General features: G+C 46.8%; 87 protein-coding genes across 87 annotated transcripts; 40 read left to right on the forward strand and 47 right to left on the reverse strand.

Annotated features, from left to right (window-relative positions):
- Positions 1-115: 115 nt before the first annotated feature.
- Positions 116-2,045, reverse strand: F5147DRAFT_776934 (uncharacterized protein; the record flags this gene model as incomplete). Its single annotated transcript, XM_041441916.1, has 3 exons — positions 116-1,404; positions 1,464-1,546; positions 1,597-2,045. The coding sequence occupies 3 exons, from the start codon at positions 2,043-2,045 to the stop codon at positions 116-118; spliced, it is 1,821 nt and encodes a 606-aa protein (XP_041289481.1).
- Positions 2,046-2,581: 536 nt separating this feature from the next.
- Positions 2,582-5,912, reverse strand: F5147DRAFT_747111 (uncharacterized protein; the record flags this gene model as incomplete). The annotated part of the gene is made up of 7 exons (XM_041439908.1): positions 2,582-2,929; positions 2,997-4,268; positions 4,422-4,772; positions 4,824-5,111; positions 5,160-5,301; positions 5,395-5,517; positions 5,869-5,912. 7 exons carry the CDS (start codon positions 5,910-5,912, stop codon positions 2,582-2,584), a joined length of 2,568 nt encoding a protein of 855 aa, XP_041289482.1.
- Positions 5,913-5,956: 44 nt separating this feature from the next.
- Positions 5,957-9,092, forward strand: F5147DRAFT_655512 (uncharacterized protein; the record flags this gene model as incomplete). The annotated part of the gene is made up of 10 exons (XM_041433987.1): positions 5,957-6,155; positions 6,337-6,823; positions 6,849-6,869; positions 7,218-7,331; positions 7,382-7,767; positions 7,817-7,995; positions 8,050-8,079; positions 8,148-8,391; positions 8,436-8,605; positions 8,706-9,092. 10 exons carry the CDS (start codon positions 5,957-5,959, stop codon positions 9,090-9,092), a joined length of 2,217 nt encoding a protein of 738 aa, XP_041289483.1.
- Positions 9,093-13,387: 4,295 nt separating this feature from the next.
- Positions 13,388-14,959, reverse strand: F5147DRAFT_747112 (Alpha/Beta hydrolase protein; the record flags this gene model as incomplete). Its single annotated transcript, XM_041439909.1, has 8 exons — positions 13,388-13,553; positions 13,605-13,773; positions 13,828-14,081; positions 14,137-14,204; positions 14,253-14,281; positions 14,335-14,377; positions 14,434-14,591; positions 14,638-14,959. 8 exons carry the CDS (start codon positions 14,957-14,959, stop codon positions 13,388-13,390), a joined length of 1,209 nt encoding a protein of 402 aa, XP_041289484.1.
- Positions 14,960-18,093: 3,134 nt separating this feature from the next.
- F5147DRAFT_839179 (Alpha/Beta hydrolase protein) lies at positions 18,094-19,661 on the forward strand (the record flags this gene model as incomplete). The annotated part of the gene is made up of 8 exons (XM_041444197.1): positions 18,094-18,415; positions 18,462-18,619; positions 18,676-18,718; positions 18,771-18,799; positions 18,850-18,917; positions 18,973-19,226; positions 19,276-19,444; positions 19,496-19,661. The coding sequence occupies 8 exons, from the start codon at positions 18,094-18,096 to the stop codon at positions 19,659-19,661; spliced, it is 1,209 nt and encodes a 402-aa protein (XP_041289485.1).
- Positions 19,540-21,040, reverse strand: F5147DRAFT_839180 (ATPase V0 complex subunit D). The gene is made up of 5 exons (XM_041444198.1): positions 20,991-21,040; positions 20,837-20,936; positions 20,612-20,783; positions 20,389-20,567; positions 19,540-20,338 (listed from the first exon to the last, which is right to left on the reverse strand). Exons 1-5 carry the CDS (start codon positions 21,009-21,011, stop codon positions 19,737-19,739), a joined length of 1,074 nt encoding a protein of 357 aa, XP_041289486.1. The 5' UTR covers positions 21,012-21,040; the 3' UTR covers positions 19,540-19,736.
- A 1,427-nt stretch (positions 21,041-22,467) lies between these two features.
- On the forward strand, positions 22,468-24,778 carry F5147DRAFT_582199 (major facilitator superfamily domain-containing protein; the record flags this gene model as incomplete). The annotated part of the gene is made up of 16 exons (XM_041431640.1): positions 22,468-22,607; positions 22,660-22,680; positions 22,740-22,758; positions 22,828-22,915; positions 23,002-23,148; positions 23,211-23,277; positions 23,340-23,404; positions 23,454-23,514; positions 23,563-23,650; positions 23,700-23,879; positions 23,932-23,978; positions 24,034-24,152; positions 24,200-24,229; positions 24,279-24,314; positions 24,372-24,405; positions 24,457-24,778. 16 exons carry the CDS (start codon positions 22,468-22,470, stop codon positions 24,776-24,778), a joined length of 1,464 nt encoding a protein of 487 aa, XP_041289487.1.
- F5147DRAFT_323471 (uncharacterized protein) lies at positions 24,710-28,487 on the reverse strand. Its single transcript, XM_041429220.1, has 16 exons — positions 28,322-28,487; positions 28,080-28,270; positions 27,713-28,003; positions 27,641-27,661; positions 27,492-27,584; positions 27,332-27,441; positions 27,134-27,250; positions 27,044-27,068; positions 26,637-26,993; positions 26,252-26,578; positions 26,068-26,200; positions 25,916-26,016; positions 25,749-25,865; positions 25,288-25,689; positions 25,169-25,234; positions 24,710-25,113 (listed from the first exon to the last, which is right to left on the reverse strand). The coding sequence occupies exons 1-16, from the start codon at positions 28,335-28,337 to the stop codon at positions 24,931-24,933; spliced, it is 2,550 nt and encodes an 849-aa protein (XP_041289488.1). The 5' UTR covers positions 28,338-28,487; the 3' UTR covers positions 24,710-24,930.
- Positions 28,488-28,566: 79 nt separating this feature from the next.
- On the reverse strand, positions 28,567-29,893 carry F5147DRAFT_616917 (isoprenoid synthase domain-containing protein). Its single transcript, XM_041432551.1, has 5 exons — positions 29,654-29,893; positions 29,508-29,603; positions 29,354-29,452; positions 28,888-29,298; positions 28,567-28,838 (listed from the first exon to the last, which is right to left on the reverse strand). Exons 1-5 carry the CDS (start codon positions 29,873-29,875, stop codon positions 28,710-28,712), a joined length of 957 nt encoding a protein of 318 aa, XP_041289489.1. The 5' UTR covers positions 29,876-29,893; the 3' UTR covers positions 28,567-28,709.
- Positions 29,894-29,951: 58 nt separating this feature from the next.
- F5147DRAFT_640134 (mitochondrial 39-S ribosomal protein L47 (MRP-L47)-domain-containing protein) lies at positions 29,952-31,230 on the reverse strand. Its single transcript, XM_041433020.1, has 4 exons — positions 30,940-31,230; positions 30,712-30,881; positions 30,088-30,662; positions 29,952-30,038 (listed from the first exon to the last, which is right to left on the reverse strand). The coding sequence occupies exons 1-3, from the start codon at positions 31,223-31,225 to the stop codon at positions 30,435-30,437; spliced, it is 684 nt and encodes a 227-aa protein (XP_041289490.1). The 5' UTR covers positions 31,226-31,230; the 3' UTR covers positions 29,952-30,038; positions 30,088-30,434.
- F5147DRAFT_582080 (uncharacterized protein) lies at positions 29,986-30,337 on the forward strand (the record flags this gene model as incomplete). Its single annotated transcript, XM_041431633.1, has 2 exons — positions 29,986-30,038; positions 30,088-30,337. 2 exons carry the CDS (start codon positions 29,986-29,988, stop codon positions 30,335-30,337), a joined length of 303 nt encoding a protein of 100 aa, XP_041289491.1.
- Positions 31,231-32,863: 1,633 nt separating the features above from the next.
- F5147DRAFT_776946 (uncharacterized protein) lies at positions 32,864-33,422 on the reverse strand (the record flags this gene model as incomplete). Its single annotated transcript, XM_041441917.1, has 4 exons — positions 32,864-32,906; positions 32,947-32,965; positions 33,014-33,087; positions 33,145-33,422. The coding sequence occupies 4 exons, from the start codon at positions 33,420-33,422 to the stop codon at positions 32,864-32,866; spliced, it is 414 nt and encodes a 137-aa protein (XP_041289492.1).
- Positions 33,423-33,623: 201 nt separating this feature from the next.
- F5147DRAFT_323590 (uncharacterized protein) lies at positions 33,624-35,062 on the forward strand. Its single transcript, XM_041429221.1, has 6 exons — positions 33,624-34,104; positions 34,164-34,280; positions 34,329-34,451; positions 34,509-34,563; positions 34,614-34,719; positions 34,768-35,062. Exons 1-6 carry the CDS (start codon positions 33,688-33,690, stop codon positions 34,988-34,990), a joined length of 1,041 nt encoding a protein of 346 aa, XP_041289493.1. The 5' UTR covers positions 33,624-33,687; the 3' UTR covers positions 34,991-35,062.
- Positions 34,768-38,684, reverse strand: F5147DRAFT_813027 (uncharacterized protein; the record flags this gene model as incomplete). The annotated part of the gene is made up of 7 exons (XM_041443482.1): positions 34,768-35,590; positions 35,646-35,962; positions 36,011-36,592; positions 36,644-36,998; positions 37,049-37,302; positions 37,351-37,508; positions 37,571-38,684. The coding sequence occupies 7 exons, from the start codon at positions 38,682-38,684 to the stop codon at positions 35,134-35,136; spliced, it is 3,237 nt and encodes a 1,078-aa protein (XP_041289494.1). The 3' UTR covers positions 34,768-35,133.
- Positions 38,685-38,893: 209 nt separating this feature from the next.
- On the reverse strand, positions 38,894-40,846 carry F5147DRAFT_640146 (AOX, alternative oxidase mitochondrial precursor). The gene is made up of 10 exons (XM_041433021.1): positions 40,580-40,846; positions 40,389-40,519; positions 40,270-40,334; positions 40,099-40,216; positions 39,961-40,044; positions 39,848-39,912; positions 39,709-39,791; positions 39,577-39,652; positions 39,276-39,527; positions 38,894-39,225 (listed from the first exon to the last, which is right to left on the reverse strand). The coding sequence occupies exons 1-10, from the start codon at positions 40,785-40,787 to the stop codon at positions 39,147-39,149; spliced, it is 1,161 nt and encodes a 386-aa protein (XP_041289495.1). The 5' UTR covers positions 40,788-40,846; the 3' UTR covers positions 38,894-39,146.
- A 5,646-nt stretch (positions 40,847-46,492) lies between these two features.
- Positions 46,493-47,244, reverse strand: F5147DRAFT_323767 (uncharacterized protein). The gene is made up of 3 exons (XM_041429222.1): positions 47,050-47,244; positions 46,775-46,990; positions 46,493-46,718 (listed from the first exon to the last, which is right to left on the reverse strand). The coding sequence occupies exons 1-2, from the start codon at positions 47,191-47,193 to the stop codon at positions 46,886-46,888; spliced, it is 249 nt and encodes an 82-aa protein (XP_041289496.1). The 5' UTR covers positions 47,194-47,244; the 3' UTR covers positions 46,493-46,718; positions 46,775-46,885.
- Positions 47,245-47,297: 53 nt separating this feature from the next.
- Positions 47,298-49,052, forward strand: F5147DRAFT_710202 (39kDa subunit of Ndufa9, NADH ubiquinone oxidoreductase). Its single transcript, XM_041438262.1, has 8 exons — positions 47,298-47,423; positions 47,481-47,625; positions 47,684-47,778; positions 47,834-47,925; positions 47,988-48,232; positions 48,288-48,343; positions 48,404-48,747; positions 48,803-49,052. The coding sequence occupies exons 1-8, from the start codon at positions 47,367-47,369 to the stop codon at positions 48,846-48,848; spliced, it is 1,080 nt and encodes a 359-aa protein (XP_041289497.1). The 5' UTR covers positions 47,298-47,366; the 3' UTR covers positions 48,849-49,052.
- On the reverse strand, positions 49,034-49,874 carry F5147DRAFT_616937 (mitochondrial import translocase subunit Tom22). The gene is made up of 2 exons (XM_041432552.1): positions 49,457-49,874; positions 49,034-49,381 (listed from the first exon to the last, which is right to left on the reverse strand). The coding sequence occupies exons 1-2, from the start codon at positions 49,838-49,840 to the stop codon at positions 49,298-49,300; spliced, it is 468 nt and encodes a 155-aa protein (XP_041289498.1). The 5' UTR covers positions 49,841-49,874; the 3' UTR covers positions 49,034-49,297.
- Positions 49,875-50,121: 247 nt separating this feature from the next.
- F5147DRAFT_323882 (uncharacterized protein) lies at positions 50,122-53,845 on the forward strand. Its single transcript, XM_041429223.1, has 20 exons — positions 50,122-50,229; positions 50,290-50,389; positions 50,448-50,490; positions 50,550-50,555; positions 50,610-50,638; positions 50,692-50,772; positions 50,894-50,914; positions 50,969-51,118; positions 51,172-51,264; positions 51,463-51,818; positions 51,869-51,889; positions 51,937-51,989; positions 52,042-52,169; positions 52,223-52,319; positions 52,374-52,379; positions 52,430-52,643; positions 52,693-52,862; positions 52,911-52,940; positions 52,988-53,287; positions 53,341-53,845. Exons 1-20 carry the CDS (start codon positions 50,175-50,177, stop codon positions 53,353-53,355), a joined length of 1,968 nt encoding a protein of 655 aa, XP_041289499.1. The 5' UTR covers positions 50,122-50,174; the 3' UTR covers positions 53,356-53,845.
- F5147DRAFT_323904 (Sas10 C-terminal domain-containing protein) lies at positions 53,446-55,843 on the reverse strand. Its single transcript, XM_041429224.1, has 5 exons — positions 55,696-55,843; positions 55,206-55,641; positions 54,994-55,158; positions 53,896-54,942; positions 53,446-53,844 (listed from the first exon to the last, which is right to left on the reverse strand). Exons 1-5 carry the CDS (start codon positions 55,823-55,825, stop codon positions 53,586-53,588), a joined length of 2,037 nt encoding a protein of 678 aa, XP_041289500.1. The 5' UTR covers positions 55,826-55,843; the 3' UTR covers positions 53,446-53,585.
- Positions 55,844-55,928: 85 nt separating this feature from the next.
- Positions 55,929-57,780, reverse strand: F5147DRAFT_754591 (FAD binding domain-containing protein; the record flags this gene model as incomplete). Its single annotated transcript, XM_041440292.1, has 3 exons — positions 55,929-57,016; positions 57,074-57,499; positions 57,529-57,780. 3 exons carry the CDS (start codon positions 57,778-57,780, stop codon positions 56,171-56,173), a joined length of 1,524 nt encoding a protein of 507 aa, XP_041289501.1. The 3' UTR covers positions 55,929-56,170.
- A 210-nt stretch (positions 57,781-57,990) lies between these two features.
- F5147DRAFT_582083 (uncharacterized protein) lies at positions 57,991-59,120 on the reverse strand (the record flags this gene model as incomplete). Its single annotated transcript, XM_041431634.1, has 5 exons — positions 57,991-58,108; positions 58,163-58,371; positions 58,425-58,701; positions 58,754-58,846; positions 58,900-59,120. The coding sequence occupies 5 exons, from the start codon at positions 59,118-59,120 to the stop codon at positions 57,991-57,993; spliced, it is 918 nt and encodes a 305-aa protein (XP_041289502.1).
- A 3,844-nt stretch (positions 59,121-62,964) lies between these two features.
- F5147DRAFT_616947 (major facilitator superfamily domain-containing protein) lies at positions 62,965-65,138 on the reverse strand. The gene is made up of 6 exons (XM_041432553.1): positions 64,799-65,138; positions 64,666-64,731; positions 64,438-64,598; positions 64,240-64,386; positions 64,042-64,198; positions 62,965-63,992 (listed from the first exon to the last, which is right to left on the reverse strand). The coding sequence occupies exons 1-6, from the start codon at positions 64,961-64,963 to the stop codon at positions 63,198-63,200; spliced, it is 1,491 nt and encodes a 496-aa protein (XP_041289503.1). The 5' UTR covers positions 64,964-65,138; the 3' UTR covers positions 62,965-63,197.
- A 611-nt stretch (positions 65,139-65,749) lies between these two features.
- On the forward strand, positions 65,750-68,123 carry F5147DRAFT_710228 (arginase deacetylase). Its single transcript, XM_041438263.1, has 8 exons — positions 65,750-65,779; positions 65,832-66,434; positions 66,489-66,704; positions 66,755-66,811; positions 66,862-67,022; positions 67,078-67,289; positions 67,342-67,603; positions 67,653-68,123. Exons 2-8 carry the CDS (start codon positions 65,843-65,845, stop codon positions 68,019-68,021), a joined length of 1,869 nt encoding a protein of 622 aa, XP_041289504.1. The 5' UTR covers positions 65,750-65,779; positions 65,832-65,842; the 3' UTR covers positions 68,022-68,123.
- A 194-nt stretch (positions 68,124-68,317) lies between these two features.
- On the forward strand, positions 68,318-70,213 carry F5147DRAFT_324043 (integral peroxisomal membrane peroxin-domain-containing protein). Its single transcript, XM_041429225.1, has 5 exons — positions 68,318-68,802; positions 68,851-69,046; positions 69,098-69,703; positions 69,775-69,926; positions 69,986-70,213. Exons 1-5 carry the CDS (start codon positions 68,385-68,387, stop codon positions 70,123-70,125), a joined length of 1,512 nt encoding a protein of 503 aa, XP_041289505.1. The 5' UTR covers positions 68,318-68,384; the 3' UTR covers positions 70,126-70,213.
- A 2,518-nt stretch (positions 70,214-72,731) lies between these two features.
- F5147DRAFT_839196 (MFS transporter) lies at positions 72,732-74,716 on the reverse strand (the record flags this gene model as incomplete). The annotated part of the gene is made up of 9 exons (XM_041444199.1): positions 74,335-74,716; positions 74,204-74,269; positions 73,991-74,143; positions 73,795-73,929; positions 73,682-73,729; positions 73,250-73,538; positions 73,128-73,196; positions 73,040-73,069; positions 72,732-72,985 (listed from the first exon to the last, which is right to left on the reverse strand). The coding sequence occupies exons 1-9, from the start codon at positions 74,512-74,514 to the stop codon at positions 72,732-72,734; spliced, it is 1,224 nt and encodes a 407-aa protein (XP_041289506.1). The 5' UTR covers positions 74,515-74,716.
- Positions 74,717-75,502: 786 nt separating this feature from the next.
- On the reverse strand, positions 75,503-77,460 carry F5147DRAFT_813045 (major facilitator superfamily domain-containing protein; the record flags this gene model as incomplete). Its single annotated transcript, XM_041443483.1, has 7 exons — positions 75,503-75,945; positions 75,999-76,488; positions 76,538-76,694; positions 76,747-76,881; positions 76,935-77,095; positions 77,156-77,221; positions 77,287-77,460. 7 exons carry the CDS (start codon positions 77,458-77,460, stop codon positions 75,692-75,694), a joined length of 1,437 nt encoding a protein of 478 aa, XP_041289507.1. The 3' UTR covers positions 75,503-75,691.
- A 989-nt stretch (positions 77,461-78,449) lies between these two features.
- Positions 78,450-79,909, reverse strand: F5147DRAFT_776963 (uncharacterized protein; the record flags this gene model as incomplete). The annotated part of the gene is made up of 5 exons (XM_041441919.1): positions 78,450-78,703; positions 78,758-79,296; positions 79,376-79,536; positions 79,605-79,670; positions 79,736-79,909. 5 exons carry the CDS (start codon positions 79,907-79,909, stop codon positions 78,450-78,452), a joined length of 1,194 nt encoding a protein of 397 aa, XP_041289508.1.
- Positions 79,910-82,193: 2,284 nt separating this feature from the next.
- F5147DRAFT_776965 (uncharacterized protein) lies at positions 82,194-82,521 on the forward strand (the record flags this gene model as incomplete). Its single annotated transcript, XM_041441920.1, has 2 exons — positions 82,194-82,335; positions 82,394-82,521. The coding sequence occupies 2 exons, from the start codon at positions 82,194-82,196 to the stop codon at positions 82,519-82,521; spliced, it is 270 nt and encodes an 89-aa protein (XP_041289509.1).
- Positions 82,522-83,656: 1,135 nt separating this feature from the next.
- Positions 83,657-84,730, forward strand: F5147DRAFT_747133 (uncharacterized protein; the record flags this gene model as incomplete). The annotated part of the gene is made up of 5 exons (XM_041439910.1): positions 83,657-83,998; positions 84,034-84,059; positions 84,121-84,267; positions 84,316-84,395; positions 84,417-84,730. 5 exons carry the CDS (start codon positions 83,657-83,659, stop codon positions 84,728-84,730), a joined length of 909 nt encoding a protein of 302 aa, XP_041289510.1.
- A 420-nt stretch (positions 84,731-85,150) lies between these two features.
- F5147DRAFT_747134 (uncharacterized protein) lies at positions 85,151-85,829 on the forward strand (the record flags this gene model as incomplete). Its single annotated transcript, XM_041439911.1, has 3 exons — positions 85,151-85,232; positions 85,271-85,342; positions 85,390-85,829. The coding sequence occupies 3 exons, from the start codon at positions 85,151-85,153 to the stop codon at positions 85,827-85,829; spliced, it is 594 nt and encodes a 197-aa protein (XP_041289511.1).
- A 927-nt stretch (positions 85,830-86,756) lies between these two features.
- Positions 86,757-87,231, forward strand: F5147DRAFT_533484 (uncharacterized protein; the record flags this gene model as incomplete). The annotated part of the gene is made up of 2 exons (XM_041430116.1): positions 86,757-87,014; positions 87,064-87,231. Coding segments are annotated over 2 exons (426 nt in total), but the record flags the coding sequence as incomplete, so codon positions are not given.
- Positions 87,232-88,278: 1,047 nt separating this feature from the next.
- F5147DRAFT_747135 (uncharacterized protein) lies at positions 88,279-90,018 on the forward strand (the record flags this gene model as incomplete). The annotated part of the gene is made up of 6 exons (XM_041439912.1): positions 88,279-88,600; positions 88,647-88,849; positions 88,898-89,087; positions 89,142-89,216; positions 89,269-89,848; positions 89,970-90,018. 6 exons carry the CDS (start codon positions 88,279-88,281, stop codon positions 90,016-90,018), a joined length of 1,419 nt encoding a protein of 472 aa, XP_041289513.1.
- A 2,554-nt stretch (positions 90,019-92,572) lies between these two features.
- Positions 92,573-94,672, reverse strand: F5147DRAFT_747136 (cytochrome P450; the record flags this gene model as incomplete). Its single annotated transcript, XM_041439913.1, has 11 exons — positions 92,573-92,757; positions 92,805-92,941; positions 92,988-93,012; positions 93,067-93,123; positions 93,174-93,245; positions 93,483-93,612; positions 93,666-93,781; positions 93,844-93,995; positions 94,044-94,232; positions 94,282-94,411; positions 94,462-94,672. 11 exons carry the CDS (start codon positions 94,670-94,672, stop codon positions 92,573-92,575), a joined length of 1,404 nt encoding a protein of 467 aa, XP_041289514.1.
- Positions 94,673-95,419: 747 nt separating this feature from the next.
- Positions 95,420-97,724, reverse strand: F5147DRAFT_616958 (major facilitator superfamily domain-containing protein). Its single transcript, XM_041432554.1, has 8 exons — positions 97,518-97,724; positions 97,182-97,467; positions 97,051-97,116; positions 96,822-96,982; positions 96,638-96,772; positions 96,428-96,584; positions 95,880-96,378; positions 95,420-95,825 (listed from the first exon to the last, which is right to left on the reverse strand). The coding sequence occupies exons 2-8, from the start codon at positions 97,353-97,355 to the stop codon at positions 95,572-95,574; spliced, it is 1,446 nt and encodes a 481-aa protein (XP_041289515.1). The 5' UTR covers positions 97,356-97,467; positions 97,518-97,724; the 3' UTR covers positions 95,420-95,571.
- Positions 97,725-98,337: 613 nt separating this feature from the next.
- On the reverse strand, positions 98,338-99,371 carry F5147DRAFT_582169 (glutathione S-transferase; the record flags this gene model as incomplete). The annotated part of the gene is made up of 7 exons (XM_041431638.1): positions 98,338-98,397; positions 98,457-98,514; positions 98,592-98,712; positions 98,768-98,818; positions 98,868-98,898; positions 98,954-99,191; positions 99,244-99,371. 7 exons carry the CDS (start codon positions 99,369-99,371, stop codon positions 98,338-98,340), a joined length of 687 nt encoding a protein of 228 aa, XP_041289516.1.
- A 972-nt stretch (positions 99,372-100,343) lies between these two features.
- On the reverse strand, positions 100,344-102,418 carry F5147DRAFT_582151 (uncharacterized protein; the record flags this gene model as incomplete). Its single annotated transcript, XM_041431637.1, has 3 exons — positions 100,344-101,612; positions 101,682-102,144; positions 102,192-102,418. The coding sequence occupies 3 exons, from the start codon at positions 102,416-102,418 to the stop codon at positions 100,344-100,346; spliced, it is 1,959 nt and encodes a 652-aa protein (XP_041289517.1).
- Positions 102,419-103,186: 768 nt separating this feature from the next.
- On the reverse strand, positions 103,187-105,218 carry F5147DRAFT_324573 (histone acetylation protein-domain-containing protein). The gene has a single exon (XM_041429226.1). The coding sequence runs from the start codon at positions 104,993-104,995 to the stop codon at positions 103,442-103,444; it is 1,554 nt and encodes a 517-aa protein (XP_041289518.1). The 5' UTR covers positions 104,996-105,218; the 3' UTR covers positions 103,187-103,441.
- Positions 105,219-105,319: 101 nt separating this feature from the next.
- Positions 105,320-108,141, reverse strand: F5147DRAFT_710282 (Cullin-domain-containing protein). Its single transcript, XM_041438264.1, is given in 9 exon segments — positions 105,320-105,496; positions 105,547-105,779; positions 105,832-106,111; positions 106,131-106,291; positions 106,343-106,523; positions 106,573-107,448; positions 107,511-107,678; positions 107,742-107,821; positions 107,886-108,141. The coding sequence occupies 9 exon segments, from the start codon at positions 108,115-108,117 to the stop codon at positions 105,419-105,421; spliced, it is 2,289 nt and encodes a 762-aa protein (XP_041289519.1). The 5' UTR covers positions 108,118-108,141; the 3' UTR covers positions 105,320-105,418.
- A 106-nt stretch (positions 108,142-108,247) lies between these two features.
- F5147DRAFT_710286 (UbiE/COQ5 methyltransferase) lies at positions 108,248-109,340 on the reverse strand. Its single transcript, XM_041438265.1, has 3 exons — positions 108,847-109,340; positions 108,588-108,798; positions 108,248-108,539 (listed from the first exon to the last, which is right to left on the reverse strand). Exons 1-3 carry the CDS (start codon positions 109,289-109,291, stop codon positions 108,308-108,310), a joined length of 888 nt encoding a protein of 295 aa, XP_041289520.1. The 5' UTR covers positions 109,292-109,340; the 3' UTR covers positions 108,248-108,307.
- A 26-nt stretch (positions 109,341-109,366) lies between these two features.
- Positions 109,367-110,248, forward strand: F5147DRAFT_324672 (mitochondrial ribosomal protein subunit L20-domain-containing protein). The gene is made up of 2 exons (XM_041429227.1): positions 109,367-109,986; positions 110,031-110,248. Exon 1 carries the CDS (start codon positions 109,411-109,413, stop codon positions 109,954-109,956), a length of 546 nt encoding a protein of 181 aa, XP_041289521.1. The 5' UTR covers positions 109,367-109,410; the 3' UTR covers positions 109,957-109,986; positions 110,031-110,248.
- A 340-nt stretch (positions 110,249-110,588) lies between these two features.
- Positions 110,589-112,817, forward strand: F5147DRAFT_776975 (uncharacterized protein; the record flags this gene model as incomplete). The annotated part of the gene is made up of 13 exons (XM_041441921.1): positions 110,589-110,756; positions 110,814-110,843; positions 110,896-111,040; positions 111,092-111,155; positions 111,207-111,249; positions 111,299-111,394; positions 111,447-111,590; positions 111,645-111,845; positions 111,903-111,963; positions 112,014-112,114; positions 112,165-112,283; positions 112,340-112,640; positions 112,701-112,817. The coding sequence occupies 13 exons, from the start codon at positions 110,589-110,591 to the stop codon at positions 112,815-112,817; spliced, it is 1,590 nt and encodes a 529-aa protein (XP_041289522.1).
- Positions 112,818-113,025: 208 nt separating this feature from the next.
- On the reverse strand, positions 113,026-114,976 carry F5147DRAFT_710294 (uncharacterized protein). The gene is made up of 6 exons (XM_041438266.1): positions 114,818-114,976; positions 114,608-114,760; positions 114,181-114,546; positions 114,066-114,120; positions 113,681-114,017; positions 113,026-113,630 (listed from the first exon to the last, which is right to left on the reverse strand). Exons 1-6 carry the CDS (start codon positions 114,969-114,971, stop codon positions 113,136-113,138), a joined length of 1,560 nt encoding a protein of 519 aa, XP_041289523.1. The 5' UTR covers positions 114,972-114,976; the 3' UTR covers positions 113,026-113,135.
- Positions 114,977-115,004: 28 nt separating this feature from the next.
- Positions 115,005-117,117, forward strand: F5147DRAFT_710297 (glycosyl transferase family 4-domain-containing protein). Its single transcript, XM_041438267.1, has 7 exons — positions 115,005-115,351; positions 115,402-115,552; positions 115,604-115,817; positions 115,869-116,196; positions 116,247-116,435; positions 116,495-116,735; positions 116,815-117,117. The coding sequence occupies exons 1-7, from the start codon at positions 115,104-115,106 to the stop codon at positions 116,887-116,889; spliced, it is 1,446 nt and encodes a 481-aa protein (XP_041289524.1). The 5' UTR covers positions 115,005-115,103; the 3' UTR covers positions 116,890-117,117.
- Positions 117,118-117,253: 136 nt separating this feature from the next.
- On the forward strand, positions 117,254-119,572 carry F5147DRAFT_710299 (isocitrate lyase). The gene is made up of 6 exons (XM_041438268.1): positions 117,254-117,514; positions 117,572-117,735; positions 117,789-117,904; positions 117,954-118,978; positions 119,036-119,173; positions 119,224-119,572. Exons 1-6 carry the CDS (start codon positions 117,452-117,454, stop codon positions 119,335-119,337), a joined length of 1,620 nt encoding a protein of 539 aa, XP_041289525.1. The 5' UTR covers positions 117,254-117,451; the 3' UTR covers positions 119,338-119,572.
- Positions 119,573-121,083, forward strand: F5147DRAFT_710302 (F-actin-capping protein subunit alpha). The gene is made up of 8 exons (XM_041438269.1): positions 119,573-119,701; positions 119,766-119,881; positions 119,943-120,041; positions 120,092-120,141; positions 120,195-120,329; positions 120,380-120,476; positions 120,524-120,745; positions 120,793-121,083. The coding sequence occupies exons 1-8, from the start codon at positions 119,620-119,622 to the stop codon at positions 120,859-120,861; spliced, it is 870 nt and encodes a 289-aa protein (XP_041289526.1). The 5' UTR covers positions 119,573-119,619; the 3' UTR covers positions 120,862-121,083.
- A 2,024-nt stretch (positions 121,084-123,107) lies between these two features.
- On the forward strand, positions 123,108-124,330 carry F5147DRAFT_324869 (uncharacterized protein). Its single transcript, XM_041429228.1, has 4 exons — positions 123,108-123,303; positions 123,359-124,005; positions 124,058-124,167; positions 124,221-124,330. Exons 1-4 carry the CDS (start codon positions 123,291-123,293, stop codon positions 124,243-124,245), a joined length of 795 nt encoding a protein of 264 aa, XP_041289527.1. The 5' UTR covers positions 123,108-123,290; the 3' UTR covers positions 124,246-124,330.
- Positions 124,230-126,342, reverse strand: F5147DRAFT_324873 (uncharacterized protein). Its single transcript, XM_041429229.1, has 2 exons — positions 125,865-126,342; positions 124,230-125,812 (listed from the first exon to the last, which is right to left on the reverse strand). Exons 1-2 carry the CDS (start codon positions 126,060-126,062, stop codon positions 124,415-124,417), a joined length of 1,596 nt encoding a protein of 531 aa, XP_041289528.1. The 5' UTR covers positions 126,063-126,342; the 3' UTR covers positions 124,230-124,414.
- A 1,845-nt stretch (positions 126,343-128,187) lies between these two features.
- Positions 128,188-129,671, forward strand: F5147DRAFT_710311 (uncharacterized protein). The gene is made up of 6 exons (XM_041438270.1): positions 128,188-128,456; positions 128,510-128,550; positions 128,604-128,626; positions 128,675-128,823; positions 128,945-129,473; positions 129,525-129,671. Exons 1-5 carry the CDS (start codon positions 128,334-128,336, stop codon positions 129,464-129,466), a joined length of 858 nt encoding a protein of 285 aa, XP_041289529.1. The 5' UTR covers positions 128,188-128,333; the 3' UTR covers positions 129,467-129,473; positions 129,525-129,671.
- A 4,245-nt stretch (positions 129,672-133,916) lies between these two features.
- Positions 133,917-134,639, reverse strand: F5147DRAFT_560080 (uncharacterized protein; the record flags this gene model as incomplete). Its single annotated transcript, XM_041430575.1, has 3 exons — positions 133,917-133,982; positions 134,220-134,377; positions 134,441-134,639. Coding segments are annotated over 3 exons (423 nt in total), but the record flags the coding sequence as incomplete, so codon positions are not given.
- A 566-nt stretch (positions 134,640-135,205) lies between these two features.
- Positions 135,206-136,416, reverse strand: F5147DRAFT_655547 (uncharacterized protein; the record flags this gene model as incomplete). The annotated part of the gene is made up of 6 exons (XM_041433988.1): positions 135,206-135,259; positions 135,308-135,543; positions 135,604-135,650; positions 135,704-135,987; positions 136,147-136,232; positions 136,284-136,416. The coding sequence occupies 6 exons, from the start codon at positions 136,414-136,416 to the stop codon at positions 135,206-135,208; spliced, it is 840 nt and encodes a 279-aa protein (XP_041289531.1).
- Positions 136,417-137,919: 1,503 nt separating this feature from the next.
- On the reverse strand, positions 137,920-138,571 carry F5147DRAFT_655548 (uncharacterized protein; the record flags this gene model as incomplete). The annotated part of the gene is made up of 2 exons (XM_041433989.1): positions 137,920-138,039; positions 138,128-138,571. The coding sequence occupies 2 exons, from the start codon at positions 138,569-138,571 to the stop codon at positions 137,920-137,922; spliced, it is 564 nt and encodes a 187-aa protein (XP_041289532.1).
- Positions 138,572-138,710: 139 nt separating this feature from the next.
- Positions 138,711-139,763, reverse strand: F5147DRAFT_582150 (uncharacterized protein; the record flags this gene model as incomplete). The annotated part of the gene is made up of 4 exons (XM_041431636.1): positions 138,711-138,943; positions 139,063-139,335; positions 139,391-139,648; positions 139,700-139,763. Coding segments are annotated over 4 exons (828 nt in total), but the record flags the coding sequence as incomplete, so codon positions are not given.
- A 3-nt stretch (positions 139,764-139,766) lies between these two features.
- Positions 139,767-140,975, reverse strand: F5147DRAFT_582048 (uncharacterized protein; the record flags this gene model as incomplete). The annotated part of the gene is made up of 4 exons (XM_041431630.1): positions 139,767-140,180; positions 140,230-140,382; positions 140,425-140,639; positions 140,690-140,975. 4 exons carry the CDS (start codon positions 140,973-140,975, stop codon positions 139,767-139,769), a joined length of 1,068 nt encoding a protein of 355 aa, XP_041289534.1.
- A 2,063-nt stretch (positions 140,976-143,038) lies between these two features.
- F5147DRAFT_582221 (uncharacterized protein) lies at positions 143,039-143,485 on the reverse strand (the record flags this gene model as incomplete). Its single annotated transcript, XM_041431641.1, has 2 exons — positions 143,039-143,284; positions 143,315-143,485. Coding segments are annotated over 2 exons (417 nt in total), but the record flags the coding sequence as incomplete, so codon positions are not given.
- A 3,078-nt stretch (positions 143,486-146,563) lies between these two features.
- Positions 146,564-146,989, forward strand: F5147DRAFT_582046 (uncharacterized protein; the record flags this gene model as incomplete). The annotated part of the gene is made up of 2 exons (XM_041431629.1): positions 146,564-146,880; positions 146,908-146,989. Coding segments are annotated over 2 exons (399 nt in total), but the record flags the coding sequence as incomplete, so codon positions are not given.
- A 7,929-nt stretch (positions 146,990-154,918) lies between these two features.
- On the forward strand, positions 154,919-156,671 carry F5147DRAFT_655550 (uncharacterized protein; the record flags this gene model as incomplete). Its single annotated transcript, XM_041433990.1, has 13 exons — positions 154,919-154,962; positions 154,998-155,034; positions 155,083-155,208; positions 155,259-155,341; positions 155,376-155,435; positions 155,567-155,617; positions 155,659-155,684; positions 155,729-155,798; positions 155,838-155,957; positions 156,153-156,234; positions 156,298-156,444; positions 156,503-156,567; positions 156,614-156,671. 13 exons carry the CDS (start codon positions 154,919-154,921, stop codon positions 156,669-156,671), a joined length of 969 nt encoding a protein of 322 aa, XP_041289537.1.
- Positions 156,672-157,750: 1,079 nt separating this feature from the next.
- On the reverse strand, positions 157,751-158,326 carry F5147DRAFT_813081 (uncharacterized protein; the record flags this gene model as incomplete). The annotated part of the gene is made up of 1 exon (XM_041443484.1): positions 157,751-158,326. The coding sequence occupies one exon, from the start codon at positions 158,324-158,326 to the stop codon at positions 157,751-157,753; it is 576 nt and encodes a 191-aa protein (XP_041289538.1).
- A 3,111-nt stretch (positions 158,327-161,437) lies between these two features.
- On the reverse strand, positions 161,438-162,167 carry F5147DRAFT_655552 (uncharacterized protein; the record flags this gene model as incomplete). The annotated part of the gene is made up of 3 exons (XM_041433991.1): positions 161,438-161,626; positions 162,005-162,066; positions 162,092-162,167. 3 exons carry the CDS (start codon positions 162,165-162,167, stop codon positions 161,438-161,440), a joined length of 327 nt encoding a protein of 108 aa, XP_041289539.1.
- A 7,175-nt stretch (positions 162,168-169,342) lies between these two features.
- Positions 169,343-171,247, forward strand: F5147DRAFT_776987 (uncharacterized protein; the record flags this gene model as incomplete). The annotated part of the gene is made up of 3 exons (XM_041441922.1): positions 169,343-169,746; positions 169,793-169,887; positions 169,938-171,247. 3 exons carry the CDS (start codon positions 169,343-169,345, stop codon positions 171,245-171,247), a joined length of 1,809 nt encoding a protein of 602 aa, XP_041289540.1.
- Positions 171,248-173,238: 1,991 nt separating this feature from the next.
- Positions 173,239-173,952, forward strand: F5147DRAFT_776989 (uncharacterized protein; the record flags this gene model as incomplete). The annotated part of the gene is made up of 2 exons (XM_041441923.1): positions 173,239-173,546; positions 173,595-173,952. 2 exons carry the CDS (start codon positions 173,239-173,241, stop codon positions 173,950-173,952), a joined length of 666 nt encoding a protein of 221 aa, XP_041289541.1.
- A 5,050-nt stretch (positions 173,953-179,002) lies between these two features.
- On the forward strand, positions 179,003-179,633 carry F5147DRAFT_762893 (uncharacterized protein; the record flags this gene model as incomplete). Its single annotated transcript, XM_041440603.1, has 4 exons — positions 179,003-179,024; positions 179,085-179,118; positions 179,144-179,293; positions 179,398-179,633. The coding sequence occupies 4 exons, from the start codon at positions 179,003-179,005 to the stop codon at positions 179,504-179,506; spliced, it is 315 nt and encodes a 104-aa protein (XP_041289542.1). The 3' UTR covers positions 179,507-179,633.
- Positions 179,634-181,412: 1,779 nt separating this feature from the next.
- Positions 181,413-183,102, forward strand: F5147DRAFT_762894 (uncharacterized protein; the record flags this gene model as incomplete). The annotated part of the gene is made up of 2 exons (XM_041440604.1): positions 181,413-181,631; positions 181,693-183,102. The coding sequence occupies 2 exons, from the start codon at positions 181,413-181,415 to the stop codon at positions 183,100-183,102; spliced, it is 1,629 nt and encodes a 542-aa protein (XP_041289543.1).
- A 2,666-nt stretch (positions 183,103-185,768) lies between these two features.
- F5147DRAFT_813094 (Piwi domain-containing protein) lies at positions 185,769-189,258 on the forward strand (the record flags this gene model as incomplete). The annotated part of the gene is made up of 6 exons (XM_041443485.1): positions 185,769-186,755; positions 186,809-187,275; positions 187,325-188,382; positions 188,432-188,539; positions 188,595-188,806; positions 188,862-189,258. Exons 1-6 carry the CDS (start codon positions 186,142-186,144, stop codon positions 189,256-189,258), a joined length of 2,856 nt encoding a protein of 951 aa, XP_041289544.1. The 5' UTR covers positions 185,769-186,141.
- Positions 189,259-189,602: 344 nt separating this feature from the next.
- On the forward strand, positions 189,603-190,759 carry F5147DRAFT_710363 (S-adenosyl-L-methionine-dependent methyltransferase; the record flags this gene model as incomplete). The annotated part of the gene is given in 6 exon segments (XM_041438271.1): positions 189,603-189,765; positions 189,827-189,930; positions 189,950-190,016; positions 190,111-190,157; positions 190,238-190,433; positions 190,482-190,759. 6 exon segments carry the CDS (start codon positions 189,606-189,608, stop codon positions 190,757-190,759), a joined length of 852 nt encoding a protein of 283 aa, XP_041289545.1.
- A 5,336-nt stretch (positions 190,760-196,095) lies between these two features.
- On the reverse strand, positions 196,096-197,225 carry F5147DRAFT_776996 (uncharacterized protein; the record flags this gene model as incomplete). Its single annotated transcript, XM_041441924.1, has 7 exons — positions 196,096-196,239; positions 196,291-196,487; positions 196,539-196,753; positions 196,802-196,831; positions 196,885-196,924; positions 196,974-197,138; positions 197,192-197,225. The coding sequence occupies 7 exons, from the start codon at positions 197,223-197,225 to the stop codon at positions 196,096-196,098; spliced, it is 825 nt and encodes a 274-aa protein (XP_041289546.1).
- An 849-nt stretch (positions 197,226-198,074) lies between these two features.
- On the reverse strand, positions 198,075-198,541 carry F5147DRAFT_325198 (uncharacterized protein). The gene is made up of 2 exons (XM_041429231.1): positions 198,179-198,541; positions 198,075-198,128 (listed from the first exon to the last, which is right to left on the reverse strand). The coding sequence occupies exon 1, from the start codon at positions 198,466-198,468 to the stop codon at positions 198,244-198,246; it is 225 nt and encodes a 74-aa protein (XP_041289547.1). The 5' UTR covers positions 198,469-198,541; the 3' UTR covers positions 198,075-198,128; positions 198,179-198,243.
- Positions 198,542-198,681: 140 nt separating this feature from the next.
- Positions 198,682-200,074, forward strand: F5147DRAFT_710384 (uncharacterized protein). The gene is made up of 6 exons (XM_041438272.1): positions 198,682-198,849; positions 198,923-198,935; positions 198,989-199,151; positions 199,204-199,642; positions 199,689-199,719; positions 199,768-200,074. Exons 1-6 carry the CDS (start codon positions 198,719-198,721, stop codon positions 199,909-199,911), a joined length of 921 nt encoding a protein of 306 aa, XP_041289548.1. The 5' UTR covers positions 198,682-198,718; the 3' UTR covers positions 199,912-200,074.
- Positions 200,075-201,299, reverse strand: F5147DRAFT_710387 (uncharacterized protein). Its single transcript, XM_041438273.1, has 5 exons — positions 201,126-201,299; positions 200,680-201,045; positions 200,590-200,629; positions 200,410-200,536; positions 200,075-200,354 (listed from the first exon to the last, which is right to left on the reverse strand). Exons 1-5 carry the CDS (start codon positions 201,223-201,225, stop codon positions 200,283-200,285), a joined length of 705 nt encoding a protein of 234 aa, XP_041289549.1. The 5' UTR covers positions 201,226-201,299; the 3' UTR covers positions 200,075-200,282.
- Positions 201,300-203,615, forward strand: F5147DRAFT_710396 (ZIP-like iron-zinc transporter). The gene is made up of 13 exons (XM_041438274.1): positions 201,300-201,457; positions 201,523-201,662; positions 201,805-201,880; positions 201,949-202,067; positions 202,117-202,428; positions 202,563-202,731; positions 202,785-202,789; positions 202,848-202,977; positions 203,035-203,093; positions 203,146-203,188; positions 203,237-203,280; positions 203,331-203,388; positions 203,441-203,615. Exons 1-12 carry the CDS (start codon positions 201,359-201,361, stop codon positions 203,341-203,343), a joined length of 1,209 nt encoding a protein of 402 aa, XP_041289550.1. The 5' UTR covers positions 201,300-201,358; the 3' UTR covers positions 203,344-203,388; positions 203,441-203,615.
- A 649-nt stretch (positions 203,616-204,264) lies between these two features.
- F5147DRAFT_582059 (NUDIX hydrolase domain-like protein) lies at positions 204,265-204,914 on the forward strand (the record flags this gene model as incomplete). Its single annotated transcript, XM_041431632.1, has 3 exons — positions 204,265-204,379; positions 204,527-204,598; positions 204,691-204,914. 3 exons carry the CDS (start codon positions 204,265-204,267, stop codon positions 204,912-204,914), a joined length of 411 nt encoding a protein of 136 aa, XP_041289551.1.
- A 3,087-nt stretch (positions 204,915-208,001) lies between these two features.
- Positions 208,002-210,047, reverse strand: F5147DRAFT_710413 (uncharacterized protein). The gene is made up of 5 exons (XM_041438275.1): positions 209,892-210,047; positions 209,678-209,812; positions 209,465-209,629; positions 209,075-209,409; positions 208,002-209,021 (listed from the first exon to the last, which is right to left on the reverse strand). Exons 3-5 carry the CDS (start codon positions 209,564-209,566, stop codon positions 208,010-208,012), a joined length of 1,449 nt encoding a protein of 482 aa, XP_041289552.1. The 5' UTR covers positions 209,567-209,629; positions 209,678-209,812; positions 209,892-210,047; the 3' UTR covers positions 208,002-208,009.
- Positions 210,048-211,068: 1,021 nt separating this feature from the next.
- Positions 211,069-212,529, forward strand: F5147DRAFT_640229 (uncharacterized protein). The gene is made up of 2 exons (XM_041433022.1): positions 211,069-212,076; positions 212,137-212,529. The coding sequence occupies exons 1-2, from the start codon at positions 211,161-211,163 to the stop codon at positions 212,328-212,330; spliced, it is 1,110 nt and encodes a 369-aa protein (XP_041289553.1). The 5' UTR covers positions 211,069-211,160; the 3' UTR covers positions 212,331-212,529.
- F5147DRAFT_710424 (uncharacterized protein) lies at positions 212,530-214,228 on the forward strand. The gene is made up of 8 exons (XM_041438276.1): positions 212,530-212,680; positions 212,747-212,863; positions 212,924-213,074; positions 213,137-213,163; positions 213,218-213,311; positions 213,366-213,504; positions 213,556-213,696; positions 213,748-214,228. The coding sequence occupies exons 1-8, from the start codon at positions 212,627-212,629 to the stop codon at positions 213,904-213,906; spliced, it is 882 nt and encodes a 293-aa protein (XP_041289554.1). The 5' UTR covers positions 212,530-212,626; the 3' UTR covers positions 213,907-214,228.
- A 3,670-nt stretch (positions 214,229-217,898) lies between these two features.
- Positions 217,899-219,900, reverse strand: F5147DRAFT_325528 (uncharacterized protein; the record flags this gene model as incomplete). The annotated part of the gene is made up of 4 exons (XM_041429232.1): positions 217,899-218,182; positions 218,232-219,002; positions 219,048-219,749; positions 219,814-219,900. Coding segments are annotated over 4 exons (1,635 nt in total), but the record flags the coding sequence as incomplete, so codon positions are not given.
- Positions 219,901-220,081: 181 nt separating this feature from the next.
- F5147DRAFT_747159 (F-actin-capping protein subunit beta) lies at positions 220,082-221,341 on the forward strand (the record flags this gene model as incomplete). The annotated part of the gene is made up of 6 exons (XM_041439914.1): positions 220,082-220,302; positions 220,438-220,551; positions 220,623-220,705; positions 220,773-221,017; positions 221,073-221,174; positions 221,225-221,341. 6 exons carry the CDS (start codon positions 220,082-220,084, stop codon positions 221,339-221,341), a joined length of 882 nt encoding a protein of 293 aa, XP_041289556.1.
- F5147DRAFT_325574 (cyclophilin-like protein) lies at positions 221,202-222,257 on the reverse strand. Its single transcript, XM_041429233.1, has 7 exons — positions 222,217-222,257; positions 222,126-222,161; positions 222,025-222,063; positions 221,816-221,977; positions 221,551-221,763; positions 221,347-221,486; positions 221,202-221,278 (listed from the first exon to the last, which is right to left on the reverse strand). Exons 1-6 carry the CDS (start codon positions 222,217-222,219, stop codon positions 221,436-221,438), a joined length of 504 nt encoding a protein of 167 aa, XP_041289557.1. The 5' UTR covers positions 222,220-222,257; the 3' UTR covers positions 221,202-221,278; positions 221,347-221,435.
- A 25-nt stretch (positions 222,258-222,282) lies between these two features.
- On the forward strand, positions 222,283-224,775 carry F5147DRAFT_710437 (guanine nucleotide binding protein, alpha subunit). Its single transcript, XM_041438277.1, has 10 exons — positions 222,283-222,545; positions 222,609-223,119; positions 223,195-223,345; positions 223,401-223,453; positions 223,501-223,694; positions 223,748-223,856; positions 223,915-223,969; positions 224,021-224,153; positions 224,214-224,247; positions 224,302-224,775. Exons 1-10 carry the CDS (start codon positions 222,351-222,353, stop codon positions 224,349-224,351), a joined length of 1,485 nt encoding a protein of 494 aa, XP_041289558.1. The 5' UTR covers positions 222,283-222,350; the 3' UTR covers positions 224,352-224,775.
- Positions 224,776-227,182: 2,407 nt separating this feature from the next.
- Positions 227,183-227,900, reverse strand: F5147DRAFT_710453 (ATPase, V0 complex, subunit E1/e2). The gene is made up of 3 exons (XM_041438278.1): positions 227,777-227,900; positions 227,638-227,726; positions 227,183-227,578 (listed from the first exon to the last, which is right to left on the reverse strand). Exons 1-3 carry the CDS (start codon positions 227,869-227,871, stop codon positions 227,541-227,543), a joined length of 222 nt encoding a protein of 73 aa, XP_041289559.1. The 5' UTR covers positions 227,872-227,900; the 3' UTR covers positions 227,183-227,540.
- A 32-nt stretch (positions 227,901-227,932) lies between these two features.
- F5147DRAFT_640244 (uncharacterized protein) lies at positions 227,933-228,418 on the forward strand (the record flags this gene model as incomplete). Its single annotated transcript, XM_041433023.1, has 2 exons — positions 227,933-228,144; positions 228,193-228,418. Coding segments are annotated over 2 exons (238 nt in total), but the record flags the coding sequence as incomplete, so codon positions are not given.
- Positions 228,419-231,773: 3,355 nt separating this feature from the next.
- Positions 231,774-232,342, reverse strand: F5147DRAFT_710461 (uncharacterized protein; the record flags this gene model as incomplete). The annotated part of the gene is made up of 2 exons (XM_041438279.1): positions 231,946-232,342; positions 231,774-231,893 (listed from the first exon to the last, which is right to left on the reverse strand). A coding segment is annotated over exon 1 (271 nt), but the record flags the coding sequence as incomplete, so codon positions are not given.
- Positions 232,343-233,255: 913 nt separating this feature from the next.
- F5147DRAFT_710465 (uncharacterized protein) lies at positions 233,256-234,731 on the reverse strand. The gene is made up of 5 exons (XM_041438280.1): positions 234,401-234,731; positions 234,193-234,354; positions 233,992-234,144; positions 233,759-233,934; positions 233,256-233,708 (listed from the first exon to the last, which is right to left on the reverse strand). Exons 1-5 carry the CDS (start codon positions 234,659-234,661, stop codon positions 233,621-233,623), a joined length of 840 nt encoding a protein of 279 aa, XP_041289562.1. The 5' UTR covers positions 234,662-234,731; the 3' UTR covers positions 233,256-233,620.
- Positions 234,732-235,607: 876 nt separating this feature from the next.
- Positions 235,608-236,952, forward strand: F5147DRAFT_655572 (uncharacterized protein; the record flags this gene model as incomplete). Its single annotated transcript, XM_041433992.1, has 8 exons — positions 235,608-235,669; positions 235,716-236,001; positions 236,124-236,170; positions 236,260-236,346; positions 236,412-236,418; positions 236,472-236,484; positions 236,528-236,672; positions 236,754-236,952. 8 exons carry the CDS (start codon positions 235,608-235,610, stop codon positions 236,950-236,952), a joined length of 846 nt encoding a protein of 281 aa, XP_041289563.1.
- A 1,152-nt stretch (positions 236,953-238,104) lies between these two features.
- F5147DRAFT_813133 (uncharacterized protein) lies at positions 238,105-240,816 on the forward strand (the record flags this gene model as incomplete). Its single annotated transcript, XM_041443486.1, has 8 exons — positions 238,105-238,266; positions 238,315-238,632; positions 238,691-238,786; positions 238,880-239,041; positions 239,063-239,517; positions 239,582-240,047; positions 240,108-240,426; positions 240,482-240,816. The coding sequence occupies 8 exons, from the start codon at positions 238,105-238,107 to the stop codon at positions 240,814-240,816; spliced, it is 2,313 nt and encodes a 770-aa protein (XP_041289564.1).
- A 550-nt stretch (positions 240,817-241,366) lies between these two features.
- Positions 241,367-241,958, forward strand: F5147DRAFT_710477 (uncharacterized protein; the record flags this gene model as incomplete). Its single annotated transcript, XM_041438281.1, has 3 exons — positions 241,367-241,399; positions 241,482-241,668; positions 241,855-241,958. Coding segments are annotated over 2 exons (220 nt in total), but the record flags the coding sequence as incomplete, so codon positions are not given.
- A 4,385-nt stretch (positions 241,959-246,343) lies between these two features.
- F5147DRAFT_640248 (uncharacterized protein) lies at positions 246,344-247,222 on the reverse strand (the record flags this gene model as incomplete). The annotated part of the gene is made up of 1 exon (XM_041433024.1): positions 246,344-247,222. A coding segment is annotated over one exon (249 nt), but the record flags the coding sequence as incomplete, so codon positions are not given.
- Positions 246,834-247,001, reverse strand: F5147DRAFT_534094 (uncharacterized protein; the record flags this gene model as incomplete). The annotated part of the gene is made up of 1 exon (XM_041430128.1): positions 246,834-247,001. A coding segment is annotated over one exon (168 nt), but the record flags the coding sequence as incomplete, so codon positions are not given.
- Positions 247,223-262,262: the final 15,040 nt, after the last annotated feature.

A 262,262-nucleotide genomic window follows, 5' to 3' on the forward strand; every position in this document is an offset into this window, starting at 1 on the left:
ATGACGACGACGACGATGACGCGAGAACATGATGATGACGACGACGACGACGACGTGAGAACATGATGATGACGACGACGACGCGAGAACATGATGATGACAACGACACGAGAAGTCAGGTACCAGCAGGTTTGCCACCCTGGGCATTGAGCTGGGCCCACTGAATCCGGAGGTGTAGAACATCTGCTTCCACGGCAAAAGCGGCGGCATCCGCTTCATGTAGGCGAATATCTGCCTCTTTAGCCTCCTTCATGTGCTGATGGACTATGGCAGCATCTGCGCGCTCATCCATACGCTCCTCACGCATCATACGATGCTCCTTGTCCTGGCGACTAGCGTTGAGCTTCACCATAAGGCGCTCGTTCTTCAGCTGATATAAGGTTAGCTTGTCAGAATAAATACTTTCCAGGTCGTTGTTGAGCACATCCATCTGCTCACGAATCTCCGTCTGGAGGCGTTTGGAGACTGAACTTGCTGGCGTCGTCGAGACAGATGTTTGCACTGTCGGGGAGGACTGTTCAGATGACGGCTCGTGAGATGATGATGGCTTTCGAGAGTGTGACGACGAGCGCGACCCTGACGATGCCATAGAGCCCGATTTACTCTTTTCACGCATCATCACCTGGCTAACATGAGACTTGAATGTAGCGCGATCATGCTGGATGGAAGTGTGGGGGGGCATCTGTTGCATATGAGAGGTAGTAGTAGGGGAGGGGGGGGAAGGGGGCTCCTGGCGCTTCTTCCCAGCCCTGCGTCTTGGCGGGCTGTTCAGGCTGATAGTGTTGCTGTCGTCGTGTGTAATTTCATCCGGGGAATCCATATTAAGATCCCCCATCTCACCCGCAAGAGGGTTGTCATCATAAATACCATCGAAATTATAATCATCAGTGGGGGAATGAGCGATGGGAGAGTAAGAACCGTCGTGAGATGTAGCACCGGAGGGAAGCAGTGGGAAACGAGAAACAGGGGACCTGGCAGAACTATTGGTGTGAGCGCTTGGGGGCGGTGGCACATAGTTCCATTGCGAAGGGCTACCACCACTGCCTCCAGGAGCAGGGGGAGTGTGACAAAATTGGGGGGAGGTAGGTGGTGCCATGGCCACAGCACCACCTGCATGGGTGTTTGGAGGAAGGCAGCCATAAGTGGGTCCAGTTGAGGACCCAGCAACGCCGCCAGCTAGAGCATTGGGGAGAGGCGTGTTGCCAAGTTCCATGGGAGAGCCGGGATCAGTGCTGGGGGAAGCGGGGGGACGAAGAGAGCCACCCGAAGGACGGGTGAGAGAAAAGAGATCACTCGTGTGATCAACGCCCGGCTTTGATGATGACGTTTTGGCGGAGAATGATGGATGGGAGCCCCAGATGGAGTAGAGCTGATCGTACCAGGGAAAGTCCTTCTCGTATTTACCTACAAATTTAATTAGAAGAATTCGTGTAGGGAGGAGAAGACTCACGATGCAAATTCACGCTTGTCTCTGAATCGATGGGCACTGATGCCTGCACCCGTTGACTCAAATTCAGCACGAATGTCACGAAATTTAGTGCGGAGGCTTTGATCAGATCAGCATTGATGATTATAAAAATAGGGGGGATCACTTACGCCACGATGCGATTATATACAGAGTCCCGAAATTTGTTGGGATTCGACGTGTAGAGCACTGCGTATTGAGGATCGTCAGAGAAAATAACCCTTGCAATGACAGCATGGATTTCATTTTTGTCTTTGCCTGAGGGGCGGCCCTCAGCTTCACAGTTGGCTGGATTCTTCTTTTCACTGGCGAACAGAATGCGGCAATCTGGTGGGTGTCCAATGAGGTAGTCAACCAGCCTATTGGTCCGCTGGGGAACCGCTTGCCAGCTGATAGAAATAGTAGGAGAAGTAGTAGCTCTATCTTTACCTCCTCTGCCGTGTTTTCCCTTTCCCTGTGCAGGAGGAGCTGGTGGTGGCTCCATAAATTTCAGCCCAGTCTTGCAACATCGTGGGGAGATGATTTGAGACTGTATCTGTAGTCGCGCAGAACGACGAAGTCGTGGTCGTAGGGCAGGCATGTCTTTTGGGACTCCGATCGATGCTGGCCCAAGCCATAGTGTAACAAATCTTATTTTTGACCGAGTTTACTGAGCTTTACCGAGCTTAGCGAGCTCTGTGAAATTTACTTTGAACACCATTAATATCAGGTCTCTGACCCTGCATAGATGTGAACAATTGAGGTGACGAGAACAATTATCACCTGGCCAATCTGCATCAGCAAAAGACCTTGAAATTTCGCTTGTCAGAAAGAAGTTTGATGCTTACGGTGAGCTTACGGTGTTGGTGATCGAGCAAAGCGATTGGTGGAACAAACTTATCCATAGTAAAATGTAAATCAAATAATGCAGGTAGCGTTAAGTGGGTAAAATGGGTTGGAAATAACGATATTATATTGAGATTACTATTTGGAACCCTAGACTAGGGCCATTTATAACCAGCAGTGATGACCGTTGTAAAACTTTGTAACAATTGTGCATGGATTTGAGATCATTGTCTGTGTTGTGACTACTACTACTACTACTACTACTACTAGTATGAGGTACTGATACTGCGTCTATGTGAACTCCGTGCTGAATGTATGATAGCTCTCCTTATCCGCGAAACTGTTAAGAAAAAACCGGTCATAGCTCTCCAAACAAGTGGCCGAAGAAATCTTTGCATCTACCTTGTTACCATATTCTGGTATCAATTTGACAGCATGTGTTACATCCGTCAATGATATCACGCCACCACACCTACAACGTTTGCCATGTTGGTCTATCGTGTATGTGCGCTCTACTGTCCACATTGCAAGTTCCGGACGGTCACTGGGATTAGTGACAAAGTGAAAGAATTGGACGTAGAGGAGTGGACTGGAGAGGAACGTTGGCAACACCAAGTCAGAAGTCCGTGGAATCTTCGGCTGAAAAATAAGTCAGACTTGTGCAACACGACTGGCTGAAAAACATCTTGAATTAGATCTGAAACACAACTGCAAGAATAAACTTACTACTTTGGCCACCATCATCCGTGACATTGATTAGGACAGTGTCACAGTTTCCAAGGGGGAATGCATCACTTGGTGGGTATGCTTGTATCACTCTGCTTGGCATGATGACTTGTGGCTGGAAAGCAGAGTGAAGCTGTAGTCGAAATTTGTTCCATGCGCAAAAGTGTCCGTATTTGTGGTCCCAGTGGGTATGCTCGCCGGTGAGGAGGGATAGCTGATTGATAAACTGAGAGAGTGTGTGACCGAAATTAACAAGTGAATATTTGGTTTCAATAGCGATGGGTGTCAGAGCCTTGTAATCTGGCGTCGAAGTCAGATGGAAAGCAGTGTGAGCATCTCCAGAAAGAATGCCCTTGAGAAAATGATTCCAAACTGGCCGAGGTCCATGAACAGAATGTGCTTCATCAGGGAGAACATGAGAAACCCAGGAAAGTGCTGGATTAACAGTTGTCACTTCCTCATCTTCCATACATATGGCATTGACGAGTGACGCGCCACGAGAATAGAATAACGCATACAAGTTGAATAACTCCATTGACTCCTGGCGGTTGAGGATCCGTATGCACTGCTCTGTAAAATCGGTGGATCGCCAGTTTGTGCGCCCAAAGAGATGCTTGCAGTGTGTGATGAGTAAGCGCTCTGTCATGTCAGCTGAAAACTGCATCAAAGTGCCCAGTCTCTCAACTGTGCCTCCAAAGCTTTGCAATAGCTCGAGTTTCAGGATAAAAAAATCTTCTTTAACGCCTTTCTTTCCCCTCCTTGCCTCAGCATTGACAATAGCATCCTTGAACACATGAAAATCTGAAAGTGCTTGCGCCATTGACTGTAGGGAATCAGGAGAATGAACTGGATTCTGCGAAAGATAGATGAACTCCACAAGGGCGCGAATGGCACGAATGAATTTGGGTGGAGCAACACCTGCGATTGAAGCGACAATGGTGCATTGGATATCTCGGTGCTCCCGTCCTGTCATTTGGTTGACATGGGTGACACCTTTGGTGAAGTGATGTGTTCCCACCCGCTTATGCTGAACCATGAAGCGAGCATCGAGCTCAGGTTTCCCTACTGTCTCCTTGATCCAATTGAGCGGATGATCTGCAAAAAACTTGATGCAGGTATGTAAAACTTCACCAGTGAGAAAGACAGACGGGCATGCGAACATCCAATCGCGCCAATACGGCATGTGAACTCCCGACAGATGGACTGCTTTTGCTGCCTTCTGGAATTTATTGAGATCCCAAGGATCAGCCTCCTGGGAGATCTCATAGATGAGTTGCAGCGTGTGTTGCCCAGTATGAGGAGGATGGAGGACTCCATCACCAAAATTTGCCTGTGTCGCCATAGTTATGAGAGATGCGTTTTTACTGATGGTAGCGATCATGGTAGCCTCTGGGAGGTCACATACATGAGTGATGAGAGGTGTAAAGACATAACAAATGTATTGGGAAGGATCAGGCATAAAACAACCATTTTTTGCTGCAATCTTGAGATTGGCGCAGACAAGATCAACACATTTATGCCACAGACGTGCTTGCAGAATGCTCTGATAATCAGGATGCACATGAAACTTGGCGATGGGCATGTAAGCAATACACCGCCAAGCTCGTAGTGTAGCCTTGGAGCGAACTTCTGAATCGAGGTTGCCAATCGTAATGAAGAGTGGGTGCATCTCAAGCCCTCCGGTAGTGCGCGTCACAGGTGTTTTATCTGATCCCAGGATGATCGGTACTTGTGTAGCACCTACTGGGAGATGGTCCTAGGAACATGGCATCAATTTTTGAATAGTAGACTGATGGATAAAACTGACCTGAATTTTCCATGCCATATTGGCGCTCATATAATCCCCATATTCACGCTGACCCCCAACGTCAACAACATGTGGCTGAAAAGTAATGTGATTGGCAAAAATGGGATCGCCAAAGAGCTGTTTGACAACTTCGAGAGCATCATGCCAGATGAGTTGCAAAGGATAGGTTGTCTTGTAGCCTGTAAACTCCATGGTCGAGACTTTCCACGGCACAAAAGAGGGGAGTGCGTCAATCCAGTCGAGAAGTTGATCTTTTGATGTGAAAGATGGTCTTGGGCGGGTGTGAAACTGTAAACATAGAGTTAGACCTGTCAAATAGGGCTCCAAGTCTCCTACCCATTTCAGCTTCAAAAACTTGTCAATCTGAGTTTGAGTGAGGTTTTCAACTAGAAACCTCGCCAATTCCCACTCCCCTTCATCATGAAAAGGGTAATATGTATTTATTTTCCTGCAATAATCATATTGATCCTCTTGCAACCTGTCGAATAAGTTTTTGCCAACACCAAAGACATACCCAGATCGAGGATGATGATAACCAGTAGCGGAGGATGTCGATGAATGAGAACCTCACAATCCAGGTGGAATTGGAAATTGATGTGGATGTGATTCGTGTGGCCAACAGGTAGATGGAGAATCAAGATGGAGAATGATTGCCTTGATGGAAAAGAACTCCTCACTGCAGTTGGGACACAGCCTGGTATATGTTAGTCTATGTAATAATAAAGTGATAAAGATACTTGCATCAAATAGTTAACCGGATTGCTAAGTCTTGACTAGGCCTTTCCTTGTGAGCTTTGCTGACGCTTGCTGGCAGTAACGTTTTTGAGACTCCGCAGACTGTGCATTCGCAGGGTATTGTACTGATAACAGCTTATACTATTAGCAGGTTTCCTCTATATATCAGTAGGTTTCTTCCATCGTCAAGTTCAAAGTGCTTACAGATGTCTTCTCCATCTCGTTCTCAGCCCAGTAGTCCCCCCCAAGTCTCATCTCCTCCTCCCCCTAGCAGTTCACCTGGCCCTCCAAGTCCATTAAATAGCCCCACATCTTCTCCTCTATCCAGCGGACATGCCACCACTCCTGAACCATCTCTTTTTTATTCTAGCTCCAAGTCAGGGAGCTCTCCCAACACTATGAATTCTGACTTGTGCACTTCACCACTAAGCACAAGGCTGGAAAAGACACTTGGGACTTCGGCTAAGGAGACGGATAGCATATTTTTTGATCCGTCTAAATCTCCAAACCCTCTGATGTGCTGCACGACGGCAGTTCATACACAACAGAATGATGAGGAAGCAGTGTCCATATCCCGTATATCCAGCTCCAATAGAGGTTCGTTATGCAGCTCGTGTCATGGGGCAAGAGCGCAACCCATGTGCATCATTTGAAACATTTCTTCAGGTACAATCTATTTTTTCTACTGGATTACAGGGACTGATTTTTATATTGAAAAAGCATATTGGATACTTGGAAAATGGCCTTGCGCAACTGCGTTCTTCAACCCTGTACAAAGGCTATAAAGCCAAGCTTGCTGCCCGTGAGACTGCACGCCAACGCCTTGTGGTGACTGCATGGGAAATTGAAGAAACAGAGCGCTTCACTGCATTCCTTGATGCCCTGCATACCGAGAATGAAGAACGACTTGGATTTGCAGACAAGGAGTTGCAGAGCTTTAGGAAGATTTTTTCTGAGCGTGACTGCATGGAAGTTGATGATGATAGAGATTACCTTCAAGCCATCTATGAAGATGAATGCGAAATCCTTCGTGTTACCTCAGCCCAAGCTGAACAGATCTCAAAGATCTTAGGTTCACGAACCAAAGACGCATTCTTACAATCCGGACCTGTGGACTCGCGATCCCGGTTCCCCAGTCTTGAGATTCACGATGATGATGATATTGTTCTAGACTCTTCTTTGGACCTGGATTCCGAAGAAGAGTGTCTTGGGGCACCGGTGGGGGCTGGTGAAGCGCCTGATGATGTGACTACTAGTACCACCATGTGAACTTGATCGGTGGCTATTCAGCTGCATGCCCTTCCAATCGCGGTATGTGAAACAGATTTTTGTATTCAATGTACGACACTGATCAATCAATAAGAGGACATGTAATATTACATGCTGCTCGTGTTACTGTTTCATTACGATGGCGACCCCCCAGATTGTATTGGTTTGTCACTTGCATGCTTTACTTTTACATTGTACCCCTTCATCTTACCCTTCTCCAGTGTCTTCTGATTGACACATATCTTGTTTAAGTATGGTTTGTAGTAGAATGCTATGCGGATATTTATCTGTACCCTGCGCCCTTATTGCGCCCTTACTACTCGAGTCCTCCCTGCATATGCCTGTAAAACGTGCTAAAGGTAAAACAACGATACCAAAACCCACTCGCAGGTCTGGTCTGAATCCCTCACACGTCCCAGCGGACACTCAGATGCGTCTCAGCGACGAACAACCCCATGAACCAATGGCAAACACTTTCAATCCACATGAGGGGTTCAGCTCAAGGTGTGTGCTTTTCTGTCTTGACAGCTACCACTGATTTGTGCACCTACTAGCACTCGTTACAACAACTACAATTCCTTCAGTGCACATGCTGCCAGCGGTTATGCGCTGTCGTTCCACCCTGCTCACACGTTTGACACTCACGCGGGTCCATCAAGCGCTCACGTTGCATCATCAAGTACTCGCCCTCAGGCTGATGCATCTTTAAGCGCTCCCGCTGAGTCATCGAGCGCTCATACTAATCCATTATCAAGCGCTCACACTCATCCATCATCGAGCGCTGATATGGATCACACATTCCCCAACCCCGATTATAACATTTACAACAATACAGTGCCTAGTACCGACCCTGCCTATCAATCCCTACCAAACCCCAACCACGACATTCCACCGTATGGACCGTCGGCATTCAATTATGAGAGTTATGGATCATTTGAGGGTAAGTCACTTGATCATCAATGAGACATTGTCACTGATCATTTTCACAGGCTCATACAGTCCCAGGCGTCTCGAGCATCTTTCCAATTTCGACAACATGCAAGCACCTAACCCGCACCACGTACAAATTCCTCAACTGTTTGACCACGATGAAGAGGAACCATCAGAGCCTCGAGATGCTCTTCTCCCCGTCACAACGGGTGAGATACCACATTCACAAGTTATACATGTAAGTTTCAAGTATATTTTGTTTATTTCTCTCAAACTCTATTATAGACAACAGGACCCACATGATCGTCCAACAGACGACAACGTACTCAACAATTACCTGGAACACCACATTTTACTCACGAGAGCCCCATTGTTCCTGCAACAACACAGGCTGACGTCACTGCAACAATGCAGGCAACTCCGAGTGCAACTCCGAGCCATGCAGGAGCCTCGGGTGACAACCATCATTTCCAGGTTACAGGACCCATCCGCAATCAGATCTTCAAGTGCTCCAAAGAACTTGTCATGGGCATCGCCCTCACAAAGGACGCGATGGCCTCATCTACGGCCGACAAGAAATGTATCATCAAGTCTATCATTCGAAAGGCGACACCCAAGATTCCAGGGCTTCAGGGTATGATCATTTTTTTAATACTTTTATAACTAATGGACCAACAGGAATACCACGCTGGGAGAATCAAACCAAGGACCTTGCAACAATCTGGCGAGCGGTAATTGTCATGCACACGGCAGTTACGACCCTCACTCGAGAAGGCGTCATAATGGCCTACGGACTTTTCCCTCCACAGGGTAGTCCAATCTCCCCCAAGACCTTCCACATGGATCGCGTGAGACACCTCATTTGAAACAACGTGTTCATGCACGAATATTTGTTTAATGCGGTATGGTCTTCATTTCACTTTCAATCACATGTTGAGTTGTCGACAGGATGGGACACTGACAATTCACTCCAAGTTCAAAAATCACTTCATCCTTCACCTTGTCATGAGAATGGTATGGAATATGTGCTTCCAACTCAACATTTTGCTTGTCTCGCCACACAGACAGCTGCACTTTGCGATGGGACTGGCCGGCGCAATAATGAAACGTGTGCTGGCAGAACAAGCACACCTGATACTCACTGCACCTAAGTCGTCCCCAGACACAGATGCTTTTACCTTCGAAATGATCTGTTCGGGTATGGATGATCTCACTGATGAGGAGAAAGTCGACTTGGATGGGTGGAAGGATCATATGGTCATTTGTGGGACGTCTCAACAGCGCAAGAATGAGCTCTCCGATTTCGACTTGGACTCAAACTCGGATATCGCGTGACATGTATTATAAATCACGATACTCGTATCATTAATCACGATACTTGTATTATTAGTAGATCTGTTGTATATACATTGAAAATACGGCTCTTTACCTCACGAAATGCATTATATTTATTACTCAAGCACATCGGGCTTGAGACAAATGTTCAATTAAACCAAGACGAGTGTTTACAAACACCGCCCTGAGCTACACCAAATAGGCTTGTTCAGAACAAGTTCAGAACTTGTGTCGACCGACTTGTGTTTTTTTAGATGTGATCTATGTAGTACCCCAACGATAGCGGTTTTCAAAGTTGACTTCGTAGAATTTTGGAAGGTCAGAAATTTGCACATTGCCGGTAGTATTGAAGCTCCGATGCTGACAAACAAACCCTAAGCTTTCAAGCTGTACCATCTGCTATAGCATTCTGCAGCTCCATCAATATGCCCTGTGAATCAGATTGAAAGAAGCTGCTTCGCAGCCTCAAACAAACCAGAAATGACCTTACCATCACGCAATATATGGAACTAATCGAGTTTATGATAGATCAACTACTAGATGAAGACAACGATGAAGACGATGATAAGGAATCTGACAATGCTGTCAATGGCCATAGTGGCTCGGATATTAGTATATGGTCCACATCACCAACATGGCCAACGTCCCCAGTGTCCCCCACATCGTCGATCGCGTCTGCCTTGTCAAACAACTCTCTGACGTCACTCTCCACAGCGTACTCCGAATTCCTATCGCACGATATCCCAGATATGTGCGAATGAGTCTTTACTCAGTTTGCCGATGCAATCACTGCACTGCACGACGAGGTAGAGAAATGTCGAGTCCTTGATGTCCATCCATCTCTAAGTCGCGCACCTCAGCTACACTTGCTGGAGGAGTGGGCTCTATTCTCACCTGAAAAATTCCGTCGCAAGCTCCGTGTTGATGCAGACGTGTTTGATGAACTTACGAAGTTGATTCAAGGACATGCCATCTTCTACAACAATTCAAATAACCCCCAGCTCCCTGTCCCAATACAGCTCGCCATTTTTCTCAATGGCGCTGGCCATTATGGCAATGCCGCAACCACTGAAGACATCTCTGACTGGGCTGGAGTGTCCGTGGGGACCGTCTACAACTGCTACAAACAGGTGATGATCACAATCCTTCAACTTCATGACCGGGCCATTCATTTTGATCCGCTTGATCACGAGGATCAAATTGAGCGAGAGCAGGCGAAAACTTATGTTGAAAGTAAGACATGTCATGAATGGCGTGGAGGCTTTCTTTCTGTAGATGGGACTCCATCCCCCTTACATGAGAAGCCAGGTTGGCACGGGGAGGGTTTCTTCGACAAGAACTCAGACTATTCTCTAACAGCGCAGGTAAGTGTTGGTTCGATGTGCGGCATGGTGACTTACCATCAAAAAGGTCGTTATATTCCCTCATAATCTTCGTATCGTGGACTACGTCATTGGCGTACCTGGAAGTCTCCACGACTCAAACATATTTGCACGGACAAGAGTTTCCTGGGATCCCGAGTTGTTTTTCGGTGCAGGAGAGTGGCTGTGGGCGGATTCAGTGTACGCTGCGTGAACCTGGTGTGTGCCGCCGTATAAACGGCCAGTGGGAGGGAGTTTGACGCTAGACCAAAAGATGTTCAACTATAACCTATCAACAGTGAGTATGAATGGCAATATACATTCATAGTACTTACCCAACGTCTAGGTCTGTGTTCGTTCAGAGCATTTTTTTCGGCTCTATCAAGGGCCGGTTCCAATCACTGCGGGAGCTTCGCATCCCAATCCAAAGTCAGAAGGACCTCAACTATGCAAACATGTGGATCCGTTCGTGCTTTGTTCTGCACAATCTAATCGTCGAAATGGAAGAAAAAACACACCATGAAGACACGAACGTCTGTTTCTATCAGCAAACTCGGAGGTTGAGGCGGGCTGATGGTGATGCAGGAGAGGATGATCAGCAAGGGGGTGGTGCAGTAGGTGATCAGACTTACATTGGAACTGCAGGGCAGGATTTTCGCAACGTGTTAAAGGCGCGGTTGCTTTCCTCATTGGAGCGAATAGCAACACATTAAAGATGTGTTTGTCAAGTAGAAGTTCTTCGTCCTCCTTAGCACCTAACCTTTGTCAAGTAGAAGTTCTTCGTCCTCTTTAGTACCCAACGAGGGAAATTTGCACTTGAGCTCAAAGTGCTTATCCCAAACCTGTAGTGTTTGCTGTGTGTAGTCATGCTTGAGATCGAGTACAAAATGGCATGCATTTCCGAGTCCTAAAAACGAGTCACATGATGACACAGTACAGACCTACTTCAGTTTTGATCAGAACCACGCTCCATAGCAATACGACAAATCCGAGCCTCCTCCTCTTCTCGACGTGCATGAGATAGCTCAAGCTCGAGTCTTGCAAACTCGATTTGTTGAGTCATCCTCTCCTGCTGGTGGAGATGGTCTTGTTCCGCAAGACGCATCACATGTTCCCGCTCATCATGAGCACTGCGGGCCTTGAGATCATGAGCCCAAATGTCGCCCTGAAGTTTCATACCTTTGTAGCTTTCGTGCTCAACACGACCCTCACGTTTGCTCTCAAGGTGCTTCATTAGAGAGTCTGCCGTTTGGGACATTTTTTCTGCAGCGGCAGAGGTCTGGTCAAGAGCACTGCTGCCAGGGCGTTTGCATGATGAAGAGGGGGGACGACTAAACTGAGGTGATGCACTTCGAGTAGGTGGACAAGACCGTTTTGTAGCAAGAGAAGGTGAACTTTCACGACTTCCCTTAAGCGAGCTGACATGGAGAGACCGCAGTGCTCGGCTGGCACCAATATCCGAGTCTTCTGAGTCGATAGGCATAGACTGATAGCTAGGTGAAGATTCCCTAAAATCAGAAAAAACAGACAATGGATTATCGGGGGCACTGCGATTGGGTACTGGCGAGCGCTCAGGAGAGTTCAACAATACCACTCCAAGTGCGTCAGAAGTTGAGATGGGAGGGAGCTGAGATCATTGGAACCAGTGTGGCAATGGAGGCAGTGAGAATGAGTCAGGTGTGTTGCTAGGACCACGGTCCAAAGGTACAAGCGATGATGATGCTGATGATTGTGATTCTATGCGGGGGGGCTGGTCGACTATCATTTCATCTGCCACATCGACAACGGCACCATCGTCCACACTGCGAGTATCGACCTCGACTATGTCTCCATCATCATCCATGCGAGCATTGTTGTCAACTGTAGCCGGTGGTTGTGGGTGCTTGGAAATATTGAAATGTTCCAATGCAGCAGATGCAGAATCTTGCCCTGCGTCCGCAGTAGAGAAGGCATGATTGAAGGCTGGATTTGTCCGCCACCAGCCATGAAGCTCAGGCCACCAGGGAAATTTTTCGAGCTTTGTATCTGATGGAGACATGGTTCAGACAGGCGCAGATCAACAGCAGCTGAAACTTACCGATCAAAGACTTGATCTTTGGATCTTCTTGCAGCTCCGCATATGTCTTTCCTGCTCCCGACTGTTTGAGGTCCTTGTTAAATTCATTGTATTTTTTCCTCAGTCTGAGACATCTGATCAGTGATTCCAGTGGGAAGATGGATGACACAGGAACTAGATACTTACGTGCTGAAACTGGTTGAAACTGGTTTTATGAATGCCTTGGGGTCCTCCTTGAAGAGTCGTTGAACCTCCAGATCCTCGTCGTTCGAAAATACAGCTTGTGCGACCTGTGAATACACAACATCTCTTGAAGTACCACTCTGCTTCTTCTTCCAACCTTGCTCCTTGGCATCCTTTACAGAATCAGAGAAAAGCTTGATGTGTGCAGTCTTCATTTTCCTTGCACCAGGCAAGTAGGCGTTCAGTACGAGCACTACGGACCCCCTCCCAATGGATAGTACACTTCTTTGAGGTGTCCGTACCAGCAGATGTATTGGTTCGACCTCTTTGATTGGATCGTGACATGATCCAGGATATTCCTACTGACAGCGATTAAGAATCAGATTAAAGCTTTAGCAGCGTCGACACCAGCAGCAACGATGTTGAGCACGCTGGCAGGGCAGGTCGGAGTTCAAAACCTGCCGTATCGGCAGCATCCGAATTCACCATGATTTTTTTCAAGGTTCGACTTTGAGAACCGCTGATGATGTGAATTATGTGAAGCTAAAGGAACAGGAAATTCGAATTATCACATGGGTATTACGCAAGACGGGATACACGATTTCATAACGATATTCTGAATGACACTACCTATTCGTACACTTCCACCCAATATTCAGTCCGAGTCATTCAAGTAGCACACGAATATTGATTGTTTAAGCATATCCACTTTTTCCAGGGACAACTCCGAATGCGGGACCCCCCTTCGCGAACATCTTTCGCACATCTTCAGTAAGCTCTTCCGGCCGTTCATAGGCAGCAAAATGGCCTCCTGACTTATGATGGGACTCGATCACAACGTTATTCAACCTGCGTAGCCATCTATGATCTCATGTCAGTTTCGTGGCAGCAGAGCTGATTGATAGAACGCACGCCGAGGGTAAGAGTAGGAGCTCCTGTGGGAAATATGATGCTCCCATAGGAACAGTGGGGTAACTAGTACGACCCAAGTTGTAAAAATCGCCAGCCACCTCGGAGTAAATGCGATGGGCAGCACCGGGACCAGCACGGGAGAACCAGTATATGGAGATCCATGTCAGCGCTGTTTTAAAAGTAGGTGAGTATGGTATTGGGAAGTGTGACTGACTGCTGCTACCTTCGTCATCAGTCCATTTGTAGTCGTCAGTCCAGATGACCAATTTCTCGTAAAACCAACCAAGCAGTGCAACAGGGCTATCCGTAAAACCGTAAGCGAGTGTCTGTGGGAAGGTGCTCTGCTCAACAAAGTAGCCGGAAGATTTGTTGCGATACCACGCAGTGCGCTCAAGTCCCGCCTTCTCTTCTGCGGAATAAGGGGTTAGCAAGTACGACAAGAAAGACAGGGGCGATTTCCAAGTCGGTGGGTCGGCCCTAGTTAAAGATGAGTTGAGTTGATGGGCGAGCAGTGACCGAGAAAAGGACATACATCGGAAAATTGGTGTGCCATGCCTTGACATGCTTTCCACCATACTTAGCAGCCATCCTCCGAGTGATCTGAGTATATTAACGATAAATTATGTCTATTTGTGAAATGCCGCTCACGAGGAAACCCCAGTCGCCTCCCTCGGTCACTGCCAGAAAATGAGCAAATCCACTGTAGAAGATAATGGCAACGGTGACGTGCCATACTCGTTGTACCCGAGAGCAATCATGAGTTTGTGGGTTACCTATATACCTTGGTCAATATTTTAAGAGCTTAGGATGTGCGATGAACAATGACTACCTCAGCATATTGATCAAGACCAAAGCCAGGTTTGTGAGCACCCTCCGAAAAGCCAAAACCAGGCAAACTAAGCGCCACAACATGGAAACTAGGATGTTTAGGGGACGACGCAGTCAAGAGGGATAACATTCCCCTGATTTCTATAAAACTTCCGGGCCCTGGCTAGTGTAAGAAATATGTCGGTGGGCGTGGATAAGACCTTACATCCATGACAAAACAACAGCGGAATGGCGTCAACAGTTTCGCTCTTCTTGTGAACATAGTGAATGTTCAGCGCGCCGAAACCATCCACGTCGATGTCGCGGGTGAACATCGGCAGCTCTTGGTTCAATTCCTTTTCATATTTGCGCCAGTCGTACCCGTTTTTCCACCTCTCCACGAGCCGTTTCATATCCGCCAAAGGTGGGCCGTGCCTCCAGCCGATATCCTGAAGTTCATCCGGGAAAGTGGCGAGCTCAAGTTTAGCTCGAAGGATACTGAGTTTCTTGTCAGGGATGTTGATTTGAAAGGGGGTTTCGGATGGCATGATGGTCGAAGTGCGAGTAAGGGAGTTACTAGTACATCCTGGTGCATCCTGTGGTTTAATAGCTGCACGAAGAAGAGCCAACCTTTTGTTTCGTCTGGTGGGAAACGTCTATCCGAGAGTTATCTCTTGTGTCGTCATTTTGGCCCATATTAAAATAACAATGCGGTAATCCTATCTTTGACAGTACTTCTATAAGACACCGTGCACCTTGCGCTTTCCTTTTTATTGATATAAGGGCCTTCAGCCAGGATATATGAGATTAGGACATGACCGGGTGTCGTGACGGGATTTTTTTGTATACAATGTTGGGGAAGTCGGCGCACAAGCGAGAGACTCGGAGCGGTATAGAGTTGTTCGTGCGCAAACAGGTCCGAGTATGAGTCGAGAGCTGTGCGAAAGAGAACGCAGCTGACCCCAGATGGCGTGCACCTGTTGTGTGTCGACGATCTCGGAGGCTGATGTGCGGGGAGGAAGCCTGTGGGAACGTCAGTGTTCAATACAAACCAGGGGTGAGGACCCCATCCCTACAATTGATAGTATGCGCTTCTCTGTATCGATACCGCACCGTGACAGGCTTCCCTGTATCAATACTCATGCCAGAACTGCAAAGCACTTCTCAGGTATCACCAACTATCCTTTCCAGGATGTACCTTAATTCCTGTTATACTTCTGCGCTTCTCGAGAAACAATCACGGCCAAGCGTTCCTTAGCCATCCTATTTGTGAACCTTCTCCTGTCTAAACATATCGCATACCTGTGGTTCCATATATCGACCCATTCCCGAACGAGTCAGTATTAGGCATACTTCCCCTGCTTCTCGCCGTGTATCAATACAGTGGCATGTGCTGTTGGTGATCCAAACTTCACGAGCCTCGATTGGATGGCAAGGCTGCGGTAGCCTGCTCCAGATGCAAGATGAGTGAATGTGTCTCAGGTTGAAGATGGTATACTTACAACGAAACAACAGGACAGAAACTGTGAGACTTAGCTACAGAATATATTTGGGACGTACGGCTCAAACGTGGGTCAAGCTGAAACTCTCTACTAGCTCACAAATTCTAGTAATGTATAGCGCCCTAGCGCTGGTCAGTTAATGACGAGTGGCTGCTAAGTACAGTATTACATACAGTACATGTACAGCCCGATGTTGGCGTTGATATGTATCGTGTTAAGAGCATGACCACAACAATGCACAGTGCATTGAAAAGATCAAGATATCGAACCTAGCAGGTAAGAAATGAAACGCGTTCAGACACCACATGACGGAATATCTCAGTCATTGCACCTAGTTATTATACTCATCTCATCTGCGTTGAGATTGCCTCTCAGGCTGTGGTATTTATCTTCGTCCAGTGCACTAGAAACGGTAGTACTGGGTTAGCGATCAACGAATAAATTTTATGCCCCACCCCAGAGCAGCTATTACATCTTACTGGCTAGATCCGCTATTGCTCGCGAGATATATTGTGATGAACGTTCAAGGATAGTAGCCTAGAGAAGATGTGAAGGTTCATCGAGTTTCATCAGCGCCGCGCCGCTGCCAGAGAACTTGTTCTAAACCTTTTATTAGCACCACGTGCAGTAAAAGCTTCGGACGGGACAAGACTTGCTGTGAGACAGGAAGGTTGGTCGTAATCAGCAACGAAGATTTAGCACACACAATATCGCTGATAACAACGCGGTCCGAAGCAAAAAAAAACCGAGGTCCAAACTCCAGAAGCCACGAACTTGACAAAGATGTGAAAATCACGTACTCACTGGGCCCCGAGTCGCTTATAGCGAGGAAATGATAAGTCTTTTATTTACCCCGCATGCGGAGTTGGGAACAATTGAGGTGACGAGAACAAGGATCATCTGGCCAACTTGATCTGCCTCACGAGGATGATTGTCGATGTCGAAGAGTTGCGTTGACTCAGAAGCTCAGACGAGTCGTGATCATTCACGCATATCCGTAAAAGGCAACAGGACTTCGTACACCGCCAAAAATGTTTAGACTCAAGTTCAACAGGACTTACAAACGCCCGCTCACCCAGGCTAGACCGTCACATCAAATGTTACCTTCCAGATGCCCAGGTCATGAGAAAATACAGTCATTGCTTCACCTATGGCCGCCCATACTATGATTCCTTCGATCCTGCGGACCCAGATGCGGACCGGTCGAGCCTATCATAGTCACAATGGTAAAACTTGACTGCTGTACGTGAAGTAGTTCCCTGGTTGTCCTTGGACGAGACAGCAATATTTACTCACCATATGTGTCACAGATCTTTCCCGCTATAGAAGGATTTTCTTTTGCAATACCGGGACCTGGTGGTCGCTCGATTGTAGACAGGCCTGCGCGCCTTCACTCATTCACTCATTGATGGCATCAACGAGGACTCGGGAGTCGGACACTTACTGTCAACGCCCCTCCCTGGCTCAAACATCGAAGACACAATCCACTTTCTATTTCAGCCTAAAATCCAGTACGATGCAAATGCATGTCTCGATTATGCCATTCACTCACGGGTCACTGCTCAATGTCTCCGTGGACGATTTCAATGCCGACATTCTTGAAAAAGTTGACGGTGATTATAGTGCATATTTGCATTTATCGGATCTGTGGATATACCATGAAATTCATGGCATTCTCCGACTTATGTTCACCTTTCGCCCTAGATACTCCATGTACAATATATCGAAAGCAACCTTGAGCTTATGCGACTACCTTCATGCGAGAGTCAGAACTCGCTGTCTTTCGGGTTCTCGATCGATGTTCGGACGTATTGGCGCATGGACAACTCTGCACCGTCATATCGCTTGTGCGCCAACTTCCCTGACATCATATACAAAAATTTCCCGTCACAACGCGCAGACATGTCCTAATCTTATAAGTCCTGGCTGAAGGCCCTCGCTTGTGTCAATAAAAAGGAAAGCACAAGGTGCACGGTGTCTTATGGAAGTACTGGCAAAGATACAACATGTTCTATTGATTGGCGCATTTTATTTAAAGATGGTCTAGAATGAAGACACAAGAGATAGGTCTCGGATAGACGTTTCCCACCAGACGAAACAAAAGGTTTGCTCTTCTTTCTGCAGCTATTAAACCACAGGATGTACCCTGAACTAACACTCTCATTCGCACTTCAACCACCATGCCATCTGAAACCCCCTTTCAAATCAACATCCCAGACGAGAAACTCAGGATTCTTCGTGCTAAACTTGAGCTCGCCACTTTCCCTAATGAACTCCAGGGCATCGGATGGAACCATGGCCCACCTTTGGCGGATATGAAGCGCCTCGTGGAGAGGTGGAAAAACGGGTACGACTGGCGCAAATATGAAAAGGAATTGAACCAAGAGCTACCAATGTTCATCCGCGACATCGACGTGGATGGTTTCGGCGCGCTGAACATTCACTATGTTCACAAGAAGAGCGAAACTGTTGACGCCATTCCGCTGTTGTTTTGTCATGGATGTAAGGTCTTATCCACGCCCACCGATATATTTCTTACACTAGCCAGGGCCTGGAAGTTTCATAGAAATTAGGGAGATTTTGTCCCTCTTGACTGCGTCGTCCCCTAAACATCCTAGCTTCCACGTTGTGGCGCTTAGTTTGCCTGGTTTTGGCTTTTCGGAGGGTGCTCACAAACCAGGCTTTGGTCTTGATCAATATGCTGAGGTAGTCATTGTTCATCGCACATCCTAAGCTCTCGAAATGTTGACTGGTGTATCTAGGTAACTCACAAACTTATGGTTTCTCTCGGGTACAACGAGTATGGTATATCGCTATTCCAATTATCTTCTACAAGGGATTGCTCATTTTCTGGCAGTGACCCAGGGAGGTGACTGGGGTTTCGTCGTAAGTGACTCTTCACAAGTAGACAAGATTTATCGTTGATATACTTTCAGGTCACTCGGAGAATGGCTGCTAAGTATGGTGGAAAGCATGTCAAGGCATGGCACACTAACTTTCCGATGTATGTCATTTTCCCGCTCACTGCTCGCCCATCAACTTATCTTATGTTCAACCAGGGCCGACCCACCGACCTGGAAATCGCCCCTGTCTTTCTTGTCGTACTTGCTAAACCCCTATTCCGCCGAGGAAAAGGCAGGATTTGAACGCACCGCGTGGTATCGCAACAAAGGATCCGGCTACTTTGTTGAGCAGAGATCCTTCCCGCAGACACTCGCTTACAGTCTTACCGATAGCCCTGTTGCTCTGCTTGCTTGGATTTATGAAAAACTGGTTACCTGGACTGACGACTATAAATGGACCGATGACCAAGGTAGCAGCAGTCCCACTTCCTAGTATAATACTCACCTACTTTTGAACAGTTCTTACGTGGATCTCCATATACTGGTTCTCCCGTGCTGGTCCCGGCGCTGCACATCGCATTTACTCCGAGGTGTATAGCGATTTCTACGATATAGGTCGTACCAGTTACCCCACCATTCCTTTGGGAGTATCGTATTACCCCAAAGAGCTCCTGGTCTTCCCCTCAGCGTGTGTTCTATCGATTAGTTTTGCTGCCACGAAGCTAACATGAAATCGCAGGTGGTTCCGCAGGGTGAACAACGTTGTAATCGAGTCCTATCACAAGACAGGAGGCCATTTTGCTGCCTCTGAACGGCCAGAAGAACTCGTTGAAGATGTGCGGAAGATGTTTGCGAAGGGGGGTCCCGCGTTCGCAATTGTCCCCGGAAAAAGTGGATATGCTTGAACAACCAACATTCGTATGCTACTCAAATGACTCGGACTGAATATTAGGTGAAAGTGTACGAATAGGTAGTGTCATTCAGAATATCGGTATGAAATCGTGCATCCTGTCCCTCGCATCTTGCGCAATACACTCTGCTATCCACGTGATGTTTCGAATTTCCTGTTCCTTCAGCTTCACATAACTGTAGAACACGCCATACTGGAACTGCTGCAGGAAAGCCAGCTTGTTGAGGTGTACCTCCATGCGGAAGAAACGATCCTCCAGCTGTGCAGCTACTCCAAAGTCCCCAAGATCTCCGTTGCTCTGGCCTGATGCCGAGTTGTCGAAAAATGAACGATATTCGCTGACGTTCTCGCACACTTGACGAACTTGATCTATGTCATCCGCTTTGGCGAGAGCATTGTTGCCTGTGGGGAACAATCGCCCAATGGCAGGGAAAAGTTTAGCACGCTGCTCCTTGGTGAGCTCTGTGTCAAAGGAATTGATGGTGATGTTTATCGTTCGTCTGTCAGCTTCGAAGGCGAGAATGTTGTGCATGACATCTACAGTTGTTGAACCAATAGTGGAGACATAGTTGTAGAAATCCTCGAGATACGCTTTGTAGACGGTATTCCTGATGATCTCGATGTTCATGTCATCAAGATCAGCAGCAGAGAGGCAGTCGCGGAAGTAGGGCGCTGATCGTGGTATTTAGTATCTGGGGTTGGGGTCATGCCAGGACAAATACCTAGAGGCGTTTCCACCAATACGCTCTGATAGAGCTCTTCTACGTTGGTTGCCACACATAATGCGGGCATGGTATCGAATATGCCTAGTGGATGACATCGTTCGAGAAGTTCATGCGTATCCCTCTCGTGGAGCGTGCCCGTAATGAGTAGGATGACATTGTCGATCATGTACCCATACCTGTAAACTATGAGCGCATGAACATATAATTGATCGTTACACACGTGATGTAATCCAAAAACTTGCTCAGAGGCTCAACAGAATTGCTGCGAAGAAAATTGAAGTGATCCACGAGAGTCTGTGTTGCCTTGTCTGCTATAGTTGAGGTGGACAGCGGGGATGGCTCGTTCGCGAGGAAGTTTCCATAGTCGGTCGCGGACAGCTGCGTTTTGAAATCTATGTCAAGCGCGCGTGAGCAAAGATTAACTTATTTCTCCTCCCTTCCTGACCTTCCAATGTCTCGCACTGAGTCAAGCTGGCATAGTGAGAATGAGTGAGTATGCCAGATTTGTAGCCTCGGACTATTCCTTCCAGAAATCCGTTGTTCACCTAGAAGGTGCGCTTCCATTAGCTTTAGAGAACGTGTCGGTAGTGTATACCCACGTTGAAAAAGAGACCCTCCATGATGACCCGCTCGTGACGAACTTAGTACTGCGCGACTTGGCACAAGCCGATACTTGAGACGTAAAAGGAAGGTGATTTCCACGATCGTTGGTCTGTACACGCGCCAGCCGGTGCAAGACTCACTAGTGATCCTATTCAACTCCCAGATTAAGTTGTGCAGGTTCATGATTATTCCTTCATCATTTTGTTCATCATAGGGACATACTACTAGCTACACCAGCCAATGTCTTTTTTCGTCCCCTCTGTAAAGCACGTCGACACGTTTAACGGCGCACATTCTTCAACCCTCTTCAGCCGAGAGCGAAGGAACTACAACTTCGGATAACTCGTTTGCAGACTCCGAAGATATGGCATCGGAGTCATCGCTAAAGAAGGGGCCACGCTGTCAAGTCACACAAGTTAGAGACCCTAATGAATAGGGCAGGCGATATCTTCCTCACGTCAAGTTCATGCAGTAGAGTTCCAGTCCTTCTACTGGAAGGACAGGCAGCTCAGGTACCCTGGCCCGGCACATATTTTGTGGTGTGCCGCATGCAGAGATCAAATAGCTCCTGTGAGTGACGTCCTCACGAGTCGAGGGAGGGATGGAGCATTTGAGGCAGAGTGCGCAGCGCTACAGTTCTATACGTAACACGAGCCGTTGTAATGCGCGGAACATCTATGTTTTAGCTATAGTGTCTGAGAGACAAGCCAAGAGTCAGGGATTCCAGGATTACTCGCTTAAAGCATGTGAAGGCTGAGTGGTGCGACAGTTGAAGTGGTAAGGCATGTGGTAGCTGTGATGCGGCGTGGGTGAGGTTTCACGCGGTCGTGACGCAGCATGTGCCATGCTTGATGCGCAGCATGCAAGTGGGCCTTGAAGCTTGAAGTTTGACATGGCATAGGTAAGTATGAAGCTTGAGAGACTGCAATTGCCAACATGGCTTCACAGTGGTTGAAGCTTGACATTGTACTAGTAGTACAGAGTACTGGAGGTTGTATCAGACTTGACAAGATGGGGTCGAGCCTGCTAGACAGTGAGATAATACTTCACATTGCATCTGAAAGACAACATTAGATCAATGATCATAGATACAACACAAACACGAGATGGACACTACATAGTACGAACAAAGAGGACAACTTGAAGCACTGTAAATCTGGTGAGCTTATATAGTTATGTTGAGTGCTAAGTAAGTGCTTGATTTGTGACAGTGCCGCGTCACAGGCGCGTCGCCGTGACGACCATATCACCTGACCCTTATCTATGTATACTCTCAGGTACCACAACCGTGTCCTGACTCTGCCATGGTAGTGAGACTGACCAGAGTTCGTGGAAATGAGCTATGATATCTTTGTTCCATTAACACAGCTTTTCCAATACGCCATCTCGCCCATCAGTTGCGTATGTCGCTGCAACGTATAAGTTCGCGTAGGTGCAGAATGCTATCCTGTGCTTACCAGTCGCGTTCTTACTATGTCTGTATCCGAAAAGAACTACGTGGTTGAGGAGGACCAGCCTGAGATTTCCGTAGAGGATCACAGACTTTTACGCAAGGTCGACTGTAGACTTCTGCCTGTTTTCACTCTGCTTTACCTCCTTAGTTTCCTGGATAGGTTTGTTATCTATCTGACTCTAGCTGCATTGTGAGCTCATAATGTTCCAAAGGTCAAACATCGGGAATGCGAAGTAAGCAAAACTAACATGTACTTGAGTCTTGCACTGCTGATGATTCACATAACATGTAGACTCGATGGAATGACAACTGTGCGGTGGTTTATGCTTTTCGTGATTTGAACCCTGGGCCTGACATGTGATGTTCGTTCTACTTCATAGGATCTCGGCGTATCTCCTGCTAGTTATAACACCGCTTTGGCCATATATTTTGTCGGTTATGTTGTTTTCGAGATCCCTGCCAATGTATGTGCCGCAAATTCCAATTCACTTCTTCAGCTAACCTCATTTCCCATAGATAATGTGATACCAATTTCCATCAATGCTGATCTAGAGGGGAATCTAACTTGTTATCGTCGCTGTGCAGACTGAAGAAATGTAATCCGCAAGTCTGGCTCCCGTCATTGACTCTTGCCTGGGGTATCGTCTCTATTGGCCAGGGTCTTGTCAAGAACCAAGCCGGGTTATTTGGAATCAGATTCTGTATGTTGGCTTGTGTATGTGGACTCTGGAGGTACTGATGCTGATTGCCTGCCTATCGTCAGTACTTGGTGCCACGGAAGCTGGGCTGTTTCCTGGTGTGATATACGTCTTCTCAGTATATTACCTGAGGTAAGAAGCACAATGCTGGACTCTTATGCATACCGGGGCTTATTTGTTTTTGTATTATATAGACGCGAGCGGAGTTGGCGAGTTGCAATTTTCTTCGGTGGTTCGGCATTGGCGGGGGCATTTGGAGGTATGCTAGACATTCTGGATATGGCTGCAGTTCGATTAAATTTCTAAAGGAATATTTGCATATTGCATTGGATTGATGAATGGTGTGGGCGGAAAAAGTGGTTGGCAATGGTATGTTCGTGTTCTCATGCATCACCTCATTGACACAACGTCGAAAAGGATATTCATTCTTGAAGGATTACTGACAGCGGTCGTTTCCCTTATCGCATATTTCATTGTGCCCACTTGGTCTCACAAGGCCAAATTTGTGCGTGTTCTCCTTCTGTTTTGTCACCCAAAAACGTCAACTTTTACAGTTATCTGAAACAGAAAAAACACGCCTGCTAGATAGATTGCGAGCAGATTCTGATGCGGGGACTGACCAAACTTTCAAATGGTCGTCCGTCGGAGATGCTTTTAGCGATCACTTAGTCTGGGCATATGCATTCCTCTTCCATGGATTCTCTTTTGTACTGTACTCGCTCAGCCTTTTCCTGGTACGTTCGTCATCGAAGGAAATTACGAATGATGCCTGACTGTTTGTTCTAGCCTACGATCATTGCGGGACTCGGGTTCGAGACATGGCAGGCTCAACTGTAAGTGCCTTTGATCTCGAAGTTCGATCCAATGTTGATGTAGATTCATACCAAGGATGACTGTCCCCCCGAATGTACTCGCAAGCTTCTCAATATGGACCACAGTATATTTCTCAAGCAAGTACAATGCAAGAGCGCCGTTCATCATAGGAGCTGCAATTGTATCCATCATTGGTGAGAGCATTTGTGCCACGCACTTTAATTATCTCATGAACCTCAAGGATATATCCTTCTCATCACTTGCACGAAACGTAAGTTGCACCAGTCGTTTGGCGCAACGCGTGCTCATACATACAACAGCCGGTCTTCAATATTTTGGAGTGCACCTCGCAGCGGGTGAGTCGCAGAAAATTATTCGAGGCTTTGTCGCTCATATGTCCTGATTTAATACAGCCGGCGTGTATACAGGCAATTCGCTTCTTCTGAGGTCTGTTCAGGTAACTGTAGTTGCGCTCCACTAGCTCATAACATGTCACAGTTGGCCTGGGGAGAACGTTTCTGGTCAGGCTAAACGTGCAGTTGCAGTAGCCCTTCAAATCAGCGTCGGCGATATCGGAGCGATTGCAGGCTGTCTGATCTACAGGCCCACACTGGCCAGTCACCTGTACCGCACACCCAATCTTATAGCCATCGGGTATCTCCTGTTCGCAATCGTAGTGACCACATATTTGTGGGTCATGATGAGTATGGAGAACAAGAGGCGAGATCGTTTATTGTCAAAGGGCGAATCAAAGGATGAAACCGAGGAAGAGAGAATCAGGTTGGGTGATCGTTCTGTGCGCTACAGATACCGAATTTGAGCAGATTGCTACATGTCATCTGAACATCCATTAAACGACTTTCCAGAAGGAATATAACGTAGTGGGTAGTGTGATGCGATGCGATATTAGTATGTGCGTAACGTGCGACGAGCACGCGTATAATGATATAAACATAATGGACAGACTAAAAGCTACGAGGTCACACGGCGCCTCTTGTTAGCGCGTGTTGTCCGTTCCCGATATTCATCATCACCATCATCTTCGGTGAAGTAATCATCTTCCGCTGCGTCTGGGCCATAAAGTTGTTTCCGCTTATCTAGGTCGAGTTTCCGTAGAGAGCGAAGATTGACCATCAATGATTTATGAAACTCGCTCTAAATTTGGACATATATCAGACAAGGGCCAGGTCAAGAGAGGATGAATGACTACCTTTGCAACGCGACGTCTTCCCTCGGAAGGCGCACTCTTCTCGAGACGCTTACGTTTTTCCTTGTACTATGAAACAAAGCTTGACATTTGAAGAGAAGTTAATTGAATAAAAACGGTACCTTTTTCTGTTCCTCGGCTAGCAACACTGACAGATGCTTGACCCACCGTTGTAGATTCGACTCTACCTTCCGCTTCTTTGCCTGCATTGTCATGAGGACGACAACGGCATTTTCGTCATCATCCTCAACGATAGCTTCATCATCAGAATCTGGGATGACATAAGACATGACAGCGGCCGCAGAGCGTCGCGGTCTCCGTTTAGTGGCGCGTGGAGAAACTTGAACCTTCGACGGACCGGCCTGGGTAGATAAACGAGGGATGGTGGGGCTAGTCTCCTTCGACTTCACTTTCACTTTGCTACACCGCTTCGGTTCCGTCGCTGGTGGTTGCTTCGAAAGATAGTCTTCTTCAGAAAAGTAAAACTCGGCGCCGTTCTCAATCTCGTGGTAAAGACACCAGTTCTAGTAGGGGTTCAGAAACAGTCAGCAAAAATTACACCCTACCATCGATTTATGCTAACCGGTGCTTTTCCAAGGCGTGCAAGTAGCCTGAAATGCTTGAGTGTTACAGGTACATGTTGTGATGTTGAAACATAGTTAGTTGAGGGGGTATTGCATGTGAAAAATACATGAAGAAGCTGTGCTATTGTGTCAGAGGGATCATTCCTCAGGGGAATACCGCACCGACCGTAGTGTTATTATTGATCACGGCGTGTGTCAGGAACGTAGCAGCCATCGCACTTCGGACCGGATATCGTTCTTTGACCCATCGACCAACTGGAATGAAGTCTGCGAATTATGAACATTCATGGTTGTATACGCATGAGGTTCCGTCATTACCTGTTGGGTACCCGAGCTTTCCGGTGGTGTCAGATCCAAAGTAGCTAAAATAGAAAGATCGCCTGCGAGAACGTGTGGGAGCCATTTCGTCCTGTCGAATCATAGACGACAATGTGTCTTGACCGATGATCCCCTGCAACGTAGTGAGCAAACGTTTCAACGTTAAAAGCAACGATACACTAACCAATTCTGACGTGTTCCCGGTTTCAGCTTGAACAGGTCCTTCATTCCCACTTTCGTCTTCGTCCATCTCGCGACCATCTGTAGCAATTGCATCCCCCGAAGCGTTCGGCTCTGCCGAATGAAGGCCAGCAGCCCCAGCGCTATTCCGTGCGGCTTTCGAGCTGGTGTTAAAATCCCTACATAGTGGGGCTTCGTATGTAGCGCATGCCTCTTCATCGTCATACGATGGAAGATCGTCCAAATTTATCGCGTAACACTGAACCGCATTTTCTTGCAATACCGCATGAAGATATGGATGGCAGTCAACGAGTTTCTTGAGCGTCTTCCCCTATTTATCAAAGGCGTCAAAATAATGGCCCACCACAATCTTTAGTCCAAACACTCACCTTACTGCCAATCTTAAGGCACTTCACAGCAACTTCTTGAAGGATATCTTTAATATCACTCGAACTGAGATTTATCTCGTCCTTCGCGAAGTCAACAAGAGCTGAATGTTTCTCAACGAATGGATTGGTTAAGATGTCCACAATATCCTTCCTCGTCAACGGGAGTAGACCCAGGGGTTCTAATTTGCTCTTCAGTGTACCTGAGGGGTTTGGCTGGACCAGGACATTATCCGACAAACATGCTGTGAGGAGCATGACGATGCGGACTGTTGGATCTGTACTAGGAAAATCAGCGTATAGATGTCTGAGAACGTTGATGGTATAGGCGGAAGTGATAGAACGAGTGTTGACAAATAACTAAAAACCGAGCTCAAGTCAAGGCCACACAAAGTACATTCTGAATTCACCTTGATCAACTCAGCGACGACGGTGCTATGGGTCAATGAAGTAAGAATGAGAGGTGAATGAACGTCGATCTCAAAAGGTGGTGTACGTACGAGAGATCGAATAGGAGTTCCTTGGTGCGATCGAGGATCTTAAGTGCACGGTAAGCCGACTCATTGCTCTTTGATTCCATGCAGATTTCAGCTGCTACTGTGCGACTCAGGAACATCCTAGGAGGTAAACAGGATCACAAAATGCGAATACGTATCTGAGCATGCAAAAACTATTGTAACAAGACTGCTTGCTCTCACCTAGCATCAAGACGCCGCAGCTCGCGCACATTCCTGAGAATGTCATCGGACCGTTCACCGTTGTTGAGCGCCATCTTCTCAAACATCTTACGGAAGACGAAGTCGCGGTACTATCAAATTCTTTAGTATTCGTGGTGGATGTGTTAAAAGGCAAGATTACCTTGGTGTCCATGTGGAATCCATTGGCTTCAGCATAGGGAAGCAATCTTGGCTCGATAGCGAGAGCAATCGGTAACTGCACCATAAGGGGGTCCTATACGAGGACGCCTTGAGCACACCCAAACTAGTTGTGACGTTCCAGAAACCAACCTTCATGCTGAACGGGATAAACTAAAGCGAATCGTAGGAAACCATACCATTAAGGAAATTGACGCCGCGCACCTTATACTTGCCAAAAATATCTCGTACCGTCTCCCACTTTGTACTCTTCATATCTGGTGGAAGCCTACTCTCCTTTAAAAACACAGCGAAGAAATAACCGTCATCCTCATTCTTTCCCAACGGTACTTCATCGAACAACCCGCAAGCGACCTTCATGAAATGAGCGAAAACGGGAATCGACATGTTGCGAACCCATGCGGTCTTTATGAAATGATTTGCAGACCTAAAATAATGGTGTATGGCGACTTGGACAAGATATCTGGATACATATGCGCCACTACTGATTAGGATCTAGACAAAGGGAGCGCATATAATCAGTTAGGCTCCATGAAGCGCTGAGACACAGCGAGAGAAATAAGTGACAAACGTCGATGACTTTGTCAGACATGATCTTCCCTCTTCCTAAAGCCCAAAACATAGCATCCATGCGACCATAACGGTTGAGAAAGTAGTGGGCTCGAACGTAGGGGTCTTGGGACACATTGTGAAAGTGTTTGGAAGTGAGCGTTAAAGCGGTCGGGTCGTCGAGTTCGTAGAAGATCAATTCGATGACTTCATCTATGCAAATCTCAGGTTATGAGTGAGAAAAAGAATGATCAGAAAACATACCACACAGGCGTTGCATGGCGTGTGGTAGAAGGGTTCTTGACTGCGGTAGGCAGAAGCTTGAACTGCTCAGAAAGAGCACTAGTCGCAAGTTGACTCCGTCCAAGGAACCTAACGACTAGGATTAGGGACTTGACGAGGTTGGCGTTTACGATGATGTGGTTGGGTGTCAAGAGGTGTGCAGCCGGAGAACGCACTTCATCGGACTTCTAAATTCAACCACCACTGCATCTTGAAAGTCAAAAAACCTTGGCCAAAGCGATCACAATGTTCCACAAAATATCGTATCATGAGGTTTAAGCTGTTCAGAGTGAAAAGATGCGTGAAATGGCAACGTTCTACACCGTTACAGGCGCTACATTGTGCTAAGATGCAATGCCGGCATGTCTTTTTAGAAAGTCCTCTTATAGTAACTCCTCCAGACTTGCCACGCTAATCTCCAATCTCGGATCTGCAAGGAGGGGTTAAAGACGTTGAAATTGACCGATTCCAACGTCGATAGAATGGACACCACTGGTATCTAAAAAAATTTCGTTAAACATCATAGTAATCCGAAAAATCCGACGTACAGCAGCGGAAAACACAGGCATGGCGTTCGGTGGGACCCTGCCCCCGGACTCCTTGAACATGTCGCGTGCGGTGAGTAAATGATCATTTGCAACAGTTGCGAGTTCAAACACCGCATCCTCTAGCCCGTGGGACGATTTCCCCTTGCTGAAAATTTCTTGCTGATTGACGTTATGCTTGGCAGTGATCTCCGCGGGTATGACCATAACACCCTTACTAGCATGAAAAGGTAAAGCTCGTATAAGGGTTGTCAATGATTGAGCCACCCCAAGATGCGAGGCTGCGTGCGCAAGCGTGGAGGAGGGAAGTTTCAGCATTTCCAACAGAAGATAGAGGAAAGTTGATGAGGTAGACTCCGCATGTGATGTCATGGACTCCAGAGTAAGGTGTGTCTGGTTATGAAGTTCTTGTTCCTTCGAGTTAGACAACTATAAGGGCCATATTTGAACGCATAAACGACTCGCTTACCCTCGCTTCGATTATTCTGTTAAAGTGATATAGAGACAAATGGTTATCCCGTGTTGCTTCATACATCGCAAGAGCAATAGGATGGCGCGGAGGCTTATCCTATCATTGACAAAGACCATAAGGTGATTGCGGTATTCAAAAAAGTGCCACGCACATTGTGAATATCTTTCATGGCATCTCTCCAGAACATTAGACGTGCCTGACCCAAGGTAGTCTGGGACACCGCCTCTCGCACCGTGGCAAGCTCGATCTAAAGCGCGAGTCAAAGACAGTTAAACACCTGTAAAGCGTCACACGTACATAGAATGCTCTGAGTGCTAGATATCCACCTTGAAATTGTTTAGGGTATAGCTGGGACGTCAAATAACCTTCATAGTCATGTTTCCGTACCAAGTCTTTGCAGTAGTCGGCTGGATTGGTAATACCAGCCTCAGAACGCAAAGCTGAACTTGTCTGAAGCCGGCGAAAAGAACTTAATCTCTGCAGACAATGAGAACGAAGCGACAGTGGCATCACGATCATGGCTCATGACAAAATGTAGAATGACCGGCAACCAAACTTCAACATTTCATGAGTTACCGGAGTTATAATACTTCCACACAGACTCAGTACCAACGTCCAAACTGGCTGCGATGTCATTGAAAAAGTCAGGACTTCAAAAGGAGGTCTTAGCACTCTATAGACGGTAAGTGACAGTCGGGACAGAATGCAAACCTTCTTGATGGATCCTCTAGTGCATTACGCATGGTCCGTACCAAACCAGTTTTGACCCAGCCAAAATTTCTCCTCTTCGTGCGCTACAACTTTCACACGCAAGCATCTTCTGTATCACCTCGCAATGTTGCAGCTATAGAGCACCTTATGCGTCGTGGTAGAAGGCAACTGGAGATGTATGAGCAGCCCTCTGTCAGAGACTGCCAGATATCACGAGCCATGAGTGATTGGGAGCAAAGCCGACGGGGATCACGGACAACATCACAGTAGTATCAAACATCACAGGAGATGATAGATTCGGTCGAAGCAATATTATAGGTAACTACGAGTATGGTACAAGAGTTTGGGACGCGACTCCCTCGTCGCGTCACACAGTAATGGGTGTACTCGACCTCTTGGTCCGTCGTGCCTTCAGCCTCTCAGCGCGCGTACGAGGGACGTTTTCATTGTCTTGAGACGGTTGAACGCCAGTTGTCGTGGGCTTCGGCTTGGATGCCAAGAGCTGGCGTTTAGCTTCCAATTCAGCAATATACTTCTCGTAAAGTAATCTCCGCTCGTTAATCACGTATTTTATACGTGCCATCGATTTCCGACACTGTAAAAACATTCAACGCTTTAGTCCGGCATAAAAATGACGTGCTCACTTGAACATCCTTTTTAATGCCAGCAAGACTCTCAGGATTGCTGACACCAAGTCGTCTCGCCTCCTCTCTCTGGGCCGCAAGGAGGTTTCGTTCTCGCAAGAGAACATACCAAAGCGTATGCAAGTCCTTGAAGCTCTTTCGCCGAAGTTCTGCTGCTTTCCATGACCTCGCTGCGGACAGTAACTCAGCAACCCGCAAGAATACACGAAGAAAATATTTAACACTCACCGGGATCATCTTGGAATGTGTCTCTTCCTTCAAGACTCACATATACCATCTCCCCGTCGACTTCCTTCTTTCTGAAAAAAGCCCAAAGGCCATGGTTCGGGTCTACCTCGACGCCAAGATGGGGTCTGAGGGCAGCACCTTTCGACTTGCGAGTGGACGGTTGGAAGTCAGGCCTTTGAATCATACGCGAAGGATCGATGAGTGGGACTTCATTTGAGTTCCAACGCACCGACTGCAGAAAACGAGCAGCACGCAAAGGGCGAACTGCTTGCAGAATTGTTGTCATCGTTTTGCGTCAAAGAATTACTCGGACAGTCTAATTTGTATACTTACATAGCCACATAATTGGCTTAGTCAGCTTTCTGTGTAATTGCCCTCTTGCTCTTCAAGTCAACTTTGCGAGTGACTAACTTACATACCAAGTACCGCAGCTTGGGGAGTCCATGATATGTTTCAAGCCCTCTGTTGCTCACTCCCGACGCGAATGTTTCATGCATTAACAGCGTTATTTCAATCTGAATGCAACCTGCCTGGGCCACTAGTCAACACTTGCGGACCTCTGCTCAATCAGCCGCACTTTCCAGAAGTAGGAACAGCATCTGGACCATGCAAAATTGTAGCCTCACGAATGTCGAGCGCGACTGAAGGAAAGCATACTTCCAAACTCGTGAACAATTTTGTTGTTCCCGTGCCTGACCACTGATACCGAACTGTTAAACGCAACGAGCTGGATTCCAGGACCTCAGGCCTCAGCTCTCTCGGGAATTACACTCGAAAGTGATTAACCTCTCTTTGCCACATTCAGATACGGCGTTCGTCCGTATCGCACAGGGACATCTGGAAATGCATGGACTAACAAAATACAGGATCGAACAGCACAACAGATTTCCATCGCCCACGTATGCATCTGCGGGTATCTAGAGATCTTCCCACTAAAGATCTACGGATAAAACGCCGTGAGTCTAACGAGACGCGACAGGTGTGCCGTGCCGCGAGCGGAGTGAAACATGCGTGACGCAGCACTCAAATCACAACTGCCGGTGAAATAAAATGACAAGAACCAACAACTTTTTGGATGCGAAAAGCTTGAAGAGAGCCTTTCGTGCCTCAAAGTTGTTTGTATCGAAGCCAGGAACCGATTTCTCGAGCAAGCGCCGCTGTATTATTCGATCGACGTTGCTTAGCATCCGAGGCATAGTCTTGTTCATTCGTAGATTCTTGACGAGATCCCTAACCACAATTACCTCGAAGGTTATGAACACATTGGCGCAGATGCACTTGTACTTGTACAGAGCCACATGATGAGCTTGCCATCAGAAACGTAATATGAACGCGGTCAAGTTGTAGACTTGTTATAGATGATGGTTAAATTGGCATTTGCTACGGCGAACAAGCCAGAAAGTGCCAAATTAACCATCATGTAAAGGCAAGTTCGAGACGTTAGAGGAGATCCACATAGGAAACGCAAGATCTCTAAATGCTATGTAGTCAGTCGTGCTAACTGTCAACATGGGCAGAAAAACCAATATATGACGATTCCCCCAACTGTGAATGTGTACGACCGAAACGAACGCCAATATTTTGATGAGTCAAGACACTCACGCGAGTGATGCCAAATAACTTCCTGCCATTCATACTCCCATCTAGACTGGGTGATTGATCGCGTTGGCTCAGGACAACTTGCGCGATGAGGGGCAGACGATCGATAGCAGGAATAGCGAAAAATGTGAGGACGTCGGTGAAAATCCCAACGGGGAGTCTATTTCTGACTGGGAGGTAAATCTATAACACTGCTTTTGCGAAGCTGCATATAACCGGACAAGCTATAAACAATTTATGGATTAGGTCTGTAGAACAAACGTGAAGCGGATTCATGAACACTGGTGATTCATGAATTCATGCTGTTGAACTCTATATTCAGTCATTAGAATAACGACTTGTGCAACTTGGTGAAATCTAGGCCGTCGCTGGTAGAGTAGTGAGACCGAATAGCTTAGTGAGTTATACTATTTCTTGGGCTTCTTGGCTGGAGCGTAGGTCAATAGCGAGCTCCCTAGAAAACAACATTTCTCACCTCCATATCGACTCCGTCCAGTCATACGATTGACTACTCCTCCAAAATCTAAAGATCCACGGACGACCTTGTAACTAGGATAGAAAAGTTCAGGTGCAAATCGAACACGCATATCCTGAGGAGAAACTCACCGGACACCAGGCAAGTCCTGAGCACGCCCACCGCGGACTGTTACTACACTATGCTCCTGCAAGTTATGTCCCTCGCCCTGAATGTATGCCATGATAGTCTTCCCAGTAGTCAACTTGACGCGCGCGACTTTCCGCTTCGCCGAGTTGGGTTTCTTGGGCTTCATTATGAAAATTTGGGAGCAGACACCCTTTCTCTGAGGGCAGACCTCGAGTAGTGGTGACTTTGGGTCTTTAGCTTTTTGTGGACGCTTTCGTCGCATCGTCTGATTGAGTGTCATGGACAAGGAAGGCGACGAACTGAAAAGACGCGATTCGAGAAGAGACCTTGTGGCAAGGGGAGTTGCAGAGAGTTGAGTTAGCCTACATGGCTGAGATATTCGACTCCAGGCTCGCAGTGCAGACAACATTTTCGACTCGTTTTCGGCACTAGTTGCAGAAGAAGCTGGAGTGAGCTGACATAATCAGGACTATACCGCGTACATGCCTGCCCTCAACTCTAAATTGGACTCGCGACAAACGCGCTAAGTTACATACTGTTGAAGAATGCCGGTGGCCAGTTCTTCAAGAAGGAAGAGCGCGCGTTCTCGCAGGGAACCTTCTTCAGATAGAATAGAAGAAGACTATCCGTCTCAGCATGCTGGCAACAACGATGATGTCGAAGGTGGAGACGACGAGGAAGAACAGCCGAGGCGGAAGGAAAAGAAGGCTCGAAAGCGCGCTCACGGAGACTCTGAGTCTGACAACGATCCCCCTGCTGTTGAGGATGATGACGAGGACAATCGCATTGACATCGAAAACTTTCATGACCAGCCCCTAGACAAGAAGGAAGGCACAAAGCTCTCGGGCATTGCGCAGGACTGGGAAATGATCCGGAAGCAGATTCATCAGGGTTCAATCGCCCTCGCGAAGGATGTGGCTACTTCGCTTGCAGACGTCTTGGAAGGAGATAACGCAAACCAGGTGAGTTATTACCGGTCACCATTCACTATGGGCGCTTTCTGACCACCCGGACTACTCAGGCTTTGTCAGAGGTTGATGATATTATGAAAACATTGATTGACATCGACCACGAGATGCAATCACACGAGAAGAGTCTTAGCTGGATGCACCAACAGCTTATGCGTGGCGAGCCAGTAGTGAGTGGGTCCTGATGGAGAATCTGGGGATATTGACGCCTCAAACAGGAGGGTGCCGTAGAGCTCTATGAGAAAGAGGTGAAGAAGAGGATTAATGAATTCAACGATAGAACGTCTCGGAAGAAGTATGGCTTGAACGATCAATACGTTCAGTTCAAGCAAGGCATTTTTGTACGTTGTCCGTTAATATACAGTTCACTGGCTTCATCAACTCACCCTTTCAAATAGGAGGTCCAAAATCCTGGCGAGAACATACCTCCCATTAATGACTTTATACCACGAGGTTATTGTTTCTGCATCTTGCGTGTAACGGATTCTGACAAAGGTCTTCAGAGGATGGTGATGAAAGTGATGACGACGACGATTTAGAGATTGGAGGAGTCACACAAGACTTCAAATGTCCCATCACCTTGACGATGCTGGTGAATCCCCTGAAATCGTAAGTGAATTCATATTGGACTTGTTCTATATAACCCAACTTTTGCAGCTCCACTTGTGGCCACGCCTTCTCTGGAGATGCTATCCGGGAATACATAAATAAAGGCCCACCTTCTGGAAAGTCGTGCCCTGCCGCAGGCTGCAGTCAAAAGCTCACTATAGCTATGCTGGTTGCCGACAGTAGTCTCGAAAAACGAGCCAAACTTGCTGCAAGAAGGGCTCAGCGGGATGAAGATGACAGTGAGGTTGACGATGATGAGGTGATAGAGTAAATCAGCTTCTCTGCAACTAATCTTGGCCTGGCTTTACTTAGCTTATACTGATCAGGGATCCTAATGAAAGGGTTTTCCTGACAAGCATGGCCTACGACATCATGATGATATATGAGTGCGATATACAGTCTGTAGTGCGATGTTCAGTCTTCGAAAACAGACATTTCCACAAGCCCTCCGGCGTCTCTCAGTTTCGATTCCCTTTCTTTGTTTGCCCTAACGAGCTTCTCGATTTCGCACCCTAGTGCCCAACACCATGCATCCCTTTCAACCCTGCTTCTCATCCTGAACACAATAACCTTGTGCTTTGCCGAGAGGGAAGGCACGCTGTCCGCAGCTCCGTCCCTACTTTTGCGGTACCAAATAGCAAAGAGCATATCCTCTTCTGGGTCATCGGCTTCGAATCCGTCAAAGTAACGACGGGCAACACTGGGAGTTTCAGGGTGATACTCGCCTGGCTGCAATGCAAGAGTAGCCAAATACCCTGAACAAACATAAGAATCCATTAGATTGATCTCCTTGCTCTTATGACGGAGAAATGAATTCCGCGAGACATGGTATTGGAGGAGACGTCCAGCGATTAGGAACAACTGCACGAGCCTGCCATCATAGAAAGGCGTAAGTTCGCGACCTGTCAATACAGGCGATCACTGACTTGTACTGTCCCCGGAACCCTTTTCGTATGAATGCGCGGCCACTCTTGAGCAAGCTTCTACAGCTGTCCAGCGTGCACCAATGATACAATGAGCTCAGTTCAGGCATAAATTCAGCATCTACAACGGGTGCTGTTGGAATTTTCTCCCCATTACAGCACGCATGCTTAGTAACACGCGGAGTGACGGGGGGACGATGGCATGTAGAGTAAGATATCTTCATCTCATCTCGAGCATCAGTATGATGTCGTTGTGTCCAGTATTCGACAAGTGCGCGTAGTCGGTCGATCCATTCTTGACTCGTTTGGCAAGAATATGCCTAAAAAGAGAATCAAACAAGGAACCAAATTACTCCGAATATTCTTACTTCGAATCGGATCACGCGCCCAGATATCATGACGATTTCGAAGCAGCGTCTGACACGCAGCCGATTCTTATCCTGAGCCTGCGCAAGACCCTCGGCTCCACCGATGTCAGCCTCGTCAGTAGTTAAAATATCTTGGCTTCCCACAGATCCACCAGCTACAGTAGCCGTGGCATGGGTCCTAGCATCATGATCGATGGTTTCGTGGGTCGCCCTGCGGATCTGCCTGATATTCCGCAGGTCAAAAGCTTCAAATGCGGCTGCAATTTGATATGCCCCTCGTGCGACCTCGGCCTCACGAAAAGCTCGAGTGTATTCTAGTGATTCATTATGGTGTGACGATAGGGCACGAGATAAATGAACGTTCGGAGGGACAGGAGCGTGAGAATTCGAGGGCCAAAGGGCAAAAAGGTGGCCGTCATGCGAAGTAAGGTAAATATGTTGTTTACCTTGACTGCTGGGTCTGATGCGATCGAGATACCCCTCTATACATGGAGGTTCGTGTACCTTTGTCCCATCGGGTAGGTGAATTGTAGCCGGATAGTGTTGTCCAAGCCTGAGCTCAAGGTGCGCTGGTTTGGTTCCCTGAGTAAGACGTCAGCTGAACATATGTCAGGAGTCTCACATCATGTTCACCTGTTGCATCGCCAACCCACAGAGGACAGCCCACGGCCTAGGCTGACCCATCACGTCTTCCTCCTTCCAAACCCAGTCAAGTTTTGCCCCCAAGTTCCACGCTAACTGGAGGGTCGTGCCTGCCGCGATTTTGCGTTCTACTACATGATTCCAGTCACGAGATACAAGCTTGTGGGAACCACAAGATGAAGCCATAGACTTCCGGACAGCATCGGTGATATTTCTCCGGCTGAACATGTGATAGGCCTTGTCAATATCGACTTCGTCGAAGGCAGGAACATCTAAATCAAAGCGTGTACCGATGGCCGGGCACCTGAGCTCAATAGAAGCGGGTATTTTACCGCCCAGATGTCGCCTGTAATGACTGCTCGATCAAAAGCTGTGTCCTGAGTATTTCGTACTGACCATAACTGCCAGCACCAGTCCATAGCCCTTGTACGACACTTCGGCTTGAAAATGAACACATTAGTCCCTTCTCGTCCGCGGTCAAATAGAGCTTTGGCTTTCGGATGTTTGTTACGGACTGGCACGCGCGGACACGAAATACAGAAAGTGAAGTCGGTGAAGGAATAAAGGGTTAAATGTGTTCGTTGAGATTTGAGGGGTATTATGAATGCGAGATGTTTATGTCCAGTGATGTGCTCTTTCCCAGGCAAGGTCTGATGGGATACACATCATAGCTCAGCAAGTTGGAAAAATAGGCTCACATAGTCTTCGTAGATCTCAAGCCGCTCTCCGCGCCAGACCACCAAAAATTCAGCCCAATCCTCGTATCTAAGATGAGGAGTCGCACGATTCTGGACTTCATCAAAGTGGCAAGGAAATGAATCGGATTTTGTGTAGCTAACTCTGACGAGCATTCGGTCTATGGGAGATGGAACTGTATATCAATGGACGCCTTCTAACGACACAATTCAAGATACTGACCTCGGAGTACTGTATTTTCCCGCTGTTTTATCTGTGATTGTTCGCGTGAGGTAGTCTCCAAGGTAACTCCTGCGCTAGTTTCATTTACTTCACTTCCACTTCTTGCAAGGACAGCCGCAGGAGATTCGGGAATATCGTTGACATCAGTTGGGAGCTGCAAGTTTGAGGAAGTCCCCTCATTAGCATGATAAAAGCTTCTTTCCTTCCCCTTCCCCTTGTCCAAGCCAACTGGTGCGAGCTGGGAGTCCGAGCCTGTTGGAGTGGTTACACGACCACCAACGAAGAATAATGTTTTTCGTTTATTTGCATTCGTGTGTGCCGAGGATTTCTTTCCCTTTAGAATAGTAGTTCGTTGAGAGCCCTCTGGGGGTGCAACACTAATGTCGTTAGCGGAGGATCCATACTCGGGAGCCATGCCAGTAGTAAAAAGACCTGCGCTAGAAGAGGGCTCGGGACTCGGGGAAGGAGATATGGATGCTTGAGAGTCAAGAACTGCGCTAGGAGGAAGCCATGTCCTAGCTGTGACAAACGTTTGATAGCCGACCGTAGAAGGGGGCTCGGTTGGGGAGGGGACATCAGTTTGAGCCTCGGGACAGGTCTGATTAACCTGTGGAAGCGATATCGCGGGGCTGTCGAGAATGTTTACACCTAAGACATTTCCGATTTCGAAGCTTCCCCCTACCCAACGTTGCGTGGTAGTGCCAGCGTCCTTTTTGTGACGTCTCAAGGATCCGCCCCATTCGCTTTCTTGCCACCGCTTCCACATATTTTGTCGCTCATCCATATCAGCTTCCTGTCCCCAGTCTTCCTTTCTCCCACCTTTGCGAAGGAAACCGCGGTATGCATGGTTTTGGAGGAATGAGGTAGACGAATCGTCGGCCCCATCACTTCCTTCGTCACTTGAACGCAACCATCTTAGAATTTGATTTGTAACTTTTTTGTTAGACGAATCCAAATCTGTTTGGATGGCATCCTTCGAGGCATCTTTCTCTGGCATGGGTCCTATGAAAATCCGGCGTCTTGAATGATCATAACTAGCGAGGGACTCGCCAGGATGTGCCAATGCGACATCACGTAAAAGTGGTTCACTTTGATGCACCTGCAAGGAGGCCATGAGCAAAAGGGGGTGGGTGTTGAGTGGCTGAGGCCTAGCGCTCGCTAGACAAGACTGGTGACCCGTGACGGTGTTAGTGGCGCAGGGTTAAAGAAAGTGGCCAACCATACGTCATCAAACCCTAACCTGGTTTTATGGTTTGTCTGTGAACGCACATTACAAGGGGTCACCTTATACCCTGCTAAGCGTCCTTATTGTTCGTTGCGACCAAACCAACAAGGATAGACGTAAATCTTCTTGTACACTTTCAAACCTTTATGCACGTGTGGGGTTCTGTCGGCCGCGTTTTCGCTCCCAATGTATTTCGTTTATCATGGTGTCTAGCTCGGTAGTCTAATTGTTCTCAGAATGTTCAGTGTCTATATCAGTATGTAATGTATGTATCTAAATCGAGTGGGGGTTTAACGTATAACGGATGCGACGGTCCGTGGCCTGGTCCGAGATCCGAGATGTACTAGCCGGCTACTTCGAGTCGGCTTTACCGTGCTCCAGCATTTGATGCGACTCCTCCACGTACTGTTCGGCTTCCTCCCTCGAGAATCTGCTCAGGCGTCAGGTGAAATAGTTATGAAAGTGGTACAATTTACGTACCCAAGCTTGCGCCCTTTGACAAGCATGTCAGGTTCTCGGAGGGCGAAAGGGTTTACGTCAGTCTCGGTATTCAGGTTGGCGAAACTGTGGTTCACGAAACGGTGCGTAGATTCATCAGACCGCACAGCGTAAATGACGTCAAGTAGGTTGGCGCTAGGGTCTAGACGCCAATAGTCTTTGGCAATCTCCGGAGCAGGCATATTGCTCCATTCAGGTAGACGTCCAGATTCGATGTCCTGGATACAACGAGTACTGAGTTGGTTAGCGTTGTTGCACCAAGACAAATGAAGCTTGTCCTTACTAGGTTAAAACGGCTTCTTCCTCTAAGTATGCAACAAATCGGTGACATGTGCGGGGCGATATTATGTAGGATAAGACTGGCAGTGCGAGTTAGCAATGTGTTTGAGATCCCGACCGATTCGATGCCACGTACAAAATAAGTTAAAAAACACGCCCTGCGCCCCTAAAACCAGGCCTCGGAAAAATAATGAAGGCCTTCGCAAGGTCATAAAGGTCCTATACGATAATGCCTAGTCAGCTATGTTCAACTTCACGAAACACAATCCAATCACATTAGATGCATTCTTTCATTCTCGGCTTCCTCCAGCAAGGTATGTATCCAACCAGAGTCTCGACGCTATCAAATAATTAAGAATGTGATCGTTAGAAAAGAAGTTTAGCTGACCATGAGACGCAGGCTGGTGAGGTGGCGGAGCATCGCCGCGACCATTCCGGGCACCCCGGCAACTGTCTCCAAGAAAAGGATGCGCTAAACAACGGTAATGAAACAACGGAAATAACACTTGATGATGGATATGCTCACACTTAACCACGCCTTCTCATCCAAGATATATCCGCCCTTCCTGAGTTCTTCGACCGACATCTTGCTATCAGCGGGGATCGGCTTGTGTTTGTAACCAGACACTAGATCAAATCCCCATCTGGCATGTACATGAATACTTGCACGATACCAGAAAGAAGCTCTGACTCTCACCTTGTCAACCTGACAAGATGGTATGCAATTTTGTCCGATATAGTTTTCGCTTCCCTTTGGAGAACCTGCCAGCTCGCGTTTAATACCAAGCGTGATCAGGGAGGAAATGCAGGAAGTACCTCGACTGCTTTGATCTCCTCCTGAGAGTATACAGGATGAAATAGAACCCAATCGCCTCGCACGATAGTCGGTGGCAATGTGCTAACTGCATCAGGAGTAGTCAGACCCTGCTTAGATGCAGCCGAGTCTTCTGCAAAAGGATTACCGGTGCGTCAGTAACGAGAAACAATAATGGATAAATGGGCCTGACTGAGATGGAAGCCCTCTGTTCCTGTGGGGGATTCTTCATTGATTCGTTTCCCTGTCAATGAGTTGTTGTTTGGTTGACCAGTATGAATGAGCGCTCGTGTTGCGAACGTAGTTCCTAATTTAGGGGCTAGGTTCAACCCAGAGTGAAGAATGCCAATGCGGCAGGCAGGACCAGCACTAACAAGGGCAGTCCTCAAGATACTCGACATAGATAATCGACAAGAGGTCCGAGTGTTGATTGGTAAGAAATATGGTATTATGCACACATGGTACGAGGGCGCAAGTCGGTCTCTTATGTTAGTCGCGTTTCCGCATGGCTCCGATTCGCATCCGAGACAGTCCGTGACCCGGCGTTAAGTAGACCCAATGACCTGAAAAAGGTCCAATTCCTGTGCTCCTGCTATGCTCCGGGGTTCACTTTATTTCGACACTTGCGCACTCGTGAGTCATGAGTTTCTGCTGGAGAAGTGGCGCATCAGAGACTGGTGAGCCGCAGATGCGGCACCATATATAGAAAAGGTTTTCGTTATATTGAAACATAAAGCCATGTATAATGTGAGAAAACTACCGCAATGAACGTAAAGCACCCTAGGGAGACTCACCAGTTGTCTGATCTGAGTCAAGCATTATATTGTCCACTGGCTAGCGCTGAACGTTTTACGTTCGATCGCTATGCAATGGAAGTACAACAAAATTTTGCTTCTTATTCTTACGTCATCATGCCAGATATGGCAGGTGCTCAAGAACAAGACTTGACACGATAAGTTGGCGGAAAAATCCCATTTACCGTATCAGGTCTGGCGGAACTTGGCGACTTGACCAGGCACTCATCAAAGACGTGCTGGAAAGGATCGAAATCATCAGGTCATTTACAAGATCTATTAGCATTAGGCATGAGAGGCATATATCTCTGAGTCGTGCCTACTACATATCATGATATCCTGTGTCCAGACACAGGTATCACGCCCGATAGTCATCTACGTCAAACATTCAACCAATTGGTCACAGTGTGGCCAGCTCGGGTCCGACAACTTACGCTTTACCAGGGCAATTACGGAGACCTTAGCGTCCTCTTTCGTGAATGTTTGCTTGTGAACAACGAGGGCGGCTCGTGCTGCCGTTCCCGCACCTGGGCCCTGGCGCTTTTCTTACTGTTGTTTATGCTTGCATCCAATCGTCTGGTGCATAATAATTTGTTAATATCATGTCCGACTGCTACAGCCACTATCCAATGTAACCTTTAGATCGTTGTCAACATCTAGTACAAGACGAAGAAGCTTTCTTTCGTTGGTGGTTTCTGATCTGGTCGCAACGATGAGTCCTTCAAGTTGCCAAAAATCTTGTTTCAGCTTTCAGGGTCCCGGAAATCAACGATCCGACATGGCCGTACGATAGTATCGGGCCGTTTCAGGCGGTTCAGATTTTTCGCCACAGTACTAGTATACATAGGCTGACTATATTAAATCGGGCCTACAGAAAATATTGTGACACTATACCTGCAGGCACTCTAACTCATTACTCATCGTGCATGCCAGTGTACTGACAGGAATAAGAATAACATGAGATTACCTTCGGATAAAATATTGATAGACACACAGCTTTTCAGTATACATGATAGACCGGACTGAGCCTTAACGCCCAGGGACTTCTCATCAATCTTCAAGTCCAGACTCTCCACTGAGTTGTAAGATTTGCCCCACCGCAGCTCCGCAAATGTCGTAGGCTAGAAACGTGTGGCAGAAACACGAGGAGGATATATTTGATCCACGCAGTCATTTCGAGTCAGAATTTTGTCATGAACATGCACATCATAATGGAAGTTTCATTGATCAGGGGAAGCATACATACCCGTGTCGAATGGAGCTTAGAGGCGCCAGAGCTATTCAGTAGTGTGCCTGATTGGTATCTGCGCTTTGCCCTAGTTTACAGTGGAAATTCGACTTGGCAATGTGAGAAAGTGGCCTACATCGGGTTCAAAAGGGCACTGCAAATACTTCTTTGACATGTTGGTCTCATTGTGATCATAAGACGGCAACAAAATGACCCAAACACCAGGCAGGATCCGCTATACTGGCGATCAGGACACCACTGTGGGACAGTACCCACAACGCAAAGTGCTGTGGACAGTATAGATGCACCGAACATGAAGATACCCCATTCTGGAATTACTGGTAACGCGAATAGCATTAATGAAGAAGATGGAAGATCCAACGTGACTTAAACCTGTAGCGTTATCAGAGTAAAGGGTCCACAGGAATCCAATAACACGACTGGTATCCATATCTGGGCATGGTCAAGCGGGTGAAAGCCGCTGGGAGTTGATTGAACGTAGACGACAGGGGAAGAAATGTCAAACAGATGTAGAGTTCAGCGATAAAGTTCATTACCGAGACTTTAGCGGCTAGTGTCAAGGGCACTCCAAGAGAATCGCCCCCTGTCTAGAACACCCCGCCACCAGACGATCGCATCAGAAGATGCTGATAGTTCGCTCCAATGATAAATGGCCGCCCCATAAGGTTCCAATTCCACGATCATTCATGGATAGAAAACATGAGGTGATTCATTTCCGAGGGTGGCGATTGCGTCGCTTTAAAAGGATCCAAAGCTATTTTTCTTTTGAGTTAACGGCGCGGAACAAGAGGCATGAACATACTTTAATGGTTGTATCCATGGCGAAATATAAACATACTGGCAATGCAGTGTGACCATGGGAGATCCGAACCTGTTTGTGGTAAATCATAATTCAGCAAGCGCTGAGGATAACATAGTTTGAGAGCACGAAAGGGGACCAACGAGGCATCGCTAACTCAGAAGCCTGCAGGAAAACGCGTTTACGGATTGAAAGCACAGGTATAAAGACGTAGTAGGATCTGAGACTAAGCCCACAGGGTATATCAGGCGCAAAAAGGCATATTTCATCTCGAGGAGCCTGGAATGTGAATTGTCACCGAAGTGACCGACGTCATGAGATCTGGTTTTAAGCAAAGAACAAGAAGCAGTAGTAAGTCAGAACTGACTAAAAGTGGTGCATAGGTAAACTTGTGCACAGCTAAAAGACAAGAGGCGGAGGCGTGGTTGCCTCCCGGATCCGTAAAGTCGGGTTTGCATGGCGATGATGATGGATTATGTTGAGGACCCAAGTTAGGACATTGTGGACGATTTCAACGTGTTTTTGAAAGATAGCTTGCATCTGACGGAGTGTAACAAACGAAGCAGCTGACAAAAACCATAAGAAAACACAAGGCTACCAAGGGGTATCGAAAAAGGAATCAAGGGCTGACAGGTGTTGGACAGGCGTCATGCCAGTTCAAGGCTTGTGGCTTCGATCCAAGTCGAAGTCCTGATCTGCCGGTTCAATTTTCTACTTTCCTTCCGGCTACATAAAAAGGCTTAACCTTTCACCAACGACCCAATCTTTCTTCCTTTTCACTCACAGCGGCTGTTTTTTTTCTAGCAGATGTGTGCTTAAGCATCGATGGAAAACGTAGCGCAGTATAGTAATTCACTCGTCTACCCATCATCCAGCACACCTGGCACACGCTCACACGAGGATGATAATCCTGTAAACGCGTCTTCCGCCTGGTTATCTGGGCAGAGGTCTACTTCAAACTCTTCTACGAGTTCCACCCAGCTATCATCCATCTATTCCGCGGTGGATCGTCCTCCAGATCACGGAGATTATGCTTCTACATCCACATCGTATGGGCAAGTGCAGCCCAACGACTCTTATTCCAATTATTCCCAACCATCCAACATGCGTCCCGAAGAGGATGGAAATCACTCCGCGACAATCGCTCTCTCTCCTCAAATTTCGGGTAGCATCGGCCCTTCCAGGCTCACGCGCCGGCAGACACGCGCACAGTCCACCCTTCACATTGGTCTCAGAAGAGACAGACCACCTGCACCATCAAACGCGCAGTCTGATTTACACGGGGCCGACGAGGTACGTCATAGCTCGTGCTTTTCTCATCATTTCACCTGGCTCATCGCCTCCTTTACTAGTCTTCCTACTACATGTCTCCAGGGAGTGCCGTTTCGCGCCCTCAGACGCCTGCAAGCAGTAGCGACCCAAATCGCTACCAACTGCCTGACAGAGTGTCTTTCACAATGGGTTCGGGTGGTATACCCTTGCAATCACCTCGGTACCTGAGCACGCCTGTGTCAGCATCACCCTATTCCCCATTTCCCATGTATCACCAGCATTCACGTTCCGCATCATCCTACTCTACCTCTAATCCACGCTCTGCTTCGCCCGCATTAAGCGTCGCATCTGCACTCACATCTATCTCATCCGCTACCTCCGCCCCCAACTCTCAGACCTTCCCAGCCTTTCCCCTTCCTTCACCTCCAGGCGCTGTCATTCCACGTGCCAAGCAACGAAAGCAACGTCTTTTTAACGTTGACCGTAAGGCCATCTGCATTTACCACCAAGACAACCCCAATGCACGGCAGGAGGATATCGCAGCACGGTATGGTGTTGAGCGGAGCACCATCAGCAAGATCCTGAAAAATAAAACAAAATGGATGAATGTCCCAGAGGATGAAGACATGCGTGTGGCCAAGCATAGGTAACGATCCCCTTTATCCATTCTTTCGTAAATCTCACTTGTATTCAGGCCTTCAAAATTCCCTGAGGTTGAAGAGGCGCTCGTCGAGTGGCTACTTCAAATGAAGCAGCAGCAACAAAACACATTACTCTCCGATAACCTCATTCGCACAAAGGCTAAGGAAACTGCTCGCAGTTTGCAGATCCCTGACGAGAGATTCAAAGCTAGTTCAGGATGGGTCGAGAACTTCAAGCATCGCCATAACATTCGCAAGGGTGTCTGGCAAGGTCACGAGAAGATTCTGCGGGCTTCTCGTGGCCTCGCGGGTGCCCAAGAGCACAGGCGTGGCGCCACAGATACAGTGCTTTCGCCCCTTAATCCCGCATTCGAGGGTCGCTCTGAGGTTGCGCATGGACGCGATTCCGAAGAGCATTCTACGATGGCTGATGGCGATGATGACATGGAATCAGAAGATGAGCCAGAAGTTCCACACCCTCTGCAATCACAAAGCGACACTGGGCCTTCTTTGTCCCAAGCACCACTGGGACCCACTCTCCCCCTACCACGCATGTGGGCTATACAAACGGATCATCTAACCGCTCCCAATACGCCACTTTCTTCCGTGCCACCGGGCAATGCTCATGAACCCATATCTCATCAGTCCTTTGTACACCAACGCCACGAGGAACGGCAGCCAGACTCGGTCGCAGCGGAAATGAATTTATCCGCACTGTCGAATCCTGTGCAGCAGCACCTTCAGGTGACAGACCCGCAGCAGCAAGGGGTACAACTCACGCACTCAGATCCAAACTCCCAATATACCGAGCCGGCTGTTGTATACCAACCCGCACCGCCTATTACAGCGGGCGAAACTATTGTTAATATCGCAGAAGCCGAGGATTCCATCAACAAAGTCATAGGCTTTGTCGACTCTCGTCCTAATCTCCTGTCTCAGACGCAGCGAGATGCCCTCCACGAGATCAAATGCATACTCTTCCAAATCGGAAGTGGAGTGCCGTTTGACCGTAACTGGAGATAATGGCGGACGTCCCTCGATGGCTCCTTCACTCCGCACGCGTGGATCATCATCCCACATCCACGTGCATTTTTTTTTCTTGCCTTACCTCTCACCAGCGTTCTACATGCATTTAATCATTTTCTCATGCTTCGCATTCACCCGACATTGCACGATCGCATCAATATTTTACATGTCTCTCGTAGGGTCCCATTCGTGTCTGCATTCACACTCGGCACATACTCGTAGTTGCATGTCATACCTCGCATTTGATACATCTCTCCTGCATCCACTAGCTCTTCTTGGACTCTGCTGTTTTACCTAGCTCATTTGCAATGCAGAGACATTAAGTTGTCTGTGTACTATTGCTTGATCGCTATATTTTGCAATTGTTTATACCTTGCAATTGTTCAAGCATGCTATAGTCATTTATAATATACCGTCGTCCATCAACCTTCTCTGTGGCGCTACTTGATATCCGGTCACTCAAATGACATGCGAACTGCGTATGTCGATTGGCCATGCGGAGCCTTATCGTCCCGACGGAATACTCGAGGGTCAAATCCGTAAAATCACACCTGGATATTTTTGGGGTCTGTAAGTACAGCTTGTAAAATATTTGTGAGCAACGTACCAGCAATAGCACACGAACTGTCAAGACTTGGAGGCTTTTCCACCTGGAGTGACCTTGGGTGGTTCACTGCGTAGAATATGGGTAAATTCGAATTATACGTATACGGGACTATCAGTCATACGCATCGAGGGTGTTTTTCATGATCGAGAGTTTGCCGGCTGATGCAGCAGATACCATTTGCTGTTCGATGGATTTGTTTATCTTGGCCGTCAGTGACTACATATCCAGTGCAATGGTCAATGAAACTCGTAATTCATTAGAAGACGAAGACTTACCTGCCTCATGGAAGCCTGCTTGACCAGAGCGGTCTTTTTGGGTGGGATGTACCGTTTCCCTTTTTTCGGGTTAGCAGCGGCCTTGGCAGCTTGTCTTGACGATGAAGCCTTGCTATGAAGACCCTTGGTTTTGCCCTGAACCATTGATCGTAAGATAAGATGCGCGCTTTTGCGTTGAGTGATGTCAAAGTTATGTGGACTTAAAAGTTACATATCGGGTCAACCGTCCACAAATCACACGACCGGAAAATTCCGGTTAGCTTTCCTCCGCCGCTACCTTGCAGCTCAGTCTGCTATTTCCATCGTCGGCGACAGTTATGCTTTCAGCATCCCATGTTCTACGCGTTCAGCGCGTAGCTGTATCACGCGGGAAGGTCAGTGTATCTCCAAAGTGTTCTTATTGACCTGTAGTGACTGAGTTGACTTTGCAGCGTGCTTTGCATGACTTGGTGACGCTTCCTAACCGTAAACCAATCATTTCGTCCGGGACACCTGGTTACAGCGCAGTGAGCGGCCATGTTGTCACCGTCTTTGGCTGCACTGGATTTCTCGGACGTTATCTCGTCTCGAAACTTGGTAAGCTTAATTTGGATCACCTCAAGGTTTTGGCGTCTACTAACACTCCACTTTACAGCTCGAATGGGTACACAGGTCATCGTGCCTTACCGCGAGGAGGATGAGAAGAGGCACCTCAAACCAATGGGCGACCTTGGCCAGATAGTCTCCATGGTAGCGTTGCATCTGCTTCCATGTCCCAATCGTAACCATCTCAAATTCATTTCAGGAATGGGATATCCGGAATGACGAACAAATTGCTGAGTGTTTAAGGCATTCCGACATTGTTTACAACCTTGTCGGCCGACAATATGAAACCAAGTACATTTTGAATTTAATATTATGCGTTAACCTACGCACTTACCCCACTCTAATCATCTCAGGAACTTTAAATACTCTGACGTTCATGTTAGCGGGGCGGAGAGGATCGCAAAAATCGCGGCACAAGCAGGAGTACCACGCCTAGTACATGTTTCTCATCTGAATGCTTCGACGTCTTCCCCGTCGCATTTCTACCGAACCAAAGCTGAGGGCGAAGAACGGGTCAGGGATGCGTTCCCCGCTGCTACTATTGTCCGCCCTGGCCAAATGTATGGCTGCGAGGACAAGTTCTTGAATAATATGGCTAGTGGGTTCGAAGTTCCGCTTTATCGTTCATCCGTTGATCAGACGAATATGTCAAGGTTGGCCTATCTGGTGGAAGCTCAACCACGGAGAAACTAAAATTCGACCAGTTCACGTAAATCTCGGCCCTGTCATGGTCATGATCTTCCTTCTCAAACTGATCGTGGGTTGACAGGTTATGGACGTCGCTCAAGCTTTAACCAATTTGATGACGATCCCCCAAATTCCCGGCACTATTTCCCTTCCTGGACCAAGGACGTTGACGACGGAGTACCTGTTAGACATGGTATCTTCCTTGACATATACACCGCCGTCGAGTGCACCCGTGCTACCCAAGTCTATTGCGTTGGCCCTTGCTAAGGTTGCTCAGGCACCGTGGTGGCCGCTCATTAGTCCTGATGAGGTCGAGAGGCGCTATATAGATGACGTGGACGTTCCAGGCGATTGGGAAACTGTAGGGGTGACTCCTGACGAGATCGAGAACCATGCGATCACGTACCTACGAAGGTACCGTTCGGCGTACGTATCTGGTCGACTACACATTGCCCGAGGAGCTAATTTCTCTTTGCCTTAGAGAGAACTTCGTGCGACCGGTGGTTTTCCCTGCACGGTCCAGCTAGGCGAATGTCATTTCCGACTCTCGCGATTCGTGGACCGTTGCATCATACCGTAGGATATATAGAGTCATATCGGATCTTCATGGGCGTTGCTTATTGTTCCATACTGGAGCAATAAATGATTTCATGAAAGCGTTGCTAGGATGCGTTAGCTTAAGTGAACCTGTGAACCTATTCTCAGCAGTCTAAGAAGTCGCTCAAATGCCACCCGACCCAGACGAGAACATACGGGCGTGAACTGCTTAATGAACTGAGTAGAGTTTTATTATAGCATGATCGAATGACACGTGGGTGACAATTCGCTGCAACACACGATGTGGATTCTGGTGCCGGCGGCGGATACTGCGGAACGCGAGAGAATTATGTATAAGGTACACGTGTGCATAAAGTATCTGAGTACTTGTAACTGCTGACAAGGTGAAAGAACAGCTTGAAAACAGGCTGGCTTTTGATCAGAAGCCGGGCGGAACGATGCCCTTTTGAGGTGCCTGATTTGAGCCCGGTGGCGGTGGGTAAGCTGATCCTGGCGAAAGCATCTATAAGCATTAAGAATCAGTAAACAAGCCATATCAAAGTGACAGAAGAATATAATGAACTGTCCAAACACTTACCTGCTGGGCACCTTGCTGTTGCGCAATCATTTCGCGTTCCTGCGCTACTATCTTTGCCTCATCTTCCAAACTCAGCGCAAGGGGTAGCCCTACAAGGAGGGCTGAAGTGGTGACTATCCAGACGATGTTACCAATGACTTTTCCACTGATCCTGAAGAACGATGCAGCACTTGAAAACTTGGTAGAGATGCTGTGTCTGGTAGTTGGGGGGACTATGTCTACCAATGCGCTTATGCGGTCATACAAATTTTCTTCTGCAGAGAGCTCAGAAGAGACTGAAGAGATTGATTCTTGAGAAGAATGACGTGAAGACGAGGGTGAGGCATAGGGCGAGTTGGCCGAAGACTGTGGGTCTTTTTCTTCTACGATCTCGACTTTGACCATGGTATGAACACAAGACTGAAAATTTGGAGCCGACGTGAGAGTCTGGACTTCGGTGCCGGCAATTCCTTGATCGGAGTTTGTATTTTACTTTGTCATAATCTGTCTTTTCCAAAAACGAAATCTTTCTTGCCGAATCAACAGAATTTGTAACTAAACTCAGTTCCGAAAAAGGAGGATAAATCAATTTGGAATTTCGCTGCCAATATCCCTATTACGGCTGAATCATGACTTATGGTATTATAAGTACACGGATGGCCCAATACAAATGATTCCTCCTTGTCCTCCTCCTGTTATTTCTTCTTAATTATATCAGTCTATACCGCCCCATCATAATATGCAGAACGGTGACCATGTTCGCAATGATAACGGTCACTCCTTCTCGCATCCTGGTAAATTCGTTTCCAATCGATCATTAACTCTCAATTCTCACAACATCACACCTCCCCAAGGCCTCATTCTCCCAACTCAATCTGTTCAGAATCAGATCCATGAGCTAGCCAAGACCCTTCCGCCTCCAAGGAAGCAAAACACCGCGTGTGATGCCTGCAGGTTTGCGCAGCATGCTGGTGATCGGCGTCTGCCAACTTATTCACTCCCATCACCACAGGTCCCGAAAGGTCAAATGCAATAGACTCCCTGGCGAAGACAAGGTGGGTAATATTTAAGCAACCCTGCCGATAATTATCTCATTTATTCTTCATTATTTCAGTGCCAGGTGATTACGTTTTCCTTTTATGCTTAACTGCAACGTTCTGAAGATAAACATCAGCACTGCTTGTCTAAGAATTATCCTTGCACGTTAGTGTCTTTCTATATTGAATCGTTTAGCCGCGAGCCGACCCGTTATCTAGCCATTTCGTTCAACAAGCGACCAGCGAAAAGAAGCGTAGCGCTGCCGCCCGGAGGCCGAGAAATATATCAACAAGCTCAAGGTTAGCTTCGGGCACTCCTATCTCGTCTCGCTTATTATCGTATCTCTGATGTTCGATTGTCGATCTTTCTATCTCTGCATAATCTTGGTCGCTGCCGTCGTCTTACCTGCCCGTCATTCAGCACCTCTCCTGTATCTGCTGGGTATGAAGCTATAGTTTTTGTTTTATCGATTCCTCGTCTAACATTTGCCGATAGTTCATCACCCATTTCTGAGCATAACACGCCCCCCTGGTTCAAAGCCGCATTTGGTCCATGGAATTCAGGGCGCATTCAAAGTTATGGTGGTCTCAGCATGCAATCCACTACTCCAACGCTTCTTCATCACCTGTTTGCTGCGCCGGAAAGGTGGATACTGTATTCTATTCGCGTCGCCTGGCTGACTTATCTAGTCACGTCAGCGATTCCACATTTATGTTCAAATCACGATCATCAGGCTATGCCACATGGGGAGACATGGCATCCAAACTTGAGGATGAAGCCTTCCGAGCAGAGTACGTTGCGTCTACCCCTTTTCCTCTCACATTACGTAAACGATCGAAATTATCGCGGTGTACGTCAAGTGTTATCGTGTTCCATGATGGTTACTGAGGAGCCTCTTCGAAGTGGCTTTACAGTTCCTTTTCATTTGCCGTATCGATCCATTCCTAATAGGCTGTTACTGATCCGTCCGGTTTTGCTTCTGATGACAGGTTCGCCCTTGACCTAGTTGAAGTTTATTTCCAGATAGTCCATACCCGTCTTCCTCTTCTCAACCCCTTGCAGTTTCGCGCGCGGCTAAATCTTCAGGCCACTCAACAAAGGCCAGTGATTGCAAAGCAGGACGAACCATTACACCCAGCCCTTATCGCAACTGTGCTTGCCTGGGGTGCAAAATTCTCCGAACATCCTCTTCTGGTAGCAGATCGCGATAGAAATGGTGGACAAAGCCTACTCGCGAAAGCGCTCATCAACCGCACCCGAGAGCTGGCTGAGTCGTTAAAAGTGCACCGCATACCAAACACAAATCATGTCGTCATCTCGTTGCTGATCGAACCTTTGCAATGTCGTACGTATTATATTTTGCCGATTTTGCGTTTATTCATCATTATGCAATAGAGGACCCACGACTTGACAACGGTAATATTGATCTAATTGTTTTCACTGCTCCGGCTGACAGGGAGCAGGCTTCCACGGGTTCTGGCTCACTAGTGGAATACGTAACTTACTTGGATTACAGGTAAGTAGAATGATTGCATCTAAAAGATTCATTCTCAGAAAATCACTTGAAGATCAATCACAAATCCGTGATGGTGCTTATCAAAGATCCCGAGGCGCGCGGTACCATGATTTTCGCTTGGTGGATGGCTTGTCTGTCGGATGCGTTCTCCTCTTTTTATTACCGCCGGAAGCCTATGCTGTAAGTTTAACGATATTTTTTTCTCCATCGAACACTAATATCCGCCCATGTAGCGATGACGACGACTACGACATTGACTTCTACACTGCTGATCAGAATGCCCAGGAGACCACCGACCCCACGGCTCCATCCCCTAGAGAACAACTGGAGGTGAGATTCAGGGTCGTGTTCTGCGAACGCTCATGATACTTACATCATGCTTAGTTTTTGGTTGGTAAACTCTAAACGGTATCTTTGGATGCGCACTTACGCTTTAACAGGGGTACTATCAAGCCGCACACGCCCTTGCTCGGATCTCACGGACAATTGCTCGCCAACTCTGGAGGCCATCTACAGATCAAGATGGCATCCCCCTTGATTCTGTCCTGTCGTACATCTCGGATCTAAGCAAATGGAGAGATGCTCATTTGTCCAAGGTCGGTGTGCCACCTAACTTGGAGGCTAATTGGGATTTCGTATCTGCGGTCTCTGCATGTCAGTAGTCGATTTATCATCATGTTGAGTCTGCTAAACTAGTATTCAGGTGCAAGCGATGCTCAGTATCATGTCACCTGGGTGGCCCTTTTCTTTGCGATGGATGAGTTTGGTATCCGCGACGACGCCTTCACGCCAAGTAGTATCAATCAGGTGGAGACTGCAAAACGTAAAGTCATGGAAGAAGCTCTGCAAGCATCCTTACGCATCGCGGCGCTCGTGAGTGATTGCGGCTTGGCGAATTACCACCGCTGATTTTTTTCCAAGGCTGGAGTACTTACCTCAAATGGTTACTTGGTACGCTTGTCTTTAAAAGTACCACTATATCAATTAACTCCGTTCAGAAACTGGACCCTGCGGTCATGCATGTCAGCTGTATCAACGCAGGAAATTTCCTTGCTCGGCTAGGCCGTCCCGAAGTATTTCAGTGCATCAAGGCACTGGAACAATACAGCTATGCTTATGAAGAGACGAAGGAACATGCGAAGGAGATCAGCCGGGAGTATGACGCTGCGCTGCAAAAGGGTCCGAATAATTTCCACGAAATGGCTAGCGCTATCAGCCCATCTTCTCGTGCCTTCCACGCAGAGACCATGAGCGTCGACGCACTAACCAACGGAAACGGCAAGCACCATGGAAATACGGTGAGCCCTTTTCTTTAATTCCCGAGGTGATAGGCTCATGCATGATGCGCTAGTACATGTCGATTTAAAGCGTTATTCTAGGCTTTACACCCTTTATTATTTTCATCCTTGTAGATCGGTTACTTGCGGTCTCCTGAGCCCTTATCCGCGACGGATTATTGTTTACTCCCCTCCCTTCCTGCATCCATGGACTCACATTTTCGATTATGTAGTTATTCGAGCTTCTCATTTGGTTTCACCGTGTTGTCTAAATAGTACGATGTACTGTAGCAGGATATATTCCAGATAGTGATACCCTTTATCCCAGGCGGACGCTCTTGATAACTTTGGATATACCAGACTGCTCGCCTGTATATTTTGAGGCATCGCCGATACCACCTTTGTAAACAGCACGTTGTGATGACACCCTCTTTTTGGCTTGCTCGTATTTTTGGCGTTTTTTAACACGGGGATTGCGTACACTCTTTGACCTGTGCGGCGTTAGTCCCTTATTTTTCATGATGGCTCGCGTGACCGAGCGCGGGCCAGATGTCTCATCATGTTGATCAGAGACAAGTCTATGAGGATCAGATGAGAAAGTCCCGTGATATATGAAAACTGGGGCTTACCGCTCGGCCGCCCTAACCTCCTCATAGTCCATCTTTTTGTTGCTCTTCTTGTCCGCGGCTTGTCGTTTTACGAGCTCGTAATAGCCATGTGCTGCAGCCGTGTCGCTATCATCATCGTCCTCAACATCAACATCTCTCCGTCTCTTTTTGCCGCGGTTGCTTGCATCAGTAATTTCGGGATCCACACCATCCAGGTCATCTCCGCCCATCCCCAATGTTCCGGCCTTGCGCTGCCGCTCTTTCTCCATTCTCTGTTCCTTTTCTTTCCTTCGTTCACGGTAAGGAATGTCATCATCACCGCCCACCGCATTGACACGAGCGTTCTGGCGCCGTGCAGTAGCGCTTTCAATCCGTGACACATGGAAACGCAAGCTCTTCTTGCGTGCCTGTTTGTCCGTGGCGTCAGCGTGTTGTAGGAACGTGGCTTCACCAAATGCGTCCGTGCTACCGATGTCAGCGGGAGCCGAACGCTTCTTTGCGGAAGTCGAGGCCACCTCAAAGTCTGGCTCGACAAGGTCGAAGATTGGCTGTCCATTTTTATCATCGGAAGTCTTGCGTTTTTTCTTGGGAGGGTTAGCTTCGATCATCTCTTTCTTGGATGCCTTTCCGGGTTTTTTCTCGACGTCCATCAATAAATCTGTAAGTTCGTTAGATTCGAGACCCTTCGCCATTAGAATGCTCCACAAGTCAGATCCTGGTTCGTCGTATATGTCTTCGTCTTCATCTTCGTCGTCTTCTTCCTGCGAATCAGTGCCAACGCCCAAATTTTCTAACATGATGAGTGATTGTTTGAGAGTGAGCAAGCGATTTAGGACAGGGTGCTGTCTCAGAAGTAGTGGACGACCTGCGTATTTATCCGAGGAGCGAAGGTGAAGATAAAATGCGAGGGTAGTGGCATAGGTCAGGAGAGCCTCTGTAACGTAAAAAAAGAACTGGTTGGTCAGAAATTCGGATGCGTCACAAGTAAAATAAGCCGGAGGTGAGAACTGACGGTAGTATACGTGCAGAAGTCCAAGTTCAATTCCGTCGGTTTCTTTCTCCGATGCTCTAAACAAACGTTGAGCACGAACTTTGGAAAGAGGTGTTATGAAAACTCACGCGGCGATTTTTGCTTGTATTTCGATGAGATTACGGGCCGTGTCATCCCAGTCGCGGGCCAAGGCAAGAGCCTCTGGATTTTCTCTTTCCAGGTGCTGCAAGATGGTCGTCTTGTCATTTGAGGATGCGTCGATTAGGGGCTGTGAGTGTTCCTCTAACGAATCTCTGAAAACAATGTAAGCCACGGATAACAAACGAATGATACTACGTACTCAGCCTCAGCGTCGGATGCTTGTTCGAGACCTTCACCCAATCCAAAATCGCCCTCGTCAATAGCATCCCGAGCCTTCAGCTGAAGTTTGCGTGCTTCCTGTTCTTCCAGTTCATTTGCCTCCTCGTCTCCTGAGTCGATCTGGGCGGCATTAGAGGAGTAATACGCTGACTTGCTTCGGCCCCAGGACTCATCCTCAGACCCGGTATCTGGAGATGACGCCTTCTTCGACTTGGTTTTTCTCCTAGTGACAACTGCATCTTCTTCGTCGTCTTCATCTTCAGCATGCGCAAATCCGTCCTCGTCCCCGTCTCCTTCAGCTTCCTCTGAATCCTCATCTGATACCCCTTCAAGAGCAAACACTTCGTCTTCATCCCCGCCTTCATCCTCGACATCTCCATCTTCGTTCAATAGAATTTTATCCCTGGACGCATGGACTAAGATAATGATAGTTTTCAACATGAAATCATTTTCGGGATATGACAACGTACATTGGTCCTCTTCGTCTAACTCAATATCAGAAGCCTTATTCCACCTTTTTATTTTACCGTCCTTGCGATCCACTGGCCGCGACTTCGAGCGGAAATTACTCTTACCAGATGACGGTCGACGGCGAGGCATACTTAGGTTTCAATGTTGGATGCCGGAAGTTCGACATCCGGCTTTCATGTCACGGTGTTTGTTTTGACGTGACGTGACTACTATGAACGTATTCGTTTGAATCATTTTATTCAGAAATTATGCATATGGTGTTGAAGGTGAGCTGTTCAGGCTAGCTCAGTGGCCCGGGCCTGAGGGACATTAATGTGTTCTAGCATAGCGTCATCACCGCCTGAATTAGCTGCACTGCGTCTTCTTCCAGTTTTTCATCCGTTTTGGCTAGTCATGGCACCCGTTCCGCACCTTCTTGCACTTTCATATCACCTTCTTTCCCCCTCAGGTCGCATTAAAACCCTCCCGTACCTCTTACTTCACTGATTTCCCAGCGAGCTTGGCTGCCTGCCCCCCCGCTTTACGTCCGAACACAGCCCCAGCGGTCAGTCCGCTACCTCCGGGGTAGTTGTCATAAAACAAACCACCAACCATTTCACCCGTGCAGAAAAGGCCTTTTATTGGTGCATCTGTATCTTTCGACAGTATGCCAGCGGTCTCCGGATCTATGGCGAGCCCGCCGAAGGTAAAAGTGATACCACACGCGACTTTTACCGCCAGGAAGGGTCCCTGATTGATCGGCAGTGCCCAGTTTGATTTTGGAAGCTGCAGCGCTACCGTGCTAGATTGAGTCGAAAGTCCATCTTTGACCGTGGGGTCCCATCTAAGAGTTGGGCATTCAGCTCGATGACTTTGGACTGCCGCGTTGAAATCGTGCACTGTCTTGAGAAAACACTCTTTATCCTTGAGTCCTTTTTCAAGTAGCTTGTCTGCAAGCTCCTCCATGTTTTCAGCACAGATCTTCTCGACGATCTCATCCCCATATTCCTCCTTCCGGAGAAATGGAACCATGTCTGCACCCCACACTTGGAATGCACACCCTTCCGGTTGGAGAAGGATTTGTCGCCCAAACTTGGCATATGTGAAATTTCTGAAATCCTGCCCTTCGTCGACGAAACGTTGGCCATAGATGTTAACCATGATACCCAGAGGATATCCAGACTTTGTGAATTGATTGCTGAGCTCCCTGTCGCCTGCGTCTACTGGTGCATTTGCATCCCAACACGTGCTGTGACATCCTGCCCAATCTCCAATAAGTTTTGCACCAACAGCTTGGGCCATGGCAAAGCCGTCACCCGTATTGTAAGGAGTGCCCCTGACCTGTACGTTATTTCAGTTGTTATATGTAAGGTTCCCTGAGCAACTGTTGCAACTTACGTGTGCCTTTTCCCATTCAGAACCAAGATGTTTAGCCCGGAGCTCTGAGCTAGATTCATAACCGCCTGCTGCCAGCACTACTGAAGAGGCTGAAAGATTTAATTCCTTGCCGTCTATCTGAACCACAAGACCCGTTATTGTTCCTGTTTCAACCCTGAGCCTGATGGCAGGAGACTCGAACCAAATCTCCACTCCGGCCTTCTCTAGTGCCTTCATATGGGCCTTTATTAACCCCTTTCCGCCGTCCTCAGTACTGAGTGCCATGCCACCCCAGAACTTTTGCCTCCCGTGTACCTCGTATGCTTGGCGGTGGAATGACAGAATGAACGGAATATCTATTATCCGCGCGAGCCATTCAACCGCTTCTCTCGAGGATTCCACCATGGATTTCACCAGCTTAGTGTCTGGCTTATCTTGGCCAAGGCGCTTGAATGTCTCCGATGAAAGTCCTCGACAGTGTAGGGATCCACGTCGATTTTGGACGCCTGCTCTGGCGTGACATTGCGCACGATTGGGAGGAGATCTTGTAGTCCCCCGTGGACTGTTCTATGCGCACCTGCTGTGAAGTAGCCATTGCCGCCGACCCAATCGCGTGGGGCTTTTTCGACGATAAGGACAGAGGTACAACCTGCCTCAACAGCGGCAAGGGCTGCCGAGCAACCTGCATGGCCGCTCCCGACCACGATGCAATCATAATGTGTGGACATTTTAGACAATCAAGAGTGCCTTTGCCAACTTTGTGCTTAGGGCGAGTTTTTCAAAAAGCATTAAATATGCATCCTTCTTTGTTCGCATAGTAAGTCATGCTGGACACACGGCCGCCCGGTGCTGGACATGTGAGTACTCGCCGTATTGGGGATGCATTGCTTCACGTATTAATTGTTATTAGTACATAGCTTCCTTGATGAAAATGTATATTACACTCTGCCAGGATTCACAGCCAAGGTTCCGCCATCAATAACAAGTTCCTGCCCATTCATATAAGCTCCAGCAGGTGATGCGAGATAAACGGCAGTGCCTGCCATCTCAGCAGCACTGTTACGTTTTCCTGTCAGTGAACGTTCTGGTTCATGAATTAAGCTCACTCACGTTCCTGGCCTCTTCGCTGGTATAGACACCACCGGCATACCGACCGCATCAGTCGCCGCTTGTCCTGAAATTGTGTCATATGTCATCTCGCTTTCATACACGCCTGGCGCGATAGCGTTCACTCGAACATCGATCCCTTTAAGAGCAAATTCCGTTGAAAGCATCTTGGTGAGGTGAGACCCAGCAGCTTTTGAGCTGTTGTAGCAGAACTTTTGCACCAAAGTTAGTGATGATACAAGAAATTGAAATTGAGTTTGCTCACATGTCTCTGTGCAAACTTGACGAGTCCGCTCATACTCGTGATATTAATAACGCTTGAAGAGAATCCCTCTTTCTCGTTATTCTTGGATCCCTTATCGAGCAAATCCAAAAACGCAAGGGTTACAAAGTAGATTGAAAAGGTATTGATTGCGTAAAGAGAGCTCCATTCCTCGAACGATTCATTGTTGAAAAGGTATTCACCGAGTGGTCCGGCCTCTTTTTGAGCAGTCGGCGATGGTCGATTCAACTCAGAGGAGAGAGGACCTGATTGGCCAGCACTTCATTCAATCGTAGTGAGTCACAAAACAATAGGGAGAGTAGGTGGCATACTTGTTCACGAGGATGTGCAACTTTCCATCCGCTTCAGCTATTCTCGTTACACCAACCTGAATACTGTCTTTCTTTGTTACATCCATCTCATGCCTATGGATGGTGCTTGATCAGCCCGCACGAAACGCATAAACAATGGATCTCACGCTATCATAGGTCCCATGTCGTCTCCCTTGGTTGCATTCCACTCCAAAACTACTTTGTCAAGAACTTCCTTTCGTCGACCAGTGATATACACCTTGGCCCCATTGGCAGCGAGGCCACGAGCAATCATAAGGCCGATGCCTGTACCGCCACCGGTCACCAGTGCGATCAAGCCATTGAGATCGTACAACTTCTTCAGCGTAAAACTTTCAGGTATAGACATGGCAGTGAGAGAAAAACTAGCGATTGGCTCTCGAAAGACTGGCGAGATGAACAGGTTCACAAGACCATAGCCGACTGTGTAAATAGAATCGCACCCCAATCAGGCAGGAATTCTACGTGTGTGGCAGGAGATTGTGTGGTTAGACCCTACGTAGCACAGACTCTGACCATGAAGTCAGACGGGTCTTCATTAATGTCATTCACTGAACTTTGACTCACAGGTGGATCCTTCGTATGTGGGTCGTTGCAGAATTCAAACTGTCTCAGAAACGATTCAAGTAGTGAGGCTTGTGGGACCCCGGCTACTGTCGTGAAAGGCTGGCCTGCAGAGAAGGTAGTTTGCTCATAATTTTGGCAATGCTTCATCATGCAGTGGTGGCAAATTATGATTTCAACATCATCCGCTTCCAGAACGTGAAGTTTTCGCAAGGACAGGAGTGATCTGTCCAGCGACCAGCATCGTCAGAACCTTGCCAACTTTGACGAATGTTGTTGCGACTTAAATAACGACTGCGAGTCCAAAAGATGGCGCTGTCTCTCGCCAGCCGTCCGAAGGTCAACCGTAGCTTGCGAAGATTGGGAATATAAAGGCGAAACACGAGCGATGTTAACTCGGTGTGTCGAATATATGGCAAAAATGAGTAGTTCTAGTTGCAGCTGGTCGATGTTTCAACGTTAACTCCCACCTATACCGTGACCCCCATTCAAATTCATTTTATATAAGCGTGTCTGAGCCTGTCAGTACTTTCACGACTTGAACAATTGAACATCACAGCCATCTTCTGTCATACACCTGGCACGAGCTGGTTCTCGCAAACGGCCCCGTGGGCTTATTTTACAAGTTCTGGAGCATGCCAATCAGGGTTCCTTTCGCTTGGTCTTCTAACAATAACTCAACCTGCGGCGGCTCTCTTCAAGTTCGGACCCTTCACTGCTTACTGCGCCTAGTGCTTCTGAAGCAGATATTTGCGACCGACCTGTATCAGTTGTGAACGCCGATGCCCACCAGAGGCACTGCACACATCACCATTATCCCAAGAAGCGATCATGTAGCCTGAGGATCCATTTATACTTCTACCATTCTTGAACCCCTGATTGTGTTCAACTCCGTTTCTGACCGTATTGCAGATGTACATGAGTTTGTACGTCTAACTTAGGTTCGCTCGTCTCGCTCAACTTGGCGACAGATAATTCTCGATCAGACGGACCCCGATGTTGCTGTGTCCTGTCAGGCTGTTCTTGAAAGCAATTCTTTGGTCAAGGAAGAGAAGGAATGGGCTAATATTGCATTCATGTTATCGATGTACGGAAAGACAGCGCAACAGATGCTCGAGTGTGTAGATCACACATTACTCTGATTCGAAGAAGTTTTGTGAGTTGATTCGACTGCATCGTGGCCTGAGACTAACTAAGACATTCGCACAGGGACACAACTCGGCAAGGACGTCTCCATTGAAATGGATACCGCGATCCAGAGCTGTCTCATGTAACAATTCGAGTGGCTTGCAGTACTGTGACTATTCACCATATGGGTAAGCGTAGACCTTAGACTTCCTCTGAATTTTCTGATATTCAACGACTCGTATATTAGAGGTTCTCGCCTTCAATGACATGAAGTATGCAGCTAATTCTAGAACTGAACACCTCCAAGCGTTGTCTCCCAGGTACTCGGGAAGCCATTCTGTCCGACACCAAGTCCTGGCTCGGAAGCGCTGGGAAAGGTGTTTCCCGCGCCCTATGGTTTGCTCGGAACGGCATGAAAAGGCAGGTTGGTCATTGCCCATGCAATAGTCGAATGATTTACTGAGATTGGGGCTCTAGAATCTTCTGCTTCGAATGCACGCAGGAGGGGCTTGTTGCACCTGGTCAAATTCCCGGCAGCTGATTCTTCATCTCCTTTCCAGCAGGCTGTCCTTGTGGGTAATCAGATTATTGGAAAACCTCTGTATTCTCGTCACTTCTCGACCACTGGAAGACATCTGCGACGCACTGCACACCGCGCCACATGTTCGTCGTGTATCCACAAAATAAGGCATCCAGCTTAACATTTCCACTAGTTTGTCAGGCCTGTGCAACATCAACGATACACACGTCCACGCCTTTGCTCACAAATCCGACGGCCTGTTTGAATGTGCTCGTCTTGCTTCTGTCACTCTGAGCATGTCAAGGGCACCAACAATGTGGATAGCACTCCGATAGCTTTCGACGCCGTGGTTGCTAGAACACCTGCATAAGGAACACGTCTGTTGGACGATATATACAGAGGCATCATGGCAGAAATCATGACAGATGATGATAACGAGGAATTGATCGCTATGTTTTTCTTTCTGTGATGGGACAGATTCCTACATCACTGGAACCGCTCTGCGTTGACCACCATGCGAATGCATCTTCACGCGAGGATACCTGCTACTACGTAAGCTCAGTCATCGGACATCTGGCTTGTCACCGGCGTTGATGCATATGTTTCTTCTACAACTTTCTCACAAAGAAATCGCGGAGCAAGAAGTACCTTTGCCTCGCTGCAGGATATGAAGCACGGGCTTCGCTTTAACTCTGCTCCTTGAAGAGTTCTTACTTGCCTAATTCCGCCGTCCCCAGTTTGGAAAAATGAACGAAGGAGTTCATCCCGGCAGAGCTACCGTACTCGTGTCGATTCTGGATGACACACGCAAACTTTGCCCTTTCAACCATTTCTAGCCAATGAAATTTTCAATGAGAAACGATTCCTTATCTGGCTGGAAGCATTGGCTCTAATGAAAGGGCTCAGCGCTTCTGCGGGGTCTTTCGTGTATCACAGATTGCTCTATGGTGCGTAGTCATATTCCGTTGTTGGGATCATTGGAGTATTGTGGGTTGTTGCAGGGTCTTTGGACATTGATAGAATGTGGATCGTGTCTGGCTCAGCTGACAGAACGATCCGGGCGTAGAAACCAGAGACTGTTGCATTGCATTGGGTGCCCTTCTCCTGGGGCACATTGATGTCGTTGTGTCTGTTGTAGTCTCGCCAGATGGAAAACGTATCCTGTCAGGTTCATCCGAATGTGTGATGCGGGTACTGGCAAGGTTTGAATCTTCCTCTCCGATGGCACACCTTCGGCATTCACTGTGTTGCAATCTCTCCTGATGGAAGATGCATCGTCTCTAGTTCAGCCGACCGCACAATCGGGCTGTGAGACATAGAAACGGGAGATGCTCTTTGAGGCACACTGGTGGTGTTCGGGTGTTCGGTCTACTGCAATGGAAACATCGTATCCGCTTCAGACAACAGGACAATCCAGGCATGAGACACAGACTAGCTGCGAACTGGGCGCTCCACTCCGAGGGCATACTGTAACGGAATACGTCCGGTCTATCACAATCTCGCCAGATACATGACACATGATGTCTAGTTCCGATCATATATAGGATGCGGAGACTGGCGGCGCACTGGGTGTCCCTTCCAAAGGGCACACTGATCATGTTCAGCCCGTGGTAATTGCGTGGAAGGTTCACTGTGTCCGCTTCACATAATGGATCCACCATGGTGTGCGATCTGGAGTTTCTCGTTCATTGCCGACTCCTGCTCTGTCCGCCGCATTCTTTTCTTCTTTCTCCAAGGTTCTCGCGCCTCGCAGATAAGGGATAGTTCATAGCTCCACAAGGACTTCTTTTGTGGAATCCAATCCTTTTCCACCTGTCCGTCTACTCCAACAACATGCTGGTGATACTAATGATTCCGTGCAACCTTGATTTGAGTCGTTTCGCGCATGGTACCTCATGAGTGTCCAGAACAGTAAACTGCGCTATCCTCGTGACAATGTTTCTTATAGGTTATGCTCTAGGTATTAGAGGGTACACACTACGCACGGTACAACCCTTGAAGTGGTAGCATGTGTGTGCAATCAGTAGCCAGAAATTGGCTTAACGAATCTCACGAGATCCGGCAGTACTTATCAGGTGCACTTGAATGGTGGTTTTGTCAAACATTATAGTTTGCTGTATCAGAATTAACGTAAGTATTTCTTACAACTCTATTAAAGCTTCGAGGCACTCATACACGCTGAACTGATTTCAAATATTCATAGATGCTGACCTTTCATTCATCCCTGTCTTGTAGTTTATCTGGCAGCTGCGACCCCAACCAGCTCTGCGCAATAGCCATCATAAATAAGATGCCGAATACTGCGTTTCCTCCGAGAAGATTGTGTTCCTTTGATGCAGCAAATAGCGAGGTCGCCAAGGCAGGCCCAATGGCACGAGCTACCGACGCGGATGTTTGGCCAAGACCATTGATGGCGCCAAGCGTATTCTTCGTAGGGGCAGAAGCTCTCATAAACATTAAGAGAGTCCCTGTACTGAGGTAAATTTGTAACGACAAGTTGATGTCACTGCAACACGCACCAAGTCCCATGCTACATATGGCTGACAAAACTAGTTGGCAAAGTAAAGCAAACGTGACTGCATGATCAACTCCACCCCTTGCGCGTACAAGCCAGGACATTATCGGCAACACAACCATGAGCAATGCGTAGGACGATACTGACACACTGAATAGACGCTTTGGACCAAGCCGATCGACAAGTTTGGCGAAGAGCAATGCCTGAAGGACACCATCCATGATCCCGAACAACGCTAGCCATGAGCCAATGGATGAAGGATCAAATCCAAGACCACCAAGATAGGTAGGTGTCGAAAAGAACAGCGGCACGAGAGCCCTGCGAGAAATGTCAAGGAAAGCAAATACGGTATAGTTGGCAATTGGAATGACAACAGTAGGTGTGAGTAGAGATCGTAAAGAGACATCTGCCATGGATTGTTGAGGCAGTGATTCACCACTCGAATCGCCGAGCGTGGCTGATGACAACTTGGGTCGACGCTTTGTTGATAATGTCTGCTGATCGTGAGTAACGTGTGCGATGCGACAGATATGTAGAACCTACTTCTTCTAAGAAGAATACCATTGCGAAAAAGGCCACAAAGAGCACACAGGCTGCCACTGCGCAAGGCAGAAAGTATGGGTAATTTCCCCAGAATGAATTGGCAAATAATACGGGCCAATGATCTTGCGGTCGCGCAAGCGTTCCACCCATTAAAGGACTAATATGCAATTTCATTAGGATCAACATCCCATATTTAACTAGTTCACTTGCCCAAGAAAGTTTCCAAGGCTCCAGATGATCGGGATCAAGGAAAACGCCTGAGCCATATTTGTGGAGTCCGTCAATTCTCCCATCATGGTCTTCATAACTCCAATGTTGCCATTTAGAACACCGCACACACAGCGGCTGGAAAAACCGCATCAGGACGACGTATCCTCCTTTCAATTGAGGACACACCTAATGACAAGACTCCAGAAGGTCGTTGAGAGGCCGAAACACAGGCTCGAAATGCAAGCACCTAAGAGTCCAATCACCAACACCGGCTTGCGCCCAATACGATCAGACAATCTACTCCACCTCAGTACTGTTAGTGCCTGTGTGACGAAAAACAGAGATTCCTGTTGAGCATGTCCGACAGTGGACTATGAGAAAATCATTCTTGCAAGTCGCAATCCTAGGACCTACAATGATTCCAGCATAATACCCCACAGCTGCATCGTCACCCCTCGTGATCCCAAGTTCTCTGATAAGCTGAGAGAATGAGAAATCATAAAAAAATGCATATCAAAAGCGAAGTGTTGTAAGCCAGAAGCCATACCTGATTGATGTACGGGAATATAGAGGTGGAAGCGATGGCTTCCGCGAATTGTATCGTCAAAACTATGCCCAACTGGAGTTTTGGAAGTGGAGTTTTAGGCTTTGGGGCCTCTGCAGGGACCAGAGGGGTGGTCTCGTTCGGTATACGAGAATGGGAGGTGTCCATCTTGGAAACTCAGGGCTGAAAATTCAGCGAAAGTCCAGAGACAAAAACGCTGGCAGCGAAATCAAGCCACCTTGATTCTGAACGAAGACGACACGGACGGTGAATATTAATCTGAGTCCTGAGCGGCTGTACTTATAGCCTGCGCATTATCGATTGGTTTTGCCAGCGACATACGAGAATAACAATTTTATTTTTTTATTTCGTGACAGTTCGTGCAAAAGCTTATGCAATTCAAATAAAATAAACTTTCACGTACATAGCGGAGCTGGAAATCAGATACGCGACACACGCACGTCTTTTCGTCGACCCAGACGTTGTTGAAACATGTTCATGCTACCCTCACGCTATAACGTCTCTCGAAGCACTCGCCATCATCTTGCTGGCTGATGCAGAGATACCGGATGACCAACTCTTTGCAGCAACTGTTGCACTTACAGCGCGAGCGGTGACCCGAGTCAGCGGTTCTTGGCAGGCATACATGGAAACATAACAATTGAACGTCGACGTTGAACATTTGAACAAGCAAGCCGCATCACTGTGTTTAGCAAGAAAGTTAATCAACTCAAACTTACAAAGTCAGTGCGACCCGACACACTGGCCCCTGGCAATCAAATTATTTATATGAGTCTGTTGCCAGTTTCAAGTCACGACGGAAGTTGTTTTCCGGGTTAAATCGGAGTACACTTTGGGGTGTTGTAGCTAGGGTGACCAGGCCCACGACGGACGATTGGGAGCGATTAACACCTATACCCACCAATGTAAACAGAAGTAAATAACGCGCTCCATGAGCTCTTGATCATCTATCTAGTGTACTAAGTACATATTCTCTCGTCACTATACATATGCAGGATCTCACAGCACTTCACAGTCACGAAAAGCATGAGCACACAAGCGGCCGATTCAACTATCAAGATAGAAGCTAGGTCTGAAGCTGACTCGGACCCACTAGGAATCGGCACCCCATTACCTTTACATCAGGTCTCTTCCGAGTCAGATTCCCGCCCATCTTCATCAAAAGCTCCAATATACGTCAAAATATACCTTCAAGATGACTGTCTAAAGCACCGATTCATCCGCTCACGAGATACCTCGAGCATCGTGGAGCGACCCGAACGTCTACGCGCCGTCAAGATTGGACTCGCTGCCGCCATAGCGCGTATCGAAGAGGCTGAAGGTGCTTTGAAGCCTTCAGATGCAAATGTTTCCGTAGAGGATGAGCTGGCTGCTGCACTCGGAAAGATGGATATCGCTACATCCGATGCTGGACTTATTCGAGCTCGAAGTATTTCTGTCACAAGAAGTACGGCTACTGTCGATCTCTTGGATAACGCTGCGGTGAAATACGTCCATGGAGATATAGATGGGGATGTGTATCTTCAGACTTTGAAGGCATGGGCTCGGGATAGCGAAGATAATATCACCAAGAAGGGGTCTGAAATGCCGGAGGGGATGCCACCACTCGACCTGTATCGTACGTGTCTGTCTGGGGAATTTAGCCATGAGGCTGATTTTCGCATTCTTGTAGTATGTCCCTCATCTATCGATGCTATCCAAGGCGCCATTGGCGCCGTGTGCCAAGCAGTCGACGCCGTCATTGCGTCTACTAGCATAAATCCTTCTGTCGTAGCTACCGGCCCTCAACGAGCATTTGTAGCAGTGAGACCCCCTGGCCATCATTGTGGTGAAGATACCCCGTCTGGATTCTGTTTTGTAAACAATGTGGCGATTGGTGCAGCTCACGGTGAGCTTCGCCAACCTCAATTAGTACCCATTTACTCATGCACTTCGTAGCACACCTCAAACACGGAATTCAACGTGTTGTTATACTGGACATTGATTTGCACCATGGCAAGTTCAAGGTCATTTGCCAGGAACTTTCTACCTAAACGTTCTGATAGGGAATGGCACGCAGTCAATAGTATGGCAAATCAATGAAGAGACATACCGACAGACGCTCGAATCTGAACAGTCGCCTTCTGAAACCAATGCACCTTCTCGAACTCGTGGTCCACAGATATTCTACGGTTCAATACACGACATTCTCTCTTTCCCGTGCGAGGTAGGGAATGCTTCTGTCATTCGTTCGTTGTCAGTGATTCAGCAGCATATTATAGGACGGTAAGGTATCCTTTGTTCAAGCCGCATCAACCTCGATACACGGATCACATGGACAATACATCGAGAATATACATTTGCAAACTTACAGCTCCGAAACACACTTTTGGGAAGTTCTCTACAAGGAACAATATTCGACGCTGCTGAGGAGAGCATCGCAATTCCTTGACGGTACCGGCGGACCAGGTGATGATGTCATGTTCTTCATCAGGTGCGTTTATTATATCTCGTGTCCAAGCCCACATGGTAAACGGTTGAAACAGTTGTGGTTTCGATGCTGGTGAACACGAGTATCCAAGTATGTCTCGTCATAACCGAAAGGTTCCTACAAGTTTCTATCATCAATTTACTCTCGACACGTGCACTTTTGCCGATATTTATGCTCGTGGACGTGTCGTGAGCGTGCTCGAAGGCGGGTACAGCGATCGTGCGCTGAGTAGCGGGGCAATGGCACATATATGTGGACTCGTTGGGGATACCGTCCGAGTGGATGAGAGGTGGTGGGACTTGGAAAACCTCATCAAGGTATTTCAGCTTGCAATGCGTTTCCCCGTACTGTACTCAAAATTTGTAGCTCGAGAAGGCCACCAAGGCCCGTAAATTTGGGCACCCTTCACAAGGAAACACCGATCTCGAGCCATGGCTTGCACGTACCTTAGAGCTGCTCTCCCATCTCGATGTCTACCGAACCCCGCCACAACCTTCACGGAATTGGGCCCCACCGAAATCGAGGGCCCTACGCGAGCGCAAGAAGCTCTCGAGAAACAGCAGCACACCTGAGGTGGCCAGTAAGCCTGACAAGGATACGCAGATATCAGCGCCTGTGTCCAGTAGTTCGTTGACTTCTACATCTGTGTCCGAGAGTGAGACTGTGGACTCTCTCAGTGCGAAGAAGCTGCCTCGAGTTATTTTACATGTCAGGCCCCCGGAGGGCACATCGTGAAGGTGGTGTATGTGATATCGATACGTACTGGTTATTGGAAGCTTTTTTATATCTAACGTGTACTTGTTAATGCGAATATTGATATTTCTTCATTAGCTCGTTCGAATTTCGCGCGGATCTTGTCGATTATGTCTGGACCTAGACCTCAATAATGACGATCGTTACAGATCATCGGTCATCTACGGATGACATGCCGGTGTCGACGGCAAACCAATTTTTCATTCGTTGGATCACATGGATAGTCGCATACTTTAGTGGAGAACTGTTATTCCTTATGGGACAAGTCAATTATGTAAATGGAGGGTTTGATGGGGCGTCAATATCTTCTTAAACAACCGTGACAGCAAAACTCAGTTGTTCGCAATGTCAACGTTCGACTATGTAGAAATTCCACCAGATGTGATTCGTTTGCAATCATGTATAGCCTCTAATCCTGTTCGTCCATTCACAAAAATCAGCACATCATTACCATGTTCGCCCACTCCTGCCGCAGCTGCAGCTGCGGCCAGCACCACCTTCAGCCCGACAAAGTCACTATCTACCCTTCTCCTTAACACATCTTTCCCAGCTATCCCTACCTCCGCTAGCCCTCGCAAATACAGCACAACGCTGCTGAGCACCAGAGATCCTCTCAGCATTCCAATTACCACCGTCAATTTCAGGAGGTTCGTAGCCAGAGTAGGGCCCGTGTTTTGGTTGCAGGATCGAGTGGAGGAGGTCCTTATGTGGAGATGCGGGTGGAAGTATACTGGCGTCTGGATTGCTATTTACGCGTTCTTGTGTACGTGTCATTATTTTCTATGATACTGAGCCTTATATGTGTTTGCAGGCTACTTTCCTCGCATGGTACTCCTCGTACCGCATGCTATACTAGCCTCTATAATACTCTCTACATATCCCACTCCTTCGCCATCCGAATCTGTAACAACGAAGAACCCACCAGCTCCAGTCGCGCCACCTCCCTCAGAGGGGAGCGTTGACTGGCAAGCTAACCTTCAAGCAATTCAAAACCTCATGGGCGCGTTGTGAGTATCAATTATGCATTTGTATCTTTGTTTTCTAATCCCCCTTCTTAGCTGTGATGGCTACGACATCATCTCACCACTTACTCCCCACCTCGTCCATCGATCAACCCATACCTCTCTTATCCTAACGCTTACCCTGCTCTCTTTCCTCTTTTTGCTGCCGGTACTGCCACTAATCCCCCTCCGCCTACTATTCTTTGTCCTAGGTATATTCCCATTTGTATGGACGCACCCAGTGACGCAAACACGAATAATACCACTGCTCAAAGCTGCTGTAAACGGGGGCATCGTAAAGGGAGGCAACGCGAGCGCTACATTGACGGGAGTAACAAGTTACAAATACGCCTCATTGAAGCTCAAGCTCCGCCGCTGGATCGATGACGATAGGCTCGACGACAAACATTGGGGTGCTGAGATGCGGGAGGTGGAGCTGTGGGAGAATGAGAGGTGGGCTCCGGGTCCTTCTTTATCCTCCTCGTTCGGCACACAGGATGACCTTGATGCTGTGGGGTCGGAGTTTGATGTTGGAGATGGGTCCGGAAGTGCATTGCTTGGTGCGGGAGCTGGGACGTGGAGCAAGACAAATTTGAGGCCTACGGATCGTGCGCCGTGGACAAGGGCGAGGGACGGTTGGAGTGGAGTGGGTGGGGAAGTGAGGTGCGTGTTTTCTTAACGGACTGGCGTTTATCACTTAGTTTGAAATCGCTACTAACTCCCTGTGACCCCAGCAGCAACCTCACGTTCTCGCTCGCACCAGGCTGGGCATTCGTAGAGACTGAGGGGTGGAGACCGGACGCACTGGGGAGCTGGGTCTCTGCCTCTGGTTCTAATTCTTGTTCTGCTTCTGGGAGTGATGTTCCTATCTTTGGGGCGGACGACAGTAAGTTTTATGTGTCGCTATCCTATGATGCACTGATTCTTATTACGATCGATGATCAGACGGTTGGGTGTACACGAATGACGTATGGGCAGATCCGCGTCGTATACCTCTTGAGTGTTGGAAGACGTTAGGGATGACAAGGCGGAGGAGATGGGTGCGGAGAGTGTATTTTGATCCGGCGCTGCTGGAGAATGCGTGAGTTTTGAGGGAGGACATGTAGCATATTGATTATTGTATTACATAGCATGAATGTCGTGATATGTCAGGCTGCTAATCATTCGCAACTACTCTCGAAGCCCGCCTGAGTACTTGTCACGGTGCACGACAACAAATAACAGGGTTTTACCAAATAAAGCAACACAACCCCTGCATTATGGATGTTCGAGGCGTCTTCTCTCTGTGATATATTAATGTACCTACCGCCATAGGAACCCGTTGAGTCTTGACTGAGGATCAAAGTCATTTGAATCTTGCTATCGTCATTGACTCGGATGACAACTACCCGGTTGATCATTCCGCTCTCTCTCTTTATTAGCCTCTCCTTCGGCACATCATGGAAGGCATAAACATTAGTTGGTGCTACGAGAAGCAGTGCGTGGTTGCTGTCAGTGTGCGTCGATTTCTTATCAGTTGAACTCTTTTGTTGACGCTTCATTTAAGACATGCCGCAGAGCACATTTGTGACTCGGAGACTATTACTAAGTGTGTCGGAAGTTGTTGGTGCAAGAGCTATCCCGGGCCCAGACTAGAAAGGTATACCCTGTTATGCAAGTTGAATTGTCGATGTTCCTGGACTTTCTGATGGTAGTCCGATACAGGTGATGCACGATACACACAATCGTATTTATTTGACACCATAGGCGCTCTAAGTATGTGCAATGGGCGCCTGCTCGTTCGGCTCGATCCTTACCGGTCCTTAAACTTTCTATGTACTACCATCTGATTGCTTTTGCATAACGCCGATCTACTTTCGCTCGACTGATTTAACTCACATATCCCTATCCACTCTGCCAACGCTCACATGGAACCATCCCTATCCCCAATCAGATCGCTCAGAGGCCACACTGGTTGGGTTGGAGAAGTGTTGTTCTCAAGGAATCAACTCAAAGTCATAAGCACATCCTTCGACGAGACGGTTCGGATTTGGGATCTGGAAACAGGAGAACAGGAACATTCGTTGGAGTGGCACACTAGTGTGACTCTTGGACTGGCTGTATCGATGGATGGAAGGAGAATTGTGAGTGGGGCGAGAGATGGCAGGATAATCATATGGGACGCAGATACGAAGGAGATCATCAGATGTCTGTCACATCACACAGACGATGTCAATTGCATACAATTCTCACCTGATGAGAAAAGATTCGCCCCCACATTGTCCGACGGCACACTAAAGATCTGGGATGCGAAGACAGAGGAACTGGTATTCGACATCGATGATCATCAGTGGACAGTGGCCTATTCTCCTAATGGAAGCAAGATTGCGAGTGGGTCATATGACCAGACGGTTCGCATCTGGAATGCAGCGACTGGCAAGCAACAAACACAACCACTTTCCCATGGTGACGCAGTATGCTCAATAGTCTGGTCTCCAGACAGTTGTCGTCTCATTTCTGCCTGTAATTGGCACAATCATAACGAATGCCGTATCGCCCTCATTCATGTCCCCATCATCCAACATCACGAGCTACATCCATCAGGTAATGAATTTGTATCTTATCTATACACCAGTATATCTGATGCAAGTTTTATTGAAGCCGTCAGCAAGCTCTGGTTCTCTTTGACTCTCCTATACACCAGCCTCGGACGAGCTACCGGATGGAACTGAGTTTGCGACAGAGCCTGTAGGCTCGCGTGATGCTGCTAGCTCACCTTCCCCATCTCTGCCCCCTCAAAGTCATTCTAATCATGAAATCACTACTCCAGTCCACTCCCCTCCTCCAGTCGAGCTTTCCGACGGACTCCAGAAACCATCAACTCGCGTGATGCAGCTGCATCCTCTTCCCCATATTTTTCCCCTCAAGGCTCCTCTCGTCCACAAATACCTGTTGCTTCAGCTTCCAGTGCTGACCTCACCTCGAAAGTCGTTTTAGAAGCGCTTTCCTATGCTCAACAGGTCTGCAGCATTTGCAGACTCCAAGCGGTAGAAATTTCCGCGCATTGGTAGCATCATGTACGTAGCTTCTTTGCTCTATGAACATGTCCTGAATTTTGATCCTTAGGCAGCGCAAGCATCGGAACGTGGGGCCTGATGATGCCCAGCATTAGTGTGCTTCTGGTACTTGTCTTCATGGGGGTGAAGCTCCCCCTCCCGTTCTATCGTATCGTGTATCCCGTACCCAGTATATAACATGACTGCTGTTGCTGTCTGTGTGTTCACTATCACGGATTAGGCATAATATTTCATCTAAGGCAGTTATTGTTATTCCTCTGAAGCCAGCGCTTTATTCCGAACATCCAGCGTAGCACTCCAAGCACGCCCGTAATACAACCACTTACCCACACAGCCCGCAGTCCTGTCGACCGCAAACAGATAATCAATTATTCGATTAGCATAGGCCTAATCTACATAATGTTGCTTCGCACTTCAAACGATCACAAATAAGAATTAGTCGCAGTACGACGGCTTTCTCACTTTCAATACTATATTTCTAAATCAAATGCTTTAAACAAGATCCAATCATCAAATTTTAATACGTTCAGATGCCTATATACATTGATATCCAGCAACTCATCAATAAATACTTGCAGAGTGTACAAATCCTGTGATAATTCAATTCGATATCAAATCTCCTTGTGAGTCACCTCTTACTCATCCCTGTCTTGTACTTCATCCGGTAACTGGGACGCTAGCCATCTCAATCCACCGGCCAACACAATCAAGACGACAAAAACTGCATTTCCTCCTAGAAGGTTGTGTTCCTTCGATACAGCAAAGAGCGAAGTCGCCAAGGCAGGACCAATGGCACGAGCTACCGCCGCAGAAGTTTGACTGAGGCCATTGATAGCGCCAAGGACATTGTTTGTAGGAGCAGAGGCTGTGATGAACATATAAATAGTCCCTGCAGCGAGGTGAGTTACTTGTAATGACGAGACGGTTTCATTGCAACACGCACCATATGTCGTATGCCATATGACTATCATAACTAGATGGAAAAGCAAGGCAAACGTGATTGCATAATCGACTTCCCCTCTTGCACGTACAATCCACGACATTATTGGAAACATAGCCATGAGTGGTGCGTAGCACGACACTGAGACGCAGAATAAACGCTTCGGACCAATCCAATCAACGATTCTGGCGAAAAATAAGCCCTGAAAGGCACCATCAATGATCCCAAACAACGCCAGCCACGAGCCAATAACAGCAGGATCAAATCCAAGACCGCCAAGGTAAGTAGGTGTCGAGAAGAACAGCGGCATAAGAACCCTGAAGGAAACGTCGAGGAGGGCGACCATGGCATAGTTTGCAATCGGAATGACAACGGAAGGCGTAAGGAGGGATCGCAAGGGCATGTTTGCCATCGAGTTTTTAACGAGAGATTCTCTGTCGGGGCTACTTGAAACGCTGACCCTAGTTGAAGTGAACTTCGGCCAACGCTTTGTCGATAATGTCTACTGATTGTGAGTGATGTGTGCGATATGGCAGGCATGTAGAACTTCTTCTAAGAACATTAACATCATAACAAGGGCCAGGACGAGCAGACAGGCGGCCACTGCACAGGGGAGAAAGTATGGATAATTTCTCCAAAACGGACCCGCGAATAATGCAGGCCAATGATCTTGCGGTCGTGCAAGTGTTCCTCCTATCAAAGGACTAACAACGTCGATTGGGTCATTCGGCAATTCCATAGTCGACGACTCCACTTACCCAATAAAGCCTCCAATGGACCAGACGATCGGGATCAAGGCGAATGCCTGAGCCATATTTGTAGAGTCCGTCAATTCCCCCATCATCGTCTTCATAACCCCCACATTGCCATTTAGAAAACCACACAAGCAGCGGCTAAGTAAACCTAGCATGTCAGCATCGTACATCTCCTTTAGCTGAAGACACACCTAATGACAAGACTCCAGAATGTCGTTGAGAGGCCGAAGCACAGTATCGAAATGCAAGCACCCGAGAGTCCAATTACCAACACTGGCCTGCGCCCAATGCGGTCAGACAGCCTACTCCACTTCAGCACCGTCAGTGCCTGCGCGACAAAAAACAGAGATTCCTGCCAATCACATCCGATGAGCGAACCATGCACTTCGTAAGGCATAATTCTGGCACCTACAATGATTCCAGCATAATATCCTACAGCCGCGTCATCACCCCCAGTGATTCCAAGTTCCCCGATCAGCTAAGAGAGCGGAACAATATCAAAGGTGTACATCGAAGAGAAGTATCGTGATTGCGAAACCATACCTGATTGATGTACGGGAATATAGATGTCGAGGCGATGGGTTCCGCAAGTTGCAACGTTATAAGTATGCCTATTTGAAGCTTTGGAAGGGGTGTTTTGGTTTTCTTCGAGTCCTTTGCAGGTACTACCAGAGGCGTTGTCTCGTTTGCTATGATTTCATGAGAATTGGAAGTAGAGTCCATGCTGGTGATCTGGGCTCTGCGCTGTCGTCCAGCAACGTTTGATACTACTGTTTCTGCATGTCATGGATCCCTCTTATACTTTCGCATCCTTATCTATAGGCACTGGTTTGGACGCCTTGTGATGAGCGGAATCTCTGAGCCTGGCATCAGTACTCGCCACATGGACAGTGGTATCTCCGGATGTCTCAAGATCAACATACGGCCCAATGCGAAAATGTGTGGTATCTGCGGCTCCGTCGCGTGGTGCCGGCTGTTTGATACTGCCGCTCCTGCACTTCAGAAATATAGGCTTGTATTCCTTACCTTGTTTCTAGTGATCATACTACCGGGTGCTTGCTAGGAGCAGGAACCTGTACTGCGGCACATGCCTTATTTCGGATGAGCTGTAGCCTATGAGTGGACGTCACACGAGGTGGGATGATACGATTGTTCGATTGGGAGCCGAGCACATGTCTGTAAGTAGTCAAAACTGTTGTCCGCTTAACCGTTACGCCAAAATTGAAAGCTTGTGTTTCAATATGTCGGACAGTATTTTTGGATTATACTAGGAGCCGGCGGGCTTCGTGAGACAGATGACGGAGTGCGCCATGTTCTAGCACGCCGCGTGTCACCGAAACGTCGCAGAACCCTTGATACAGCAGCGAGACACACCGGGTGACTGAAGACCACATGATACATTTCTGTTCATCATGACTGTTATACACTAGAAGCATATTACTCATCTAATTCCCCGATCAGACCACGGAGGGAAACTGTCATCACCCCTTCTTTCAAAACTCGGCAGTTCACCAACCTTTTACAAGGTCTGAATGAATGTGGAACCGTGCTGGAATAATGCAAGGGAAGATCGCAGGATAGCTGAAACAACAAACCTGTTAGTGATAAGAGGAAAGACGAGGAAGTCAAGTACCGAACCAGAACGTGGGATTGAAACCTGATTTGCATTTTGAAACAAGCGCACGAGACGAACTTAAGATGATGCAAAAGAGATGACAATAATTGTGCGCTAAGATTCAATAAATGTATAAAAGGCATGTACTTATTCACAGGAGGGTTTTCCTGATGTGAATAGCTCACCTTGGTGAACTTCAATATGATATCTCTAAATCAAATAAATGACTACATAGTGATAAACACAGTCCAATCAGATATATCGATCCTTCTTGCGAGTCACCCATTACTCATCCCTGTCTCGTACTTCATCTGGCAACTGGGATGCTAGCCATCTCAATCCACCGGCCAACACAATGAAGACGACAAAAACTGCATTTCCTCCTAGAAGATTGTGCTCCTTCGATAAAGCAAAGAGCGAAGTCGCCAAAGTGGGACCAGCGATACGAGCTACCGACGCAGAGGTTTGGCCGAGGCCATTGATGGCCCCGAGGACATTGTTTGTGGGAGCAGAGGCTGTGATAAACATGAAAATAGCCCCTGCAATTAAGTGAGTTACTTGTAATGACAGACGGTTTCATTACAATACACACCAAATGCCATATTCCATGCGAGTTGCATACCTGTAAGGCAAAGCAAGGCAAACGTGATTGCATGATCGACTTCTCCCCTTGCGCGTACAATCCACGACATTATCGGAAATATAGCCATGAGTGGTACGTAGCACGACACTGAGATACGGAATACACGCTTCGGACCAATCCAATCGATGATCCTAGCGAAGAATAATGCTTGAAAGATACCACTCGTGATCCCAAACAATGCCATCCACCAGCCAATAGTAGCAGGATCAAATCCAAGACCGCCAAGACGGGTAGGCGTCGAAAACAACAGTGGCAAAAGAGCACGGAAAGAAATGTCAAGCAAGGCAAGCAGGGCGTAGTTTGCAATCGGAATAACAACGGAAGGCGTGAGCAGAGTGCGCAAGGGCGTATATGCCGTGGATTGTTGAGGCAGTGATTCATGACTTGAAATACCGAGCATGGCCAATGTCGACTTTGGCCGACGCCTTGCCGGTAATGTCTGTCGATCGTGAGCAACGTGTACGATAAGACAGGTATGTGGAACCTACTTCTTCTAAGAGGATTGACATCACCAAAACGGCTAGGACGAACAAGCAGGCTGCCACCGCGCATGGCAGAAAGTATGGAAACTTTTCCCAAAAGGCATTGGCGAATAATGCAGGCCAACGATCTTGCGGTCGCGCCAGAGTTCCGCCTATTAAAGGACTGACATGCCAATTCATTATTTGCTATCTCCATAATCAATTGCTCCGCTTACCCGATAAAACCTCCAATGGACCAGACAATTGGAAACAAGGCAAATGCCTGAGCCATATTTGTAGAGTCCGTCAATTCCCCCATCATAGTCTTCATAACCCCCACATTGCCATTTAGAAGACCACACAAGCAGCGGCTAGGTAAACCTAGCATATCAGCATCACACATCTCCTTCAACGGAAGACACACCTAATGACAAGACTCCAGAATGTGGTTGAAAGGCCGAAGCACAGTATCGAAATGCAAGCACCTGAGAGTCCAATCACCAACACCGGCTTGCGCCCAATGCGGTCAGACAGCCTACCCCACCTCAGTACCGTCAGTGCTTGCGCAGCAAAAAACAGAGATCCCTGCCAATAACATCCGATGAGCGAACCATGCACTTCTTAAGTCATAATTCTGGCACCTACAATGATTCCAGCATAATATCCTACAGCTGCATCGTCGCCCCCAGTGATTCCGAGTTCACTGATCAGCTAAGAAAGAAAAATAGTATCAAAGATGTACATCGAAAAGAAGTATCATGATTGCGAAACCATACCTGATTGATGTACGGGAATATAGATGTCGAGGCGATGGGTTCTGCGAGGTGCAGCGATATAAGTATGCCTATCTGAAGTTTTGGAAGGGGCGTTTTAAGTTTTTTCGAGCTCTTGGTAGGTACCAGAGGCGTTGTCTCGTTTTCCATGATTTCATGAGAATTGGAAGTATCCATCCTGGTGATCTGGATTCTGTGCAGGTTCCGTCGTCCAGTACCGTTTGATACCCCTGCCACACTCCATGGCATATATATACTTTGGCATTTTCGCCTTGTTTGGTTTGGATGGTTGGTTGATGGGGCGGATCTCACACTAGTCACAGGAACAGTGATGGCGGCTAGTTAAATCTGAATGACATGCTATCATTCCCGGTATTAATATAACATTTTCATTGTAGCTCCTCAACCACATCACTTTTTTATGGAAAGCCGGAGCCACCCACGCTCCTACCCAGCGGACGTTTCGAGGGTGGGGGTCCCGTCTAGATAGTTTACTACATATCAATAGAGCTCACCTGCCATAATTCACACACCGAACTTCTCCGAGGACGTCCGGGAAATGGAAACTCTAGGTCTAGTCTACGTAGAGTCTACTCTGGGTCCTGTCTGGGGGTGTGCCAGCCGCCCAGCCAGATTAAACAACACTTCAACCCATACCCGTACCCGTGACCCGCGCGGGTTATAGCGCAGGTGCCGGGTAATGTAGCTTGCCGGCATAACCCGGCACCAAACGTCCAGCTGAGCGGTAGCGTTGTTCGCTTGCGATAGTCGTTTCCTTTCCTTCACCAACGTCGAGTTCGTCGTACCGTTCGCACATATACCAGACCTTCTTTAGTCCCACCCACCACTCCCTCGTAATTTTTCCCGTTACTTGTTACTTAATCAGCCAAAGTCCATCCCATGTCAATAATATTAAACTCGTAACTCAGCTTAGATTGTCAAAGAGTCAGTGACACGATCAGTGAGCAGGTTTCCCGCCCTCCCAGCGGCTCCACCTGCTTGCGTCCCACCCCGAGCTAACGCTCGGACCAGCCCAACCTACCAAGTGGTGTCGTTGACTCCTGAGCTAAGACGATGCTGGACCTATACCCATGCGGATCCCTGGGCGGCGGGCGTCATCAAGATGAGGGCGGGGTGAGCTAAGTCACAATCTTGTGAGTCACCTGTCACTCATCCTTGTCCTGTACTTCATCTCGCAAGTGGGATGCCAGCCATCTCAATCCACCACCCAACATAATTAAGACGACAAAAACTGCATTTCCTCCTAGAAGGTTGTATTCCTTCGACGCAGCAAAGAGCGAAGTCGCCAAGGTGGGACCAACGACACGAGCTACCGATGCAGAGGTTTGGCCGAGGCCATTGATGGGGCCAAGGACATTGCTTGTAGGAGCAGAGGCTGTAATAACCATGAAAATAGCCCCTGCAATTAAGTGAGTTACTTGTAATGACGAGAAGGTCTCATTACAACACGCACCAAATGCCATATCCCATGCAACTTGTATACCTATAAGGAAAATCAAGGCAAACGTGATTGCTTGATCGACTTCTCCCCTTGCGCGTACAATCCACGACATTATCGGAAACATAGCCATGAGTGGTGCGTAGCACGACACTGATACACAGAATAAACGCTTCGGACCAATGCAATCGACGATCCTAGCGAAGAATAATGCTTGAAAGATACCATTCGTGATCCCAAACAACGCCATCCACCAGCCAATAGTAGCAGGATCAAATCCAAGACCGCCAAGATGAGTAGGTGTCGAAAACAACAGTGGCAAAAGAACAATGAAAGAAATGTCAAGCAAGGCAAGCAGAGTGTAGTTTGCAATCGGAATAACAACGCAAGGCGTGAGCAGAGATCGCAAGGGCGTATCCATGGATTGTTGATGCAGTGGTTCATCACTTGAAATCCGATAAAGCTTCCAATGCACCAGGTAATTGGAAACAAGGCAAATGCCTGAGCCATATTTGTAGAGTCCGTCAACTCTCCCATCATAGTCTTCATAACTCCTACATTGCCATTCAGAAGACCGCACAAGCAGCGGCTTAGCATATCAGCATCGCACATCTCCTTTAGCTGAAGACACACCTAATGACAAGACTCCAGAATGTCGTTGAGAGGCCGAAGCACAGTATCGAAATGCAAGCACCCGAGAGTCCAATTACCAACACCGGCTTGCGCCCGATGCGGTCAGACAGCCTACTCCACCTCAGCACCGTCAGTGCCTGCGCGACAAAAAAAAGAGATTCCTGCCAATCACATTCGATGAGCGAACCACTCTTGCATGCCCTTCGCAAGTCATAATCCTAACACCTACAATGATTCCAGCATAATATCCTACAGCCGCGTCATCGCCCCCAGTGATGCCGAGTTCTCTGATCAGCTAAGAAAGAAAAACAGCATCAGAGATGTACATCGAAAAGAAGTATCGTGATTGCGAAACCATACCTGATTAATGTACGGGAATATAGATGTCGAAGCGATGGGTTCCGCAAGGAGTAGCGACATAAGTATGCCTATCTGAAGTTTTGGAAGGGGCGTTTTAGGTTTTTTCGAGCTCTTGGCAGATACCAGAGGCGTTGTCTCGTTTGCCATGATTTCATGAGAATTGGAAGTATCCATCCTGGTGATCTGGATTTTGTGCAGGTTCCGTCGTCCAGTACCGTTCGATACTACCGCCCCTGCACTTCGTGGATTCCTCATATACTTTCGCATCTTCGCTTTGTTTAGTTTGGACGCTTGGTGATGAGGCGAATCTCACACTAGTCCTCGCCACAGGGACAGTGGTGGCGGCCGGCGGGGGCTAGTTAAACTCGGGTTACGGTCAAGAAACTGTCAAGTAATAATTGAACTAACTGGATCTTACCTGTCAGCTCGGCGGCTTGCGCTGCAATACATACATAAGCAACCTCTTTGCTCGCTCATATGCGAAAGAAGGTATGAAAGCGTCAGTGGACATTGTCCAGAGCAAAGAGCGGGAGATCGGCTGCAATGTCTTGACTCGCGATCAGTAAATTTCGGTGAGCCAACCGACATACCTATATTTTGTAAGCCGAAATCTTAATCTCTTTCCTATACATGACGTTACATCAGGAAAACCCCAACTTACTTAAGCTTGCCTTAAACAGACTCAAGTTGTACTTAGTGACTTAGCCTACTTTGCTAGAAATTCAAATTTGACATATTCAGGAAAAAGTTGTTCAGTCATATTAGCATACATATTTTGTTACAGGTTACACTAAAAAAATACAAAATTTACTAGGTAGATGATGCATGAGAGAGGAAACAAATGTGGCTAAGTTGATTAAGCAAGATTAAGTAAGTTGGGGTTTTCCTGATGTATGTTAGATATATTACTTTGTATCGTAATGCACAGGAAAGAACACGATGTCCTCACCGGCACCTGGCCTTCCCAATAAGTAGCTTTACTAATACAGGACAAATACGTGTGCTGTCAATTACTAGAATAGTCGTTTGCGCTAAAACCTCGACACCAGCCATAAACCTTGCCCCAAATCCTGCGCGTCCTTAGATATATCTACATACAAGCCTCGGGGAAACTAGGTAGGTTCTGTTCCGTGTACATTCCGCCCTGATGCTAATCTGGCTGTTCCCGTTTTGTCGCTAAACCATCCGCTCCGCTATACGAACTGTTCCCACGACTTTCCTTCCCCTCCCTCATCGTTGTCTGTGATGTCGAGGCTGTCAGCAACACGTAGGCTTGGTTCTGGACATCACCCTTGACAAAATCAACGGTTCTGGTGCTCATCTCCCTTTGTTTGTCGCCCCTCGTCAGTGACTCTGGTGTTGGCAAGGTACGTTGCTGCCGCGTCTACCAAGTACCTACTAACTACTGACCTGATGTCATTCAACAGTCTTGCCTCCTCCTCTGTTTCGCAGACGACACGCACACCGAGAGTTATAGCACTGTTTGGTGTTAGGTACGTTGCTGCCGCTCCTACCAACAGCAAGTACCTACTGACTGTCGTTCAACAGTCTCTCCTCCTCCTCCATTTCACAGACGACATGCACACCGAGAGTTATATAGCACTGTTTGGTGTTAGGTACGTTGCTTCCGTTCCTACCAATACCAAGTACCTACTAACTACTAACTGTTGTTCAACAGTCTCTCCTCCTCCGTTTCGCAGACAACATGCACACCGAGAGTTATATAGCACTGTTTGGTGTCAGGTACGTTGCTTCCATTCCTACCAATACCAGTACCTACTAACTGTTGTTCAACAGTCTCTCCTCCTCCTCCATTTTGCAGACGACACACCAGACGACACGCACACTGAGAGTTATATAGCATTGTTCAGTGTTAGGTACGTTGCTGCCATGTCTACTAATACTAACTACATACTGACTGACGTTCAACAGTCTCGCCTCCTCCTCCGTTTCGCAGACAACACGTACACTGAGAGTTATGACACTGTTCGGTGTTAGGTACGTTGACACACCTTCTGCCTTACTTCACTCATAGTCTTATTCGGCAGGACGCACCTCATTGACACACCTTCTACCTCGCTTTACCAACATCCCCCATTTGTTAATTTTATCCGGCAGGGCTCGCCTCGTCGCTAAATCTTCTGCGCTGCTATACGGAACTGTTCCCACAGCCTTCCCTCCTCCTCCCTCATCGCCATCTCACATATTCAGGCCGTCAGCCCTCTTCTATCATACATTTGCTGGATGGCTTACCGTGGAACCTCCTCTTGAAAGGTTGCTGGCCTGTCAAAAGCTGCCATTAAGCATGGCTACCGTGGTCTCACTCGTCAGTCGAAGGTCTTAACAGCCGGTCAGCAAAGTCAACGGATCGAGGAAGTTCGAACCAAAAGAAGGCATGAAATATCAGGTCAGCCTTCATGACTTTTGTACCAGGCACAAATCCTTACTAGTGTTAGAAATGTCATCTGTTGATCGCAAGGCAGTTGAGAAGATGATCAATGATGTTGGCGTAGACATTGATGATGAACCCTACACAGCTCCACCAGGTGAAGAAGGCTTTGACATCAGCCACGAGGGTGGCGAATATGAAGCTTTTGAAGGTCTATCAGAGCAAGTCGCTTCTGTTACAGGGATCTGTAACACCTACTAGAGCCCCAGCTCTCCCTACGCCTGCCCCCGCTCTGCTAAACTCCCCGCGCGGCGGTGCGCCGCCTGCGCCTAGAAAGACAGCGGTCTGGACCGCTATGACCCCGCCCCCTGGCGCTATGACCCCGCCCCTGGCCTAGAAGGCCATGTACCTGATCCATAGAGGCTGTACGCCTCATGGACACCCTAGATCAGCGCATGCATAACGCATGTCGCTTCATGAAGATCCGGAGCGCACTTGGCGCTTCCTGTACCTATGCGCAGCTGCCCTTGGCGCAGCATGCTTGATCAGAGGTTAAGCCTCATGTATCTTATCTGACCCTCATGTCTAGCTATCATAGATTCACGATATACTATTGATTATAGACTGAGCTAGAATACTTGTAGTACTTCCCTCTAAGTAGACACAGATTATTGTACTTAGACTTTACTTTAATCTACTAGGTTCATCCCCAGAACTTGCTCATCTAAGCCTACCAGCTTCCTTGTGTGAGACCGCACTTCTAAGTCGCCCCCATACGACTTAGCACGTATCCGCTAGCCCTGCATCTCGATGAGCGCCGTCTTACCGAGATCGCTGGAGGAATCCTTGACATTCCGTCAAGGCCAGACCACGCTCAGCTTCAGTAGACTCACTCGAGTCGTCGCTGAGAAGACCCATCCTAGTTCGCATACGCCGACCTACAGTCGACGTAACAGCTTCCTTGTCGCACGTGTGAGTATCGTCAGTACACAATGATTTTTTCTGTTAACTTTCATTTTCAGTCGCTATGTTGATTCTCGCACACGCCATGATCGCATTGAACTCCAAATGGAGCAGTGGCACAGCCAAATTGACTGATTGGTTGATGCCTATCTGGACTACCGTGTACATGATCGTGGTGATGGAATGCCCTGCATTGCAAATACTGCCCCGGCCGTTGCAGGTAGTGATTGCCCGTCGCTGACCAGTATCGATCTCATTGATCTGTTTGGTACGTCTATTTTGTTCTGTTGTACTTGCCTGACCTTTTGCAGGTCGTGAACGGATGTCATTGCAACCTCAACCATTGCATCGCTATCCCAATGAGACACTCATTTACCACGGTTATATGGGGTGTGCTCCTCTATTTCCGACAGTGGCAATTTCAATCCGTACCCTCGCAAATTATCGTCAATGCCACTGAACTTGTCCTCGATTTAGTATTCAGGCACAGTGCAAGGCGCTGTGCCATCTCCATGATGTAGGCCTTCGTATGTGTCATTGTTTACCTCAGATTCAACATTGTATTATAGATGCCGTATCGACCTTATCTTAATTCCCAATTCTCCGACACCTATGACATATACCTTGAGATTTTAAATCGTGTGGACCGCCGCCTGAATGGAGCACTTCATCGCAACACGCCCAATTGGCGTCTCCTCAACGCATGTCCATGCTGTTCTTATCAACTCGAAGACGAGCTGCCGTTAGCATTCAAGTGGCTTGCCTCTATTGATGGCAACAACAGCCTCAAAAGATGGGCATCCTCTACTTATGGCCTTACTGCACGGGAGGATTCTCGCAAGCCTCGTTCTGACTACTGGATTGATCAAATGACTGTTGATGCCTTCAAGGATGAAGTTCGAAGATCAGCGGTATGTCAATAATACATGTGTGTCGCAACTGTAAGCTAACTAAGGTAGCCGAGCAAATCAAGTCTAGATCGACAAGATGACTGGGAAGACTTGGTAACTGTGCCAGTGGAATCTGAGACTAGCTTCAATTGTACAGAGCAGTGGCGAAATGCTGGACCCGAGCAGCAGAAGAAAATGTTTTCTGTTTTCGACGAGTCTGGTATTTTCATTGCGGCATGCCGGCACAGATTTATACTTCTCGCCTGCGATATGGTGTGCAGTGGTGAACTGTAGGTTCTAGTTTCATTATCTATGCATTTTGCTAAATTGAACCTTAGGGCAAAATATCCCTTGGCTCTGATGAACCAGTTGCTGTCCGTTTTTGGTGTGAATGGTGGATGCGCTTATGATATTGGTTGTGCGTTCACGAAGACTCTAGCTAACAGCAGTCTTGGTCCCCTCGCCCAAAGCCTTAATTTGCGCATGATGGTTGGCGCGTTCCATGGTCATGCGCATAACCGAAGGTGCCAATTAGATTGGCACCCAATGTATATCAAAGGGACTGGGCTGACCGAGGGTGAGGGATGTGAGCATGTATTCTCATCTTCAAACGATCTTGCACGAAGCACTAGACACGCCTCTCCGTTTCATCGCCATCAAACGATCGAGGAGCATTTCGCCTTCTGGGACCAAGATAAATATGCAGCGTTAAGTACATCTCATGTCGTACACAGCCAATACTTGATCAACTAATAGCATTGACAGGCATCTTTTTATGCAACCATTACAAAGAAGCACTAACCCTCATACACACTCTCTCTGCCGAACTGTCGGCCGTTAAACAAGCTCTCAACCTGACTGATGCCGACTTTGCTCGGTTCCATACCGAGGAAAGATCGTATCTTGAATCTCTTCAAGAACAGCCCCTCAGCGACCGACTCCAAATTCGCTATATTCAGGTTCTTGATGACCTAAATGAACGGCAGTGAGTTTGAGTTTGACATTGTGTGTTCTTCCTCCCTCACTTAGTTCATAAAAGGTCAGAATGGAACAAGGCTCGAGAGGCTGCCAATCAGGCACTGACAAGTGTCCCTGTTGGTGACATACGTCAAATTAACACCATTCTTAGTCAAGCCTGAATTCGTGTCGACACTGCTTACACTAAACTCCAGCATGCTGAAGCTTTCACTGCCCATATCGAGAGTCAGCTCACAATCGAAGAGCGATGGACAGTCAGAGGCGATGAATACAACAAGTACAAGGATGAGGTATCGCTCCAGAAGTATCGTCTAGCTCTCGATGAATTAGAGTGTCTCGTGGTCATGCGATTATTCAAACTATCTAAACTCTCACTTTCAGGAACGGGTAAGCAAATGGTGTTGTGTTCGACGGAAGCTGATCACCATTAGCAGGGTACAAATTACAGCAACAGATCGGAAAGGCGTTGCAGAGACGTTCAGATGCAATTCGGAATGCCATCAACAAGTATAATGTGCAAGCTACTGCCCTTAATCCTGCCCAACCACGCTTATCATGGAAGGACATAGCCGATTATAGTTTCCTGGGCGAGTTTGATGTTCTCCGATATTCACGCACTGACATGCATGAACTTGACTGGGCCAAGCCTACACATCGAGAAGGCTCAGTCAAATTCTTCAAGCTTTGCCGTGCGTATGAAGAAGTTGAGCATCTCAACATTGAAGTTCGTCGTCTGCGGACTGCCATTCATGATGAGGGCGCACAGATGTCTACAACCATCAATAAACTCCTTGACTCAAATCCTCCGCTGGGTCAGGAGCTGCAGAAGCGCTGGAAACTGCGTTCCACAGTCAATTCTGTACATTTATTCTGACTAGATGAGATTGAGGCGCAACCTGGATTCTCAGGTATTCGAGGTCATGGACGACGGATTGGCTCCTTGGTAGAGAACGAGTCTGGTGCAGTAGAGTGTTCGAACCGTTATCAATCTGCCACTGGTACGTTTGTCTTTCAGTTGAATATATTTATGACGTCAAATTGATCACTCGCCAGATCACGATATTGTCGATGACATCGCTTTGGGGCATGCTACGGACCTTATGGAGCACAAGGAACAGATACAGACTACCCAGGCCATTGTAGATTATATATCAACCATTGTAGATTAGTAGACTCAATGTTTCAAATACAATTACACTTTCACCTCTATCAGCATCAGTCTATGAACCAGAACGACAGCGAAATCACCTTCACCTCTATCAGCATCAGTCTATGAACCACCTTCACCTCTATCAGCATCAGTCTATGAACCAGACCGACAGCAAAATCCTCAGGTTCACCTTCACCTCTATCAGCATCAGTCTATGAACAGACCGGCAGCGAAATTCTCAGTTTCACCTTCCCTCTATCAGCATCAGTCTATGAACCACCTTCACCTCTATCAGCATCAGTCTATGAACCAGACCGGCAGCGAAATCCTCAATTTCACCTTACCTCTATCAGCACCAGTCTATGAACCACCTTCACCTCTATCAGCATCAGTCTATGAACTGAAACGACGGACACAGCATATATATATTCTGGGGTTGTGTATCCAGATTCAGGTATGTCGTATGTAGACGACTTTCATTAAGATAGCCGCTTTTGACTTTACTAAATATCAAGATAGGCACTGCTACAAGTAATGCTTTACTCAGTCTTCGCATCCCACCTCAACCACTAACAATGTGTACGACTACTCGTTCAAAGCCGCGCTCTACAGATAATTCAAGCTCGAATGAGTTGAGCTATTGTCCCACGTTTCACGCCTGCTGGACTAGCGGCTCTCTACTCCAACTCGAACTTTGCGCTAGGGTTCAGCAATGGAGAGCGTCAAGCAGCTGCTCGTGCACTACTTAGAAACGAGTCACATCTTGACGGCACACACTACCACACAAAAACACTTGGTGGTCTTCATCCTGCTTATATAGCCTTCAACAAGATCCCATCGTCCACGGAGAGGCAGAGCTTGAGTCAGGAAGAATTTGTCGAGATGGCTCTTGAAGACGTGTTTGATGCAGTATGTACCATGAGTATCTTATGCTAAACCTGACTTAGCACCATCCCAGCTTGCTACTCAAGACCGTCTTGATGGCGGGTTGTCTCTTCTCATTTGCTGCCCAGGATCTCATTTCACAGAAACCACCACTCCCGATCGTATTGCGGTGGACCTTTACATCACTCCACAAGAACTGCGTGAGGCGCCCGATCAAATTGGTGGAGACGTCTCTGTTCTCGTCCAGGCGTTCTGCGAGGAGTTTGCAATGCCCCATCTTAGGCATTTTATGGAGCGTTGCAGTATAGAAAATATCACACCTCCCAACCGATGTATGTTCGGATTCGTTTTTTATCTGCTTCTGACATATTCAACTACTACAGATCCTGCAACTCCAGTGAACCCAACTGGATCCCCATCATTACCTGCACCATTGTGCCCTACTGGGGCTCGAATTCAGTGTTCAGCTCGCTCTCCCAAACAGTTTCAGCACGACTTCGTTATTGCTGCTTCGTCCAAGTCACGCATGCCACCAAACCCAAAGTCAGCGGCCGTGAAGCACGCCATGGCCTTGGCTTCTTCAGGCTCTGTCGGAAGCCCCAAGATAAAACAGCGTCAAAATGCTGACGCTTTCTTGTTGTCTGGGACAAATGCTGTACCAGACCCTAAGGTTTTCGCTCCCCTGCTTAGCATTGGTCCGAATACTGATGCTATGCTTGATCGCTTCAAAATCAGTGATGAAGCGATCTTGAAACTTCGTGACCTCATTGTTACCGTGCGCAGTAGCCAGTGGGAAGTAGTCTTAAGGTCCCCCAAATGGGATCTCACTTATGAACAGGCAGCTAATTTGATGAAGGCCCTCCATGCAGACCTGAATGGCGCTCCATTAGGCAGCATCAAAAAGGTATGAAGACCAAAGTATTTATTTAATGAAACTGAATTGTATGCACGCCCCCAGACTTCGATGCTACTATCTGTGATTCTCAAGGTGCTTGGCACACTTGTCTTAATTTGCGCGCTCTGTTTTTTTAGTCTGGTTTTACTTTTCTAGATCATGGCACCCCTTGTCCTTTCGTAAGTGTGCGCACTCGGATCATGGCACTCATCTTTTCGTAAGTGCGCGCACCCAAAGTTCTAGGGTGCTTTGATCTTCAACCGTTAATGTAGATCTGCGTTAGTTTGTTGATTGACTTTCATGTCGTTATTTCTTGTCGTTGTTTCGTTTCTCAGGCTCTCTGAAGTATATAAAGTGGCTTACAATGAATTGTTTTGTTTTCAGTGTGAAGTCATGCCTAATAACACAACAACGAGTCGCTGTTCGCAAGGTTTATCTCGGTGTCGTCCGAAGGTCATCCTCAGCAAGGAAGCTAGAGCTCTTCTCACCTCCCAGCGTCGCCAAAAATCTAAGGGTTTCAAGACAGCACTCAATGATGCTTGGCTCCATATCGACGAAACGGTGAAGACAATCGCCTCGTCTCACCACAAGAGTATCCGACGTGTCGCAAACGACTTGTATATGGGCCGTGGAGGGCTGCGCTTCAAGCGTTCGAAGTCAAATGCCTGGAATGCATTTTGCTGGAAGAAAAATCAGGAGGCGAAGGATGAAAATGGTATGATGCATTTCTTGCTTTGTTCGAGTACTGACAGCATAATTAGCTCAAACTAGCTCCGGAAAAGGTGTACTGCAAGATCTTCTACATAACTACTCCGACGAATATTGCGAGCTCTCTCAGGATGAAAAAGACCGTCTTGTCGAAGAATACGAGGAGAATAAGCTTCTCAAGTCCACAGGTATTAGAATCTCAACGAAGTCCAAGATTAACGATGTCACCCAAACACTGAAGGCTATCGAGAACGAGGTGCTTTTTTGTGCTATTGAGTCTATGCAGCAGCTGATGTAAACTTAGTTGAATAGTCTTAAGTGTCGCACCGGCGCTGAAACAATTCTTTACACGGTGCGGGGCTCTACTGACATCCCACTACGTGGTATAATATTTGCCACCGAAGGTGTCAATGATTTCATGGCATCGGTAATGAATATTGATGACCAGCACCTCGTCAGCAAGATGGAAGGTTTTGCTATCCAAGGCATGCGAGGTGAGTTCATCGGTATTGCTATTTCATTGTACCATACTTGAATTATTTGGGCAGGTGCCGCCCACAATTACAAGGACTGCTGTTCGGAGAAGCGGGCATTAATAAGACAACAAATCAATCGCGCACTTCGTACATTTAAAAAAAATTCAAATCCGTCAGATCATGCTAATATTTGCTTTAGAGGAAATCACTAAGGTACCCAAGGCAACGATGCAGTGGGCAAACTACTGGCGCAACATTGTCCAACGTTATCACGTCATCTGTGAAGGTTGGCCCGCCCACATCCCATTCAAAAATCTTAGCGAAGCGTCTACTTCCCTTCCCGAGCTGCAGATGCTCCATGACATGTGGAAGAACAAGCTGATTTCATGGAGACTCCTCGACGAGGACGAATACCAGCAGCTCCTTCGAGAGCACAATGAGAAGGTCAATACTGGAGAGATTGTTGAGTCCTCCCGTTGGCCTCGCTCAGACAAGGGGAAAAAACGCGTCCAACCAACGGAGGAACCCTCCATTCCTCGTCGCAAGAAGATATACAAAAGCCTAGACACTATTGAGAGTAGTGATGAAGAGGTCAATGCACCACACACAGGCACTTCGGTGCCTTCACCCTCAGCGCCTTCGCCCTCTTCTGTCCAACCCTCTGTGTCTACTTCAGCACCTTCGCCTTCACCTCCTTCTGTCCAGCCCTCTATGTCTACTTCGGCACCTTCGCCTTCGCCTCCTTCTGCCCAGCCCTCTATGTCTACTTCGGCACCTTTGTCTTTGTCTCCCTCTGCATCTACTTCGGCTCCTTCAACATCAACTGCTTCTGCCAGTACCTGATATCATGACACATACAGATAATCTTGATCCCTCGCTTACAAACTTTGATTTCGATAGAGCTTTAGCAGCTATCTATGGCCAAATGCCCATGCCTGATTTTTTCTAACTTGTCTGAGACCGTCTTTTGAAGACTCCAAGTATGCCTTCCATTTGCTACAAACTCCTTTTCACTTCACTGCAGTTGATCATCAATCCAAGTAGTTCACCAGTATGATATTGCAAACACTTCGAATACATATATTGCTACAAACTCCTTCTCACTTCGCTGCTGTTCCCATTCAATCCAAGTTGTTCACCAGTATGATATTGCAAGACCATCTTGCCTTAGAGTACAATTTTGCGAGAAGGCCGATGGCCTGAACATGTGAGACGGCGATGAGGGAGGAGGGAAGGCTGTGGAAACAGTTCCATATAGCAGGGCGGAAGGTTTAGCGATGAGGCGAGCCCTGCCGGATAAAATTATGAAATTAACAAAAGGGGGATGTTCCTAAAGCGAGGTAGAAGGTGTGTCAATGTACCTAACACCGAACAGTGCCATAACTCTCAGTGTACATGTCGTCTGCGAAACGGAGGAGGAGGCGAGACTGTTGAACGACAGTCAGTACGTAGTTAGTATTAATAGATATGGTAGCAACGTACCTAACACATAACAATACTATATAACTCTCAGTGTACGTGTCATCTGCGAAACGGAGGAGGAGGCGAGACTGTTGAACGACAGTCAGTATGTAGTTAGTATTAATAGATGTGGTAGCAACGTACCTAACACCGAACAGTGTCATAACTCTCAGTGCACGTGTTGTCTGTGAAACGGAGGAGGAGGCGAGACTGTTGAACGTCAGTCAGTATGTAGTTAGTATTAGTAGACATGGCAGCAACGTACCTAACACTGAACAATGCTATATAACTCTCAGTGTGCGTGTCGTCTGGTGTGTCGTCTGCAAAATGGAGGAGGAGGAGAGACTGTTGAACAACAGTTAGTAGGTACTGGTATTGGTAGGAATGGAAGCAACGTACCTGACACCAAACAGTGCTATATAACTCTCGGTGTGCATGTTGTCTGCAAAACGGAGGAGGAGAGACTGTTGAACAACAGTTAGTAGTTAGTAGGTACTTGGTATTGGTAGGAACGGAAGCAACGTACCTAACACCAAACAGTGCTATATAACTCTCGGTGTGCATGTCGTCTGTGAAACGGAGGAGGAGGAGAGACTGTTGAACGACAGTCAGTAGGTACTTGCTGTTGGTAGGAGCGGCAGCAACGTACCTAACACCAAACAGTGCTATAACTCTCAGTGTGCGTGTCGTCTGCGAAACAGAGGAGGAGGCAAGACTGTTGAATGACATCAGGTCAGTAGTTAGTAGGTACTTGGTAGACGCGGCAGCAACGTACCTTGCCAACACCAGAGTCACTGACGAGGGGCGACAAACAAAGGGAGATGAGCACCAGAACCGTTGATTTTGTCAAGGGTGATGTCCAGAACCAAGCCTACGTGTTGCTGACAGCCTCGACATCACAGACAACGATGAGGGAGGGGAAGGAAAGTCGTGGGAACAGTTCGTATAGCGGAGCGGATGGTTTAGCGACAAAACGGGAACAGCCGGATTAGCATCAGGGCGGAATGTACACGGAACAGAACCTACCTAGTTTCCCCGAGGCTTGTATGTAGATATATCTAAGGACGCGCAGGATTTGGGGCAAGGTTTATGGCTGGTGTCGAGGTTTTAGCGCAAACGACTATTCTAGTAATTGACAGCACACGTATTTGTCCTGTATTAGTAAAGCTACTTATTGGGAAGGCCAGGTGCTCACCGGGTGCTGTTGTGACCTGTTACGATTTGACTGACGTTATTTAATAAAGGTTGCAAACTTTGTCGGAGAAAGGCGTCATGTGTTATTTTCACTGCCCTCCTTACATGGTCTTTGTGGGAGATGGTCGGAAAGGGAAGGAGGACGCTGTGGGCGCGAGTGTCAAGATAAGTATCGAGGACAATACAAAGAAAATACTCAGCTTGTACTTTGTGAGGAAGTTCACCGGGCACGTCAGTCAAATGATAACAAGACAGAGACCCGATCTATTTCGGAATCGTAACAGGCCGTCACCAGTCTCGCCGAACCGTTCACTGATAGGTTATGGGTTTTGCAGTGCCCTGTTAGCCCTCTGACAAGCTCAACTCCGAGTCCCACGGTCACGGTGCTGCCAGCGCTCTCTGATACCGCTGCTCCGAATTCTGCTCCCAACCCCTCTGCGCGCTTTCGCTGGCAAGATGCTGACGTCACAGGACGTAGGATGATACGGTTGTTGCTGGCAGTCATTCGACTAGGAATCGGGGCATGTCATGGACACGCATATGAACTATGTAATACAGATCATGCAGTGCGCTATAGTATTCTGGCACACTGAAACGTCACATGGCCCTTAACATAACACCTAGACACGCCGGATAACTGAAGATCATATGATACATTTCTGTTCATCACGACTGCTGACTGTGATACATTAGAAGCACATACTTGATCGATTTGCCCCAATCAGACCACGGAAGAGCCAAACTGTCATCACCCCTTCTTTCAAAACTCGGCAGTTCTCCAACCGTTTACAAGGTCTGAATAAATGTGGGACCGTGCTGAAATTCTGCAAGGGAAGATAGCAGGATAGCTAAAATGACAAAAGTGTTAGTGACAAGACGAAAGACGAGGAAGTCGAGTACCGAACCAGTCCCGTGATGAACGTGGGAGTAAAACTGATCACTTTGCCCTGGTCATCTTTGGCAGAAGAAATATCCAATGCGGCCAACATAGTCACAATGGCAGACCACGCGGAGGCATCAGCGGTATATCGCCCTGATTAAAGTCTACATGTCAACAAATATTTTCTAGGATTAAGGAACCTGGACATACACGCCGACCAAAGCCGAAAAGGTATTGTGCGGGGTCATCATCTGTCAACGCGCCATTAACATCGATGAACCTCTCTGGTATAAAACGAGATGCGTCTGGGTACCGCTTTTCATTCCGTGTAATGCCCCTACAATCGAGTCAGTATCACGAAAGCTGGGAGGAACATATCGGACCATGTGTTGTGCGTGATGATTGCGCCTGATGCATGATATTATAAATGATTCTTGTGTCGATGGGCCAAAAACAGCGGACCTTTTGGAATGAAATAGCCTTCATATACGTCATCACTCGAAGTAGCGTGTGATACGCCTATGAGATTATCTTCAGCATAGGCCAGATCACTTGGCGGGAAAGAATACCAAGAGGTGAAACGGGCTGCCATCGGAAAGTCTCTCGCACAACTGCATCAATGTAGGGTAGTGATGCTTGTCCTCGAACGTCGGCAGCCGTTCTCTTCCAACCACTGAGTCGATTTCCGCTTGCGCGCGTTTCTGAACGTCTGGATATAATACCATGGCCAAAACAAAAACCATCAAAACTGCCGAAGTCTGTAACGAGAATAAAGAGCGAACAACACGATGAAGTTACCCATTTACCGTCTCATATGAAGCTGTGTGATATAGGCATATGTCGAGAGCACAGCGTTGCTTCTGAGGAAGCTTACTTACCCGAAATAGCACTAGTGGCTGCTTTCTTCAAGGCATTCTCGAATGCAGGTTTGGATGCCTCCTCTTGCGTCTCCATCCGTCGCAAATTTTCTGCAACCATTGAAGATTGAGCGAGGAACGAGCTGTCGGTCTTGGTAAGGGTCGAATCAATGCCTGGAACCAAGATAAGAATAGATAACCCACCATGTGCTGCTGCACATATTGAAATGGCAAGTCGGCCATTTCATTCACGCGCTCGGTCGAAGCTCGAGCACTACGCTTGATCGAGGATCCCCAGCACCAGTCAGGTAACCTTAGTACTACATTCCAAAAAAAATGCATGTCACGTTAGCGCTTTCTCATCTAGGAGAGTTGAGCTCACAGAAGGGGAAGGTCTTAAGTATCAACGCTCTCTCTGGGGTTAACACGGCCGTGCCCGGATTCAGTGCCTTTACCACAATCTGCACCAGAGGATCATCACGAGCGCTGATATCGTAGCCATATACAGCTGACATCACAACAGATAACGAGAATCTGTCAACAGGTGAATAATCATTCAATTTGTAAAGATCATTTACTGACGTTGCGAAGTGGTCATGATAACGTTGAGGCTCATCGACTAGGTTGACGACTATCTCACGAGCCCGCCTGATCTGCATTGGACGAAATTTTACTGCAGACTCAGGGCGGAAAGTTTGGTGGAAGAGTCGTCGGCAGAGACGCCATTCATCCCCATAACCTATGAATGCAAAGTTGACCGACAAGCCATATCTGCAAGAACCTCGGACTAGTTAAGTAGAAGAATACTGAAAGAACGCACGGCTCGAGTGTGGCTAGGTATGGTCGATCGGAGTAAATCCGAGAACGCTTGTCCAATAAGGCTTCTGCAATATGCTCGGAATTGACCACGACCAGTTCCTGGCCAAGAATTCGCACGAAGACCAAGTCCCCTGATATAATGATTTGCAGTACATATTTCTTATACTATCTGTCCACGTACCATACGCAGCACCCCATTTCGTATAAGTCAACCAAGGCTCTTGAGCGTCAACAGATAAGACGTTCCCTAACAGTGGGAGCGGCACTGGTCCAGGAGGAAGAGAAGGGTTATTATGTTGCTTCTTGATGAACCGTTTAAGTGCCGTGATGGCGGCAAGGGAAAGAGAAATACCAGCGAGGATAGCAAGGTGACCATCACCTGCAGAAGCCATGATTCCAGCAGCGCGTTAGCAAACCGTATATAATACAACCGTCCTTATGATCACGAGGAAGTAGTCGATTATGAAAGTCGGTGATAGACGGTACCCTATCACTCTATATATACATTGCTTTTCGCTCAAACCATGTCGACTTATGCAGGTGCAGTAGCAGATGATCTGGCCAGATGGGGTGAGGAAGGATATGATCAAAGGAGAAGACATACACAAAATGTGAGAAGGGTGTCAGATTGGGCAAGCGAGAAGCACCAGAGCGTCGTATTTGAACCATCGAGTGAATAGATCACCACCCACGCAGACATCTCCAGGGTTGTCTCCGATCTTTACATCCCACATTCCGGAGGGGGTCGTATTATGCGCCGTCCGCCAGGCAGATGCATAACACCTTGTCCCTGATTGACTCTGGTTCCTTACTACTGGTCAGGGAACACATGGTCAACATTCGACGACTGCAGCAGATCTTGACTATGTATGCGAGCGAAGCCCACAAAAATAGTCGAATGAGAGTATTTGTCTGGCAAGGATTGCTGGTGAGTCTGCATCTTTTGAGAAAGTCACAAGAACTGGTCAAAAAATGTCTATACTCCCTCATGTCCTCCGAGTCGATCGACATCAACGCATGACTTCAAGTTGTTCGACAGTCACGTCACGTCAAACACCGTGACGTGAAGCTTGCGCAATGCACCAGTCTCACGCTGAACAGCTCGCCTTAGTGAACTTCAATAATATCACTCAATCAAATGCTTGAAACAAGATCCAAAGATCAAATTGTAACATGCTCGGACATCTGCCTACCTTGATATCTAACAACTCATCAACAAATACCTGCAGAGCGATGAACACGAATCCTACAACACTGCAATCCGACATCGACTCCTTTCGTGAATCACCTGTCACTCATCCCTATCTTGTATTTCATCCGGCAACCGAGATGCCAGCCATCTCAATCCAGCGGACAACATGATCAAGACGACAAAAACTGCATTTCCTCCTAGAAGGTTGTGTTCCTTCGATACAGCAAAGAGCGAAGTCGCCAAGGCGGGACCAATGGCACGAGCTACTGCCGCAGAGGTTTGGCTGAGGCCATTGATAGCGCCAAGGACATTGTTTGTGGGAGCAGAGGCTGTGATAAACATGAAAACAACTCCTGCAACGAAGTGAGCTGCTTGTAATGATGAGACGGTTTCATTGCAACACGCACCATATCCCATATCCCATGTGACTTCTATACATATGAGGAAAAGCAAGGCAAACGTGATTGTATAATCGACTTCACCCCTTGCACGTAAAATCCACGACATTATCGGAAACATAGCCACGAGTGGTGGGTAGCACCACACTGAAGCAGAGAACAGACGCTTTGGACCAATCCAATCGGTGATTCTGGCAAAGAAGAATGCCTGAAATACACCATCCGTGATCCCAATCAACGCCATCCACCAGCCAATAGTAGCAGGATCAAATCCAAGACCGCCAAGGTAAGTAGGTGTCGACAAGAACAGCGGCAAAAGAACCCTAAAAGAAACGTCAAGGAAGGAGAGCATGGCGTAGTTTGCAATCGGAACGACAACGGAACGCGTAAGGAGAGATCGCAAGGGCATGTTTGCCATCGAAGTTTTAGCAAGTAATTCTCTGTCGGGGCTATTCGAAACGCTGACCCTAGTTGAAGTGAACTTCGGCCGACGCTTTGTCGATAATGTCTACTGATTGTGAGTGATGTGTGCGATATGGTAGGGATCCAGAACTTACTTCTTCCAAGAAGATTGACATCATGACAAGGGCCAGGACGAGCAGACAGGCTGCCACCCCACAAGGCAAAAAGTATGGGTAATTTCTCCAGAACGAACCGGAGAACAATGCCGGCCAATGGTCCTGCGGTCGCGCGAGTGTTCCTCCCATTAAAGGACTGACATGTCAATGTCATTATTTACCATCTCCGTCGTCAACGACCTTACTCACCCAACAAAGCCTCCGATGCACCAGACAATCGGGATCAGGGCAAATCCCTGGGCCATATTTGTGGAGTCCGTCAATTCTCCCATCATAGTCTTCATTACTACAACGTTGCCATTCAGAAAACCGCACATGCAACGGCTGGAAAACCCATGTTAGAGATGCATATTTCCTTCGGGTGAAGACATACCTAACAACAAGGCTCCAGAAGTTTGTCGAAAGGCCGAAACATAGCATTGAAATGCATGTTCCTAATAGTCCGATGACTAATACCGGCTTGCGCCCAATGCGGTCAGACAACCGAGCCCACTTCAACACCGTCAGTGCCTGTCCAACGAAAAACAGAGAGTCCTGCCAATCACATCCGATGAGTGAACCATTCTCGCAAGCAATTCGCAAGACGTAATCCTGGCACTTACAATGATTCCAGCATAATATCCTACAGCCGCATCATCGCCCCCAGTGATTCCAAGTTCTCTGATCAGCTAAGAGAGCAAAACAGTATCAAAGGTGTGCATCGAAGAGAAGCATCGTGATTGCGAAACCATACCTGATTGATATACGGGAATATAGATGTCGAAGCGATGGGTTCCGCAAGTTGCAGCGTTATGAGTATGCCTATCTGAAGCTTTGGAAGGGGCGTTCTAGGTTTTTTCGAGCCCTTAGCAGGTACCAGAGGCGTTGTCTCATTTATCATAATTTCATGAGAATTGGAGGTATCCATTCTGGTGGGTTGATGAAGGGTTAGTAGGGAAGATATCCAGCGAACTCCCTTGATTTGATTATAGGAACCTCGTCTGTATTTATAGCCTGCCCATCGTCGATATACTAGTCAGCTATCAGATATACGTATGTAAACGTAGAGTCAATTTGTCAAGTAACATACCTGAGGGTGGAGAAAACCGGTGCGAGTCATCCGACTTACGAATGTAACGCTGTTAGAGGGGCTAACAGAGCAAGCGATACAGCTTCAAGTTGGCTCTCGATAAGCATGGAAAGCACCTCCAGAACTCGTGTCTGGCAAAAGCATGAGTGATAGAAACAGAAAATATGCAAACGATTGAAAAGCGATTCCATACGTTGCACTTGAGACTACCCAGGGCTAGCGAAGATATTGAAATTCGCAAGCTAAGCGACGGGTGATTTCCATTCTGGAATGTTTATGCTGACTATTTTTACAAGAGTCGTCACGAGGATTGGATGCAATCGTTTCAGGGATGTTTACTAGTCCGATTGTGCAAATGAAGAGAAATGACATCTGTCCCGCGGGTATTTTGCTTTCTGTCAAGTTGATTACGCTGTGGAGTTCGATCAGTCAATTGACTTCCAAAAACCGCCTATGCTTACACTGTTTAGCGTGGCGTACATCCCGTAGTGTGAGATCCAAGAAAGACGGTCCGATGACCTCCCTGACATGCAGGTGTGGTGGTATTACGTCGCCGTTAACTGAAGTTGTCCAAGCACTCAAGCTTTTCACAGCGCGACCTCTTGTACGTTTCTTCACTCGCTCTTGTTACCATACTGCCGAGACAGTACTGGGCGCTTCAAATAAAACGAGGAGAAAGCCGAATCTGGATGCTCGTCTTCACCCGCTGACACGTCAAAACCAATAAGTACCATCTTGCAATAACTGCAAAAATACAAATGCGAGAAGAAATCATTTACTAAACGCTTATGCTAGATTCCAACTCAGTGCTACGAGTCCATTACGGAATAGCAAGGCCATCTTGAACAGCTTTACGCGCATTGATATGACCAAGCCACATCTAAACCGATCAAACTTTAGAAACAATGCACACGAAAGAAAACACGTTCGAGCGCCCACCTTGAGACTCGGCCACTCATCGAGAGATTCGATACCCGCAAATTGATGAACATTAATCCTGAATACAATAGAATCAGAGTGAGAACATCAGAAAAGATGTCTTCGCAAGGGAAACCGAACAAAGATGGGACCAACCATGGGAAAACGTTGATATCTGCAGCGCTATATACGCCCCGGCCGGGCCCAGCGAGATAATCACGGTCTGTGAGGCGGATCTCCATCACGCCATAGAGGCGTTTCGTTTCCAGGATATAGCCTGGTGTCGTCATCATCAAGCGCACATAAAACATTGATCAACAGAAACGACTCACGCTTCTTTGCATAGGGAATGTCCTCGGGTGCAAACCTATTGAAATGATTTGCTGCGCTGCGTCAAGTCGAAACTTCAATACCAAGTTCGAATTCACAGACCTTGGCCTTGCATGGGACCAACGCCTCCATGCTACAACGACCCTGTCATCAGTACTAAATCCCACAGACGCCAGAGGAATACTCACCGCCCACAACATCCACTGAAGCATCTCACTGTACTCATTCGGCTGCGACACAGGGTCAAATCCAAGCTTCCTCTCCGGATCATAATGCTGTTCGAGATACAGCAAAATAGCAGCTGTCTCAAACACCACGAAATCTTCCCGCGCGCGGTCGACGAGCACTGGGATTCGCCCGTTTGGGTTCAACTTGATGAACCAGGGCTCTTTTTGGTCGTTGCGTGAGATGTTTATTTTCTGGACGCTGTCAGAGTCAAAATTCGGGATATCGTCCCAGGAGGAGAGGGGCCACTCACTCGTAATCGACCTTTTCTCCATACACTGCTCTAAGCTCTTCGAGAAAAACACTGACTTTGCGTCCGTTTGGAGTTCCAGCGGTGTATAGAACAAAAGGCTTGGGCTTGGACGTGTGTACAGTAGACATATTACGAGGAGTGGGTGATAGTGATCTTGCTACGGAGCTGAGACGGTTAAAGGCGACTTGCATTGCTTTCTAGGGGTCTGGACTGTGGCTGACGCCATGTTCGATCGAGTACGGATGACCTGATCCGTATGACCGACGGGTGTTGTTGCTGACATATGTCTGCCGAAATTTATGGTTCAACCGCATCAGTCAGCAACTGGAAACAATTTGCCCTCTACATAATTCGCGGACTTCTTGACTTCTCTATCAAGAATTGGACCCGGTCTTAAGCTTCTTCAGGCGTATCTTGCCGATCCGAGTGATCTAAGAGAGTTTGCCCAGAAGAATGAGAACAACGTCAATAGAGCCGAGCACCGCTCGACATTGTTCGGAACAAAAACTTCAATCTTGGAACGGGAGAAGAACCAGTGGGAACCAGAAATTTTTTTTAAACGTGTAAACCTGAATTTCTACCGCGAAAAAAAAGAACTATAGCTATAAGTACACATATATAACGGGATACCTGATGAAAAGTGAGGACGAAAAAGAGAATGGAAAAAGAGAAAGATAAGAAGAGGGAGAGGGAGAGGAGCATGTATACGATATAATACTAGAAATACGATATCCATCATGATGACTCACTCGCATCAGCCCATCAACAAACGGAGTATGAAAAGGGCTAGACAAAATATGCGAAAAGAGAACAGAACTCGAAAGCGGCTGTACTGTAACTAGATGAGAACGCGTGCATGCGATAAACCAGGAGATGAGATAAACAGTGACATAACATGGTCCAAGATCATCGCACAATTGAAATGCGGTCATGCAGAACGTCCGAGCGGATAGGGCAGAGCAGAGAGCAAAGAATGTGTCTTGATAGCATCGAGGAAAGCGCTGGGACGCATGGCACGTCGAGCAAAACAGTGATTGGCATCGTAACATCGAGAAAAGCCCCACTGACATGGCATGGAATCAACAGAACGCGAATAAAAATCAGCGCTCCTCCACATTTTTATGGCTCTCGCCCCTCGCCGTCTCCCCGCTCCCGCTCCCACCGCCACCATTGAACACCCCCGAGCCCGAGTAATACATCCTACCCGGTGGCCGCGCCCCATCTGTTTGTGGTTGGCGAAGCGTATTTGGACGCTCAGGCCCAGGTACAGCCTGAGATCGTAGCGGCGGTGTGCCTTTTGGATTAGCCGCAGGCGCGACAGGCCCACCGCGACCGGATGAAGGAGCAAATGGCGAATAAGGTGTTTGGGATTGGGGTTGCGATTGCGACTGGCCCTGGTCGAGACGCGGGGCGTCTAATCGTGCGACGGAGGACGACATCCTGCGGTCACGGTCTGTATCAGGAGAACGAGACGCGGCGCGGTCCCGGTCTTTATCGGTGCCCCAGCTAAGTGGCGACACTCGTCTGCGTTGCTCAGTGCTAGTGGTTGGGAATCTGTACGACGAGGATGGTTCCGAACCCGAACTCGTTGTTCCATTTTGTTGGAACTTTGACTGCGGATACCCAACACCGCCGCCGCTGGTACTTTGATTCCGCACCGAATCCGCACGCACTGCACGAAGTGCCTCCTCCAACAAATCCAAGCGCTGACGCATACCCTGCATCTCCTCCTGCATCGACCGCGTCCGTTTCTCCACCAACTCCTCGACCACCGCATCTACCTTCTGCAGAGACTGGAGGAGCGCGTTTGATTTTTGAAGCTGCTCAGACAGCCAGTTTTTCATCTGCTTCGAATCGTTGAGCGCGTCGTAAAAAACTTCGAAAGGCGCCAGAAATGCAGATTTATCTCCTGAGTAACCGGGATGTTGAAGGGCGCGAGGTGTGGGCGGGACTAATGAGCTGGCGATCGGTATAGCAGGGGGAGATCTTGTAGTCGCCGTCTTGGGTGCGCTCACTGAGGGACCTATCGTGTGCTGCAAGCCAAATCGGGTAGGTGTTGGAGGAACGTTGGTGGCTACCCTTCGCGTGGTCTGGTTTCCGCTTAGAGCGGTTGGAAGTCGTGGTAAAGCCATGGGGAACCGACCGAATTCTGGGACTGGAGGGGCGCTTTGTATGACAGGTGCGAGCGGGTCAGAAGAGTTAATCCCACGAGGGCTGATGACAATATCAGCGGGTTTTCTTTTGCGACCACCGGACTGGGCTGCACGACGACGTGCGAAACTAATAGGGGGAGGTGGTAGGGAGTTTGAAGGAGGGCTTTTCAGAGGTACCTCGGGTTGATTTTGGTTTGCGGTGAGAGAGAGCGATTGCTGACTTGGGACAATCATAGGAGGAGGGGTGAGTGGCTGTGATTGAACAGTCGCACGACTGCCAGATACAAGAGCATTTCCACCTGAACGGGTGGCTGTATTGGGACTACGCCTACCCAACCTTGGGAGACTTAGCTTTGATGCTGCCAAGGAACCGTCCGGGGGGGAAGAAGAAGAAGAAGTACCATTATTAATAGCAGCTGAGAGCATGGGACACGGAGCGGGGGGAGCAGCGAAACTTGGTCTGCGCTGTTCGATGAGCTGCTGTTGTTTTATGGTAGACCTCAAGTGAACGTCTTCTACTGTTGGTATTGATATGACCACGGGAGTTATTGGGGTTGAATGTGAAATTTCAGAGGAGGTAGGGGTGGTTGAGGGAGGGAGTGTGGTACCACTCACAGTCACCCGTCGTTTCTTCGGTGACGGTGGAATGACAGTAGGAGAAGTGATTTGAGGAGGGGAAGGAGAATCGATGATACTATCATCAGGGTCATCTTCCTCCTTGATTCTAAGGACTCTGGGAGACTGACGGCTAAGATTTTGATTGAGAATGGGATTGAAAATTGGAAAAGGACATACCCAGAGTCATCTGTACTATCACGACGGATTGCTACGTCTTCTCTTGAACGTTTCCTGGAGTTTCTTAATTGTTCTACGCTAGGTTGCCTTGATGGAGAAATTGTATGATGAGTTCTTGGTTGAATTGGTGGTAACGCGTTATTAGAATTTGGGATTGAACTAAGAGAAGAGGTGCTAAATGCCTGGGCAAAGGAGGGTAGAGACTGTGGAGCGTGATTGACGGACATGGTCGTGGTAATCGTTGTCGGTGTCGTTGTGGTCGTCGTTGTTGTCGTTGTGGTTGAAACGGAACCGAATGATGAATTCAATTGGAATTGAAGAGATGAACCAAAAATGAATTGCAGGTTGGTGTTAGTTTCCACAAGAAGATTCGACTTATTCGCGTAATTGAGACCGTTCCAATGGCGAGATCATGATAGAGGCTTTTTAATTAAGTCGAATGGTAGCACAGCTAAAGATGATCATAGTAGTAATCATCATCTATCACCTGTGCAACACTATGCACAACACTGCAACTCGGCTTTCGGTCAACTTGATAGTAAATCTTTATCCGATGTCTCGGCCATCCGATGTTAAGGCCTCGAGGCTTATGGAGACCTATAATCACACAGTCATTCGAATTCAAAGTGCCGTGAACTGTGCAAAAACCACTCGGGGCGTTCCTTCGCAACCGATAGCCAGGGCGTAGCTGATAGTAGTAAGTACCCTGCTAGCTGCCCCATTGCACGTGTACTACTACTACTAGGTTGGTTACTAGCCTAGTACGGGTTATAAGTAGGACTGAATTCTTATATTATACCGTAACACTCGTGGGTACCCTTTGCTTCGACACAATAACCTCCAGCCTTCTAAAACCAGCGGTACTTACAGAACACCGTAAGCGAATTCATTTGACCCGAAAACCAATCTCACTTTTTAACTCCTTATCATTCGCCGTAGCACCTGAACTCGTCGAGAATCTTCGACGGAACCCAAACCTAGATCAAAATTCAAATTCACCATCAGACCCATTGCTACTTAGCTTCAATGCCCCGTAACCATCCTCCCCCATGAAGGTACACGGTCCAAGATCCGATCACTCCATCAGTATAACGCGAGGCGTTGACATCTCATTTCAATCCATAAATGGGTACCCGCGACGCTCAACTACGACCTCCTACAAGCTAGCCAAACCAAACCAGCGACGTAAACACGGTAGCCTCCCAGAAGCAAATTTCAAATCTGATAGACGTTATTCACCGCGCATCTCTTTATGATTTCGTCCGCTTCTTCCTCGCCGTCAGCACCGTGATTATTGCAGGTCTGCCGTTACCAGCGCTTGTCGCTTCTCCGTGTTCCTTCGTCGGCGGTGGGCGATTTTTGACCGCAATCGTACCATATATGTACGAGTGGTATGTTTCTAGAGAAGCAACTGGTTCCGGAAATGGATTGGGAGATATGTCGACGATCGGTCTCTTTCCATTCACAAGACGAGGTGGAGGCGTCTGTGGAGGTGCTAGAGTGGTCCGAATAGGCTCAGGCTCAGGCGTTTGTCGCCCTGATCTGTCTGGTATGACAAGCGGAAGAGGATTCGACTTGAGTCCATCGCACAACCCTCGTATGGTATCTTCAATCACTTTAGTCGACCACACCGCCTTTTCCACAGATGGAAATTCGTGAGCAGTCAATAGTGACGTCAACACACGTTTGTTCATCTGTGACGAAACCTGCCCTGCTTGGGGTGCAAGTGGTGACACTTCACTCGTAGTGAGTGTCGAGGCCGGTCTGGCGGTACCAGAGACAGCAATCACAAAAAACCCGGTGACCGCCCCTGCAATACATTCCTGTCGGAACGACATCCGCTCCCAGAATTCTTCCACAGACACCTTCTTGACTTCTTTAAGCGTCTGGTCCTCTTTTTTACTCCGACCTTCCTTCTTTTCTGAAGCGTCGGCTGACGATGTGTCTTCTTCGTGCGTCTTTAACGTATCCGCTCTTGCGCGTTTTCGCTCTGGGGACCTCACCCCATCCGCATCCGTCGTGTACGCAATCTCATCGATAAATCGAGATTTAGGGTCATCATCAAATGATGGTATACATTGCCCAAGATGACGAGGCGAATCGCCTCCCGAAGAACAAGGACATGGTAGGGGAATTTCGTCCTGCGAATAAGGGTGACCGTATGTCCAACTGCACGTTGAACCAGTCGATGGGTATATCCGCTCCAACGAGTGATGAGCTTCAAACTCGCTGAGACCGGGTAGAATATAATACAGTTTGGTGCGGCATGTGTCTCCCACGCGAGACGCTAACTCGCCTACGACAGTGCTGAATTGGCGTTTCCACCAAGCACAGAGCTTGATGTCGCTTAGGGGGCGCTTGTTCGGGTATTCTGAAGAGTTTGGGAATAGATATTGATTCTGTGCTCTTGCAAAGATGTGGATCCATAGATGGTTAGCGGAGATGGGACGCGTGGCAGGGTCTGCGTAGAACAGAAGAAGTGCACGAACAAGAGCTGGGGTGGGAGATGGTGCAGTTGCTTGTCCAGTAGAGTCGACTTTTGAGACATACAATATCGCACAGGACGTCGTAGGGATGTTATACACGCATGCTTCGATTGCAGAGACGAACACGGAAGAAGAGTCTGGTGTGGTTTGCTCGGAAAGCAGAATCAAAATATCTTGCAAGTACGATCTTGGTCTTGGATTCGCAAACGGGAAAAGGTTGCCGTGCTTTCTGGGTGATGAGACTAAGACATGAAGATGGAACTCACGAGTTCCTGGTAGGCTGTTGAGGCCTGCTAGGAGCGCGTCCCGCAAAGTCATGACTGCGATACGTGGGAATAATCGATTTCTGCTCAGCGGCACAAGAACAAGGAACCCGAATAGGTCGGTGAGGGCCCCAGGTAGGGGTCAGACCGGTCAAGGCTAACGTTGGGCCGAACCAAGGAGGAGATCACTCGGGACTATGGTACTGCTCCACCGTCCTGTGTATCGAAACGGAGAACCACTGCCCTGTAATCACACACGCCTTACTCCTCACAGCTCCACTCAACTGCCACCAGTACTGATGTTCTCATAGCTAGATCAATCACAGATTGTAGACTATACCCTTTCAGAGTTTCGCTCCCGAGAGCATATAAAGAGAAAGCAAAAGGAAGAGAACATCTATTTGATCTTCTGAGGGCAATGCATGATATTACAAGAAGGAATGTATGATACAAGGAGTTGGCTTGATAAAGGCTAGAATCATGCCACGTATGCAAATGTGTCTCTCGTACCATCGACGCGCTCAATATATTCCTTCTCCAATAGTGTGTCAATTGCCTGGGACCACAGATAAGTGGACGTTTAAGCGAAGAAACAAGGAATCCTACCTTCTTGATATCGGGAATCTTGGGGGCGAATCGTTGTGAAATCTGAGAAATCACCTCCTGAATCAAAGGCTGGTTCTTCATCGTCTTGCGTGCCTTCATAATTCGAACAATAGTGGCCTGGATCACATATTTACGGTCCTCATCAACAGTTTTGAGTACCTCCGAGGACTCCGCCTTCACCTCAGCCTTGATTGGCTGATTCAAATTGACACGGATCTTCTTAGACTTGAAGTCTAACCAGAGTGTATTAGCCCCAAACGTAATGCGGAACAAGGTAAGCCATACTGGGGTTCAAATCATATTGATCGGTCTCCTCGTTGATAAGGACTTTGGCCTTCACCAAAAGCGTCAGCACTTGAGACAAGATGTCCTTGCTGATAGCCGTAGCAGTAATCAACTCCTCCAGTGATAACGTGTCATGTTTGTTATACTGCAGGAGAACGGACATTTGATAAGAACTGGTCATCAAAATGTACTTCTGATTGAGGTAGTTCGTCCTCAGCTCGTTCTTCGAGTAATTCCACAACCATGTTAGTTTGCGGCCGGAGTGCTTCGTCTGATAGTACTTGGAGAAGCGATCGTACGTAGGCAAGAATTTCAGGAGGAATGATGAAATCGTTGTTCGGTGCGCTGAGCGGCCAGAAGTTCGTGCCAAGAACCATGATGGAGAAGTTGATGTCCATGTCCTCGTGATTCGCCATTCGCTCCTTGAACTGATCAGTTAGGTCTTTACTGAGACTCATGTCTACAGAAAAAAATAAGCGGCCGCAAGGTGGTGTGTGGGTATGGAACATACCGGTGAACATTCTCTGTAACTTGTTGGTGTACTCGAAACCACAAGCTTCCTTCAACTTGGAGATCATGCTCGCCTCGCTCTCGTCAGATGCAGATACGCCGTGAATCAGGCGCTTGGATAATTTGGTAGCATAGAACGTCTGGAAGACGTCCTTGTCCTCGATGTACTTGAAAAGTACCATCTGCATACAGAATGAGACATTAGTGAAAACCATCGAGCGAGGTACTTACCACGCGGTTCAGAGCACCTTCAAGGTCCTCCTCCTCAGCCATCTTGTTGTTTTTGCGAAGCAACATATCCGCGTGCTTCGCAAGTAATTCTGGCGACTTTGTCGTCGACGAACCCGTTGCAGAATTGCGATTGACAAACTCTCTGCATGCCTTATCGAGCGACGCAACAAAGCCAGCTTCTCCCCTGAAGCTTCTCGTGACGGTGTCCGAGTTCTTGCGATGAACCTCAAGCAGTGCATCAACGTATGCCTTGGGATCCAACGAATCTGCACCCTCTGATCCTTCGCCCAAGAGTTTCGCAACAGCAGCCAGACCGGCCTTCTTCACATGTTCCTCAAATTTCTTTCTCAAAGGCTCCAGGCCTTCGGGTATGCGCGATAATAATGCATACATCCTCTGCAGGTCTTCGTCTTTGTCAAAATCGAGCAGGCTTTGGAAGCTCTCCCACATAAGGTCAGAGTGCTGACGGATCAGCACATGCTCGCACTTGCTGACGAGCTGTTTCCGTGTGTCAGTGTTTAGGTATCGGTCGACACGGTCCTCTTCCTCCTTCAGGCGCTCTTCGGCTTTTTTCAGATAGTCAGATACACTGCTCTCTGCAAGAAATGCCTCAGATTCCTGCTCGTAATACTTCTCCGTTGCGTCAAGGAACGGTGTCTCCAGGTGCTCCCTATAGACATCAAGCGATGCCTTGTTGATGTCTGACTCGTCAAGACCAAGCGAAACGAATGAGTCAACCACTTTTTTCACAAGACCTTGATCGATCGTCTCGCCATTTCTTTGACGCTCGATCAATCGGAGGATGGCACCAGCAAGTTTTGTGTGCTTGCTCTGGACATGGAGGAAGAAATTCGATTTCCATTGCACGAGTGCGAGCTATGAGAGGTAATGTGTGTATGAGGATCAGTGTGACAGCGTGAAGAAAAGGGGTGGCGCACGGTGTATACAGGATATACACCCTTCCGACCTTCATCCCTTTCTCGCTTCACCCAGTGGCGATTGAGGTACGTGAATAGTCGATTGATGTAGTTGGCACCTGTCGTGTATCTGTCCCATTCACTGGCGTAATATCGTAGGAGAGCTTCATCTTGAAGGGAATCGGATTGCTATAGGCCGGATAAGAATTATGTTTGATCGCGCGTGATATCAGGGAAAGGGAGTCAACCTACATCCTTGAGAAGCTTGAGATGGGTGATGAAATACCGAATGAGATTGTTGTACAGATCCGAGCCCATCAGGTTAGCCCCTGCTGTTGAGGAGTCAGACTGTGGTCTTATCACTACAGGAAAGACATTGCTTCCAATGACACTCACTTCGGCTTCCCTGACCAACAGTATCCGTAGTGGTATTATGCATGCGCGAGGACGTGCAATAATTGTAGGCCACAGTGTAGAGGCTCATGTACTTGGAATATGAGACGCCAGTCTGGAGCTTGGTCATGATATGGTCCACTCCCTCCTCAAGAAAAGCCCATGTTGTTGCAAGATCTGCACTCGCAGGTGGCATTGGATGAGAAACATTGGCGGACGTTGTTGTTGATGACATGATGATCGTTTGTGAAGGACAGCTGTCGTGACTTGTGAGTACGCACGCTGAGGCGCGGCTGTCACACTGGTGGCGCTACCTCGCGTGCTTTGCACAAATATTGTTTGCAACAACTCACACAAAACAAAAAGAAAGTGAGACAGACGGTGGGTATTAGAATCGTAGTACGAGAATGAAAATTATGTTATTGCTAAATCTTCACTCCTGTGTGTATCGAGGCAATGCCTCCCCAGAGTTCTGTCCATGCGCCACCATCAAAATCACCTCCTGTGGAGAACCCTGCATCTCTGATCATCTGCGCAAAGTCGGGCTGGCTTGGGAATTTGCGTATAGATTCCACCAAATACTGGTATGAATTACGGTCACCAGCTAGAATGGTTCCAAGCAGTGGGATGACCGTGAATGAGTATTGGTCGTACAGTCTACAGACTAAATTAAAATGAGATAGTAATGAAATGAAAATCACTTACGTGCTCAGGAGCGGGTTATTAACCTTGCTGAATTCAAGACACGCGAAGGTAGCACCAGGCTTGAGAACGCGGTAAGCCTCGCTTAACACAGCGGGGATAGACGTGCAGTTACGGATGCCAAATGCAATCGTGTAGAGGTCGTATGAATCGTTCTTGAACTGAGAAGCAGTCAGCTCTTGTGCATTTGCCTCATGGAATGAAACCTGAGGTGCTGGCAGATGTCATGAAGTAGAGTATATGACAGGCACGGTAAGCTTACTATTGTGATACATTGTCTTTTTGAACCTCATGAATCCCTCCTTCAGCATCTGCGCGTTGATGTCCACGATGTCCACGGTCGTCTCTCTGTCCGCATAGTTCTCCCTTGCATGATCCAAGATACGGAGAGCAATGTCGCCTGTTCCTCCTGCAACGTCTATACACCGAAGGGGACCTTTGCGACCTGGTTTGAGAGTATCTACAAACGAGTCTTTCCACAGCCTGTGCACGCCGAGGGAGCTTGCATCATTCATCAAATCATACTTGGACGCGACAGAGTCGAAAACACCCTTCACAAGTGATTCCTTCGACTCCTCTGGAACTGTCCTGAAGCCAAACGAAGTCGTCCGTCCGGCAGGATCTGATGAACGAAGGATATGATGATTATGAATCAGGCGGCATACGGACAGCTTGCGAGGTAGTCGTATTGACCTTGTTGCCTGCATAACTTGAATGAACTTTTGGAGCAGACAACGCGTCCACTATAGGGATGGGAATATTATGTAAGCGTCAATGTTTTGCTTGACTTGACTGACCAGGCTGAACACTCCTGCGGACAACTCAAATGCTAAAGCCAAGGTTATCTCTTTGGTTCACTCGTAGTTATGCTACTCGCATTGCAGAAAAGCCTGCAGCACGTTTTCCAGATCCATTACTGAATGCTCCCAACGTTGCTGTCAAAACACTCAAGGACGAGAACTTGACATTCATTCACCGACCTCCCCCAACAGCACCTTCACCTCATTCAACAACTTTAGCTCCTGCTTCTCCGTTGCTCAAGTCTCCGACACCATCTAATAAACATGCACCCATGCCACCTTTCTTGCGGCCTTCGGCTTACAATGCTGCACCATTACGAATGTCTGATAAAGACATTGAGCAGCTACGAAAGTTGAGGCTGTCGAATCCAGAAAAACACAGCCGTGCTAAACTTGCAAAACTGTTCAAATGCACGCCAAACTTTGTGTCCAAGATTGCTGCCCTCCCGAGGCCCAAACGGAAGGAGTTTGCAAGGAAGATGGAGGCGGAGCATGACACTGTAAGGGAGCAGTGGGGAGAGAAGAAGGCTACCTTTGTTGCTATTAAGCAGAAACGCCGCGAGTTCTGGTGAGGTACGGAGCACCGTGACTATATTTTCTTGGTTCGTTTCTCAGGCCTATAATGATTTGTGCATGACTGACTTAGCACTGGGTTCATCAGCGTAACTATAGTCGTAGCCTGTGTAGATGGATTTTGCCTGTCGTGTTACCGATGCAATTGATCCTACTTCAGTTCGCCGACGCGACAACCCGTTCCGTAATTTTCCGTCCTTCCGACTCTTGTCACGCTTTCTAAATCGGGAGCACGACTCGACTATCGTTCCACTTCTCCCCATGGACCTGCATGGTCAAATGAGTCGATTTTCATGCCAACGCGCTAGCAGACAACGCTCTGGTGTTTTTTCCGTGGTCCAATTACATTAATCCATCGTTTTTAATACTAGCCTGATGTAATTTTTTTTGCCGAACGGCGAAACCTTGGTACATATTTCCCCGAATCCTGTTCAAGCCCTTTTTATAGAGTCTGAAGTCGTGGGGGGTCCGGACTCACAGCTTCTGAACTTCTTCCTCTCGTACCACCTTGTACCGAGAACTTTGTTTCAATATCTGGATGCTGTGTCGTGTCACTTACTCTTCCTATAAAGCTACACTGGCTTCTGCGTTCAACCATCCAGCACGTTCTCTCACATCCAATTTTCATACCATGGCGTCAACTCGTTTTCCTCCCCATTTTGCCCAAACTGATCACCGTCAGCGCTCTCTCAACCAAATGCGTTCCAAACAGCTTAGTCTTGAAAAATACATCTATCTAAATGGCCTCAAAGGGCGCGACTCTAATCTGTTCTATGACATTTTGCTTGAGAACATGCAAGTAAGCCTCCTCATCGTCTCGTGTAAAACCGGGACTGAGGTGTTTTAAATTACTCAGGAAATGATTCCCATCTTGTATACACCAACTGTAAGGTGCTTCACCAGGTCGTGTGACCATACTTAAGAAGTGCTCTTCGAAGGTTGGAGAAGCTTGTGTCAACTACTCCCATATATGGAGGCGGCCCGAGGGTCTTTATGTCTCCATTGAAGACAAGGGTCGTATTCGCGACGTTTTGGCCACCTGGCCAAAATTAAACGACGGCCGTATAGCCGTCGTTACCGATGGTAGGCTAGATCGATGCTCCATGCTATGTATCTTCCTGATCAAACCATCAGGTTCTCGTATTCTCGGTTTGGGCGATCTTGGGGCAAACGGTCTGCCCATCAGTCTTGGGAAATTGTGAGTGTTTACGCTTTTCCAAAGAATCCTTCAACGAACATAACTACGCAGGGACCTCTACATCGCTGGTGCCGGCATTAAACCGTCATCTACTGTAAGTCCATGCTTTTCATATTAACCGGCGCCCAATTGACTCTGGCCAGGTCCCGATTTGCCTGGATTTAGGTACCAATACACAACGCTACCTCGATGATCCTCTTTACATCGGCGTTCGCCGCCCACGCCCGTTGGCCGCGGAAGTAAGTCCCCTGCTATCATATGCACGTCCATATACTTACATGTGTATTGAAGATGGATGCATTCATGGACGAGTTCATGGAGGCCATGAAAGAAGTCTTCCCTACCCTACTAGTACAATTCGAAGACTTCTCAACGGACAACGCGTTCAAATACCTTGAACGGTACCGCCATCAATATCGTGTTTTCAACGATGATGTCAGTCAATCACATTCCAACTCTCACTCTGTTTTTATGTTGACCCCTGTGCAGATCCAAGGCACTGGATCCGTGATCTTGTCAGGTTTCACAAATGCCGCTCGTTTGTCTTCTGCCGCTTCCGGGCTGCCGCCATCAGATCACAAAATCCTGTTCCTCGGAGCCGGTTCTGCAGGTATAGGCGTTGCCAAGCAGTTATTGTCCTTCTTTACCTTGTCTGGCCTGAGTCCCGAAGAAGCAAGGTCTCGAATCTACGTGAGCTAAGCTACATTCGAAGGGCATTTGAATTTGTCACTCAATAAGCCTTGTTAGACTGTTGATTCGAAAGGTCTTGTTACTGCCAACCGCAAAGGTCTTCAGGAGCACAAGAAGTGTACGAGGATATGTTTGTGTTGTTTTCTAAGAACTAAACTGCAATTACAGTCTTCGCGCGCACTGATTACGATGGCCCTGCGCTCACTGACCTCGTTGACATCATCAACCACGTGAAGCCCACTGCCTTGCTCGGCCTAAGCACCATCAGAGTACGTCTTCCAGTAATAGTTGGGTTTTGCATAACCTCACCTCGTTCTAGAATGCATTCACTGAGAAAGTCGTTAAAGCGATGTGTGCGCTGAACCCCCGTCCCATCATCTTTCCCTTGTCGAATCCCGTCGCGCTATGCGAACTGGACTACCAGGACGCCATCGAATGGTAAGTTAACAGAGCCCCCGCAGCATAGTCGATGTTAATAATCCTCACTTGTAAAGGTCCGATGGACAGGTCATCTTCGCGTCAGGCAGCCCGTACAAGCCCTTGTCTCATAACGGTGTTGTGTACGAGCCTGGCCAAGGAAACAACATGTACATCTTCCCCGGTATCGGCCTCGGTGCGATCCTCTCCCGAACTCGGCACGTATCGGATGCCATGGTCGAACAGGCAGCTATCGCACTTGCCAACTCCTTGACCGAGGAAGAGAAGGCAGCCGAGCTTGTATATCCTCGCCTTGCGCGCATCAGGGATATCAGCGCCCAGGTCGCATTTGCCGTTATCAGACAAGCCCAAAAAGATGTAAGGAGGGAACGATACCCACGCCTGAGTGAAAATTCGATGCTGATCTTTATACTCCAGAAATTGGACGATAATGCTTATCTGCGTACACTCCCCGATTCCGATCTTTTGGGACTCATTCATGACAAGATGTGGCAGCCATCTGCGTTGCAGCTGCGTTCGTTTACGCGACTTTAGTCAGGGGGATGGAGTTAAGGCAGAAGTCTGAGACTGTCAGGACGGGCGACGGAGAATGCGGGAGGGCGACGGAATGTTTCTATTCTCGACTTTTGTCACTTGCATGCTATTGCTCTCCTTATGTCCCATTCGTCGTCCTCCACCGGACAGTATGTGTGTATGTATTGTTAATTATTTGAATAGAAGGAGCTAGAAGAATCGTTTGGATGACCGGTAGCATCTATGTAAGACTGTTAATGGGGTTTGATGGAAATCATGTATGATATGTGACTAGTGAGTGGGAGGAGATGACTATTTCATTATACATCTATCCGATCGTTATGCGTCTATCTGCTCGTCAAGATGTGCTGGGGCGTTGCCTTCTTTTTGTCTCCAGTGCGCAATGCTGTAGCGGTGGTTAACACCCTTGAGCGCAGGCAGACATGCAGATCCACCGCATCCTCCTGTCCGTGGCATGGGGACAATGTAGAAAACCTCTTTGACGCGCGAATGCAGCAGTGCCATGCTGCACATGATGCATGGTTCGTGAGTTATGAAGAGCGTAAGCCCAGTTAGCAGGTAATTTACGCCATTGCATGATGTGTCTGAGATTCCAAGGCTGCCGTTGGAAGGGGAAGTAGCGGGCTTCGGGGTGTCAGATAGAGGATCGGCGGGGGACGTTTGTGCACGCCAATCGGCTACGTTTCGAATGATGTTCATTGCAGCATGGCGCAAAGGATGCCCAGTGGATATACGCGTGTCTTTGGCTGTAAATGACCGAGACAATAGAGCTTCGTCTTCGAAGGGCTTAGGCACGTATGCAACGACCGGAAGCTGAGAGACTGTGAGTATACCTTCTCATCCCAGACTTCTAATTAACCAACCTCGTCACTTGACGCTGTCTCAGCAGTATTTCGTAAAATGTGATTGATGGCATCACGAGCCCATTGAACCTTAGCAATAGACCATTTCTCGGGTTCCCATTTCCGCCGTGGTGCGTATACAGTAGGCCACAACGTATTTTTTAAGATAAGTGACGTTTGTGTTAAAGCAGGATGGCAGGGGACAGAAATCTGATAGGGACCTCCGATATCAATGTTCGTAGGAAGTACAGGAACAGAGGACGAGACGCTGAGCAGGAGCGTGGAGATACTGTCTCTTTTCCTGATGCGTTTGAGATGTGATAGAGTATCGCTCTCGAGGCCTGACTGTTTCAGCCATCTAGTAGCTTTGAGTGTTGGTTGGCGACATCGGAGCAAATAACCTCACTTTAACATCGTCGCTATGTATTTTGAGTTCGAGATGTCAACCGCCCAGGCTTGCACTAAACGGTGTGGTGAGTCACACTCTCAAATTTCAAAAGGGTACATTGGGAGGAACATACTTGTCCTGATATCTTCCATCGACTCCTCTTCTTCATCTATTTGAAGCTTCTTCCAAATGAAAGGAAGAGCCTCGCCTTCCAGGATATCGTGCGGGTCGCCGCTAGTGTCCCGTGGTTCAACCTCATCCACTTCAATATCGATGGCTAGAATGTCGAGAAATTCGGACTGGTCATTTTGGTCGAGATAGACTTGAGGTTCCAAATTTTCTGCAGTGCCCACAGGATCAAACCAGAGATTTTGACCGTAGAAGATACACATCTCTTCCTCGGGGTTGATTGTCCTTGTAGACGTGTATCTGATACACTGATGGGCGGGATCGATCGTGTATAACACATTTGGATGGCTGGAATGATTGAAAATGGAGCCTAAGCAGTACCATCGTGTCTCCATTGAGTAAACAATGATGATGTGGAGAACAAATCTCACCGAGCCCAAGGGCGAGAGCCATTCGTCCATCTCGCCATTTGAATACATAATGGTCCAGGATCGTATGTCTTCCATAGTCATTGTACTCATTTCTGGTGAAAAGAAGCACAGGGCTAACTTCGATCACGGTCTGGGGTGGTATAATGCGAGATGCTGCGAACCGCCATTTTTCTTCAACTTTTATTCTAAGATCTATACGAGATTGCCCACCATAAACACCTCTTCCTTTGCCTTGTGCAGTCCTTATGCAACACCCTTCACGGTTCAAGACCCAGTTACTCTGGCACCATGAATTTTCCGTAGATGATTCCCCTGAGCTAGTTGAGGTGTTTGATGTCGTGACCGTAAACGGAAGAGTAGCCATAAGCCATATCACGTGCTCAAATTCAAACTTGCTCCTGACAGTGACACGTACTAAACGGCGCGTCAGTCACGGTGGTGGAGAGTTTTATCAACAAGAACATCAATATCATACTGGAGCTTCGGCGGGCAAGCCATGGCGCCTCCACTATCCCCCAGGCCACTTCCTAGCATTTTGCTCATATCCCTAATACCAATTGCTTCATGGTTTGTTGTTCGTCCTCTGCTAGACCCCGTCCCTCCATTGCCAGCCCTATGGGCATCTGTTGGGTTCTCTATATTCGCATTTGTCGCTGCGCTTTACTTGGTTCCTGCACTTGGACCAACATTCGTGAAAGCCAACTTGAAAGGGAAGGATCTTTTGAAGGTCTACTCCGATCCTATGTTCGTGTCATTAAACGAGTGCGAGGTCGAAAGCTGACCTGCATATTAAGACCAGAGAGTCAAGGCCTCGTCTGCGCGTCGATATATATCCTGCTGTTAATCTTATTCATTCCTTTCCCATTCTCAACTTCCATCGCAAGCCTTTCGGGCGGAGGAAGCAAGATCGAAGGCTTGCTGGGCGCTGCGTCTCTACATCACGAGGTAAGTGTCTCCTCAGTGTTAAGAAGAATATTTGTGTAACCAGAAGTCAAGCTATCCATATATCTGTCATCATTGCTATCGCTCTTGATGGCAACTGTGTTGGGGTTCCTCGACGATGTGTTCGATATTCGATGGAGGCATAAACTACCTATCCCGCTTATTGCTGCCATACCGCTCTTGATGGTCTACTATGCAGAAGGAGGGAATACTCATGTAGTTGTACCCATTCCTCTTCGGCCATTCCTTGGCCTTCTCGTTAACCTAGGTTTGTGGTTTTCATTGTATCATCGCTTGTGATGCCTCAACATACATTCAGGTCCCCTGTATTATCTTTACATGTCACTCCTTTCGACATTCACCACTAATAGCATCAATATTCTCGCTGGGATCAATGGCTCCGAAGTCAGCCAAGCATTGATCATTGCAATCTCAGTTATTATCAATGATCTTTTATACATGCCCTGGCCATTTGACTTCCGTATACCCATGCACCTTCTCGGCAATCAAATAGAAGTCGAAATTGGTGGTGCTTGGCAGGCAGGAATGGCCTACGGAAGTAGCGAACTTGTTGATAGACATCTTTTCAGTCTGTACTTCATGCTTCCTCTCGTGGGTGTATGTCTTGGATTTATGTATCATAACTGGTGGGTTCGAATGACCCAGTCCTCGAATTGCTATTTCTCATTGCCCATAGGTATCCTGCGCGTGCATTCCCTGGAGACACGCTCTGTTATGTTACTGGAATGGCCTTCTCCGTGGTCGGAATACAGGCGCACTTCTCCAAGACTCTACTCCTGTTCTTTATTCCTCAGATTTTCAACTTTTTGCTCTCATGCCCACAGCTCTTCGGTATCGTGCCGTGTCCTCGCCATCGCGTTCCAAGGTTGTACCATAATTTCTGAGATACAGTCCGTCATCCACCAACTTATGCTATCCTTTTAGATTCGTTCCTGACACCAATTTGTTGTACCCCTCAAAAGCCGTCTTTGATAAACGGCCTCCTACGAGGCTCGCGTCTCTTACCCTTCGTATATTCGCTACACTTGGTCTCACAGAGTTGACTGTGGACCCAACAAACGGAGTTGTCCTTGAAGCCACCAATCTGACGATCCTCAATTTCCTTCTCTTGCGTCTGGGTCCTATGAACGAGAAGAAGCTCGTCCAGGTACTTATGTGTACTCAGGTGCGCAGGTCTAGCATACCGCTATTCGCCAAATTACTGACGCTGGCTGGCATCTCCTCCCTGAATCCTTTCCTAACAGATCGCGGGCAGTGTCCTTGCTTTTACCATACGCTACGGTTTAGCTGGCCTTGTCTATGATGGCGACAGGCGGTGATGGTACATATATTGTCATGGGGCGCGCCTTATAATGGGTCGCGTGCCTGCCCCTGGATACGACGGCTTTGCGTTGGCACAAACAGCCCGCGCTCGTCACGATCAGTGACGTGCGGAGATCCGCTGTCGTGAGAGAATTGAACTGAGTCATGTAGAATGTAGAATGTAGAGGAGTGAGCGCTTGAGCAGCTAGTGCAGTGTTGGGCAAGAATAACTATTGAAACTAACGGCCACCTCGGGGTCTTAAATGATGCCGAATGCCCTGCCGGGCGTAGCTTTGAGCAGGTCTCCCGCTGAAAATCCGTATAACGCCGCCTGTATGTTCCGTGTTTCCGGACATAGAGCGTAATCACGAGCCTCTCATCGTTATTATCGGCTTGTGATCTGTATCAAGATGTATGAGCTCTGACACTACTAGTTTATTTTTCTTCGCTTGTTTCAAATGAACTAGTGAGGTGGAATCACATGTCTCAGTCATACCTCGCCGCTGAGCTTTACTGACCACTTAATAGATTCTTCCCTCCCCACTTCAATATCCTATTCCTGTCACTTCCCGTATTGTTATGGCCAATACTGAACGCTCCGCTTTCCAGACTGAGGTCGCTGAGGTCGAACGGTGGTTCCAGGTGAGCCCCTAAACTCCAATAACTGAGTTACAGTATTGAGCAATGTCGATCATGAAGAGCCCACGTTTCGCCAGAGTGAAGCGGCCATATACCGCTGCTCAGGTCGTCGCGAAACGTGGTAGCATCCCAATCAAGTATCCTTCCGAGATTCAAGGAAAGAAGCTCTTCGCCCTGCTCTCCGAGCACGCCAAGAATGGTACACCTTCACACACATACGGAGCGTAAGTCACCTCCGCACAACTACTGTGTGACGGTATTGATGGAAAGCGCATAGCCTAGACCCCGTACAGGTTACCCAGATGGCCAAGTACCTCGAGACAGTTTATGTTTCTGGTTGGCAATCCTCCAGCACGGCTTCGTCTACCAATGAACCCGGCCCCGATCTTGCAGGTACGCACTTTCCTTCTGCGATGACGTAGATTCCCTAACTGGCTTCCAGATTACCCCTCGAATACGGTTCCTAACAAGGTTGAGCACCTATTCATGGCACAGCTCTTCCATGACCGTAAGCAACACGAAGCTCGCTCAAATATGTCTGAGGCAGAGCTTGCGGCGACACCGCCCATCGACTATCTTCGTCCAATCGTTGCCGATGCTGATACCGGACATGGTGGACTCACTGCAATCATGAAGCTTACAAAGATGTTCGTCGAAAAAGGTGCGGCTGGTGTTCATGTCGAGGACCAAGCACCTGGGACAAAGAAATGCGGCCACATGGCGGGCAAGGTTCTCGTGCCGATATCTGAGCACATCAACCGCCTTGTTGCCATCCGACTTCAATATGACATCATGGGTGTAGAGAACTTGGTCATTGCACGGACTGATTCGGAAGCCGCTACCCTGATTACCTCAAACATTGATGAGCGCGACCACCCCTTTATTTTCGGCTCCACAAACCCGGATCTCCCCCCTCTTGTGAATGTTATGACCGACGCCGAGAATGCCGGAAAGTCTGGTGATGATTTGCAAGCGGTTGAGGACGCTTGGACTGCCTCTGCAAAATTGCAGTTGTTCTCCGAGACCTTGGCTAATGCCCTGACTGCACAAGGTGTATCAAAGGCTACCGTTGATCAATTCATCACCCGTGTTACGCACTCGTCATTCCCTCAAGCAGTAGTCATCGCACAGAGAGAATTTGGTCTCAAGTCTGTGCCCTACTGGAACTGGGATACACCTCGGACCCGGGAAGGGTTCTATCGCTACCAAGGTGGCACCCAGTGTGCGATTAAACGGTCTATTGAGTATGCACCATACGCCGATGCCCTTTGGATGGAAACAAAGAAACCGATCTTGGCTCAAGCCCAAGAGTTCGCTCGTGGGGTCCATGCTGCACGCCCAGGTCACTGGTTGGCATACAACCTCAGCCCTTCCTTCAACTGGGAGGCCGCTGGCTTGAATAGTCAGGATATGAAAGGTTTCGTCTGGGAGCTAGGTAAACTTGGCTTCGTCTGGCAATTTATTACGGTCAGTACTTGACAAATTACATACTAACAATCAAACTGACTGAATCTTACCTGTCAGCTCGGTGGCTTGCACTCCAATGCGTACATAAGCGACCTCTTTGCTCGCTCATATGCGAAAGAAGGTATGAAAGCGTACGTGGAGATTGTCCAGAGCAAAGAGCGGGAGATTGGCTGCGATGTCTTGACGCATCAAAAGGTTTGCTACTACGACCTCATACACGCGCCCTGAAGCTAATACTTGAATAGTGGAGCGGTGCTGATTACGCCGATAATCTTATAAAGACCGTCACCGGTGGCGTATCGTCCACAGCAGCCATGGGCAAGGGTGTCACGGAGGACCAGTTCAAGGCCAAATTATGATCTACGGCACTCATGATCATCTTAAATTGATCGTAGTGCACATCCTATCTTCACAGCATTACAAAGTATACAAATACATCAGGATTAACATTTGTATTGTGGTCCGGGACCCTTAAGTCCACGGCTGTAGTTTTATCTTTTTTTTTCCAGTAGAACACAATTACTGGATTATGCATATCGGCAGTTGCCGATCGCTCCATGATATCGAATGCCGCAGCTTCAAGTTCGATGTACCATTGAAAGCCAAACCTACGGGGCACGTCAGAAGAATCAATCATCGTGATGAGTTCTGAAGATCGTGTACAAGTGGCTGCTTCCTTCATCCTTCAATCGCCTCCAGGAGAGATTAATGACGTCTTAAATGGTGCCCAGCATTTAGTACCTTGTCTTCTTCGCGCAACGCTGACTCCTGGTCCATTTGCGAGCAGATGTTCGCGTCATCGTAGATGATGACGCAGGGTTAGAGGAAGGCATCCTTCCTGCCCTTCGGGAATACAATATCGCGCAGTTCACAACAGTCGAAGTGCCAGGCGAACACCATCAAGTCAGTATCTAGCTCAACTTGAACGCGTCGGGATGCCGTTATTCAATGGATCTTGTCCTAGACAATAATTAGCGAATTTGCGCGTGTACCCGACACCGAAGCGGAACGCTACCTAGACCCACGATCTAAAATTTCTTTTGTTTTCAACCACTTGACTCTAGTGAGTCCTCACGTTCAGTCACGAGCGGTGGTCACTGATGGTGTTAGTAGGAAGCCACAGATCCTCAGTCGGAGGAACCTTCGGAAGTTGAGCCTCAGCGGTCAGTGGATTAACTGTCATTCGTTGATGGTCATTGGATTTATCAGAGATCAGTGCTGCGTTGGAATCTGCTGCTTTGTCGTACTTGAACTCACACTACCACGATGGAGTTGTTACTGTGCTAGCCATGTCGACCACCCGATTCGCAATCCAGATAGTCTCCAATAAATACAACCCATCAAACTACTGGTTCGTTTATTATCACACATCATGTTTGTCGAACTAAATCATCTCTGCAGGGCTGGTAGATGGCGCTCGCACTACGAGATAGACTTCGAGAGTAGGACCATACAGGGAAGAGTCCTCGTGGATGTTCACTACTATGAACAGGGCAATGTAAGACTTCGCAGGATACAAATTTATTGGTCTGACGTTTGGTATAGGTCCAACTCAGTACATCGAATGACTCGTCAATATCAATACCAGCTGCTGTGTCATCACTATCTCCTGCGTCATCAGCATCCAAAATATTTGCATTGATCGAGGCTGAAGAGTCGCGATGCCAGGCATCCCTGAATGATGCATATCATGAGATGGGAGAGAAGGCGTTCAAAGGGTTGAGGCGCGCCTTGCCCCTGACGCGACAGAAGATAGACTGGGATAAGGTGAGTTCCTTGTTATGACGGTCATCATCCCGACTGAATTTGTCTAGACTATGGGATACAAATTGGGCGCTGAACTTACTGCTAGCAATCGTGCCTTTGGCGCCCAACCTCGATAGTGGTCATCAGCAATTGACTTACGTCGCTTGGTTTCAAGGGATACCTCTCGGTTTTCACTTATGTAGTTGTATCCTGTAGAAATGAATAACCATTTCACCGAAATGACCCATATACCTAACTTGCAATTCGGCAAACATTTTAGCGCGTATGGTGAGAGTATCACTCGCACATAGATCTCTATGGCGTACTTTGTTTACATGTACAAGTGGTGCGCACGGACGATTGTCGCTTATACTGACATCAAAGGCCCGCATGCTTCGACTACCAACTTGTTTGTAATCTTGGTGTTATGCTAATCAGTAGTATCGGCTTGCCTGAGAGCTCAGCTGGGATGATTCCGACATGTTAGATGTTAAGTAGATGAAAATGACAGGTGGCATATATCATTTTTCCATGCAAGTAAGTGGTATGATACGAGATACTAAGCAATTAACGGCTGCGCACAGGGCAGACATCATAGACATTGTTTGTCAGGATTCCGGTATTGCCTCCCGCTGCCCGATCAAACTTGCGAATACCTCGGATGCAACGCTCATATGTAAAATGTGAGAGATGCCCTCCGTGTAAGGCAATGAAATGAGGGTTAAGAGGGGTTAGGTGATGACTCGTTCAGGGGCACTGCGCGTGATTCCAGAACGTGACAGTTTTGCCGAGAAAGTCCGGGTGTATCCACTACTTGTCGCCAACCATCTTGACTCGTTAACTAACTCGTGGAGTGCTGATCAATACGAGACATTGCGAGGACGAAAACATGCAGGCTCACCTCCATCCGTTCAAAGTATACTTTCAAGTTTATCGAAGGCAGCGTGGACAATGGACATCATAGTAGAGATTTATGCCGTTGGAAGAATCGTCTGAGAGCCTTTTCCATTTTTCCAATAGTATTTACCGACATTCTTGAGTAGTGACGAATGATATCCCACGTTATAGCTGAACCATGTGTCTGCGTAATAATCCAACTTGAGTAGTCAGAGATAATATGCTGACCCGACAGAGAAATCCGTATCCAGGACGACCCGTTTCAGGATGTGCGCGGTATGTAAGGTTGTCAAACCTGATTGTTATCGGCGGGCATGTATTTTTTTCGTTTCGTCCTATATGCCACTGGCAACACGCCGCTGTCTTGCCGATTGACCCATTAGAAATCACTATCCTAGGGCCAAAAACCACCTTTTTTACCATTTCAAATCCACTGTCGCGTTGTCGAAAAATAGCAGTTGTATCCTGATCAAGATGTTGTCAAAAGTCGGCGTGGCTTGGCTGGGGATCGGGTCTAGTGATTGAGCTGTGGCTACAAAGGGGGATATCGTGTTGGTATACATAACAGATTTTAGCTTCGATTGCATGGCCATAGCAGAAACATGAACAAAGTCCTGGCGAGGCCGGCTTGCGGGTCGGATATGCATGTGGAAATAGGCTTAGCGCAGGCGGTATCGCGCTCGGATCTTTCGCCACCCATTTCGGGGTGTTCCTTGAGGCTTAGCATCGTGTCTTGACATGTCCATATCTTGCACGTTTTGTGGAGTTTTGATTCACTTCTTTCCTCGTTGCTGGTTGCTCTATCTTGTCGAGCCCGCATAAGTTGCAGTGCTGAGTGGATATCTGAGCGTTTTGCATGGCCACTTCAAGTCGTGAAGTCACTTGTGTTTCGTGAATGAGCCGTTTGACATCATGTGAGATAGCAAGCGAGTGCTCCGAAAAGTACCGTAAGGCGAGTATTAAATCGCAGGCTTTGTTGCCAGTTAGTGGCTCTTGGGGTGGCTCCGACCAAGTTGGCTCATTGTATTCAACAGTGTGGGGAAAAGAAGTACTTATGTAAGATTGAATTTGGGACCGTTCATAGTTTACTGCATCACAAGGCTCAAGCGCTTATGTCTTGCCACCGTTGTTCACAGTCCACCAGCACACCCGCCAACTTTCTTCTACGGTGCAGGAGCTGCAACAAATACTGGCATCATAGTAAGTGATCAGTCGCCTATAAAGACGGAACATCTAATAAGAAACACACCCATTATTTTGTTTGTCACTAGGATGTCACCCCCCTCCCCTCGAAAGCGATGAACTCCTTAAACTCATCCGCTCCCAAAACGCAGGCGACCGCGAGAATGGCCTCGATAGTTGGAAATGCAAACGTTGTAAGAAGAACCAAGCGGCTCAAATCATTGGCAAAACTGCAGTTCAATCGCTGAAACCGAGACCGGACAACAACCAACAGCCACTGCCCTCCTTTCAGGCGCAAACATCGCTGGGACTTTCACTTCTAAAGGACAAGACGAAAACAGACCCGAAGGTTGTAACTCGCGGCGGTGGGCCAGCGGCACCTAGTATCGAGGCAACTACTCATATACTCCATACCGCCGAACGGACACAACACAACGACCGCGGTAGCCAGCACCAACAACAGCAGGGTAATAGTACAGGTAGTCAGATGAGAAGTTTAGGTACTGAAAAACTACGCTCCAATAATTTTGCGCCCTGACCACCTGTGTTTTCCAGATAGCAACAAACCTCCGACGATTACAGTTAAAAGGCTCCAAGTAAAACGTGTGCTTCAAGTGGAGCACCTTGATGGTCCTAAAGCAGACCGTGACCATCCCAATAAAATGGAGTTCTGTCCAGATCAGCCTGCTGTGCCTCTCAAGTACGCCCGTGCTCCAGATGGAAAGAAGGTCGTCTCGTCCGGGCATCCACCAAGATTGGAGCAGCTTGAAGATGTCAAATACGTGAATCCTTTACACATAAAAAAACCTATAGCACAAAAAGAAGATACGCCCCCCTCTCGTTCTGTTACTTTGTTCTCCGAAAGGGTTTATTCTCCATTTACTTCACTTCCTGTTCAAGACGAGGAACATATTCACCATGATTCGGCGGTGAAGAGTCCTTGTGGCAATGAGCAAGAGGTCGGTATTCATACAGATGCTCCTTCAAGACTCCCCGTTGGCGACATCCAAATGAAGGATGTCAGTGATGATATCTACGAACCTCCTGTCCCACAGTTTAGTGGTTCCACACCCGTTCCATCCAGTTCGAGAACGTCTAGCGAGCAGCAAGGAGGCAGTTCTGTGATGCAAGAAGGTCACCAGACCATCCAACAAGGAGTTGTTCAATCGCATCATCAACTCGAAGGCCAGAGCAGCCTTAAGGTTGGACTTAAGTTTGGAGTGCAAACAGTTCTTTCCTGACGTGATTCAACAGCAAATACCGAAGGCAGAGCCAGAGCCATTGCTAGGCCCTGATTGGTTGAAAGCTCGATACTCGGTTGCCAATGATTCATGGCGCTCTTTTTGCAATCCACAGCGCCAAATGTATGGTGTCAGCAGACGCAAGAAACTTACGACTAAATTTCTTGGTGATCCAGTACAATCGTTGGCGACAACAAATAGAGAACCACTCTGGTTTTTTTTCAGTCGCGATTGGATTCAGCGGACACAAGTCCATTCATGTTTGGAAACCAGATAATTGACACATCTTCAGTGCCAGTAACATGAGTAACTTAAAGCAATTTCATATACGTCGTTCTTGTACACAGTTATACTAATGATCCATAATAATTCACTTGGCTACCGCTGTAATGTCCCGCTGCTGCAAGATATTGTTTACTTCTTCCCATAGCTTGCGATAATACCGACCTTTAGGTAATGTGTCTAAAGGATACTGCCACGCACTGATTCTCCTCAGCCGGGGAAAGATATCAGACAGGGCACATGCGACATCTTGTGGATTGGCCAACCTCGAATCTCCCAAGCTAAGGCGAGTCACTGCCAAATTACGTGTCAGAGCTGTGTCCTGCCGTGAGGACAGGGACGTTATGGGACAGGGTGAGAGGGCATTTAAGACTATCGCAATTTGATAGAGCCTCGGGCACAGAGCGCACAACGATTGGAGACCGCGGACAGTGATCGATAATTTAGGTTCAGAAGCGGACGGATGCCAGCCACGCCTATCATTGAGACAAAAGACCTCAAGTTCTGGCCAGGAGCTTGCCATCACTGTAAGATCCGAGTCACTCAAGGAAAATGACAGGCACACGCCCAGATCAAAAACTCGTAGTTTGGTGAAAGCGAAAAGTGGCTTGAATACATCCACCGTGATGATCTTTGAGTTGGGAAGAACCTGGGAGATTGCGAGTATAGCATTTGAAAGGCTGTCGCGCACTTCAATGGAACGCATTGTGCTGCATTCTGTGTCGCATTGACTGGAATAAAGTGTGCTAAAACACTCTGTTAAGGAAGCAGAAGTCGGTGCTTCAGAGATGTCGAAGACAACTGACTGCAGAGGCCTGCATCCAGGTTCTACAAAGGATGTGATAATTGGCATACTATATGCACGAAGATGTAGATTGCGTAGATTGCAGAACCACGAGCTAGCAGCACAGTCCCTCACTGTCCCGGAACTATGAGGTGCTAAACTTCCGTGGTCGCTCGATACCCACGAAGGGATGCCCAGGCTTAAAGTTGTGAGTGACTTGAGTTGAGATAGGTGCAGAAGATCTGCTTCGCTGATGGTCGATGACTTGCATTCCAAGGTAGTGAGACGAGGTAGCTGACAAATGGTCTGAACGGCAGAGGGACCCTCGTCTTCCGATAAAGATATGACAGAATGCTTGCTTATTGACATGCTGTGAAGGTTGGGGCAGAGTTCGGGCAGTAAGGTTAGGAAGGGAAAGTGGGGAGGTTTGTGGAAAAAGAAATCCAGCTCGAGGGACTCTAGAGTAGGACTTAGGAATAGTCGGATATACACATAACGTGATTGATCAGTGTCAGTCCACGACAGTCGACGGAGGTTGGGAAACAACGAGGTCGTGATGCGCATCATGCTTAATAGCCGCAGTCGTTCTGTAAGGGCGATTTGGGAATGGGGATCTGAACATGCCAGAGGGGGACATGCTAATTTACGGATACGAGACGCAGCTCGTTGGAAGGACGCGCATGGTACTGATGTGCGCGGGTCCTTGAAGGATTGAGTCAGTTATCCGGTGTCTATGATTCAATTATTCGCGCACATTGGATACCATTGGTGTCATATATTGGAGCAAGGGCCTTACGTCCGGCAAGTCTGACCATAAAAAGTCCAATGCCAAAGGTGATAGGAGATGACATGTCCGAGCGAGAGCGTTGAGCTGGCTGCATGATGCGTCTGCTTCTCGCACCGCAGCAAGTATGTTCAGCAGGATTTCGTTAACTAGCAATGCATTATGCATGGTAGATATGGGAGGGAAGGTGCGAGTATGGCTCCTGAGGCGCCGGGCGAGAGCGATAAATATGATAGATGAGATGTCAACCCCGATTGATTGCCTTACGCAAAGATAGGCACTTGTTTGTGGAGGCGATGATTTGTTACCGAGGGTGATAAGACTTGGGTGAAACAAAAAGCTTTTGTACTGAAAGGATTCTATGATTCATGCCATGAGACTGTTCGGCATGGGAAGTCGTGAGAAGTAGAAGGCTGGGATGATGCTTCATTGGCGGAGCTACCGTGGAACTATTGTCTTGCCGTCCAAGACGTGCAGGGACATAAGCCGTGTGGCAAAGCTTGGAATTCAATGTTGCCGAAACCCGGTGCTATCATCCACTACATTTCCCTCATCCGAGGGACGTCCGTGAATGACTCCTTATTAATTATTTCATACAGCCTAAGGCAGAAGATATCGTATGAGTGTTCTCAAATGAATGCGACGAAACCCTGACCTGAAACGGCTGACTTTTAAACACAAGTCTAGAAATGATCATAGCGCTGGCTGCCATCCTTTTGTATTCTCCATTAATGTGAACCAAATATATCGCACTTTGAGAGCAGGAGATCGCGTTATCGCATACTAGTAGACATGGGGATACTTGTGTGACAGCGTTGAGATCATAGCTGCAAGTGGGCCAATGCTCTCTGCAGAAGAAAGTTCCCAGAAGACTCTGTTGGTACGTTTTCGAGTCGGAACTTGGAGATTGTGACTCGAGTGAAGTATGAGGTCGGGAACTGGGCCTGATAGCATTCGACTAGATGAAAATGACTCACTACTATGTTTACCGCCGTAAGAAGTGCAGTGCAGCGCCCTGCCATAGGTGCGGATCATGAGCAATCTCCCCCTGATTCGGGAAGCGCATCAACGGCACAAGTACTAAATGGCAAATGGCGGTGATCCGAAAAGATTTTTTGAAGAATTTCTAGACCTGCATCTGAAGTCTAGGATGCAACCGAGCAGAATTTACATACAGCTGCATGATTTTGCCTTGGAAATAGAGACCGACATCCCAAGCTGCGGCCACTGACTCAGATACGTACCGCCCTGCTGCGAAAGGGTTATACCGCACAAAATGCTGTTGGGACCGAGCGGTGCGTGGCAATCAAAGCGGCTTGTGCTACCGAACTAGGACAGCATTAAAATTCTGATCCCATGAAAATATACGTGATTTAGATGGTGAATTGACAGTTGCTCACATACCAAACAGCATGGTCAAATCTGAGTTTGAGGCTATTGCGGAGGCACCAAGTCACTTACTAAGTTACATGTAAGTTGAGCAAAGCCGAAATGAAGCGAAAACCAGCGCGGCACGGAGGCAATAATATTATGTTGATTTTCGAGTTGTTTCGGGTCCCATAACGTTACGTCGTTAAGTGAGGTTAACATGTAATACTTATACACTAGCGGGGAATCTTATGGTTTCCTTAAAGCAATATACCAATCTAGATCCTAGTACGTCAAGAGCCTCGTGAACAAAGGTTGATAGCGAATTCGCCAGATAATTTGAGGGTACAGTTTATTTTTTTTGAGCGTGCGGGGCTGTCAAGTAAAGTTCCGCGGAGAGTGAAACATGAACAGCCGAATGACTTGCCGACACTCTGCCGTGAAGGAACACAGTTCAGTGCATCGACAACGTTAGCGCCGACGGAGCAGAGAGAATCCACAACAGACCTTGATATCGACTCAGTTTGCCGACACTACCCCAGATGGTTAGTCATGAACAATCACAGTGACTGGCCGAATTTACAGTCCGCTCGGTAGACGCACTACATGTAAGAGTATGCATTGAGAATTAGATAATAGGGATGTAAGTATGCAGCTCACACGGCACAAGGCCCATCAAATTCAATGTCCGACATCGGCAGTGGCGGCAGTGAGTTGCCAACTTGCGGTCACGCAGCAAACACAATCTTCTTAACGAATTTGCTTGGAATATGATAGTAGTATATGTAGAATGTGCTCAGTCAAGTAGCTCAAGTGGTACAAAATTGAGTGCTGTAGACGAAAATCATGAAATGGTGGACAGTCACGAATAGACCATAATTTATTGGGGATAGTAAACTAAACTGCTTACCACTCAACTCTAATAGTTCATTTCTCATCGCTTATCATTTTAAACAGCAAATAAATCGAAGAAATAAACTGGGTTCTAAGTACTAGCATTGAAAGTACTGTACTGACTTATGACCCCTCGCGGCGCCATGCGACCCCCCACTTCTCCTTTGCCTTCATGACATGACGATCGTCGACGAGAATGATCTTATTCGCTTGCTCAACAGTATCCAGGAACTTTCTGACGAGATTACGCAGAACCGCTCTGTATCATTTTCACTCCATGCCTCAGCTGGTGCTATAAAGGTTTTGCCTCCTTTTAGTAAAGTCACAAACCCTCGATTGATATGGAACCTTAGACTCAAGCGGCACATGCACAGACGGGGTTCGTCCTTCGTAGGTGGGAGCATGAATGTTGAGCGGTATCTGTAGATTGGACTGACCATGCCGCAGGTTCAACCTCGACAAGGTTCAAGGTTTGTCCTACTCATTGCTGATCTATTTTACTGGACTGATGAACGCAGACGTGTATGATGGAGAACTAGAGCGCATGAACGCCTCTCTTGCAGCCGAGAATCAGACGCTGCAACACGACAACAAACAACTTGGTGCGCTTATTCGAGAGTACGAACAGACACTTGAAAGCGTAATGAGTGCATTCCGCACAAGAGCTGTACGTGTATATATTCACGTCATGGCAATTCTTTGATAACCGACAAAATATGTCCTCTTTCTTTCCTTGCCTCGATCCGCCGCCCTATGTACATGTGTTACCCGCGGTAATTAATCTGCAGCGTGACGTCCAAGATCACGAACTCGCTCTCATTCGCGAGTACGAATCCAAGCTTATTGCCAGGGAATCGGAAGACCTTCTCCGTGCACTGTCGGCTAGCACTGCTCAATCCGCGGCCCTCGGACGGATATCAAAGACGCTTCGCCATTTCATGCGCGTACTGAATGGCGAGGATGCCGAAGTTGCTGATACTCCTTCGCCTGAGGCAAAGCAAGGCGATGCGGAGGAATTTGATTTCGAAGAAAAGAAGGACTGGTCTCTTGAGAGGGATTGTGAGCTCGCACGGTTGGAACGAGAGAATTCTGTATTGCGGAGAATGCTGAGGATGGAGGTATATGAAGTCGAGGCTGATACTAAATGGAATGTTACAGATTATGCAGTAGACAACTCACGCCTGCTCGGACCACGTCCTGGATCAAGCAAGCATCCTCCTCAGCCTCTGCAACCGCAGAAGAAAACACTAGGTGGTCCGCCAGGCACAGTGGGACCGTACGGAACGTACAAGAAGGGCAAACCAGGCTGAACAGAGCGTGAGGCTTTTTTCTCATTAACTGGATATCTGTTGACTGTCGCTTCTTCAGCCTATCCACTTTCTTCGTTTTATTATTTGTGGACTCTTATACATTCATACTGTGATGCAATGGCAGGATACTCTCAATTCTTCGATATGTCTTCACGCAAGAGCTATATCGAGCCGGATGACGCGAACAGTTCATCGTACGAGCAATGGGGTATTTGAAATTTTGTGCGCAGCTCAGACTTGGCCCGAACATTACTAAATCTCACTCGGTGATATTCGTCAGAACTGGTTTCTCGCTATCATATTTCTGCTGTGCAGCTCCAAAACAGAAGAGATCGAATCGGTTATGCCGTGGTTACCAATAGGCTGGGGCAGTCGTAATCACCTGAGTGCCATTAAATTTATGTGAGCATAGAAGGCCAAATACAAAAATACATTCGTTCATTTGGTAAGACTGATGATACACGACCATGCTGACCAGTCTACATCTTGAGAATATTTTTATTGTGTCATTCTCTGACTTGCAAGAGGAGAGCTTTGTTTTGATAATCAAGTGTCCAAGTGCCTCAACTTTCAAGTGGTTCTATTCAAGTGTATCTGCACTTAAGTTGACACTCAGGAGTATTAAAATATTGATACTACTTGGCTATTGTAGAATGCTGGTGATGCATACTTGTCATTTATCCCCTTATGAACATTTATGACTTCAGTAGTGCAATCCTGCAATTGATGGAGATGTGGCATTTCACTGTTGTTATTTTATCTCATCATCATAAACTTATGAGAGATGGACAATCAAATGTTTTGATTCAACTTAAATCACAATCTTTACATCTCATTCAATTTCAAAAATAAGATACATTAATGTTGCTACAGTCCAGTTCTTGTTTGAACCTGAACTTTTGGAACCAGACTTATGGTCTGGTCATTACTGATGTGCTGCCTGCCCTTGTACCTTGTTGAACACTTGCAACTAATAGGCACAGTTGATCATTTTCAGATAAATTGCAAATATCCACATTGCTCAAGTAGTACAAAAAATTGTGCAAAAGCAACTATACTGATTGGCTCAAGGTAGTACAGCATCATCATGGAAACTCAAATTTTGCTATCAGGTCTTATACTTGCCATATATGAGCACTAATATGTAAAATAAGTCCAATGATGACACACCTGTATGTGTTACGACTGGGATGGGTTGAGCTGTCTTAGTCCGAGTGGACTGAGATTCGGCGAGACAGACGTGGTTCTTCTCTCGAATGAGAGGTCAAAGGTTTCAGGCTAAGGCAAGTATCGGCGACTTCCTTAGAATAATGGTTCTTAGATAGCAAGGTTGGGGACCTTGCTAAAGGACTTGTTCCAGGTAGAACCCAGTAGATTAAAGTGAAGAACTACATGTGGTACGCTATGTGTCTATATAGCGAGAGTTCAAGCGGAGCTTGTAAATGTGTATCAAGATAGAAGGCGGACAGCCCGCTTGGTGGACGATAAGAGATAAGAGATAGTAACCATGGTGCGGACAGCCCGCTTTGATAAGAGATAGCGGCTGAACATAGTGGTGGTTACTGGCACGGAAAGTCAGCTTGGCGATGATATGAGTAAGAGTCTGGAAAGTAATCGGTCGTTCCTCAACAGCTGTGACAAAGGACCATTGTCCGGTAACAAAGGAGAAATGAAGAGAATGAATGTGCCGTAACAGTATGTAGAGTAAGATATAGCATTATAAGGGTAAATGCCATGGCCAACAACTAGCGTGACAAGAGTGATTTGACTGCCTTATCATTTGTATTGAAATTGACAACACTCCAAAGATGTGATACTATTGTAGCTGCTGACCCAAAAAAATGAATCACTGTGCGATTGTGAAATGTCTATTATTCTGATCATTGTATGTCTTGCCATTGGTGATAGGGAAACATCATAATGTGTTCATTGCTCTGACTTATTGAGGCAATATTCCCATCTATACATATTGTAAGGACAGAGCATTTGATCCCATTCTAGGTCATCGTGATGGGAACACATGTCGAATTTGAATTGACTGGATGTAAGTCTGGACTATGTTTACACATGACTACTTCTCTCCAATCTGTCTCATCCTAATACATGATTCAAACTGTATTATACATGAGCAATTCTCACATGCAATCCATCATTTGAGAGTTCATTGGCTTGATGTTTCCATATGGTACCAGTGATCCAGCAGAGCCACATTGGTGTCTGTCTGAAGGAATATGCCTTTCATGAGTATTGGACCTATTCTTTCTTTGATATATTGTTCTATAACATCAGACATATTTTGGGCGATCCGAGAGAATCATTGGCAGACTGGCAGGACAATTATGATATATTTTACAGTTTTTACATCATTGGGGCACGATCTATACAGTTCGCTCAACTAGATACATATGAATATTTAATGATGTTTGGCGGACATGTTAGCTACTGAATAGTGGGCTGCGACTTGGGGGGACTAAGTGGACACACTGCAAGGGCCAAAGACCCTGCTGTGAAGAGTAAGCGATGACTAGATAATGACAAGCTTGCTAGAAGTGTGCTCACCAGTTCCACCAAACAAGAAGAGCATCGACTGAAGTTTTAGCTGTTGGCATTGGTGGACGCTCGAAATAGTCGACCATATAGGCATAAAATTGATTGTGGTCAAAATCATCATTGACGATTCACCAGGAGCCACAGCTCGATAAAGCAAATTGTAACTAGTGAGCTACTTCAGGCATCCAGCATTTCAAGGAAAGAAGTGAAATGAACCTGTACTGCAGAATGCGCAATAGCTCTTGGCTGTACTGATCGCATTCCTAACAACATAGCAACATCAGAATGAGTGCGACATTTGCCTTGGGTCCTTGATTGCTTATACAATGGTTCTGGGGTAGATTCTTCATTGGGTTGTGTCTCTGCAGCAGAACTAGGGGAAGTGTCATATCCCACGTTCCGGACCTGGACCTATCACACACATCATTTTCAGATTTCTGGATCCAGCCGACTTCTATCGTCCGGATCCGACCCGCGTCTATCTTCCGTGCCTTATCCCTTTGTACGTTCCTTCTCCAGTTAAACTATACTCATTTCACCTGAGTGTCACCATTTAATTTACTAATTAGTAATTACATCAGGTACCTATTCCTGTTACTAGTTAGTAATGTTTATTTACCACCCGCCATACCAGCGATAATATCAGCACATCGGCAGTGACTTGGGATTTTTGAGCGCAACATCCCCTGCTATATTGGGTACTACCAGCTGGGTAATTCTGCCACCTTACGAACAACGTTACAAACACTCCGCCACACCTTCCCGTCATTCCCACGGTTGATTCCCTCTTGAGCTCATCATCTCCAATGGTGAGCTCGCTATTTCCTTCATTCTGTGGCCAATTTTTCACTTATTTTTGGCAGACCTTTCTACTTATTAATGCATACTCTCCCCCAGAGCATAAATCCCGTCATCAGGCCTTCCTTGGAGTCATTCCTCGGCCTTGTAGTCTCCTCATTGGGTCTGGTGCGATCTCCGTCACTGAAGGTGAGTACAAGGTGCTCATTGTTGACTGCCGTCTCCGCTAACTGCCATACAAAAGCAATAGATTATACAATACGATCTTGTCAGTGCGTTTGGAGTCGTGCATTTGGAGTCGTGCATTTGGAGTCGTGCATTTGGAGTCGTTTGTTCAGGGTGGTGCGTTCAGGGTGCGTTCAGTGTCGTGCGTTCAGGGTAGTGCATTCAGAGTTGTGCGTCTGATGAGGAGTCCAATGCCCGTGATCTTCATCACTGAAGGTGAGTACACGCTGCCCATTATCTGCTGTCTTTGCTGATCATTTCATTACTATCAAGTGGGTGAACTTCCACACATTCTACTGCTCGTAGGATGGCTCTAGTGTGATCTCCATCACTTCAGGTGGGTACAAGGTGCCTATTGTCAACTGCCAACCTCGCTAATTGCCACACAAAAGGGAGAAACAGACAAGATGATACGATCTTGTGAGTGCATTCAGAGTCATGCGTCTGGTGAGGATTTTAATGCTGATTTTGTTGCGAAAGTCTTACTACAACACGCCGATCACAGCAAATGCCTGCCTCAATATATCAAAAACAAAGTATGTACACCGTTATTCGCCCCCACATTGCCCACACACTACGCCTCCCCGTTCTCACTGTCGATGTCAGTGTGCTGTGTGTCTTCATCGTCTATGACCTCCTTACTTTTTATGCCTTGGCTTTTTGCACTGGTGGCCTTGGTGCGGCGCTTTCGGGGTTTATACACCTTCTCACTGCGAGCCTGGCACTTGATATTTTTCTTCACACATTCAGTGAGTTCAGTATCAGTCAGTTTGACCCACTCGCAACTGCCATCCATTAGGCTATCGAGGAGTCGAACAAGATCCTCCTGGCGTCCAACCTTGCCAGGATTCACCACAGTTCCAAGTGGAAAAATATCAAGGGCGATGCTGTAAGTTTCCACGATCTTCCGTTCATAGTTTTCATAATTCATTATAACCCTTTTCTCTGGCGCAGGATTCAGTGTTGTGGTGATGATGTCTAATAACTCATGGTCAGTACTAGCTTGCAAAATATGATTACAGAACTGACCAAGTCCATCCTGAATATTTCGGCGGCACATACTCACAAGTTTTGTCATTGTGAGCCGTTTGCTCACAGTGCCAGCACTGTCTATATTTAACATCGGTATGTCATCATTTGTTTAATGGCTTTGTAATATTTGCTTACCGAAATCGCCGACAACCCAGGACTCCAGTTTAAGCGCAAAGCGTTTTGGCTCCATGCCAAGGATGTCCTTAATAAATGATGCGACTTTGGAGGTGTAGAAGAGCTTTGGTTCATGGTACTGTTCAATGTCACCTCGGACAGCAAGATACATCCCTTCAAAACCTGTTCGTGCTTGTATAGCAGTCCACTTCCACATTGTAAATTAGAGGTGTTGTGGGAGCCCTGAATGTATACTTACTTCGTTTTGCATGATATTGAAAGTTGCATTGATATCCTTCTGCAGCGCCTTTGGGTTCGCACGAACAATCTTGACACGGGACTGACGAAGGTTCATAACACTTTTTCGAAAGTCCTCCTTTTGCCCTATTGTCAAATGGTAATATTCTGATGACAAGTCTGCTTGGTGAGCCTTTATAAAAGCTGGTAATTTCATTCATTCTCCTACACCACAGTCTATTTTTTTTAATTTTTATGATCGTGCAAAAAGCAATATGATGGACCTTCGTTATAATCATTTAGGTGTTTGCTGACAAATGCGTTCCAAGGATTTGCACGTTGGCGGTTGAGGAATGTCCTACTAGTGTGCAGCTGCCGTCGAGTCCACTTCAAGCTTCTGTACGACAGTAAGTACATATTTTTTCTTGTTTGATGCAAGCTTACCGTCCATGGTCTTGAGCAATAGCCCGAGCCTCTTCTTGGAATGCGTCGTGTGCAGTAGCAATTGCATTTGTTAATTTTGTAAATTTTTCACGACGCGTGGCCTTCTGCACTGTCGTCAATTTGGCGCAGACACGTTTATGCTTTGAAGAGGCAACAACCATCTGACAATGTTCAGGGAGATATGAGGTATTGGTGGTAAGTGGAGGGGAACTTATAGGCTCTTTTTCGGAGCAGAGCAGAGGTGATTTTTACAAAGTTTACATTTTAATATCACAAGGAACTAGATTCGTAATTATATCAATGTACAGCCTATATGCCGTCTCTAAATAAAGTTTGTTACTACCTCTGCCTAGCATTGTTGGCTTGACCTTGACCCAGCCTCACTACAATACCCTGGTAAGATTGTAAGAACGGAGTCAACAGCTATAGATTGAAGCTCACATTTTGCATGAACACAACAGGTCCATTTGTAGCAAATTCATATGGTGGTGGTGGAGGTCTGCCATCACTGGCACCAATAGAAGCTGAAGGACAGAACCAAGTAAGATCTTCATCATGTTCATGTGACACAGCTGAAATTGAAAATTCCATGGTACGATCAACACCAGGAAATTGACGTTGCTCAGCAACCGCTGGGCTTCGATTAAACGTTCTATTGGCACCTTGTAGTGCACACTCTACATACTGCTCAATAAAAATTAGTTTAACATTCATTTGAATTTTATTTTCGAACATACCTGAGTATGAGCAGCATGAGGCAGAACAATTTGCCTCCGAGTCGTCACTGAAGCCGGCATTGCAGTGGAAATGTCAGAGGACGAGAAATCTGATACATACATCGAGTCGGAGTCGTCAGAAGGGCGCTGGGAGCGGGCAGACCGAGAGATACTGGACACTGTGCTACTCGACGTAGATGTGGGAGTTGGCTGAATCCGCATCCTCCACATTTCACCATTGTTAGGCTGTTGGGTCAGTGCTGGCGAAACCTGTGTGTGACGAGTTTGTCTTGTAGGTGGCCAAACACCCAACATCATATTACTAGTTGATTGCTGGTCTTGCTGATGTGCAAGCAACCATGTTTCGAAGTCGGGGCGCTGGAGGACATCTTCCAAGGTACTAGTCTGTGGGGTAGAATTTGTAGAGACGGCAGGTCGATGATTGCAATGGGATGTCGATGTAGTGCCAGGAGGATTTCCATGGCAACTCCTTGTTGTAGTAGCGCCGCACCGAGTAGTTGTTGAGGGAGGATTTCCATGACGACCCCTTACAGAGTGACTCACAGCAGCGCTGTGTGAAACAGCGACTGAGGGTGGAGGTGGAAAGGGAAGAGAAGCGTGGCTTCCAAGCTGGAAGATATTCCTGTTATCTGAATAGAAAAGAGTCATTAAATAAGTAGAGCAATAATATAAGCACTCACCAGCTGAATCTTGAGTGTGACATGCCGCAGGAACAACTAGTTTAGCCCAGCCTCGAGTAAAGGCCTTCTTGCGAACATGATCTGCAAGTCCCAAGGCAAATATTTCTTCAAGAAGTTCGATCGTGTGGGACATGGTAGCGTCTTTGAGTTTGCGACGTGGATCTTGCAAGTAGGGTGATTTTTCAGTGGTGATGATAATTGCTGGCTCGCTGATTCCATCTCCCAGTATTATTCACTGAGTAGTGGGCTCGGATGTGCACGAGGTACTGCTACTAACACTTTTCTGAAACACAAATTGTGCTTCGAGAGTGAGAGAGATGATTGTCTGAATGTTGAAAGTTGGTGAACAGCGAAATTTAGATGAGAATGTGTTGGACTCACAACATTCTTGATGTTTGTGGCTAGATCCAACCACTGCATACTATTGATGGAGGCGGTAGACATTGAACAGACAGAAGATGAGCAGTAAGTTTTTTCGTGAAAGAGTGAGATAGTGAGGGGAGCGAGAAACTTAACTTGTTGAGACAATAGCGCGGTGCCATACACACATTTAATAATGGCCATGCATCATAGTAACAGCACTAGCCTGAGGTAAAACACTTGATGAAACTGCTAAATGACAAGTTATCTTCCAAAAATATACACGGATGGGCGTGAGGGGAAAGAAACGTGGTGAGTTTGGAAGAGTGACATACATGGCAGCAATATTGAGGATCATAGAGGTAGGTGAACGAGTACAGTGACAAAGCAGGTAAAAGAAAGGAACAGAGAGTACAAGGAAGGAGAGTACATGGTACAATGAAACAGATTCACTGGTAAACCCTTATCCCAAGGCATGAACAGAGCTAATGAGACTTGCGTGTAGAGTCGATTACAGTAGAAAAAGAGCTAACGAGACTCACATGTAGAGTTGATTACAGTAGAAAAAGCACCAATACACAATGGAGATGAATTGCATGAAATTGGAATGACTCTATGAGTCTAAGCTGTGTGAGTGCCTTGAGCGAGCGTGCTGGAGTGTAGATAGTAGGTAAACAAATGTGTACAGTCGACAATGAGTAATATATCAACATTACCGAGATACTCACATCTCTCATATGTACAAGTTGAGAATATAATGGAGAATAGACGAGAGATGCCACTGAGGCTGGCAATATTCGAGTGTCAAGTATCATCCTCAGTAGTATCTCTCATCTATTCTCGACCTTGGTGGAATCTCTCGTTTATACAATATATGAGAGATGCCACTGAGGCCGATAATAGCTGCATCTCTCATACATTCTCAGCCTCAGTGGCATCTCTCGTTTATAGAATAAACAAGAGATGCCACTGATCTCAGACCATCTCTTGTCTATTCTCTGTAGCATCTCTCGTTTATATAATAAACCAGAGATGCCACTGAGGCCGATAATACTATCTCTCATCCATTCTCAGCCTCAGTGGCATCTCTCATTTGTAGAATAGACAAGAGATGTCACTGAGACAGATAGTAAGTCTACACTCCGGCACACTCGCTCAAGGCACTCATGCAGCTTAGACTCATAGAGTCATATCAATTTCACGCAATTCATCTCCATTGTGTATCAGTGCTTTTTCTACTGTAATCGACTCCACACATGAGTCTCGTTAGCTCTGTTCATGCCTTGGGATAAGGGTTCACCAGTGAATCCATTTCATTGTACCATGTACTCTCCTTCCTTGTGCTCTCCATTTCCTTACGTTCCTTTCTTTTACCCGCTTCATTGTACTTGTTCACCTACATCTATAGAATGATAATATTAATACTATGATATACAAGACTGTGAATGATCCGCTTCATCACACAAGGTATCATCTTCATCGACTTCAATCAAGTCAGCGCCCCTCAGCTCCTCAAGTACTGCAGATTGATCCTTGTCCACCCCATTCCCTTGTCCGACACTATTTCCACAATACCCATGTAGATTGTAGATTGCTTGAAGCCGAATATGATGAAGATTATTTATGTGCCTATGCTCCTCATACCGCATTCGGATCTCGCTGGCAAGAACAGTGTTTGTCGTTGTCAGTGCAGTTGAGATTTCGAGCAAATGGGCGTCTTCAGTGTCCACCCATGTCTGAAGACGGCTGATCTCAATATTAAGCCTATGAATTCCTTCGCGTGCCCGAACAATCCTAAAGTATTTCCCTGCAACTTCTCTGTTAGCCTTCGACGCCCAAGGTTTGCTGAGGATCTTGCAATGTGAGTGTTTGAGCATTTCAAATTCTCCTAGCCATGCATATGAAGCGACTTCGCTAAACTTCAACATATCACGGAGAGGGGTTTGAAGAGGGGCAAGGTGGTTGTATCATTCAAGTGCATTTCAAATTGCAGTTGAACGACAGGTAATGGCATTTGATATCTGTTGCTGCATTTTGTATCCTAGGATAGCTATCAGCACTGCAAAGTTATCTGATAGTGCATGTACCTGTACCAGCGAGGTTGGCTTTTGCAAGCTCAAACAGCCGCTGCACGACTAGTCCTTCTAACTGTTCAACTGCCCGAATAAACTGCTGATTTGTTAGATATGCTGATGCTTGTTTGTATTCCGTGTCGTTTACAGTCCACCATGTTTCAATACTCAACTGTCGCTCTAGATCAGATACAACATTCATTGCAAGTAGGAGCTTATCGTGCGCTGCTTGACATTCAGCTTCCCGTGCCTTTGTCATGACTTGAGCTTCTTTCCGAAGACCAGAGTGTCATGTGAAATCTGTAGGAATGTATGATAGAAACTGGACCGAAGTGACGCCTCCGTACACAGCCCTGAAACCTTATCAGCTGAAAGAAATCTTATATTATGGAACGCATACTCGGCCTTAGTAAGTGACTGGAGAGCTTCCACATACACAATCTTTTGGGGATCATACTCCTGTTCAATTGAGAGGTGTTGAAGATACTCTAACTCTTCAATATTCCAATGCTCGAAGTCAGTGTCCGTAATCTTCAATTGTGTTTTGAGTTCTTCAATGACGGGCGTCAAGTTATTGATGATATCGAGTGCTTGCTTGTAATTTTGATACATAAATTGGCCTAGAACAGAAAATTAATGTGCTGAAGTTGAATATTGAGAACGTGCAATAATTACTCAGTTCCTGGTACCGATCTTGATCCCATTGGTCGAAGTGTAAATCAATGAATTGAAGCCAATGAAAGTACAACACATGCCGTATCACTGGGGCCACAGCATTTGATCCGGAGAATACTCGTTCACAAGTTTCAAGGTCCTCTATCCCAAGACCTTGTTGGTAAAGCATGTGGAATTGGAGTTGACAGTGGCGATTGTGTGCATGACCATGGAAGGAGTTGACGACAAAGCGGTGATTGTGATTCTTGACCTTCATTGCTATTGAGCTGGCAGCCGCAGTTTTGGTGAATGATCATCCAATGTTGTAACCCTTGACTCCATCAGAACCATAAACATCTATCAGCTTATTCGCTGTTGCTAGGGCATATTTCGCACTTCAAAATTCAGACAGAGTAATAATCAAATGACAGTGCACGTACAGTTCACCGCTCTGTCTCATCTCAACAACAGTCTGAATAATACCATGGCAGCATGCACTAACAAAGACGCCGGTTTGATCAAACACATTGATCGTCTTTTCAGTGACAGCATTCGCAGCTTTCCAGTTTTCAGTGCACAATGAGTCATGTGAAGCTTCCGAATTGTTTGTCTGCCTGCTTTCGGGAGGAAGATGTGTGCCTGGGCGAAGTCGGACATCATCTTTGAATAACTTGATGTTGGCCGGATGTATGAAGTACAAAGATTTGAAGAGTCGTTCATCAGCATGACCAGAGCCATCAATGCATTTCAGTGAGTTGTTACCATCGAAGGAATTGAGGCGAGCAGGATAAAGCAGCGGTTCATCAGGTTGCTACTCTTCAAATTAATTGTGTGGTAACTAAAAATTATGAACACCTAACCTTGTAGTTACACGGTGGGCACGCATGCAACATGCGCCAATTCACAGAGTCATGTTGAAGAGCCTCATCCACAAGGCCTTTGACGGAACGTAAAATGCCAAGATACACATCAAATGCAATGGCAAATTGGTCTCGAAGCGATTGAAAATATGTCTGCCACCGTAATGTGAAAACAATGATAAGGAAAGATAGAACATGAATTACGTTGTGGAGGGCACACAAAACCTTCACCATTGCTTGGACACTGAACGAAGGTTTTTGATGGCGGATTTGATGATACAACTTGAGGCAGTGCAATGAAACAGTGACCGTGGGTTGAAGTGGTGAACAGCCGAAGAAGCCCAGCTTCAAGAGTGAGACGTTGGCCAGTTCTTCATGGGCCTGAATAATGGGCTTGACGTGCATGTAACCTCAACTTAAAGTTAGCAGTGCTCTCGAAATCACAACTTGTAAAGCTTACATGTGATATCAACGGTTGAAACATGAAACTTGGAGGCGCGTGGCTGGTCAGCATGCACCTCATCAGGCTTATCATGCTTCCACTGTAAATAAGCATCCGTGAGGTAAGACATTTGCGAATACCATGCTGCATGCATTTGGTGGTTGCGTTGAAGTCGACTCCCAGGTGCACGCCGGTGACGATGACTGCCTCGTATGCTGAGATGTTGAATGTGAGATGTCTTGTATGCTGAGATGTTGAATGCGCAAGTCAGTAACGATACTGTAGTTAAGGACACACACACCATGCTATGACATGTGCTCTAGCAGCAGTGACTCCTTGCCCATCATGACTGGCCATAGGCGTGTCTTCATCCCCATCGTCCTCTTCATCAGAACTAGTCTCGGGAGATTCGTCGACTTCCATCTGGCCAATGCTTGCATCTCCATAGTCAAATGATACAGCTAGGTCTCTTGCATGGTTGGAGGGTCGTGCATGGATCGCAGCTTCAGCAAGAACTTGTCGAGCTTTCATATTGATTTCTGTTGATAGTAAGATGGTCTGTAGGACAGGCGTTGAACAGACATGAAATACACACCTTCATTAAGGTCACGGTTTTCTCGTGCTAACCTGATGTGGTCTTCACGAATCTTGGTGAGATTGGCTCTGATCATTTTGCTTGTCCCCAAATCCAGGATTACTGTCTCTTGCACGGAACCAAATGTTGAGTGGAATTTGTGTTTGGGCCTCATAGCATGTAGAGCGAAGTGGATGGTTGAAGCTAACAAACGAATGTGTGGGAGTTCACCCATTTAATAATGGTGGGACAATTAGCAAAGGCAACATATAATGAGCAGCGTGTACTCACCTTCATGATGAAGATTGCAGGCATTACACTCCTCATCAGACGCACGACTCTGAACATGCTGATGAGATCGTATTGTCTTGTCTGTTTCTCCCTTTTGTGTGGCAATTAGAGACATCGGCAGTTAACAATAAGCACCTTGTACCCACCTGAAGTGACAGAGATCACACTAGAGCCATCCTATGAGCAGTAGAACGTGTGGGAGTTCACCCACTTGATAGTAAGGAAATGATCAGCAAAGACAGCAGATAATGGGCAGCGTGTACTCACCTTCAGTGATGAAGATCACGGGCATTGGACTCCTCATCAGACGCACAACTCTGAATGCACTACCCTGAATGCACAACACTGAATGCACCACCCTGAACGAACGACCCGAACACATGACTCCGAATGCATGACTCCGAATGCACGATTCTGAACGCACTGACAAGATCGTATTGTATCATCTATTGCTTTTGTGTGGCGGTTAGCGGAGACGGCAGTCAACAATAAGCACCTTGTACTCACCTTCAGTGACAGAGATCGCACCAGACCCAACGAGGAGACTACAAGGCTGAGGAATGACTCCAAGGAAGGCCTGATGATGGGATTTATGCTCTGGGGGAGAGTATGCATTAATAAGTAGAAAGGTCTGCCAAAAATAAGTGAAAAATTGGCCACAGAATGAAGGAAATAGCGAGCTCACCATTGGAGACGATGAGCTCGAGAGGGAATCAACCATGGGAATGACAGGGAAGGTGTGGGGGAATGTTTGTAATGTTTTGGTATCAGTTAGTAAGGCGGCAGGATTACCCGGCTGGTAGTACCCAATATAGCAGGGGATGTTGTGCTTGAAAATCTTGCAAAGTCACTGCCGATATGCTGATATTATCGCTGGTATAATGGGTGATAAATAAACATTACTAATTAGTAACAGGAATAGGTACCTGATGTAATTACTAATTAGTAAATTAAATGGTGACACTCAGGTGACTCATTTTACGTACCTCATTTCATTTCCGCCTTTATTTTCCTATGTTCTCATTTCCGTCTTCATTTACTATTTTCCGATAGACTAGTGTTTGACTTTTCTATACACTCCGTCCACAGCCTCGCATAGCTTCAGGCTGCACTGACTGATTCTCTGTTACATCCTCAGTAGTATATAAACCCTGTAGAATCTTTGTACTTCCTTAGTTCGAATATTATCTTAGACTCTGCTCATTCCCTCCTCTGTCCGACTTGAGTTCTTCTCTCGTCATCCTCCGCTAGTCTTAGGATTGACTCCTATAGACTTGTCACCTCTGCCTCTACCTCTGGTAGTCCTCCGCTGTTTCCTTTCTAGTTCGGACATCGTCCAGATTGTCTGCCAGAATTCCTGCGCATCGGACATCATTTGACAGCCTTCAGAAGTTAGGGGCACATACTCAGGTAAGGGGCGCAGCACATGAGCTGAAGCCAAGCCCTTCAGATTTGACTCTTGAGCACGTTCTTAACAGGATGTAAAGATATGTTTGAAAGCCTTAAATGCCAAAACATAAGTCAAATAGTCCAAAGGCTGACAAGTGGATAGGACTCACTCTGACAAGAAAATCACCTTTAAAAAGGCCTTTTGTTGGATCCTCCTGGTCATACTTATTGTCTTTATACAAAAATGATGGCCAGGAGTGAGCTGTGACTTGGAAGTTGGGTTTATAATTGTGTATCCCTTCCTGGGTGCTATGGTTGACATCAGTTTCACAGATTAAGCCAATGACATAGCGAAGATCCTATGCCATATCGGCCTAGTCAAAATTTACAGGACAAAGAAGCTTCGCAGTTGCATTATTATAGAAGCTGTATCCAGTCTTATCTTGTGAGTGGATTGGTGGGTTGGGGGCAAAAGAACTCTTGTTCAGCCATGAAGCCACTGCTAGCTTCATCAAAGCAGCATCATCACCCCTTGCCGAATCAGCTCCCTGGTTGAGCTGGGTAGAATTGTCAGAAACCAAATTGATCAGTGCATTATGTGGCTTACCTTCTGATAAATGATGTTGAGTTGATGTCCGTCACTTTGAGATGAGATTAGGCTGCGGATGCATGGGACCCAGCGAAGCAGTTGCTGAAATGCCTGAAAAGTTTTTTCCTCCCTAGATTGCTGCAATCAAGTCATTTTCAAGATATTCAACTCGAAGAAAGAAGCCACACTCTTCCAAGTATTGTGGGTCATCATCCTCATCATATAAGGAAGTTATCCGATTGTTACGCACTCAAATAGGTCTGTTATGCGGAGTCCTAAGAGGGGCGTCGTCCACTAATGTTCGTGATGTAACCAGAAGGATCTGGTAAAGCGAGTGAAACTGGTGACGTTGAGTCAGCAGCAATCACAGACGCGCGTGTCACATGACTACTAAGACAGATGTCTTCGAAGTCACCAGGCTCAAAGTAAGGACAGTTCTTGTCCAAACAATGAGTGTCGATTGAGGTAGACTTAAGCGTGAAGAGCACTTAAGAAAAGATACTAGAGACTGAAGCTGAGAGGCTTCAGAGAGAAGTATGTTCCAGGGAAGATTGAGTAGATTCAAGTTAGAAAATCTAGTACATGGTGACTGACTACTTATACTAAGTGGGAAGGGTTGAGGGCTGGGTTACTGTACTGTAGGTAAGGATAAAGGGGGAATGGAAATGGTATAGGTATGCTGGCAACACAGCTGGATTAGTGGTGGATGGTCAAATGTGGAATGAGACCGAGAAACGTTGGAACAATCCAACGGTAAAGATACAACACGCATGAAGCACAGTCAGAATGGCACCGAAAAGGAAAGCCACATTGGTGGCATGAGTCAGGTCGAGTCAGAAATGAGGGACCACATTGGTGGTCGAGTCAGGAAGGGGGAACGTGCGTGCATGTGCATAAAGGAGGACAGTATGAGGGATGGGAATGGTCCCGAGGATCCGGTCAATGGATATTCGGTAGAGGAGGATGAGCCAGTAGATGATGAGGGCGAGGATGAAGGGAAAATGATAGGGGGGCACATGACTGATGTTACTTATAACACCAATTGTACTCTCCAATGAAGACCTCAATTTGGTCAGTCAAGCAGACAAGGCGTTGAATGGCTCGCCCAGCCATGAGGTATGGATCACCACAGCTATACACAAGCTATCAGATACATATCACCATCACCTGTGCATACTAATCACCTTTTTGGCTACTTTCTCCTCTGAGCTCAGTGTTTTGCTCCTCTAAAGCTGCTATGCATTGTTTTAGCGCATAACTGTCGCCAGGTGCATCACTGGTAACTTGATCGTGAGACTGAGACATGGGCGTTGGATAAAATGAGGAATTATGATGTGTAGCTTGAGCTCCTGAAAATTGAATTTTAATATAATAGTTTTCAGAGTGGAGTATTGTGCTCACCACCAACTGATTGCTGATCACAAGCATTGAATTGCAATACAAAAAGCCCAACTAGGCCATTGAATGATCTTGGAGTGTTTGGAGTGCTAGAATGGAACATATCTGCTCGCTACCAGAACCTTGGTAGGGTGGAAGTGAAGAAACATAACAGTAATGAGTCATGACACCATCGAATAGAAATTCTGATGTGGTGATGTCAGTCAGTGCCAGCAATGGAAATTCTGCAGTGGTCAGCACTTTCAACTAGTCAAAAGGAGATACTGACAGTTACTCACTGGTGGTGCTGTCATGATCCAACTTTGGAAAGAATTCAGAATTAAACTGACTTAGTTCAACTGCACTGCGACTCAGAACTGGCACATACAATGACATCACATTGAGATCACCATGACGGTGATCCACTTGGAGAGCCACTCAGGCCATCCGAGTCATTGCTACACATTATGCTGGTGGAATCGTTTTAAAGCTTCAAGTTTGGCACTGAAACATCCATTCGTGAACTATCCTGCTAAGCCATGTTGTGCTTGCCACATGAGATTGAAATAATGATATTTCGACTTGCAGCAGGCACTCACCCTACACATCATTTGCCCTCATATCTACTAGTTGCTGGAAGAGTTCACAATTGGTAAGTACTGTAGCTGGAATCCTAAAGTTAACTTGGACTCTTACCTAGAGTATGCATAGGGTCGAAGAATTGATGTACCACACTGTGATCCTTACCAGTGAATTCCAAGCGTGTGGCTTCATTGACTCCCACCCTCTTGCTTCTGCAAAAGTTAAATCACTTTGTCTTGGTGGTACTTTGCAGCTTACAACAGCGGCCCATATTATGGAGCTGTGCATGGGCATTGACAACCTTGCCCTTTGGGTTCTACCTGAAGGGGATGTGCCCGATGTCCCAGCTTGCCTCTTGATTGCCTTAGACAGGCTTCCCCTGTCATGACTATCTGTTCATTTGTCAGCCATCTTCTGCAGAACGGCAGCGCCATATTTGCCATCTATCCTGTTGTTTGGAAAAGTCACTCACCTTGAATTACTTGAAGGTTGGATACTCTGGGGCTTTCCTACTGGCATACATCATCTGACTTAACTTACACATCTGTCTCTTTGAGTGGTGGCCCACCAGACAGCACCAGCATTACTCAAGATGATTCTCACAGATTGTGTGAGCCTGAAGGTTTTGGTTTTGTGTGTAATAGATGGAGTTGATGATATAGAGGCATGGTTGAAGGTTGAAGGACTTGATGATCCTTGTATCATGGTAACTGTGATGGACCCTCATAACATCTGGGACTGCTTAACAAGTGATGACTTGGAGATGAATACATGGCATTACAGAGATGAGATTATAAAGTCTTGTCAAAACAGTACTAGTACATTGTAATGATCATTGATTTGTTAAGAGGAAACAATTAAACCCAATGCCGCCTAGGCCTGAGTGAGTCCAAGTTCAACAGCGCTTGAGTCAGCCTTTGAAGGCGAGGCTCATGCATCATGTGACATTGAAACTTTAGGAAGTTGCTGTTCATTCCGAGTCAGCACACTGGCAGATTTTTAGTATGTCCTTTGGTGAATTTCTTCGACTCACAAACAACAATTTGGCCATATCTGATCTACTTCAATAATGAGCTCTGTCAAATAGCACTATCCTGTGATTGGTCGCAAGGACACTAGAGGCGTATTTGATTGCTTGCCTATTGAGACATCGGAGAAGGACCACCCTTACCAATTTGCATTGTTCATCCTTGCCTTTGCCACAATTCAGCAGCATCCTGATGCTCCCAAAGTCATGGAAGAGCCTGCATGCATCTTCATGGAAATTGCATCAATTCACGGAAGGCTCTTCATTGAATGGGCAGGCGACTGCAACTTCAAGGACACCTCATCTGACTATAGTGCCGCTGACAAGAAAGATACTAATCTCATTTCCACCAGATTCAGAGGTATTTGGTCATTTTCATTGTAGTTTTCCACAGCCTGATAATGCAGCTCCATTGTTTTTCCTACTTCAAGTTGGCACCGCCCATGTAGATTTTTCAACTTGAAATACACGTTCTTGAAGTCACCTTAGACCCTTGCAGACCATTGTGGGGAAGAATGTCTGAAACTGGTCATGAGCCCCTGATTCACAGATAAATGCCTCAGATATTTTGGTATCATGCTACTCTTAGACAAGAATCAAGATGTCCTGACTCTCATTACCAACTCATTGAAGAAGTATGTGTCATATGTTATGATCCACTATTTCTGAAGTGACTGTTGCAGTGATATGAACCACTCAAATATGTATGTTGTTGGTTTTGGACTCTGCACATTCACAAACATAGTTTTGGAGAAAATGTTGTGAGATTTGGCAAATGAGATAGAGAAGCTTTTGGGCTCAAGTAACACTTAAAAGGTGCGCGCACTCCATATTTATATCGTGTTTCATGTCTTAAGACTGGAATGTACTTCAGGTTTCCCTGTGTGCTCTTTGCGTCATCACACTCAGACTTACATCATTCATAGTACATCCAGTTGGTAATACAATCTTGGGTAGACCAATCTTCGTCACCAAGGCCACAACCTGATCTGATCACTCAGTGCATGAGGCTTCATATAAGGTGACCTTCCTTACCTTATTAGATCTTTCTGGACTGGAGCACAGCCATGGTGTCAATGACATAAACATAAAAATCCATGATCATAATGGGAGACAGGTTGAAAAAACCTGCAAGGCTTTCTGGTGACACGATGCACATGTCATCAAGCATCCTCACTCCCATCTTTCTCAACGGGTGTAGGAATATCTCTGACCATCTATGCACAGGCTCTTTGTTCTCGAGCTTTGTCATAAAAGCTTCCAAGGTGGGATATGAAACTGATAGGTCAGTTTTGATCTCCACATTGATGAGTATGCTGGAAGTGGCACTGAGTGATAATGGCTCCATGAGCGAGATGTATGTATGGACATTCATTCTGAGTCTCATCTGCTTCATTTGAGTCTCACCTGCTTTGTGGTGTTGATGTTCCCGACATGGGTCATGATGGAAGAAGAATAGTGAATCTGAGTTGACTCCACCTGCCATGATGAGAGTTCAGCGAGGCCTGACTGACGTCACCTGGACATTCAAGTTAACTCGCCCCCCACAGTCCAAATGTGTTTGAGTCATGACTGATCACTGATATTTATTTGCTTCTGTGCTACCAAGGTTCTGGTAGCAAGCAGATATGTGTCATTCTAGTGCTCTAAACACTCCAAGATCAATAGAGTTTGTGATTGGTGAGATCTCCATGGTGAGTGCAATACTTCACTCTGGAATCTATTATGTTAAAATTCAACCTTCAAAAGGTCAAGCTAATTCCTCATTTTATCCAAGTGACGAGAGTCCAAACTCATTAGGATGAATTGCAACTATGATTGTTTAAGAAGGTAGTTCCAGTACTATGACTCTGAGTTGGAGCCTCGGGCCTCAGGATTGAGATGATATCATTTGGATGATGACTATGATCATTCACATCAATATTGTTACTACTAGTAGTATACAACTTGCTTGTTTTCAATATTTTACGGGAAAAACAAAAGAAAGCATTGAAGCACTGTATCAAAATGCATTTTCAATGATTCCTCTATTACTACAAATTATACATAACAATATCTGAGTCAGCTAGAGCTTTGGTATAAAATAACAGAGAAACAATGGGTCTACCAATTGGCACTACTGTGAATCTCCAAGTGGCATAGTATGAGCTGGACGTTACGAGTAAGATGCGAGCCATGAGAATAAATAATACTAGGAACTGACATCTAGTTCATGTGTCCTTGTCGCAGTAAGCCTCCCCCTCGACCAAGCGATGACTGATCAGATGTGCGGGAACATGTGTGGATTGCTGGTCCATCATTGACAAGTATCTGGTTCTTTGCTCTTCTGGCTACTGTGTCATACCAATTGGCATGGTGATCATAAGCCATGACTTGAGTCGAGTATGTGAAGTTGAAAATGATATCATCCCAATCAAAGGGAAGTGTGATTTGTGTAGCCCATAGGGCATCAAGATCAGCATTTGGGTTAGTGATGAGGGTGAGATCGACATAACAGTCTCTCATCATAGACAACCCTCTCTCGATGATTACCGTCACGTTGTCCATAATTTTATGTGGAAATAATGTCTGCTGTTTGCATCAGTAATGAATGGAGAAGAGCTGATGGTAATTACTCCTCGAGCAGTCAATTGAGGATTGTTTGTATCGATGTTGATTGGCGTATTTCCTCAGATCCACACCTGAAAGTTGACAGCTGAGAGTTCACACCAACAGTGGCCTTCTACCACAACCTTAGTAGGCCACTCCAGTGATCACTCTCCAGTGCGCATGGAAAGGAAGTGTGGTTGTGAATGGATGCACGGCTCTTGATGTAAGGTGCGATATGCTGCGGAGCAGGAAGTGGGTGAGCTGTAGGGAGGGGTTTCCTTGATGTTGGCCATCATGATTATTATAGCATCTGGATGTGCCCTGGCTACATTCCTCAAGTGTTGAAGGAGCTTGGTGGCGGACTGTGAGCTACATATTTCACAGAAGACTGGCATGGTTGTGGAGGGGGGGTTAGTGCAAAAATTGATGGTGTGGACAAAATCAGGGACAAACATTAGATCCCCTGCTCTGATGGTTAAGTTGGGATGTGATTGAACAACAATCAATCTTCCATAAATGAGGTGTTAAAGCATTTGAGCAACATCATCAAACCCTGGTCTGACAACATTTATTATGGTCTCATGGACACTGCTGGGCATCTCAACAATGAGCTTGTGTTGATTGGTGTAATATGCCAACCTATATGTGAATTTTGACTGTAAGTTATGAATTGCAAGTAATCGTCATCTATTTACCTCAGTTTTTCAGGCACTGCTTCACTTACGCACGATAACCAATGGTATTCTTCTTCACTGATATTATAGAATGCCTGACATAATAATGAGGCGAGTGATGGGTACAAGTGATCATGAATGATGTACTGCAAATTCCTGCTCACAATTCACTCATGAAATGAACTGAAGCACCTTATGGTGTTTACCTTGAAGTTATGATTAGTGAGCAATGTATGAATTGAAGCAAATTTGTTACCTCTGGTGGGTAAGTCACAGCCAACAAGTTGTGCTGGTTCACAAAGAAAATAATTTGATCGGACCTTTCCAGCAGCAGGAGGCTTAGTGGTCTCGACCTTCCCTGCCTGGGATGGGGGGGGGGGCTTGAGTTGTGTAAAATTCCTCCATAAGACCTTTGCCCCCATCCTCATTCAAGTTGCCCCAATGTCTTTTCTTGAGTACAGTTGCTGCAGGGCTGCAGGTGCGTGAAGAACGACTGCTGATGGTGGTTGTCCCAGGCATGATTATGCTGAACTTGAAATTTGAATTGTAGCCTTTGAAGATGGGGCAAAGCACAGCACGAGGTTTGCTTATCTAATATGGAATATGAACAGAGCACACGAAATCGAAGCTCAGACTCCTATATCAGTATAGCCATCATACACTGCAAGAGTAATTGTGATGCAATTGAATAACAGTTTTGGAGCAGAAGCCTTTATGTAAAGTGACTCACTGGGCAGGGTCTTGTCCCACTGACTCGGATCACCCTTTTGGTGCAATCACGTCCCAAAATTGCCTCCCCCACACAAATAACTCCACAAGCTTGTTTCTTTGGTGATATTACTAATTAGTGATCTCAGACTGTGTTCTGATGTAGGACTGGAAGTCCTTACAGCCTCATAGAGGCTATTTTTGTAGTATCCCTCAGCATCCTATTGCTTTACTATATGAAGCACAGCTTTCTCATGAGCTGCGCTTAGTGGCTGCTACTTTCCTGTGATGGCCATAGCATTCCTGCCCGCGTGCACAGCTGCACTTCATTGGCTGATGTTTTGCATCCATCCCTAGTCCAAAACCAACCCAATGGTACATTATTCCATGATGATATTTACATATCAGACCATTCCCGCATCACACCACCTTTATTTCATCATAGACCCTTATTTACATATAGCCTTACATACCTAACTCGGTAGCGTGTCGGCTCAGTTCTGTGTGACAGTGCTTAGCACAATACTTAAGCACTAGCAGTACATATCATTCAGTAGCTTGTTTTCTGGATGTTCCATTAGCAACTCCCATTAGCCTACAGTTGGTAGCTATTGGCAATCAGTATCCATTTACTGCCCACATCATATCCATTATCACCTTGCTCTACGTCTATTTCTCTTGTCCTTCATCTCTATTATCATCTGAACCTCTCGTGCATCGGCCGCTTCGCAGCCGCGTCTTTCCCACGCCTTCCGCTTTCAGCTGCCACTACATTCCCATGCCTTCTGCTTTCAGCTGCCGCTACATTCCCACGCTTACGTGCGCGCACCTGCCGCTTTCCCATGCTTCGCATTGGCCAACAAGCGGCACCTTCTGCACCCATTTCTAGACCTTTGCTGCACTAGCTTCCCCTTTAGGGTTGAACGCACTTGTTCCACAAGTATAGCAGATAGGCAGTGCACGACCTACAACATAAAGATATCAGTTTGGAGCCTATAGCACCACTCTGAGTTGTAAACCTACACCGACTCCTAGGGCTCTTTCAAGCGGGCTGTCAAAGCATGGGGCCTAACCCTGTTACTCATCCGAACATTTTCGGTTCCCTGACATCGAGTCACACTTGATCGATCAATAATTATTGTACACCTAGTTGAAGAAGAAGTTTGAATCTAAGTAATAACTTGGACATGTGTTCAATTGTTCTCTGGAGGACTTTCAAGTTGTTGAAGCAGTGAGTCTTCCATGAACTTTATCACTGAACTTGAACAGCAACTCTGTGGCTGTCATGTGACAAGATATACTAAGTTGGAACTTGATGACTCTTTCAAGTTGTTCTACATGAATGTTAGAAACACCCTTCGTATACTCCTGTGTCTGGTGTTCTGCAGATATCTTTTGGCCATGATCAGTCAACACTTGCAATATGGATCACCATGTGATCACCAGTTCTCTGAAAGTGCAGCGCTTGGTTGGCACCATAGGGCATGCAAACATTACAAGCATCGCCTGCATCTACAGGCCCAGCATTTCAAATGAGCTAGTGAAGACCTTAAACATAGGGCAAAGGTGTTCAAGAGGATGAAACCCACCCTAGCCACCCTGGGCCTCCAGGTTAGTACTAACCATACTGTTGCTCAGTCTATCATCACTAAATACTGATAAATGCATTCAAGGCTATGCACTCTTTATTTAGCAACAGACTGGAGCAATTGACTCGGACTGACATACCCATGAACCATACATCTGAGTCCTCAACAGCAAACCAACTCCTCACCCCTACTCCCATGCCGTCCGACATTGCAATTAATCACAATCCAACTAGTAGTTCAGATTTTCATCCCCCAGCTTCTTCCAATGTTCCAGACTCAACTCACAGTGATTCACGCCCAATGTGCACATGGTGACTCCCACTATGATACAGGGATAAACTTCCAGAACCACCACCACCTGTCATTCAGAACCCGCCAGCCCCACTTCTTACCCATGTCATTCTTCATGTATTCAACTCTATCCATACAAACTTGAATATTTTTGGGATTGCTCGTGAATATTGCCATCGCCCATCATATGACCCCAATGAATTTGTATCAACCGACAAACTCTCAAATATACATCCTCGCAACATTGGTGCCAATGCCATGCAGGATAGTGATGCGCCCTCTGCCTACCTCACCTCACATAAACCACCATGGCCTTGGAAAAACATGTCTATCTGGAGGTTAATGTCCTGGATGATGACAGGGAGCAATCAGAAGTTGCAAGCTGAGGTGACACATTTAGTGAAAGACATAATGAAAGCAGAGGATTTTGATGTCCATGATCTTCAGCATTTTGATGCCTACACTGAGATGAAGCATTTTAATGCATCTGATAATTCTATGGACCCCTCGAGCATCCTGGAGAATGATGGCTGGAAGAAAACTGATGTGGAGATCATTGTGCCCTCAAAGGAGAAGAATCAGAATGGGAATGAGCAGCCGTTCTCTGTTTCTGGACTCATCTACTGGCCGCTTACTGCAGTCATCAAGGCCGCATTCTTGGAACAGTCATCAAAATGGTTCCACTTCACGTCTTTCAAGCATGTTTGGAAATCACTGGTTACCAGACAAGAGCAACGGCTATACGACAAATTATACACCTCAGATGCATGGATTGAAGCTCATAATGAGCTGCAGAAACAAAGAAGGGATGATGGTTGTAAACTAGAGAGGGTCATAGCAGGCCTTATGTTCTGGTCCGACTCTACTCGTCTAGCCCACTTTGGGAATGCATTGACTTGGCCGCTATACCTGCTCTTCAGCAATCTGTCAAAATATGTTCATTCATGACCGAATGTATCAGTGTGTCATCCAGTGGCTTTCATTCCCACTGTAAGTGTCAAGTTTTGAATGTTTCTTGATCACTGGTTGATTAACTTGACTTTCAGCTACCTAAATCAATAATAAGATTCATATCAACATTTCTCCAGAGAAAGAAATATGACGACGTGCTCACACATTGTAAGCACGAGCTCTTCCATGGAGTCTGGTGTATCTTGCTTGACAATGAGTTCATTGATGCATACAAGAATGGCATTGTCATCAAATGCCACAATGGGGCATATCGACACATTTTCCCTAGAATATTTACATATTCAGCTGATTATCCTGAGAAGTAAGTTCCTCTCATTCTGTTTTCTATCTATGTTTAACTGGATATGGATCTAGAGTCCTTCTGGCAACTATACAGGACAAAGGCAACTGCCTGTGTCCACATTGTTTGACACCCAAATATCTGTTTAACTGTACTGGATATTTGTGTGACACAGCACAAAGGATGAAACGACTACGCACATATTTCACTGAGAAAGTGTCCCAAGCCTGCAATGCTATATACACACATGGTGCTCCCATAAAGGGAGGCTTGGTTGAGAGTCTCCTGAAACTGTTTTCATTGGTCCCTATTGTCGTAAGCTCGATTTTCTTGTATGCACTAAGTGATGTGTCTCAACATCCCTTCAGAACAGCTTTGTGGATTGTCTCTCACCATTAGGCTTTGATTTTTTCCCTATACTTGTGGTCAATCTACTACATGAATTTGAACTTGGGATATTAAAAGCAGTGATGATGCACTTGATATGGTTGCTCTATGCGGTTGACCCAAGGAAGCTCGCCACTATCAATGAAAGGTATCACATTTCTTTCACACTTAACCCTAGTCCTTATCAAACCATTCACATGTCAGGTTCCAGTCAATACCTTCGTTCGAAAGTTCCATTCAAAGGTTCCCAAATAATGTTTCATGTATGAAACAGCCAGTCACTTGACACCATGAGGATATGCTTCAAGTATGTTTCAGTCTCATGCTAGAAGGATTACTGATTAGTTGTAGTGCGCCATACCAGCTTTTGAAGGATTGTTTCCAGCTGAGCATGATGATGTTATCAGGATTCTACTCTTTTGTATGGCCGAATGGCATGCATTGGCAAAAATGTGCCTGCATTCTGATGACACCATTATTTTGCTTTATTGATCGCTTCAACGGTTAGGAGCTCAGCTTTGAAAGTTTAGCAGCTTTACTTGTTCAGCTTTTCAGACTTTTGAACTTCCTGGTGAGACAGCTGCTCGATACCGAAAACAACATTCCGGGTTTGAATCTCAGCCCAGTGTAAAGGCAACCGGACCCCGACCAAAATCATTTAACCTTTTCACATACAAGTTGCATGCCCTTGGCGACTATGTTCAATCCATCAGATGATTTGGTACAACTGACTCGTACACAACCCAAATTGTGAGTGTGAGTGCATTATTCAAGAACATTGACCATTCACTCACTCTGGACACAGGGAGAGATGGCACACTGTCTTATCAAGAAGTTCTACTGAATGACCAACAAAAAGGATGTATCTGAGCAATTAGCAAGACACGAAAGGCATCAGACATGCTTGAGGTGGCAGCAGGTTCTTGTAATGGAGGAACCTTTTGAGCCATTGCCAGAGCTTCATCACCACCTGTCAGATTCTTGGACTAATTGTGTTAATCTTGCAGGTTTCTCAGCGATCATTCCGGTGATCCTGCAGTCAAGGTAAACCTTAGTCTCTTGCGCAGATTGTCTGATGGATAATCCTTACAGGACTTCGTCCCTAAACTCAAAAACCATTTACTGTCTCACATACTTGGTTTCAAGTATGATGGTAATGAGTGCCAGTTCTCTGACTCAGAGAGAAACAATCTATGCTTCATCAACAACCTTTCTCGGGTCCAACAACCATGTCAATTATCAACTACACTACTTATAATGTTCGACAGGACCAGGATTCCATGTGGCCAGGACATAACTGCACTGTTATGACCTTGGCTAGGGAAGAAGGTGAACACACCCATCTTTTTTGGTATGCACACATATTGCGCACCTTTCACATCCAGGTGCTACATACAGGGCCACAAGCTCAAAACTGTTCCTCTCAAACTTTGGAGGTTCTCTAGGTTTGGTGGCTTGGAGTAGATCCCACATATCGATGGGGCCTTAAAGAAGTGTGACTCCTGAAGGTTGGATTTGTTCCCAGTACTGATGACAATGCCTTTGGCTTCCTTGACCCATTATTTGTCATCTGCAGTTGTCACCTTATTCCAGCCTTTGCGGAGGGTCGTTCAGATGCTCTTCTCAGGTGTGGTCCTTCACTTGCAAGATTTGATATTCTGTGCATAGCCGTGGCAATCTATACCTCATGCTGGGTGTGCCATTTGACACCTTGTCTGCTTGGCTGACCAAATTGAAGACCTCCTTGGAGAGTATGACTGGAGGACTTCCTTATATGATGAGGATGATGACCTGCAATACTTGGAAGAGTGATTTCTTATTTTGAGTTGAGACTGACTTGATTGCAGCAATCTAGGGAGGAAAAAACTTATCAGCCATTTCAGCAACTGCTTTGCTGGGTCCCATGCATCCACAGCCTCATCTCATCTCAAAGCAATGGACATCAACTCAATGTCATTTATCAGAAGGTAAGTCACATAATGCACTATTCTCAACCGGGGAGCTGATTCATCGAGGATGGCATTGACCATGAAATTTTGGTTGATATCAAGTGGGTGCTCTGAAAACTCAATGATGAATATGCTAACAATAGCATTGCCGACTTGCTCGCCACAACCAAATTAAGAGGATGTTCACAGCATACATCGCACAATCTACCACAGTACACTCAACATGATGGATATTGACAGAGACTCAGAAAATACTATGGACATCATTTATCAAGCCAAAGATGATCATTTGAAGGTTAGTTCATTTATATATTGTCGCACTTCTAATTCATTCTGACTTGGATTCTTGTCATTGCAGGGAGACAACGAAAGTCTCATGGATGTCAATAACACTCAGATCGGTCAAGACAATGAAGATCTTATGGATATTAATAACACTACTGGTCAAGACAATGAAAGTCTTATGGATGTCGACTCGAATAACACTCAGATCGATCAAGAAGTGGTATGTTTACTTGTTGTTGTTTTACTGGTTCTAACTTCTCAGATTTTTGTCCTTGCAGGGAGACAATGAAGATCCAATGGACGTCGATGACATTCAGACCGTTTATTGCTGCCATGAATGCAGGTACGTCTGTTTTATTAATATATCCGTCACATCTCTTATTGTCGAGGCAGCATTTGCACGAATTCTATCAGACCATGATATACAAGAACTCGCCTTTGGTATGATATACAGGTGTGAATCAGCAATGCATAGCAGTGATCAAGGGTGGTTACAGTAGTAAGTTAGGAAATACAATATTAGCGCAGTCTTGTCTATCATTTGCTTCTGCAAATAAGCAAAACATGTCTCTTCACGTTCTCACTCTCAACAATGCTATATACAGTTGCCCATAAGCAAATGGATCCATTCGCAAGTTGAGCACAGTTTGTGCTAGCGTCAGTCCTTGACAGCCATTAAATGTAGTTGCATATGCGAGTTGCAGAGGAAATTGTCTTCAATTTACTGTTTAGCCTGAACAGTTTGGATGGAATGTAAAGTTGATGTGGGGAATGCAGTGGCTTTCCAATATGTTGAGAAGTTGGACTTTGATGAACCGACAATGCAATGCTATCATGCACATGCGCACATTTCTGACCAATCCCTTTTCTACTGAGAGGTTTTATTGAATGGTGCAAACACAGTTTTCTTGCTTCTTGTAATATGGGTCTGTAAAGGGTCATAAATACATGCATACAATGAAGGCCGAGAAACAGGATTAGGAGCTCACCTGCCTTCGAGGGCCTGGGGACCTTCAAGTTGACATGCCTGCATAAGAGGAGGATGATGTGTTCACCTACACCAAGTGCCTGGATGGTAGCCTTTGGGTCTGTAAGTTCATGCCCATTGTGCAAGATGCTTTGTTCACTAGGGGGCATACTTGACTGCATGATCCAGAGTCATAGACAGGTCATCATATGAACACAGGAACAAGGAGGAAGCAAATACAAGGAAATTGGCATGTATTAGTTAGGGCTGGATAATAGATAACAAGCGACTCACCTCTTCCTCTAGTAGAGCCATCACATTCTCAAGCTCCATGTCAGGGTTGATGTCAACAGCATATGACTGGCCTAGATCTGTCAGGTATGCAGCCCACATAAGAGCAGCATGAATAATGTGAGTATCGCTTGGCAGTGGAATTGGAACATCAGGGCTAAGGTCATATATTTTGGTGCACATGCCAGTGATCACGTGATACACACACAAACACAAACAACATGTCCTGATGTGTTTGTTGATTTAATTTTCATGACCTTTTCTCCTACTAAAATTCATGGGCTTCCCTTTCGAAGGAATTAGCTTCTGTTAATGAGGCGACCTCAGATGATTTTTTGCCTTTGTTTTTCACACTGCTGGCCCAGGTGCAGTACCCCACAGAGTTCGCGAGATATTGGTTAGACGAGCTTGTCATGGCAGCAATTGCGCTGATGGTCAAATGCATTATTGCCCAATGGAACCCACTCCAGGATCCTCCAGGCTTGGTTACAACCTTCCGTACAGTACAGTGTCCTTGCATACGCTTGTATTCCCTTGGCTTCCATACCTTGGCTTGGGTATTGACAGTGTTCTGGGTGATATGCAAAGGAAGGTCAAGAGCCTTCTTGGGAGTTGGATACCAGCAGACGGCGCACTCAAGGACCTCAGTGGATGGAGGGAGGTTTTCGACAAAGGCAAGTGGGATGCTATGCTCCTCAAGTATGTTCTGTGTGTCATGTAATAGTACTATGATGTAGAGTGCACCAGATAGTATGGTTTTGCGTCCTCTGTCTCTAATGAATGAGTTAATTGCTTTTGAATTCGTTCTCTCTTCAAAAACACGCTCGATAGAACTGTCGATCATAAACAACAGGTCAAGTGGAAGCACATTTGTAACATTTTCACTCTTGAGTCTATAGGTACAATATGAACCTTGTGCAGCATTATGATATGCTGGTATTCAAAATCTGATGGGTTTATATGGCTATGTATTTTCTGTAGGAGATGATATTGTAAAATTATGCATCCCAAGAACTATAGAAATCCTCGTATCTGATTGTCATTTGATACATTGATATATTGGCATATGAAGCGCTGCATGCAAGGAGACTATGATCAATGGGCCATGATATGATGTGTGTTTGATAGACTATTCTATTCTATTCTATTATACTAGCATGTCATAAATGGTTGGAATCCTGATATAAGCAATGTCATATCGTGCTAAGTGGTTTTCAGTGATGATTAAGCATGATATCAAAGCATGAGTAGAAAAGTGGCTCACTGTTGTAATGGGCACTCAATGAATGAGAGGTGCAGAGGACAAGTAAGAGCAGAGAGAGGCTAGGTACTAGCATTGATTTGATGAAGAAAAAGGTACTACAAAGCTCTGAGCTACATAAAAGTATCTATAATGTGATAGTGTAAGATAAAACATAGGAATGAAACTGGGTATAGTAAATGCATTAGTGAGATAACAAGCCTGTAAATGTCTAAATGAGCTGATCCATATAGAACAGAGTACTTCAGTGCAACATTGGTACAGTAGAGTGACCATGAGCTAGGTAGAGTGGCTATGAGCTATATATAATGACTATGACCATGACACCATCCCTCTTCTGGAGTAAGTGAGGATAAGTATATAAGTCAAACCTTTTGGCAGGATATAAGACACAACCCCCACAGGTTGTAGTCTGTATTGGGGGCATGTACTCATATCTCAATCTCTGACATACAGCAGTGGGAGAAACAGCAGTGAGGGCAGATATGGAGGGCTCCAGAGGTGAAGTGGGCAGTGGGACCTGGAGAAACAAAGCAGAGTCATTAGTCAGAGGTAGTAGATTGTAATTTTTTGTGATATTGAGTAGATGGAGATGTGGAGAATGTGAGTGATGACAATCAAAACATTCAATGAGTTTGTTAAATGAGTTGGGGATGTCAGAAAAGAGAAGCTATGAATCTTTTGACTTGGGTAGAGACTTCCACTGCATAAGGTACTTGTAATAGTGGCTAGTCTTGTGACAGTCTAGGATTGACTTGATGTTGTTGGCAGAGTCATCAGTGAGGTTAAAGAGAAGTAATGATGAGTGGGTGTGAAATTAGGAGGGGTTAATATAAGGTTTGATGAGAGAAACATTGAAGACAGGGTGAAGACAAGATAAGTAGGAGGGAAGACAAAGTAGGTAAGCAAAAGAACTACTTTTGCAAATGATAGGGTATAGACTGAGTTGATGATCATTGAGCTTTAAGGAAGGATGTGTGGTCTTGATGTTGCAGCACAGTAACCAGACCAATTGGTCAGGTTTAAATTCTGGCGCAACTAAAGCCTTCTTGTTGTCATACTTGGCTTAGGTGTCTTGCGCAAACTGTAACTTGGCATGCAGCTCTTTATGAATCACATCAAGTCTTGTGGTAAGATCAGCAGCTGCAGAAATAGTTGAGTGTTTGGTGACCTGCAGTTTGAAGGTTGGGTGAAAGGCATAGTTAGTGAAAAACAGAGTCTAATGAGTGGAAGTGCTTTTGAGGTTGTTAAATGCAAACTTGGTGAGAGGGAGGTAGTCAACCTAATTATCCTGTTGATATAAACAATAGGCACAGAGGTAAGTCTTTATCATCTAGTTCATATGTTCCATCAGACCATCAGTCTGTAGGTGGTATGCTGTTGACATGCAAGTATCTATCTTTAGCAATGAAGTGAGCTTAGACCAGAATTTGAATATAAAAACAAAGCCATGGTCAGAAACAATGAAATCAGGAAGACCATGCAAATAAAAAATACAGTCAAGAAATAACCAAGCCAGGTCAGGAGCTGATAGTACTTTCTGACATAGGATGAAGTGTACATATCTTATGAGTCAGTTACAAATGACCCAGATCAAGTTATAGTTGTGGGATGTTGGGAGTTTGATGATGAAGTCCATGGATAGGAAGAGACATCGAGAGGTTGGAGTGAGCCATAAGGCTTATGATAGAGTGTTTTGATATACGTACAGATGTTACAAGCTTCTACATAGTGTCTGACAAATATTTGCATGCCTGGCCATGAGTAGTCTTGAGCAACAAGTCCCAATGTTTGATTGAATCCTGGGTGATCTGCTATAATAGCATCATGCAGGGAGAATACAATATCAGTGTGTTTAATGAGGAAGGAACAAAGAGTTTTTCTTTATAGAATACTAGACTATTCTTGGAGACAAAGTCTGTCTTGCCATACATGAGTGCTTCTCACCACTTAGTGTCCTCTTGGAGTGCTGTTTTGAAATACTTGAGGAGTGCTCAGTTATCAATGGAGAGAGTTGTGACAGTGTTGAGGTGGAGGGCAGTTGAGAACAGTGATCCTGTGTGCTTAGGCATTAGTATGACATGATTTTGACCCAATAGGGTTTCATCCTCCTTCTGCAGGAGGAAATTGGGCCGATGAGAGGAAGCATCAGCAATATTGCCTTTGCCTGGGGCCCAAGCTAGAGAGAAATCAAAGTCAGAGAGGAACATTGCCTAATGTGCCTGATGGTAGTTGAGCATGCGTGAAGACATGAAATATTCAAGATTTTTGTGGTCAGAGATAACGGAAATGGAGAAGGGTGTGTCAATAATTATTGATGTAATTGCAATCTCAGTAGTATTATTTGGTGATGTTTGGACATTAGATGACTATTAGCATTACTTGTTTCTCATTTTTGTCTCTCAATCATTTCACTTGACAGCTGAGGTGAGCCTCGTATTCTTTTGTATAAAGCTATGCTAATCTGTATCTAGTGTTCGCATTTATAGGTACAGTATACTAATACAGTTGTTTCACTCAATAACCGAGTGTTCACATTATTAGGCTATGAGCCCTGAGGCCATCTGAGTCTAGTAGGTAACATCAAATGACCTTCCATGAATCAGCAATGAGTACTGAGTTAACAACGACCAATGTCCCCATCCTGTCCAAATACAATTATCTAACTTGGAAAATTCAAATCTGAGAAAAGCTCTAATGGAAAAAGGTTTGGTATACAGTCTCCAGTGAAGACCCTGATCCTTCAGTGCTGCCAGCAGCTGGCACCACATCATCTGTTGTCCAGCAGTCCACAACAGCTCCCACTCCCAGTGCCTCTGTGTCGACAGAAATTATATCTGCAGCACCATCATCTATTTCAATCACATCTAGCTTCCCTAACACCTGGAAAATTCGCAATGACAAAGCTCTCAGTGTCATCATTAAATATGTCAGTAATGAAAAGCTAGACCTCATTGCAGATGAAACCTCTGCCAAAGGTGCATGGAAGAAGCTCGAAAGAGTACACCAAGATACTAATACAGGATTAATTACATTTTTTATGCTTAAGACTATGATGAAACAGAAGTATGCTGACTTCTCATCAATGGAGGAACACATCACTACCTTTGTGGCTGACAATTGAAAGCTCACAGCCATAGAAAAAGCAATCAGTGACAAGATACAGGCATTCCTCATGTTAATGTTACTATCATTCACTCCTATATGGGACATATTCACAATCTTGTTGCTTCAAGCACTTCCTGCTGCCTCAACACTTACTTTCAAAGCTGTCTCTACATAACTGCTCTCGCAATCCTTGCTTATTAAAGGGAGTTCAGCACCTTTGGAATTTTCATCCATACTCACTGCTGATGTGTGCACTGGCATGAATACAAATCATGACCAAGGACAATACTGTAACTACCATGAGTTGCATGGTCATGCTATGAAGGACTGTCAAGATTTGAAGGACTTGAGGAAGGAGTGAAAGAAGAGGAAGCAGAAACTGCGGGAACAAAAGAAGTCTGGATCAAAGGCCAAGGCAAACAAAGCAGATACAGACTCAAACTCAGACACAGATGGGACTGACTCAGACACTGTTGAAACTTGGAGCAGGAGTGAGAAGGCACAGCATGCATATACAAAGCATCATAATAATAATTCTCGATGTGTATATATCACAAAGACTTTAATAAAACATGTTCAATTGTGCATATTGATGACTGCTGCAGCCACTAACACGACTCAACAATTAAAGGACATCCTCATCGACTCCAGTTGTTCATATCACATGACACTACACAGGTCATGATTTGTTGAATCTACATTCCAAAAACTGTGAAGGCCAATTGCGATTCACCTTGGTGATGATTCAAAGATCAATGCAATAGGTCTTGGATTAATACAATGTATATAACACCTAAATGGAGAGCAACACCACCTTATCATCAATGATGTCTTAAATGCACCTTATCTCACAGTCATGCTCCTATCAGTGAGATGACTTGCACGTCACAACTGCATTACATTTGATGAACCCTTATGCTAAATATGCAATTGAAAAAGCAACCAAGTTATTGTGGAGGGAGAGGAACATAATAACGGGGATTTTGGATAAAGAGAGCTGTAATATTTGCAATATTGACTAAGAACTACAAAATATTGGGTTTGACCTCTAAGCATTGGAAAACAGCTCTCTACTACTTGGATGATGGGTGATACTGTGGGGAGTCTAATATTTATGTAGATATGTAGAAATACAGAATACCTAGGTGAAAGCAGTAGCAAAATATTTCAGATTCAAAGTACATGTAAACAGACATGAGGTGCTGCAGATGATGAGAAAACATGTAATAGTGCTGGCTATGACATAAGTAACATGGGAAATAATCAACTACACACCTAGTAGGCTAGCAAGACAGGAGCAAGACAGGACAGGACACAGGAAGGATGTGTGCACAGGATATTGGATCAGCTGATGTGGCTGAAACATTAGGTCTGCTAGTCAAAGTATTGGGTTCAGTGAGTAAGTATCGGGTTACATCAGGAAGTTATTAGCATGCAACAGGCATTTGACATGAATTGTAAAATAACTGAATATAAGCTTAGCATGAGGCTAAGTGCTATATCGTAAAGACCTTCCTTTGAATATCTATGGGACCTAGAATTCTTTAATACTGGAAGATGAAAACTTTGCATAGGAGTTGCTTCTGTGTTTATAGAGGATTGGGAAGTATCTTAAAGCAATGGATATTGTCAAATATCTTGATTGAGCTAATGTAAAGTCACAGTTAAAACTAACTAAAACAAAATCCCTCTCAACAGCACAATGTTAGATGAGTTATGTTGGTTTTCAGTGGTCAAAGACACTAACTGATCAGTTTGTTGACAGACATGAGAGGATTGATGTGGTGGAATATTAACAAGTAGCTTTTCTTCCCATTTGGGCCAAGCTACTATTTTGCACACAAATTTATACAACTGATAGAAACAAAGATACCTCACTGCCATCAAGTACTAAGGCTTGTCAAGTCATAATCTAAAATCATAATGAGTTGATATATTATGCAAATGATTGAAGAAAAATTTGATGGGTGCACAAAAGTGAAACTGCCATACCTTATACCAAAGGAGAAGGTGCATCACTAATAGTTGCTGATATGGTTAGCCCTGATTATAGATGGCTGTATTCACCAGATGGAACAGAGTGTGCTCATATCCTATTCAAACCTTGTAAGACCCATGAATGTTACTTTATCTGTGAGGACATTCTCAAACAGGCTTTAAGTGCAATGGATATACTCAAGAAATACTATACAAATGAGGATCATGTCATAGTATTTGACAATAACATACCTAAAGCATACAAATGATGCACTCTCTGCAAGACATATGCCTAAGTTCTCCCCGAAGCATGGTGACTAGTGGGATGACATTGATTAGGAAGAGAGCTGACAGCTAGAGTATTAGGATGTGGGGGTAAATGTGATTAATGAAAGTGGAAAACCTGTCCACAGTCCAAATAGTGCACATTAAAAAAGGAAGATGCCAATGAGTGATAGTAAGTTTATAGATGGATCATTACCGTTACTGTATTATCCAGAAGGCCATTTGCTTACTAGTATCTTCAAAGAAATGTGAGTAATACTTGAAGCATAAGGCTATTGAAGATCCAGGCAGAGTACCTGAAGTTTCAGTGCAAGAAGGGGGCCATTTATTGTTGCCATCAGCAAATGCTCTATAACAAGCCTGACTTTGTGGATGTCAAGTTATTGCTAGAGATTGTTTACTGGCTTTGAAATCACCTTACTTTGTCAGAATAATATATTAACATTATAATTACAAGAGACAGATATTGCACTAACAATTGTAATGGTTAATAATACATTTACAAGCCTTAGCAACTAGCTAATAGATGACACAGTATTGTGATCACTTTACACTCTTGGACCAAAGGCAGCTTAAATAGAAACTGCCTCTTCTTCAAAGACTGTGTTACGACAAGCGGTCGTGTGTGACTAGGATGATCTAAACAGCGACAACCACGACAGTGGTACCAAGTGCTGAGAGTCGTCGGCCTTTACAGACAAGCAAAGGTTGCGTACTCGAACGTAGCTCGTGGTGGTTAACGAGGGGTTACGCTGAGATGATAGCAGAGTTACAGACAGTGAGAGGCGTCACTGAAGGTACGAGTCGATGTCGAGCAGGTAGCTTTAGCGGGACAAGGAGTTCAAGGATAAACCTAGTTGATTAGACTAGTTCTGGGATGTACCTAGTAAGATTAAAGTAAGGAACGTCTACTTGTAATCTTCGACCTTATATAAGGCTACTCTATCGTATCTAAGCTCAGCCTAAAGCTGGGTTCTAATATGCTTATCTACATGAGTCAGAGATAGCGTCCATGAGGCGGGCTTCTATCGTAGATAGCGTCCATGCGGTACGCTTCCATCAGAGATAGGATCCACGTGGTATCCTTCTATCAGTACATGAGGCAACACGAGGCTTGCCTTCTATCTTGATAACATAAATAGGTCTTCTAGACCTATGTCGTCATGTGTCGTCACGTGCGGTCCAGACCGCTTATCTAAGCCGGCAGTTGCCGCTTATCGTCTCTCATCTATCATCATCTATCGTCGTCTATGGAGCTGGTGAGACTCCGGTGTCGTCTATCGTCTATAGCCGTGCGGGTGGCAGAGGGCTGTCTGCTGGCGGGGGACTCGTGCCATGTTACTGTAACAGACTGTATCTGATACTAGAGAGTTTTCAAAGAATAAAATATGTAGCTCATCTTATGTATATTTCATAATCATAGTAGATTGTCATTTGTTATTCATATTTTGCAATTGATAACCTGATCTAGTATTACAACCACATTGAGATAATAAGGCACTGCATTATGATCATACAATATTCTGAGAGTATTGGCAGCTTGTTGACGTCTAAATCCTCCGAGTCGAATGTTGCCAATGAGACTGAAGCCGAAGAACAAGATGACGAATGAGTGGTCCGAGCGCAAGGGCAAAGAGGCACAGGGACGAGAGATGTGACGTCGGAGCTGAAATCTTCCAAGTATCAATGTTTTGTTTTAATATCATTTAGAAAAAGACTTACCATATAAAAGGCAGCAGCCAGCCACCCAAGCATCTCAGTTCTGACCAAGATACTGAGACGTGAGTTAGCTTTACTTTACCCTTCGAGTAGATGTACTGATGACGACATAGGAGACTCACCTGTTAGGTACATACGTCGTCAATATAGAATTCTGACCAATGTAGCACTCGAGCTCGCGCTAGGCTCATACTCAGCTATTTTCCCATGCATGTCAAATATCTGAATCACTTCCCGATGTTATCCAACACTCATCCACTCAATCCGACGCTAACCTGCTCAATCTGATGTTTATCCGCTAAACCCGATGCTAATCCGACGGACCTGACGTTTCCTGTGCATCGGACCCGATGTTTTCCCGCACATTTGTCCTCCCTATGTCTTGTCCTGTCGTATCTATCCCCACTAGGTGCGCAGTTATTCATTTTCACATCGCTAACATTGTAGAACACGTTATTACATGTCCGCAGTACATCGTGTCTTATTACATAGAACATCGGACCCAAAAATCAGCGCTACTACTTTCGCTTATAGCACTCCGAAATTCTACATAGATACTATATATTTCACATACCTCCTACCTATTTACTTACCTTTCTACCTCCGAGTAGGAGGAGGTCATCCAATATTCGTAGTTCTTAGTTGGATTCTGCAATATCATCCATTCCTTATCTGAAACATCTGACAGTAACCCGCCGTTCGCTATCCCCGACATTTGCTACATTCCCGATGCTAACCCGATGCTAACCCGACGCAAACCTGATGAACCCGCTAACCCGAAACCCGAAAACATCGGACCCGACGTTTTTGACATCAAACTCGTAATTATACCTTCGGACTTTGTTTCCCGCGCTTCGGACTATCTTCCTTTTGATATAACTGATTATTCTAATACCAACAGCAAGCCCCTCGGGTCGAACACACTTGTCTTGCAAGTATAAGCAGACTAGGCTGTGCACGACCACAACATTTTATATTGCTGGCTACTTACTTTGTGTAGTGCCCAGCAATTGTTGTATCTCTACACCGAGCTCATCCAGATCAATTTACAGCAGCACTTGCAGGAAACAAGGTGTGACAAGGGAGCTGACGTAAAAGCTCACTTCACTGAGATGCTGCACTTGTGCGAGCTACTTGCAGGCATGGGTGCGGGATCCTCAATACGGACTTCCACGCCATTATTCTTGGCTCACTCCCCAAATCCTATCGCCCTCTCCTGTCCTCCATTAACGCCGCTGCCAAAATCACAAAGACCCCCTTGTCCTCCTACGAACTAATCAGTATTGTTACGGAGGAATACAAGCACTGTCAGCTCATCGAGAAACACCCCAGTAAAAAGGGGAGCATGGGCACGGCACTTAGTGCAAGGGAGCCTAGAGATGAGGGAAAAAGGTCAGCTACATCAAGCAAGATGAACACAGACATTACCTGCTATAATTGCGACTGTAAAGGTCACTACAAGACCAATTGTTGGAGACCTGGAGGGGGAAAAGAGGGCCAAGGCCTGAATCAGCAAAGGCGAAAAGGTGAAAAGGGACAGAAGGAGACGGCAAACTCAGCCGCAGAGTCTGGGTCCCAGGACCAATATGCGTTTGTATCATCCGACTTGGCGAGTGTCGCCAAGGACCTCAAAGTCCCCATTGAATGCCGTGGTGCCATCGTCAATTCCGGTGCCACGTTGCATTTCTGCCCAGACCAGGCAAAATTCACCAATTTCACCTCTATATCCCCCCAGGAAATCCATACGGCCGATGGCTCAAGCCTGAGCACCATAGGTCGTGGAGACATCGAGCTAGAGTTGCCCCTCTGTGAGAAATGCACGAAAGTCACTGAAAAATGCATTATACGCACCTGCCATGGCCTTTACCCTCATATCCACCAATCACATAGCAGCTGCAGGCATGGCTGTCCTTTTCGAGGGGTGCATGTGCAAGGTCTTGTCCCAGGGACCGAAACACCGGGTCATTGCGGAAATTCCGCAAGTTGAGGGTCTCTATAGCATAGCAGCAGGAAGGACAAGTTAGCACCATGCAAATGTTGCTAAAGTGAAACTTACCATGAGTGAGTTGCACCGGGTGCTGGGCCATGTCTCCCAGCCTGCAGTGGTCGAGGCCGTGAACAAAGGTCTTGTTGTGGGCATTGAGCTGGACAAAGACTCCAAGCCAGAGTTCTGTGACGCATGTGTCAAAGCAAGGTCAGCGTGGAAACCATTCCCCAATGAGAGCCACAACTGAGCACGCACCTATGGAGAGTTGGTCCATACAGACCTATGGGGCCCCGCACAGACCACCAGCTTGGGCAGATGCTGGTACTACATCTCCTTCACAGATGATTGCACACGCCAGACCAAAATTCAGTTCTTGAAGCTGAAGAGCAAGGCACTCACCGCCTTCAAGGCCTATGAGGCCTGGCTTACACGCCAAAATCCAGGCGTCCAGCTCCACAAGATCAGGTCTGATCGTGGAGGAGAGTACCTAAGTGCCAAATTCGACGAGTACTTGAGTGAGCGCAGCATTGAGAGACAACTCATAGTGCACGACTCACCTCAGCAGAATGGAGTGGCCGAGTGCCTAAACCGCACCCTCATCGAGCATGCCAGAGCCATGTTGCTGGTGAAGGACCTCCCTAAGAACCTGTGGGCAGAGGCAGTTAATTACACCACCTGGCTGAAAAATCGCCTACCGTCTAGGGCAACACCAGGTGCGACACCATTTGAGCTGGTCACCAAGACCAAGCCCAACCTCTCCCATGCACGAGAATTCAGCACCAGGATCTTCATGCAATACTGAGATGTGAGTTAGCTTTACTTTACCCTTTGAGTAGACATACTGATGACGACGTAGGAGACTCACCTGTTAGGTACATACATTGTCAATATAGAGTTCTGACCAAGATACTGAGACAAGACTCACCTGTTAGATCTTATCCACGCAATTCCCTCTCTAGACAGCTTTGGTCCAATGTGGTCTAGTCATATAAAGCTTAATCTGACTTAGATATTCGTGTAGAAATTATTTAGGAAAAAACAGTCTAAGGTCACATGGGACAGGCAAAATTATAGTGTATTATAATTCACTATGACCCTCCAGGCATCCCTATACCCTTCTTTACCTGTTCTCTTTGTCTTTTTACTTGTGCAATATATCTGTGATTAATCATACAAAAGTAGTTGAGTCATATTTGTTATACATTTATCCTTTAGCTACCCATGCTAATGAAGGTAGAATTTACCTCATCCCTTCCTTCTTTGCACTTATTTCTTCTAAAGCATTACAGTATGACAGCCATATAATTGCATATCAATGTGATATTTTCTATAGTATTTATTTGCTTAAAGTCCTAGCACAAAATATCACTATCCATGGTGTTCCTTATTGTGTGGGAATAATAGTGGGACTCAAGGTAGATTTTGGCGCCTGGCTACTCGCGGCTAAAGCGTCAGGAAAGTCGAAAAAACACAGCCTGCATGGCACCGCAATTCGAAGTCAGGCTTTCGGAGTTTGAAACACCATGCCTGCCCTTCGCCATCTTGCTCGTCGCTCAGCACGACTTAGAGCCAACACTCAAGAGGTGCGCTCAAATCCAATGGATCCGCAGGCCTCCTCGTCGCAACGACAACCTGAATCCAATCATCAAGATACAATCAAGTTCGCTATCCAGTGGGAAAGGGATCATGCTCTCACTACAATCCTCATCAATCATCTGACTACTCACCCACCTGATTGTCGCATCCTGTTCTATTCCAATGGTAAGAAAGCAATGCCTAACGTTGATGATGCCCCCTCGGGCAAGGACAAGAATGAAATACACGATGTTATTGCCAAGCTCATCTTTGCGACCCACTCCAAATACAAGACCGCATATCATCAGGATCTGAAGAAGTTTCATGTGTCAGTCGCCAACCGCATCACAGCGTAAGTCTCTTTCTCTTGTTCTTATTTACGCTGATAAAATTTCAAGTCTCAAAAATAAATACAAGAAGTGCAAGGCCAAGTTCAGTGCAATGGGTGCTGGTGTGGTGCCATTGGATGCGACTACCTCGAACAACTTATTGGGTGAGTCCTTTATACTTATTTCTTGATTATTGACTGATCAAACTTTGCAGATGAAGTCAATGCTGAACTTCCATGGTATACCGATCTCGATAGCATGTGGCACTCGATCCCATCTTTTGCGATTAAATCGCATTCATCCAGGCTGGGGGTTGACCACGCAGGTAATCTCTATGCGCTCGTACAGCCGCATGGTGACCCTGGCAGGGCTGGTCCCTCGATGAATTTTGAGGGTGCCACTCAGCCATCACACAGTGCATCCTCCCCCCAATCGCAGCCCCATCTGCCATCACACAGTGCATCCTCCACTCAGCTGCAGCCCCACAGTACGTTCTCCCCCCAGCCCCAACCCTCTAACGGCTCTTACAACAACAATCCTCCTATTGATCCGTGTCTTCTGCAAGCTCCTCCCTCCTTTCCTCGTAACGACACTAGTAATACCAATCATGATGCGGATGCGGACATGGATAATGGCTCTTCCAACAACAATCCTCCTATTGATCCGCGTCTTCTGCAAGCTCCTCCCTCCTTTCATCGTAACGACACGGACTGTAATATGGATGGCCCTGATGACGATGACAATGACGATGACCTGGATCTGAGTGGTGCTTTGTCCGCCCCCCTCGGGGACGCAATGCGCCACTTGGAAGATGACCCCATGACCCCCGACAGCCACACTAGAGCCACTGGAAAAAAGTGTCAACTTGCAGCATCGCCCTCTCCTCCTCCCAACGTTCCCAGTGCTTTTGAAGTGCCGCAGAAATCGCCGACACCCTTTTATGACAGCCGTGCGGCATTCGGCGCACAGCGACCCTCCAGTTGTGGGGGGCATCACAGAAAAACACCCTCTATCGCATCGTCAGGGATGTCCCGCAGCATGTCAACCCCTTCCTCAACAACTCGCAACACATCATCCGACAGTTTAATAAGTCCCACCCCCCACACATCATTGCCAACCAGCACCGAAGGCTCGAAGAAGAAGAAAGCCAAGTCGGACGTTCAGGAACAGGTTGCCAAGGTAAATGACGAGATTGAGAGCATCCAGTCCAGTGCTGTGTCGCGCCATGAGGCGAAGCATCAACGCTTCCTCGCGAAGCTTGATGTGAAGACTGACTACCATCGTGATGTGAAGAAGTACGAGTGGCTTCGTGACACGCGTGCGCACGAGTCCTCACAAGCCGCCGTCAATCACCAATGCCATCAGGAGAGTAAGGACGCTGAAATCCGCCTTCGTGAGACGGATATTCAAGTGCACAAGGCACATTCCTTAGTCCTCGACAAGGAAGCGGAAACCTTACGCCTCAAGATCCAGTTCCATCAGATGATGCAGGGTAGCAAACCTCCTGCCTCGCATGGGGAGTGAGTCGTTTGTCGTTGTCGTTGTCCGTTGTCATTGTCGTTGTCGTCCATTGTCGTCGTTGTCATCGTCTGTTGTCATTGTTGTCGTCGTTGTCGTCCGTTGTCGTCATCATCATCATCATGTCATCGTTTTGCCGCTCTCATTTTTATTTATTTTTTGTTCTCATTGTTGTTGTGTTTGATGGTACATATGTTACATATGTTGTACAAGTATCTTACTAGTAGGACACATTCATGGTCAATATAAGCTTTCTTGGTCTTCACCCCCTCCTACGTTGAGCCCTTGAATGAGGACTGTCAAAGAGCTGATCCATCAGCTTTAAACGAGTAGTCTGGCCTGGAGTTCCTTCATAAGATCTGTCACCAACTATTTCATCACCATCTACATCTTCATGCTCTTGAGGTATAAAGTCCCCACCCTCTACACGAGCCCACTTCAGAGAATTCTTGTATAATCCATCCTGCTGGAGATGATGGGATTCAAAGCGGATAATCATGTTGTGCAGGATGATACAACATTTAATCCACTGCACAGCAAACTCCAGGTCTTTCTCTGACTGAATATTGAACTGGAGCTCTCGGAGAGACTGGAACCGTCCCTTCAAAACAGCAAATGTGTGTTCCACACGCACACGGACCTAAATAAATTTAAATTCACTGAAAATCCACCCAAGCAAAAATCATACTTTAGAAAGGTGATAATTGAATGTCTTCTGGTTCTTTGTCAACCGTCCATTGTGAGGCTTCTTGAAAAAGGCTATACACCATGGCTCCAATGGATATGCACTGTCTGCCCAAACCCAGTGACCATCAGGCAGAAGGTCAGCATGCTCTTCATATAGGTGAGTGGATCGAAAAGCAAAGGCATCATGAACACTCCCAGGTTGACCAAGGGAATAATCAACAATCAGGAGGTTGTGGGGCAGAATGACTGCCTAGAATTAAATTAATTTTTTTATTGATGATAATAGAGAAAAACACATTACTTGACAACCAAGGGAATACTTTGATTTCCTATCATAAAACACCTCACCATAAAAGCCAGGTTTGGCATAAAGGTCCATAGTTGAGCCATCAATGGCTAGAAAGCCTCCACTCCACTCTGGACAGGTTTGAGACTCAGCAAATGCCTGAGCCAAGCGAGCATCCTCAGAGTCAGCTGCTGGGAAGTTGATAAACTTATCATGTGCATCGAGCACTGCAACCATCACATGATGAGAGCAATTGACAACTGACCCAACGCTCACACCTGCCCATTGAGCGACATCCTCAAGAGTAATGGCATTCCCATAGTGGCCTGCACGATTGAGAAAAATGGCAAGCTGGATGGAAACAGGGAGCTGAGGATTGTTGGACTGGTTGTGGAAGATAGGGTGATCGGAGATCTGATCAAGGATATCATCGAAGATCTCTGGGTTAACACGAAGTTTCTGCCGAAACAAATGAGGGCGGTGTTCCTCGTGATGAACTAGCATATGAAGCTGAGGTGCTCGTGGAGGTGGTTCATCTGGCTTGTGGAGTACCCGTGCCCTTTCGACTTCATCACGAAGTGCAGTGATGGTGTCTTGGAGCCTATTGTAATGTGCAGCAACATCAGCACTGGATTCATCACTAGACTCGGAGGAAGAATAAGAAGTCGCAGTGCTGGCAAAAGGTGACAGTGGGGACAGTGGGGATGGGGGGGACATCGAGCTAAAAGGCATGTTGATACTATCTTCATCATCATCTGAGTCTGAATCTGTGTCCCAGTCCATATCAGACTCGGAGTCAGACCAGTCGTCTAGGAGTGCATTCTGGTATTGCAAATTGGCTAATGATAAAGTAGCTTTATCAATAGAATTGAGGAGATCTTCACGTAGGGCTACATGAGGCATGATCATAGTGGGGAGGGGTATTATCTTATTAGTTGTCCGATCTCCAACTGATTCAGCGGAGTTTGAATCAGAGTTTGAATTTCTGCTGCCATCAGTGTTGCTGATGTCGTCGACCTCATTGATGGCGACTGCACTCAACCACGCCCCCACACCAATTCTGATGGCAGCTGCACTCAACCACGCCCCCACACCAACCCTGATGGCGGCCGCACTCAACCACGCCCCCACACCAACCCATAACATCCTGATGGCGGCTGCACTCAACCACACCCCCATGCTAATCCACAACTTCCCTGTCATTGTCATTACCTGTGAAGAGACCGAGACAAGCTCATTGGTGCTTGGCAAGAAGCTTAACCTGAAGGAACTGAGGTTGGCATCAGAGGATCTGCTTGCTGATTTCTTCACGCTCGATAAGAACTCTAGTGCGTTTTCTTCTTCTTCTTATGAACTCATCTGATTGATATGGACAATCAGTGTCGCTACTTTCATTGACCAGCGAGATGTTCCCAAAAGTTGTCACTATGATCGATGCATCGATCACATCCTCCTCTTCCATATTTGCCTTACACTGGATGGGCTTGATTGGCCATCACACAGCGCATCCTCCCCCCAATTGCAGCCCCATCTGCCATCACACAGCGCATCCTCTGCTCAGCCGCAGCCCCACAGTACATTTTCCCCCCAGCCCCAACCTTCTAACGGCTCTTCCAACAACAATCCTCCTATTGATCCGCGTCTTCTGCAAGCTCCTCCCTCCTTTCCTCATAACAACACTAGTAATAACGCGCATGCGGACATGGACTGTTATATGCATGACCCCACGGTCCGCTGACTCTTGCTCAATGCTTCGGAGTCCCCCCTCCCTCACTGTCACGCACTCAGAAAAATCGCCGACAAACCATTTCACATATGCGCACATCTGTGGATTTCTGTTTCATTGCATCTCGTGTAATTTCCCTTGCTTGTTAAATACATAGCTATATCTACATGTTTTTGTCGTAGTCTACATGCCTCAAAAAATGACAAGTGTTGTTTCCAAGTCCACTCTGATGCCGCTATGTGCCGTGTGTTTTGGTGGCTTTCTGGCCGAGTTTTCTGAAGACTTTAGCGAGTTTTCTGAAGCTTTAGCGAGTTTCAAAATCTACTTTGAGTCCCACTAATTGGTCCCAACTTCGGTGTGAATATTTTATTGGGTATCAATAATAGAATTCAGGTGCGAAGATCTCGACTCGGTATCAATACGGTTGTAATCGAGTCTCAGAGGTACGTGATTGCAACCGACTTAGGAAATTTCCGACACATGAGTAGAGAGCACTCGAAGGTGCTATGGCACTGCTCTCTCAAGCTTATTAGTGTAGGAAGTTCACCGTGTGAATTCTCATCATGTTTCTCACCAGCGAACTCAAAAATGGAGGAATCATCCACCCAGTCACCATGACACCTTCGCCAATGGCGAGCGAGAGTACCATCCTTGCCAACACCTGTCGATGTGCGCACGTGGATTCCCGCACTTTCGTGAACACGCACGCCTGAATCGACGCAGGTGCTCGCACTGACATCTATCCCTGCATGGGTGCAGATGCCCGCATTGATGTAGATGCCCACATCGACGTGGATGCCCGCATCAACGAGGATGCTTGTATTAACACAGATGCCCGCATTTATGCTCATGCAGATGCCTTCTTACTGCTTTGGTATTAAGTATCCTCTCATCAAGCTTCACCTCCTTGCGGCTCCTACGATTTGGGGATCCGAGGTTCAGTTCTCTACGTCGCATTCACTCCTACTAATATGGGAATCGCAGCTTACCTCGGCTCACTTTTGCACAGGTCAGGGTCACTATCGGGGCCGGGTTGCCCCTTCGGAGTTTCCACCCAAAAACTATCTGCTTACATCCAAGCAGACATTTATCTCGTTCTCACTACTTACACAACTGCACAAGAGCGCCCAAAAGTTGTCATTATAGGATGCGTGGAAGCTCACGGTTTCCCACAGGAATACATCGAGAGACTGGCCCTTCCTTGTCTCTAACTCGCTATCACGTCCACCGCCTGAAATCAAGCAACAGATGCTCGACTCCTGCACTATCGCTTGTGCTGGTGTCTTCATGTCCGTTCCTGGGTGCGTCACATCAACGAGCCGTGTTATGTTTGGTGTGCCATGCTCGTACCCTAGATTCCTTCGGATTCCTCCGACTCCCTAGAGGCGCTGGTTCCCAGCTACAGAAATGACGCAGGAGCATTCAAATTCACTCATGGCCTTCGTATCAGAATGTTTAATAGGATGCATGTATCCCTCAGTAGTGCTTCAGTAACAATCCTAATCTTCTGTAAGCCAATTGGCGTGAGTTAGGTGAGAGCACAAGGGTGGGGACGTTGAATGAGGCAAGAAGATGACTCAAGGACAGATTGCTGAGAAGCTGAAGCGGTGCACTGTCACTCTCGTGCACACATTTGAGGACCAGTGGTTGGTGCAGCTAGTGCCAGTGAAAATAACTACGATATTGATTTAAATATTGTCAGCACGTATAGCAAATCACTTAACTAAATGCTACGACGAAAACTTCGTATGTCTCCTTGAATCTACCAAACAAACGCCATCACGAAAGTGGGAATAGATAGAAACAAAATCCCCCGCCCCTTTAGAGTACGAGACAGCCGTTAACTTGACCGAGTATCACACACCACTGCCAGTCGATATATGCACACGCTCCTGGAAAGCGATTGAGGTCATAACAATCGGTTCGTCGGCATCGGCAGCGAGCTTAGCGCGGTATTCTCGAACACCAAGGATCAGGCGTGGTCCCAGCACAAACACCTGCACGACCCCCGAGATCTGAATAAGCCCCAAAACAATCTGAGCGCCCAGGGAATTGGACTATAGAAACGATAAATTGTGGTAGCGTGCATAGGCAAGTGAAAGATTGACATACCGTTGAGAATGTTGGACTGAAATCAGCAGTGAGCTCGAAGCAAGAAACAGCAACAAAGCTATCATGTCAGACACTTCAGTGGTAAAAAGGAACAATAATCACAGAATGAGCTTACCTCGCAAAGTAAACCACATGAGTTTTTGTCAACACCGTGAAAACAGTCCTCGATAATCCCTCCTTCCGAATGTTGTCGCATTCCACGGAAGTGTTTTACCGCAATCCAGATTGCGAGACATAGTGTGAGGACCTCCCACGCGATGCCGAGTATCCAAGTAGCAGACATAAGAAGTAGGATATCTTCCGGATAGTCAATCTGGCACTCATAAGTGCCGGAGAGAATGAATTCCTCTGGTATTGATCAATGAGCCCCATGCACATTTATTTTCATCCACAATTGAGCTCACCCCCTGAAACTTGCATTGTCGTCATTACGGTGGCGACTCCGTCAAAAATGCTGACAGCCAGGAAGGTGACAATGAGAATTATCAGGATTTTTCTGGATCGCTGATACATGGCATACAACCGAGTGATTATGATGACTTGCAGCATGTTTTAGTCAGGTCAATATCACTGAGGTCTCGCAAGTGCCAAGCTTACTCCACAGCATTACAGATGCCACAACAACTGTCCAATTCCACACGTTGTACGAAATTAAGCCTGACCAGTCCAGTGAGTGACTAGCCTAGGGTAGCGCACACTCCAAACAGACTCACATCTGTGGCAGTATAGCACAGCAGTCGTTAGTGAACCAATAAGTCAGTAAAGAATCACACCCACACCTACAGGGCACTACGGTTAATTGGAGGGAATGGCAGTGATATGTGCAGAAGACTCACTGTATCTGACAGCAAGATGGTCGGAACACTCCCTGAATGCCACTGATCAGAAGAAGTGAAGAGAACGAATGTACTGAGACATACCCAACATGTACATGCTGATTATGAGAGATAGACAATTAGCACGACACCGATTGTGTAGCCTTCCGAACATACGCAGCAGATAAGATTCCAAGGTAGCGCACCTAAAAAATCTCAAGTCAGCACAACATGGAAACCGCGACAAATAAGGTACATACACCGAGATACAGAAACGTCATTAGGGACCAACGTTGCCTCTGGAATCAAATAAATTGACATGTGTTTCTCTGACACTAGACATCACTCACCCAGATCAGTTCCACCTATAAAACCATTGTCAGCGAGATAGCTGCTCCAGTCGTAGCATCGACATACCTCTTGTCCAAATGTAAGTGCTGAAAGTACTTGTAAAAATCGGCAGTCCTTGGATATCATCATGCTCACCCCAATCATATGTAACTCCCATGAAGGCGGCAACTGCGAGACCGCAGTAGAGGTTAGATTGAGGCATTGGCAGCATCAAATCCGACTGCTCTCTACGAACCGATAAAATAGCTAAAAAAACGATATGCACTGATGGTCGGCCACCAAGCAGGATCATCTGAGACTATAGTCATTGGTAGAGAATTGGTGTGGGTGAGAGGCGAACTTAGTGGACGTATGACAATGACATTCGTGCTAGATATGCCACAATCATGTGTTTGCAATACCGAAATGAGATCCGCTCCTGCATGGATTACCCCGAAGTAGTAAGTATTTTCAAATGAAGAAAGATGAACTCAATCCGGGCGCTCAGCGTAGATGTTGGTTGCCAAGCAGTTGCAAGGGCGGAATACTTGAACGCTGCAAGAGATTGAAGAACTTCAACATACATGCGCACCTTCTTGCTCCCTGCCTCAACATCGGACTTTGGTTTCATAGGGATGCCAAAAATTGACAGTACAGAATCTTTGATTTGCAATGTGATGTTGGTGCAGTGGTGACAGGCATCAGTTTGCACAGCCAGAGACAAACTAATTGAGCGCTGTATGTATCCGTTTGCACAGCCTGATACATCCTGATTGAGCATCCATGATTGAAGATACAATGCTACCTCTAGATTCAGACAGCGCTGAGGGGATACGGAAAAGAAGTCTCGGACGCACTGTTATGACTGCATGAAGCCTAGTTTATTACTCTTCAAACTGTACCAGCTGATGTCGTAAAACCTGTTCGACGAGCCTCAATCCTTGGGTACTTTATTGTACAATAACTCACCTCGGCCACGCCGCTGCCAAGGCACGGCCCTCTACGCTAAATTAAAAATCCAATGCACAACTTTGCCTAACAACGGCCTCGGTGCGATGTGACCTTCCCAATGACTTTCGATGGGCATCAGTCTCTGCTTCGTAGGCCTGAACGTGACAGCACCTCCGGCGCGTTCAATATAAGGTTAGAGTGTAAAACAAGGAGAGTCTAAACGAAGCAGACAGAAAACTCACCTGTACAGCCCCTTCAAGCACACCTTTCAATGCCCCTGCTCCTCCGTTTCCTAAGCACGTGCCACCACCTCATCTTTAGCCCTTCACCTCGGTCGTTGTCTATTTATAGCATAATAATGTCATTAAACGTACGATAAGGACTGAACTGATACAGGGTGCACCGCGCTCGATTTGCATCAAATTCAAGATCCGTATTTGACGTGCGGAGAATATAAATCCATCCAAACAGGAATGAGAGGGCACAGGGAGGAAAGAGTGGCCCTTACGCCACAGAAAGTTGGCAAGCCAGCATAGAAGTTAGAAATGAAGTAACTACCACAAAGTCATGATCAACTCACCTCCGGGCTGCAAATGCACAACCCTCAACGTTCACCATTTAATCCCATGCGCTGCTTTCCTCATTTCACTCAAATCTTCACTCCGGGGATTGATCGCCACATGCACAGCTGTGCTCGTCACTTAGAGGAGTACCACCCCTGAACGGCACCTTAGGAAGATCCATCGATTGCACTATATCGGAATTAGGATAGTGCATATTTTCATCAAAGTGGCACTGATAACTCACCACATTGTACATTCTCATTCCTGTAATACTATTGATGGTAATCGCCGATGTGGCAAATGCCAAAAGATCGTGAGCAGGACTTTTAGTTCGCGCTGTTTGATGCACAGCTGAGTTTTGAATAAATATTAGCTTTCAAGCTAGCACAAAATGGCGACCGCGACAAGTAAGCTATATGCACCGATATACAGAATTGTCATTGCAGACCAGCGTTGTCTCCGGAATCAAGTGCATCTTCATATATGTTCCTCTGATACTCACCCAGATCAGTTCCACCTATCAAGCCATTCTCAGCAAGGTGACTGCTCCGGTCATAGCATTGGCATACCTCTTGTCCAAATGTAAGTGCTGAAGATACTTGTAAGATATCGACGGTCTTTCAATGTTATCGCATTGATGATCGACCGCCAAGTGGAATCATTTGAGACTATGGTTATAGTGGTAGGTGGATGAAAGGCGACCTTGGTGGACGTATGGTGACGATGGCATTCGTGCTCATTGCTAGTTATACCATCATCCAGTGTTTGGGTCACGGAAACGGGATTGAAGGATGATGACCGTCCCTGCTCTGAGTGCCCGAAGTAGATATTTTTGCGTGAAGAAAGATAAATCAATCCAGGGGATCATAGTGGATATTGGTCATGGAATATTTATACGAGCGACACACTTGAACCGAGCTTGGTCGGAACACCGCATAAGATCGATCAATATCAAGAACTGTTCGCAATCTTGTCGCCCTGTTTCCAATGCTATTCTCGAAATGTTTTTGATACACGTACATCAGTCCATTAATGCAACCAAGTACTACCTCATCTGTTTGACACATGATGATTATGGTGCGACCATCGAAAAGCCTCTCATCTCTTCTTTCCTCGCCTCGCCAGCACAGGCCCGTGGAGCGTGAAAGCTCATTCAAGTCATTCAACAAATGCGCATTGCGTCAGCTGGATGACACCGGATCAGAAAAGTCAGCCGTCAAGAATAGGAAGACTTACCCTGGCTACCGAGAGCTCGGAACTCCGACTGACGATCAAGATTCGAGACTTGAGAGTTCTTGTAGCGTTAGTGCCCTTGCATGCCAAGAGAGCCGGTTCTGTATGAGTTTGCTTGATGAAAAATAATCGAAAAGGGATCCTAGGATGCTCACTGCGAATGTAAATTTGCTGTGAACAAGTTGTCGAGCAGCTGTACGATTTCATCAGATGGCCTTAGTTCGACTTTGAAAGAGTGGGATGCCATGGCTGAGGCCTGAGGACTGAGTATTTACTTCAATTTGAAGCACTGCGGGATGCTGCAGGTGAGGACCGTGCAAATCAATACAATATCGCACTAGTCGTTAGTAGCTGGTTTATGGTGATAAAGCGGGCATGGGCATTTTGGAACAAGAATATATCAGACGAGCACCCTGAGCGCGAACCTAGACTCGTGACCGAGAGGATGGCTGTAAGGTCAAGTCGACTTGATAGGATGCGTGGAAGCTCACGTTTTTCCAACCCCGGTTTATTATGTAACCGCTAGGAACTTTGTCTCCTCCGTGTTCACTCGGATCAGTCTCGTTACCGGTATTACACTCCTTTGCCAAGTCTTGCACCCCACACTCATAGGAGCGCCTTTATCTTACGGTTCGCACCTGTATTACTCTGCAACAATTATCAGGTCTACGGTGGACGAAATTCAGAGCAGCCGGCTTGTTCAGCTCTAGTTGCGCGGTGAGTGCGTGCCGCATGGTTTGACATATTTACTTTCTTTATTAGTATTAAGTGTGGGCTCAATGTTCAACGTTCCTCACCCATGGGTAATAAAGATAGCAATCTCAAATCAAACGAGCTATGTTTTTGAGGCCCATTCCCTAATAATGGGCGTCCCAGTTATCTCTTTTGTGCTCTTGTTACTAATCAGCTGGTTGTGACTGAAGAGTCTTATTACGAGCCATGTTCTCTTCGTATGAGCTATCCCGATGGTCTGAGCTTTGACCATCTGTCAGTACATTGAATCTCTGCTTAGACCTCCATAAACCTCTTTGGCTGGCAATGCCGAGGACAATCAACAGGCGCTGGCGCTGAGAGACAAAGTGCTCAGCATATGGTTGCTGTCGGCGCTCTCATCCTAAAATCACTCTACATACTTGGTAAGGCTTGCACATTTTGACGTGGATGACCATTACGTTTATTTTTCTCCGGTTATTCTGCAGGGAACACCGTGTTGTACGTACTCTCCATCTAGCCAACAGATGCCCTTTTAGCGACAGTGGTGGACCACAGCTGTAGTGTCAGCGGAACAATGTCTTATGTCTCATACTGTTCACAAGGGAGCTGCCGATCGAGTCAATGATGCCATGACCTCCATAAGTGGAACACTCACCCAAAAAAAAACACCGGAGGACCTGTGTATCCGTATATTCATGTGGGATTGGCTATATAAAAGAGGTATTGTGCTTGAGCACCAACACAACTTTCAATCATGCATCGTGTTTTTGAATGCGACGATATCATTTATGCCGTGTTGCAACACGTCAAGTCCTCTGCGACGGACTTGGTGAACGTGGCGATGACATGCTCCAGGCTGGCGGATCCCGTCCTCAATATCCTCTGGTCTGAACAGTCAAGTTTGGCACCCCTCATCATGTGTCTACCGCAAGACACCTGGGAGGTCACGGAGAACGGGGTGGATCATACTGTTGTAAGTGAAGTACAATATTCGAGTCTTGAAAGGACAATGCTCACTGTGCTTCGATTTGTAGCATTTTTCCAGAGAGCCAACTCCCATTGAGTGGGAGCGCCTCAGAATGAACGCATCAAGAGTGCGCCGGCTTGTTAGCACCCATGGCTTCACTGACGTGTTGAAGCCACGTCGCATTGAACCGTCGTTTATCCCGGACCCAGATGTCAGTGATCATGTTCTGCAGAGGCTTTTTGCTTGGTACCGTCCCGCCACACTCTTCCCAAACCTTTGCGAATTGCATTTCGAGGCTGTGTTTGGTCTTCTGGAACATAGCTCAAAATTCTGGCTGCTTCGGCAGTTCATTTCGCCTGGATTGCAAGCGCTCCGGTTTGATGTAACCGGTATCCCAACGCATGAAGTAGAGCAATTGCTCGCTGCTCTTCCCGCAGAAGCGCACGGTCTGCGCCAACTGACAGTGTCGGCAGGCAATGGTACTACGGCTTTGACAGTCCCCTCGAGTCTTGGAAAGCTGCCAAAGTTAATTGGACTGGCCATTTTCGGAATCGATGTGTGCTTGACGAGGCAGACGATAGCCAATATCCAGCAAGCACGGTGTCTTCAAAGCCTCAAGCTTAAATTGTGCGGAACCTCCTGCGATGCGGGCGGTATACCCCTTGAATTGCCTAGTCTCAAAACCCTCTATCTCTCTGATGGTTCCTTGTCACAGTGCACACACTTACTTCGTCAAGTCACCACCCGACAACTATCACACATCAATATCAGGTACTGCGGGTCTGCTAGCCCGGCCGAAATGACCGCGTTCATAGAATCCTTGTCCACTTCGTGCCAAACTTTTGGACATTTGGAACGGATCTATTTGGTCGACGAATCAACACATCCTGATTATCTGCTCGTCATCCCACTCTCCTCCGAAATCTTCCGACCCTTGTTCAAGTTCAACAGGCTGTCGTCTGTTAAATTCATCGGCGTTGGAAATTTCAACCTGGACGATGGGTTCCTCAATGATGTCCCAGTTGCCTGGCCGAGTATTTGCGAATTGAAGTTCACCTCCTGGAAGAGACGTGCATTTTATAGCGTCACCTTCACCGCTATGATGTCACTGGCGTTAAGATGCAGATCGCTGCAGACCCTACATCTGACAGTCGATGCTACGCAATCGACGACAATCCCTCGAGCGGACGGGACCGAGGAGCTTTGGCCTACGCAAACCGCCCTTCGCAACCTCCATCTCGGGTACTCCGAGGTATCGGAGGTTGCTCGCGTACCGTATTTCCTAGCTGAGGTATTTCCAACTCTATTGAATTTCAAATGGTATGCCTGTCACTTTGGGGATTCCGATGTCGATATTGCTATGGAATCAGCACTGTATGACGCATCGCAACAACTACGGGCGCTTCGGAACTCGACTGACGACGACGATTCTGATGAGCGATGGGAGAAGGATTCAGACGACAGTTGGGCGTGGTGAGGAGTGGAGGTTCCATCGTAACGCAATCGATGTTATATTTATACTAGAGTGATATAGCTGCTGTATACATCTCATGCCTGTATTCCCGGTGATGGTGTATGCTTGAAAGCAACAACACCTCGAAAAATGTAAATCGCGCTGTGGTTCGCGGTTTATTGCATCTGATAACCACCGCTCATTCATTATAAGTCGTATCGTTTCACTAGGCATATGCTGAGAATTGCGGTTGTGATATACCATGTACTCAAGATCTTTCGTTCGCGCCAGACGTATGAGAAGTCCTGTCTGTAAAGTCGCCTCTTTGCCGTTCAACAAGGCAATGCCGTCATGGAGAGGGCGATGCGAGCTTAGTGCACGATGCAGCCCGACAATTCAAGCAAGACGGCCGGATCAAGCAGAAGCGCGGCTCCTTGATTCTAAATCGAACGACTAGGAGCTTAGGCCTAGGATAACTCGGAGTCTATTTGGTCATTACGACCAAACCACGTCTCCGAACGTCCCATTGGTGAGAACCACTCTCCAATAAAAGTATATCCACCGCGACGGTCTGCAGAGGAGGAAATTCAGGAATCACGAAAGTGGAGCATGTGAGAGGACATATATTGTTGCAGATAGGAGTAGGTCTGAATCAATCAAATGGTAGTAAGTAGATGATATCGGTGAAGGACGTGTAAGTGAGAGAGTTGAATCTGCTGAACTCCGGCTAATGACACTAACTGAAGAGGTGATGAAGCTAATGGTGTGGTGGAAGGAGTATCCCAGCGCTCACTCTCTGAACGAAGGATTTTGCCCTTGCCGCTGAGCCTGGAAAAGCGCACCGACAGTGGTGCATGATGTGGAGCGGTCGGGTACTATTTCAAGGACGAGTAGCCAAATCCATGCCAGAGCGTATTGAAAACGGATCATGGAAGAAGCGACTTCATTATTTGGTGCCCTGACCGTCGAGGAAAACTGGAAGAACCTGGATGCGCACAATACCTGCATTGAATTTGCAGCAAGTCGACGACTCGTCAAAGGTGGTACAACCAGGTGAGAACCCGGAGCGAGCTGATAAAATTGGTCGAGATGGCGGTATCTCCAAACGAGAAAATGTCGGTAGGCCGTCCTATCGTTCACAGACCAAGATCCGGAACAGCTTGGCTGAATGGGCCAGCCTGAGGATGTGGTGCCTTGAGTATGACACGTTGACGAGAAGTCGTGTGGACCAGTCCTAATGCACTTCTTGTCCAAGGCTACCTCCGAATCATTGTTAGTTACTCAGGTGAAGACAGTAAGTAGTAGAGGTGTTACTAGGGACCAAGTTAAGATTCATCCAATCCGGAAACACCCGGGCTTGGGTACTTCACTTCAAACTACTGGATCAATCGATCACCGGTCACCCTCAATGTGCTAGTACCTCACAATGCTGACATTGGGTACACTCCGACATGCGGTATCCTTGATGGAAAATCAGGATTCTGCGTCTTCAGGCCAACTTGTTGCAGAACAAGTGAAAGAAGCTGCACCTATCACTGGGTGCACAACATCGTTTACCTGGCTATGGCCTCGCGCCTGGCATGGCGTGATCACTGATGTCTTACTAGTAGAGGAAGATATGGTCTGCGCTCGAAGTCTCAACTACTGCAGATCGTAGGCCGTGAAGTCTTCCGGGATCTTTGAATGATCAGACCACGTTATCTGATGGCAATGGCAATGATTACTGGTGAGTCCAGGGGCCTATCTCCTTATTTGATGCTTATCAGAATCACACAAGCTGTGGCTCACAAGACTGTGCTTACAGGAATCTGAAATCGCTGGTGGGCAAGTTGTCAACTTTAACCGCATAGAGTATCACTCATGGGAGGCACTGTTAGGAGGAGCACAATCACTAGCGATCAATGAGTGTCTGCTTTGGAGTCGAGGAAGCTGGGCAGTCGTTCGTTCATGCCGTTTTTAAAGCTGTGTTCCATCCGATGATCGTTTCACAGCATGACCTTCCTGTGTTGCCGAAGCGTTCACATATGCAGCCGAGCTCCTCACCAGCCGTGCAGCTTCTGCTTCTTTCCACGATTCTAATATACTTGGTTTTCTCTCTCAATTTGGCGAGCTTCGCGTCCCGCTTCCTCTTCCTCGGCAGCTCTTTGATGTCCAACCACATGGTGGTGAATTTCATTACCCGTAAGGAGCCGATCAGAGAACATGGGTCACAAAATCACAATAGACTACATGCCAACAAGTGAACTTTTGTAGTGTGTTTCGCGATCGTAAGCGCTGCGAAGTGCATGCTCCTTGGCTGATTCGGGTTCTGTCTTTATTAGGTCATACTTTCGTAACTCGTTTACGTGTTGGCGTAATAGGCATCGAGATGAATGCGGAGAGACTGGGTGGATCGTACTGGGAACGAACCTGTCGCAGGGCCTGAACTGTTTTCTGATGGTGTCTTGACAAATGGATCATGTGAGTTGTGTTCCATAAGCTTCAGGTATCGTTGAATACTTGCGAGCACCTTTACAGGACTAGTCTGTCTCCAAGCTGGGAGCCATCATTTCCTTTGTGGGTTTTTTCCAGCTCATTAATCATGATGAGATGCAGCTTTCGGGAGCAGTTTCAATCTTGCTACAATGACTTCTACTCGATTTCCCCGTCAAGTCGGCCTCTCGGTGAGTTTCGTAGATCGTATTGCCTCATCTGATCCTCAACTAAGGCTAGTATGGTTGACATCCTGTGCAGAAGTTTTGCATCGTATCATTTAGGAATTTCTATCTGGTCCGACGGCTCACTCCGGACTACGTATCGTTAACGTTGGTCCCATATTATTAGTTCAAGCTCTCAGGCCCAGCCAGGAACTGCCATGTCAGCTGTTCTAGTGAGCTGCGGAATGAGTGCGGACCTGGGACGACGCATTTAGGACGAGTTACGACTCAGTACTCATGACTCGTACAGCAACTGCGGAAGCGCCGCGTACCCACGGTCAGTTTGCAACTATAAGAACCTGCCCTTTGACGATTCACTTCTCTTCCCATACAATCACAACATCATAAACTTTTCTCAACAGTAATCATGAGCAACCCTTCACGCGGCAGAGGTGGTCCCCGAGGCGGCTACCCTGGTGGCCCTCAAGGGGGTGCTGGTGGGTTCAGTGGAGGAAGAGGCTCTAGTGCGAGGGGCGGATATGGCGGTGGTTCCAGAGGGGGAGTACCAGGAGATTTGATCTTCCGGGGCCCTGCATCTGTAGACCAACGTCTCGCTACCTTGGATGAACTAGTCTCTTCCTTCAATAAACTTACCTTCAACCCTGAGCGCCCTCACCGACCTGGCTTTGGTACCCTTGGCCGTCAAATCACACTGCGTGCCAATTTCTTTCCTATTAAGCTTCCCAAAGGACCCATTCACGACTATCATGTCGAGATTACGCCGTCCACAGACATTAAGCGTATTCGTGCACGTCTTTTCAAGCTCCTAGAACAAAGTAATCAACAAGACTGGGAACAGTTTGTGCCGTTCATCTATCATGACAGCAGTCAGAGGCTTGTGTCGGCCAAGAAGTTGCCTCAGCCCCTTGACGTGCAAGTTCAGTATTATGAGGAAGGAGAAGCTGGTCCCAATGCTAGATCCAAGACGTATACTTTCGCAATCATCCATACGGCCGACTTGGATATCGCACAGCTCACTAAGTAAGTTATGGAAAGCTGCTTCATTTGTTTTCGCGTTAATTTATGGTGTGTAGGTATCTCAGTGGCGATATCAAGTCACGGGACTACGACGTCCAGCCAGTGGTATCTGCTGTGAACCTCGTGCTTCAAACGCATGCAACGCGCACCGGTGTTCGTGTTGGCCAGAATCGCTACTTCTTTCCTTCGCAAGAGCGGTTTGAGCTCGCGCTTGGCATAGAGGCCGTGAAAGGCTTCTTCACGTCTGCCAGACCTACATATAACGAACTCATGGTAAACGTCGGTGTCTGTATGACTGCCTTCTACAAACCAGGCAATCTTGCAGACGCCATCATGGCGTTCCAGCGATCTTCCGATGGCGCCATGCCGCAACGGTTTACCCAGAAGCTTAAGGTGACCACTAGACACCTAGGGTACACTCAAAAGAAGCCGATCAAGAAGATCATGCCAACAAGTGCCAGACGGACTTTGTTCCACTGCGAAGAATACGGCAAGATATCTGTTGAAGAGTATTTCAGGAAAAGTTCGTTTATCTTTATCACGTTCTTTATTCGCTTGCTAATTTCCAGCAGAGTACCCCCATATCACGCTGAGGCATGCAGACGACCTTCCAGTCGTCGACATCTCAGGTCCGAATTCGAAATTCTCCATATACGTCCCAGCCGAACTATGCGAAATCGAGCCCGGACAACCATTCAGAGGGCGTCTCAATGATAAAGAAACTTCAAACATGATTCGGTTCGCCTGCAATCCGCCAAAAATCAATGCAGATGCGATCATTGGAAACGGTCTCCCCACTCTTGGGTTTACTCCCGGGACGCTGGGAAGTCCTCTGAGCGGCTTCGGTATTACGGTGGACAACAACATGGCGGTCGTTCCTGGACGTGAACTCCCACCGCCTCGCCTCACTTACGAAGCAGGGGGAAGGCCGCTTAACGTCAGCAACGGCAGTTGGAACATTCTCGACGTCAAGTTTCATAACGGCGGGGCCATCAAGAGCTGGTGGGTGATGGTCATTACAGAGAAAGACGGACGAAGTGTGTTCAGCGGGGCCGACGATCCGAATCTGACTGGTCTTTGGAGAGGCTTTAGCGAGAAATGCCGCAAAAGCGGAATTTCACTGGGATCACAACCTGTCAAGCTTGCCCAATCGCTCGTCTCTCGCGCTGAAGACCCTAGCAGGCAGCAAGCGTTAGACTCGATTCGTCAGAAGATCAAGGAGAATATTGTCGAGAGAGGAAAACCGTCATTTATACTCGTCCTTCTCTCTCGCCGGGACAACTTCATTTATCCGGGCATCAAACGGATTTGTGACGTCGAATTGGGTGTTCACACCATACATATGCTTACAGACAAGGTGGTAGGAAAGGATCCCAATAAACAAGATCAATACTTCTCAAACGTCGCTCTCAAGTTGAACACGAAACTCGGAGGTATCAATCATGTGCTGGATTCGGACAGCTTGAAATGGTTGACGAAGGCCAAGACGATGGTTGTGGGCATGGACGTTACGCACCCCGGCCCTGGCAGTATTGAAGGCACACCATCAATTGCCGCTGTTGTTGCGAGCGTTGATAGTTCTTTCGTCCAATTTCCGGCAAGTCTCAGGTGTCAGGAGACCAAGAAAGAGGTAAGCTATGTTTCAATGTTATCGCCCTGATTCTCATCCTTCTTTGCAGATGATTACGGATTTGGCTGATATGATGATAGACCGGCTCAGATTGTACGCGGAGAAGAACCAAAGCCTACCAGATCGAGTCTTTGTTTACAGGGACGGTGTTTCTGAAGTGAGATAGGTTCTCCTTACAATCTTGAATTCGCTTGCTAATATCGAACGGACAGGGTCAATTCAATACCGTCTTGGAAGAAGAGCTTCCTAAGATCCTGGAAGCATTCAAGAGAGTCCCGCAGAGGAGGCCGTATCGTCCGTTGTTAACGATTATCATTTGTGGAAAGCGACACCATGCCAAGTTTTGGCCGACCGACTCTCAGTTTGCGGACCGGAACGGTAACACTCGTCCAGGAACCGTCGTCGATAGAGGCGTCACTGCAGTGTAAGGCCCTTTTATTTGACTACAGGTTGATTGTTCTTACATTTGATTACCCTAGGTTTGACTTCGATTTTTACCTTCAACCTCATGTTGGCTTGCAAGGTCATGTGAAGGCGACACACTACACTGTGGTGTATGACGAGAATCGCCTCGGCGCGGATGAACTGCAGCAGGGCACCCACACTGCAAGTTACCTGTACGCTCGTGCTACTAAGGCTGTAAGTCTCGTCCCGGCCGCGTACTACGCCGACTTGGCATGCGAGAGAGGGAGATGTTACTTGAACGACTTCTTGAGTACCGATGATAAGATGTCAAGCTCTGTCGTATCAGGGAAAGGAAGGGGGAAGGGAAAGGCAGACAAGGAGGAAGAGAAACTACGGGTGTTTAAAGAGGCAAAGAAAGCATGGGGAGAGGGTGTGCACCCTGACTTGCGGGAGAGTATGTTTTATATCTGACCTAGTAGCTACTGCGACTTGTATTTGACCTTCTTTTCGTATTTGTCATGTGATTCCTAGCTATACACCGTGGCTGTGGCGTTGACTATTTACTTAAAAATACTACCACAACAACATATATATTTCTAAAACCCAACTGCCCGACGAGGTCTCCCGTCCTCAGACCTCGATAGTGGTTCCTGAGAAGTTTCATCTCAAGGGGGTGTCCGATACGTACATAAGTGCTTCCGACAGTACCGACGACCATATCTACATATCAATGCCAATTAGACGCTCTTTGGGGTATTTATATTCCCCATGCATCTCCATGAATGGTCGTGTTATCGTCGACTACTTGGACACTCGCGATGGCAACTTTCGCCACATCCTCCTTTGACAACACCATCTACGCGACTTTCAGGCCGACCTACCCCGGGCCCAGGTCCCTGTTTAACTTCATATTCCGGTACCACGAGCGCAATGAGGGTGCAATATGGGATAGAGCAGTGGACCTTGGTTGTGGAACGGGTTAGTTCTAGCTAAACTCTATTTGTCTTGACCTAAGTATGTCGATGATTCGGGATTCCAGGTCAAGCAACTGTCGAACTCACACCCTTCAAGCGCGTCACTGGCATCGACCCAAGTTGTAAGATGATCGAAGTTGCTCAAGATGCCCTCCAGAAAACCGCCCGAGTGCACTGGTCAATATGAGTACATACAGGCGAGCGCAGAGAGTCTAACATTCTTGGAGGATAGCAGTGTGGATCTAGTCATTTCCGGTGCGTGTGCTAGAAAGGCAAGGAGGAACTACTGGTACTATTTGTTCATACTACCTGTGTGGTTGTAGCCGAGGCATGCCATTGGTTCGATTAGAACAAACATGGCCTGAGCTTGCAAGAGTGCTGAGGAAGAATGGGAGTGTTACATTTCTGGGTACGTGTTCCCATCTCCGAGCTACTACTTGTCCAGTCAATCTTGCTTGATTTAGAGTTACTCCTAGTTCCGCTTCGCCCACTATCCCTCACTCACACAGAGAATTAAGACTTATAACAAAGGCACTGACCCACTGAACAGCATTTGTCCATACTGGGAGCAACCCGGCCGTTTTATTTTAGATAACCACTTGATTGAAGTGCCAGATGGCAATGAAGTTGTACCTGGTGCGTTCAGTGATTCCGAGGGAGTCTTCTTCACAGGTCTGTTTTTGATCTACCATTACGTGACACTGCACTAATGCATTCCAGGCGACTACTACCCATCCCTCCCTTCTCCACGCTCGGTGATAATGCGCAAGAAGACGACGTGGGATGACCTGCTATCTTGTCTTAATACGGGGAGCTCGTTGCACACGTTCCGTCAGCATAACCACACGGATGGGGAAAACCCGCGTGGAGATGTTGCAATGCGGTTCTGGAAAGATCTTAAGGAGGGTGCCGAGCGGGAGGATGGGAGACCCGTGGAAGGACATGATGAAGTAGACGTCGAATGGCCGCTGGCAATGATAATGGTCAAGAGGTTGTAATAATCCTAGCGGTAGGTATTCTTTCGTTGGCGACTTGCAGATCATCTAACTAGACCATCTAGGCAACTGGCAATACCATGGTTCAGAAGGCTAGCGAGGCTGTTATGTTTCCAAAGTCAGTTTATCAAATGTAGTACGAAAAGAACCCACAGGCTTGGACTTGTCACTACGCTATCACTGCAAAGTCTCGTCGGAGTAGTTCCCTTGGCTGCAGTGAGACCCTCGGGCCTCTGCGACGAACCAACTGTATCATAATCAACATGGTAACCATATCAGCATGTTCAAGTTTTTTGAGCGCAATTCTGTCATCTGTGTTCCAGGCTTATACATACTCTGTCCGAGGTGGTCCGGTTTTCTGGTTACTGAACTTTTTCATTCGTAGAATTCAGCCGATCATTGACACTAGAGGAAAGGGCGGCATACCGACACAATGTACCTTTGTTGAGTGACATTGGAGGAGCTGTCATGCTCCCGGGCCTGTACCGGCAAGGCGCAGAGAGTAGACGATGGGCTTTCGATGCTCACATTCAGTAACAAAGTGACGAAATATATTTTGCGGTCTTCATCCGCTTGTGCTTATGTCTCGTCTACTTTGATTCAATTGAAAGCTTCTGAATTTTCTTCGTGCAAATATACATGTTCTTATTTTGGTCAAAGTAGGGACGGATATCATCCATCGATCTCATTTCGCTGATCCAAGCTAGCCAGACCTGTGTCTCCTTGAAATCGAAACTAAATAAATAAACCATCACCATCACAAAAGTGAGAATAAATAAAGTGAAATCCCCTACTCCTTCGGAGCACTAGACAACCGTTAACTTCACCAAGCATCACACACCACTTCCAGTCGATATATGCACACGCTCTTGAAAAGCGATTGAGGTCATACCAGTTGCTGCGTCGGAGTCGGCCACGAGCTTAGCGTGATATTCTCGAAGACTAAGGATCAGGCGCGGTCCGAGCACAAACATCTGCACGACCGAGAAAATATGAAGAAACCCAACATAAAGCTGAGCGTCCACGGAATCTTCCTATAGAAACGATAGAATGTGGTAGCATGCAGAGGTAAGTGAAAATTTGACATACTGCCAAGGGTATTGATGAGAAATCAATGATGAGCTGCAAGCAAGAAACAGCAACAAAACTAGCATGTCCTATCCTTCAGCAAAAAAGGGAAGCACGTTCACAATACGAGCTCACCTCGCAAAGTAAAGCACGTGAGTTTTCATCAACACCGTGAAACAGTCCTCGATAATTCTTCCCGCCGAATGTTGTCGCAATTCACGGAAGCGTTTTGCAGCAATCCAGACTGCGAGACACAGTGTGAGGAACTCCCATATAGTGGTGAGTATCCAATTAACAGAATCCAGAAGTGAATCTTCCGCATAGCGAATCAAGCACTGATTAGTGCCGGAGAGAACGAGTATCTCTGTTATTCATTAATGAGTTCCAAGCACATTTATTTTCATCCGCAATTAAGCGTACCCGTTGAAGCATGTAGAGTTATCATCAAGGTGACCACTCCGGTTAAAATGTTCATAGCCAGGAAGGTGACCATGAGAAATATCAAGATCTTTCTGGATCGTTGATACATGACATGTAACCGAGTCATGATGATGACTTGCAACATGTTTCAGTCCAGTCAACATCACTGAGGTCTCGCAAGTGCCAAGCTCACCCCACAGCATTGCAAATACAAAAACACTCATCCAATTCCGTACGGTGTACACGATGAAGCCTGACGAATCCAGTCAGCGACTAGCCTCGGGTAGAACACACTCCAAACAGACTTACACCTGCGATCACATAGGGTGGCAGTCATTAGTGAACGAAGAAGTTAGTAAAGAACCACGCCTACTCCTACAGGACACTGCGGTTAATTATGGGGGAATAGGCATCTGTGCAGAAGACTCACTGTATCTGTCAACGAGAAGGACTGGATACTACCTGTATGCCGTTGATCAGAAGAAGTAAACACAGCGAAGGTACTAAGGGGACATACCCAGCATGATCATCCTAATTATGAGAGAAAAACGATTAGTACAACACCATTATTTAGCCCTACAAACATACCCAGCAAATAAGATTCCAAGGTAGCGCACCTAAGATACTTTCAAGTCAGTACACCATGGCAACCACAACAAACAACTCGAAGCTACACACACTGAGATACATAATCGTCATTATGGACCAGCGTTGCCTCTGTAATTAAGTCAATTTTCATGTATGTTCCTCTGACATGACACTCTACTCACCCATACTGATTCAACCTATAAAACCATTCTTAGCGAGATGGCTGCTACGGTCATAGCATTGACATACCTCTTGTCCGACTGTAAGTGCTGGAAATACTTGTAAGATATCAGCAGTCCTTGAATATTATCAAGTTCACCCCAATCATACGTCACTCCAATGAAGGCAGCAACTGCGAAACCGCAACCAAGGTTAGATTGAGACATCAGCTTCGACATCCGACTGCTCCACGAACATGCAAAATAGGTAAAAAGACGATATGCCTTGATGGTCGGCCACCAAGTGGGATCATTTGAGACTATGGTCATATTGGTAGAAAATGGGGGTGTGGGTGGGAGGTGAACCTGGTAGACCTATGGTGATGGGCCTGATGGCATATGTACCATCTTCTAATGCTTGTATCACTTGAACGCCGTAATTGATAACATATACAAGGTAAATTGTGTTGGCATGCCAAGGCCAGACCAACAATAAATCGTCAAAATAGGGGGAGATCTGCACAAAGCAAACAGACAACTCACATTCAAGTTCTACCCGTGTGCAGGCACATATATGAATGTCTACTATCCCTGCTCCTCATTATCAGGCCATCTGTCGCTTCATGAGCACCTGCTCGCTCCCCGCCTCGGTTTCGGGCTCCCATATCATGAGGTTGCCAACAATGATGAACGCAGAACCTTCGATCTGCATCGTGGAGTTGGTGCGGTACTGACAGGGCATCAGTTTCAAGTTGCACAGCCAAATATAGCTTAGTTAAGAATACAGTGAAGATACAATGAAATCCCTGAGAGAGGACGTGGAGAAAAGAAGACTCAAGCGCACTGCACTGACTTGTTGTTCTTCAATGAATTGTATGCCAGGCTCATTTCGTAAAAGTTGATCGGCAGCGCGGACTGTTATGTAAGTCGCAAGTAGCTGGACGGACTCTATCATATATGTTCAGCTCGTACTACGCATGAGTATCCAATGCCTTGATTCTCCGTTCCTTGCCATGGTGTGATTCATACTTGGTGCTAGCACACAAGGTTTTACTCTCCTTACTTCTTCCTAACCTCTACCGTTACTTATCGGATATGCTGTTCAACTATTCGACAAGGTATTATGGAAGGCTCGTAACGACGTACGAGAGGTATAACCCGCTTACCCTTTCTTGTGTACACAGATCGTAACGCTCTACGCATCAGCCAATGATTGAATCTTACTCTATCGACCAATCCTACCATATCACCCAATGACACTCACCAATTTATCATTCTGGACCCTGGTACACCACCTGGCAGTAATGAGTCCATCCACCTATCCGTGCGCAGTCTCTGCATTCTTACACTCACTCGCCGTCACATTCAAAGTCTTTCCGCATGCCAGATCTTGATCGTTAGTTGGAGTTTTGAGACCTTACCGACGTCCAACTTTGGCTTATGTCTGATATCGACGGTGTTCACGAAAAGCGCGAGGCAACAGATTGATATCAATTGCATGATAGAATCATTGTTGTACTTTTTGCATCGGTTTTCTGGATTACGCTTTAAAGGTGTGCAGGTGGTTGTATGACACAGGTGAGTTATTAAACAAACTTGTTAAAATATACTTTTCTGATGGCGTGTCAACAGAATGTTACTGCCTTCGATGCCCGGCCATTTTGAGACTCCCTAGATATAGACAATGGTGAGGTGGCGACAAGCATCAGGTTTCATCAGGGATATTCTAATACCACAATCAAAGATTCCACACTCGCCATTTTGGGCACCCTTATGATACTATGATGGTCTGATGAAGAGAGAAAGAGGGTTTGCATGAAGCGACAGACGGCCTGATGACGAGGAGCAAATAACTTGAATGTTGAGATATGTGTTCACACCCAGGTATGTTGACGTGAATTATTCTATCTGATTTGCGTGGATCTTACATATCTTTGACTGCCGAATTTCCTGGTCTGGTATTGACATGCCGACAGTGCCTATGTTGAGTGACCTTGAGGAGCTATTATACTCCCGGGCCTGTACCAGTGAGGCAGGAAGAGCGGAGACGATGGGCTTTTCGATGGTCATATTCGGTCCATAGTTTGTGGCTGGACATCGATTTGTATTGTGCTGGCAGGCGCACATCAGGCGACCGTTTCCTGGATGGGAGGTCAGAAGAAGGCAAAGCATTGAAGAGTGTATGTTGGCAGTCCAGACTCGAGAGGTTAGTTATACCATTCTGCTATTTCCTTCATTTCTGTTCCTACCTACACACATTTCTGCCTTACAAAAGCTAACAACTATACAAATGAAAACGCCGATACCGAACTGTAACTGTTCGTGCATGACATGCCGCAGCGATGGCAAGCTCATCACAGGTTCCACACGCCACCCATTCAAAATATTGACATGTCGACTGCGTGATGCATGATGCATGAAGTGTGGGGTGTTTAGCATCGGATTTTATCAGTCGCCCAGGCCCCTACTCTATCTCTGCATCCTTGTGACATTTCTATAGCTCTCTACCCTGATGTCCGAGGCAGAGAGCGAGGAGATACGCAATGCGCGTGAGTCGGACAATATACTGTTACATTCTCAGACTCGAGTCCCAAGTCTGAATGTTCATTTGGAAGAATGTGGCCATCAACTGTGAAATGAGCGTCAGAACAAAGAGTGTGCTTCCTACGGTCCTAGCGTGGGCGTCCAGGTTTCTTTTCTTTCTTTTCTACTTTTATCTATGTAGGGATGGACCTCTCATATCAATCACGGATTAGGATGGACCCGACTGCAGAAATGGATCACGATGCAACTTACTGAGTGCATTGTACTTTCCATCAGAATCTACGCTTATATCTTCATGATCTACTAATGGTGTGATGCGGCCCTGGTCGAGACAAACACAGAGCGAGAAGGTGCGCACGATAGATGTTTTGGATCACCCGCTACTTTGTATGTCTTAGCCAGTCTAGTGGAATTTAACTTTGGCCACAGTTTCGCAGTTGCCGCAGTTAATGCATAATTGGGTGAGCAAGTTAGCATTTCCGAGTGAACCGTATACCTTTAAGGAGATTGAGCTAGACTTAAGACTCTTCGACTAAAAGCATATTACAATTTCCGCTGACACTAAGGCTCTTCGACGACTATTCCAAATTCTATAGTAGTAGACCCCGAATCAATCGGTCGCGAGATGGTTTCATCATCTGCGAGCATGCGCAAGAAGAATGTAACAACCACACTTAAGTTCGCGACGATTAAAGATATAGATGCCTAACACGGGTGTCAATGAACCTGCTTGAACATTGAGTGCTGATACTGTACCTCGAACATGGCAGACACTGCCTCCTTTAACTCTCCCACAGTAAAAACGAAATATGCATGAGTGAGACTGACAACTGTGGTGATTGCTGATGTGGAGAAGAGGCAAATCACCCGGACTCTTTGCGCCGTCGTCAATGTGGCTCTGTAAATGATAAGAAATGGTGCCAAGATAAGGACAATGTCCCCTAAAACGTCGGCTGGAATAAGGTCAGAAAATGGATAGTTTGTATTAAATCCTGTTAACGTACTGACGATCTGTGCTATTGCGACATCTCTGCCGAGGGGGCACTGCGGACGTGGTAGTTGTTTCCAACTGGGATTCGATTCGCAGGTCCACCACACTTGTGCAAAAAGTATACCCCATACAACGCCAAAGATTATTGCGATGCAGATAAGTATCCTCCTCTGGGTTCCCCAGTATGCCAGACGCACAACGGTAAACAAAATGGATAACCGGGAACACCTATGCGCGTATGTCAGCCGTGACCTTGACATGCTCATAGCCACTGACCAAACAACTCCATAAAAGCATTGTGATAACCTTGATATAAGCAGTGTTAGTGTCTCTTGAGCATGGTACGTCGGAAAACGCACGTGTAGTAGAGTGCCACCTTTTCCCATTGAGGGTGAAACACTGTGCGTTTTTCAGGATGGTGTACCATCATCACACGCAGCAGACGCACCGTAGCCTCTCAGATACAAAGCACTGCAAATCATGAGGCCAATATTGAATAGCATGGCGCAGGCTGCCCATGCGTCATCGATCCACAGAAGACTTCGCCGTGCGCGACAGTACAAGCGGAAGGACGTGACGAAGGACGCCACAATGGGCAGGATATAGTTTACGACTTCGGGAATGCGTCAACAGCAACGAAGTTATCGAAGTTGACGAGCTTCTCACCTTGCGTCTGAGCAAGAGTTGGACCTGGCGACATCGAGTCTGAGGGAAATCTGCCTATCTCATCCTTTCTACTACTATATGCCCCCTGTCGATCAACTTTGTCGTGACACATGTAGATCACATGACTCTTTGTTGACATTTGTAGAATGTTGAAAAAATTCTTGAGATAAAAAGTGCGAAGACCGGAGTCATTAAGTTTTGGGGAATGCCGCTGGTTGGAGTCGGTAAGCCCCAACACAGTAATATTGAGACAATGTTAGGGGGCTCAGAGCTGCAGGTGATCATGACATAAATAAAAGAATTCAACGTGAGGACAAGTTGAACAACATGAAGATATAAATAATTAATCAATCGACCACGGCGGAGGTGACTCTTGTTTCTGTTTTTGTTTTGACCCTTGGATGGTTGCTTTTGAGTGCAGCGTTCCGTTACAAACCTTAAAGTTGACTGTAAAAAATTATTATAAGCTCGAACTTCAAAGCTTCAGGCACCACAGCCTAGCACGTGCCAATATTACTTGGCAATATTGTGTCATGACCGGAATGGTTCTTGAACTTCATCTGGAAATACGATGCGGATTGCTGGACGGCCACCAACTGCGGTCTAGATTCTAGAGTTATACTGTTAGAGGAGTGAGGGAGCGGTGAACTTGGGTGGCCATTCCGTACCTGCGTAGTTTGGTGCTTTGTGGACGAGGCGGGTAAACGAAGGGTAGGTAACATGCAAAACCATGATCGATGCATGATCGATGATCAGTACTGACCGTTGAACGATGGAACACTTATCTCTGCTCTATTTCGGCCTACACCTTGATGTGTATCAACCAAGGTATCTCATATCACCGCAACGCTTCCGATGCCTACGTGTGGAGCGTATGCGGACCGTCGTGAAAAAAGACCGTGGAACATTGCCAGGTGCACTTGAACGGAGATCGCGGCTGATAATTAGTTCTGTAAGTTTTCACTGGGAACAACAAGCGCACCACACCATCATCTCTTATCGTGCATATTACACTGGACCTCGCGATGAAATCTCATGGGAAATCATTCTAGTCATAGCATTGAGGATGAATAGCATTTAAATTCTCGGTAATAGAGCAGCATGTAGTACACATATATATGATTGTGGGTCTCCCCTTGAGCGACCGCAGACCTCTCCTGCTGTTCTTTGCCAATCATGAGCCTCAGCCGAGGCGATGCCTCCAGGACAAAATGACAACAGTCGAACAAGGCCACAGTTACAACAAAGGAAGACCAAGCACAGCGAGTGCTGTTCATTCGTCTAGAGGACGGGAACGCGGACGAGAAGGCGGAAGAGCTGATATCAGGCCCGAACTTTTGAGTCCTCAAAAATTGTTCATAAAAATCAACTAAGCGAAGAGAACGATTTTATATACGAAAACAGATTATATAATCTTTTGCCACGGGGTCATGCTCACGTGCAGGTGTACGGACTGCCGAGACTCAGCTGAAGCCTTCTATTGACAAATTGAGATAGACGATCCCATCGACCAGTCGACCAGACAGGATGTCGCGAGCTTCAAAACTGCATACACTTGCCAGACTCAACGATACTACACTCGGTTCTTTCTCAAATGTCCCATCGTCTGAGACATTAAATCATCTTGTGCGGTACCTCAGCACCTGGAGCGGTAGCGAGTAGGTTTTAACACTTCTTTGAGTTCAGTCATCTAATAGCCACTTCTTCCTTACTTCTCATCGCGTGTTCTAGCAAGTTCTTTACGGTGCATACTTACCCGTGATAGAACGGAATATCGATTGACCGCGTATTCAACAGCTCATACAATATACACTTAAACTGATAGTGCCATTCCTGCACTGGCGCGCACGGCTTCAGCACCGTGCCGGTATCAGGAAAGATGCGACGAGCAACGCTGCCCCTTCTCTGGCAAGTTTCACCAGTATTATTGGCGATGCTAGAATGCTGGGTAGATTTTGGGGTGAGTATCATGAATACCTTCTGCTTAGTGTGATGTCTTAACGCGATTTCAGGTCTTCTACCAATCTTTCAGTGGATGATTTCCATGGAGCGCAACCCCCCGCCAACTCGTACGTTGCACACTATTGAGCGACTTCAGGGATGGTCCATGCTTGGGTATTACCCCCTTGAACATCTTTATTACCTGCGAGCCCATGATCTGATTCCCACCTCGATTCCCGCGCTTTCCGCTATACTCGGTCGCAGCTCGAAACGCATTTCATTGAATGGGAACAAGTTAATCCTCTGGTCTTCCCGATTCTGGCTACTCTACGTCGTGCTTCAATTCGCCCACCTAAGAGAGGACAGAAAACTTCTGTTGACGAGGCAGAGGAATTTAAGAAAGGGGAAGGGGTTATCTGTTGAGGATAAAGAGGACCTCCGAAAGCGATGGGACTCTCTTGGGAATGAATTGGTGGCCAACGCTGCCAATTTACCCTTGGCCCTTCATTGGTTCGTCCTTGTTGTATGTATCACATGCATACTGATCGTTTGTCAGGTCTCTGGAGAGTGGTATCTTCGCAAATGATGTACGTTAATTTCAAGTGTGTACTTTGTGTTACTGACATGTTTTGCAGATTTGGGTCACCATTTTCAGCCTCATCAATGGGATTGCTACATTCAGAGGCGGCTGGAAAGCAACGGCTCTTCCCTCTGTCAAAGCCGTTGCATCCCCCGATCCCTCGAACACTACTGATACGGTGGAGGAAATCAAGTATTAGTGACTGAGTCATCTTTAACAGACTGCTCACTCGCTGTGACCCACACCACAACAGAGGCCTGATAGAATTATTGATATAATTTTTATCATTTTTAAGAGGTCTGTTCTGCAGTGTAGTGACATACCGCTATGAATAGACAAACTAGTAATGATGTGATTTATTATCAGCCAGTTTCAAACAGGATAAACAAATATTGTGGTAACCACCTGGCCATGACGTGTCCATGACGAATTGATTTCCAACCAAAGCATCTATGAGTGTCTCAAATAGGGACGGTAACTACAAGTGTGGAACAACTATCTACTTTTCATCAAGGATTGCCGTGTCCGGGGCAGTGTTCTTCAAAACGCCAAGAATGCAACGTGTGTTCATTATGCAGTGCAGACGACTTCGAGTGCTTCTGCATTGTATTCATTTTCCACGGAATTCAGGAAATCGACCATCTTCGCAATCAATGAATGTGAGATTCAAAACGTGCCATGCGTTCATGTCACCCACAAATTGGTGTCGCTTTGCGCCCATCTGTTTCCCTGGCTCTGTCTTTAGCCTTTCCTGGATGTGTAGGAGCTTGTCGTAAAAGTGCTGTACGGCAGTGTCAAGACGACCTGGAGGTGCATGCAGTGGGCTGGATAAATCATTCTCATCAACGTCTGTTACCCGCGGCTTTAAGATACATACCGATTTACGGCAGCACTGTATGCAGCACACCGCATGATTCCTGACGCAGACTTGAGAATAACCGTTTGGATCACTGTTCTGCTAACTTACCAAACGCTCCTATCGCATCAAGTCGGTCTGCGTCTTGTACACAATGAAGTTCAATACACGTGCGATGCCACTCCTCGATTTTTCCTGTTGACCTTAGTTTCTTCTCAGTCGTCCAAGAGACATTTTCTACGACCTTTACGATCTCACGCGCCCGGCCATCGTTAATCAGGTCTAGTCCGTGCTCCAAAGACAAAGATTGGAAGAAAGGAAGAAAATATCCATATGGGTCCGCTGCTTCGGTTTCCGACACATATTTCTTGTCCAGAACGTCGTGAAGTAGAGCTGCTAATTCCACGACCAGTAAATCAGGTTTCTGGGCGGAAAGAGCGCTGGCAATTGAAAGGGCCGTTTTGCGCACACGCTGTACTTTTTATATATGGTATGATGATGCATGATCTGGATCGTTGAACACGGGTTACATGCAAGTATCGCGTGTAATCACTGACCATGAAAAGCGTCGTGAGATGGATCATAACGCGCCATTGTTTCATTCATGAGGTTTTCAGCAGCCTGTAGAGCACCCTGCTCTTGGGCGTTAGGGTACATGGTGACTCAGAGGATCTGTCGTGGTTGACGCTGAGAAGAACACGTCGCATCGGCCTTCGGATTTATCCGATGGGCCCTGAAAGCCAGCTGTCACTCAACCAACAATCATATTGTTACATTGTCTCTTATAACCATGGCCACTCGTTTTGCGTCTCGCGCGTTGGTGCTCGCTCTTTTGGTATGCAGTGTTGTTGTCGCTGTAGAGAGTGCGCGGGATTCCCTAGTTGTTCGGGTGAGCTTCTTGTGTGTAACTTTCCTACGCGAACAAACGTGTCTTGTGGTGTAACAACCGCCCAGGAATCAGAAATACATGAATGCCCTTCCGTTGAGAAGCTCAGTGCTCTCAAAATTGCTGTGGAGGATGAGGAATCTCCAATAATGAGACAAGTATTTGCGTGGTTGTTTCCATTTGGCCCAGGCTGGAATTCAGGCAAGGGGTTCTCAGTATAGTGGAGTCTTCCCTTGATGCAACTTTTGTCTTACCAGTGCTTGGGACATTTTACATCAGCTCGTGCGTGTGTCTATTCGTTCCTTCATGCGTCCCGGTTCCAAATCCGCGACCTTCAAACAACGTTTTAGGGTGCCGAATTTTATTCTTGCATTTATTCCCGCGGAGATCCATCCAGACACACTCAATACGATGACTGCCTTTGCTGTTAGTATTCTTTATTGGCTAGACGCCCTGGGGTGAAAGGGCCAGGCTCTTACTCACCAGCTCCACAGACTGGAGGCCTTCTTTCTGACGTTTTTCTCCACCTCATCCCCCATGCGTTCATGGGAGAACATCAAGATCCGGGTGCTCACTTCGTAATGGTCGAAGAGAAGAGAAATATCCTTATTGGGTACGTTTGTATGCGAAACGTACCTGCAAACGCTCATTATAAACACAAGGCTGGGTATTTTTATTGGATTTGCTACCTTTTTCATAATGGAGAAATCATTAAGAGTGCTTGGGGGCGAGGATGGACACAGCCATTCGCATGGCCATTCTCACACTCATTCTACAGGTGATGCCGTATCTGCAGATTCTGCGCAAGCATCTGGAGCATCAACCTCCTTGTCACCTGATGGCCTTCGGTCACGAGGATCGGGGAAACAAAATGAAGTAGATCGTCAAGAACCCGTTGAACAAGCCCATGCTGCAACGGCACCTTCGAAGCTCTCAGCCTATCTCAATCTATTTGGTGATTTTGTCCACAACATGTGAATTCCTTCTTGATTCTTGTGTGCCTTTTTCTGATGCATCGTTTTCATCTAGCACAGATGGATTAGCGTGAGTGGCGGAATGTGCACGCGTGCGTTATGATTTGATAGTGGCTCACACCTGCTGGCACCAGCATGGCTGCATCGTTCTATTCTTCGCCCCTCATTGGTGCGACTACTACGCTTGCATGCTTCGCCCATGAAATTCCCCATGAAATTGCGGACTATTCTATTTTGGTGCGTAGTGGATTTACCAAAAGGCAAGCCATGCAATCGCAGTTCTTGACTGCCATCGGTGCATTTGTGAGTACCTGCCAGTTTTCGAGGTCAGGTGCCATTCTGATGCTTCATGATAGGTTGGGTTCGTATTATTGTTAGATTCATAGTTTCATCGTCGATCGCTGACCAAGCGAATCAAGCACATTCATGGGAATTGCCATCCATAATTTATCGGCGTCCGGTACAATGACAGAGTCATTGGACCTGGCCGCAGGGGTGCGGCAAGATGCTTCCGGGATCTTGGGTACCACTGTTCAACCAGCGGATCTGGTGATTGCAATCAGTCTCTAATCAGTTTCTTTGTTCACGGGATGGTTGGTGGCACAGGTAATCCCCTTTGTGGCCGGTGGATTTATGTATATTGGTGCCGTCGCGGTCTTGCCTACGTGAGTGACATATTACGATGGTACTGCCTGAGATTTATCGCACCATTGTTAGTCTGTTAGCAGAGAGCAAAAGCGGCGCACAAGCCCTACGGGAGGTATGGTCCTTTTTCCGAATTTTTGGATAGCTTCTGACTATGCGGCAGTTCGGTGCGATGGCCTTTGGAGTGCTTTGCATGTTCTTCGTAGCGTAAGTCCGCTGATGGGATGGTGTGTGACTTTGAATGACTTGATTCTTAGATGGAACGAATGAATGTGCTCGCACGTTTATTACCCCTCAAAGCTTTACTTCTCACTCGTACGTTAGTGCCATTGCAGATGGAGATTCGGAGGCTGAATCCCGGTCACAGAACTCATCCGCACGTAAATATTAAATATCACGAAGGTACCGCGCACGGATTGTTCCAAGTTGTGACGATCAAGTGGAGATGCTACTACAGTGTAGACAGTTATGCCGTGAACAGTTTATATATACCATACTTCTGATACACGATGGCGGAGCCAACAAGAATCTTGGAAGGTTCATTTTGAGATCATTTGCCTGAACGAAGGTGTGGAAACGACAGGTAAGGGGATCCAGGGGTGTAAGCTACGGCAATAGCGCAGCATGCCGTGTGGATGCCGGCGAACGTGCGTGAATTGGTGGTACTTCCTCTTTGGTACATTTTTGGAAAGTCGAGCTTCGTAATTTCATTCAGTCTCGACCAATTCCACTCAAAAACTCGAACTCTCCTTTTTTTCTTTTCTTTAATCAGTACCACTAGACCACCTCTCATCCTTAGATTTTTCGACAAACATCTCGCCCGTTTAAACTTGCATATACGTTTCACGAGCTCTTAAGGTTTCAGGACCTCCTAGCACAATCCAGGTACAGTTGTGCGTGCTAATTCTTGACGCTCGCCATTGATAATAACTCTCATAGTTGACCGTCTCGTGACATCGCGTCGGAACGTTATTCCGGCTAGAACCTTCACGTTTATACGTGGACGTGGACTGGAACTGCATTGACAGTCAACATTCACACACCTCTTTGCTCCGCAACGTGATTTTCTTGTTGAAAGCTGTTCGCCCGTGGAGCCAAACAAGCCAAACTTTTAGATAGTACCACCCGGTGCTTTAAAGCAGACCGACAAAGTTATTTCTACTCTCCTCTCCTCTCTTCTCTACCTGCGTCATGGGCACCAAAGGCCGTGAAGTCCCTCGTGTTGTGTGCTGTGCCATTCCATTGGCCAGTACTTCCGGAAAGGTCCTCGTTATAACTAGTCGCAAACGACAAGATTTATGGGTTTGTAAGTCATATCATTTCTATAGGTTTTTATTTCGTGCTCTACGTGGGTAACGTGTCTCGTGACGCATTGACGCGTCTTTAGCATTGCGCCTTCTTCTTCTTATCGATTAGAATGTTCTGCTCACACGTTGTGTTTCTACCCCGCTAGTGCCAAAAGGAGGTTGGGAGTCGTCGGATGTCACTTTAGAGAGGGCAGCCTCGCGGGAAGCCTTAGAAGAAGGTCTCAACCTTTGTCCCTCTTCCGTCTCTTCATCTCCTGATGATCGTCCCATGCTATTTTTTTCCGAAATTTTTACCGCTTCAAAAATTCAGCGGGCGTTCGAGGCAACATAACTCGATTTGTGACAACCATCTACTCGCCCTCAACAACGTATCACTTCTACGAACTTGAAGTCACGACTCTCGATAAAGATTGGTTAGAAAGTCGGGAGCGTAAAAGAGAGTGGGTTGATTATGCCGAGGCGTTGAAACGGGTCGCATGGAAGACCGAACTTGCACAAGGACTTACGCTTTCTACGTTGGCGCCACGACGGTAGTCGTGGTTGTCCTGCTGTGCAAACCAGCGTCACTTTCAACAGGTAACTACCGCCAATGCGGTTCATCAAGTTCAACCACAGCAACGGATCTGGCCGTCGTACAGACCGCTAATGGTTGCAAATTACCATGCTTAGAACGTCGCCGTCATCTATACGTTACTCATCCACTTTAAAGATACCACCTATCCCAACAGTGCTCTTGTTTTCACACTTTTCGCATCACACGCACTCCACTTCACTTCGTCATTCTACGTGCATATCTTGCTATCACATGTACCCCTTATCCAGCCTCGTTGGCAACGTCATCCTCGGCATGCGCATCATTCGTCGTGGTAGACTTCATGTTCGCGGACTTTCGCCTAGTATTTTATCCACGCTATAGATGTAGTTACATGGTTTAGCTTTCATCAAATATCGGCGTTCAATTGCGTATGTGCGTTTCGTCTTCGGTGCGAGCAAAATATTACTCGGGCGGTGCGTTGCCTTTTTGTTATGATGCGGGACGGATCTCCGTATAATTAAATTTCCACTTACATGCTTCCACTAACAGGTGTCTTAGGGTGTCTTGGATACCATGCTTTCTCTTCTCTTGGCTGTGCCGATGTCTTCGTATCTTCCTATGTTGCACTTCGCGGTGGGACTCTCAAGGCACATTGTGCAGGATGAGAAGACCTCCGTCAATATTCAATGCCGAGCCCTGGGCCACATGGTTCACATCAAACAATGCACAAGCCATATGGCAATATAGCCTCAGGTGCACAGGGCATCATGATGGCATACAAATGTCATCATCTTGGCTCGAATCACTCTTGTCAGCTCTATCCATTCACATATTTCCTGGATGGGTTCGTCGAGATGATCGGAGGGATCACATGTTAACCACTGCCGTGAGTGGCACCTCTCAAGAGTTCTAATGTTAATGCCAATCTTCTTTTTCAAACAGGGATCCGACAGCATCCGTCTTTGCAGAGAGGAGCAAGGTCATGACCATGTTCTATTTCAGGGTTGCTAAGTTGAAACCTGACCAAACCTGCGTCAATCTCACTGCTCAGGGATTGCGGAAGATGATGTTTTTAGTAAGGTCCATCTACTTATGAGCTGCCACAAAGGGGTCATCGATCACACCCGCCACTGTCATATGTTGTCCACCCTTTGCCACTATATTATCGTCGCGTGGCAGTTGGCTACGCAAATATGGATTTATATTCACGTTAATGTAAACCCTCCTTTATCAGTCTCCACAAACACTCACGCAACTGTCACAGCCGTCTTGCAAATGGGGCAATGCTTCCGTCACAATCATGAAGCGCGCAGCGCGCCTCTTGCTATGAGTTCCGCGGACAAGTCGTTGGCAGCCATCACGTCCTCGTACTTACGATGCTCATGGCACGTCGGTAGTGCGGATGTGTGGCCCTGTGGCCCAGGGTGCGTTCATGTCGGTCATTTCATTGCCATTTCGGTCCACCAATATGACCATCAATTTTTTGATTAATTGATGGTTCATCATGAAATGGCCGTACGAGGTAGAGATCAAAATTCTCGAGCGCGACGCCCTCGCAGTTGGTCGTTTTCTATGGGCGGCCATCTTTCGTCAGTCATGAAACCCTATCAATACAGCTATTGGCTGCGGGCCTGCGGCGTGGTGGGAGTCGCTGACCTGCAAGCCTCATGTTGGCATGTTCATTGTTCAGTAATGGGTGATTAGATTCTGGCTACTGACCGATTCCTTGCCTCGAGGTGTCACGGCAAATAATTTTTTTCCCTTTACAAATGGTTCAGATAATGGACGGCAAATGGCGGAACGGTTCCATATACGTTCGTATCATGTGTACACGTTTCCTTCGCAGCCGCTGCATTTAGCTAGCTAAAACCAGGAGTATGAGATTTAGTAGCGTGTTTTAATTCGTGAATTAAGGTACAACAAAGACTCAAAATTGGTGGACAAGAGCACTCGCTAGAACACCGTGCAGCTGGGCAGTCTACTGTAATTCCTTTGAGGAACTAGGGGCCTCATGATGATCTAAGTTACTCTCGAAAGCAGAAATCTCTTACAAAACGACACATTGGGTGTCTTCCGGTGTACTCGGATAGGAATACGGTCCTTCTTGTCCGTTTGGGCGTAGGCCCCCGGAAGCTCCAGCCATGTACCACTTACTCCCCGCGAAATAGCACTTTGAAACATTTTGTCATGGCAGGCCCTATCGTCATCCGGCTATTACATTTTTTGCGTCCTTCAGGGCAGGTCGTCAAACAATGAACCTTGTTCCGACCTGTCCCGATTCGAATACAACGTTCCGGGTTCCCTCTCATGATCAAACGCCTCTGTCTCCCCCTAGCCGGACCATAAGGTCATCATATAGACAAGTCGTTCCTTCTTGATTGTCGATGAAACATAACTGTTCGACGTCGTCTTTTTTAGCTATGCAACAGGACATCAGCAAAGATGTGCATATATTGCAATTTGTGTCCCCTGGGCCCTGTATCACGGCTCATTAATCATTTGTTAGTATTCGTGAATATTCAATATATCGTTGTTTCTGACAACCACTCGATGCAGCTGGTGATGACGACTGCTCAGATGGCACCAACCCTTCAACATACTCTCAATGGCAAGACATTCGAGCCCACTCATGCACTTGATTCGCTCTCAATCCATTCGTGCAGCAGCTCTGACCGGGACCGTCGAAACAGGCGCCCGCTAGGCAACACCATGACTCTCTCGGTCATCTGTCAAACATGTCATTCTAAAATTGCCGCCTATCATCAAGATTGCAGCGAAGGGGCCAAAGATTGATGGTTTATCTCAAGGTTATCTATTCTGGTAAACCTATTGCAATCGGGATGCTATAGATGTATCTTAGTCGCCGCTGTCATCGACGCTGAGCAGCGTGTCACCGTCCTTTTGAACTCTGCTCGGCCGTTCAGCTGATCGGCCCGCGGCGGGCGTACCTTGGCAGGAGCTTTCCGGGGCAGGTACCATCATGACTCTCGTATGAATAGTCACTCGTTCTATTTCAGAGCTTGGCCCCACAATCTATAGTCAAGCCAGTCTATGTCTATTAGCAATGAATTATACTAAGTCTTGTACTCGGGACTCATTCTGGTCTGTCAAGGTCCCAAGCTGCAGATAAGGTGCTCCACCTGCTCCACTCAACTACGTCCTCTTCCGAAGATTCGCACGTCCAAGCAGACTGCCTCCCCCATGCATTACCTTCTTTGCTAATATCCCACAGAAGATCAACGCCAGAGTCTGAAGAATACAGACCACTTCCCCAGTCAAATCCCGGGTCATCATCAGAACGATATCCTTCCTGCACGACTTCTTCAAACAAATCATCCGTCGGTTCTTCCGGAGTCCACTCTGACGTCCTCTTCTTCTTCCCAGGTCTGCCTCCATCTAGCAGCACGCGCCAATCTCCCCTTCTCTGGTCCTTGCTTCTTTGAAGATTAAACTTCGCACTTCCCTCGATAGCCTCGATGAGAACTTCGAACCACCCACCACACATCGCCCCGATCTCCTCTACAAACCAGATTTCTTCCAATCGCAGCTCAGCTTCTTCCCATTCTTCAAACTTGTCCAATACAGCCTTCGCAATCTCCTCGGTCGAGCCTCGTTTTCCCGCACGGACATGCGCGTCATAGTGGTGTGTTTCCAGAAGTCGATGGTCCTTTTGGCTTTTTGACTTTTCTTTCATCTGGGTACTCTTCTCCTCGCGTGTCGTAGCCCAAGCCTCGCCTTCAAGGCGCTTAAAGACAGCCACCTGGCTCGCACCCCCTAGCTGTTCATCCCGGCCCCACTTATCTTTCTCCTGTGCACGGCCAATAGTCGTCGTATCCACATCGTATCCCCATTCCTGCGCAATGCCACTGCACCACACCTGGAACTCCTCGACTGTCCATTCAAATTTGTGATCGTGGTGCCTGAACACCCTATCTGTGCGTTTCGTAGGATCGGGGAAGCCAGTGGCGGTGTTCGTCGAGCCAGGAGGGCTGAAACGCGCGTTGAACCCGTACGATGGGGTTGTCACGAGAAGTAAGCGAGGGTGGTACACGCCCAAGATCATGGGCGTGAAATCAGCGAGAATTTCTTCTGGGAGGTGTTCGACGCTTGAAATGAAAAGCATTAGAAACAGATCGATGATAGCACGGAATAGACATACACCTCTGTTGCAACGATGCATTCTGCATTGACAAAGACTGGGTTGAAGATCTCGAGTCCGCCATGCCAGATGTTGACTTCGAGTGGTTCCCATCGTGTGTATGATGCGTTTGCGGCAGCGGGGGAGGTGTCTTCGATCGCGGATGCAAGTGCGTGAGATGAGATATCGAGGCCGGTGATGCGCCTCGGGTGGAGATCGAGATCACCCGCTTGGATTGTGGTTGTAGTCGCATCGCTAGGAGATGCCAATACGCCAGGGTCAGGAGGGGGAAGACAAAGTGCAGGTTGACAGAGGACTGCGAGTAGCTGACCCTCCCCGCACCCGATGTCTATGATCTAGGCAGGAGATGAGACTGATCACTCGGTGATTCGAGACTGATTCGAGACTGACCTCGATGACCTGCTCGCGGCGAAGAACATCTAGCACCCATATTCTTCTCTGGAGATAGAGTGGAGGAAAGAAAGTCACTCTTAACTCTGCTTCCCCGCTCATTGGTGACGGCTGCTTTCTAGCCTTGCTCGACTTGAAGCTTGAAGCTTGAAGGATTATCGCTATCTGATTCGCATGGTCAGGGTTGACCAATCAGATTCAAAACAGACGTACAAAGCCCTTATATAGACACCATCCCAGTGATTCGCGGGATGCTGAGGCCACTGAAGCCGCTGAGATCGCTTGTTTGATGATAATTGCGACGTGGACCAAACCTTGGTACTTTGGAACAATGATTTCTTGTGATATCTATACGGTCCGGGTATGAGCAAAGTTTGGGATTATTGTGTTGGCTCGATGGTTTGAGACAGAGAACGTGATCATGTACCAGTCCGAGTTAGTCTCGACAGCGAGCGCTCCGGCGTAGACCTAGACTCTGCTATGCAGGACATGATGAATGAAGAGAGAGCGCCGGGGCAGTGCCAGCCAGTTTGGCTAGAACTTGTGATAATATCGAGTTGATTAGCGTTTATTCGAAACTGCCCATTGGACAGTAACCCGAACCTCCCGAGGCCGAGGCCGACTCGGAATAGCCTAAGCCTGCCAAGGTTATCTAATCACTAATCATCTACATCATCATCATGAATCATTCCTTATCCGTGCTACCAAGTGCCCGAGGCAAGAACGAGATCCGAAATGATAATAACCGGGTTGAAGCTACTTCCTGGAACAGTACCGGCTGTCGAGCCGATACTCGAGCTCGTTGTTTCCGGCGATGAGCTCTAAGCATCTCGGGTAATATGTGTAATGATTAATCATCGCCATGCACCGCTTGCGCCAAAGGCCGGGTGCATAGCCGGGTCGTCAGAACCTCCGTGGATAAGTTGGTAAGTATCAAACACGCAGTCGATCATTATCGATGACAGGAAAACGGAACGTGAAGGTCCTCCTCCCGCGATGAGAACGGAACCTGTGCCGTATCGGATACGAAAGTTCAAACTAAGAATTGCTAGTAACGGGATATCCTGCTGATGTAGCCTAGCAGCGGGCCCGTAAGCCTTTCAGTAATAAGTACTATGCCTTCCCTGGATAAAAGTTGTAGATGTTTATGCGATGAACGGGACTTGTTTCGGCCAACATGTTTCATTTCATGACAGGTACGGCAGATTTAAGCGCCAATGAGGTAGTGACATGAGTATATGCACCCAGCACGCACCCCCCCTTCCTCGTACCTTTGTCTCAGATTAATCCTAGATCATGCATCGTTTCTTCGTCACCCATCGCCGTTGCAACGTTTGGAGTCGTCTTCCGATCGTCACCGAAACTATTCCGATATATATAACAAGGTTGGATTAAAAGAAAGAGCTAGTACTGCATGTAGCTACATCATCTTCATATCAAGCCGTGTGCGTGATTCATAAGGGATCCATTTACCGGTAGTACGCAAACAGCATAGGTTTTTTCGCGGAACCAAGAAAGGCAAGATCCCATGGGGAAGCACAGCCACCTGTCGCATGAATCCCGAACTGGCCGTAACAGCAAATTCAGCCTTGCGATGGTTTTAAATTCAACTCTCATCATCCTGTGCGAATTACTAAACCTACAAGAGTACAAAAGTGCTCCTCGTTAAAGTACTCGCTCTCATTCAACGACTCATATGTCGCTCTTAACTCCTACTGAGGCTCATGCCTTTCAGAAATTCCTTTCATCGCTCGACACTACCGACTTTTCAGCAGCATGGAATGTGGAGCTAGAAGTCTCGCATGAGCATATGCCTCCAGCACACGGCAGAGAGGCGTTGGCTCAAGCAACCAAAGACCTCATGTCACTGGATACGGATAAATGGCGGTATCCACTCACTCGCATTCCTTCATCTCGTGAGTTTCCGTCGGAACCACCGGTTCACCGTCATTCCCAGTCACAGTCAAACTCCTTGTCATTTCTCTACTCCACCCGTCGAGAACGACGTGTAGAGAGCAATGACCCCACCACAGGCCATTCCCAGCTACTGTCCCGCAATCGTGTACACATACCCCCTCTCCAACGAACCGCGGATCCTGCATCAGTCTCTACCAGAACTAGAGCAAGAACGTTCACTTTCGATAATGCATCATCCTCATCATCCAGTCAGTCTCCCGTTGATCCGTCTTCCTCAGCTTCATCCTTCTCCACGCACCATACCACTCCTACACCGGTCTCGTCAAATAAACGATCTCCGCCACTGGATCATAATGTTTCCAATAAACGGCGGCGACAGTCATCAATTACTTCGCAACAATTTGCGAGTGACTCCGGTAGAGCGTCAACGCTTCTATCACCCTCGCAGAAAAAAGCAAATCATATACAATCGGAGCAGAAGCGCAGAGCTAATATAAGAAGGGGTTACGAGGCTTTGTGCGACATCGTTCCCTCTCTACGGGAAGCCATGTTGGCTGAGGCAATGGAAGAAGAAGCAGCCGCGAACGGGAAGAAAGCTGGCAGACGACGGTGTAAAGCAAAGTCAACAAATGACGACGGTGAGAAGGCCGACGGCAGGGCCGGTCCAAAAAGCGAACATGTCGTGCTCTCAAAGAGTTAGTACTCAAACCGCATTTCTCCTTTTGATTCGTATTTATTTTAATCTTGCACTACAGCTATCGATTACGTTACAGAGCTTTTGTCACAGCATGCAGTCTTCAAGCAGCGTCTGATGGTGGCGAGAAGTGCCCTCCCCGTTGATCATCCATTATTACGGCGTCATCCAGACTCTCCACCCCCACTATGGGAACGGAAGTGGACTGGTGGCGAAGCAAAAGATGGTGAGGAGGAGGACGAGGAGGAGGAATAGTAACTTAAAATAAATGTCACTGGACGCCTCATATTATTTATGGGTCAAAGTTTGTTGTCTTGCAACTTGGGTCCGTTGGACGCTTATTATATCAGACTCGCTTCATTATGTATAATACATGACCTGTAATTCGCTGTATGCAAGCGTCTGCAAAATCTTGCAGAAGCGAGGCAAACTTTGTTTGTCTTGATTAGGCGCGCGCGGTACCTGAACGTGAACTTCCAAGTATCGGCACGTCTGAAACAAAGTTCCGACCCTCAGCACCTCGAACGACTTTCAGATTTCCATCCAAAGGAATGACAGAAGCACAAAGCGGCCCTTCTAATGGTCGTAAACGCAAATATCGATCAGTGAGTACTAGTACAATCAACAAAACTCTCCGGATCTCCATCATGATACCGATAGACATTTGACAGGACGGTGTATCGCCCACCTGGGTAAAACGAACGATCGAGGGACCAGGAATCTGGGCAACCTGCGTAAAGGGAAAAGAACAAGGAACGGTCGGCGAGCTCTATGATCTCTTTGAATCGGTGAAGTCTCTCCTCTGTCGACGCTGGATCTCGCGCGCGGCTTATGGTGCTCGTTGATAGTTAGCTGCTGACTTGTGGCCCGTTGAAGGGCATGAATCTGAGTCCTCTCGGGATAACGGCTCGGATGTGGATGAGAATGAAGATGATCTGGAAACACAGATTGCGAAAGAGGTCGCTGCGTTGAAGCGGCCAAAAGTGGAGAAGCGGTTTGGTGGGTGAAACTCTGCTGTTCCGAGTTATTTCTCGAGCTCAAGCTGATGGTGCGAGGTCTAGCCAACTGCCTGACAAACACCAATTGTGGTACGAACACGCGCTTTTTATCAGTCTAAACTTATCTTGACTGTTCTGACTCAGTCATCTTCATGTCATGTAAACCCCCTGTGGACCCAGTAAAATTGGTGATGAAACACGTAGAAAACGTTCAAAAAACGGGCGTTACGAGAACAAAGTAACAGCCATACGTTGTACTCGTTCTTCGATTCGTACTCACTCGGCTTGACAGATACACGCATCGGTTGACACCGATCTCCGGCACATGCGTTGCGAACCTTCCGGAGCTCCATTCTTTATGTCGTCGAACCGTTGCTGCGTACTGCGCTCCGGAGAATCAGAATAGCGAGGGGTCCCCGAGGGCTCGCAAAGTACGTATACAGACAAGTCGACGTTCGCGATTTATTGAATGTATGTTTTAGTACAAGATCGAGTTGCGCATGCGCAACCACAACACGCTGACACGAATGGAGATCATCCAAGAAGTAGCTAAATGCATGCCATCAAATTATACCGTCGACCTCGACGACCCTGATGTGTTCGTTCTAGTGGAAGTCTTCAAGGTCCGTGCTGTGTTTCGGTTCAGATCTGTTTCAGATCTTAAGATTATGCAGAGCACCGTTGGCGTGAGTATTGTTGAAGATTATTATCGATATCAGAAATTCAACGTTATGGAATTGGCGAATGCGCATAATGAACCGGAAAGATTCGAGAAAGGGGCAGGGCGCGTACGAGATAAGAAGCAAGAAGATAATGGAGCTGTCAATGTGTAGGTGATGGCCGTAGCGATACACGGAAGATTGCTATCTAGTAAGGCTGTCCGACAGCTGATCATGATCATGGGACGATTGGTGTTTATCGATATCCTGGGCCACTACAATTTATTCTAGTTTGCGAGATCCGACCCAACATCCATCTTTATCTTAGGGGAAACGACATTGATATCAACTTTCTTGTCATGTCGCAACTACAGTTTGGCCACGTTAGACTATTCTATATTTACAACTAAGAGCACCTAACCATGTTACAGCTACCTTCAAATCGATAGGCCAGAATCCATTTTTGTTCATTCACCGCTTCTGTTTAGTTGTGGAGCTGGCCAAACAACAGGGTCCTGCCTTAGGCTGCCTATTACGATACTTCGTCGGGGCGAGATACCCCGGAATGGCACTGGACCTGCGCAGCTTTCTCATTCGACACTGTCTTTGGACATTTTCGCTATGGCTGGAAATCGCCATCACATTCCAGTAGCCATAAAGCAATAATATGTCACTATGTCTGCCCAAATGTCATCCAAGGCCGGTTGCTCGAGTGAAGCATGCAAGTACTACTTAATGCTGAGCTCACTGTGCTGGCATGATCCGAAGTAACAGAGACAATGTTAAATATACCATGATGAGTTGGTGATAAATAGTCATACCGGTATTACCAGCAGTGAGCTCAGAAGGGTGTCAGACACAGCGTCAAACGAACCGCATACCATATCATAGAAGTTGCGCAGTCCAGTACCATTCTGGGGTATCTCACCCGACAAAGTATCGTAATAGGCGGGACCCTTTTGTTTGGCCAGCTCCACAACTAAACAAAAGCGGTGAATGAACAAAAATGGATTCTGGCCTATCGATTTGAAGGTAGCTGTAAAGCAATTCGATCTTCCAAGAATAAACTGCGGAAGCTATACATCTAAAAGGCCCGCGGTAGACGGCAGTGATGTAAGGATGATTCGAGGTGACCGGTGACCTCTGCTGAGCTAGCCGACTAGGCTCGCGGATGAGAACTTGGTCTGGCGAGTTGGGATTATGCTTGCCTCCCGAACGAGCAGTGACTCGTTGATCGAAGTCCTAGATGCAGTCATAGACGGAACCCTCGGCAAAGTGTTTCCAGTCTTTGTCCAAGTTCAGGGGTATGGTCTTGAGGGAAGGCATGGGCCATTTTACTACCGAACACACTGTTTCGATAGGTTGGGTTATGCGGAAAGTAGCACACATACTGGGGGTAATGCGATCAGGGAATATCAACGGCGTCTTTGAGCCCAAACTTGTCCCTGAGAAGATGACCATGTCGGTGACTAGAATGACAGAAGGTTCGGTAGGGAAAAGCTTTGAAACCATGATTTGTGACTCCAGGGAGGGTACATGGCCAGACATGAGATCCGCGCGAGCCGCTGCGCCTGAACCATGGGTAGCATGAACAACAGTCAATGGCCAGCCGTAGAAATGGTCCTCGGGAAGGTGATCGGTGATTCGACGCGTCAAGTTCTTGTACTGTGCACAAGGTTATAAGGCCAACCGAGGTAAGCATGCCTATGGTCCGTTCGTCAACTACACGGAAAATGTTTTCACTGCAGCCATGTCGTCAATGTAAAGAATGTGAAGCAGAGACTTCTCAACAGAGGGCTTACACCATTCACATATCCCTTCCTCCAAGAGATAGTACGATAGCCGCAGATTTCTAGGATCTCCTTCCAAAAAAACAAACAAACAAGGTATCTTTTTTGTGAGTCAGGCCATCTTTCTGGAAAACTGCATAAATTCAGGGTAGCAGTCTCGAAGCCATGGGCATAAAGCTCAAGCGTGTGTTGGATGTGAGCAGAACCACAGTGCTCACTGCTTTGTCTGTCCGGCTTGAGAATCGCTGACCTAACAGGTTGGACTGGACCGAGCGTTAGCTCAGGATGGGACACAAGCGAGGGGAGCCGCTCGCGAGAGCGGGATACCTGCTTACAAATTCGACCATGTCGAACCACTCTTCGGGTAGCTTCGAAAACGAAATATGTATTGATACCTCATAATACAAGGAAAGGGACTACGGAAAGCGAACTGCGAAGCGAAGAAAATTTGAAGGGGGTGGTGGTGGGTCTGAACAAAAACCGTAAGTGCGACTGAGGAAGCTGAAGTGCAAGGTAGGTACGACGAACTCGGCACAACTTGTGGCACGAATGCAGGAAACCGAATCGCGGTGCCGGGACATTCCGGCAGGCTGTTCGCATCTGGATACATACATATTTGGTCGAACGCCGATCTTGTACACGCTTGCATGTTCCGTTTCTGCTATCCACAGCCTCACACAGCAAACAGTGCAAGTTATTTGGTCTCCAGTGACCTTCTATGATTCATGATGGATGTAGTGTAGCACGTGTTCCCATCAGAGTGGCACTATACGTTTCATCATTTGACTCGGAGCTTGTGTAACTTCGATATCAAGGCTTCCTGTGGTCGTAAGGGCGACGCACGGCCCGGATTCTGCTTCTCTCCCACTGTCCTTTCATTTTTATTTGTATTCTAAAGATGGTGGTAATAAAATTTTGAACAGCTTTTCGATCATACCCAAGCGTTCTGCGTGGATACCTGTCTCCACAAGTTATAAGTAGTACAATGATTGATACGAAGTTATAAGCGCTGGATGGTAGTACTTACATCCAGCACCATCATATAGAAAAGGATAGTGATCAGATAGTTTCGTCCAAGGTCTGTTTCCGAATGATGCATGATGAGTTGTCGATGCTGTCCTCAACATGTTATTCCGTGCTCCGATTGGTGGCATAAACTTTATGATGACACAGTGGGCACCACCGAGGCCTGAGGGCCCGAAAGAAGCTTCAAAACCAGGATTTGTAATTCTAGAGGGGGCACATGGCTGGGCATAAGATCTGCGCAAGCGGCTGCACCGCAGAATGATGGGCTGGCATCTTCGAAGTAAATTAATCTAGGAAGCAATATGGAACAGCAGAAAATAACCGACCATTGCACAGTGACAAATTTTATCCCTTGGAGGAAGAAGTAATAAGATGTGGCAAGTTAGCGTTAGCTCTGTAGGTAAGAAGAATTCGAACGCCATCTTTATGTCTGAGAAGAAAATACTTGTGCAATGGACCTATTGAGTTGAGAGTAAGATCTGCCTCCTTGTTTCGGCCTACGTATGATGTTCACTGTTGTTCGACGAGACGGTAGATGGATACAGTTCCCTGCAATTTTCATATCTAGTCTTCGTTCCAAACGACCCCCACATAAGATGTGGAAGAAGCATCAGATCGAGTTGCTTCAACAAAATTCGATCTGATGGATCGTCTCCCACCTATCAAAGTATAATGCAAATACACAACTGTCTGCTTCAAGTCTAAGGATAAATTTACTCAAGACCGGAGCATGAGGCATCATGACTTGCTGTTTATGATAGACCACCGAGATTTATTCTAGTCGACACAACCTTCATTTTCACAGGGGAAACGAGCTAAATATCAATCCTGAGATCGCACCTACAGTTAGATTATCGGTGCATTCGAGGCTGAGAACACCTACCTAAGATAAAATAAGCGGATCCTGTTCCAAGAATAACCAGGGGTAATCCGCCAGAAAAGGTGTTTGTCGGACAGTGACAGTGTAAGGAGATCCGGTCCTCTATTCATCAAAGCCCACACTTTAGTGACTTCACGTGCTGCCGCCAATAGCACGAAATGGCATTTCAGAAGGCCTTCCAGGTCTGACGAGAACTTAGTCTATTAGTTCATGGGAGGAAACATAAAACAGTGGGGAAACGGTTGACTAGCTATTGAGCAGCCACAAATGTCCCTTGGATGTCTGACACGTTAGTTCGGTAGCGATAAGTCGTACAGTACGAAGCTCAGGGCAGATTCAGGGCAGGGCTTTTGAATTTCGTAAGTTTCCCGTTGTGGCTGAGTCTGGTGCCGTTTGCCGCGGGATACTGTTCACGAACGTTTCCTTCAATTTCGTATATCAATTTTTCTGCGCAAGAGAGTTTGATCGTCCGCAGAGTCAAGCACGGAATCGGAAGAGCTAGACCTGCTTGATCTGATGCGGTCGTCTTTTGCCAACCAAAGTGGAGGATCAGGAGAAACTGAAACACCAATGCACCACTCATGCAAATACAAACGGTCTGATTCCACGGTAATGTGACTGGTCGCATGACTCGGAAGCATGATAACTTGTCATTCATCCTGCACAACTGAAATTGTTTCTAGCGTGTAAAGTCCGACCCAACATCCACCTGTATAGGAGAGACGACTTGAATATCAACTGTACCAGGTTGCACCTGTAGGTCACATTAAACCATCGTTTTTCTCACAACTAAGAAAACCTACCGAGGTCAAGGTAAGTCTATCCTGTTCTAAGAATAATTCACGCAAGCCATGCGTCAAAAATGGAGCACGGCAGACGGTAGCAGTGTAAGGGTGATTCGAGATGATTTCCTCATCAAAGCACGACTGAACTACCCTGCCAGGCTTACGAATGAGAAGGTCTGGTGAGTCGGGATTGTAGAAATTCCCCGAACGAGCAATCACTCGTTTATTGAAGTCCCAGATATGGATGTAGAAGTGACCCGCGGCGGAGAGTTTTTCCAATCTTTGTCCAGGTTCAGGGGAATGATCTCGAGGGAGGGTATAAGCCATTTTGCTACCGAACACGCTGATTTGGTAGCTAGGGTCATGCGGAAAGCAGCACGTATGCTGGGGTCCCCAGTCGGACCAGGGAATCTTGCCATGTGTCTCTAACTGCAAAGCCGCTCCTGGGAAGATCACTGTATCGATGACCAGAATAATAGACAGTGTGCAGGGGCGTGAGATAAGCTCTAAAACAATGATTTGTGACTCTAGAGAGGGCACATAGCCGGGCATAAGATCTGCGCGAGGGGCTGTGCCACTGAACGATGGGCTGGCATGAACAATCATGAATGGAAAGGATGAATGGTGGCACTTTGGAAGGAGATACGTGAGTCTGGGCTGCGGCGACCCATCGATATCCTGTAATGTGTGCACGGTTATAAAGCTCGAGCCAATGACAACAATTGTCCGTTGGTCGACTACGTAGAATTGATGCTGAGAGCCTTGCTGATAATAGTCTGGGAAAAGATGCTACATATACTAAGCAGCAGAATTCTCAAGAACAAAGGTACTCACACGCTTCACATATCCTTTCCTCCAATCGATAGCTTGCATGAACGTGGCAGACGCACGTTTATAAGATTTGTTCTCTATGTAATAAAAGACAAATATATAATCACCATAGATCGCAGGATCTCCAATCAAATCGATATGGTACACGCCACGTATATCAAAAGTATGTTTGCACTCCAAGGAAGCGCAGACAGAGTCCGGGTGGGGATGCTGGGATGAAGCTGACCGACATTCCACCCAAAAGGAATGGTAATCTTGTTCGGTGTCGGTCACGGTGACGAATCCAGGCAAGGAGACTATAACCACAAGATCTTGCAGAGGATCTACAGTAAGAAAATTCGGGCGGCGCTGAGAGGACAAGTCATGTATGGCCCACGTCCGGGAAAGGTTGGTATTTGTGTTATAGTCCCTAATGAAGAGACCACTCTGTACCAACATCCACAAAAGACCACACTTCATACCAAATCGTAGCCATGGTAGTGAGGGATGTTCGGGGAAGGTAGAAGTCATCAGTCGTTCTTCCAAGACCGTGTTCAAATGTAAGCCAGACCGCCACAAAGATGTCGATCTCTTAAGCGAGGACATCTCTCTGGATACACCAATCGAGTCCAGGGTAGTGGTCTTAGTGAAACCCTGAGCATAAAGCTCGAGCTTGTATTGAATGTGTACAGAATTCTGGATCATATTCCAGAAGGCTCTGCAGGTCTGACATTGAAACCAGAAGTAAGTTCATCTCAGAAGTAACATGGAACAGCGGGAAATAACCGACTATTGCACAGCGACAAATATCCCTTGGGGCAAGAATTGATAGGATGCGCCATATTAGCTCTGTAGGACATGAGAGTAATTCAATCGCCATTGTTGTGGTTTGAGCTAAAGTAAAGTGGGACATGACCAAAGGCTAACATCCTGTTTTGGCTTTGCCGCCGGATGCTGTTCAGAATCCAGATGCGCCATGGTAGAACGCCAGTTTCCTTCAAGATCGTTTATCAATTATTCTGTTCAAGCTCATACAACCGTCCGCAGAGCAGTCCGAGATGGCAGAAGGTCCAGACCCAGTTGATTCCATGCTCGATCTGATGCGTCGCCTCCCGCCTACCAATGTCGAGGAGAACGTGAACGCGCTCATACAGATCTGCCCGGACTATGCAGATGATCTTCTAGGTAGTGTCGACCAGCCTCTGAAGGTCAAGACAGACAGAGCCACAGGGAAGGACTATCTTGCATGCGATTACAATAGGGACGGTGACAGTTATCGGTGAGTCTTCTGCTGCGCTTCCGGGGAATGTGTTCAAGGCGACTGCATAAGTTGGGTTTTGTGGAGCGGCAAGGGCTCTAATCTTATCTCATGCATCCGAGACAATGTACTTCGCGTACTAACGCGCTTCTTCAGGTCACCTTGGTCGAATGAATACGATCCTCCCATAGACGATGGTACCTCACCAACACCGAAGCTTCGCAAGCTTGAGATTGCCGCCAATGAGGCGTTCGATACATATCGCGAACTGTACGTGTCATACATGAATGGGCTTGTAGTAAATCTTTGCACAAGTATCATCTAATAAATTTTGACAATAGATATTACGAAGGTGGCGTGTCTTCTGTTTATCTTTGGGATCTAGAAGATGGCGGCTTTGCAGGTGTTGTGTTGCTCAAAAAAGGTGGGTAACCGACTGATATCTGTGTTTTCGACGTTCTAAGATCGTGCCTCTAACTGCCGCACCTTAGCGATGACACCCACAAGCCCTGACGAGCCTTCAGGTTCATGGGACTCCATCCATGTCTTCGAGACCGTGGAGCGCGGAAGACAAGCCCACTACAAGCTCACATCTACTGTCATGTTGGAGCTCGTGACGAAACAGAACAATAAGGCCGATGAAACCTCCGTTCTCCACGAACCCGAAAAAAAGGCTTCCGAGCAAGGATGGAAGTCGTCGGGGGAAATCACTTTAAGTGGAAGCATGACGAGACAGGTAGGCTTCCTCATCTAACCTGATGTGGGCTGTCACACACCTTTACTTCCCACAGACCGAGCAGGACTGGCCTGTTCATGAACCAACTTCACATATTACGAACACGGGAAAGATGATCGAGGAGATGGAGATGAAAATGAGAAATCTTCTTCAAGAGGCACGAAGTTTTTTCTTTCTCGAGACATTCAGGACCTGATCATAGCACAGGTGTACTTTGGCAAAACACGTGATATCGTCTATGATCTGCGAAGCATGGATGACCTAAACAAAGCGCGACGACAAAGAGAGTTGCAGAAAGAGCTGGTTGGTTTTATTAAGCGTTAGCATACCCTGAAGTGTTCTATAGCAGTAAAGAACATTAGTCTGATGTGACGATTTTGGAGTTCGCACTCAAACAAACGAAAGGTTCGTTTTAGTATCAACGTGAGACTAACTGAGCATCCGCAATGGGATTCGAATGAATGGTCACCTAATGATGATCAAAGAATATCTTATCAGCGCACTTGCTGCCTAATCCACCAGTGATAACATACATGTGTCAGTTTGATCTCGGAAAGCGGTCTGTTCTTATTGTTCACAGGTACACGTTCCATGGCATCAAGTGCGGACTCCGCACCATCAATGACCTTGCCAAAAATCGTATATTTGTTGTCCAGATGAGGCTGTTTTGCATAGGTTATGAAGAATTGCGACTTGTTCGTATCGGGGCCGGAGTTCGCCATGGCGACTATACCACGATGGTTGAACTACAAAAATGATTGGTGAAGATCCATGTGCGCGGGTAAAGGTATCCGGTACCTTCAAAGTAGACCGCAATTCATCTTCGAAGGGTTTCCCCCATATGCTTTGGCCACCTTTTCCTGAGCCAGAAGGATCGCCCGTCTGGACCATGAACCCTTTGATGCTGCGATGAAATATGCAATTATCATAATAATTCGAAGCGCATAGCGCAAGAAAGTTCTAGGGCTTGTTAGGCTCGGAAGAGATAAACGGAAGCAATTCCATACCTCTGCCGTTTTGGGGACAGCCTCGCAGAATATCTCGATCTGAATCACCCAAAACTTCCGAGTGAATCGCAGAGATTTTAGTTGGGCATATATAAGCGCACCTTGAGCTCGCCGTGACTTGTGTGAAGCGTTACAGACTATAAGATAGCTACGAGTCAGTACATGCGTTGATGGAGGAGAAGGACGAATTACCATGTGTGACAATGTGACAATGTGATGCGACGGGCTGTGACTGCCCTTGCTCTTTAATAGTTCTCTCGAAACCATTCTTCGTATAAGTAATACAACGGCTTTTTGTCTCACTCCGCTCTTGTCTCTGTACCACGATGATACGAACTTCTTCCATTCGTAGCCAAGATGACCCCTTGTCTCTTGCTATAAGACCTCCTCCAGAAGAATCAGACTCAGATCGCCATATTCGGCTGCAGCACGAAGCCGAAGCGCGTCGAATCTCAGAACAGATAGACGAAGAACTCAGGTTTGAGAGGGAAAGGTTGAAAAAGTCCAAAAGTGATGTCAAGGTCATTTCAAGTCATTTTTTGGCACGATTGGGCTGTGGAGCTGATCACCATCGTATACCATAGTTACTTCTCCTTGGCCAGGCTGAATCTGGCAAATCAACCCTGCAAAAGCAGTTTCAGCTTATGTATAGCCCTGCTTCTCTTGAAAGCGAGCGCATGTCATGGAGAACCGTCGTATATTTCAATGTCGTGCGATCTATCAAAAAGATCCTTACAACGCTGGAAGCTTGGGACGACATCGATGATGGGAGTGACTCTCAGAGCACTCTCGAGCGTCAGGAACTCGGTGACTATCTTCCCACTCGGGCTTCAAGTTCGGCAACACCCAGTATACACAGTTCACAAATCGGGGTAGCCCTTTCGCCGCCGTCACCTACGTCACCCACTAGTCCAACTGCGTCTAGTCCCATTCGGGGATCGACTGCGATATCTGATCTCCGGCGACGACTTCTACCACTCACAAATACTGAGCCTCAGCTTGCTGATGGCTTAAGTGGGGGCGTCTCTGTGTCAGGGTCCGGCAAAGGCGAAGTTTACGTTCGAAGCGGATGGCAGGCGAGGACCATCCAAAAAGGTCAGAAGCTACTCCGCAGGCAACCAAAGCCCAGTTCACCCGAGGACGAACTGACGATTGAGCGTCCCGGAACAGCTCTGTCAGTTATCGATGCTGACCCTCTTGTGGATGATGTCGCAAGAATGTTGGAACAGTCGAGGGAAGATATCAGGACCTTGTGGGAGAACCAGGTTGTCCGTGCCTTGATGACAAGTCGAAAATTAAAGCTAGATGAGTGGTCAGAGTTGTGAGTGTGCGCATATATGCTTCTTTCTCTTCTCTAAAAATGGAATTTTGCTCAGTTTCTTGAATGACATCTCACGTATCTCGGCACGGAATTATGTACCGTCTACTGGTGCGCATTTTTGTCGAGTCAATGTCTCCATGCTCACCTCTTCATAGATGATATTCTCCATGCACGCATCCAAACTATGGGCGTTGCTGAGCATATTTTTGACGTTGACATTCATGGCAAGACTGTGACGTGGCATCTCTTTGACGTTGGTGGCGCCAGGGGACAGCGTCATTCATGGGTGCCGTACTTCGACGACGCAAACGCCATAATTTTTGTCAGCCCAATCAGTGCTTTTGATCAGGTGAGAGCTTCAGCACCTGCTATTTGTGGTGTCTTTACATACCTTCTTCCCAGTACCTCGAGGAAGATCCTCGCACCAACCGTATCGACGACTCACTTCAGCTCTTTACACAGATCTGCTCCAATCAGCTCCTCAAGAAGGTCCATCTAGTCTTATTCTTGAGTGGGTTGTCTCATGCTAGTGGTCCCACAAAGTATTTTAATACAAGCTACCACCGCAGACAAGACTGATATCCTAAAAAAGAAGCTTGAACGAGGGTTATCTGTCTCGAAATAGTAAGGTCCTCGTGATTCTCGTCTGTAACATGCTTACGGAGCTGGCCTCAGCATTCTCTCGTATGGCGACCGTCCAAACGAGTACGAGTCAGTTGTACAGTACTTCCGTGCCCACTTTCTCCAAGTCCACAGACGGAATAACGAAAACAGACGTGTGCTGTATACGCACTTGACCAATGTTGTTGTACGTTCTATTTTCATTTCATCAACACTAGCACTGACTCATACCTTGGCGCGTGCTCAGGATACCAAGGCAACCCAAAGCATCATAGGAAACGGTACGTTCTAGAATTACAATCACACAGCCTTCCGGCAACTTATCCATCATGTAGTACGAGACTCGATTTTCAGAGGATACTTGCAATCTGCTGCGCTCGTCTGAGTTCCTCGATGTTGTGTTTGATACCCGGCGCATAATGACACTGTCTAACTTTGCCACGACCTGCTATGCTTTCTTGTCGAACTGCTTTTCCATGCACGTCCATATCCAGATTGTTTCCGTTGTCCCACGTACATTATCCTTACTCTTACTTATATTATTTGTGTTTTATGTTGCACTTTCATCTTCCTCAAACCATTGTGTTGTTTTGTCTGTAGCATCCAAAGTGTATTCCTGTGGTCCTGTGACGAGCCTGTTGTTATCGTTATTGCTGCTCGCCGTTACATCCCATCAAGTACTGTACATCATGATTAGCTACTTAGAGGTGTGCTCAAATCATGTGCATGATTCATGGATGATGCATGGGCGCTATGATATATATTGTGGAAACGGTTAAGCTCCTGCCTGAGGTGTTGACCCGCCTATGCCTCATGACGTGAAATTAATCACCGAATACCAAGTAGTACTCAATTCTTGTGTGTCGGCCCTATAGATGAACGCCACTGATCCGTGGGGACGCACAACAGAGTTTGCCCCCTACATGCATGAGGATGTGGGTGTTAGATATTTTTCGCATACATAGTGTGCAGAGGAACCCAACATGTGTTAATCGCCTCGAACGTTTCTCGTGCTATACACTACTGGTAGTTGACATATGCCCGCGCTCCTGGAGAGCAATTGAAACCATGTCCGTTGCTGTATTAGAGCAGGCCATGAGCTCAGCGCGATAACGTCGAACGCTAAGGATCAGGCGCGGTCCCACCACAAACAACTGCACGACCAAGATGATTTGAAGGAACCCACGATAGATCTCAGTTTTCAGGGAAAAGAAGTCCTATAGAAATGATGAGTCATCGTAGTATGCCAAGGACAGTAACAGATTGATATACCGTTGTGAACGTCGGAGAAACCTCACCGAGCCAGAAGAAAGAAACAACAACAAAGCTAGTGCATGCGCATTTTCAGCGGAAAAGAAACCACATCCGCGTTATGGGCTCACCTCGAAAAATAAACCACGTGTGTTTTCATTAGCACTGTGACAAAATCGCCAATAATCCCTCCTGCTGAGTGTCGCTGAAGATCACTGAAGTGGTGTACAGCAATCCAGCCTGCAAGACACAATGCAAGGATTTCCCATGCAGTGGTGAGTACCCAAGGCATGGACTTTAAAATTTGGACATCTCCCTGGTAGCTAACAGTGCACTGATAGGTGCCGAAGAGAATAAGCTCCTCTGGTAAGTAACCGTCAATGAGCATGAGGCGTTTAAGTGTTTCACTAGAGCCTACCCTCCGAGGCACGCTTCATTCCAATTGTGAGTAACACTCCGTTAGATATATTAACAGCCAGGAGGGTGACCACGAGAAATATCAGCATCTTTCTGGATCGCTGATACATGGCATATAACCGAGTCAAAGTAATGACTTGAATGGTGTTTCAGTCAAGCAATGCCACTAGAATATCACAACGGTGATGCTCACCACCCAGCATTACATTTACGGCCAGAGTCATCCAAATAATTGCATTATACATAATGTGGCCTGGTAAATCAAGTTGGCGATCAGCCTCGAAGATTCAGACTCGAAATACTCACAGCTGCGACAGTCAATACATTGAACGGGCTGGTCAAGAATCTCACTCACCCCTACATGGAAGTGTGGTTGATAGGATGGGAATGGCAAACATAGACGCAGACTACTCACTGTATCTGTGATCGAGATCGTCGGAACACTGTCTGTAAGTAGTATTCTGTTGGTCAGAGGAATCAAACACGGTGAATTATGTGACATACCAAGAATCTGGATGCTGATTGCGAGAAATGACCGATTAGCACAACACCAAATAGTTGACCATCCAAACACACATAGCATATACTATTCCAAGGTATCGCACCTATGTAAGATATCTTCAGGTCAGCACAACTTGCGGAACCATAACGTAATCTACACACACTGAGATACAGAATGGACATCAGCGACCAGGGTTGCATCTGTCGCAAATCAAATGAATTTCTATCCTGTTATCCTGAGTGGAGACCCTGCTCACCCAAACCAGTTCGACCTGTAATGCCTTTCTGAGCGAGATGACTGCCAATAATGGCATCGACCCACCTCTTGTCCAAACGTCAGCACTAGAAATATCATAAAGATGTCAGCGGTTGTTGAAGACAATATTACTCACCCAAATCGTATATCACTCCAACAGAACCGGCAACTACACACCGCAGCCAAGGTGAGATCGAAATATCATTTGAGATGATCTCCACCCACCTATAAAATAGCTGGCTACACGATTTGAATGGATCGTCGGCCACCAAGTAGGATCGTTTGAGATCAGGGTCATATTATTCAAGGATACGCGTAAGGCGAACGAGGTGGACGTAGGGCCATCAGTGTGATAAACGACAGGGTTTTTATGGCAGATTGCATCAGTACGCCAAGCCCCAGGAGTCAGGAAATACATATGATTCTGAGGACATTGGTTCCTGCATTAAACGAGAGTAGGTAGTTTCCCACGACATCGGGTAGACCGTAGAGCCATGATCTGCATGATCGATCGCCCAAATGACAACATGCTACTAATAGTGGGCCTATACTCGTTAAACTGAATGAGTTGAGAAACAATGAGAAACCCACCAACTAAAAATGCAAAGCAGTCACACGCATGCAACGCAACGGTTGCAACGCGGAACACCGCTGGTATTCGTTCTGCAGATCATCCTGGTACACGTGAATCAGTTACAGTTGGACTCTGTTTGTTTGACTTCTCTCAGTAAAGTGATGTGTCGAATCGGGCCCTATAGTGCGCGAAATATGGAAAGGTAACAGAACTCTGATGACGCGCAATGCAAGACACTGTATTAGAAACACAAATTTTGACAACCAGATACATGCTGAGATCAACGATCTGCACACGCCTTTACAGTCGCATGGCCGAGAAAGAAGCTCAGGTTCTTTGAATTATGAAAAGACCACAGATATAGTAACCTGAGACACGGCCAGAAAGGCTCTATGGACAGATGCGATACATATCCCGAGACATATCTATATATCTTCAAACGCAAGACCACCTTACATGCGGTGGGGCACTCACTGATGTGGAACAGCGGACTCCAAGGTGCTCTTTAGTTAACGCAGAATCTGTCATAGCGACAGTGGTGTACGTCTATTTCCTGCTCAGACGGCGCTTGACCATCATAAACTCTCTCCGCTCTTTATTGAACGATATGGCGCTTAAGTTCATGCCGCTGCATTAGCCAATAAAACCGTATCAGCGAGTTTCATGACTTACTGATGAGAGGATGTAGCTGGGCCATATACGTGACCATCCACATAAGATAACATGATGCGAACGTGAGCATGATGGCCGTACGAATTGTCCTGCATTCGAGGGTATTGGTTCGGATTGTGACAAAATAAAGAAAGCATACGTTTGATGTGGGCCCTTTGGGACGAAGAGGTAGCCACACGCAATCAGTCCTAGGACTACGGCGAGTATGAAAATCACCGGGATGATGGATGCCATGGAAAGTTGTAGCGGAAGTAACAGTCTGAGGGGGCTCAGATATTTTGCCGCATCAGCGGCATCACTGCCGCAACTTGCCGCACCACACATACAGAATTCAACGCTCATTAACATTTCCGACAACTACTCTAATCATACACAAGACAATTGACCTAGCAGTATTACTCATCGAACTCATCAACTATGCCCCTCTCGGACATGCCTTTGAGAGGCTGAATTTAGAGGACGTGTTGGGCGTGTTGCGGCACGGATGCGGTAGTGGGCGCGGCAGCAGTGAGTCCTGGTAATATAGTACAAGACAATGACATTCAGACTGTATAGATTCTAGACCACTCACTTTACAATGACTTGTCACTCTCGACTATGATCTGTCTGCGATGGACGTCGACGTTGATCTAGAGTGCCTTGGTATACTTGAATAGCGAATGTTCGAACTCTCGTTGGCCGCAGGTGCTGCAGGGAATGAACAATGGGGAAAAGACGCTGGCACGCACCAAGACCGATGGAATCCATATGTGTGCACCTGAGCATCCAGATGATACGATAGCCCAGTTTCCGAGGCAGAGAGCGAGAGGCTGCGCATGAAGCGACAGATGACCTAAGGACGAGATGAGACAATGAAATGTGCTCGCAGGGTAAGATGCGAATTTGTTTGCAATGTATCAATCTCCGCTATTTTTGACGGCTGTCTTTTCTGGTCTGGCGTCATGCTGACGCAATGTGCTCCCCGGGCCTGTGCTAGCGAGGCGATGACAGGCTTTTCGATGGTCGCACCACGATCAGCATGTGCGAACAGCTTGGTTGCATTGATGGATCGATGCTTGTGTAGCAAAAACATCTCGAGAATGGCATGGTAAACAAGATCACGAACAGCTCTTGATGTTGTTCGATCTGTTGCGGTGTCAAGTGTTTCGCTCGTCCAAATGTTTCACGACCAACATCTATGATTTCGTAGATTGATTTACCTTTCTTCATGCAAAAATATCTACTTTGGCCAATCAAAGCAGGAACAGCCATCATCCCCCGATATCGTTTCGCTGATCTACGCACTGGATGGTGGTATAACTGGCACGAATGCCATCATCACACGTCCACCAAGTTCGCCTCTCATCCAAACCCAATTCTCTACCAATATGATCGTAGTCTTAAATGGTCTCACTTAGTGGCCGATCATCAATGCACATCGCTTGGCCAGCTATTTTGCAGATTCGTGGAGAGCAGTTGGATATTGAAGCTGACACAATATTTAACCCTGGCTGTGTTTTCGCAGTTGCCGCGTTCGTCGGAGTGACGTATGATTGGGGTGAGCATGATAACATTAAAAAACTGTTGATATCTCACAAGTATCTTCAGCACTTACATTTGGACAAGAGGTATGTCGATGCTATAACCGGAGCAGCCATCTCGCTGGGAATGGCTTTATAGGTGGAACTGATCTGGGTGAGTAGAGTCTGGTGTCAGAGGAACACACATGAACATACACTTGATTCCAGAGACAACGATGGTCCCTAATGACAGTTGTGTATCTCTTGTTTGTCGTGGTTGCCATGTTGTGCTGACTTGAAAGTATCCTAGGCGCGCTATATTGGAATCTTATCTGCTGGGTATGTTCGGAAGGCTACACAATCGGTGTTGTGCTAATCGTCTATTTCTCATAATCAGCCTGTACATACTGCGTATGTCTCCTTAGTACATTCACTGTCTTTGCTTCTTTTGACCATCAGGGTACAGAAACTGTTTCGACCATCTCGTTGACAGATACAGTGAGTCTTCTGCACAGATGCCTACTATCCCCGAATCCAACTAACCGTGATGCCCTGTAGCAGTGAGTGCGGCTCTTTGCTGATATTCTGGTTCACGAATGACTACTTCCACAGATGTGAGTCTGTTTGGAATGTGTACTACCCCAGGCTGGTCACTGACTGGATTCGTCAGGCTTTATTGTGTTCGTCGTATGGGATTGGATGGTTGTTGTGGTATTCGCGATGCTGTGGGGTGAGCTTTGCACTTCCGAGACCTCAGTGATATTGACTTGACTGAAACATGCTGCAAGTCATCATAATCACTCGGTTGCATGCTATGTATCAAGGATCCAGAAGGATACTGATATTTCTCATTGTCACCGTCCTGGCTGTGAACATTTTCACCGGAGTGGTCACCTTGATGATAACCCTACATGTTTCAGCGGGTACGCTTATTTGTGGATGAAAACAAACGTGCATGGGGCTCGATGATGAATACCAGAGGAACTCATTCTCTCCGGCACTTATCAGTGTCAGTTTGACTATGCGCATGATATCCCACTTCTGGCTTCCATTACTTGGATACTCGTTACTGTGTGGGAGGTCCTCGCACTATGTCTCGCAGTCTGGATTGCGGTAAAACACCTCCGTGACCTGCGACGACATTCGGCAGGAGGGATTATCGAGGTGTTGATGAAAACTCACGTGGTTTACTTTGCGAGGTAAGTTCATATTGTGGTTATTGTTCCTTTTACCACTGAAGGGTCGGGTATGGTAGTTTTGTTGCTGTTTCTTGCTTCCATCTCGTTCTTGTTTTCTCTCCAAAATTATTAATAGTATGTCAATCTTTCCCTCGCCTATGCATGCTACCACAATTTATCATTTTTATAGGACAAATTCCTGGACGCTAATATTATTTCTGGGCTCCTTCAGATTTTGGAGGTCGTGCAGATGTCTGTGCTGGGACCGCGCCTGATCCTTGGTGTTCGGGAATACCACGCTAAGCTTGTGGCCCATTCTGACGCAGCAACTGGTATGACCTCAATCGTTTTCCAGGAACGTGTGTATATATCGACTGGCAGTGGTGTTTGAGGTGAAGTTAACGTTAACAGTTGTCTAATGTTCTGCAAGGAGCAGGGGATTTCGTTTCTATTTATTCCTACTTTCTTGAAGGTATTGATCCAAGTTATCTGGTGTTCCGAAGTAGATTTCAAGGAGACATACAAAGTTTTCGTCATATTATTTAGTCAAGTGATTTCCTATAGCTAGTAATTTTTAAATCGATGAAGATCTCTACCAGCACTAGCTGCCCACGCACACTTGCACCAACCTTCCGTGTGATGACAATCGTTCATACATATGATTGCTTAGGCAGCGCACGAGAGGACAGTCGAGCGACAGCGCACTGCTTCAGTTCCTCAGTAATCGAGCCGCAATTCATCTTCTCGCCCCATTCAATGTCCCACCATTGTTTTCTCGCTCAACTCACGCCAACTGATTTACAGATGATGATCCATTCAAGGTGATTATAAGGTGTGCGAAGCATGTTGGTGCATGCGCAGCTTAATGATGCAAGGCACACTTGGCGAGTCTTGAGGCTGAAATTAGTTAATGCTTGCGGAGGAGCTTTGCCTTTCGCTTTTGTTGGATGGGATGGAAATACGGATACGGATACAGATGTGTTTAGGATTGTTGCTGAACACTACTTGGGGATACAAGTACCGTGTTGCACATTTGTGATATGAAGGCTACGATTCTTTAGCTGAGACCCAGCGCATCCGTGGAGTGAGAGGAGTTTGAAGGAATCCAGGGTGCCAACGTCTGGGAATCGCATATGAAACATGAAACAGCTTGTTGATGTGGTTCAAAACGGTGACAAGAGACCCAGGAACGGACATGCATTATAGCAAGGTCGAGCCAGGCGAGGCGAATCTTTCAATGTAGCTAGTATGCGGCTAAGATGACATCAACGTTAGATTGATTTAGGATTGCAAATTTGGAACGTGCGTACGAGAATGTTATAGGTCGTGGTAACACTCTTGGAGATTTGAGGGCATTACTCGAAGAAGGTAATGTCACAGTGAATGCCTGACACTGTAGTATCTTTTCCGGGCCTGTAGAAAACGGGGTGAGGCCGCTTCGGTCAGCAATTTGAAGCGGTCGTAAGGCGTCTTCGTCCTCGCTATCAATGACAATCCGGTCAGCATCTGTAACATTGACCATGTTTTAATCGGTGGGCTCGGATGCTTGCAGTGATTATAATGGGTGTCGTGGATTACCCAGAGGATGAGTATGCAGAAGAAGTTAAAAAGAGTAAGACAAAACACGAACCAAAGCCGTGACACATTAAAGGTATGTTCTTTCCCACTAGTACTTATGGATGACGACTTGAGCTTCATTCTAATTGTCCTCGCTTGTCTCGATAGGACACAGACGGCAAGGATTTAGCCAGCAAATAAGGGACCCCGTCGCGAGCACACAGGGACCCATGGATTCCGGAGACAAATGAGAATATACCAACCGAATGGATAACAACAGTGTACCTAGTAGCGAGACGAGAAACTCGAGTGAGAAAAGGCAGAGAGCCATTTCGAATTCGTCTCGCTAGACATAGACTGCTATCTCCACTAAAGGAGGCGGCAATGAAGATTGCGAACGGCATGATCGTCATGCCGAATTGCACGGGGCAAGAGCCGCAGGGGCAAGGGCAAGGTCCAAGACAACGAGACACGGGAAGACCCGAAGGGAGAAACAGGAACTCGAAATATCATAATATTGATTTTGAGTGATATGACTAATTCCACGTTCCGTATCATTAACTACTTATAAGCGATACCGTGACCGTCTCACTACTACTGACTTAACGTTCTTCGCTGGTACACGTGTAATGGGTGTGTTTGCCTTTCTTCAGGTTGTCTCCACATATATGTTAACAAGTTGTTGTGCCTCCGAATCTCATATACATCTGCTTGCGAAGAGTTAACGCTCTAAGCATATCCTAATCTCCAAAGTTCCAAGCTGGAATCAATTTTCTATATATAAGGAGTACGAGAACTCCACCCGACAAGTGAACGTTACCACTCGTCGACTTTCACATCCACGTTGCAAATTGAAGGTTCTGTGCTGGTACTATGTTGATTAGCATCCTTATGATACAACAGCCCGATGACCATCATGCAACTGCTTGATCCACGTGGATTGCACAGATTTCACCCCTTGATCTCATTTCGCACTGGATAGCGGTATACATATATATGATACTGCGAATGTTATTGACATACATCTACCAAGTTTGCCTCTCATCCACACCCATTCTCTACCAATATGACTGTAGTCTCAAATGATCCCAGTTGGTGGCCGGTCATCAATTCATATTGTTTGAACAGCTATTTTTCAGGTTCGTGGAGAGCAGTCAGATGTTGAAGCTGATACAATCTAACCTTGGTTGTGGTTTTGCAGTCGCCGCCTTTGCTGCAGTGATGTATGATTGGTGTGAGCCTGATAACATTAAAAGCCAGCTGACGTCTTACGATTATTTTCAGCACTCACATTTGGACAAGAGGTATGTCGATGGTATGACCGGAGCTGCCATCTTGCTGAGAATGGCTTTATAGGTGGAATTGATCTGGGTGAGTAGAGTCTGCATCAGGAAAAAACATAGTGACTACATAGTGCTATATAGTCAGGGTAGCGCGAGTAGCCCTGTTGTCAAGTGCCCTCTATGTAGACACCATAGAGTCCCATAGTAACTACCAGTAGCTACAAGGTACTACCATAGTTTGTCGGAGTGCTACTGCACGCAGCTATAAATTACTACCAGCAGCTATATAGCACACCAAAGAACCTCGTAGTCACAATTAAATTCAACCACCTGAAACACAAACTAGCATAATACGAACGTCTTACTCACTGCGTCCCTATTCATCATCCCCACCCTCGCTACTAGGATACTCATACTCCTCGACCTCATCCTCGACTGCCGCATCCTTCCCCTCACGCTGGTACTCTCAAATAGCGTCTTCAAACGCCGCGTCGTCGATGTGGGCCTGGGATGTAGCTGACAATGGAATGAGTGATGCGACACCTGCGTGGAAGCTGAGAAGCGCGAGCATTAGAAGAGTCAGTGAGATAAGAGTTCAACATACCGCGCTGTATCATGCAGATTGATACAAATTTTTGAAAGGAGTTTGTAAGGTGCAGTGCGCTCATCAAAGCGTTGCAGTGAGCTGAAATGATGGTTGTAGACGGCCCCATAACCAGCAGATGTGAACTTGATGTCCTCTTTGATGCCTTGCGACCACTCATCAACACAACATTCTATCTATAAGATATTGTCAGCGTCATCAAGTTGAAAGTAAGAATGTGAAAAACGGCTCACAGCCGTAAGCACGAGCACAATAGTTTTGATAGGGATGGGGTCAAAGTATTTGTGGTAGATGACACCCTCGTCACTTCGGTTCAAGAACCACATGCTGTTGATACCCTGTTGAAGCAACTCGGTCTTGTAGATGCCTGACTTGGATGACGGGTCCTATTGCTCAATGTCAGCACTAAGTTATGTAGACCGTCGAATACTCACCTTGAAAACAAAGATCAAGCCAATTTTCAATCTCTCTGCGAGATCTCGGTTTGACCTTATCACCTCCATAGAATTACTTGAGCGGAAGCTGTGAAATGAAGCCGTGAGCGGACGCATCTTCGTCTTGAGTTCGCCTCGCACGTGTGAAGCGCGTTTCAACAGCTTTGAACGAATAAGACCAGGAATGCACTAAAAATACTGTGCTCACCATATTCACCGCCAAAGGGGTCAGTTTGACGTCAACACCTTTGAGTTGACATGCCTCGCACCAGGCCTCTTTCGCCAGTTTTGTCTCAGCTGCAACGGAATCCGGAAAAGGTGCCTGTGTGACAATGAGACACCGATAAACGGAGCAAGCAGTTATGAGAATCTCTTTTGAGATTTTGTCAAAGTCGCTGGCTTTCACGCGTCGACGCGAACCGTCAGCATTTTTCTTGACCTTCGGCACCACGGTATCTTCATATGACATGTCATCGAATGATCGCTTGGTCCCTCGAGCTGCAGGCAACTGTTCGTTGTCGTCATCGTCAGCATCGTCGGCAGCGTCGTTGTCGTTGTCGTCTGTTGACTCGTCAACATTATGTGGTGCTGTTTGATGGAGGGTTAGTAGTGTAATTATATAAAGTAAAAACATACCTTTTGGTCCTTTGGTTGTAGGTATGGATGAGTTGCGCAACCTTGGAGGGATTTTCCCTGTACTGAATGTCAGGCTATTAGTGTTGGACAACCCTGTATCGACACTGTGGTCAGAGAACTGAAAAAAATAAATGTCAGCGGCTGATTTAAGATGAGGAAAGAAAACAAAAGCTCGTACCATTGTGTCTTCTTGCCTGTCCATGTTGCTAAGGAGCTCTGACAGCTCTTTCTCGAAGACGTCAGGATGCCCTTGGTAGGCAGCCTTTAAGGCCTTCTTCTTCTGTTTTGCCGTCCGGGTTTCCTTGATTTCTTGGCGATGGACAACATGTTGGGATTCGCTGACTGTAGAACGAGATGGTGAGTGAGCAGAACATAATGTGCTGGTACTTACGATGGTAGTTCTCTTTTTCAGTTGGTCGCCGCTCTCGACCACTTGCAGTGCGCACCTGCTGTTTTGCGGCAGGTGGTGAGGGGGCGCGCTTTGGCTTGGAGGTAGGCTTACGAGGTGCCATGGTTGTCTAGTCAAAGTACACAGCAGGTCAGCACAATTTATACCACTGCGAAACAGACAAATAACTCACAATTGAACCTTAATAGTTCGTTGATTGTTGATTTGAAGAATGAAGGGCTGAAAGCTGTGTCAAACAAGAGGGATGATAAAAAGGTATGATCATACCGTCACAATTTATTTTCACTGTTATGAATACCCCCGACTCGTCAAAAAAACGGTATGGAGCTTGCTTCAAAACTCACTGTGCTCTGACGAATCTTGCAGCCCGATGTCACAAATTGCTGGTCGCAAAGAGGCTGGCTGTGAAGACACGAAAATTGACGTCAAAAGGTTAGTTGCCGTTCCACGTTACACTCAAATACTCACCGGCTTGCAGACCCAAGCTCGAAAGGCCTGATGCAGAGCCCATGTTCCTGCGCCCTCCATTTCGTCAAACACCTGGCCCTGTCACAGCTTCCCAGAATTACATACGAAACCTAATTCTGGAGCGTTGGGAGGCAGAAGTGAAGGCCTGCGAGCAAGCAAAAAAACTGCAACTGTTAGAAATAGCACCAGGCCCAGCTATTAGTATCTTACAAGCGAGCATACGAAGGCTCGTCATTGAGCGCTGGGATGTGGAGGTGAAACGGTGCGAGGAAGCCAAACGGGCGCAGCTTTTAGAGGTACTTCTGGCCACCCATGGTATTTCCAAACTAACGTAGCACATCAAATTAGCTAGTATCAGAGACAAGAATTAACATACTAGAATTGGTCATTGGCTCTCTCGATCTTGTTCTCTCGCTAGACGAGGAAGATTGTAATGGAGGTTGTGTGTTGGGAACTAGGCAAGATGTAAGTATCATTCAAACTGATCAGAATAAGAGCACGTACCTATCTTACTGTAGATGGAATGACCAGGATCTCTGCCTATCTTACTGTAGATGGAATGGCAGGATCTTTGCCTATCTTACTGTAGACGGAATGGCGGGCAGGATCTTTGCCTATCTTACTGTAGACGGAATGGCAGGGTAAGCAGAATGGCAGGCAGGATCTTTGCCTATCTTACTGTAGACGGAATTGTGTTGGGAACTAGGCAAGATGTAAGTATCATTCAAACCGGTCAGAATAAGAGCACGTACCTATCTTACTGTAGACGGAATGGCAGGGTAAGCAGAATGGCAGGCAGGATCTTTGCCTATCTTACTGTAGACGGAATGACCAGGGTAAGCACACCTCATGGATCATCCTCAAAAAAAAAACCCGTACCTGGTTGCGACTTGGCGCATGGATTGAGTCTAAATGAGGCCGTAACTTTGGCATACCGATTGAGTCTAAACAAGGCTGTAATCCGTAGGTTTGTGAGGGTGCGTCTGGTGGCAGAACTGGGATAAGTCCCTCTTGCACTTTGTGAGGGCACGTCTGGTTGCAAGATCAGGATAAGCACACCCCTCCCAATCAACAAACCCAGCCACGCACCTCATGGATCGTCCTCCCAATCAACAAAACCAGCCAAGACTTGCCGTACTTTCCAACTCATTAAGGGTTGTGTGGTGTGGTGTGGTGTGGTGCTCGGATCTAGTTGTGGCGCAGCGCCCGGTAACTGCGCCCAGTTTAAGTCTAGACCAGGCCATTGAAAAAAAAAAGGGCATACTACAATGAGACAAGTCACCTAAGACCAGGGCGAAACACTCACCTACTCACATACTATGTCGCACTGCTGTACATTTTGTGGCAAGGAGTTCCCTACGAGGGGGGGCATCAAGAGACACATAGCTAACCGGTGTTACAGTAACATGGCATGAGTCCCCTGCCAGCAGACAGCCCTCTGCCACCGCACGGCTATAGACGATACCGGAGTCTCACCAGCTCTATGACGATAGATGACGATAGATGATGATAGACGATAAGCGGCAACTGCCGGCTTAGATAAGCGGTCTGGACCGCACGTGACGACACATGACGACATAGGTCCAGAAGACCTATTTATGTTATCAAGATAGAAGGCAAGCCTTGTGCTGCCTCATGTACTGACAGAAGGATACCTCATGGATCCTATCTACGATAGAAGCCTGCCTCATGGATGCTATCTCTGACTCATGTAGATAAGCAGATTAGAACCCAGCTTTAGGCTGAGCTTAGATACGAAGAGTAGCCTTATATAAGGTCGAAGATTAAAGTAGACGTTCCTTACTTTAATCTTACTAGGTTTACCCTTGAACTCCTTGTCCCGCTAAAGCTACCTGCTCGACATCGACTCGTACCTTCAGTGACGCCTCTCACTGTCTGTAAACCCTGCTATCATCTCAGCGTAACCCCTCGTTAACCACCACGAGCTACGTTCGAGTACGCAACCTTTGCTTGTTTGTAAAGGCCGACGACTCTCAGCACTCGGTACCACTGTCGTGGTTGTCGCTGTTAGATTATCCTAGTCGCACACGACTGTGTGTCGTAACAACCGGCCTAAATGCAGAACAGCATGGGAGGTAACAATTGAAGAAAAAGACTTGGAAGACAACGCACCTTCTATGGAGAACGACGATGCTGGCAACTCATTTTCCCCACTTCGCCGCTCACGGTCCAACTCTTTCGAGGCTGATGAACTTAATCCGCCGGCACCAAAAAGTCGGCGTGTGACGGTCGAGGATGTTGCTGATGAAGGTGAGGTAGTGGATGAAGGTGAGGTAGTGGGAGGTGGTGGGCGCTATTTCAAGCAATGTTCTGATGGTGGATGGGCACTGCGGGAAGGGGAAACTGAATTTGAATGATACCGGAAGTACAAGGAAGGCATGGGTGAGGACGAGTGGGCTCCATTTTGTGACGAGTACGTACCCTTTCATGTTGATGGCCTCTGCCTGACTTTAGCTGCCAGGGAAGAGTGGGGTCTCGCTGAGTGGCTTGTAAAAAGCCTTGGGCAGACTCGAACCGATGAATTTCTAAAGTTACCGATTGTAAGTTTGGCATCAAGCACCAAAAAAATGTACTGATCAGCGTGATAGACCCGAAACCGAATGCAAGCTTCATTCCACAACAACCGATCATTCCTCAAGAAGGTTGATGAACTCCTGCATGGAGCCGCCTGGAGCCGTAAGAAGATTAGCATTCAGGGAAATAGAACGGACGAAAAAGGCGAACCATTGCACGAAGATGTTGAACTGTGGATGCGCAATCCTGTAGAGTGCATCAAGGACTTGATCGGAAATCCTTTGTTCAAGGATCAAATGGTGTACACACCTGCTCGCGCATACACGGACTCTGCAGGACTCCACCGGGTGATAGACGACATGTGGACTGCAGATTGGTGGTGTGACATGCAAGTAAGCACCATATCAAAAAAAACATCGAAAATGACAAGCACTGACCTGTGTTGTCCAGAAAAAGGTGCCGGAAGGAGCAACCATCGCGCCAATTATTCTTGCAACAGACAAAACGAGTCTGTCGCAATTCCGAGGCGACAAAACGGCATATCCTGTGTACCTCTCTATTGGAAACATTGCTAAAGAAAAACGGCGGCAAACATCAGCATGAGCGACAGTCCTGATTGGTTACCTACCTTTAGGAAAGCTTGACTGCTTTACACCTGATGAATGCTCCCTCGCCAACTACCGACTATTCCATCATTGCATGTCCCTCCTCCTTCAACCCCTTGCTGCAGGTGAAGACGGCGTTGAAATGGTGTGTGCTGATGCGTTGATCCGTCGAGTGTATCCGATCCTTGCCGCGTATGTAGTGGACTTTCCAGAGCAGTGTCTGGTGGCGTGTTGCAAGGAAAACCGCTGTCCAAAATGTGTAGTTGCGGCGGATGAAAGAGGCGATCCACTGGATTCGCCGATGCGGGATCCTGCAGTCATAAAGGGGATATTAGAGAAGCGAAAGACTGGTCACCATCCTGCTGAATTTGAGGAATTTGGACTACGCACCGTCTATGCTCCATTTTGGGCTAATCTCCCCCACTCTAACATGGCCTTTACACCCGACCTCCTACACCAACTCCACAAAGGCATCTTCAAGGACCATTTAGTTAAGTGGTGCCTTGATATTGTTGGCGAAGAAGAAATGGACGCACGGTTCAAAGCGATGCCTGATTATCCCGGTCTGCGGCATTTCAAGAAGGGAATATCTATGGTAAAGCAGTGGACGGGGACAGAACACAAAGAGATGCAGCGTGTATTTGTTGGGCTACTTGCTGGCGCTGTCCCTAGGTAAGCTTCAATTGTTGCTAAGCACGAGGTTGGTGCTGACGTGATTGTTTTCGTTTGCTTACAGCCAAGTGTTAGTAGTTGCGCAAGCACTTCTAGATTTTTCATACTATGCTCAGCTTCGAGTTCACTCAACTGAATCCCTCAATGGCCTGGAAAGCACTCTGGCGATATTTCACGCCAACAAGGACGTCTTGCAGCAACTCAATATTCGCAACCATTTTAATATTCCCAAATTACATCAGCTCTCTCACTACGTTCAGTCTATCCTATTGTTTGGTGCTACAGACGGCTTTAACAGTGAACTTCCAGAACGTTTGCACATCGACTTCGCCAAAGAAGCGTATCGCGCCAGTAACAAGTGCGATTATGAAGAACAGATGGCCTTATGGCTCCAGCGCCAGGAGGCAGTCTTCCTGCGTGGTTCCTACCTCAACTGGCTGTTGGAACAGTCTCAGTCGGCACCAACCAATTTCACTCATGACCACGGATATGACTCGGACTCGGACTCAGAGATGGAAGGGCCAAACACTGTCCCTGTCAATACACTTCCCATCCTCCCTGAGCAATGAACGGTCCACTCTCTCGCTAAGACGCCTGCATACCCTCAGCGTTTGGTTCAGCACCTCGTCACTGCACATGGTGCATCCATGTTCCTCCCAGCCCTTAAGTTGTTTCTGCGCAACCACATGCCGCACGCTATCATTGCCCCTGGTCTGCAAGACCGTTTCGATGTTTTTCGACAGGTAGTAATCACTGCTCCGCCTAATCCACTCATCAGTGAATCACCGGGGCAGTGGCGTGTTAGAGCCACGCCTGAAGTGCTTCCTGGACGTGGACGCAAGCCTGGATCTCCCGCTAAGTTTGATATGGCCCTGACAAGCAATGGCATTCAGCCATGCACTTTAGAAGGTGAGTACTAACTATTTGTTGAGCCGTCAAAAAATTCATGTTAATATTTTACTAGGTATGCGAGTGGGACAGGTTCGCGTTATTTTCACTCTGCCGCGTCAATTTGGGACCTACTCGCGAGCCTTAGCTTACATTGAGTGGTTCACACCACTCAGGGAGCCAGACCGCTCATCTGGCCTGCACCAATTGTCGTGTTCGACTCGTCGGCTGCACCGGAATGCAGCGGTGATACACATCGATGAAATCGCTCGTCCTTGCCATCTTATTCCAAGGATGGGACAAACTGTTGACCGTGGATGGACTAGCGCAAATGTCTATGAGTCCACAAGTGATTTTTACTTAAATAGCTTTATTGACCTTGATACATTCTGCATGTCCACTATTGATTAGTTTTGTTGCTACTCAGCTACTATTGACTACAGACTTCAATTTGACTATTGTGCCTCCAAGTGTCCGCTGTAGTCTGCTGTAGTCTGCTGTAGCCCGCTGTAGATCTATATAGTCTGAGTCACGGCTACATTAGGTACATAGAACTATGGTAGCTATGTAGTGCTACATAGCTCTCACCAGGGCTCCCACAAAATTTGTTTTTTCCTGATGTGGTGTCAGAGGAACACGCATGAAAATACACTTGATTCCAGAGACAACGATGGTCCCTAATGACAGTTATGTATCTCAGTGTATGTAGCTTGTTTGTCGCGGTTGCCATGTTGTGCTGACATGAAAGTTCCCTAGGCGCGTTACCTTGGAATCTTATATGCTGCATATGTTCGGAAGGCTACACAATCGGTGTTGTACTAATCGTCTGTCTCTCATAACCAGCTTGACCATTCTGTGTATGTCCCCTTAGTACGTTCGCTGCCTTTGCTTCTTCTGACCAACAGCATTCAGCCAGTGCTCCGACCATCCCGCTGAGAGATACAGTGAGTCTTCTACACAGATGCCTATTAATATTCTCCTCCAATTAACCGTGGTGCCCTGTAGCAGTGGGTGTGGTTCTTGACTAACTTCTTGGTTTACTAATGACTGTCATGCTATATTACCACAGATGTGAGTCTGTTTGGAGTAGTGCTGCCGCGGTCCGGTCCAGAACCACGGTTCGAACCGGACTTTTGGTCCGGTTCTCTGTGGTTCGGTCCATGGTTCCCTCACCAGCCAGAACCGGACCGGAAAGCGGTTCTGGGTTCTGGACCTTCACTAGTGGTCCGGTTCTGGTTCGACTTTCCCGAACCTTCCTGAACCGTTCCTTGACCTTCAAATTCCCTCGACTTCGACACCAACCACGACAACATCGGTGTCCATGTCGACATCAAAACACCGTCTTCGAGATTTGCATTATTTGTTAATCAGGCTACTGTTAGCCTTTTTGAAGGTAAGTACTAATCAATTTATTCTCAAGACTCTGACATATGTTTACCTATATCACAGATATCTACTTGTTCTAGTCTATATGCTTCCTGGATAGTCATGATCCTCCACCGGTTCTCAACTCTAACAGATCTCCTTGGATATTGTTGCTCTGTGGTGTTAGGCTATGTGCCATGCATAAAACGGGGTGCCGACCAAAAAACTGTGAGTTATTTGCCTGACGATGTCTGAAGACTGCTGTGCTCTGAACGCTGACGGCACCCTCAAGGATGCTTCTGAAATTACCTTTTTTAATGATCCTGACGATAAAGTACCATTGCCCCAGGTCGCATCTTCTGCCCAGCCATCCTCTTCCACTACATCCACAAAGGACGCCTTCTCCGTTCTGCTCAAGGCTGGATGCACCCCAGCAACAGTTGCAGCTGGATCTAGGCACTCTGGCCGGCCCTCAAAACCATCGGCTCGTATTCGCGATGCTGACAATGCCTGCGGTCTGTCTTCGTCAACTAACCGAAGGAAACGTGCTTTATCTAGTGCTACGGATCATCCAGCCCCCAAGAAAACTGCCATGCGAATCTTATCCCCTCTTGACTCCGAAGATGAAGACATACCCTCTACACCTGATCTGGGAGAGTCGTCTGCTGACGAGCTGATCCCCCAACCAGAGGACGACAATGAAGTTGATGAATCTAAATCCGAGAACAGGTGCACCGCTTCGACTGTATGTACTCGTTTATTGTCTTCCTTGAGTCTCGACTAACACCTGTATTTAGCTTTCAAAAAGCGAATGCACAGCGGACGTTAGGACTATATTTACCCGTTTACCTGATGGGTGGGTGTGTACACTATGCAAGTAAGTGGTCCATATTGTTTTTGATATATCGTTTAATAACTTTCAAACAAGGTCCGCTGGTGAACCAGTGCAGAAGCACACCTTTCGTGGAGGTACTTCGACACTTCGCACACATATTGTCCGCCACAAGAAGTCGCATTTTTAAGTCTACAAGGAGTGTTGTGAGGCCGCAGGCATCACAATGCACTCTCGTGCGATCCCACCTGGAGAAGACAACATCATGACACAATCGCAAACAACTCTCGACGGCAAGCTTGTTTGCAAACCACCTGCGTTCACCAAGGAAGGGTTCCTTGAATATATCATGGAACTTATCGTGACGGAAGACGACGTACGTTTATATATATATTTGCATCAATTTATTTACATCACACCAGGCAATACAATTAATTGACAAGCCAGTGTTTCAGCGTTTATTACAGTATGCGCGTCCCACCCTGACTGAAAAGGACATTCCGCATTGCACCAAGTTAACGGAAACTATCAAGTCTCGAGCAATGACCGTGGTTGAAAACATCAAGGAGCATCTAGCGGTGAGTCTTGACCTACTTATATTATGGCATCAGTCTTAAAATATTTCATTAGCATATTGACAGTGCGGTGTCCATGACATTCGACTCATGGACATCGATAATCGGTGAACCATTTTTTTTGGTCACTGGTCATTATATTTGGAGCCCTGACGGCAAACCGCTGCAGTGGGAGCTGAGAAATGAGCAACTTGATTTCATGCAGATCGAAGGCAACCACAGCGGCCTCAATATCAGCAATATACTCGTTAGGACAATAGACAGGTATAATATTCGCAACAAGGTATGTTTTCCAGAGTCTGGCTTCAGCTGTGGATTGACTTCGATTGCATAGGTTGGATGGATGACGTCGGACAATGCCTCAAATAATGATACCGCTATGAATGAAGTTGCAAAGGCCATAGACGAGGATGGGACCCACTGGCTTCCAGGTCCCCGCCGCATCCGCTGTCAAGAGCACATCTTGAATCTTGCGGCGCGACATTTTGTTGATGGAGTCGCACCCACCCCACAGGCCACATTACTACGCAAGATTCATCATGCTATTGATCATGATGAGGAAACTGACATCACTAGCTTAACTGCACAACTTGCGGCATTAGAACACGACCCTGATGCTATTGTGGAGGACAGTTTCAATGTCGGCGATGCTGTTGGAAAAGCACTGGCACTCATTGAACAGGTAAAGTCCTCTTTTTTTGTCTTCGAGTTCTCATTGACGCAATCAATAATTAGATCCGCAAATCACCACAAGCTCAAGCATTTTTCAAAAAATCATGTGAGGAAGAAGGTGTTGCTGTTCGTGAGATTTTGTCATGGGTGAGAACGTGCTGGGCGTCCTTATTCAAGTGCCTCGAGCGCTTCTTGTCCCTTCGCCTGGTAAGTCAGACATACAATCACTGGTTTAGTATCTAACATCTTTCAGGCTGTCAACCGCTTTACTCTGCTTGCCGACGAAAGCCACGAAGTCCCAAAGTTGCGCAACAAGGCATATAGCGACTTCAAGCTTTATCGAGCCGACTGGAGAAAGCTACGGCTAGTGCATGATGTCCTCAAGGTATTTATTTGTATATTCATTTTTATTTTATTTACTTATTGTTATAGGAACCTGCGACTGCACAGCAATCATTCTCTTCGGTCGCGTACCCAACAGCCTGGCAGACCATACCCACGCTAGAGTGTCTCGCTAGCACGTGGGGGGCAATGGCCGGAAATCCAGAATATGCAATCATCGCGGACGCCATTACGAAGGGTCTCAAGAACGTCGAGAAGTACTACCAGAAAGCTAGTGACTCAGACGTCTACTTTATCTGTCTAGGTGAGTATCTTTTTTTTTTGCTTAAGTCCATGTCTCATTTTGTTACAGTTCTTGACCCTAACTATAAGTTAGCATACGTCGAACAGCGATGGACTGTGACAAAGGTCGCAAATGGGAGGGCTCGTTTTGAGGCAGTGGTGAGTACTATTCAAACTCAAGTACCCTACCGGTCTCTAACTCCAGATGTATTCTTAGTTTGACAAATATTATCAAGCGCCTCCAGCCCCAGGACCACATCCCAAGGAGCCAGAGGCCACGTCATCAACAATGAAAGCTTCGATTCGTTATGGTGCTTCCTGGATGCGCGACGCTATCATGGAACGTCAAGCTACAGACCATCGCACGTGTGATCCTCATCAAGAGCTCTCTGCATACCTTACTTCACCATTGGAGGAGACTGATGATGTTGTGGCATGGTGGGGTGTAAGTCAGCCCTCAAATTCATTGTTCCCCGCTTACATTCTTGATTAGTTACATTCGCTGCAGTACCCAACACTAGCTCGTGTTGCGCGTGATTACCTGCCCATTCAAGGCAGTTCTGTTCCCTCTGAACGTGCTTTCTCCAGCGCGGGCATCACATCAACTCTGCGCCGCAACGCACTCGCATCATCCACTTTCTCCGCGCTACAATTGATGAAGGCAGCCTATAAGAATGGACATGTGTCAGCAGCAGTAGAGGCAGAAGGGTATGCAGTTGGTATGCAGTTAGACTAGCTACCCAATGTCATGTAGATGTCTTGTGAATGTTTTTTCCATTGCTTGAAAATTTTTTTATTCGGTTCGCGTTCGGACCAGACAAGAACCGGACCGGACCATTGAGAACCGTTCTCAATGGTCTGGTTCTGGGTTCGACAATTTTAAAGAACCGAACCATGGTTCGGTTCTTGGTTCTCGTCAAGGACCCTCTGAACCGGACCGAACCGGACCACGGCAGCACTAGTTTGGAGTGTGTGCTATCCGAGGCTGGTCGCTGACCGGATTCGTCAGGCTGGATTATCTACGTCGTATGGGATTGGATTGGTGTTGTGGTATTTGCGATGTTGTGGGGTGAGCTTTGCACTTGCGATACCTCAGTGATATTGACTTGACTGAAACATGCTGCAAGTCATCATCATCACTCGGTTGCATGCCATGTATCAAGGATCCAGAAAGATCCTGATATTTCTCATTGTCACCTTCCTGGCTGACAACATTTTTGACGGAGTGGTCACCATAATGACAACAATGCATACTTCAGGGGGTGCGTTTAATTTTGAATGAAAATAAACTTGCATGAGACTCATTGATACCAGAGGAACTCATTCTCTCCGGCACTTATCAGTGCCAGATTAACTATTCGAAAGATATCTCACTTCTGGTTTCGACTACTTGGATGCTCGGCAGTGCATGGGAGGTCCTCGTGCTATGTCTCGCAGTTTGGATTGCGGTAAAACACTTTCGTGAACTGCGACAACATTCGGCAGGAGGAATTATCGAGGACTGTTTCACGGTGTTAATGAAAACTCACGTGGTTTACTTTGCGAGGTAAGCTCATATTGTGATTATTGTTCCTCTTTCCACTGACGGGTCGGACGTGGTAGCGTTGTTGCTGTTTCTTGTCTCCAACTCATTCTTGATTTATATCCAACATTCTTGACAGTATGTCAATCTTTCACTTGCCTATGCACGCTACCACAATTTATCGTTTCTATAGAGCGATTCCCTGGTCTCTGAGATTATTTTTGGGGTGGCTCAGATTTTGGCTGTCGTGCAGATGTGTATGTTGGGACCGTGCCTGATTCTTGGTATTCGGGAATACCACGCTAGGCTCGTTGCCAATTTTGACATAGCAACTGGTATGGCCTCAATTAGGGCTCCGTGAAAAACTACCCACGGAGTTTTTAACTCACCCCCACCCTCGAGGGGTTTTTGACACGAGTTGAAAACTAGTTTTTGACCAGTTTTTGACAGACTCAAAAAATGCGTTTTTTCAGGTCATTTTGACATTTTTTCACTATGGTAATGCAAATGCCCACTGTACAGGCCCTCCCGGAGGCGTTGGAACTGTGCTATCCTGTAGTTGAGGTGTCCTGCTTGCCCCTTCCACCGTCTTCTCTGATAGTAAGTCCAACAATCGAGGAGCATCAAGATGAGCATCCTCGCTACCCACAAGTACTCTCGTATCACAAGACCTGTACATTGGATCACGCTCAATCTCTGGGTCCTCGCTCTCCTCCAACCAATTGTCCTCCGAGTCTGAATTAGAGTCCGCAGCCGTTAGGACATCAACGACTGCAACAAGACCTGGCCCACGCTCTTGAAACTCGAACAGACACGGTGCCGACTCATCCTTCTGGCCTCTGGGTGCAAATGTGACCTCGAGCACATTATTCAGTGCGGCTTCGGTACTGCCATAGAGTTCGACCCTCTCCGGATCTGGAGCATAGTGCTCAAAATTATATTTGGAGTTTCCGAGGGGGATACTATGTGGAAGTTGTGCGAGTGCCGTTCGGAGGTGGCTCAACTGTGCGTTGTTGCGCCCAATGTCCTCGAAGAAGCTCATCAAGGTAGATTTTTTGTTGCAATCATTGAGCCGAACGCTCAATTGGACGGTAGTTGACAGATCGTCGGTCATATCTTAACGATTTTTCGGTGATTTCGGATGTTCGGATGGAGAATTCGATAGGCTATGTTCCCGAGATCATATACATATATATTTTAGTTTTTGACACCCCAATATCAACCCCGAGTTATCGACTCGTTAAAAACACGTTAAAAACCTGTCAAAAACTCCAACGTCAAAAACTCGGTAGTTTTTCACGGAGCCCTAGCCTCAATCGCTTTCCAGGAGCGCTGGAAATATCGACTGGTGATGGTGTGTGATAATCGGTGGAGTTAATGATTGTCTGGTGCCCTCCAAAGAGCAGGGAAATTTGCTTTCATTTATTACCACTTTCTTGAAGGTATTGATGGGTGTTCCGAAGTAGTTTTAAAGGGGACATACAAAATTTTCGTCCTATCATTCAGTCAAGTGATTTGCTATACGTGCTAATCATTTTTAAATCGATAAATATCTCTACTGGCACTAGCTGCCCGCTTGCACCAACCACTGTTTTTTTTTTCTCTATGCGATGAAAATCATCCATATGATTGCTTTAGGCAGCGCGCGAGAGAAAAGTTGAGGGACAGCACACAACTTCAGTTCCTCATACTTGATTCATCTTCTTGTCTCATTTAATGTCCTATGGACTGCTACCTTCTTTTCTCAACTGGCTCACGCCAACTGGCCTACGGATGATGATCCATTCAAGGTGATCACAAGGTGCGCGAAGCGCGTTCATGCATGCGTAGCTCAATGATGCGATATATACTTGATGAGTTTTGGGGAGGCTGAAGTTGGTTAATGTTTGTGGAGGAGTTTGCCTTTCACTTTCGTTCGCCGAGGTGGACATATGGATACAACTATAAACGTGTTTGACATAGTTGCTGAAACACTACTAGGGGATACATGTACCCTATTAAGCATTGCGATATGAAGGCCGTGACTCTTCAGCTGAGACCCGGCGCCTCTGGGGAGTCAGGGGAATTTGAAGGAATCCAGGGTGCTAACCGGACACGAAACATAAAACAACAACAACTTGTTGACGTGGCTCAAAACGGCCACAAGGGACGCACCTAGGAATGGACATGCGGGCGCCAGCACCAGCAATAGTGCAGGAGTCGAGTATCTGCTACTTGAGGTCAGGCTGTGGATGTGATAGTGAGATCGAGGTGAGTTTTTCGATGTAGCTGGTGTGCGGCCAAAATGTCATCATTGGAATTCGACGTTAGATTGATTCAGGATTTGGAACGTGCGTGTGAGAACATTATAAGTTGTGGTGACATTCTGGGAGATTTGAGGGGAAGGGAATGTTCGAAGACATTTGAAGTGTGCTGTATTGGAAATTGTTATGAGAATAGACTGGACGAGAATTTCAGTATGCACAGGTTGGCACAGGTGATAGAATATTTCAAACAAAATGACATGAGTCGCTCTGAGTATAACAAACGTTGGAGGGAGTGGTTGCGGAGGACTGAGTAGGTGGTGTTGGTGACAGCCGAGGCCGAAAGTTGCAAGTCGAAGATGTGATTCTTGGATGCGTGGAAGCTCACGTTTTTCCACGGGAATGCATTTATGATTAACCCAGAGTCATGACCTGCACCGATGCGCAAGCTTAGTTGGGGGAGAATGCAAGGTAATGATATCGAATCAAGTGCCAGTGGGAAGGAAACCGGTTTGTGCATGTACACATATGAATCAGTCACTCACCCACGAATCTTTCGATGTAGCTAGTATGCGGCTAAGATGACATCGACATTAGATTGATTTAGGATTGCAAATTTGGAACGTGCGTACGAGAAGGTTATAGGTCGTGGTGATACTCTTGGAGATTTGAGGGCATTACTCGAAGAAGGTAATGTCACAGGGAATGCCTGGCACTGTAGTATCTTTTCTGGGCCTGTAGAAAACAGGGTGAGGCTGCTTCGGTCAGCAATTTGATGCGGTCGTAAGGCGCCTCTGTCCTTGCTATCAACAACAATCCAGCATCTGTAACATGTTTTAATTGATGGACTCAGGTGCTTGCAGTGATTATAATGGGTGTCGTGGATTACGCAGACGATGAGTATGCAGAAGAAGTTAAGAGCAAGACAAAACACGAACCAAAGCCGCGACACATTAAAGGTATGTACATTCTTTTCCCACTAGTACGACGGTATGACAACTTGAGCTTTATTTCAGGACGTTGTTGGTTCGTGATATGACTAATTCCACGTTCTGTACGGTGCTAGTGTTGTAGGCAGAACTAGTTGTGCTGGCAGATGGCAGAACTCTGTGAAAAAATTGCTGGCAGAACATTGATGAGTCGTAGATCATGATGGTGAGAATGATGGATGGGACGAGGCGTCGTTGATAGGACTGTCAGTCTGTCATTGACTCATTGATGTTGTAGATAGGAAAATTTCACCGCTAAGCCTAGTTATGCCACTTGGTGACAGAACCGGTTAGTATTCTGCTGGTTCTGCCGGCAAAACTAACCTCAAGTAGTTCTGCCCAGTGCCCACAACCAACCAACCCTGGACCCACAACACTATCCAGGACCGCACCATATGACACACTCCGGATCCAGTCATTATTAGCCAAGTGATACCGTCCTACTACTGACTTAACGTTCTTCGCTCGTACACGTGTAATACTAGGTATGTGTGCCTTTCTTCAGGCTGTCTCCACATATGTTGAATCTCATACTCGTCTGCTTGCGAAGAGTTAACACTCTAGGCATATCCTAACCTCCAAAGTTCCAAGCTGGAATCAATTTTCTATATATAAGGAGTACGAGAACTCCACCCGACAAGTGAACGTTACCGCTCGTCGACTTTCACATCCACGTTGCAAATTAAAGGTTCTGCACTAGTACCATTTTGATTAGCATCCTTATCACATGACAGCTCGGTGACCATGCAACTGCTTGATCTACGCGGATCGCACAGATTTCACCCCTTGATCTTATTTCGCACTGGATAGCAGGATACATATATATACTGTGAATGTTATTGTCATACATCTACCAAGTTCGCCTTTCACCCACACCCATTCTCTACTAATATGACCATAATTTCAAATGATGCGACTTGGTGGTCGGCCATCAATGCATATAATTTGAGTAGCTATTTTATAGGTTCGTGGGGAGCAGTCGGATGGTGAAGCTGACTCTGTCTAACCTTGGCTGTGGTTTCGTAGTCACCGCCTTTGTTGCAGTGGTGTATGATTGGGGTGAGCATGATTTGAACATTAAAGACTGCTGACGTCTTACAATTATTTTCAGCACTTACATTCGGACAAGAGGTATGTTGATGGTATGACCAGAGCAGTCATCTCACTGAGAATGGCTTTACAGGTGGAATTGATCTGGGTGAGTAGAGTCTGGTGTAAGGGGAACACATGAAAATAAACTCGATTCCAGAGACAACGATGGTCCCTAATGACAGTTATGTATCTCGGTGTATGTAGCTTGTTTGTCGTGGTTACCATGCTATGCTGACTTGAAACTATCCTAGGCACGTTACCTTGGAATCTTATTTTCTGCGTATGTTCAGAAGGCTACACAATCAGTGTTGTGCTAATCGTCTATCTCTCATAACCAGCCTGAACATTCTGAGTATGCCCCCTTAGTACATTCGCTGTCTTTACTTATTCTGACCAACGGCGTACAGACAGTGTTCCAACCATCTTGCTGACAGATACAGTGAGTCTTCTGCACAGATGCCTAGTCCTATTCCCCTCCAATTAACCGTGGTTCCCTGTAGCAGTGGGTGTGGTTCTTTGCTAACTTCTTGGTTCACTAATGACTGCCATGCTATACTGCCACAGATGTGAGTCTGTTTGGAGTGTGTGCTACCCGAGGCTGGTCGCTGACTGGATTCTTCAGGCTGGATTGTGTACACTGTATGGGATTGGATTAGTGTTGTGGTAGTTGCGATGCTGTGGGGTGAGCTTTGCACTTGCGAAACCCCAGTGATATTGACTTGACTGAAACATGCTGCAAGTCATCATCATCGCTCGGTTGCATGCCATGTATCAAGGATCCAGAAAGATCCAGAAATTTCTCATTGTCACCTTCCTGGCTATCAACGCTTTCGATGCAGTGGCCACCATAATGACAACAATGCATACTTCAGGGGGTGGGTTGAATTGTGAATGAAAATAAATGTGCATTGAGCTCATTGATGGTTACCAGAGGAACTCATTCTCTCTGGCACTTATCAGTGCCAGATTAACTATGCTAACGCAGAAGATATCCCACTTCTTATGTCTGTGACTTGGATGCTCAGCACTGTATGGGAGGTCCTCGTGCTATGTCTCGCAGTCTGGATTGCGGTAAAACACTTACGTGAACTGCGACAACATTCAGCAGGAGGGATTATCGAGGACTGTTTCACGGTGTTGATGAAAACTCATGTGGTTTACTTTGCGAGGTAAGCTCATATTGTGATTATTGTTCCTCTTTCCACTGACGGGTCGGACGTGGTAGCGTTGTTGCTGTTTCTTGTCTCCAACTCATTCTTGATTGATATCCAACATTCTTGACAGTATGTCAATCTTTCTCTTGCCTATGCATGCTACCACAATTTATCGTTTTTATAGAGGGTTTCCCTGGCCCCTCAGATTATTGCTGGGGTTCTTCAGATTGCGCAGGTCGTGCAGATGTCTGTGTTGGGACCGCGCCTGATCCTTGGTGTTCGAGAATACCATGCCAAGCTCATTGCTAATTCCGATCCAGCAACTGGTATGATCTCGATCGCTTTCCAGGAGCGCGTGCATATATCGACTGGCAATGGTGTGTGATAATTGGTGGAGTTAACGGTTGTCTGGTGCTCTCTAAAGAGCAGGCAAATTTGCTTTTATTTATTACCACTTTCTTGAAGGTATTGATTCGTGTTCCGAAGTAGTTTTCAAGTAGACATGCAAAATTTTCGTCGTATTATTCAGTCAAGTGATTTGCTATACGTGTTGATAATATTTAAATATATCTACTGGCACCAGCTGCCCACGCAGACTTGCGGTTCTTATTTTCTCTGTACGATGACAATCATTCATATGATTGCTTAGGCAGCGCGCGAGGGGAAAGTCGAGGGACAGCAATTCATACTCGATTCATCTTCTCGCCTCATGCAATGTCCTATGAACTGCTACCTTGTTTTTTTTTTCAGCTGACTCACGACAAGTGGCCTACAGATGATGCATTCAAGGTAATTACAAGGTGGTTCATGCATGCGTAGCTTAATGATGCGAGGCGTACTTGATTAGTCTTGAGGAGGCTGAAGTTGGTTAATGCTTGTGGAGGAGCCTCCCTTTCACTTTCGTTCGCCGAGGTGGACATACGGATACAAATATAAATGTGTTTAAGGTTGTTGCTGAAGCACTACTGGGGGATACATGTACCCTATTAAACATTGTGATATGAAGGCCGTGATCCTTTAGCTGAGACCCAGCGCCTCTGTGAAGTCAGGGGAATTTGTAGGAATCCACGGACACGAAACATAAAACAGCTTGTTGACGTGATTCAAAACGGCGACAAGGGACGCACCCAAGAACGGACATGGAGGCACCAGCACCGGCAATAGTGCAGGAGTCGAACATCTGCTACTTGAGGTCAGGCTGTGGACGTGATAGTGAGATTGTTCGATGTAGCTGGTAAGCGGCCAAGATGTCGACATGTCATCATCGAGATTCGACGTTATATTGATTTAGGATTTGGGATTTGGAACGTGCGTGCGAGAACATCATAAGTCGCGGTGACACTAGCTGGGAGATTCGATGGGAAGGAGATGTTCGAAGTGTGCTGTATTGCAAATTGTTATAAGAATAGACTGGACAAGGATTTCAGTACGCACAAGTGATAGAATATTTCAAACAAAATGACACAAGTCGCTCTGAGCACGTTGGAGCGTGACTAGCACGACCAAGCCACCGAGTTGGTGAGTGCTATAGGTAGGCTTTGAAAGTGATGGGAGTGGTTGCGGAGGACTGAGTAGGTGGTGTTGGTGACTCAAAGTCGAAATTGCAAGTCGAAGACGTGATCATAGGATGCGTTAGAACGCGTGGACAGGCTGCAAATTTCAAACTCCGTGCTTCGCAAGATCGACCAGACTGGAGTCTAGACTGTTTAGTTCGCGCTGAGGGTGCTCGTCTTGTTCCCAAATGCCCATACCCGCTTTAGCGTCATAAACCAGTGATACCACTAGTTTGACATTCGCACGGTCCGCGACTGGGTACGCCAGCTTTCCCAGTGCTCCAAATTGAAGTACGTACTGGGGTCATACTTTTTAAAAATCTCACAAAGACCACCTGATGAAATCATACAGCTTGTTCACAGCAAATCTACGTCCACGGTGAGCATCCTTTCTTTTTTCAATTATTTTTCGCCAAGCAAACCCTTATATATAGAACCGGCTTTGTATAATCGGTTGGCATGCAAGGACTCTAACGCCACATGAATGTCTCGAATCCTGATCGTCAGTCGCAGTTTTGAGGTGTCGGTGTAGCCTCTGGCGTCGTTATAGTAGCTGGTTCATGCGAAATATAGACGGCGTTCCAATCCACGTTAACCCACTCAGGCTACCCTACGAATGTGTGAGTCAACAGAAGGGCATCAAATGCATGATGGATTCAATGTGGCACATTTTGGATCGGTTTTTATCGGAATAAACCTTGATGTGCATTGGTAGCTGTATGACCCGGTGAGTTATTCCCTCAACTTCTTCAAATCACCAACTTTCTGATGGTGTGACAACGGAATGTTATCGCCTTCAGCCATTGTGCATCTGAGCACCGGTTTCTCTCATCTTCTCTCTCAACGCTCTTTTGATAAAGGGGTCATGTTGCATCTTCATCATACATCAATCACAGAATCTCACATCTTTGGTGAAACGCAGTGCCACCGCACCATCTCCACGATACAAATCAAACATTCTGGGCTCACCATTTCTGACATCCAAATGATACGGTAACCCAATTTTTGAGGCAGAGAGCGAGAGGGTGCGCATGAAGCGACAGACTTAAGGGTGAGATGAGACATCGAGACGTATGCTCACTGGGTGGTATTGGTAGCCGGAGTAGGGTGCGAATTTGCTTCTTCATGCGATTTGACGGCTGACTTTTCTGTTCCGGTGTCTTGCTGATGCAACGTCCATTTGCTGTGTGACCTTTGATGAGCTGTTATGCTCCCCGGGCTTGTGCAAGAGAGGCGAATAGAGATGAGATGACAGGCTTTCCGATGGTCGCACCGTGATCAGTATGTATCAAACAGATGAAGTAATACTTGGTTGCATTAATGAACTGATGCACGTGTAGCAAAAACATCTCGAGAATAGCATCGGAAACAAGGCGACAAGATCACGAAAAGTTCTTGATGTTGTTTGATCTTTTGTGGAGTTCAAGCGTTTCGCTCCTGCAAATATTTTACGACCAACATCTACTATGATCCCCTGGATCGAGTTATCTTCCCTCATGCAAAAATATCCACTTCGACCAATCAAAGCAGGAACGGTCATCATCTCCTGATCCCGTTTCGCTGATCTACGTACCGGATGGTGGTATAACTAGCATGAATGCCATCGTCTTGCGTCCACCAAGTTCGCCTCTCACCCACATCCATTCTCTACCAATATGACCGTAATCTCAAATGATCCCACTTTGTGGCCGATCATCAATGCATATCGTTTGACCAGCTATTTTGTAGGTTCGTGGAGAGTAGTCGGATGTTGACGCTGACACAATCTAACCTTGGTTATGCTTTCGCAGTCGCCGCCTTTGTTGCAGTGATGTATGATTGGGGTGAGCCTGATAACATTAAAAGACTGCTGACGTCTTACGAATATTTTCAGCACTTACATTCGGACAAGAGGTATGTCAATGGTATGGCCGAAGCAGCCATTTCGCTGAGAATGGCTTTGTAGGTGGAATTGATCTGGGTGAGTAGAGTCTGGTGTAAGAGGAACACATAAAAATACACTTGATTCCAGAGACAACGATGGTCCGTCATGACAGTTATGTATCTCGGCGTATGTAGCTTGTTGGTCGCAGTCGTCATGTTGTGCTGACTTGAAAGTATGCTAGGCACGTTACCTTGGAATCTTATACGCTGCGTATGTCCGGAAGGATACACACTCGATGTTGTGCTAATTGTCCATCTCTCACAATCAGCCTGGACATACTGAGTACGTCTCTTTAGTACATTCGCTGTCTTTGCCTCTTCTGACCAACGACATATAGCCAGTATTCCGACTATCTCATTGACAGATACTGTGAGTCTTCTGCACAGATGCTTGCTATTCCCCTCCATTTAACCGTGGTGCCCTGTAGCAGTGGGTGTGGTCATTTGCCAATTTCTTGGTTCACTAATGACTGCCATGCTATACTGCCACAGATGTGAGTCTGTTTGGAGTGTGCTACCCGAGGCCGATCACTGACCGGATTCGTCAGGCTGGATTATGTACACTGTATGGGATTGGATTGGTATTGTGGTATTTGCGATGTTGTGGGGTGAGCTTTGCACTTGCGAAACCTCAGTGATATTGACTTGACTGAAACATGGTGCAAGTCATCATCATCGCTCGGTTGCATGCCATGTATCAAGGATCCAGAAAGATCCTGATGTTTCTCATTGTCACCTTCCTGGCTATCAACGCTTTCGATGCAGCGTCTACCATAATGACAACGATGTATACTTCAGGGGGTGGGTTTAATTGTGAATAAAAATAAACGTGGATTGGGCTCATTGATGGTTACCAGAGGAACTCATTCTCTCTGGCACGTATCAGTGCCAGATTAACTATGCTAACGCGGACGATATCCCACTTCTTATGTCTGTGACTTGGATGCTCAGCACTGTATGGGAGGTCCTCGTGCTATGTCTCGCAGTCTGGGTTGTGGTAAGACACTTCCGTGAACTGCGACAACATTCGGCAGGAGGGATCATTGAGGACTGTTTCACGGTGTTGATGAAAACTCATGTCGTTTACTTTGCGAGGTAAGCTCATATTGTGATTATTGTTCCTTTTTCCACTGACGGGTCGGACGTGGTAGCTTTGTTGCTGTATCTTGTCTCCATCTCATTCATTGATTTATATCCAACATTCTTGACGGTATGTCAATCTTTCACTTGGCTATGCACGCTACCACAATTTATCGTTTCTATAGGGCGATTCCCTGGACAATCAGATTCTTTCTGGGTTTATTCAGATTTTGACAGTCATACAGGTGTTTGTGCTGGGACCGCGCCTGATCCTTGGGGTTCGAGAATACCACGCCAAGCTCGTTGCCAATTCTGATGCAGCAACTGGTATGACCTCAATCGCTTTCCAGGAGCGCGTGGAAATATCGACTGGTAATGGTGTGTGATAATCGGCGGAGTTAACGGTTGTCTGGTGCCCTCCAAAGAGCAGGGGAATTTCCTTTTATTTAATCTCACTTTCTTGAAAGTATTGATCGAAGTTATCTAGTGTTCCTCGAAGTAGATTTCAAGGAGACATACAAAGTTTCTCGTCGTGTTATTTAGTCAAGTGATTTGCTATACGTACTACGTACTGACAATATTTAAATCAATATCCTGAATGTCTCTACTGGCACTAGCTCCCCACACACACTTGCACCAACCACCGGTTCTTATTTGCTCTATGCGATGATAATCATTCATCTGATTGCTTAGGCAGCCCGCGAGAGGAAAGTCGAGTGACAGAGCACTGCTTTTCCTCAGCAATTCATACTTGATTCATCTTCTCGTCTCATTCAATGTCCTACCCATATTTTCTCACCTGAGTCACGCCAACTGGCTTACAGATGATGATCCATTCAAGGTGATCATGAGGTTTGCGAAGCACGTTCATGCATGCGTAGCTTAATGATGCGAGGCATACTTGATGAGTCTTGAGGAGGCTGAAGTTGGTTAATGCTTGCAGAGGAGCTTTGCCTTTCACTTTCGTTAGATAGGATACAGATATAGATATAAATGTGTCTAGTATTGTTGCTAAAGCACTACTTGGGGATACAAGTACTGTATTTGTGATACGAAGGCCGTGCGCGTGATCCTTCAGCCGAGACCCAGCGCCTCTGTGGAGTCGAGGGAATTTGAAAGAATCCAGGGTGCTAACCGGACACGAAACATAAAACAGCTTGTTGACGTGATCCGAAACAGCGATGAGCGACGCACCCAGGAACAGGTATGCAGGCACCAGCACCAGCAATATAGTGCGGGATTCGAGCATCTGCTGCTAAAGGTCAGGCTGCGGACGTGATGGCGAGGTCGAGGCGAATCTCTCGATGTAGCTGGTATGTGGCCAAGATGTCGTCGACGTTAGATTGATTTATAATTTCGAATTTGGAACGTGCGTCCAATTGAGAAGTAGTGATACTGAGGGCATTACTTCAAGAAGGGAATCTTCGGGGACATTTGAAGTGCGCTGTATTTTGTTATCAGAGTAGATGTAGACGATTGCGAGAAATCAGGCACGCACAAGTGATAAAATGTTTCAAACAAAGTAACAGAGTCGTTCTGAGCGAAACAGTTGGAGCGTGACTAGCACGAACAAACCACCAGGTTGGTGGGCGCTATAGGTAGGTTTTGAAAGTAATAGAAGTAGTTGTGGAGAACTGAGTAGGTAGTGTTGGTGAGGGTCGAGGCTGAAAATTACAAGTCGAAGATGCGTGGAAGCTCACATTTTTCCACGCGTTCAAGCTGATGAACAACCAGAGTTGCGGCCTGCACCGATGCGCAAGCTATCTACAACCAAGCTGTACATCAAACAGCGCAAATTGAAAGTCCTGCTCACCATCTTCTGGCAGGTCATCGTCATTATGTCTCGCAGTCTGGATTGCGATAAAGCTCTTCCGTGAACTGCGACAACATTTGGCAGGAGGGATTATAAGGGACTGTTTCATGACGTTGATGGAAACTCACGTGGTTTACTTTGCGAGGGATTTGGAAATTGCGTGCGGGAGTGCTCCAGGTCATCCTGGTACTCTAAGAGATTTGAGGGCATCGAAGAATTCGGTTTGAGCTCTAAGGGAGTGCTCCATGGTCTTTGAAGTGTGCTGCATTGTGAATTAAGTCATGAAAAGATTGTATGCATCAGGCTGGGAGGCAAACACATACCATTCATACGATTTCAGGCACGCAGAATTCGAAGTGATAAAATATCTCAAACAAAGTAACGGATCTAGAGGCAATTTGAGCACACGTCGAACTTGGTGGCAAGGCTGCAATTTCAAACTCCGTGCTTCCCTTCGATCGATCACTGGACTGGACTCTAGACTTCTCTAGTTCGCACTAAAGCTACTTGTTCCCAAATGCCCATGCCATCATAAACCAGCTGACGACTAGTGCGATATTGTATGTTATTCATACGCTCCACACCCGGGTACGCCAACATCCAAATCGAAGTAAGTACGTAGTACTAGTACTTAGTACTTAGCCATGGCATCCCACTCTTTCAAAGCCTAACCAAGGCCACTTGATGAAATCGTACAGCTGCTCCAGTTTTTCACAGCACATCTACATTCACGGTAAGCGTCCCATCCTTTTTCGATTGTTTTTCGCTAAGCAAACCCATACAGAACCGGCTTCGTATAATCTGTTAGCATGCAAGGGCTCTAACGCCACAAGAACTTTCAAGTCTCGAATCTTGATCGTCAGTCGGTGTCGGTGTCGTCTCTGGCGTCGTTATAGTAGCTGTTTCATGCAAAATATAGAGAGCGCGTTTTAATCTACATTCCCACTCAGGCTACCCTATGGATGTCTGAGTCAACAGAAGGGCATCAACTGCATGATGGATTCAGTGTGGCACGGTTTGGATCGGCTTTCATTTGAATGAGCGTTGATGGTGTGCAGTGGAAGCTGTATGATCCGGTGAGTTATTCCATCAACTTCTTCAAATCACCAACTTTCTGATACGGTGTGCCAACGGAATGTTATCGCCTTCAGCCATTATGCATCTGAGCATCATTTTCTCTCATCTGCTCTCTCAACGCTCTCTTGATATAAGTGTGATGTTGTATATTCATCATCCGTCAATCATGGAATCTCACGTCTCTGGTGAAACCTGAGGCCTGGTGTCCCTTACTACCGCACCAACTCCACGATACAAATCAAATATTCCGCGCTCACCATTTCTGGCATCCAGATGATACGATAGCCCAATGTCCGAGGTGGAGAGCGAGAGGGCGCATGAAGCGACAGATTACCTATAGGTGAGATGAGACATTAAGACGTATGCTCCCTGGGAGGTATTGGTAGCCAGAGTAGGATGCGAATCTCCCTATTTTTGACAGCTGACTTTTCTGGTACGGTGACATGCTGACGCAATGTGCATTTGCTGAGTGACCTCGGATGAGCTGTTATGCTCCCCGGGCCTGTGCTAGAGAGGCGATGAGATGGCAGGCTGTCTGATGGTCGCACCGTGATCAGTATGTATCAAATAGGTGAAGTAATACTTGGTTGCATTAATGAACTGATGCACGTGTAGCAAAAACATCTCGAGAATAGCATCGGAAACAAGGCGACTAGATCACGAACAGTTCTTGATGTTGTTCGATCTTTTGCGCAGTTCAAGTGTTTCGGTCGTTCAGATGTTTTACTACCAACATCTGCTATGATCCCCTGGATTGATTTATCTTTCCTCATCCAAAAATATCCACTTTGACCAATCAAAGCAGGAACGGTCTTCATCAAATTCCCCGATCTCGTTTCGCTGATCTACGCACCGGATGGTGGTATAACTAGCACGAATGCCATCGTCATACGTCCACCAAGTTCGCCTCTCGCCCACACCCATTCTCTACCAATATGACCTACGTCTCAAATGATCCCGCTTGGTGGTCGGCCATCAATGCATATAGTTTGTGCAGCTATTTTATAGGTTCGTAGAGGGCAGTTGAATTTTGAAGCCGACACAATCTAACCTTGGCTTTTGTTTCGCAGTCGCCGCCTTTGTTGCAGTGATGTATGATTGGTGTGAGCATGATGACATTAAAAGACTGCTGACGTCTTACGAATATTTTCAGCACTTACATTCGGACAAGAGGTATGTTGATGGTATGACCGGAGCAGTCATCTCGCTGAGAATGGCTTTATAGGTGGAAATGGTCTGGGTGAGTAGAGTCTGGTATCAGAGGAACACACATGAAAATAAACTTGAGTCCAGAGACAACGATGGTCCCTAATGACGGTTATGTATCTCGGTGTATGTAGCTTGTTCGTCGCAGTGGCCATGTTGTGCTGACTTGCAAGTATCCTAGGCGCGTTACCTTGGAATCTTATACGCTGTGTATGTCCAGAAGGCTACACACTCGATGTTGTGCTAATTGTCCATCTTTCATAACCAGCCTGGCCACTCTGAGTATGTTCCCTTAGTACATTCGCTGTCTGTGTTTATTCTGACCAACGATATATAGTCGATGTTCCGACTGTCTCATTGACAGATACGGTGAGTCTTCTGCACAGATGCTTGCTATTCCCGTCCAATTAACCGTGGTGCCCTGTAGCAGTGGGTGTGGTTCTTTGCTAACTTCTTGGTTCACTAATGACTGCCACGCTATACTGCCACAGATGTGAGCCTGTTTGGAGTGTGTGCTACCCGAGGCTGGTCGCTGACTGGATTCGTCAGGCTCAATTATCTACGTCGTATGGGATTGTACGAGTGTTGTGGTATTTGCGATGCTGTGGGGTGAGCTTTGCACTTGCGATATCTCAGCAATATTGACTTGACTGAAACATGCTGCAAGTCATCATCATCGCTCGGTTGCATGCGATGTATCAAGGATCCAGAAAGATCCTGATATTTCTCACTGTTACCTTTCTGGCCATCAACACTCTCGATGCAGTGACCGCCATAATGATAACGATGCATTCTTCAGGGGGTGTGTTTAATTGTGAATGAAAATAAACGTGCATGAGACTCATTGAATTTGATACTAGAAGAACTCATTCTCTCCGGCACTTATCAGTGCCAGATCAACTATACGGAAGGTTTCGTATTTATAACTTCCATTACTTGGATACTCACCACCGTGTGGGAGGCCATCACATTATGTCTCGCAGTCTGGATTGTGGTAAAACACTTCCGTGAATTGCGACAACATTCGGCAGGAGGGATTATCGAGGACTGTTTCACGGTGTTGATCAAAACTCACGTCGTTTACTTTGCGAGGTAAGCTCATTGTGATCATTGTTCCTTCTTTCCACTGAAGGGTCGGACGTGCTAGCTTTGTTGCTCTTTCTTGCTTCCATCTCATTCTTGATTTCTATCCAACATTCTTGACGGTATGTCAATCTTTCACTTGCCTATGCACGCTACCACAATTTATCGTTTCTATAGGGCGATTCCCTGGACAATCAGATTATTTATGGGTTTCTTCAGATTTTGGAGGTCGTGCAGATGTCTGTGCTGGGACCGCGCCTGATCCTTGGTGTTCGAGAATACCACGCTAAGCTCGTGGCCGATTCTGACGTAGCAACTGGTATGACCTCAATCGCTTTCCAGGAGCGCGTGGAAATATCGACTGGTAGTGGTGTGTGATACTCGGTGGGGTCAACGGTTGTCTGGCGCCCTCCAAAGAGCAGGAAAATTTTCTTTTATTTATTACCACTTTCTTGAAAGTATTGATCGAAGTTATTTGGTGTTCCAAAGTAGATTTCAAGGAGACATAAAGTTTTCGTCGTATTAGTGATCTGCTATACGTGCTGATAATGTTAAAATGAATATCTTGAATATCTATACTGGCACTAGCTGCCACCCACATTTGCACCAACCATTGGTTCTTCTTTCCTCTATCTGATAATGATCATTCACATAATTGCTCGGGCAAATGAAATGAGGGTGCGAGAGCCAAGTTGAGCAACCTAGTGCACAGCCTCAGAAGTCAGTTCCTCAACGACCTGTCCTCGATTTATCTTCTCACCTCGCTCATTCAATGTCGTTCTCAGCTGACTCATGCCAACTGGCTTAATTGTGTCTAGGATTGTTACAGAAGTGTTATCGGGGGATACGTGTATCATCGTGATATAAAGGCCACAAGTAGTAAGTTTGAATGCTCCTGCGTGCTTTCTGTAGCCGAGACCCAGCGCCTCTGGGGAGTCAAAGGAATCCAGGATACTAACGTCTGAGCATGGTACACCAGACGTAACACGGCTTGTTGATGTAACGCACCTAGGAACGGACATGCAAGTACCAGCACCAGCGACAGTGCAGGAGT

This window comes from Suillus discolor (genome assembly GCF_016758755.1).
Source record: "Suillus discolor strain FC423 chromosome Unknown F5147scaffold_54, whole genome shotgun sequence".
In the NCBI taxonomy this organism is placed as follows: Eukaryota; Fungi; Basidiomycota; class Agaricomycetes; order Boletales; family Suillaceae; genus Suillus; species Suillus discolor.

Coding starts and splice junctions, on each gene's coding strand:
- F5147DRAFT_710384 (XM_041438272.1), top strand. CDS start 198,719: ATGTCGCGAGCTTCAAAACTGCATACACTTGCCAGACTCAACGATACT. Junction 199,152..199,203: donor AATGCTGGGTAGATTTTGGG/GTGAGTATCATG, acceptor ACGCGATTTCAG/GTCTTCTACCAATCTTTCAG. Junction 199,643..199,688: donor TTACCCTTGGCCCTTCATTG/GTTCGTCCTTGT, acceptor ATCGTTTGTCAG/GTCTCTGGAGAGTGGTATCT.
- F5147DRAFT_710437 (XM_041438277.1), top strand. CDS start 222,351: ATGATACGAACTTCTTCCATTCGTAGCCAAGATGACCCCTTGTCTCTT. Junction 223,120..223,194: donor GGCGAGGACCATCCAAAAAG/GTCAGAAGCTAC, acceptor GTCCCGGAACAG/CTCTGTCAGTTATCGATGCT. Junction 223,970..224,020: donor GGGTTATCTGTCTCGAAATA/GTAAGGTCCTCG, acceptor AGCTGGCCTCAG/CATTCTCTCGTATGGCGACC.
- F5147DRAFT_323590 (XM_041429221.1), top strand. CDS start 33,688: ATGCCGGTGGCCAGTTCTTCAAGAAGGAAGAGCGCGCGTTCTCGCAGG. Junction 34,105..34,163: donor AAGGAGATAACGCAAACCAG/GTGAGTTATTAC, acceptor CGGACTACTCAG/GCTTTGTCAGAGGTTGATGA. Junction 34,564..34,613: donor TAATGACTTTATACCACGAG/GTTATTGTTTCT, acceptor AAAGGTCTTCAG/AGGATGGTGATGAAAGTGAT.
- F5147DRAFT_325198 (XM_041429231.1), bottom strand. CDS start 198,468: ATGAACAGCACTCGCTGTGCTTGGTCTTCCTTTGTTGTAACTGTGGCC.
- F5147DRAFT_323767 (XM_041429222.1), bottom strand. CDS start 47,193: ATGGTTCAGGGCAAAACCAAGGGTCTTCATAGCAAGGCTTCATCGTCA. Junction 46,991..47,049: donor AGCAGGCTTCCATGAGGCAG/GTAAGTCTTCGT, acceptor CTGGATATGTAG/TCACTGACGGCCAAGATAAA.
- F5147DRAFT_710294 (XM_041438266.1), bottom strand. CDS start 114,971: ATGGCTACTCTTCCGTTTACGGTCACGACATCAAACACCTCAACTAGC. Junction 114,761..114,817: donor CAAAGGAAGAGGTGTTTATG/GTGGGCAATCTC, acceptor GGCGGTTCGCAG/CATCTCGCATTATACCACCC. Junction 114,547..114,607: donor GGCTCTCGCCCTTGGGCTCG/GTGAGATTTGTT, acceptor GGTACTGCTTAG/GCTCCATTTTCAATCATTCC.
- F5147DRAFT_710311 (XM_041438270.1), top strand. CDS start 128,334: ATGACGATCGTCGACGAGAATGATCTTATTCGCTTGCTCAACAGTATC. Junction 128,457..128,509: donor CCTCAGCTGGTGCTATAAAG/GTTTTGCCTCCT, acceptor ATGGAACCTTAG/ACTCAAGCGGCACATGCACA. Junction 128,551..128,603: donor ACGGGGTTCGTCCTTCGTAG/GTGGGAGCATGA, acceptor ACCATGCCGCAG/GTTCAACCTCGACAAGGTTC.
- F5147DRAFT_616917 (XM_041432551.1), bottom strand. CDS start 29,875: ATGATCGTGATGCCACTGTCGCTTCGTTCTCATTGTCTGCAGAGATTA. Junction 29,453..29,507: donor CCATGAAAGATATTCACAAT/GTGCGTGGCACT, acceptor TGTCAATGATAG/GATAAGCCTCCGCGCCATCC. Junction 29,299..29,353: donor ACAGAATAATCGAAGCGAGG/GTAAGCGAGTCG, acceptor TCTAACTCGAAG/GAACAAGAACTTCATAACCA.
- F5147DRAFT_710387 (XM_041438273.1), bottom strand. CDS start 201,225: ATGTACCCTAACGCCCAAGAGCAGGGTGCTCTACAGGCTGCTGAAAAC. Junction 200,630..200,679: donor TGATGCGATAGGAGCGTTTG/GTAAGTTAGCAG, acceptor AGTCTGCGTCAG/GAATCATGCGGTGTGCTGCA. Junction 200,355..200,409: donor GCGCAAAGCGACACCAATTT/GTGGGTGACATG, acceptor TTGATTGCGAAG/ATGGTCGATTTCCTGAATTC.
- F5147DRAFT_616947 (XM_041432553.1), bottom strand. CDS start 64,963: ATGGACACCTCCCATTCTCGTATACCGAACGAGACCACCCCTCTGGTC. Junction 64,732..64,798: donor TATTCCCGTACATCAATCAG/GTATGGCTTCTG, acceptor TCATTCTCTCAG/CTTATCAGAGAACTTGGGAT. Junction 64,199..64,239: donor TTTCTTGGGCAAGTGAACTA/GTTAAATATGGG, acceptor ATTGCATATTAG/TCCTTTAATGGGTGGAACGC.
- F5147DRAFT_323882 (XM_041429223.1), top strand. CDS start 50,175: ATGCAGAACGGTGACCATGTTCGCAATGATAACGGTCACTCCTTCTCG. Junction 52,170..52,222: donor TACCGCCGGAAGCCTATGCT/GTAAGTTTAACG, acceptor CCGCCCATGTAG/CGATGACGACGACTACGACA. Junction 52,644..52,692: donor CGTATCTGCGGTCTCTGCAT/GTCAGTAGTCGA, acceptor ACTAGTATTCAG/GTGCAAGCGATGCTCAGTAT.
- F5147DRAFT_839180 (XM_041444198.1), bottom strand. CDS start 21,011: ATGGAGGGTCTCTTTTTCAAC. Junction 20,568..20,611: donor AAGTTTTTGGATTACATCAC/GTGTGTAACGAT, acceptor CATAGTTTACAG/GTATGGGTACATGATCGACA. Junction 20,339..20,388: donor ATTGGTGGAAACGCCTCTAG/GTATTTGTCCTG, acceptor TACCACGATCAG/CGCCCTACTTCCGCGACTGC.
- F5147DRAFT_324672 (XM_041429227.1), top strand. CDS start 109,411: ATGCTAAAGCCAAGGTTATCTCTTTGGTTCACTCGTAGTTATGCTACT.
- F5147DRAFT_710286 (XM_041438265.1), bottom strand. CDS start 109,291: ATGCAGGCAACAAGGTCAATACGACTACCTCGCAAGCTGTCCGTATGC. Junction 108,799..108,846: donor AAAGACAATGTATCACAATA/GTAAGCTTACCG, acceptor GACATCTGCCAG/CACCTCAGGTTTCATTCCAT. Junction 108,540..108,587: donor AATAACCCGCTCCTGAGCAC/GTAAGTGATTTT, acceptor TTTAGTCTGTAG/ACTGTACGACCAATACTCAT.
- F5147DRAFT_710453 (XM_041438278.1), bottom strand. CDS start 227,871: ATGGCATCCATCATCCCGGTGATTTTCATACTCGCCGTAGTCCTAGGA. Junction 227,727..227,776: donor CCAAAGGGCCCACATCAAAC/GTATGCTTTCTT, acceptor CCTCGAATGCAG/GACAATTCGTACGGCCATCA. Junction 227,579..227,637: donor CCAGCTACATCCTCTCATCA/GTAAGTCATGAA, acceptor CATGAACTTAAG/CGCCATATCGTTCAATAAAG.
- F5147DRAFT_323471 (XM_041429220.1), bottom strand. Junction 26,994..27,043: donor TCGTCGCTGAGTTGATCAAG/GTGAATTCAGAA, acceptor CTCGGTTTTTAG/TTATTTGTCAACACTCGTTC. Junction 25,114..25,168: donor GAAGACGTCGCGTTGCAAAG/GTAGTCATTCAT, acceptor GTCCAAATTTAG/AGCGAGTTTCATAAATCATT.
- F5147DRAFT_710297 (XM_041438267.1), top strand. CDS start 115,104: ATGGCGCCTCCACTATCCCCCAGGCCACTTCCTAGCATTTTGCTCATA. Junction 115,553..115,603: donor CTGCGTCTCTACATCACGAG/GTAAGTGTCTCC, acceptor CCAGAAGTCAAG/CTATCCATATATCTGTCATC. Junction 116,436..116,494: donor CCTCGCCATCGCGTTCCAAG/GTTGTACCATAA, acceptor CTATCCTTTTAG/ATTCGTTCCTGACACCAATT.
- F5147DRAFT_710413 (XM_041438275.1), bottom strand. CDS start 209,566: ATGAGCGGGGAAGCAGAGTTAAGAGTGACTTTCTTTCCTCCACTCTAT. Junction 209,410..209,464: donor GCCGCGAGCAGGTCATCGAG/GTCAGTCTCGAA, acceptor TCTCCTGCCTAG/ATCATAGACATCGGGTGCGG. Junction 209,022..209,074: donor TGCATCGTTGCAACAGAGGT/GTATGTCTATTC, acceptor TTTCATTTCAAG/CGTCGAACACCTCCCAGAAG.
- F5147DRAFT_324869 (XM_041429228.1), top strand. Junction 124,006..124,057: donor AAGGCCAGAGCAGCCTTAAG/GTTGGACTTAAG, acceptor GTGATTCAACAG/CAAATACCGAAGGCAGAGCC. Junction 124,168..124,220: donor TGCAATCCACAGCGCCAAAT/GTATGGTGTCAG, acceptor TTGGTGATCCAG/TACAATCGTTGGCGACAACA.
- F5147DRAFT_710282 (XM_041438264.1), bottom strand. CDS start 108,117: ATGTCATCAACAACAACGTCCGCCAATGTTTCTCATCCAATGCCACCT. Junction 107,822..107,885: donor TGTTGGTCAGGGAAGCCGAA/GTGAGTGTCATT, acceptor ACTCCTCAACAG/CAGGGGCTAACCTGATGGGC. Junction 105,497..105,546: donor AGATTCCCGATATCAAGAAG/GTAGGATTCCTT, acceptor CTGTGGTCCCAG/GCAATTGACACACTATTGGA.
- F5147DRAFT_710302 (XM_041438269.1), top strand. CDS start 119,620: ATGAGTTCTGAAGATCGTGTACAAGTGGCTGCTTCCTTCATCCTTCAA. Junction 120,330..120,379: donor TACAACCCATCAAACTACTG/GTTCGTTTATTA, acceptor TCATCTCTGCAG/GGCTGGTAGATGGCGCTCGC. Junction 120,477..120,523: donor ACTACTATGAACAGGGCAAT/GTAAGACTTCGC, acceptor CGTTTGGTATAG/GTCCAACTCAGTACATCGAA.
- F5147DRAFT_710299 (XM_041438268.1), top strand. CDS start 117,452: ATGGCCAATACTGAACGCTCCGCTTTCCAGACTGAGGTCGCTGAGGTC. Junction 117,515..117,571: donor AGGTCGAACGGTGGTTCCAG/GTGAGCCCCTAA, acceptor TCGATCATGAAG/AGCCCACGTTTCGCCAGAGT. Junction 119,174..119,223: donor ATGTCTTGACGCATCAAAAG/GTTTGCTACTAC, acceptor ATACTTGAATAG/TGGAGCGGTGCTGATTACGC.
- F5147DRAFT_323904 (XM_041429224.1), bottom strand. CDS start 55,825: ATGCCTCGCCGTCGACCGTCATCTGGTAAGAGTAATTTCCGCTCGAAG. Junction 54,943..54,993: donor ATACAAGCAAAAATCGCCGC/GTGAGTTTTCAT, acceptor ACGTTTGTTTAG/AGCATCGGAGAAAGAAACCG. Junction 53,845..53,895: donor GAGGTTAGGGCGGCCGAGCG/GTAAGCCCCAGT, acceptor TGATCCTCATAG/ACTTGTCTCTGATCAACATG.
- F5147DRAFT_616937 (XM_041432552.1), bottom strand. CDS start 49,840: ATGGTCAAAGTCGAGATCGTAGAAGAAAAAGACCCACAGTCTTCGGCC. Junction 49,382..49,456: donor AACAGCAAGGTGCCCAGCAG/GTAAGTGTTTGG, acceptor TAATGCTTATAG/ATGCTTTCGCCAGGATCAGC.
- F5147DRAFT_710465 (XM_041438280.1), bottom strand. CDS start 234,661: ATGTCATATGAAGATACCGTGGTGCCGAAGGTCAAGAAAAATGCTGAC. Junction 234,355..234,400: donor CCCCTTTGGCGGTGAATATG/GTGAGCACAGTA, acceptor ATTCGTTCAAAG/CTGTTGAAACGCGCTTCACA. Junction 233,709..233,758: donor AATCTGCATGATACAGCGCG/GTATGTTGAACT, acceptor CGCGCTTCTCAG/CTTCCACGCAGGTGTCGCAT.
- F5147DRAFT_710424 (XM_041438276.1), top strand. CDS start 212,627: ATGACAGAAGCACAAAGCGGCCCTTCTAATGGTCGTAAACGCAAATAT. Junction 213,075..213,136: donor AAAAGTGGAGAAGCGGTTTG/GTGGGTGAAACT, acceptor TGCGAGGTCTAG/CCAACTGCCTGACAAACACC. Junction 213,164..213,217: donor CCTGACAAACACCAATTGTG/GTACGAACACGC, acceptor GTTCTGACTCAG/TCATCTTCATGTCATGTAAA.
- F5147DRAFT_710228 (XM_041438263.1), top strand. CDS start 65,843: ATGAGCACACAAGCGGCCGATTCAACTATCAAGATAGAAGCTAGGTCT. Junction 67,023..67,077: donor TTCTCTCTTTCCCGTGCGAG/GTAGGGAATGCT, acceptor AGCATATTATAG/GACGGTAAGGTATCCTTTGT. Junction 67,604..67,652: donor ACTTGGAAAACCTCATCAAG/GTATTTCAGCTT, acceptor CAAAATTTGTAG/CTCGAGAAGGCCACCAAGGC.
- F5147DRAFT_324873 (XM_041429229.1), bottom strand. CDS start 126,062: ATGCATAATGCATTGCTAGTTAACGAAATCCTGCTGAACATACTTGCT. Junction 125,813..125,864: donor TGACACCAATGGTATCCAAT/GTGCGCGAATAA, acceptor CAATCCTTCAAG/GACCCGCGCACATCAGTACC.
- F5147DRAFT_640229 (XM_041433022.1), top strand. CDS start 211,161: ATGTCGCTCTTAACTCCTACTGAGGCTCATGCCTTTCAGAAATTCCTT. Junction 212,077..212,136: donor ACATGTCGTGCTCTCAAAGA/GTTAGTACTCAA, acceptor CTTGCACTACAG/CTATCGATTACGTTACAGAG.
- F5147DRAFT_710396 (XM_041438274.1), top strand. CDS start 201,359: ATGGCCACTCGTTTTGCGTCTCGCGCGTTGGTGCTCGCTCTTTTGGTA. Junction 202,978..203,034: donor CTGTTCAACCAGCGGATCTG/GTGATTGCAATC, acceptor TTGGTGGCACAG/GTAATCCCCTTTGTGGCCGG. Junction 203,094..203,145: donor GCCGTCGCGGTCTTGCCTAC/GTGAGTGACATA, acceptor CACCATTGTTAG/TCTGTTAGCAGAGAGCAAAA.
- F5147DRAFT_710202 (XM_041438262.1), top strand. CDS start 47,367: ATGCTTTCAGCATCCCATGTTCTACGCGTTCAGCGCGTAGCTGTATCA. Junction 47,626..47,683: donor TTATCTCGTCTCGAAACTTG/GTAAGCTTAATT, acceptor TCCACTTTACAG/CTCGAATGGGTACACAGGTC. Junction 48,233..48,287: donor GTTCTTGAATAATATGGCTA/GTGGGTTCGAAG, acceptor GAATATGTCAAG/GTTGGCCTATCTGGTGGAAG.
- F5147DRAFT_640146 (XM_041433021.1), bottom strand. CDS start 40,787: ATGTCGAGTATCTTGAGGACTGCCCTTGTTAGTGCTGGTCCTGCCTGC. Junction 40,217..40,269: donor CATCTTGTCAGGTTGACAAG/GTGAGAGTCAGA, acceptor TGTACATGCCAG/ATGGGGATTTGATCTAGTGT. Junction 39,653..39,708: donor CGTGTTTTTTAACTTATTTT/GTACGTGGCATC, acceptor TCGCACTGCCAG/TCTTATCCTACATAATATCG.
- F5147DRAFT_325574 (XM_041429233.1), bottom strand. Junction 221,978..222,024: donor CTGTCCCCAAAACGGCAGAG/GTATGGAATTGC, acceptor AACAAGCCCTAG/AACTTTCTTGCGCTATGCGC. Junction 221,764..221,815: donor AATTGCGGTCTACTTTGAAG/GTACCGGATACC, acceptor TCATTTTTGTAG/TTCAACCATCGTGGTATAGT.
- F5147DRAFT_640134 (XM_041433020.1), bottom strand. CDS start 31,225: ATGACAACAATTCTGCAAGCAGTTCGCCCTTTGCGTGCTGCTCGTTTT. Junction 30,882..30,939: donor CACATTCCAAGATGATCCCG/GTGAGTGTTAAA, acceptor TACTGTCCGCAG/CGAGGTCATGGAAAGCAGCA. Junction 30,663..30,711: donor GCATTAAAAAGGATGTTCAA/GTGAGCACGTCA, acceptor ATGTTTTTACAG/TGTCGGAAATCGATGGCACG.
- F5147DRAFT_324573 (XM_041429226.1), bottom strand. CDS start 104,995: ATGACTTTGCGGGACGCGCTCCTAGCAGGCCTCAACAGCCTACCAGGA.
- F5147DRAFT_324043 (XM_041429225.1), top strand. CDS start 68,385: ATGTCAACGTTCGACTATGTAGAAATTCCACCAGATGTGATTCGTTTG. Junction 69,047..69,097: donor CAAAACCTCATGGGCGCGTT/GTGAGTATCAAT, acceptor CCCCCTTCTTAG/CTGTGATGGCTACGACATCA. Junction 69,927..69,985: donor TATCTTTGGGGCGGACGACA/GTAAGTTTTATG, acceptor ATCGATGATCAG/ACGGTTGGGTGTACACGAAT.
- F5147DRAFT_616958 (XM_041432554.1), bottom strand. CDS start 97,355: ATGGATACCTCCAATTCTCATGAAATTATGATAAATGAGACAACGCCT. Junction 96,983..97,050: donor GATATTATGCTGGAATCATT/GTAAGTGCCAGG, acceptor TGTGATTGGCAG/GACTCTCTGTTTTTCGTTGG. Junction 95,826..95,879: donor CACATGGGATATGGGATATG/GTGCGTGTTGCA, acceptor ACTTCGTTGCAG/GAGTTGTTTTCATGTTTATC.